General features: G+C 41.8%; 2 protein-coding genes and 1 pseudogene across 2 annotated transcripts; 1 reads left to right on the top strand and 2 right to left on the bottom strand.

Moving 5' to 3' along the window:
- Positions 1 to 12,952: 12,952 nt before the first annotated feature.
- ADAD1 (adenosine deaminase domain containing 1) lies at positions 12,953 to 65,069 on the bottom strand. The gene is made up of 11 exons (XM_021008263.2): positions 64,889 to 65,069; positions 63,235 to 63,423; positions 58,353 to 58,520; positions 57,259 to 57,327; positions 39,296 to 39,421; positions 36,931 to 37,054; positions 35,517 to 35,687; positions 33,370 to 33,599; positions 29,176 to 29,413; positions 25,390 to 25,522; positions 12,953 to 13,439 (listed from the first exon to the last, which is right to left on the bottom strand). The coding sequence occupies exons 1-11, from the start codon at positions 65,061 to 65,063 to the stop codon at positions 13,326 to 13,328; spliced, it is 1,737 nt and encodes a 578-aa protein (XP_020863922.1). The 5' UTR covers positions 65,064 to 65,069; the 3' UTR covers positions 12,953 to 13,325.
- LOC144455302 (glyceraldehyde-3-phosphate dehydrogenase pseudogene) lies at positions 52,579 to 53,531 on the top strand (annotated as a pseudogene).
- Positions 65,070 to 76,943: 11,874 nt separating the features above from the next.
- BLTP1 (bridge-like lipid transfer protein family member 1) lies at positions 76,944 to 287,470 on the bottom strand. Its single transcript, XM_078148243.1, is given in 89 exon segments — positions 76,944 to 77,690; positions 79,226 to 79,391; positions 82,943 to 83,077; positions 83,824 to 84,018; positions 84,790 to 84,993; positions 87,473 to 87,724; positions 89,248 to 89,465; positions 89,691 to 89,883; positions 90,283 to 90,440; positions 91,061 to 91,211; positions 96,644 to 96,901; positions 97,679 to 97,816; positions 98,412 to 98,591; positions 99,307 to 99,507; positions 100,963 to 101,164; positions 103,203 to 103,342; positions 107,889 to 108,050; positions 109,896 to 110,100; positions 112,283 to 112,463; positions 114,924 to 115,139; positions 118,019 to 118,272; positions 121,136 to 121,198; positions 121,936 to 122,026; positions 122,910 to 123,019; positions 127,373 to 127,496; positions 129,026 to 129,156; positions 129,349 to 129,549; positions 129,909 to 129,952; positions 129,955 to 130,134; positions 132,122 to 132,181; positions 133,005 to 133,203; positions 133,629 to 133,840; positions 135,086 to 135,254; positions 138,393 to 138,578; positions 138,940 to 139,037; positions 145,447 to 145,552; positions 146,721 to 146,965; positions 149,541 to 149,776; positions 152,003 to 152,209; positions 153,908 to 153,958; positions 155,316 to 155,409; positions 156,765 to 157,010; positions 157,680 to 158,386; positions 162,955 to 163,130; positions 165,554 to 165,729; positions 167,050 to 167,208; positions 168,051 to 168,270; positions 171,068 to 171,216; positions 172,004 to 172,244; positions 173,909 to 174,061; positions 174,452 to 174,602; positions 178,050 to 178,201; positions 180,434 to 180,645; positions 181,512 to 181,709; positions 186,538 to 186,737; positions 187,172 to 187,296; positions 187,766 to 187,912; positions 191,078 to 191,198; positions 192,451 to 192,624; positions 193,338 to 193,408; positions 194,391 to 195,228; positions 195,523 to 195,781; positions 200,599 to 200,849; positions 203,364 to 203,644; positions 205,584 to 205,703; positions 207,391 to 207,519; positions 209,440 to 209,619; positions 214,034 to 214,171; positions 215,306 to 215,533; positions 217,911 to 218,119; positions 220,068 to 220,174; positions 220,314 to 220,492; positions 223,737 to 223,834; positions 224,107 to 224,262; positions 231,119 to 231,236; positions 232,988 to 233,079; positions 235,518 to 235,596; positions 236,099 to 236,255; positions 237,302 to 237,452; positions 238,488 to 238,567; positions 242,528 to 242,721; positions 243,151 to 243,232; positions 247,282 to 247,468; positions 253,958 to 254,022; positions 257,915 to 257,993; positions 260,151 to 260,267; positions 262,611 to 262,730; positions 284,335 to 284,423; positions 287,315 to 287,470. Coding segments are annotated over 87 exon segments (15,297 nt in total). The 5' UTR covers positions 262,723 to 262,730; positions 284,335 to 284,423; positions 287,315 to 287,470; the 3' UTR covers positions 76,944 to 77,473.
- Positions 287,471 to 288,358: the final 888 nt, after the last annotated feature.

Genomic DNA, 288,358 nt, shown 5'->3' with positions numbered 1-288,358 from the left:
AAAATAGTTAATATATCTTTTATAGAAAATAACACAATTAAAACAGTCATTGGTTCAGGGACCATAAATAAAAGATACAGACCTGAAAGGAGGCTTAGCAATGAAATCTTAAATAACAAGTGGGGCAAAGAACAAGTCATAGAAACAATGAATAATTACATGGAAAGAAAGGATAATGATTAAACAATATATCAAAATTTCTGGGATGCAACTACAGCAGTTCTCAGGGGAAAAAACGCATTCTTACAAACATATATTAAAAAGAGAAAAAGAGAAGATTAATGAATTGAATATACATTTTAAAAAACAGAAAGCCAAAAAATGAACAAACCTAAAATAAATGCAAAAAGAGAAATATTAAAAATTAGAAAAGAAATACATAAAATTGGAAACAAAAAATGGAAATGATAAATAAAATCAAAAGCCAGATCTTTGCAAAGTTGATAAACTTTTAATTAATCTGATTAAAAAGACAGCAAAAAATTAAAACAACAAAATAGAAAACGAGCAATGTGAAATCACAACAAAACCAGAAGAAATGAAAGAATAATCAAAACAAACTATGCATAGTTATATGCTAACAAAACTGAGAACATAAAAGAAATATAGAAATACTTCCAAAATATAAAATACCTAAATTAACCAAAGACTAAATAGAGATCTTATATAACCCAAGCTCAGAAAAGGAAATAGATCTTGTTGTAAAGGAAATATCAAAGAAAAAACTCCTTGTCCTGATGAGTTCACAAGAAAAGCCGATCAGATTTTTAGAGAGTAAGTAGTACCCACATTTCACAAATTATTCTTAAAAGTAAGAAAGAAATCACCTTAGCGGAATCTGTTTATGAGACAAATACAATTATAATACCTAAACCAAGGAAAGAGAAAATATAGGAGAATCACAAACCAATATGTTAATGAATAATTTAAAATTTTTAAACAAAATTCTGTGAAATAGGATACAGTGATTTATCTAACAAATTATTCACTATTACCAAGTGGTATATTTTTTAACCAGGGATGCAAGGATGGTTCAACATTAGGAAAATAATCAACATAATTAATCACATTAAAAACGAAAACATCCAAAAACCACGTGGTTATTTCAGTAGATGTGATTCTCATACCCACACTCATACTTTGACACAGTATAATACTCATTTCTGCTAAAAAAAAAAACTCTACAAAGAATAAGAATAAAGGGACTTTTTTTATAACATAAAAAGCACCTACCTAAGACCAAAAGCATCATATGTATTGGGGACAAAATAGAACTTTTTCCTATAAATACATGAGTGAAGCAAGGATGTCCACTATCCCCATTTTTTTAATGCAGTTCTAGAAATGCTAGCAACAGCACTAAGATAAGAGAATGAAATTTAAAGCATAAAGATATGTAAATAAGAGATAAATTCTTCCCCCTTGCTGATAATAAATGATATACTTGGAAAATCCTACAAAATCAGCAAAGATACTGATTGAGACAACAGCATCAGCAAAGTTGTAGGCTACAAAATAAACCCTCAACAATAATCAATAGCATGTCTATACTATAATAACAAAGCACAAGAAGAAATAATAGAAAGGGAAATCCCTTTCCAAATAACTACAAAATGCATAGGTATAGGCTTAATTTCACATGTTAGAGGAATATGCAGTGCTCATCGCTAGGCTGTGTCAATATAATAAAAAATGACAATACTACCAAAATTAATTTATATTTTTAATGCAATACTAATCAAATTACCAAAGGGATACTTTATAGAACTTGATAAAATAATAACATAATTCAACTAGAAAAAGAAAAAAATCTAGAATATCAAAGCAAATGATGAAAAAGTAATATAAATTGGCTAGGAAAAACTCCTTATTTGACACAAACTGCTGGGAAAACAGGAAAACAATCTGGCAAAAATTAGGTTTAGGCCAACACCTTGCACCATATTCCACAACATATTCTAAATGGATAACGCAATCAAATTTAAAAAAATAACAGCTCTAAAAATTAATTTAAATTAATAAATACCTCTCACAGCTACGGGTAGGAGATATATTCAATAACAAAAACAATCATGAGATTTCACCTCATACCCTGCAAATTAGCAAAAATGACAAATTATAGCAAAAGTCAATGTTGGATGGGTTGTAGAAGGATAGACACACTAACACATTGTTGATGGAGCTATGAAATGGTACAATCATTTTGGAAAGCAATTTGGAATTCTGTAAATAAACTGACTAAAATGCCTGGACCCTTTGAACTAAAAATTCCATTACTGGCCTTTTACTTAAGGAAGACATAGACAAAAACAAAGTCCACATGTACAACAAAATATTTATAGTATCACTTTTTACGATAGCAAAAAATTGTTAACAAAATTAATACCTATTGATCGGGGAATGGCTAAACAAATTGTGGCACAAGAATATAATGGAATACTACTGCGCTATGAGAAATGTCTATGATGTATGTGATGAATACAGAGAAACAAAGAAAGATCTACGTGAACCGATATAAAGTGAAGCAAGCAGAACCAAGAAAACAATATACATAATAATGACAACAAGGTAGATGGAAAGACCAATCACTCACACACACACACACACACACACACACACACACACACACACAATGAACATAAAATTATAAAGATCAGGCATGACTCAAGTGAAAAGATATGAGATGACACCCCTAACCCATCCCTTTGTGGAGGTGGTGGGTCCACAGATGTTGTGTATTGTACGTGTGTTGATTTTTTCAATACATCATTCAATTGTGACTTGAAGAAACTTGAGACATTGAGTCTGGAGAAGAAAAGACTTAGCTGATGGGTATGTTCTTCCCTATTTTAAAGATTTCCCTTTTACTATTCTTCTCCATTTTAAAGATTGTCATAAAGTAGAGGCATTAGAGTTATTGTGTTTTGTCCCAAATAATAAAACTACAGCCAGTACCTGGAAGATACATGGAGGTACATTTCATAAATGTGTGTGTGTGTGTGTGTGTGTGTGTCTATACACACACACACACACACACACACACACACACACACACACACACACACTATATATATATCACAGTAGAAGTTGTTTTATTTGAGGACCAGTATCTTTTCAATGGAAATATTAAAGAACATACATATATCTCAGCATCCCATAGTATCTTTACAAAAAATAGAACATGTTTTAGGTAGAGAAAAATTGTAACAAGGAAAAAATACTGAATATTTATTTTAAAATACTGAATGTCATAAAAAGGAGGGCTTTTCTAACAATTAGAAATATGGGAAAACTGGAATGGTTACTCACAAATTAGTTGGCACTCAATCACTAGGGGTTTTTAAGCAGATAATGGATGGTATTTTGACCAGGTTGTTGAACGGAAACACATCAAGGGGCCAAGAGCTGGCTGAGATGACAGGAATGGAATGAATTGACTTTCCTTTTAAAAAAAACACTAAAAAATTAAAAAATAAAATAAAGTCGAAAGACAAAAATTATTCTAGGAGACATATTCCTACTTTACAGAATAGATGTGTCATTATACATAAGTCACAGGAGACCATGTCCCTGCCTATTACCTCTAGGTGATAAATTGCATTGATTCTCTATCAAACATAAACTGATCTGCTTGACATTAAGGGCCTTCACAACCTAGCTGTAACCTAATTTTCCAGCCTTATTCTACATTATACACTTCATATATGCTTGCTCTGATAAGCCAAGGTGGCCTCCTTGCTGTTCCCTACACACTATGCTCCATCTGCCATCTCTGTAGCAGTCATGGCCTCCCTGTGTCTGAGATGCATTCCTTCCTCATCCCCACTTTTTGTATCCTACGTGTTTTTCAAAACTCAACTCACCAAGTACCACCTTTTACATAAAACTTTTCCTGAACCTCACCCAGGTGCCAGTGCTCACCTCTACCCCTGGATTATTTGTCTTTATTTTGTATATATTTATATATGAACAGGCTGTTTATTCTAATAAACTGGGAATAATGTGAAAATAGCCTCTGACCTCCTTGAAGTATATGCCAAACAGCACTACCTTTTATACATGAGTAATTTAAAGAAAAAAGTATCCCACATTAAATACTGACAGCACACTTTTTGCAAAAGCAAAAAATTTAAAAATAAAAGTGGATGCCCATGGAATGAAGAATAGCTAAAGAGATTCAAATACACAGGGATGCATGAATAAAATCAGATATTATATATTACATATTAAATGTTTTAATAATATATTATGTCAATATATTATATGTATTAAGATGGGATATTATTAAATATGGGGAATTCAGAAAAGCCCAGGAAGACTCATGAACTGATGCAGAGTGAAATGCATCTACAGGGTTAAACAAGGCATTCACAGCTGTCCTCCCTAATCCCAGCTAAACACAGTGGTCAGGCACTTTGGGTTATGACTCAGCATTAAAGGACTCTTGACCTTTGAAGTGATGGGATTCCTTTACTGGCAGAAAGAGTAGAAGACCTTTGAAGTGATGGGATTCCTTTACTGGCAGAAAGAGTAGAAAGAGATGATGACTCAGTGAACCTTTAAAAGGGAAAATGGAGCCTGAAGGGAGGCAGAGCCAAGATGGCAGAGTAAAGACAGGGACTTGCCTGATCTCTCTCCCAAACCCCTCCACATGCCTTTAGAAAAAACTCTAAACAAATTCTAGAGCAGCAGAATCCACAAAAAGATGAAGTGAAATAAACTTCCAGCCCAAGACAACTCAGAAGGTTGGAAAGAAAAGGTCTGTCACACCTGGTGAGAGTGGAGCATGGTCCAGCACAGTTCCAGTCCCAAAAAACCAGGAGCAGGTCTTGGGAGTGACAAGCTGCTTCTGGAGCTCTCAGCCTACAGAGCATAAGGGGGCTGAACAACTGGTCAGGAGATTACAGACAGGGATCTCTTTGCTGGCACTAGGGGCAAGACTCTGTTGCTTTGCCCATACCCAGATCTAGGTTGCAGTGGTGGGTGGCAGTCTCAAGGTAAGGAGGAGCATTAGCATAGCAGAGTTTGTAGCCACAGTAGAGGGGGGACCCTCCTCACAGTTTCAGGGCAGAAAAGAGTGCTTGTGGTCACTCACAGACCAGAATACAGGCCAGGAAAGGAGTAAACACTTCTCCTTATATCATAGCATCTTGAAAGAACTGAAAACTTACAGGTCCCTAGAAGCATCTCTGAAAACAGCTGCACAAAACCCCTGAAACTTGGGACAGTGCACCCTCCACCTTGAAAGCAGAGCCCTACTTGAACAAAGAGTTAAAAGTCAAGTAATGGACTGGGAAAATGAACAAACAACAGCAGCACACAAAAAAACCCCTCTAAGAAAGTTACTATGGTGATAAGGAAGATCAAAACACACACTCAGAAGAAGACAACAAAATCAAAGCTCCTACATCCAAAGTCTCCAAGAACAATATGAATTATTCTCAGGCCACTGAAGAGTTCAAAACGAATTTTGAAAAGTAAGAGATATAGAGGAAAAATTGGGAAGAGAAAAGAGAGTAATGCAATAAAGTCATGAAAAACAAGTCAACAGCTTGGTAAGGGAGACACAAAAAATACTGAAGAAAATAATACCTTAAAAAAATAGACTAGGCCAAATGGTAAAAGAGATGCAAAAAGCCAATGAGAAGAATGTCTTAAAAAGCAAAATTGGCCAAATGAAAAAGGAGGTCCAAAAGCTTAATGAAGAAAATAATTCCTTAAAAATTAGAATGGAGCAAATGGAAGCTAATGACTTCATGAGAAATCAAGAAACAAAACCAAAAGAATGGAAAAATAGAAGACAATGTGAAATATCTCACTGGAAAAACAACAGACCTGGAAAATAGAGCCAGGAGAAATAATTTAAAAATTATTGGACTACTCTGAAAGCTATGATCAAAAAAAGAGCCCAGATATCATCTTTCAAGAAACTATCAAGGAAAACTGCCCTGATATTCTAGAACCAGAGGGTAAAACAGAAATTGAAAGGACCCACTGATCAGCTCCTGAGAGTCCAAAATATAAAGTCCCAGGAATATTATAGCCAAATAGCCAAATTCGAGAGTTCTTAGGTCAAAATACTGCAAGTAGCCAAAAAGAAACAATTCAAGTATTGTGGAGCCACACTCCGGAAAACACAAGATTTAGCAGCTTCAACATTAAAGGATCAGAGGGCTTGGAATATGATATTCTGGAGGGCAAAGGAGCTAGGACTACAAAAGAATCACCTACCCAGTAAAACTGAGTGTAATCCTTCAAGGGGCAGACATTCAATGAGACAGAGGACTTTAAAGCATTCTTGATGAAAAGACCAGAGCTGAACAGAAAATGCGATTTTCAAATACAAGACTCAAGAGAAGCACAAAAAGGTAAACAGGAAAGGGAAATAATACAGGACTTAATAAAGGTTAAACCATTTACATACCTACACAGGAAGATGATATTTGTAACTCACATTTCTCGTTATCAGGGTAGTTAGGAGTATACATATATATATATATATATATATATATATATATATATATATATATATACATATATATATATATATATATATATATATATATATATACATATATATATATATATATATACATATATATATATATATATATATATATACACACACACACACACACACATATATACACACATATAAATATATATACACGCACACAGAGGGCACAGGTGTGACTTGAGTATGAAGGGATGATATCTAAAAAATAAAGTTAAGGGGTGAAAGAGCAATGTACTGGAAGAAAGAGAAAGGTAGAGGCAAAATAGAGTAAATTATCTCTCATAAAAGAGACAAGAAAAAGCTTTTACAATGCAGGGGAAGATGGAGGAGGTGAGAGGGGAGCGAGTTAACCTTACTCTCATCAGAATTGGCTCAAAGAGGGACTAACATACATGCTCAATTGGGTATAGAAATGTATTTTACCCTACAGGAAAGTAAGAGGGAAAAGGGATGGGGGAGGGGGAAGTGTGACAGAAGTCAGCAGATTGGAGGAGGTGGTAATCAGAAGCAAAACACTTTTAAGGAGGGACAGGGTGAAAAGAGAGAATAGAATAAATAGGAGGGAACAGGATAGAGAAAAATACAGTTAGAAATAGTAACTGTGAAAAAAATTCTGAAGCAAGTTTCTCTGATAAAGGCCTCATTTCTCAAACATATAGAGAACTGAGTCAAATTCATAAAAATAAAAGCCATTCCCCAATTGATAAATCATCAAAAGATAGGATTAGTTTTCAGATGAAGCTATGTATAACCATACCAAAAAATACTCTAACTCACTACTGATTGGAGAAATGCAAATTAAAACAATTCCGAGGTACTACCCTCATACCTTTTAGATTGGCCAATAGGACAAAAAAGGTAAATGACAGATGTTGGAAGAGATGTGGGAAAACTGAGACATTGGTGGGAGCTGTGAACTGATTCAACCATTCTGTAGAGCAATTTGGAACTATGCCCAAAGGGCTATAAAACCATGCATACCCCTTTACCTAGCAATACGACTGGTAGGGCTGTATCCCAAAAGATATTTTAAAAAAGGAACAGAACCTATATGTACTGAAGTATTTATAGCAGCTCTCTTCTGGAGGCAAAAAATTAGAAACTGAAGGGATGCCCATCAATTGGAGAATGGCTGAAGATGTTGTGGTATGTAATTACGATGGAATATTATTGTACTGTGAGAAATATTGAGCAGGATACTCTCAGAAAAACCTGGACTTACAGGAGCTGATGCAAAGTGAAATGTACTGCGTACAAAGTAAAAGCAATATTGTAAGAAGATCACCTGCAAATGACTTAAGCTATTCTCAGAAATACAATAATCCAAGACAACTCTAAAGGACTTAACGATGAAAAATGCTATCCATCCCCAGAGAAAGAACTGGTGGTGTCTGAATACAGGCTGAGGCATACTTTTGCAAATGTATTTTTCTTGAGGGCTTTTTTTGGCCTATGTTTTCTTTCACAACATGACCATTAAAGATTTGCTTTGTGTGACTACACATGTATAACCTATATTGTACTGCTTGCCATCTCAATGAGGAGAGAGTAGAGAGGGACGAAAGGAGAGAATTTGGAACTCAAAGTTTTAGAAGCGAAAGAATTGTTTTTACATGTAACTGGGGGAAAATAAAATACTAAATTAAAAAAAGAAAAAAGAGAGAGAAAGGGAAATGCCACCAATTCCTGACTCCTCTTAATTCCTTGGAGCAAGAAGCTCTCCCCTGAGGAGGAAAGGGAAGGGCCACTCCTTCCTCCATCCCAGGAAAAAATGGCAACCCACTAAGCCTCTTCTGTTTATCTTTCCTTGTCTTAAGTGAATGATTATTAATCCTGAGGTGGACATATCCAAGCTCAGAAGCCATCTTGTGTGTTCACAAGGTTTGACAGCCCTAGGTTCCTTGGTCAGAGCTCACTGGTGACAAAGGGAAGTGTCTTCAGCAACTATTTCAGCATCTTGGAGCAAATGACCAGAAGACATCTAACATGAAGGGGATAAATACAGAGAGAAGGTGATATGTAAAATATGCCTACTCAGCAGTCCCACAAACTGCTTTAACTTCTGATGAAGCTTTAGTCTTAACTTCTCAGCAAATCATTGCTGCCCCTTTTCCCTTGTTACTTAATCCTGTTTGAAGACAGTCAATGCACACTTGTCTTTTGTGGTTAGCATACTAAACACTGAATAGCTATCTACTCCATCCTTTGGGAGGACTGTAGACATAAATGACAGCTTAAACCTTATGCAATTTTTCTCCAGGACACTGTGATGGGGATATAGTGAGTTGAAGTCACACGTAGGTCTGAATTTAGTCCAACCAATGTGCACGGGCCCAGAGAAGAAAGGAAGTCCAAAGTGGAAGGGGCATAGGCATAGCGTCTCCAACTTAGCAATGGTTACTAGAGAAGTAAGCAGAGGAGAGTAATACATATAACAAATACCATTATGTAAATGAGAATGCTAAAATAAAGCCTTATGCTTATGCTTATAATCCGTTCTGCCCCCAACGAGGATATGAGGAAATGCACCTCCTTCCATTCACTGAAGAGATTTGGGACTGAGGGTGCAGGACATGGCACATGGTCTCCCTGGTCAATTAGTTAGTCTGGGGTGTCTTCATTATAAGAGAAGGCTGGGGATGTATGTAAAACCAGAAATGACTGATGTAAAAGTCAAGGACATTCATTTATAGATACATTTGTGCATGGATATGTAGAAGGGGGATGGAAGGGGAAAGGAAATTCAGTAGCAAAGAAAGGAGATGATTCAAGTCTTACAAGGGATGTCTTCAGGAAATGTACACGTAATCAGGGAGGTAGTTTGATAAGTACTGCAGCCTACTCTATCCACTGCACTGCTGAGGTGCCTTCAAAAGCATCTCAAGGAGATGCTAGGTAATGAATCCATTTCCATACCTGTCTACCGTGAAAGCAATATGAAATAACATTTTAATTCTGTTGAATTAAAATTTACAAAGCTGTTAGCATAAAAATTCCAGATAGAGATTTTTCAAAAACCACCAAATAACCAGTCAATTATGACTATTGATCAAAAGTGGTTCTCACATTGTAGAATGCTAGACTCATTTCAGAAGTATGCCTGCTGGTACCCTTACAATGCCACATTACTGCAGCTATGAGCCACCTGGGTTGTGACTTGACAGAACACCATTTCCTCCCAAGTCATGCTTCTGTCGCAGCTGACAGAAGTTTATCTACAGTCTTTTTTTTAATAAACACTTGAAATTTTACATTTTTAGATTAAACTAAAAAAACTTCATTTTAAAAATCCAAGTTAATTTCTATCATTTCTTTTGTTGATGCTTCTAGGAGTGGGAAGGTCAATTATACTGAGTCAGGATACAAGAATGATACAACTATAATCCCAAAGGATTGAAGACACTATGCACGATCTCATGTACCATCTTCCTTAAGTCAAGGTTAAAAACACTAAGAAATGTTCAAAATCTACTTTAAAAGAGATTTCAAACTGCACCCATGAACACTTCCAATAATGTAATATAGGAAAAAAAAGTTACATGGATACTCATTTTTATAAATCATTATTAAAATATTACAGAAAAGCTCATGAATGCTACTTAAGAGTTTCCAATGCATTCATCCACACAAATTCACATTTAACATGCCTCTATAATACAGCAATTTCAACGTATTTTAGCTAAAATTTAAGACTAGGAAAAATACGAGCAAATAAGAATGACATCATCAAATCAGAATTCTCTTTACATTTAGACAAGTTAAAACTAGTACTTTGGGGAAAGCATTCCTTAAAATATCTAAGTTTTAAATGGTGACACCAACCTTGGAAACAGGAAACATTTTCTGCCTTTTTATAGTCTCTGTTCGTGGAAAGAGAAATCCAACCTTGAAAAACAAGTTAGGTAAACCTCAAAGATGACTTGGTTGTAATACAATTAATGAAACGACATTTTTTCAGGCAATAAAGTATCTAAGTGATCAGGCTATCACTACTGTGTCTGCTATAACCATTAAGCTGAGCAGAGTAAGATTATAGTTGATACTTCACAGGATGCCATTTGGATCAAAGGGTCTAAAGAGGAAATTCACATATTTCCTGTTTACCCAACAATAGGCTGTCCTATCTTAAATCAAGCCATAATTACTTTTATCTAGATTCTTCTATTTCAGTTCCTTCTCAAAGAATCACACTTGTTATTGAAAGCCTAGCAATATTTTCCCTTCTTATATAGTGAAAATTGAAGCTGACTAATGTGTATATTTTCAGCACTTATATACATTTTTGGATTCATTGGTAAGCACAAAGAAGCAAACATACACATACACACACACTACATTAGAGAGACATGGGAAAAAAATCGTCTAAGAGTTCTACAACTCCGTGTATAAAAAAACTGACCTTATCTAAAACACAATACTCTTATTTCTTGCTGCACTTATTACTTGCTATACTTGTTACAAAAAACCTCAGTTCCATTTGAGTAAACCCACATCTAAAGCCACACATTTGCAGTTTCCCAGCTGAATCTGTTTTGCCTGACCACTGTTCTAATTCTCACACCTTGTTTCAGGGGGCCAGAGAAGCCGTGATGTCAGGAGAAGAACATGATGTCAAATAGAGGAAAGACTTGTGAATCCTTCACAAATACACAGTTCAAGAGAATTCATGACAGAAGGGAAGGGTCAACTGATACTATATCACACCCTTTCGCATTTCATTGTATAGTTTAGCACCCACAGCAAAGAAAAAACAGAAACAGTAAGAAAGGGAGCATAGCCCATTAGCGATGCTCTCACTTGGCCTTTCAAAAGATAAAACTGAGTAAATGGAGAAGAGAGACAATAATTTCTCCAATGAAAGGAAAACATACCATAACAGAAAGCTGGGAGCTAAAGAGGAGAGAAAGATACCAGCAATTAGGGATTTTGTCCCAGGAAGGAAGAAAACATCGGGTCAGAGGAATAAAGGACAAGGATCATTTGACAGAAATAAAACTGGTGAGGACTGGAAATAATCCAAAGCATTATCATCCACTGGAAAGAGGCCAGGGCTTTGGAAAAATGAAGTGCCTATTATTTCAAAAGAACATCTTTTGTCTACTGTACCATGTTTACCTAAACTTCATCAACCCAAAAAACCCTTTCGCACGTGCATAACAGAGGAGAATGGTGAAGCAGACCCTCAATAAAGCAAGCTCGTAAGAAGAGGAACAGACCCTGGATGACAGATGCTGTGGAGCTAAGGAGCAGGCTAACAAGGGAGAAGTATGGTGAAAGAGCAACAGGCCCCTGACTTCAGGGCAGGGAAGCTTCCAAGACTGGTTTATCTAACACTTGCACATACACATTAGATAAACCCAATTTAAAGACTTCACTGATCTAAAATCGGGCTCTGTGGCCTGTGCAGTGGTGGGAGGTCACCAAGAGGGAAAGATCTGGGGGGAGGGTACACTTGGGCTGCCCTGGAAGTCGTCAGGAAGACCTGGCTTCAAGGTTGGCCTCTGACACACACTGGCGGGAGGGGGAACCCAGGGCAAACCCCTTCACCTCTAGCTGCCCCAGGAACCACCCAGCCTGGAAATGACAAGAAAGATCTCCGTCAATCAGCCATGTGAAGCTCTTTATACTAATGAAATCACAGGTCCCAGTCAAAAAAAAAAGTCTGTTACAGTATATGGCATATGTGAGTTCAATTACCTCAAGGCACATGGTTCCTAGACGTGCGTGGGTATATATACATATGCATGTGTATATGTAGATGGCCAGACATATCTATATTCCTAGCCTACCTACTGGGAGTTTCTAATTAGATTTCCTAAACCTAAACCCACCTCTCTGCTGAATTTCCTTATTTCTGTCAAGGACTCCTGGGCTGCACATTTAGAGACATGCACAGAGTGGAGCTCTCCTTCCAAAGGCTTCCAGGCCAGCTGCCCCCACTCCCACCCACCTGACTGCCTAGCTTCCTTTCAGGTCCTGTCCTCCCCTTAAGAGTGTCATCTCCTTAAGGGCGGAACTGTCTTTCTTTTTGGTCTTTGTAATCCTAGCTTAGCACCCACACAGAAGGTTTTACTGACTTCACAACTTGGCCCCGACCTACCTTTCCAAGCACACAAACATCATTCCTTCACACTTCTTTCTGTAACTCACCTATTCTATCTGTGCCATCCCTGGAATCCCTTCCTTGCTCACCTGACCTCAGAACCCCCATACACCTTCAAAACTCAAGTCACAAGGCATCTTCTGAGCCCTTTCCAGATTGCCCCAACTACTATGCCTTCCCATTCCCAAAATCACCTTGCATTTATCATACGATTTTTGCCACTATCTCCTCAGGGCCTGGCACATAACACAAATCAGTTGACTGAACAAATTGTATTCTTTTTTAAAAAATCCCTATTTTGTGTTTTTTTCTTTAAATAAAAGTTTATTGGAAAACCAGTATTGCAATAATGCACATTTATGGTCATCAAAAGAAAAGGTAAATGTTAGAAGTTAAAAAGGTGCCAAGAATAAGAATTCTCTTTTAGGCTTCAAGAGGGTGATGATTTTAAAATTATTGCAAAAAAATAAATGCAGAAAGTCTACATATTGAGTAAAGTAATTGCTTTACTAAAAAAAAAACCTAATGGTTCAATGTAAACCAACATGAAGTTTTACAAATTTTCAGCATTTGCTGGACGTTGCTGTTGTAAGACACTGATTTGAAAGCTGAACACTACTGATATCTTTTCTTTTTCTTTTTTAAAAACATTTTTACTCATCAAAACACACCAAAATAATACAAGCGTTTGTACACGACAGACAGTCACATGCTGAACTGTTCAATGCAGGAAGACTTCACGATCCAGGACCCATACCCATGCTGCTGCAAGTACGACTTCAACAAAGTTTTGGCTTCCTGGTAGGATCCAGACATGCACTAAGGAAAGAAAAACATGATGCATTAGAGGGTGATCAAACAGGAAAGGGGGAGACATTGGTGACTGGAAACTGCAGGGACACTGTGAGAACATTAAGATCCTTAACTAAACAAGGTAAGCCCACCTACTTCTTTACAGGGAAGATGAGAACATTCTTGGAAAATTCTATTTCCATTCAAAAAGATTTTTTAAAATCCACCCATGCTCAGAAATTTCTCTAATTCCTAATATAAACATACATCCTAAAATTACTCTCAGCTAGTTTTTAATCTGGTAAAGATCACCTTGAGAAAATGAGTCATTCCTCTTTGGGGCATTTGGCCTAATTCCTTCTAAGGCCCATGTGACTGCTGGTCACCAGCCACAGCTCATTTCCTCTGGCTTCCCCTAGGGCCACCACCAGCAGATTCATCTCCTCCTGCCTGTGAACAGGCAGACCCCTGTGGGAATTTCCACCAAGTCCCACCCTCTACCCGCTTTCTGTCATAAAGGACCACAAGAGGGCTGAGGGTGAGATGATGGAAGAATTCTGAGTTCAAAAATTTAATAAATAGATCAGAGCTCAAATTCCCTAGTAATCAATGACTGACACCTTTCAGATGCCAACCTTTTTAGAATCTAATTAAATAGAAAATATTCTGGACATGTAATGATGGATGATTCTCACAAAAAAAATAAGGGGAAAAATAAAGATGATTCTCACCAAAAAAAGGGGGGGGGTAATTCTCCACAATGAATCACTCACCTAACAAAGAACTGAATGTAAAAATTGATTTTTGGTGCCTTCGGGGAATTTTCCGCAATTATTTCTTGTAGAACTTAGAAAAGCAACCTTACTAATTTAGTAGAGTTAGAAAAAATATTAAGGATTACAAATTCACACTACTCACTCCTAGAGAGAATGCCCAGGCAGATAGAACCGTATAGCATTATTAACAATGCATTAATATACCTAATTCCAGCACTAAACTCAGAAAAGCTAATTTTCCCCATAAAACTGGGGAGTTCCAACAAATTAACTAGAGATGACTAGATCTGAAACCTTGCACATGTCAACCTCTCCAGGCCTCAGTTTCATTTACAGATGAGAAAATTCAATGAGATAATCTTTACAGGCTCTCCCAACTTTAACCTTCAATGATTTTAATACACAGGAACCATATAATCTTTGCTGACTCTGCTCATCTAAAGGATAATCACAAAAAGTTTTTTGAAGATCTCTTCCTACATATTAAGAAATGTCTCAGGCAGTTCAGAACGAAGAGAGGAAATGGGGTGGAAAAGAATTCTCTTGTGGACAATTTGTGCATTTTTGAGTTTCCTCTTAGATGAATCAGTTGGACATCAGAATCAAGTCATCATCTCCCAAAGGGACTCCAGTAAGTGAAATAAACTACGAGTCAAAGAAACTGAGTGATTACATTCACATTATTCATGTAAGAGCTAATGAACCAAGTGCAAGTTTGACGCTGGAGGATTAAGCAGCCTGAAAGATTTAAGGCAGCACAATTATCATCTTAATACCTTAAATACATTTTCTTACTTTAAAAACACACCTGATTCCCCAAAAAGGTATTCATGACAAGGCCAAACTGCCATTTTCTCACTTACAAGTGAGAGATGAACCTCATTGTGGATACACACTCACAGAAACGTACAGACACACACAGGTAGGCAGGCGCGCGCGCACACACACACACACACACACACACACACACACACTCTTTTCATCCATGGAGCACTGTGGAAATAAGGGTATAACCTCCCAAGGAGACTACTTTTAAAGACATCTAAGTTCTGGTACTTCTTGGCATCATCTGATATTGTCAAATATCCCCCCACCCTCCACCAGATCCTCTCTTTTACTTTGGTTTCAGAGATGCCATACTCTCCTGGTTCTTCCTCCTCTCTAATGCATTCTCTATCTCCTCATAATCTTCCCTAGCCCTTAAGGTAGGTATTCCCCTAGAGTTCCATTTTTGGCCTTCTTCAAATTGATCCAAGCATTTATTAAGCCCCTACTGTGTGCCAGGCACCAGGTACACAAAGACATTTAAAAATTAAACTGCCTCTTCTCTGCTTATGTTCTACTTTTCTTTTCATACCACACTCTCTCCTTGGACATCTCATCCATTCATCTACCAGGCTTAAACTACTACCTCCATGAAGACGAATCCTGAATCTCTATCTCTAGAACTCCCACAGGACAGCATTAAGTGAACATCTGTCAGGTACCTCAAACTCGGCATGGAGTAGTGGACAAAGCACTGAGCTTGGAGTCAAGAATCCCGAGTTCAAATCCTGCCTCAGACATTTACTAGCTGAGTGACCCCTGGACAAGTCCCTTAACCTTTATTTGCCCCAGGTTCTTCATCTGTAAAATAAGAGGGGTGACTCAATGTCTTCGAAGATGCCTTCCAGCTGTAAGTCTGTGATACTATATCCCAAACAGAGACCATCACTCTTTCCTCCAAAACCTGCTCCTCCCCCTTTCTATCTGGGGCACTACCACATCTCTCATGTCTGGCATCACCTTTCGAGTCTACTTTCTCAGCCACTTCTAATCCAATCCACAGCATCTGATTGTCCATTGTCTGACTGTCTTGTTTTCTTCCTTCCTTCCTTCTCTGTCCTCACTGCTACCAGCCCAGCTCACACAGCTCCTCTTGGTCACCCATATGGACAATTACAACAACCTCCCTAAAATCAAAAGTTTTTTCATCTCTATCCTCTTTTTCTCCCATGAGTCTCTATATGTGATGACAGAACAATCCTTCTTCCACACAGCTCTGATCAGGTCACTCTTCTCCCTAATGCATACCAAAGAAAGTTCAAAGGTTTTTGGTATTGGTAGAAGGGCACCTTATTTAAAGTCAGAAGACCTGGGTCCAAATCTTGGTTCTTTCCTTGGACAAAAGCACTAATTGGGCCTTAGATTCCTTCTACAAAATGAGGACTTACACTGGATTCCAATTCCAAATCTATTATCCTAAGATCCCCACACAATCTGACGTTACCCTGACTACCTCCCTAGTCTTGTTCTCATGCTCGCACCTCTCAACATCCCAACACCCAGAAGAGATCCTGGGCTTTGCTGGCTCTGTGCCTTTGCTGATGCCATTCGCTATGTCTGAAGTCTTCTGTCTTCCTCTCGTTTGCTAAATTCCTGCCCTAATTTCTATGCCCAGCTGCCATGCTGCCTCCTCCACGAGGTCTTCTCTGCCCCAGCTGCCACCCATCACCTCCAAGACTGGCCCTGGATCTCTCAGAGTGGTGCTGTTGGCAGGGGACTTGCTCCCAAAGATCCGGGGTCTCATTCGTATGGGTGCTCCCTCCATGGGCAGTCTCCTCTGGGATACCCTTCCCACAAATCTTGCAGAGGCCATCTTCCTGCACACATTTCACTTGCAACAGTGAAGCTCCTTGGCCTGTCTAGCTGCTAGTTCTTGCTCCCACAAGCCTGGCCCACTTTCGTTTGCAATCAAAAACTCTGGACATCTTTTACACCACTTCCTGCCTCATTGGAAGCATCATTAGGAACACGCTGCAGTCCACTTGTGGCCATGTTCCACACGTCCACTGCCTTTCAGTCCTCCACAAGTCAAGTCAAAAACAAACATCTATTACAATCTACAAGGTGCCAGGCACTGCGCTGCACAAAAGCACCTGCTCTCAACGAACTTATATCCCAAAGAAGAAAGCTCATGGTCACACACAAGGAAATGCCAAGTACACACGAAGCAAGTTCACAGGGGAGCATCAAAAACTGGAGGAATCGGGGCACGGCGCAGGAAGTGGCCCTTGGGCTGGGCCTAGAAGTCAGGGCCATTGCAGGCGCGGGCAGAGGCAGAGAGATTACACAAAGGCAAAGACACAAGAGGCAGAGCGTTATCTACAGGAAACTCCACAGAACCATCCGTATGCGAGTCAAGTCAAGGAGCATTTATGAAGCACTGCCCAAGCGCCCCGGCAGCAAGAGCAAAAGGTGCTTCTGGCCCAAGTCCAAGGGAGAGGTGGACTCGAGAAAGTCCAGGGAGTCAGGCATGCAGCCTGGAGTGGGATGTGAGGTGAAGCGAAGACATGTGAGATCAACCAGGAAACAAGTAGAGCCAGACTGTGAAGAGCTTCAAAGGCCAAAGGAACTTGAAGCATGTTTTGCATGACTTCATATGTGCATAATGGGCATCATATTTCTTGCCTTCTCAATGGATGGTGGAGAAAGTGGAGGGAGGAGAAAATCTGAAACTGAAAACAAAAATAAAAAAAAGACGAGCTTTACATAAGCATCATGTTGGAACCACTAACAGGGCCACCAACAGACTCCCAGATGCAGCGGATCTGACCTCTCTCCCTATTAAGCGCTAAGCCCCCTTCTTCGCCCTCCTGTAGTCCCTGCTCAATGTAAATGTCCTGAGGGATGGATTCAACGAGCTGCCTATTATTTTGCCCAGTCAGTCGGGACAACCAACGCTCTCTGTCCACTCGGTGCGCTGTGAAGCCTCTCTCCCTGAAGCAGTCTCGGGTCTCTCCGAGGAGGGAGGCCTGACCATAACTTGGCCATTTTCATCATCAGCACAATGTCACTCACAAGCAGGAGAACCCCTTCCTGCACCTGATCTCTGACTCTGGCTGGCACCTTGCATGAGGAGGACCAGGATCCCCTACCCTCGTGTACACCTGCCCCAAACCTGACAGTCAGATGGGGGCAGAACCCTGCTGTTAGGCTCACAGAGAAAAATGACCTTAGCTAAATACAGGCACGAGAGATGCTTGGCTGGAAAAGACTCTGCAGGGTCACACTACACTTTGATGAGCCAAAATGCCTTTGAAAGGAAGCAAACACATGGCTGTAGAAAACACATCTCTATTCAGAAAATATGGGAACGTCTTATGAACATATGCAGAGGGCCATAAGTAGAACCAAAACAATAAATACCATAACAACAGTATGGTATTTGTACATACATACGTATGTAAATATACAGATATACACATATGTATGTATTTTAAAATAACGATTTTAACATGATGTTTCCAGCAATGCTGTGAGGCGCCTTGAACAAGGAGGACAATAGCATAAAGGTCAGCTACCATACTGACAGTAAATTATTCCACTTGAAAAGTCTACAAGCCAAGACTAAAGTAGAGGGAGATCTGGTGCACAACTTTTTATTCACAGATGACTGTGCACTCAATGCAGCCTCTGAAGCCGAGACACAACAAAATATGGATTGATTCTCTGCCACTTGTGCTAATCTTGGCCTGACAAGGAACACCAAGAAAACAGAGGTTCTCCACCAGCTACCACTGCACCATTCATACATGCAACCATCAATTACAGCAAATGGATAAATATTAAATGCTGTGGATAAGTTCACTTACTTGGCAGTATACTTTTCAGGGATGTACACATAGATGACACACACACAGCCACAGCTAGCTCAGTTTTGGGGAGGCTCGAAAGGAAAGTTTGGGAGAGAAGAGTTACTAGACTGACTACTAAACTGAAGGTCTACAGAGTTATTGTGCTGACCTCATTGTTTTGTGCCTGTGAAGCCTGGACAGCCACACCAGGAAACGGAATCACTTCCGTTTGAATTGTCTTAGGAAGATTCTGAAGATTACCTGGCAAGATAAGGTACTGGACGCTGAGGTCCCTTCTCGAGCTGAACTGTCGAGCACTCAAACTCTACTGTAAAGAACACAACTCCAACGGGCTGGAACTTGCTGTTCAAACGCCAAATGTATGTTTGCCTAAAAGACTATCCTGCTGAGAACTCACACAAGGCAAGTGCTTACGTGGAAGTCAGAAGTGGCGATCCAAGGACACGCTCAAGATCTGTCTGAAGAACTCTGCAATTAATTATAAGACATGGGAAACACTGGCAGAGGACTGCCCACCATGGCATACCTTTATCAAAGAAGGTGCTGTGCTCTATAAGCAAGGCAGAATAGCAGCAGCTTTAAAGAAACATGAGATGTGAAAACTAGAGACATCTCCACTCCAAAAGTTCACATGGACTATTTATGCCCGACCTGTGGCTGAGCCTTCCGAGCTCCCATTGGTCTGATCAACCAGTGAGATACACTGCACCTTGACCCCAACATAGCACAAAGGATTAACACTCAACTGATGAGAACCATGTAGTGGAAAAAACATTTTAAGGAAACCAAACTGAGTAACTGGAAAAACAGTAAGAGAGAACACAGTTCTGTCCTCATGCTCAAGAGCTGGAGGACTCCTAGGACGGGATGCTTTTAAGCCTCGTCAAATATAGCTATTACTCTATCAGGTGTTTTTTGTTCCACTGTACTTCAAGGGAGGATTCAATATGAAAGGAGGGGAAAAGTTTCAGCTCATCCCTGAAATGAAGGATGTAAAACAAACAAAAAGATATCAATAAATCGTGTTTTAAAACACTCCTCCTCTCCCATCACTCAGGATGTCTTCCTCCTTTATCCCTGTCTTATATGGAGAAGTGGCCCTTTCTGGCAAAGGCAAGCTGTTCTGCATGCACCCTTAATCCCATCCCATCTTCTTTCCCATTGGATTGCCCCTTGTATCCCCTGCTCTCACTAATCTTCAGTCTCAACCTATTTACTGTGTTCCTGTCTATGTCCCTCTCATTCTTTTTTTTAAAATTTTATTAATTTGATTTATCAATAATTATTTCCATGTGCTTTTGAGTTTAAAATTTTTCTCCCCCTTCCTCCCTACCACCCTCCCCAAGACGACGCACATCTGATATAGGCTATACGTTTACATTCCTATTAAATATATTTTCACATTAGTGGTGGTGTAAGTAAAAATTAAAACCAATAGGAGGAACCATCAGAAAGAGGAAACCAAACTCAACAGAAGAGAAAAAAAAATAGCAATTCAACTTTCATAGTTCTTTCTTTGGATGTGGACAGCATTTTCCATCCCGAGGCCTCGGAGATGTCTTAGATCCTGGCATTGCTGAGAAGGGTTCAGTTTAACAATCTTAGTCATCACACAATGTGGCTGTTATTGTGTACAACATTCTCCTGGTTCTGCTCACTTCACTCAGCATCAGGCCATACAAGTCTTTCCAGGTTTTTCTGAAGTCAGACTGTTCATCATTTCTTCCAGCACAATAGTATTCCATTACATTCATATACCACAACTTGCTCAGCCATTCCCCAATGGATGGGCATCCTCTCAATTTCCAATTCTTTGCCACCACAAAAAGAGCTGCTATGAATATTTTTGTACATGGGGGTCCTTTTCCCATTTGTATAATCTTTTTGGGATATAGCCCTAGAAGTGCTATTGCTGGGTCAAAGGGTATGCACATTTTTATAGCCCTTTGGGCATAGTTCCAAATTGTTCTCCAAAATGGTCGAATCATTTCACAATTCCACCAACAATGCATTAGTGTTCCGATTTTCCCACATCTTCTCCAATATTTATGATTTTCCTGTTTTGTCATGTGGCCAATCTGACAGGTGTGACGTGGTACCTCAGAGTTGTTTTGATTTGCATTTCTCCAGTCAATTATGATTTAGAGCATTTTTTCACATGACTATAGATGGCTTTAATTTCTTCATCTGAGGACTGTCTGTTCATATCCTTTGACCATTTATCAATTGGGGAATGGCTTGCGTTCTTATAAATTTGACTTAATTCTCTATATATTTTAGAAATGAGGCCCTTATCAGAGTGTCTCTCTCATTCTTAAAAAACCTTGACCTGATCCGATCACCTCCACTGGTAAGCTAAAGCCTTCTTCCCCTTGATAGCTAAACTCCTTGAGCAAATCATCTATGCTCACTGCCTCCTATCCTCTCACTCAATTCTAAACCCTCTGTAATCTGGCTTCTGGCATCATCATTCAACTGAAACTATTCTCTGAATTTATCAATAATCTCTTAAGTGTCAAAGCTAATGGTCTTTTCGCATTCTTCACCCTTCTCAACATCTATGCAACTTTTGACACTATCACTTCTCTTGGATATGTCTCTCTAGGTTTTCATGACCCTGCTCTTTGCTGATTCTTCTCCTACCTACCTGACCGTTCCTCCTTAGTCCCCTTTTCTGGATCTCCACCCATGTCATATTCAAAGATATCCTCATTATAAGTGTAGATCGTTCTTAAAGGTTTTAGAGTAGGTTGGCCTTTCGATAGGAATGGCATCTGTGATTTCTTCCATTCTCTCAGCCCCGCCCTAAGCTAGATCTTGAATAGAAAGCCTAGCTTGGGCTTGGTTTGCTGGAGCTGTTCTGCTCGACTTTATCTCTCTGCTTGCTTTTCATGGTATTTGGGGTCACTGAAGCAGCATGAATCCAAGCACAGGGGTTTCCAATCTCACTAGATTTTTCACCTACTGGCTGCCCCACTTTCAGTTTCAAATGTGAATGTTCTTGGAAAAAATGTGTCTTAATTGGATGGACTTATTTTCTTTGTTGCTTGTGTTTTAGAAGGCCAAACTATGAATCTTCCACTCTCCTCCTCCATAATCTTCTAGACAGCAATTTTGCATTCTAGGCCAGGGCTGCCCTGGGTTACCCTATCTGTTCTTGCCAAGATCAAACGCTTGCCAGCGGTTCTTCTGGGCTCTTTTGGCTTCATCACTATGATGACTGCTTTATAGCAAGAAATAAGTTTCTGCAGGAAAGGCCTTAACCCGAGTCAAAAGCTTTACCTTTTTGCATTTTCTGACATCAATAGCATTGCTGAGTAGGTATTTGGAAGCTCTTGTAATGGTGTCTTTTTATCTTCATTTCTTCTTCTAATCTGACATTGGCATATTAGATTAGAGGCAGTTTAGTAGCAGAATGGACCAGCTGGGCTTAAGGTCAGAAAGACCTGAACTCAAGTATGATCTCAGACTCTTATCAGCTGTGTGACCTTGGGCAAGACACTTAACCTGTGTATCACAATTTCCTCATCTGCCAGGGCTGTTGTGAAGACAAAACAAGATAATATTTGGAAGGTGCTCTGTAAACCTTAAAGCATTATATAAATGCTAGCTATTATTACTGAATTTAATATTTTTCATCTAATTATATCATCTATTCACATAACAAACAGCTAGTACAGAAATATCTCCAACATCAGTTAACTTCTAATTGTTAAAATACGTGTAAAAAAAAAAACCAGCATAAGATGTTGCTCTTTGCTCACCACGTCCAGCACAGTGAACTCTCTTCTAGAGAGTACCTAGGGGTATGGCAATAATCTATAAACCTTGGCCTCTTTCATTTCTTAAACCCAAACCACATCTGCCAGTGTACTTTCCTTCTCCTCCTCTCTGTCCACCTAAGCCAAGGAGCACCAAGGTCCACGCTGACTTGGCTGACCCTCTTCAGCTCTTCATTTTATTTTCCCTTCTACTTCACTCTTTGCAGCAGGTGTTTGTACAAAGACATAATTATTTTCATGATAGTCTTTTTGTTTATGCTCAAACACGGAAGACTCAAGGCGGGATCACCATTATCCCAGACATTCTTATTGCCTGTGGGCACATGATCGAATCAATTCCTCTACAAGACTCTCCAAGGAAAACCTGTGCACCATCCTTCCAACTTCCTCGTCTTCCAGGCTGTTTTTCAGCAAAAACGTAAACGTGGATGTAATTCAGTTTTCCAATAATATATCATCTTGTTAGTCACTGGGCACTCCCCAAATGACAGCTGCCATACATTCTGAGAATTGTGATTGACTCCCTCTACTCTTTTCACCATTCTGCCATTACCACAGTGCACCAGCACTCAAAGTATGGCCAACTTCCTGACAAGGAGCCCCTCCAAACCTAGGCACGTTGAGTCACCAGAACCAGACCCCAAGTTTTTCCCACTCTGTAGAACCTGTCAGAGCTCAAACTCAATTGGCATAACCTTCAAAACCCCAAGATCACCTTCATTCCCCCAAGAAGGCATCAGAGAAGGACTTCCATTAAGTATTCTAGCATACTCATCATGAAATACTCTATACTACAATCATGTATATTATGTAGACAGGGGTGTCAAACTCAAACAGACACAGATACCAATTAACGTTATCTCAGTTGTATTATATTTTAATTAATTTTGTTAAATATTTCCCAATTACATTTTAATCTGGTTTGGGCTGCACTTGAATATCACAGGCCTCTTGAGCCTAGCAAGCTATGAGTTTAATACCTCAGATGTAGAGGAAAAGAAGCTAGACTTTTAAGTAAGAAGAGACCTGGGTTTGGATTCTGCCTCATGTTTACTAGTTGTATGACCACACGCATGTTACATAAGCACTAAATTCAGCTACAGTTCCCTCATCTTTAAAATAAGAACAGAACTTGTAACAATTTCCTCTCAGGGCCTTTTATGAGGCTCAAATGAGGTAATTTATGCAAATTATTTTATCAGCAATTATCTCTGCACTTTCTGATCTATCGCTCTCATAAGACACTATCTGATACAGTGGAATGAACCCTGGATTTGGACCCAGGAGACCCTGGTTCAAAACCTGGTTTTCCTTACTGCTAATGTGACTTCAGAGGGTCACAAACCTTTCAGAGATTTGGTTTCCTCATCTGTAAAATAAAAGGCTTGGCTTCGAGGATCTCTAAGAGCCCATTCCAGCTCTAATGCTCTAATGACTCTAAGAAGCAGGGCTGACAGGGCCAAGACTGTCTTAGCCAGACTTCTTGTTTACCTCCAGTGTCTAACACCGTGCCTTGAGTCAAGCAGACTCCTGAGTGCTTACTGAGTTTGAAATGCTGGTTTAAAAGAATCATTCATTATTTTGTAGAGTCACACCTCAATGTACGTCATTCAGAAGATATTTGCTAATAATCTTGGTGAAAATTCCACTAAATCGGTGCTTATGTTTTTATTTCTGTATGAGCTTTAAAAGTAAAATGGCCCACATTAAAATAAAAAGGATTTGTACAAATAAAACTAATGTAGCCAAGATTAGACAGAATGCAGAAAAGTGGGGGAAAAATTTATAGACAATTTCTTAGATAAAGGTCTCATATCTCAAATATATAAATCATTCCCTAATTGATAAATGATCAAAGGATATGAACAGAAAGTTTTTGGATAAAGAAATTAAAGCTAACTATAGTCATAAAAAAAATGCTCTAAATCATTATTGACTAGAGAAATGCCAATGAAAACAACCTTGAGATTTCATCTCACATCTATCAGATTGGTTAAAATGACAGAAGGGGAAAATAACAAATGCTGGAGGGAGTATGGAAAAAGTGGGACACTAAACTGGTGGTGGAATTGTGAACTGATCCAACCATTTTGGAGAGCAATCTGCCCAAAGAGTCATAAAGCTGTGTATACCCTTTGACCCAACAATACCCACTATCCAGGTCTGTTTCCCAAGGTGATCAGAACCTGTACGTTCTAAAATATTTATAGCAGCTCTCTCTGTGGTGTCAAAACACTGAAAATTGAGGGGATGCCCATGAATTGAGGAATGGTATATTGTGGTATATGATTGTGATGGAATGCTACTGCACTTTAAGAAATGATAAGCAGGTTGATTTTAGGAAAACATGGAAAGACTTGTACGAAATAATGAAGAGTGAAATGAGCAGAACCAAGAGAACGTTGAATACAGTAACAGCAAAATTGTTCGAAGAATAATTGTGAATGACTAAGCTATTCTGAGTATTATAAATATTCACATCAACTACAGAGAACCTATGAAGGAAGATGCTCCAGAGAAAGAAAAGACTGATAAATGGAAGTATGCATAGTATGGTGTGCTTGTGTGTGTGCGTGGGGGGGGGTTGTGTATCTATCTATATACATATATACATACAGATACATACATACACATATCTATCTATAGGTTGATAGATATATCTGTGTCAAATGGAGGCCTTCTCTAGTGTGGGGTAGAGAGGGAGGGAGACAGTTCAGAACTTAAAAAGGTAAAAAAAAAAAAAGAAATTAATAAAACGGCCAGTCCCTTCAACCGCTCTCACCTTGGCTGCATGATAAGTACTAGCTTCAAGTAAGTCTTCTCTTTCGGCTTCCTTGGCAAGCAGATTAAAGCGACTTAACATTGCAGCCTTACACAGACGACTCGCCATTGACATACCACTTTTGAAGGGCGAACTAAAGTGGAGGAGAAATAAACATCTGCTCCATGACTAATCGAAATATTAAATTAACTCTACTAGCATTTACTGACATATTTCAACACATATTCAATAACTGTGGCTGAGGCAATGAAAACACTCAATAAGACACTTGAAAACATTTCATGGTTGCTGCAGCATTGCTGAGACAAAGACTCTTACGGGAAAATTTATACCACTATTTTTTGGGGGGAGTTGAGGCAATTGGGGTTAAGTGACTTGCCCAGAGTCACACTGCTAGTAAGTGTTATATGTCTGAGGCCACATTTGAACTCAGGTCTTCATGACTCCAGGGCCAGTGCTCTATCCACTGCACCACACAGCTGCCCCATCCCACTATTCCAAGTCCTTTCCTGGGCCTGTTTCTTTTTAGCATAATAATATATCAAACACATATATATATATATATATATATATATATATATATATATATATATATATATATGTATCAGAGAAACCTACATAAAACCAGTCTGCCCTTCATAATAAAAACTCTTAGGATTGTTTGAATCCCACCTCAGCCTGCCTCCTCCATTACCAGGAGGGAGTGTGGCTGAGCCAGGAAGAAACCCTTTCTAGAGCCCCAAAGGTTCACTCCATCCAGCTGATCTGTTTCCTGTGAGGAAGGAGTAAAGGTGAATGAAAAAACCACCCAGGTTCTGGAAGTGCAGAATTCTTGTTTTGTTTTCCTTGCTATCCTACATGCCTGCAGTGTATCTTGGGGCCAAGTCCTCCACTAGCATCCCCAAGGAGTCAGCCCCAGGCAAGGGAGTACAGAAGCATTCCTTCATCACTGAACATGGCAGCCTTAGGTGCCAGGAAAGGGCTCCGGCAAGGTAGAAGGCTCCTTTTAACATACGTGCATGGAGCCACGGAGAAAAGCACAAGAGAGAAGCAAATACTTGGATGGCTAAGTACCTGTCAATATGATCTCATGACAGAGGTCGTAGTTGAAGGCTGAAGAGAGGGTTCCAACTGTGGATTCCCTGGAGAGGAGGGAACTTCCTCCATCAACACATATTAGGAACTCACCTAAAAGCCACAAACTTAGGAAGTGGCCAGTGGCATTGAAAAGTTAAGTCACTTGGCCAGGGTCCGTTTTCCGGACTCTAAGGCCACCTCCACCCACCACACCACACTGTTTCTCAAATGGCATGTGCAATTTCAAAATGAGATAGCAGGACTAGGAGGGTAAAGATCTAGAGGTGAAAGAGGGTTTATAATCTAATCCAGCTAGGCAGTGAGTGGATGAGGAAGAGGCTGGGGGAAGGACTGAGTTCAAACTATGCATCAAACACTGGGCCCTGGACAAGTTCTGTGACACTAAGCCTCTGCTCAGATGAGATAAGATATGCAAGGAGCTCCACAAAGCTTACAATTCTACAGAAATGCTCGTTATGATTATTGATCCAACTCCTCTTTTCATTGAAGAGATGTTGCCTGAGGTAAAATGGCTTGGCCCAAAGGTCACAGAGCTCCTGAGCTGGGTGGAACTCCCTGTCTCATTTATTAGGGGCACCTAGAGAAATATAACTTTAGAAGAGAAGAAACTCAAAGCAAAAACAGACTCAATGTCACTAAGTCCTAAGAGACTGGGATAGGAAAAACAAAGCTGCCCTTGGAAAGCCTGGGGTCCAGGCCAGGCTGGGGTCCATGTCAGTGAGCTTTGCAATGTCCCCAAAGGGTGGACTACAAAGTACTATGGGAACTCACAGGCTCATGGGGCTTCCAATCTCAGCAGAAGTAATTTTCTATCCACAGTTTTGTGAGGTAACCAGTAACAAACACGGAAGCCAAGGGTTAGATGGGAAGCAACTTGTCCAGGGACACTATAGTAAGAAATAGCAAGCCAGGTATCCCCATTCCCAGTCTGGGGACTCTTCCATTACATCCTGCAGCCTCTACAGAAGGCAATGGGAGCAAGTGGGGCATTTAGGAAAACAGCCCTCACCCTCTCCCTCCCCCCAACCAGTTACAAGGGGCACTGGAAAGGAATGTCCTCTAGCAGCCCTCTTAAAAGAGAAAAATAATTTGGTGTCCTTGGAGTCCTAGAAGTCTACCAGAAGATATATCTATAATGAGGCAGCGCATCTGCAAAGACTGTAAGTAACCCAATCGACGTCCCTGGGTTCATCCCTCCATCCTGCTGTCAAGGCCAGGCCAGGTTCTGCATTCAAGACCCTGACTGACCACTGTTCCACTGTGTGAAGTTCAAAGGACCCAAGATTCATTACTGGGCACTTCTCAGCTAAGCACAGTACTTCTGAAAAGAAATGCTCAGAGAAGAAGTAGCTAGAAGATGGCAGCACCAACATTCTCACTCATCACCCTGGAGGAGGGCAGGGGCAGCATGGCCTCAGAATCAGGAGACTGGGATACAAATCCTGCCTCCACCCTCATTAGCTGTGGGAGCAAAGGCAAGTCACTTCATCTCTCTGTGAGCTGGGGACCTGCCCCTCAGGGATGCTGGGAGGGCCACATGAGACAGAGGATAAAAAATGCTTTGCAGGCCTTCATATGCTACAGAGATTTCAACTACGATGATTGTAAAAGATGCTTGTTGATCAAAATTCCATACTCATCAATGGAATGCTACAGAAGCTTCATAATTACAAGAGAATATTTGGGTTACAGAAGACAGGAATATCTGAAGCTTCCTTTGTGTGATTTAAGCAGGGGGAGGGCAAGGGAGGATCCCTACCTGGAGGAGGAATAGATAACAGAGGGAAAAGACTGGTGAAAGTTCCACAGGCTTTTAACCCTGTGAAACTTGCTATTTTCTACAATGGCACATCCAGCCTAGAGAAATGGCTTGATTTGAGGCAAAACAATGATTTCAGCTTAAGCTGCTTTTGCAAAGACATTTACATTTCAAAGACTCTAACTGAGCACCACCTCAGAACCATCTCTAGCTTCACACATTTCTAAAGCAGCTTCAATTCAGTCAGTCAAGACCTTATTAAAGTGCTCACTATGGGCCAGGGACTGGGCTAAGTGCTGAGGTTACAAAGAAAGTTGTAAAAATAAGTCCGGACCCTCAGGCCCTCAAGAAGCTAACATTCTATTTTCAGAAACAACTGATATTCTCATGGACTTCTAAAGCCTTCTGCTTTCTGCCTGGATGGTTTTATATGAGGTAACCTGCATGTAACACTTCACTCTAAAAGAAATCCTACAAGCAAAAACACACTGTGTTTTTCAGAGTGCACAGCATCATCTAACAGGAAATAAAGCTCTATACTTAACTTAGTACATGCTATAGAACATTTTCATTTGAATGTAGTCCTAAAACTACTGGTTGTTGTTTTGGAAGAGAAAATAGTACTTCTTCATATATATATATATATATAATATACCACTTTCTAATAATGTAGGTAGATTTTTAAGATGATACTATACATCTAGTGTTAATGATACAGAATAGCCACATTTCAGAAATAAAACGCCCCAAGGGACACTAACTTTTTAACTTTGGAGGTTTTGGAGTGGTAGGAGATTACTAAGAAAAAGCATATAGATATTTCACTATTTATAATCTATGATTCTCCACACACAAAACTTGCAATAGGAATTCAAAATCAACTTTCTTGGCTTAATATATAACTTTTGGTAGAAATTAAAGATTCTCACCTTTCCGTGATTTTTCCATTTATTCCATCTACGATTTCCAAAGAAATGTCCCCTTGCGCCCAATTGAGACTCAGGGATTTATACTCCAAGTCTGTCAGAAGCGGATATACAGATGGTACTAAGCTAACGTTAGGTCTATTGACCAAATAAAACATAGGAAGCTTGGAAGTAAGGACATCGTCAACACGTTGCTTTATAGCTATTTCTAATCCTCTAGTATGACTGCAGCTTCCATCCCCTAGAAAGGAAAAAAAAAAACTGTACACAAAGGAATGGGGCAAGCAACCAGCAAGCAACAAGCATTTAAGCACCTCTCTAGGCCAGGCACGGTGCTAGGCACAGAGGGTACACAAAGACAACCGTGAAATAGGCCCTACCCTCCAGAAGCATCCATTCGGATGAGGAAACAACATGGAACCCCTAGAAGCATATACACAGCACGTACCAAATGGAGACAAGGGCGTCTTGGAGGGAAGGTTCCAGGCACAAGGTGGTGTTTACGCTACTTCAGGGATTCTAAGAAGCCTGAAGGCTTTCCTAGGACTTCTGCAGGCCCCAAGCTCTAACTTGGCAGACAGAACAATTAGGAGAGTTTAGGGCACCTAGGTACACGAACTGGTTTTTTGTTTTGTTTTGTTCTGTTTTACCATCAGTCTTGGTAACTGCACTTCAGCAGAACTAGTTTCCTTTGCAATCCCCAGTGGAGCAATTTTGCTCCACTGCACCGAAAAGGAGCGTGTAGACTCCACCAAGATTGCCAAATAGTTCCATGACCCAAAAAAGACCAAGAACTGCTTACTCAGTACACAAACTCTCACGTAAGCTCTGGTGAGTGAGGGCCTAATGTAGACAAGAAACCAACTCTGAGAGATCACATTACAGGAGGTCCCGAGTGCCCATGAAAGACTCCACAGCCACTATCTTGGAGAAGCCAGATGGGGGTGGGCTCTGCCAAGCTGGAGAGCTCCTCAGATATGTGAGGCAAAGGACTGCATCTGGACCTTGGGGCTATGATGAAGAGGGATGAATGGCAAACAGGCTGAGGACAGAATCAGAGAAAGGGCAAAAGGTGGAGAGGGTGGGCATTGCACAGAACATCCTTAGCTCTGGCTCCCAATACTGCTACATGCTAATATCCCAATGCAGCCATGACTGTATTCTGATGGGTATCCCTTCCAATGACACAGGGCAAAGCCCAACCACTTTCTGGGCTCCTGTCCATGAATTCAGCACAGGAGGCCCAGAAGCATGCCAACAGCCTTCTGCAGGCTGCCTTCACAACAAACAGGCCCCAAAGGAGCATCAGCCATTTTTTGCTCTCACTGCTTGGCCAAGCTCTCATTTTTTTTCACTTTTTTCCAAGCATATATGTCTCTGATGAAACCCACGTAATCCCCATTGGTGACATGTGGAAGTTTGCTCATGCTCACTACATATCTCTCTTGCTCCCTGGGCAATGCCCAGCTATGATGCCCAGCCATACCCATAACATTACTAGAAGAATAGTGTTGTTACAGAGATGGGCTTTTGTTTCCGAGAAAAGTCTATAGCCTTCACAAGCACAACAATTCTAATTTCCAAATGCCTAGGGACAAATGCATCAGAAACCCCGATGCTCTATCATCCTTTGTCTGGATTTCACATCTAATACCTTCCTACCCCAAATCAGGTCAAAAAACAAGTATAAAGCTTAAAAAATCATCAACACAAAACAAAACACCTTTTTCCAGAAGTACAGAATGGGAGCCCCCAAGTGTATAATGTGGGTACTACATTCGCCAATGTTTCTGGCTTGATTATGAAAAGAGTGAGACATGTGAAAAGAGAAGACAATCTCATCGTGGTCCTCTCTGGCCAACCGACGTCGGGAGCCTCACGTTCACTTCTGAGTGGCTTATTTCATGTGGAGGCCCTGACAAACTACCACGTGACCATGAGGAGAAAACACAAGAAATGAGAAGAGCATGGGGTGTCAGGCCTGGCAAGGAAGATCTGGCCAAAGTAGAATGCGGTAACTTGTTTCAAATACCTAAAACACAGTTATGTAGGAACAGATTTGTTCTCTGTTATAACAGAAGGTAGCAATGGATCAGAGTTACCAGGAGCCAGATTCCGGCTCAATTTAAGGAATACAGTAGCATGTCAGCTCCTTGAGAACAGGAATTGTCTGTTTTTGTCTCTATATCCCCAGCACCTATGTACAGTACAATCACACTTCATACAATTTTTAAAATTAAATTGGGAGCTCTCACCAAGATGACAGCACATTCCTTTCAATTCTGCATCAGTAGCATTAATAGATATCTATACTACATTAGTATAAAACACCTCATACGTTGGTTCAAACAACCTAGAACTTTTCACAAAGCAATTTTTCCAGAGAGGAGAGAAAAGTGGGAATGCAAGCACGGGCTTTCATCAAATGCTTCTGCATCCTCTGTTCCTGGCCACCAAGAGCAGCAACATGATAACCCAAACTAACCATACCCAGTCCCATTCTTACCAACTGCAAAGGGCTGAGTCACTATTAAAGGCTCATTAGAACATCTAGAATTCATTAACATCAATGCAATACATAAGCATCACTACGGAGAAAGAGAGCTATCGTCAAAGAGCAAACATCCCTCTCCATACCCAGAAAAGTCATGTCCTTTAACTGGCTGTATCTCAAAATGTATTAGAAACCAAGGAGAAACAACAAGAATTTTAACAAATAAAACTTGAGGGAAGTCAAATAGCCAGCAACAAGAATACACTTTTGAAAAGCTATCATTATTAAATAATTACTCTTTATTTAATAAAAAACCAAAAATGGCAAGAAAATCAAGTACCATCTTTACACACGGGGCAGATTTATCGGGGGGGAAAAATTTCTTACAGAAGTTTTGTGTAAAATAAATAAAACTCAAAGACATCAAGAAGGGCATCTAATGGTAGTGAAACTGCCTGTATAAATGAAAAGAAATGGCCCCATCAAGATCAAACCCTGCAACAAGAAGGGTTGTGGCTCTCCCTCCAACAACAAGAAGACAGAGAGGAGAGAGGGCAGGGGAGAGACAAAGAGAAAAGAGGAGAGAGAAAGGAAGCGACAGACGGGAACGGAGAATGCACTTCCACATTCCCTGGGAAGTCAGCCTATGCTAGATCCTTTCTGAGAAAGTGGGAATGATGGCATCTCTTTGGGGGAGGGGGGAATGTTCACTCTAATATTCTCCAGGATCCAAAGAACCAAGAAACAAAGCCACAACTTGTGCTGCTGCACGGCTCCTTTTATGTTCCAAGTAATCTCAATAAATTAAATCACAAAGGCCAATCACAGAACTAAATACAGAAGAATCCAATTAGAAGACCTTAAATGATCCAAGGGAAGGAGGGCTTCACTTAAACCCTGACAACTACATTTTACTTTAAGAACATTCCTCAGGAATTCATTTCTTCAGCAATCTGCTCTAATGTCTAATGACTATTACACTACTTCCTAGGACGCAGCCTAGGTATCTTCTTTTTGAAGTCAAACATTTTTCTCTTGTTCTGCCCTCCGCAGAGCTGGGAATCTGCAGCTCACCTCCTGGTACCTTTTCAGAGTGCTAAAGCCCTCTCTAGCTTCAAATTTAATCTGTTTCAAGGAAGCATTCATTCTTCTCCCTTCCAAAAGAAAGGGAGACTGAGAAAAGATAATGAAATGCAGCCCTTCCTCTTGGCAGAGAGACGGAAAACAAGGGAGGCAGAATGTTTCCCACACTGCCAAAGCCAGTCCCTGGATCACTTGTCTACGCTTACCTGGTTTTCCTCAGTTACAAAAGAAGGCAGGGGGGAGAATATTTAGAAAAGATTGTGTTGTAAAAAAACAAAAGGCATCTACTTAACTTTTTTTTAAAGAAAGAAACAAAAACACGAAACAGTTTGAACAAAAGCGGAAACTCAAAACATGATATATATGGCCAGCTACTGTAAATTACATATTATTAATTGGACTAAGGTCTTCTGGCTTGGGCCTCCTAACTCAGAGGCAGCGAGGCATCAGAGGCTACATTATTGTTTCATACATGCTGCACGCACCCAAGACTTACACCACTAAACTCACTGCACTGCTCTTCACACAGTAAATACCTCACCAGGATTTGCAGAACCTTAATTGGTCACGTTCTAGATTGCTTTTGGGCTCATCAGAAGGCCTTCAAGCCATATGCTTACCCACAAGGATACTGTTGATGTAAATGGGCTGGATAAAGTGGCTGAGCAGGGCTCCCTGTACCCCGAGCACCTCCCATCTGGTCAGTTTGTCACTGGAGGACATGCTGCTCACTCGATTACCCATTTCTGCAGGGGAGTAAACTGTGAGGTAAATCTTGCCTTCCACCGCCACGTGGAGACTCAGCTCCTCATTAGCTTCAAATGCAGATAACGAATGAGGATTGAGGCGTCTAAAAAGAGGACAGCAAGGGAGTTACTTTGAAAGCCTGTGCCCCAAAACAAGAGATCCACGTTTAACATTTTAAAGAGAAGAGAAAAAGGAAACAGTCGGTCAGGATTCAGAGCGGAACCTGCTATGGAATGGACCAAGCTTCACTCCTCCTCTGCCCTGACTCCTTTTACCACCATGACCTCCCCACATGGACGAGTGGCCTCAAGATTTCTAAGACTGTCCTCACGGCCACCCCATGAGGGATGGAGGCAGTGGGGGAGCAGGACCGAGGTGGGGAGGGAGGCTGCAGTTCAGAGGCTTTCCTCCTCACTCAAGTTAACACCAAGGCATGAAGAGGGAACACGTCAGAAACCACAGGTGCTCAACTTGGAAGGCAGAAGCACCGGGTCTGAGCCTTGCCTCCATCACTGAGGCCCCGTCTCTGAGCCTCACTCTCATCCTAAGTAAAATGAGGATGATATTTACCTTAGAGGGCTGGTGAGCACCAAATGAAATGTCCTTCTTGTCACTTATTATTATTATTATTATTCAGGCCAAGACAGCATGTTACAGTTGCCTGTCTGTCTTTGAAATCAGTGATGACAATGGATGAAAACCACAAAGCCTGGGAGGATGAAGCTCTTGACCCCTCACAGCACCCAAAAAGGAGGAGTCAGGCTCCATCCAGTCAGAGTGCTCCAAACAAGGAATTTCCATGAACACCTTACTGAAAACCATCAAGCATAATCACTTTCCTGACCAAACCACATTGCCCGGGGGCGGGGGGGGGGGAGAAGAGGAGGAGGAAGCAAAAACAAGGAAAAAAGAAAAAAGGGAAAAGAAAAATTGGAAACTAGTCCAGAAATGCAGTTCTACTTGCCACAACCACAGAAAAAGTGCAGAACTCTCTCTGCTCTGTCACATTCCCACGTAATGCAGGAAACCCAATTTACTTCCACGTCAGGGTTCTCATCCAGAGAACCCGTCACTGCCTCTGGCTGTGACAACAGCTACTGGGCAGATAGCACTCAGACAGTTTACAAGGGTCTTGAACCTCCCACAAACCTAATGAGGCATGCAGCTAGTGATATAATCCTCATCTGGCAGGAGAAACTGGTTCTCCAGGGGATTACATGACTTGCCCAAGTGTCACACAACTACAGGATTCAAACCCAGGCTCAGCCTCTACCATTGTCATTATCCATGATGCCTCAAACACAGACTCAAACGTGCGTAGTTAGTGTGACTCCAGACTTAGAAAGTGCACTGCAGATGTATCTTTTATTAAAATTGGTATTTGTATACAGTCTGATTCCATGACAAGTCATTCCTAATTTGTCTAATTCCCATAGATCACTTAATGGGAATAATATTTAAAGTAATGAGTAATATTAGAAGAAACAAGGGTAGTTAGCCACATTCTTCTCAGTGTATCTCTCGATAACACAACACACAGGATACAGCTGTGAACCTCTCCCCTTTCTCATTAGACAGACTGAGCCACACCAGTTACCTCCTGAGCCTTTACTATCGTGAAGGCTACAGGAACCTGCCGCCCTCCCTAGGCTTGGCTGTGACCACAACAGGAAGCACAGTGCCCTCAGCTGCTCGGGCAGGGAGCTGTTTGCAACCTACAACATGAGGTCCTTGGTGCAACGAGAAGCGGAACAGGGCATTTCCGTTATTTTGGTAGTAGTAAAATAGCAGTAGCAAGAACAGTAGCGATCCCAGAGGAAGGGATGAGGGACCAGTTTCTGGAGAGCAGGTGGGGAAGAAAGAAGTTAGAGCTGCTACAGCTCACAAGTCATCAACTCTGTCTGAGAAGGAGAGACAGGGGTTACTTTGGGGTATCTGAGGGGAGGAACTCTCAGTTACTAAAACAATTCTTTCTAAAATACGTGGTCATTTTTTTTATAAACACCTGAAAAATACTTACAGTTGTGACTTAATTTGAGCAGATCCTTTTGGCAACTGGTTCAAATACAAATAAATGTTGATATTCTGCTTTAAAGTGAGGAAATTGGAAGCTGGTTCAGTACAAAATATTGACTTATCCATCATAGCAGGGTTTTTGCTATAGAAGAGCAGAAGCTGTCTATAGAAGTACCTGAAATAAAGCAGGGAAACCTGTCCAAGGACTCAGTGTGTGCAGGAGGTGTGTGTGTGAGGCCCAGCCTCTTGAGTCTGGCATTCAAAGTCATCCACAATCTGGTACTATCTGACCTGACTGCTCACCGTCATGCTGACTCCAGATATGTATCTGCCGCCCCCTCCCACCTTCAATAGCTCTAGGGTGAAATCCCAAGACCAGGATGAAGGCTCCTTCCATGAAGCTCACACCCAGGCAGAACTGGACTTTCCCTTCTCAGATCTCCCAAAGCACTGTGTAATTATTTCATTCTGTCCACATGGGATATCCCAGGCCCTTGCTAGACTCCTAAGGTCCACAAGGCAGGTGCCATGGCTCACTTATCTGTGCATCTGCCCCAAATCCAGCATAGCACCCAGTCCAGATGGCTCATTTGTCTCCCAACCTGCTCCCTTCTCCACATGAAATCCCCTTCCCCTGTTTGCACCACATCAGTTTTCTCCTCTGCCCACCACTGCCTTCTTCTAAAAATGGCCTTTCTTAGGGCATAGGGCATGCTCCTTTTTCCCTGTCCCGCTCTGCCTGGCAGAGCCGGGGGTCTGCCTCTCTCCTCTGCTGCCAGAGGCCACAAAGGTCTTTCTCCTGCAACACAGGCAGATGTCCATGAGGGCACAGGCAGGCAGACTGCCCTGGAAAGAGCAGCCTCTACCATGCTCAATATGTCAGACTCAGGCACCATCATCATGAGGAGGCAGATCTATAGTTGCAATATGACCCCTCCAAAAATCACTTTTACTGGGAAAATATTCTGAAAGGCACTAACAGCTAAATGAGAAGGCAAACTAATACATGCTTAGAATGGAAAATAACTCGGTAGAATAAACTGATTTTAATGAATGTGTCACATCTGGTCTTCAACCAAAAGGGACAAGTGTAAAATGAAGTGTCAAACTATTTAAAAAAGAAAAATAGCTCAAAAACAGGCAATGACTCAAAGAGCGTCAAAACAAAAAACAAGCAAAACAACCTCCTCCTTGCCCAATTAGTTGTTTTAAATGACTATAATGCCCCCTCCACCACGGCAGTCTCAAGGTGGCCCCCCAAGTAACAGGAAAGGCCCACTGAAGCAAGAAAGACAATCAGTCTAACTCCTGCTGCTGCCTCCCAGCCCAGCCTACACTACAGACCACAAGCATTCACCCACGGCAGGCTGGCCCCACACACAGCCCAGACACCAAAGCTCATCCCCTTGTGGCCTCACCTGAGCAGAGAGCGCCTGGCAGTAACCACAGCATGGGTATCATGAAGCACACGCCCATCTAGTTTGATGCACTGGCTGTAATTGTAGTCACCCGTGCCCACGGCTACAACTTCATGCTGTCCAGCTGAAAAGGGACACGTTAACAACAGAAGCTCGTTTTTTTCCCTTCTCTCTTCCCTTACATTTAGATCAAATACTTTAAGGATCCATGATTTTGAATGCCCATATACATTTAAAATGCGTCAAATAAAGGAGCCAAAAAAGAGGGGAGAGTAGCAAACCTTGAGAACCCAGCTTTCATGGCATCGTCAATCTAACTAAAAGGCAGCACTGGAGTGAGAACAGATGATAAGCATCATCATTACCACTACTAGTGATTATAGCAAAAAGCCCACATTCTGGAGGACTTTAAGGTTTGCAAAGCATTTTATTTATATACATTCCTGCATTTGAGCCTCACAACTACTCTAGGAGGTAGGTATTTATTAGTACCTCCATTTAATAGATGAGGGAAATTATGGCAGTGGTGACTTGTCCAAGGTCACCCACAATAAGTGTCTGAGGCAAGACTGGAAAGCAGGTCTTCCTGTTGCCAAATCCAGCATTCTGCTGAAAGAGGTAGAGTTATCATCTCCTCCATCCCAAGAAGCCTTTTTTCTTGGCCCTTTAGGCCATCCTTACTTCCGCTAACTAACTCCTCAAACAGTATTTACACTCACTGCTTCCATTTCCTCTCCACCTTCATCTTCTTTATCATTCACCATTTACCACACTTCTCCCTATCGGCACCAGACTGTAACCTATCAAAAACCAGCTCCTCAACATTCTCTGGCTTCCTAGTCATAACACATCACACACACGCCCTCCTCTGCAGAGCCTACATGCATAATCTGTGCAACTCGACACACAAGGCTCTGTGCTGGGTGTGGGATTTTGTTTTTTCAAACCAGAACAAAATTCCAGTATGGTGGCCCTTTGACAGCCCAAAAGCTGGGGCCCCAAAGGCCAAAATGACAGGAGCTCACGTTCTACTAGAGAGCTGCCAGCACCTGGTTCCTCTCACCTTAACTTGACTTTTTACCACTTCCAAATGCACAATCAGCTCTTCGAGACCTCACTGTCCTTACAACAGGGCTTTTCCTTGATACTACTCTCTCCCTTTTCAAATAATGTCTTTTCTTCCCCTGACTATGCAAAAACCTTACTGTATTTTTCTTCGTTTTCTTTTAAGACTGAGTCTCCCTACCTTGCCCAGGCTGGATCCCATTACTGACTGGCACAGGAGCTTCTGATCTGGGCTGACACACTCCTCTCAGGCAACATGGGGGCTCCTCATACTAATGCCCAGATTTCAAGCAAATGCTTCCTCAGCTTATTAACCCACTGCAGCTAAGGACCCCCCAGCTCAAGAAACCCTCCAGCCTCAGCCTCTCCAGCAGCTGGGATCACAGGTGTTTACCACTACATTTGGCCCCAGGAGTCTCTCAAGGCCAAACTGGAATTAGCTTCTCTGTTAAGCCTTCCCTATGGTCCTTCTCTGAATCTCAAACACTATTTAAGTTGGTACCACGTAATTTAGCAATTAACTGCCTGCTAGTGTTTCACATGGTATCTCGTCTCCATAAAGCTCTCTGAGCACAGGAAGCAAGTCCGATACATCCATCTCTGTAAATATTCCCACAGACCTATTCTGCATTCCAATACTTCATTATTTCTGGGGCTCATCTATTTCTAGGAGACTTAATGAAACCAAAATGAACAAATGAAAAGAAGTGAACAAAACTGGCGTTAGAGGAGTCACGAAAAGGGCCACAAGATCTCCCAACAAAGCTGGAGACCATTCAAGTCAAGGCAGACATTCCCACCTTTCAGGAATTTTTCCTCTCTCAGTTTAAAATGAGGAAAACAGGATTATTATAAGACAGTTTTGCATTTTCCCATGAGACCAGCTGATCAGCTCTATACCTCAACTCAATACCTGTGGGCCCTTCAGTCTTATAGTCCTTGGAACACCTAAGACTTGCCACATTATTTCATGGCCTATTTTTGGTTCCATCGGACTGTGGCTCCCCCTGCCCCTTACTGCCCCTTTCCTTCCCACTATTGCTGACTTGACAGTAGTAGCGATGGCAGCAATGCTGGGGGGGCAGGGGGGGCGGTAACTGCAAATCCTACTGTCACCACACGGACCGATCTGCAGGACAGAGAGTTAAAGGGTGCTAAGTACCTTTGTGGGGCAGAGGCCAGGATTTATCTGTCTGCCAACATATCTGAACTACAGTTCAGTCTACGACTTAATTAGGCAGAACAAGACATGATGCTTTCCATCTTTCCCTTTAAATCCTCATCCTCCAATCCAACTTACCTCTTTCAATTACAAAAGCAGCCAGTGAGCTGCTACAATTCCAATACTCCAAATGCTTGGCAATTAGACAATTAAAGGTATCCTTAATTGCCTCCGAGATCTCTGCATGCTGGATATGCCTTCCTTCTAGGAAGAAAACATCAAAAACAACATAAACTGGCCCCAGTTTGGGGATCTTCAGCCTCCATTTTGTTTACGCTTTATCATGAACAAACTCTGATCTGGGCTCTAGGACAAGAGCAGCATTCGCTTCACTTATGAGCTTTAACGAACACTCCACTTGTAGCTAATGATACCAGGCAAACCCCACGTCAGTGATGAAAAAGACATTACAATGTGTAACCTTTCATCATTAAATTGGTATCACTAAAGGAGGACAACATCTGAGGCTGGCGTTCCACACCTGCCTTAGGAAAACCTTCAACTGTAACCAGCACGGAACTTTCGCACTACGGAGCAATGCCGACGCCGGAATGCTAATTTACACAACTGGGAAGAGAATCAACCCGATAACACAGATCTAGAAGGCGTCACATAAGGGCTTCAAATTCATAGCTCCCTAAAGCTCCTAAAAGGCCCGGATTCCTGCTCCCATGTCTACAGGTATGCAGAAAGAGCTTAGCGCTTTCCTTCGTCCAGTCCTCAGTAACGTCCAACGGTGTCACACGGGCTCAGAAGGGACCCCTGCACACCCAGGGCCGTGTCCTGCTCAGCCCCGACATCCGAGGCTTCCTTCAGGAGACAAGCAGCAAGTGCAGGAAAGCCCACTTTGTGGCACTCCCCCATACAATGCCACTTTGCAGGAAAGTGGCCCAAGCAAAAGTCTGGGGTGGGGAGCCCCACTTATATCATTCTCCTGGTTGGGTAGCAATTTGAAGGAAAAATAATTCCTGATAAACTGGAATAATCAGGAATCAAATCCAATACCAAGCTGGAAAAATAAACAAGGTTGTCTAGAAAATGCACCGGACCAAGTCCTGATGAGGAAATTCAAGGAAAAAAAATTACAGTGAGTCCTCTTTCCAGTCCAGGTCAGCACAGGGAGACAGACAGGTGTCTGGATCCTAAAGAATGGGACGCGCCAGAAGCGCATCAAGCAGAGCCTTCCGGCACAAGATCAAAGCTGCACGCCAGGCCAAGAAGCGCTCTCAGACCCACAAGGGAAGAACCAGTGCCGACTAACATCGCCCACCTCCAAGCCACACATCCAGGGTAGACTGGATGGGCCTAAATTATCGAAAAGAAACAAGATAGTTCAAGGGGGACAGACTGGGGGAAGCACTGCATATTAAGGAAACCTGCCCAGAAGGTGAAATCCAAGGACCTGAATCATAATAGACGGCATGCGCATGAAGGTCGTGAAGGTCGCTGGAGGAAAAACACAAGTGATTTTGTGAAGAGTATACTGGAGTTTACCTCCAGCACAGAAAGAGGAGAGAGCTGAAGGCTTTGGGAGAAAGAACCCAAGCACAGCAAAGACACAGGGTACAGCGGTAAAGAGAGACTTCACGCATCCAGGAGTCTGCTGCAGCTTTTTCTCTTAGCTAAAAACAGAGCAGCTAATAGCTTGGCATGCCTTAGTAATCATTTCATCCCTCAAAAGACAAAGGCACTAACAAGGGGAAGCTCGATCATAGACAGGATTTCCAACACCGTGGAGTAACTGCACAGCGAGGGGGCACAATGGATAGAGCTCTGGGCCTGGAGTCAGGAAGACCTAAGTTCAAATCTGGCCTCAAACACTAATCGTGTGACCTTGGGCAAGTGACTTCACTGCTGTTTGCCTCAGTTTCCTCATCTGTAAAATCAGAATAATAACTGCACCTACTCCCCAGGGTTCTTGTGAAAATCAAACTGGACCACTGTAAAACACTTAGCCCAGTACCTGGCACGTAGTAAGCGCCATATAAATGTTAGCTATTAGCTACGTTAGCTACAACTGGTTGCCGGGGGGGGGGGGGATGATGGGAACTCTGGAAAGAAGTTGGTGAAGGAGAAGAAACATGAGATATCATCTGACTAGATTTTGGGAAAATACATTTCAAAGGCAGCAGAGCAAAGAGAGGTGGAATCCCATGGAACTAAACTGCCTCCATGAAGCCAGTCCAAGAGGCACGGGAGATGCTCAATTGGAATATTCTAAGGACAAAAATAAAGGGAGATCATTCTAATGAGGAGAAAAACGTAACGTGTCTAAAGGGGGAGATGCAGAGGCACAGGAAGATTCACCAAACGATTCAGATGTTTAAAAGAAACGTACTGAAGATGGCAGCCAGGACAAGCGATGGAGGACAAGTGTGAGCACAAGGCACAGTCCTGTAAAAACAACACCAGGCATGCTGATGTTCAGAACGCATCAAGGCTGGGGAGCAGAGAGGATGATGATAACAGCAACGATAATGATAATGTTTTCAGCTGCAAGGCTTTTATCGCAGAGACTTGGAAGAGGGGCCTGCAGACGACAGAGAGAAGCCGAGGTGCTCAGCTCTTATTCTGCTCTGGGAAGGAGAGAGAACAACCAACAAGGCATTCCTACTGTGCAGAGGTGGTGACGGGGCCTCTTACAGCCCGATGGTTCCAGTTCTCTGGGCCACATCCTCAGGGTCTGAGAGAACAGGCAGCCCCTGCAGAGGTAAGAAGAAGATCATGGGAAATGGGAGAGGAGATGCAGAGGTGGAGAAGGGTGGGGGTCCCATTGTCCAAAAGGAGAACAAACTGCAAACAACAGGTCTGTGATCTTGTCTAGAATGGGAGTGACCACAAAGACGAGTGACCAAACACCTAGAGAAGAGTCGATTGCAAAGAGCCCACATGGCTTCATAAAGAACACGAAATGCCAGAGTAACCTCTTTTCCATTCTGACAGGATTACTTAACTAGTCAATGAAAGGGATGTAGTTTACTTAAAATTTTAGCAAAGCTTTTGATAAAAATAACTCATGATATTCCTGTGGAAAAAACAGAAACGTGCAATAGATGATAGAACCAGAACTGGGGGGACGGACACTCAAAATACATTTGTCAATAGTTCATGATCAATGTGGCGGGAGTGCAACGGCTCAGGGACAAGTGCTTGGCCCTGTGCTATTTAACATTTTAACAATGTCTTGGATAAAGGCCTGGATATGCTCATCAATTCTGCAGATGACACAAAGCTCAAACAGCCAGCTGACCCACAGAACCATTGCGTCCGGATCCAAAAAGGACTGTGACAAGCAGGCACGTTGGGCTGAATTTAATATGATGAAATTTAAGAGAAATAAATGTAAAGTTAAACTTGAGTACAAAAAATCAATTACCCAAATGCAAGATGGAAAGACAAGGGATTGATAGCAAGTAATTCCTCAAAAGATCCGAGGGTTTTAGTGGGCTCCAAGGTTATGACAAGTCAGCAGCATGAGGTGACAGTCAAAAAAGCTAATGGGATCCTGGGCTGCATTAATGGGACTAGCCTTCAGGAATAAGGAAGTAAGAGTCCCTTTGCACTCGGCCATTGTCAGACCTCATCTGAAGAATCCAATTCAATTCTGGACACCACAGCTAAAGAGCGACAGGGACAAGCTACAAAGTGGCCAAAGGAATCAGGAACAGCGAGAAGCCTAAGTCTACATCACATGAAGACCAATGGAAGGAAATGGAGGTGTTTAGCCTGGGGAAGAGAAGACTGAGGGGAGACATGATAGCTGTCTTCTAGCACTTAAATGACTCATATGGAGGATGGAATAGACTTGTTCAGTTTGGCTCAAGAAGGAGGAACCAGGGGGAACAGGCACAGGTTACAAATGGATCAATTTAGGCCAGATGACAAGAAACATCTCCTAACAATGAGAACTGCCCCCAAGTGGAATGGCTTGTATCGAGAGGGAATGAGCTCCTCCTTCTTCAAAGCCTTCAAGCAGAGGCTACACAGCCACTTGTCAGGTGTGATACAAGGAAGGTTCCCTTCCTCTCTGTGTTGGATTAAACTGAGGGATCGAGACTCAACTCCAGATTTCTCTGGTACAGAGACTGTCTAGATGGGGAAATTCCCTCTACTAATGCAGGCTGCCACCTTCTCTGAAACCGAGAATGTCAGAAAGCTGCCTAGAGCACAGAGAGCAAGCAAAGTGGCTTACTCAGAGACACCCAGCCACTACATGTTGGACGGCAGATTCGAATCCAAGTCTTCCAGGCTCCAAAGAGCTTGCTTGCTCACTCCCATGCATTCCTCCCTGTCCCCCCTTCTCCAAACTAAGAAAAATTGAAAGGAGAAATACCATTTTAAAAATAACAAAATGTAATAAATATTTAGGAGCAAGCTTACCAAGGCAGATGAAACACTCATATATATGCAACTAGAAAAGAAATTTTGTGGAAATAAAGAACTAGATATGCATAAATGGGTCACATAAATGTATGTTCAGATAATAACACAAGCCAAATTATCTACACATTTCACGCTATATCAAAATTCTAATGGGTTCCACTTCATAGAGAAAATAATAATAAAATATGAGAGAATGAAACATCTAAAATATCAAAAGAAATCACGAAAAAAGGTTAAGTTGAAAAAGGGTTCAGGCATTGTTGAATCTCAAGTTACAGTATAAAGCAATAATTATTAAAATTAAATGCTACTAGATAAAAAATAGAAAAGTCAAATAGCGGAAGAGAAAAGATTTACAACCAAATGTATTTAGTAGTCTTATATTCAATATATCCCAAAATACAAATGACTGGGAAAGGAATTTATTAATCAATAAAGCTTCTTGGAAAATATTGCAATTTTTCTTTTAAAGAGCAGAATATTAAAGACTATAATCTCTGGTCTTTTAAGTCTAGAATCTTAAACCGGATAGCATAAATTCCTAAAAGAGCAACAGTACAAATGTAAAAGTCATACTATTAAAAAGGAGGATAACAGAAGATTGTGTCTTTCAGAAATATGGATAGGAGAAAAATTCCTAACCAGTCTGAATAGAGAAACAAAAAGCTTTTGCAAAACTAAAAGTGATACAGCTAGAGTAAGAAAGAAAGCTAGAAAGAAAGAGGGGAGAGATCTTTGGATTAAATATCTCTAATAAAAGACAGCCATCCAAAAATAAAAAACACACTGAAAAATGTATGAGTCATTCTGTTGCAATCTAGGGGTGTGGGGAACCCTGAAATGCAAGGGAAAATGGCTTGGTCTGCCTTGAAAGAATTCAACCACTCAAGCCTTCTTTCAGTCAGAGACAAGGTTTATTGTGTTGCCAATAGAGGCTGGCAGGATTTTAAGAATCTGAGCAATTACAGCCTTTGACCTCCAGCAATGGCACTTCTAGGGCTGTATCCCAAAGAGATCATAAAAATGGAAAAAGGATCCACATGTACAAAAATATTTATAGCAGCTCTTTCTGTGGTGGCAAAGAACTGGAAATTGAGGGGATGCCCATGCATTGGGGAATGGCTGAACAAGTTGTGGTACATGCATGTAATGGAATACTATTGTGCTATAAGAAATGATGAGCAGGAGGACTTCAGAAAAACCTGGAAAGACTTGTATGAACTGATGCTGAGTGAAGTGAGCAGAAGCAGAAGACTGTTGTACACAGTAACAGCCACACTGTGCAATGACTAACTTGGATAAACAGTCCTTCTCAGCAATGCAAGGATCTAAGACATCTTCAAGTCTCATGATGGAAAATGCTATCCACATCCAAAGAAAAAACTACGGAGTTTGAATGCAGATCAAAGTATACTATTTGCTCCTTTTTTTTCTTCTGTTTTGTTCTGTTTCCTCTTTCTTGTGGTTCCTTCTATTGGTTCTAATTCTTCCTTACAACATGACGAATGTGAAAATATGTTTAACAGGAATGTGTATGTAGAGCCTACATCAGATTGTGGGAGGGAGATGGGGAAGGAGGGGTAGAAAAATTTTAAATTCAAAAGCTTATAGAAGTGATTGTTAATAAATCTAAATAATTTTTAAAAAATCTAACACCAAAAACAAAAGGAATCTGAGCAATTTAATGAAATTAATGAATTAAAACAATTTATGGGGGGAAGATGAACACTTTTCTACAGAAAGACAATAAAGATCTGGATGGGATTAAGAAGCCTGGGGTGAAGCCAAGTACAGACAATAAGGGCCACAATGAAAGGGCAGTTAAAAGAATTATACTGGGATGGGATGGGTGCCTCAGGCAAACGCCAGAAATTTGGTTCAGGAGCTTTGGGGTCCAGGTCCCAAAGACATGGTCTTTTCCTTTTAGGGGTCCAGTGCGAATCCCATATCCATCAATTCTGTGACAAAAATCGCCAGAGTATGAAGTAACAGTTTTCCAACAGTTCTCTAAAGAAATGATCACAGTCACTTAAAAAGATGTGTTTATAAGCCCTGCCCAAAAAGCAGGAGGTTAAAAGCCTGGCTCTGGCAAAATGCTCCAATTCAGGAGTTAAAGCTGGAAAGATGAATAAACCAAAAGATGCCAACCATCATAAAGACTCAGTGCAAGGACTTCTGGGTCAAGCAAGATGGAACACCAGATATTTTCTCTGTTCCTCATGATCTTTCAAACCTCCATAAAAAAAGGAATTCTAAGCCAGGAATAAAGCAATTTCAGCAGTCTCCACAATCCAAGACACCAAGAACCCAAATAAGGTAAAAACTCAACAAACAGCAGAGAGGGTTAATGCCTAACTTCACCACTAAACACCCCCTCCCCTCCACCACACTCCCTTATAGTGAAGCTGCACAGACTGACCCATGGCTCCTGCACCAGACTCTACACCCATCCCTCAGTCTCTCTCAGAGACCTGGAGAATCAAACAGCAAAAATATGCTCAGGCTACAAGGTTAGCAAGGAGTGGCAGCATTCTGTAGAGCTGGGCATGAGAACTGAGGAACTGAGAGTAGTGGAGCAGGATACATGAGGGGGTGGAGGGAGGGAGGTCTTGTGGCATTCCACTAAGTCTGGGGGAAAGAGCCTATATCAAAGGAGAGGGGGTAAGAAACTGAGTATGGGGGGAAATAAAGAAAAAAGGCTGAAACTATCAAAGATCTCAGGAAGAAGAAAGCTCATTTAAAGACCTTGAAAAATCGAGAGATAAAACAACAGGAAAGACATTAATAACAGAAAGGAAAATGTCCTCCAAATCAAATAAAAGAATTCAGGCATCTACAAATAAATACTGCAAGACAAAGGAAAATGAATCAATACCTGATGATACAGAGAACACTGCTGATTTCAAGGAAGAACATGGAAGCATAAGACTGTTCCAGAATGGATAGAAAAAAGTACAGAGAGCAAAGTGTTTTCAACTATCAAAATACATTGAAGGAGAAGAAAGGATGGGGGGTTCTACTTGATTACTTGGCTGAGAGGGAAAATAATAAATAATTAGATAAAAGCAAACAAGAAAAAGGAACCATTAAAAGCAAAATTCCCAATAACAAACACAATGGGAGGTTTAAGGATGCAGGGAAGAAAGCAGTAGGAATAGATTAAGCTAAAATAACTGAAGAAGCTGAATGCTATGTTTGCAGGGGAAGAAGGAAAAATTTTAATTTGGAAAAAAATATTACAGACAAATGGATATTAGAAATCACCTCATAAATCTAATAACTTTAAAGGTGAATGGATTAAAAATCAAGAGTGATGAATGGGATAAGGAAAAAAACCCCTCACAATCTGCTGCTTAACAAGAAGCACATTTTAAAAACAAACATATACACCAAATACAAATGAGGGGCTGGGAAAAACTGACTACGCACAGAGTCAATCCAGTATAACGAGATTTACAATCATCCTGTCAGACAAAGCAAAAGCAAACATTCAAAATAGAAAATGAGATAAACAAGGAAACTACTTTATGCTCAAGGGAACCACAGACAATAAACCAATTCACTATTAGACTTAAATGCTCCAAATACTTTAGCATCTGAATTCACAAATGAACCATTCAGCTAGCTACAAGAAGACATACCAAGTAACACAATAGTAGCAGGAAATGTCAACGTCCCTCTCTGTTTTGGATAAGTCTAACTGAAATTTATAAACAAAAAGGAAAATAGAGAACTGAACAAAAGAACTAGAGCTAAGGAACAGACTGCTAAGGTATTTCCATATATACATAATGATACATTTATGCACATACAAACTCTCTCAGCATTACATAGAACCTTTATAAAAACTGCCCAAGTGTTAGATAGCACAGAAATATTGCAAACAAATGGAAAAAGGGAGAAACAGGATGTACATCAATATATTTCTATACATAAAATTTTATACTTATATACATACATATACATTCATATAAATAGAGTGGGTCAAAGAACAAATCATAAAAACAATTATAAAGATTTAAACAACATACCAAAATTTCTAGGGTAGCTAAAGTAATGCTTAGAATAAAACTCATATCCCTGAAAACATCCTTCATCAAAAAAGAAAAGGAGAGGACTGACGGATTCATATATTCAAAGAATCAGAAAGCCAACAAATAAACAAATCTAAAATAAGAGGAGCTATTAAAAATTAGATGAGAAATGAAGCGAAAAAACCCTATAGAAATGATAAATAAAACTAAAAACTATTTTAAAGATATAGAATTGATAAAACTTTAGCCAATCTGATTAAGAGGGCAGAAAAACAAATTAACAAATTATAAAAGCACCAAAGTGATCACAACAAAACCAGAATAAAAACAACCAAAACATATTCTTACATTCAATGCTTACAAAAGTGAGAACACCAAAAAAATAGAGATCAAAAATACGTCAAATATCCAAACTGATAGAGGACCAGATCTTAAATAACCCCAATCTCAGAAAAGTAAATAGATCTAGCTGTAAAGAAAGCACCCCCTCCCAGTCCTGATGGATTTGCAGAATTTTATATAACTTTTAGGAACAAGTAGTACCATACTACACAAATCCTCCTCAAAGAATCAAAACTATCCACCCTAAGCCAAAAGCCAACATAATATATGACAAAGAAGAATTAGCCACATCACACACACACACACACACACACGGATATCCCTTTTCCACATTTCTATTAGACACAGCATCAAAAATGTTAACAGTTGCACTGAGATAGGAACTACATTAGAAGCAATAATAATCAAGAGGTCAAATTAATATTTGAAGATGATAATGATATATCCAGCCAAAACCAACTATCTCATAATGAAAAACTGAGACAATACCCAAGTTCAACAATGTTGCAACCACAAGCTTAACTGAAAGAAATCATTCCCATTATTACCAACTGGTTGAGTTCTTTGACTTCTTTCTCCAGGCCCAAGCTCCCTCAGGTCTACAATGAGAGGCTTAGACTAGAAAGCTCTGAAGCCCCAGATGTCTTAACTACATGGTTAAACTCTCAAAATGGCTCAGGTAAGTTATGAGCCTGGAAGGGCTCACAAGGCGTCCCAGAGCCTAAGTGTCAGCCTGTAGTCAGTTACTAATTCTATTCATCAACAAACACTGTGATGGACACTGTGGGGATTATAAACCTCCCAGGCTCCCTTCAAGTCCCATCAAATCTCACCTTCTAGAGCACAGGTTCCCAAACTTATTTGGCCTACCACCTCCTTTAAAAAAAAAAAATTACTCAGTGCCCCCCTGGAAATCTACTTTCTTTAACCCTTTTTTAATGTTTTTTTTTAAATTTGCATCATTTCAAAAAAATATAAAATATTTGACACATCATAAATTTAATAACAATTTATTGTAAATTTGTGGGGGGGTTTTCCTGCACTGAAATTTTGATGACACAATACTGTGTCATGTAACCGCATAGTATCATATTGCAAACAAGTCATTACACACACATATTCCTGCCAATACATGCTGGACTTCCTGACAACATGCATGACATGTTTGCCTGCCAATACTTGCTTGTTAAGACCTGTCAGCAGACCTTGATCAGTTATAATTTGCATTTTATGTGTTTATTTGGAAAATAACGTAATCACTAGGATTTTAACTGTCATACAACAGATGAAACATGCAGAGTTTTTCAAATTTTTATTATCTTCTTTCTTTATGCTTCCACATCCCCTTATTTTTATGCAACGCCCCCCAACTGCACCCAAGGCTATTACTACTCCCTGGATTGTTCCAGCACCCCCCAGGAGGCAGTAACGCCTACTCTGGGGACCTATTTCTAGAGAAAGTCATTCCCCAACCCCTCTTAATTCCAGTGCCTTCCCTCTGTCAGCTATTTCCTATATATCTTGTACATAGCTTATTTGTACATATTTGTTTGCTTGTTTTCTCCCCCATTATTACACTGTCAGCTCCTTGAGGGCAGGTGCTGTCTTTTGCCTCTTTCTGTACCCCTAGAGTTTAGCACAGTGCCTGGCACGTAACAGTCATTTAATAAATGTTTACTGGTTGACTGAAATAAAGTAGGGTGTCTTCAAATAAGAAGGGGAGTTTAGTGTCCAGAAAGGGGGACATGACAGACAAATAATTCTAAAGCCATGATAAGCATATGAGAAATGCAAACAATGCTGAAGTTCAATGCAGAAAGGAAGACAAGGGAAAAGAGGTTCAGCGAACACTTCTTGGAAGGGATGAGTCCTCACCACTCAAAGTTCTTGATACTGGGAAGCAGTTCAATATCAGAAATTCACCTGGTTTTCTCTTTCAGAAAAAGACACCATGCTACATGCTTTACCCACCCTAAGAACGAACCATGGGCCTTCCCATGAAACCTCCCCCACAGGACCTCTTTCTTTGACTCTAGCTCCAGCGCTTAAGCCCAGTTTTTGGAATAGATCAGGCACTTAAAAGGTGATGCATTCATCAATCCGAGAAGTGGTGTTTCAGCAGGGTTTTTAATGTCAGGTAAGACTCCAAAGGGAAGGGAGGGAGGCAGTAAGAATACAGAAAACAACAAGGTGGAGCAAAGGAGGTGGAATGCAGGCACTTGGGAGGGAGACAACCAATCTGGCTAAAAAACATAAGACAGTGAAAAGGTCTGAGAAATAAGGCTGAAAACACAGAACGGTGCCAGAGCGTGAGGCCTGGGCTCCCAGGACAAGCTCTGAACCTCACTCCGCAGGGAACTGAAGGAACCAAACCTAGTCCATGTAGTGAACAGCATCCATTCCGTGACTTCAAGTTCTATATTCCTGTAAAACTGTGTTTACATGAGTTCAGGAAATACACAGAATGTTCTGGCGTGACCTGTGTGTGGTACCCTTCAATTCTGGCATGCTCTGGTCAGTCACCAAGAAGCAGCCCCCTCGTCGCCCTGGATCCAATTTGTCACGCAGCTGCGTGCCTTGCTAATAAATCAATTTCCTTAGATTGTTGCTGTCATTCATGACCCTGTGGACCACAACTGTCCACGGGGTTTTCTTGGCAAAGATACCCAAGATGTTCTTTCTCCAATGGATCTTTCTGTCAGGAAAACAGGCTAAGTGACTTGTCCAGGGTCACACAGCTAGGAAGTGTCTGAGACTAGATCTGAACTCAAACCCTCCTGATTCCAGGCCAAGCGTTCTATCCATGAAGCCACCAGCTGCCTCCTGAATCAGATTTCTTCAGTTTCAATTTCATTCGTTACAGCTAGCAAGCCGGCAAAGAGATTGAGAGAGGGACCCCAAACCCTAAGACGGCCTCTGAGAAGAATTACTTAGAGCACTCTAGTCAATTTTCCACTGAGGGGATTCTCCATGACAGACTGGCCCAGAGGTGGGACTCCCCCTCGGTCTCAATCTCAATTTTTCCAAAGTAAGGTAAACTCCCACACTGTTGGGGAAGTCCCCTTAAGGAAATAATGGGATCTTGTAATAGCACACTGAAATGAACCCCCTGGAGAAATTTCTCATATTCTGAGACCAGAGGAAACTCCCAGTTCAACTGGGAATGACAAAAAAGTGTGTTATTAAACCATGTGAAATTTGGTCTAAAACAGCAAGGGATTATTATATATAATTATTCTGGCTCTAACTCAGCACTTTTTAATTATCATATATTAAGGAAACTGAGATTGGCCATTGAACATCCTCTCTCTTCCCCCAACACCTCCCACCCCTATTTTACTGGTATGCCCTGTTAAAGGGTCACACCTTGTTTCTTAAAGGGCCCACTCTGACTTCTCCTGCTCTCCCTCTTTAACTTCTCTGCCCACACCTTCTTAAGTCTTCTTCTACCACAGCAGGAGATTTAATTTCTTTTGAACAAAACAGACTGGTTGTGGCTATCTTTCTTCTCCAAGAAAGATTTAGGCCAGATACAACCCAGCTGAGAAACTCGGTATACTATCAACCTTTTAGTCCCTCTGATCTCTTCACATAGAGGAGATACTCCTAAATCTGATAACACCCTGTGGCTGTTATAACCCAATTTCAGACCTATTTAAAGGTTATATATAACCCTACCTGGGGAGACATCGGTTGACAATGGAAAACTTCCTTGGGGAAGGAACTACCCTCACAGAGGCAGCAAATAGACATGCTCCAGTTTACACCTCTCTGGCCAACTGGCTTTTATAACATGCACAAAGTAACCTTGACAATCCAGCCGACTGCACCAGGCTATCACAAACTAGAGAATCCTTAATTAGGGGAATAGAGGCATATGCTGTCTGCCCTGAAAACTGAGGCAAAATCAAAGAAACTTTTCAAAAGGAAAATGAAACCTCTAACCACTTTTATGACAAGTGATATAAAAGTGCTAAGTGGCATAAAGGGTTAGACCCACTCCATGAGATGCTAGATACAGGGGTAGGTGGGGAACCTGCAGCCCATGTAATCTTCCAAGGCTGTATGAAATCTTCTAAGTCCTCGGGTGTGGCTTTTTGACCTAGTCCAAGTTTTAAAGAACAAATCCTTTTATTAAGGGTATTTGTTCTGTGAAGTTTTTGGATTCAGTCAAAGGGCAGCACTTGAGGACCTAGAGGGCCACATGTGGCCTGAAGGCCAGGCTCCCCACCCATTAGGATCACTAATTCTGCCTTTGTTAATCAACCCAGCCAGAGAAAAACAGTATTCTGATAAGAGCTGCCCTACAGAGGTATGAAAAAGGCATAGGGGAGCTTGAAAGCACTGTCCAATGAAATATGAAAGAACAAATAAAAGGCAAAATATCTAAACCAAAAATTCAGACTACTGTCACTTTTGCTAAGGGAGCATCAGGAAATCATAAGGCTTTTATTGCTATTAGCTCACTCATTGGGTTGAGGAACTTCCTGGTTTTAAAGCTACAGCTAACTTTGTTGCTAAAATCCTTCTTAAAGAGATTGTGCTTTCAGCTTTTCTCCCAAGCTCAGTGCCAGGATCTGCTGCTTTCTACCCTGAAACAAGATGGAGAAGTTTGGAGTCAAGAGATTTGGCTGCACTGGGTGCCTGGTGACCATGGCTGCATTCACCTCAGGTGGAGTAGACATCAGGGTCGTCAATGACCCCTTCGTTGACCTTAACGACATGGTTTATATGTTTCAATATGATTCTACCCGTGGCAAGTTCAAGGGCACTGAGAATGGAAAGCTGGTGATCAGTGGAAAAGCCATTACCACCTTCCAGGAGGGGGATCCCTCCAATATTAAATGGGGAGATGCTGGAGCAGAGTATGTTGTAGAGTCCACTGGAGTCTTTACCACCATGGAAAAGGCTGGGGCTCACTTGGTGGAGCCAAGAGGGTCATCATCTCTGCCCCTTATGCTGATGCCCCAATGTTCATGATGGGACGGAACATGAGAAATATGATAATTCCCTTAAGACTGTCAGTAATGTCTCCTGCACTACCAACTGCTTGGCCCCCATGGCCAAGGTCATTCATGACTTCCTTGGCATTGTGGAAGGACTCATGACTACAATCCATGCCATTACTGCTACCCAGAAGACAGTAGATGGCCCCTCTGGAAACTGTGGCATGATGGGTGTAGTGCTGCCCAAAACATCATCCCTGCTTCCACATATGCTGCTAAGGCTGTAGGCAAGGTCATACCTGAGCTGAATGGAAAGCTCACAGGCATGGCCTTCCATGTTTCTACTCCCAACATATCTGTTGTGGATCTGACCTGCCACCTGCCAAATATGATGATACCAAGAAAGTGGTAAAGCAAGCATCAGAGGGACCCTAGAAGGGCATCTTGGGCTACACAGAGGACCAGGCTGCATCCTGTGACTTTTAACAGCAACACTCACTCTTCTGCCTTTGACGCTGGTGTTATCCTCAATGACCATTTTGTCAAGCTCACAATGAGTTTGGTTATAGCAACCGTGTAGTAGACCTCATGGTCTACATGCCTCCATAGAGTGAAGTGGAAAGCCATGGACCTTCATCCCCAGCCAAAAAAAGGAGATCCACCAACAGGATGCCTACATTCCTAACCTACATCCCTATGCTGAGGATTCTATGTCCCATTCACATCCTTGTCCCAAAGCACCCCTGTAGTAGCAGGGGGGAGAAGCCTAGAGTCCTATACTGGTACCATCAATAAAGTTACCACATTCGGGGGGGGGAGGGGGAAGATCATGCCCAGGTATGGTCCACCAGTGCATACAGATTCAGAAAAGGAGATCTCATTTCACTGGCTCAATACTCTCTCAAATTTATTTTTACCATGGGATAACTCCTAAATTTCATACTCCGTATCATCCCAAGTTCAGGTCAGGTTAAGCATACGGAACAAAACTTAAAACCCTTATTGGTAAATTATGTTCTGAAACCCACTAAAAGTGGCCTGAATTACTTCCTTTTGTTTTATCTATAAAGCAGACCAAAGTGGAAATTACAACTCTCTCCTTTTGAAATGCTATTTCATCACCCTCCTATAAAAGCAAAACCCTTCTCCACAGGATACACTTCGTCATTTGGAGGAGATATGTCTGTTGCTTCTTATAAGTAGAAATTACAAAACAGAATGAAGGAACTTTGCAAAGCAGGAACTGCAGTACAGACCAGACCGTCTGACTTTCCACTACATGACTTCCACCCTGGAGATAACATTCACATCAAGAATTTTCCAGCGGAACTCAACCTGCCTGGGAAGGCCCGTTCCAAGTACTGCTGAGCAGCTCAACTGCAATCAATATCTCTGCACATGAGCACTCTAGATCAACAAACTCTTAACAGTAATCGGGGGAGTGAAAAATCACCAAATACGGGAAAACAGATACTTTTTACTCTACCATTTGCTTTGTGCCTCACAATCATATTTTTATATTGCTTCATTCTTTTATTAATTTATTCTTAGTTTTCAACAATCACATCCACAAGATTCTGAGTTCTAAATTTCCTTCGCCTCCTTCCCCAAGATGGCATGCAATCTGATACAGGCTCTACACAGACACTCCTACCAAACATATTTTCACATTAGTCATGTTATCACATAGTTTTCAACCTCTCACACAGCCTTGCTGCTGTTTAATTCTCGGGCCGTCACCACTTGCTCTTTCCACTTAATTCCATATGCCTCAAAGGAAGACTGGAAAAGCCTTAGTGCTATTAGTGAGATTCACGGTGACATGGGACATGCTTTACATCACCTCAAAGCAAGTGAGCCCCATGGATGCTGGCTCTGCTGCCACACTCATCAAGGTGAACCTGATCCTTGGGTGGCTTTCCCTGTTACTCCAAATGATCCTCCGTAGGCAGACAAGACAACTGCAAAGGATCTAACTGGACCCTCTGGATCTTTTATATTGGCTTCATGTCATTTATTTTATTTTTTTTTCCTAGGCAATGGGGTTAAGTGACTTGCCCCAAGTCACACAGCTAGTAAGTGGCTGGATTTGAATTCCAGTCCTCCCGACTCCCGGGCTGGTGCTGTGCGTCCACGTGAAGGCTGTAATCCAGGCCTTTGGTTATATGATCTTAACAGAATTACAGATGATACAAAACCGAGGCTAATCACTCTTTCCCACCTTTATCATGATTATTTAACTACAAAACTTAGCAAAACTATAGTTCTCCACAAAACTAGGACAATCTCACTACCAGTGGATGGATTTCTTCCAAATTTTACTTTCCGTATTGTCAGAAACAGAAGCCCCAGTAATTCACTGAACTTCGGAACTACCCACGCGTGCACACAATGTCCTTTACCAAATATTGAAAGGAGGGAAACACTGATCTGTGCTAGAACTACCATTTACAAAACAGAGAAGGTGGACTACCAAACCTAAATATATCAATTTTGCAAATCTTACTTATAATGCTTCCAGTTTTACTGGCAATGACAAAAAACTCTGCAATGAGGATTTCCTCCCTCTTCAGATTTCACATTAGTACCCTTCGATTTTTTTCAATGTATTGATTGGTTTTGCTGAATTTTTTTTTTATCTTATTTTTTCCCTTTCAAAATTATTTGTTATTAGGGATGGGACCTCTGGGGGGGGGGATAAATTTAGGCAATATAAAAAAACAATAAAATTCATTTTTTAAAGAAAGGTGTTATTAGACCTTCCTCCTTTGTGGATTATGGTGAGGAACACTGCATGCACTGTCAGGCTCAGCTGATGAAGTACTGTTGAACTGAGGACTTTTTTTTCTTTTTTGGTCTTTATTTTTGAAACTGTAACCTATGTAAAAAACCTGAGAGGTCAGGACATGTCTAGGGACCTAAGGTATCCTCTCTTCTTAAATCTGCCTCTCTGGCCTGTGAGCCTAAACACCAACGCCTCTGCTTTCCTTTCAGGCATTCCTGACCAACTGGTATCCTATTGGCGACAACTGCTCCCTCCCATATCTTTATCTCTCTCTGCTTCTAATCTGGCTCCCAATGGGGCCTTTCCCTTCCCTACTTGACATATTCATGACTGTACACTAAACCAGATATTATCATCAAAGTAATTATCCACCAATATAATTATCAACATGGCAGCAGCTTAGCATCACATCCTTTCTGTCTAATAAGAGCTGAAGAATGAACTGGTTGGCGTCAGTGTTCCTTCCAGATTATCAATTTCTATTGCTACGACATGACCCACAGGGCCAAGTATTAGCTGGTCTTGCCATGGTCTAAGTGTGCATTTTCCCCCAGTCTAACAAATACTGAAGAAGGTCCTTAGCCCATGAAACAGAAAAGGGCCCACTCCTTTGAATCCAGTTTCTTGGGCCAAAAAGAAACGGTAAGGTACAGCCTTACTGCTTTCTGCCCAACAGTCATGTGACAGTGTTCCTCTGAGTCCCTGACAAATCACTGCCACTGGGATGCCGGTGGAAAGATGTCATACAGGTATAGCTCAAGAAGCTCCGGAACAAAGGTTCTTACTCTGAGGTCTAAGACTTAGTTTGGTTTTTTTTATTTTGATAGCTATTTCAGTATAGTTGGTTTCCACCGTAATCCTATGCATTTTACTTTATGCATTTAAAAACATGATTCTGAGGAATTCCTAAGCATCACTAGATGGCCCAAGGCACACAAAAATGGTTAGGAAGCCCTGCTCTGCCGGTGGTCTAGAAGTGGATGAGTTGGCTGCTTGCAAACCCAGGGCTCCAATTTCAAGGGAGGAAACAGCTAGCTTGTTTGCTCCTTGGCCTCCAGCATCAGTTTTGTGTAAACCTCTGCAACTTTCAGAAAAGTCAAAAGAAGTTCACGTGAAGCCAATGTCCCACTCCCCTCGGGCTGAGGAAGCTAACACATGAGCAGCATTACTTCAACTTCTCATATATAACTCCAATAGAGTGAATTAACCTTCAGTGTCTGACACCCAAAAACTCAGGGTTACTGAAGGCAATGTCAGCAGAAGCTTCTGAGTCTGGAAAAACTTCAAGCCTGGCTCACTAATAGACCACCACAGCTGCCATTCAAGGACCAGCCTAAGGGCACCATGGTCCATCACCAGGTTAGCTATAAGGAAAAGAAATTTTTGGTCACATCAAATCTGAAAAGCTCATCTACCAAATCAGAGCAACCCTATCTTTCTCAGCAGATCCTCCACTCAATAAAAATACAGACCTTTGCCACAAGTCTGCATAGGTAATATTTCTTTAGGAAGCGCAGCTGGTACCCAACAAGAGTATAAGGACTTTCCTACCGTAATGGACCTTGGAAACATAATTTGATTCAGCTGAAATGACTGGGTCTGCAGGGATGAGAGGAGGACCTATTGAAAGAAAGAAGTTAGGAAACATAAGGCCCTTAAAATTTTAAAGGTGGCAACTTCACATTTGTTGTAACATGGTAGTATATAAAATACCATGGCAAAAAATATTTTCTATAGGGAAAAACTACTTAAACAAGATCAGAAAGCTAAAGCTATTTACTTATAATTTGCAGCTTATTAATCTATAGTTTGATAACTTGTACTTTATTAATCATAAAGCATCTACATACACATGAAAAACAGTAATAGAAATGAATGTTCATTTATTGCAGCAGATTTTGGGGGGACAACTGGGCCTACGTGACAGCTAATTAAGGCCTTTTTCATGGTTTTTGGTGCATCTTGGAGCCAAAGCTTTCTGGTTGCTTCTCTACAATTTCTAGCTCTCGGCGCTGTTCCTCGTAGCTCATGATGTCACCTTTTTGGAGAATCAGGTCAACATGGACCATCATAGGGAACCATTCAGGAAGGAGGAAACATAGTCGTTTTGAGAGCTCTGTCTAGGAGACTTCATTAGGGGCCTGAGGCCAAAATGGTCAAGCCTAGAGAGCTACAATTATAAGAAAGAGAGGAAGTAACCAGGGTAATACAGTACCTGCTACTCTGACCTTCATTCTGATCAATAATATAATCTCATGTATATATACTGAAGGGATATCTGGCTAGAAAAATAGCTTCTTAAAGAAGGGAGAGAGGGAAGAAAAAGATCCTGACTGTATAATTCCAAAGAGTCCTCTGAAGAAACCAACAGAGCTATACAGTTAGCTCTATGATGACCTCAGATTTTTTTTGATATGCAAAAAATAAAGGAGATTTAACCAAGGCTGAATATAAAAGAGAGTAGCATGAACCAGTAATAATGACAGAACAGGCACAGCCTTGCTCGAGAAGCTCCTTCACCAGAGGCTCTCTACCCCAGTGAAATAACAGGCCCAGTCCCTATTTCTGTATTTATCTATGGCAGGTGGGGAGGGGAGGGGAGAAAGGGAGGGAGAGAACCACTGTGTGATGACCCAAGAGCTCACCTGAGGTTTCGACATGCCTCAGCTCAGGAACGTCCAGCTGCAGAAGCTCGTCCAGGGCCAGCTTGGCCGCGTTGCATCTGGACTCTTTTTTATTTTGCCCCAGTCCAGTTTTATATTGAACACCATCCACCACAGCACAAAAGGCAAAGTAAGGACCCATGACGTTACCTGAAAGAAATATCCAGGGACACCGTATGACTTTAAACTGTGAATCCAACTACCAGAACCTGGTCAAACGGGCTAAAAGAAAGTATTACTGACATGAAAATAATCAGCCATTTATTTTTCCCACTTAGAAAAACTCTTCTAAAAATAAGACAGCATTAAGTTCATACTGATGTTTAAGACAACTTAAAGAGATACCTCAGTAACACTCATGGGATTACCTTTAGGCTTACCTTTCTTTACTCAGAATCATAGAATCACAGCATCAGAAGGAACCTCAGAGGCCACACTGTCCCACTTGTTCCTGACTGAGATCCCCTTGACAACATCTCCAGGAAATGGTCACGCAGGCTTTGCCTCAAGACCTGCAGGGAAGGGAAACCCCCTAACTCTCTAAGGCAGTCCCTCCTACCTTCAGCTAAATTTAACTCCATGTGGCTGAATGTTTAGAGTGCATTAACCATACAAGCCAAAAGGTCGAAGTCTGGGTATTCAGATTTCAAAAGACCCATCCTATATGTCTCTCCAACCCTGGTTTTAGATCCTCGGATGCTGCATCACTGGAAATGACAGACATCATCTGCCCTTCCCATTCATTCACAATTAAAGTCGCATAAAAAGTCTTTCGATGTCTGACTCCGTGAATCAGTCTAACAAATGATCTGATATCGGGGTGAGGGAAAGAAAAGTCGAGGATAACATCAAGGTTACAAGCCTGGTGAGGCAACTGATGGAATCAGAACGGCAAATGGGTAATTATGGGAATTAAGTGATGCACACCGATTCCATCTTGTGACACAATTCTGGAGACAGCTCAGTTCCCTTTCTATTCAATTTTGGGTCTAGTTCAACTTCCATCTTGTGAGAAAACTATTCAACTGTGGGAACTGGGAGAAAACTTTGTATTGTTTGAAACTAACCCTGGCCTGGAAGCTGGACCAGCTCTACCTGCTGCTTAGAGACCCTCAACTAAAGACCTAGGTTATGCTGACCAGAAACCCAGTCAGATCCAAAGACTTACACAAGGAGTTTTCTGCACATCTCAAACAACTCATATGTCTTACCCAAAAACCGGCCCCATACAATCAGTTATTGTTTCCATGCTCCTTTCACTGTTCACAGACACTTGAGGAGAAGAGGACACCTCTTTCTCCCAATTTCAGGGAACTGTAACCTATTTACTCTCCCCCTTCCAACTTGGAAGATGCTTAATTAATGTTGTATTTTTCCTTTTCATTAATTGGTCTTGATTGTTTTTAATATATAAAAACCTGCCTCCTCCAGCATTTGGGGTCCAGGCCTAAGCTAAGGAGATCTAATCCTGGTTTTCTAGGCAATAATTGCTGTGCATTGCTTAATAAATCAATACGCTCAGAAGATCAAACCTCTGTTGCCTCAGTCATTTCATCTTTCACCCACCACATTGGCAGACTAAAAAGTAGTGCCTTCAACAGAAACAAGGAAGAGAAGTGGATTGGGGATCAGGGGTGGGGGGAAAATGAGTTCATTCTGCTAAATAGAGGTTCCTCTACTTTCAAAATCCAGGCACCTTGTATTACCACTACTTACAAAGCCTGAGACACCGCTACCATCTACTCCCTCTCTTACTCACAAAAAAACCCCAACAATTTTAAGACAGAAAAAACTTGAAGAAAATGTAAAGTGTCTCATATCAAAAACAAGTGACTTGGAAAAAAAATCAAGGACAGATGATTAAAGAATCATTGGGCTACCTAAAAGCCACAATGGAAAAAAAAAAGAAGAAAAAAAAGAGCCTGGACATATTTGAAGACATCATGGAAGAAAATTATCCAAATCTATTAAGAGGACAAAATGGACAAGGAATCCATTGATCTCCTCAAAAAACCCCAAGCGGCCTAAAAGAAAAAATTTCAAAGAGCCTCTGTTAGGATCACTCATGACATACCAGACACTACTCTAAAGGTGGGGCCTACGCACAGGTAAATGGCTTCTATTCTGACAGGGGAGCCGGTACAAGAATTCTTTCAGAATCCTAATACCATAGAGGGTCGTGAAGTGTGTGGAAAAGACACAGTTAAAGGAGTTAAAAAAGGACCAGTGAAAGAAGGGCCACTTCAAGAATGAGCAAGCCGGGGAGGCAGGAAGGGAGAAAATTCTGTAACCCAAAGTTTTAAAAACACATATTACAAATAAAAAAATAAAATGGAGAAAAAAAAGAGTTAGGCAGATACATGGGCTGTCATATACATATATGACACGTTAGTCACAATTGTGAAAGAAACATTAAAAAATGAAAAAGAATAAAGTTTAAAATAGGGGGGTGGGGTGGGAAGAACAAGTCACTCCCTCCTTAGACATCTAAATCCTGGAGAGGGATTTTGGGAGTGGTTTTGTTACATTTTGATGATATTAAAAGACGAGGTGGGGTAAGTACACTAGGAAGGCAAAGGAAAGGAACATCTCTCATAGAGCCGAGGCACACAAGTAGAAGACACCACAGACAGGATCCCTCTCCCCCCTCTCACTCCTGGGGCACTTTCTGAGACAAAGCAGGAGTCGAGAACCCCTACAAGAGGGGGTAGTTGATGTCAACCTTCACTGGCCCCTCTGATCCCTGCTCACTATGCGAGAGTCTCCAGGATAATTTTCACTCACAGAGCGAATCTCTAAAGAGCAACTCATTCTTTCTTGCACAGATGTGGCTACATTTTCAGGCTCAATAAGACACGCTTCCTCATCCTATTAATAGAATTCCCCCCACAGAATCCACAATTCAAGGATCGCTTTCATTTCCTTAGTATCCCTTCAAAATCACGAGGTGCACACATCAGGGTTCACGGATCCCAGAGCGGATGGTTTTTTCTGGTCTGGTTCACAAAGCACTCCTGGTACAGCAGCACTCAAGGCAGTCCTCTTACTGAATAGCCACTCCTGCCTTCTGATGTCCACTCACTGACCATGGGTAAGTGCCACCTTTGAAGCTGTGTCCTGCAGAGTCTGGGTCTGGAGGTGAGCCCTCAGGGAACGCTAGCTCTACCCAGCTGACCCAGAAGCAGTTCTCCATCACACACGCCAGCTGAGAGTTGCACCAACCCTACCTGTCCCCTACCAACTCCTCCAATCATTTCTGCCCACCCTGGCTCCCAAATCACTTTGCATTTACTTAAAGGCATATATAGGCGCCTACACACACACATATATATCTGTGTGTGTATATATGCATGTACATATATGTGCACTGCACACGTGTATGCATGTGCATATATATGCATGCATGTGCATATATATGCGTGCATGTGTATGTATATATATGTGCAGTGTGTATGTGTACACACACGTGTGTGTGTATGCATGTATACAAACTTGTGTGCATTACTTATCTGTACATATTGTCTGTGTCTCTGTGCGTAGTTCATTTCTTCCAGCTGAACATAAGCACCTTGTGGGATGGGGCTTTTCCAGGCTTTGTCTTTGAATGCCCAGTGCCCAGGAACATAGTAGGTGCTTAATAAAAACTTGGTGAATGAATGACGAAAGGAAAATGAAATTAAAGAACTGACGGTGTTACTACACCATGGGCCTGCCTTGGGAGGCACGATAATTCAAATACTGCTTTTTTATTGAGTTCCCAGATGTCGCTAAGCCAAGTGACCATCATAAAACTCCCTACATCATGTGATGCTTCCTGCAGCCCAATTGTGGTCCAGACCCTGAGGATCCACGAAGAGACATCTCCTCTACACGTGCAGAGATTTTACACCCAGAAAACAAGCACTTTAGTCTAACTAACCACAAACTGTGGAATTTAACACCATATTCCCCCCTTCAGAGCCCGAGAGGGCTCAAACCAAGACTGCCACCAAAGGACGTCACACTGGGCTGCTCTCAGCATCACAATGATCCAAGACAATTCCAAAGGACTCATGACGAAAAATGCTGCCCACCACCAGAGAAAGAGCTGGAGGAGTCTGAATGTGGATCAAAGCATCTTTTTTGAAAGTTATTTTTCTTGGGGGTTTTTTGATCTGTGTTTTCTTTTACAACATGACTAATGTGGAAATGTTTTGCGTGACTGCACGTGAATACCCTACACCAAATTGCTTGCCTTCTCAATAAAGGGGGAGAGGAAAGAGGGAGAGAATTGGAAACTCACAACTTTTAAAAACAAATGTTAAAAGTTGTTTTTAGATGTAATTGGGAAAAAATAAAATATTTTAAAAACAATGTTAAATAATTTTGTTTAAAAGGATGTCAAAGCTGCTCAAGGTTATCTGGCAAAACCTTCTGCCTAACCTCAGCAATGGGGTAACCACAGCAACAGGGCCACTGTATTCAATTTAGCACCACTGGTGGTCTTGCTTTAAAGACATCTCCCAGGGAAGAAACCCAAGAAACTGCAACTTGGCAACTGTTTTGGTAGTACTGTAAGCCACCCCCCAGCTTACCCCCAGTAACTGCAAGCTGCCGATGACCCAAAAAAAGAGAGGTCTGGTCCCCAAAGTCCCTGGCCCTGACAATGGTTCAATCAGCGGAAAGGACCCTCAGAGGAGGCTTTGCCTCTGACTTGCAGCTGAAAACTCCCCTAGGTTTCACGTTTCCCAAGAGCAGCAGCCCATTTTGCCCTTCTCCTTGTGCCCAGCACATGCTCAGCCCCTAAAAAGCACCTCCTGAATGGCATTTCATCTATTCATTCTACTTTCTGGGACAAGTACAGACAGCCTTAGCAAACCCTTGCCTGTTGTTACAGTTTCCTTAAGGTCAAGCTGCACACGCTGCATTTGTGCAAACTGATGGAGGGCAGACACTGGATTGATCTCTCCACGTTGGTACTTCGTGATGAATTCCTTGGGAATCTTCTTTGGAGGAAGGACTGCATCTGGATTAGGCAGGACTACTTTGGAAAGCAGTGGTTCTGGAAAGTTACCTAAAAAATAAACAGCAGCTTCAAGTCAGTTTAAAAACAACGAAGAAGCAGATGAAAAAACCTAATGCTCTCCCCCCTCAAGATTTCTTTTCCTCTAGTCCCCAAACCAATGCTGACATTAGATCTAGATACATAAAATTCAATCACACACACTTGCTAATTTAGACAAGAGGGTGCCAGCAAACCATTCTGGCTACTTGCAAGAAAGGTAATAATTATCAAGATGACCTCATTCAATTAACAGTTACAGAATTCTACCACTGGAAGAGATCTGGCGCTCTAGTCCATCTACGCACCTCACAGATGTGGAAACTGGAGCTCAGAGATTTCACCCACAAGTGGAAATAATACTTCTAACTTCAAGACGTGCACTTTAAAAATACAATACAAATATCATTTCTATCCCTCCTCCAACTTCCATCTCTATCTCCTCTGTCCCAATTCCACCCTACCCTGCCCTATCCTTTGTGTATCCCAGGGTCTCGTGAGCAGCTCTGGCTCTGGAGTCAAGAGGCCCTGGACCAGGCACTGACATGACCTTCACATCCCTAAGCCTTAGGGGAAAGGCTGAGCCTATGACATCCCACCACTGAGGACTCTGGGTCTGGGTCAGGTCTGAATCCCCCCTGACAACTGCTCTATCCTCCGGTCTCTCCTTTCTGTATTCTTCACAAGGAAAGCATGAGACTCTTTGTCCAATGAAACCTAAGTAGACTCCAGCTATCACATTTTGTTCACTGACCACGACAGGAACCCTGTCAAGAGAAGAAGTCAAGTTCACCTGGCAAACCCCTTCTTGATGAAGCAATGCTGGCTTTCAGTGACAACGGTTTCTTTCTCTAAGTGCTAGTAGTCATATCACAGGCTCACAGAGCTAGGACTGGAAAGAACCTCAAAGGTCACCTAGTCCGAGCTCATTTCACAAATGAGGAAACAGAGGCCCAGGAGGTTAAGCTCACACAAGCAGGAAGCCTCTGGAGCAGGATGTGAATCCAGGTCCTCTGAAGCTCGGGCTCTCTCTACCACACCACGCCGCTGCTCGAGGCACAGCAGGAGCGGCCGAAGGGAGTTTGCAGGCCCTCCTTACAAAGCTAGCAGAAGAATGCAGACTTCTGGAAACCCTGAGGCTTTTGAGCAGGAAATACCCAGGTGAAAGTAGAGCCTTTAAAAAGTAAATGCAGTAGAGTCTACATACCGGGAAAAGGAAGGAGAAAAGACTGAAGGCAGCAAGAACCAGCCCGCGCCAGGAAATTCAGGCGTGGCTGGTATCTGGTCACAGACGCCAGCTGGGCCACGTTATGGCAGCAAATTTCTGGCTGTCATTCTGGCACCTAGAGGTCCAAGAGAAGCCACAGGCACCTGGCCACGAGGGTGGCGGCAGGGTGCAGAGGAAAAGAAGACTGATCAAAGGAACACAACCAACATCAGCAAGTTCGAAAGGACCCGGACGACTGCAAACAAGCACCTGTGACTTGCGTGACCTTAGAAGCCAAACGTGACACGCTGTCATCCTCCGATGACGAGTATCCCAGAGGAGGATTCACGGCTGTGGAAGAAGGCTGAACCGGCAAGTTCTTTTTCAACATCTGCGCAAAGCTGGGAACCCGGGAACTCGGAAACCAATCATTGCTACCAGACATTTTCCTGGGCCTAGAAGTCAGGAGAAAACCAGGAGTAAGAAAACGAGAGAGAAAAAGCTTTCCGACGAAGCGCCTGCCAGGCACCAGGTGCCAACGCCTTGCAGAACCGCCCACTTAAAAATCAACGGTGACCCCACGTCCACGCACGCCCCGCAGCCTTCCTCATTGCGGGGGCCCAAGGTCTCCTCGGGGTCTGCACTCCCTCCGCCGGGCCCGGGGCGGCTCATGTTGGGTGATTCTCACCCAAACCCTCCAACAAAGCCTTCCAAAGGGCAGGGGAACTGCGAGATGCTGCCAGCCCCGGACTACCCTCGTACAGGCCACAGAGGCGGCTCGGCCCGAGTTCAAGTGCGGCCTCTCCGTGCCTGGCACACACAAAGCGCCTAATTAATGCGTTTTCCACCCAAGACTCTGAATTGCAAAGGGGCGAAATCTGGGAAAGGCACAGAGCCGGCGCCAAAGACCCGGGCCAGGGCAGAGGCCTTCCCCTCTCCTCGGGCTCTTAGCACACATTAGGCACTTCGTAAATGCGCTCCCTTCCAACCTCCCGGGAGCCCCGGAGGGGCCGCTACCTGCACGTGTGGAGGGAGTTACCTCACCAGGCAAGTCCCGTGTCGGTGCGGCCCCACCCTTGCACCCCTCCTCCCGCCAGCACCTCTTTGGTTGCAAATTCCGACCCCCGGCCCTCCCTCCTCCCGTCCGCGGCCCGGGGCCCAGCCGCCAGCCTCGAGGCACTGCTTCAGTTTCCTTCTCTGTAAAAGCGCTGGACGCGGAGGGCCGCCGGGAGCCGAGTCGGGCTCTGGGCCTCAGCTTCCCCGCTGTCGGAGGAGGGTCCGGACCCCCCGAGGAGTGGGCCAGGGCGGCCCAGAGGGGGTCGGCTGAAGCGGATTTCGAACCCAGGGCCGGGCCTCCAGAGGCGGACGCCGCGGCGTACAGCCCGCCCCAGCCCCCGCCGGCCGGCTCCGCCTTGCCTCGGAGCCGCCGTCCCCGCTTCTTCCTCTGCCGCCTCCGTCGCAGACACCGCCCAGACCGAGACCCGGGTGGGAGGTGGGTCCAAGAGCGCCCGGGGCGCGAGGCCGCGTCTTTCAAATAGGCGGGCGCCTCCTGCGGGGCCGGGCCGCGCACGCGCCGGCTCACCCAATCATCAATCGCCTTCCGCCCCCTTCGGCCCGCCCCCGCCGCCATCGCGGCCAATCAGGCTTCAAGCGCTCTGGCTCGCGGCTTCGGCCCGCCCCTCCCCGTGCAGGCTGCACGCGGACGCACGAGGGGAACAGGGCGGGCGCGGGGACGCGCGCGCTGCCTCCGGCGTCTTGGTGAGCGCGCCCGCGGACGCGCGATTCCCGCCGCGCTGCAGACCGCGCTGCGTGCGAGGAGCCCTCCCCTGGGAGGGTAGGTGCCTCATGAACACGTATTAGACGCCTACTGTGTACCAGGCCCTGGCCATGTTGGAAAAAAAGGCAAAACCCCGCCCTCCAGGAGCAAGCCAGCAATCAGTCAATCAGTCCTTATTAAGCGCCAGAAGAAAGTCGGAAGCAGCCCCTACCCTCAAGGGGCTCACAGTCTAGTGGGGGAAGGGGGACAAGGACGCGCCAACAAGATTCCTGCGGGCAAGCCGAGTACGGGACAAGCTGGATACGGAGTAGATAGGAGGTCATGGGCGGAAGGAAGCCGCTGCAGCAAGGGGGCTTGAGACCCTCCGCAAACCCCCGCCAGGCACCAGCATCCAGAGGGATGCTTTCTGGGGAGTGAGCAGCGCGTCAAGAGGGGTGTGCAAGCATCCCTGGACCTCTGAGAGCCGATAACAGGGGCAGGGTCACCGCCGTGAAAGCAGCTGGTGTGTGTGTGTGCAAATGCACTCATGCAGAGGACGAAGTGGAGACGGGGAGGGCGTTGGGATGAGTGGGGTCGGGAGAGACTTCGTGCGCAAAGTGGGGTTCAGCCGAGACGCGCAGGGAGCCGGCAGGCGGAGACGAGGAGGGGCGGTGTTCCAGGCAGGGGGCTGGCCGGGGAAATGCCCGGAGGGGGATGCCGGCAGAGTAACGTCCTTCTTGGGCTTCCCAGGCTCTTCTCCCGGTACGGGTAGCATGGCCAGAGCATCCCTTCTGCGCTGCCCCGCCCATCTTCCCTTTCTTTCTCAAAGCAGCCCCAGTGCAGGTGGGCAACCCAAAGGAAGAAGGGAGACGAACAGACAGAGAGAAGAAGAACAAGCGTGCCCCCTCCAAACCCAAGACAGCTACAGGAGGAGAGCTGGTCCAGAGCCACCAGCCGTGTGACCCTGGGCGCGTCACTTAACCCCACTGGGGGAAAAAAAAAGAGTGCCAGAGTCCTTCCAAGCAGGGCTTTATTGTGGTGAAAGCAAACGCAACCGAGCAGCTCGGGATACTGGGTGCGTGGGTGGGTGGAAGGGGAGTGGGGACTTGCCTAGATCAGAGCTGGAAGGGGCTGTGGCATAACCTTTGCGCTATGCAAGCGAAAAAGGCTTGCGCCTGACTTGTACTGGGTGTTCTTGAAATATCTGTATTGATATTTTGAAATATAGCTTGCTAGCTTGAAATAGCTGTACTTTTACTCGACAGAGTCCCTTCATTACCATATTCATAAGATGTAAATGGAGACTTTGACTCGCTTAAGTTGTCAGAGAGGTCTCACTGGGCTTGCGAAGTCTTGGGAAAGTCCCTAGACCACAAGGTCACTAGTGATGGGCTGGGCCGAGGGTCTTAGACCACAAGGTGGCCGCGATGGGCTGGGCTATGGAGTGGTGAGGTTGCCTATTCGGCATGTGGGGAGGTCGTTGTCTGCTCAGCACAAAGGGCTAAGAATACAGGGGAAAGGGTTGTCTAATCAACATACAGGCAAAGGATGGGGCCTCCCTGCTCTGGGGGAAAAGTAGGACTTTGCTGTTCCTACTCCATTTCCCCCACTTCTTGTGTTGTAGGAATTAGGACGAAGGCCCAAGTCATCGTTGGCTGCTTCAAGCCGGTGTCAAAGCAGAGTTACCGCAGGTGAGCAGCAGAAAGGAGGCAGTGAAGACATCAAGGGAAGTGGGATAAGGAGCGGCTGCGAGGACTTTGATTTGGCACCAGGAGAGGAGAGATAATTAAAGAGGAGTTTTAATGGTCCTTTTTGGTCAATGGTGCGCCCAAAGGCACCACCTGCACACCAAGGGAAGCGTGGGAAAACTTCACTCTTCCTCAGGGAGTGGGAAGAGATGTCCACTTGGAGTCCACATCCATAAGTGGGCAGCTGTAGAAACAGTCAGAAAGACCTGATAGGGGCTCTTGGAAGATGTAGGAGTTGACAATGGAGAGAAAACAGCATAACTTAGGTCCTTGATTAGAGGCACACAGAGACGGTTGTTTCCCAGCCATGCAAGGCTAGGTTCAAATACAATAAAGTTTTTCTCATAATTCACAAAATCACATAATAACATTAAGTCAAGTACAGATTAAACTACTTCAGAAGGCTCATAATAGACTAGTTTTGAGAAGGGAAATTTACATGTCACCAAGGTAACCAAGAAAATTTAAACATGAACTATACAAATCAATACAATCATTGTTATCAACATTAACTAACATTAAGTTCCTTTTATTCCAGTAACCTATTCCCAATGTCTATTTAAGCAGCACCTTTTGTAACCCGGATGTTATCTGGCCCCTAAATATCCTTTCTTTGACAATAGGCTTTATTCTTAGGACAGTTCTGAAAGGAAGTTCTGCTTCTCTAATTCAGATCTAGAAGTTCCTGATAATTCTGATTTAATATGAATTAGTATAATCACTTAAATTTGATTCTCCATTTTTGAAACTTCAGAGAATTTCAGTTTATATGTCATCTGCTGTTTCTGTCCTTACCTAAGTCCTGTACCTGGTATAAGAATCTTATACAATGTGAGGGTTCAACCATAAAATGAGCTCTTCTGCCTTTTAAAAGTATCAGAAACTTTAATAAAGGAGAAATAATTTCACTTACTTTTACCATTACCCTATATAATTAGACATCTGTCACTTTACCTCTTTGTCTTATTACTTGGTCTAATCATTTTCTCCTTCAGAAGATGTTATCCCTGTATTATTATTATCTGGCCATGAATGTAGGTTAAAATTGTAAGCTATTAATTCTTGCATCCTATTATAGTAACTCAGGGATGTTCCAGTATCCATCTAATATTTAATAGATTTAGTATTGTACTTACAGAACTTCTCAATTATAGAAATTTGCTATAAAAGGAAAAAAGAAGAATTATGTCATATGTCATGAGAGAAGGGAAAAACTTCCTTAGGTCTATTTGATTCCAGGCATGAGTCCCATCTGATAGCTAGTCATATAGTCACTGGATGTTACAAGCAGCAGGTGGAGAATTTTCATTTGCAGAAAGGAAGTAGCACAATTGGGAAATAGAGTCAGGAAGATCCTACCTAGGCTGTGTCCAAGATTGTCCTCAAAACTCTTCCCAGGCACAGACATCCACATTTAGCAGTTCTCAGCCTGTAGCACATGCCATTCGACTATTGGCTTCGTGACAACTCAGACAACTATCCCTGTAATCAAAGCTCAAAACGATAATAAATTACAGTCCTATAAAGCCTTGAGTAGCAAGTTCCAATAATCAGAGCTTCAGGTGAATTTGGATCTCAAGGATCACACGTCCTAGATAAAAAGTATTTAATGTCACATTGGTAACAGTAAGAGACTGATCACAGAAAAATACTGTTGCTCTCATGGTCCCTTTAAACAATGGGAGCATCTTAAAGTGGGTCTTAAGCAGTTTGCATAAATTCTGCACTTGTTCTAATTCCAGATTAAAATAATATTAGATTTCCCATTAAGGTAAGACAAAAAAGCTCGTAGGTTACTGTCTGTACTGGAATCTCATTCCTTAAACAAAACAAGAGGTGCCTAACTTTAACTTCACAGGTTGATGGATTTATGTCCTTGTTTCACAAGCTTGTTTATTCTTCTCTAATTATACTCACTCTGGAAGAATTAGACACTTCAGGAATTGAAATCTTATACATATGATAAGTTCAGACACTAATTTAACTCCTGCACACAAGAGATTTTTTTTTCTTTTTTTGCAAGGATTTTCATTTGTTCAGTAGGAATTCTACAGCACAGAAAACTTTTGCACAGAGTTGTTAAGAATTTTAAGTTAAACTTCCTCTTAAATTGATAAAACTTAGAAGTTTAACCTAGTCCAATGCAAACCAGAGGGACCTCCTCTGGGTGATGGGGAGAGAGAGACCTATTAAGCTATAATGGAGTTGAAAATAGACACTTGTTTGAGTGGTCCAAGAAGGAAAGTTGCTATCCCGTGCTGTGAGCTCCCTGGTAGGAGACAGGAAGGTCTATAAAATGTGAAGGTACAAAAGATCTCAAAAGAACATAAGCATTCTGGTAGAGAGGTGTGACTGTGAGTGATACAGAGTTTCTGGAAGGGTCATACATACTCCTTGTTAAGACTTTTGCTAGAGAGCTAGTCCCCTCACAAGATGACAACCACTATTTACTGCTGAGTGGCCCAACTAAAGAAGCCAGCAAAGAAGCTAAGTAAGGTATAGAAGACTGTGAGTTATGAAAGTCTTTGGTACTGACAGCCAAGTTCCAGGAGGCCAAATGACAGAAGACAACATATGGAATGACCATGTCCTAGAACAGGCCTGCCCAACCAGCGACCCATGGGCTGTAGGACACAGCAAAGGATTTCAGGAAACCCTTGAAAAATGTAGAGGATTTTTCAGGGGCTGCCCCAAATCCTTTGGCAGGCTGCAGGTTGTGCAGGACTGTCCTAGAAGCTAAAGAGAGCTAGTAGGGAGCAGAGAGAAGGAAGAAGAGAATAACATCCATTGACACAAAGTGAGATCTGCCAAGAAGAGCATCATGCCACAGATAAAGGGACCCCAGAAGGGAGACATGAAAAAATCCTGGATCTCAGGATTTAGTGGAACCCAGCCCAACAGAATTCTGTACTAGAATGTAAGTTGTGGAGACTGTATATCTTTCTAGAAAAAGGGGTACTCAGTGTGGGGTAGAGGTGAGTATGTTCTTGATGCTGGGAACAGGAATGTGAGTCCTTCCTGTGTCCATTTGTTATAAATAAAACTTTTGATCTTTGTGAGATTATAAGGTGCTCTTGGGGAGTGTCATATACTGACTTTCCAGGTCATCTGGGAGGGAGCAATCAGGTATTAGAGGTCCCCAAGATGTACCTTTTTGTTGGGGGTGGTGTCTGACACAGGATGTACTAGGATGTCAGGTATCCTAATTATTAGCGCTAGGAATAAGGCTAGGGACTGAATCTATGCCTTCATTATAATAGGGAAATGAATAGGCACACTCTCGAAGAAACTTATCAATTGCACGTTGGCCCCTTTTCTGCACCTTACAGTGTTAGAAAATTTCCTGGGGCACTGAGAGGAGAAGAGATCTATCTAGACCTTGGCAGCCAATGGGTGTCAGAGGCAGGACTGAACCTAGTAGGCACTCCTATCACCATGGCTAGCTCTCTATCCAATATACACTGTTTCTGCAAATCTACGCGTGTGACCTAGAATGAGGGCAAACTGCAAAAACTGGAAATCTCTGCTCCATTTCTGCCTTTGGAAACTTTGCTTCTCCTTCATACCCCCTCATTTACAGGACTCAACAATTCACTTTTTTCCTTAATGCCCATGCTGAATATCAATAGTCATGGAATGAATGGAAAGTAAATGAATCAGTCTGGCTCTGGTTCTTAAGAAACAGCCACCCCCCCCCCCAACTTAACCAAAACTGGGAGTATTTACATATTTCAGTGTATCTGTGATCTCATCAATGTGAGGACTCACCCCATAATGCAAATCAGGACCCATCTTTGCCTTCTCTGCCTATGCAACTCCATCCATTTCCTCCTGTAAATCCAGAACCCAGGGTCCACCCAGCATACTGAGAGCTTTCTTCTAGTTCTCTTGACATTACCCACTGGAGCAAGTGGGTTCTCCACACATTACAGCCCCAACCATTGTTCTGTGGGTGACCCACAATTTTAGAGTCAGAGTAAATAAACATTCTGGGCAGCCAAGTGGCACAATGGTAGACTGCCAGGCCTGGAGTCAGAAAGACTCATCTTCCTGAGTTCAAATCTGGCCTCAGATGCTTACTAGCTGGGGGACCCTGCAATAAGTCACTTCACTCTGTTTGCCTCAGTTTCCTCATCTGTAAAATGAACTGGAGAAGGAAATGGCAAACCACTCCAGTATCTCTGCCAAGCAAACACAAAATGGGGTCGTGAAGAGTCAGTCACAACTGAAACTACTGTAACAGCAACAAATACTATGTGCCAGGCATTGCACAAGCCCTAGGGATAGAAAGAAAAGCACAAGACAGTCTCTCTCTTCAAGGAGTTGAAAATCGAAGGGAGAAACAAGACATCAGCATGAGGAAGTTCTATAGTCAGGGTGGGAAATGATCTAAGGAGGTGAAAGTTCCCAAGTTAATTGTATCTTGCAGAATGACAAGATTGTTGAAGCAATGAAGTCCAAGAAAGCAGCCACGGTGAATGAGACAGTGAATTCACTGCGTGTTCTCCTTAAATGATGGAGGATCAGGGACTAGCTCCCAGATGTCCACTCCACACTCCTTCCACCCGGAAGAAGGGAAGGGCTCCAGGAGCAATGAGTTTCAGAGTGGATTTCATCTTGCAGAGTGATGAGTTTCTAGAGGTGATGAAGTCTGGATGAAGAAAAATGTCTTTGGAGACTGTAGTATTATGTGACTTCACAATCATAGAGCATCACTGGAAGAATACTCTTTTTTAAAAAAAAGTTGAGCCTTTGCTTCCAAGAGAAACTTGGGATTGTTAAAAGCAGTAGACAATTCCCCAAATGTTATCTAGCCCCTACCCTCCTCCTGTTTTCTGGACTGAGTTCATTGTTCATGCATAGGATCTATCAAGGGATATGTATCAATGATTCAACTCCATGGACGGTCCAACTACAAGTCATTGCATGGACAATAAGCATTCTTTATCTACTTGTTTGTTGTTGTTGTTTTCCTGGATTGGAGGTAGGCTGAACTCTTTTTGACCCAGGCAGGACCAGTGCATCTGTTAATAAGAGGAGGAGCTGGGCTCAAGACTGACTGTTCAGAGCCATATCTGGAGAAGCCAAGAGGAGGTCACGCTGACGCTTTGGCCTCGGGTTTTTCTGGCTCACTCACCATGTTTGTGCTCTATCCACTGCACCACCCAGCTGCACCTATGTTAGCAACTTTTCAGGGATAACTTAAGTTTGCTTTCTGGAATGCCTGGGGCAGTTCATAGCTACACCAGCAGTGCATTAATATGCTCTTCCCTCTGAAACTCTTCTAACAATGGTCACTTTCATTTTTTGTCATTTTTACCAAACTGCTGGCTGTAAGATGAACCTTTGACTTGTATTAATTCGTGTTTCTTAAATTATTTGTGATTTGGAGCCCTTTTTTTCTCCCATAGGCCTATTGATAGCTTGCATTTCTTCTTTTGAGAGCTACTTGTTTACATGCTTTGACCATATTAGGGGAACAGCTAGTATTTTTGTTAGCCTTCCCTAACCTCTCTTAATTCCAGTGTTTTTCCTTTCTCAATTGTTAATTTAATCATCATTGTTAATCCCTTATTAATTATTCAACAAACCACTAAACTATTTAAAATCAGTAATCAAGTAATTAATTATTAATTTATTATCACTATTAATAAGTAATTGTGTTGATTAGATTATTAATCATAAATATGCATTAACTGGAATTTACCAACTTAATTATTTCCTACTTCTCCTATTTCTGCATATAGCTTGCATTGTATATACTTGCTTGCATGTTATCTCCCCCATTAGATTGTAAGCTCCATGAGGGCAGGGACTGTCTTTGCTTCTTTTTGTATCCCCAGTGCTTAGCACAGTTCCTGAAATTTAGTAGGCACTTAAAAAATGTTTATTGATTGATTTTGATTGCTTGAATATTTGAACCTATTCCTCATTCACCTCGGATATCAGAACATGATCAAAGAAATTCGCTGCAAAGATTCCCCACCCCCAGTTAGTTATTTCCGTTTTAATGGAATGGAATTAATGATTATTAAAGATTTAAAATTAGAGGCTGGAATAAAATTTACTATGTGTGAACTGACTCCCAAAAATCAAGAGTTCCAGTTAATGTTACTGGAAAAACTAAATTCAAATTAGAAAGTATATCATGTCCTTCAGAATCGTCTTGAATCATTTGCACAGCTGAGAATAGCTAATTTATTCACAATTCTTCATCATACAACATTGCTGTTACTGTGTACAGTGTTCTCCTGGTTCTGCTCATTTCACTTTGCATCAGTTCATGTAAGTTTTTCTGAGAGCACATGATATATTTTCTAATTTGAATTTAGTTTTGTCCAGTAACATTAATTGAAACTCTTGAGTTTTTGGAGTCAGCTCACACATAGTAAATTTTATTCCAGCCTGTAATTTTAAATCTTTAATAATCATTCTGTCCCGAATATCTTTTGTTTATGAAACATTTGGTCCTATCTATTGATTCTGTAATCTTTTTTCCTTTGAAAAGGGGACCCAACTCATTTATATTCAAGGTTGTATAGTGCAGAGCCTGGTATACAAGTGTTTCACAAAGACTTGTTGACATTTTCCTTTATCATACTTCATCTGGTTTTTAATAAGGAAGGTGTCAGTAAGGCAACCAACAAATACTTAACTGTTGAGTCTGTACTAGACACTATGCTAGGTACTAGGGACACAAGACGAAAATGGACGGTTTTGTCATTAAGGAGCTTGCACTCTTATCAAGCGAGACAACACGTATGTAAACAGGTATATATGCAAAATATGTTCTACCTTATTTGACTAACACTAATGTATTCCTTAGGGCAGCTAAGTGGCACAGTGGATAGAGTGTCAGGCCTGGAGTCAGGAAGACTCATCCTCTTGAGTTCATATGTGGCCACAGACTCTTACTAGCTGTGTGTAGGCGAGTCACTTAGAAGAAAATAGCAAACCACTCCAGTATCTTGCCAAGAAAACCCCAAATCGGGTAACAAAGAGTTGGACACAATTGAAATGACTGAATGACAACAAATATATTCCCTATCTTTGCACACTAACACTAACCAGATTTTCTAAATTTCTACTAGAACTTTGAAAAATTTTGGAAAAAAATTTGACTTGTTTTTATTTTTCCTACAAGGTAGGGTTCTATGGGTAATGTGGTGGTTACTGGGAAGTGATTGTGATGTAAAAAAAAATTGCATCAATAAAATATTTTTTTAAAAAAATTCAGCAGGTCTGCCTTTTCTACTTTCCCAAATACATGTTACTTTGGGATTACCCGTTCTCCCTGCATTTTTTTTTGTTTGCATGGCTTTAAAAAATGTTTATTAAATAACATGGAGGTCACAAAATTACCCTGCTTATCTAGGTCCACTGCAGACCTCTCTTCTATACTTATATAAAGGTATTACTGATGCTTTTCTCTTTGTACCATCTACCCACAGTCCCATCTCCTCACCCCCAGAAGCTCTGCTTTCTAACAATTAAGTAAAATCCAGCAGGACAAATGCACACATTGGCTAGGTCTAAAGATGTATGCATTATTCTGAATCTCTAGTTAATTACCTCTCTGCCAAGTGGGAACCTTGAGTCATCATCCAACTTCTGAAATCAAAGACAGTCATTGCATGGAGACCAGAGTCAAGTCTTTCAAAGTTTTCCTTTATAGTATTGTAGTCATTGGATGAAATTGTTTTCCTAGGTCTGTTCACTTCACTTGGTATCCAACAACCGCCATTTTCCTTTTTTCCATCCTTGTCAATCTTACAGGTTTGAGGGTAGAACTTCAGTTGTTTTTAATTTTCATTTCTCTTATTATTAGCGAATTGAATTATTCTTCACTTAATGAGATTCACTTATTCTTCATTCAAAGCAGAATATTCTTTCCTCTAGTTTTTACCATATTATCATCTTGGTTCTACATTATTAATTAACCCTACGTGTGTTTGAGTGGATCCCACTCACTGATCAGTATGTAGAGATAGACACTGCAAACAGACAATGCACTGGGGCCAGAGATGAAAAGGAGGGTGGGTTGGACTGCCTTTGGGAAGCTGGACACATCTCTACAGAAGCTCAAACTTCTTGAAACAAGGCTCTGTTCTTTAATACCAATATTTTTCCACTCATGCTATATGGCTGCATATGAGTAGGTACATGGTACATGTGAGCTAGCCGGAACATGTTACTAGTGAGAAATTGTGCAGAAGTAATGTAAAGGATGTCCTTGGGGAATTTACAACTAGAGAAAACAATGAGCCTGTTGCATGGCAAGAGAGAGGGACATCTGCTGAACAAACGGCCCGTGTTCTCCCATGTCCATGTAACATGAAGAGAATGCAAAGAAAGCTTCCAGTCCCATGGAGACAATAGCCACGCTGAAGACATCCATTGGCACATAGATTTATCTAATTCCACGCCATCCCCTCTGATGAGAAGTGAAGAAAGAAGTCTATTCCAGGCACGAGGGATGGCAGAGTAAAGCCACAATGAGAGAAGGCACACCAAGAAGGAAGGGCAGAGTGGTTCTGTTTTCCTGGTGTACACAGTCAGTGGAGGGGAATGGCAGGAAATACGGTTGTGTGGTTACAGTAGGCAGTGTTGCCTTTAGTACCTACTAGTGACTGTATGGCCGAGTTTAGAAGCTTAACTAATTATCCGGGGCATAAAGAGTTAGAAAGTGTTACTTAGACATGCTCTTTACAGGGTCCAGTGGTTAAAGTTCAAGATGGCAAGCCTACCCATTGTGAAATAACAAGCTACAAAAGAAAACAAAGATACACACATGAAGACTGAGACAATCACACACTGAAAATAAGTTATCGTGGCTTTTTATTACAACTGTAACAAACAACATTTTAATGCTGTGCAATCATATCACAGTTTCTGAAACTATATACATACTGGAATTTATACAAGTCTACACATTACCAAGGGGGATAAAAGCCATTACCAACCAAAAAGAAGGTCAAATTATCAGCAAGATTTGAAAAAAAAATTACAGCTAATTAGTCACAAAAATTCACAGTTAATCTGCAAATATTTTAAGGATGCAGGAATCATATTGCACATAATACAATTATAAATGCTAACCAAAAGATTTACATATTTAATCTATTTTTTTTCCACAAAACTTACATCATCATGCAATACTTCACTGTATACAGAATGGTGGTGCTACCATACTAAACAGATAAACTCACAAACTGTTTGAACACAGTAGCCAAAACCCCACTAAAATCATCTTTAAATTATACAGAAAATACTTTTATTATACAATAAAACCCTTCAGTATAGTAAACTCAACGGACACAAAGTTACAGTTCGTTCACAGACAGTTACTCTTTAGTGTTCTTCCTTGTCCTTTCCTTTCCTTTCCTTCTCGTCTTGCAGTGAGGTACCGAGCTTTTTGATGAGGACCGAGAGAACCTTATCCAATGGGTCCATGACTCCTCTCTGAAGCCATTTAGGAATAGTGGTTCTGGCATGATGAAAGCCCAATTTTTGAAGAATATAATCAACACCTACTGGGTCAATTTTTCTTCCAGTCCAGGAAATTAACCTTAAAAAGAAAATAAAAAGTTTGGAGTAAAGCCCCTCACAGAACTAAAATCTTGAATATAGGTACAAAACCACGTTTCTACTTAATACAAATTTTGGCGTGCACAAAATTTGTAGCCACTGTATAACATGATATAACCGTAACCCAAACCTCTAGTCTCGAGCTAGCTGGGCCACAGTCTTATATCTACTTGGCTAAGAGTATATTAAGTGTTGCATGTGTTTAAAGCCAAATGAGATTAAATGCATCTATAGGTTCTTAAGAAAGCCCAAAGAAAAGGCACATTTTTTCCTTTTTGCTAATTCACTTAAGGATCTTGCCAAAAGCTTTTTTAGGCCTGGGGCACATACTAACTGGAATGTCTCAAAGAGCAAAAAATCAGTTTAGTTTTAAGGAACCCCTTAAGTTTCTAGAATCAGCAGGCATAGTGGAAAGGATTTGGAGATAAGGGCTGGGTTCAAATCCTGATTTTACTACTTAATACTCTTGGGCAAGTCACTTCAATTTTCAGTGCCTCAGTTTCCTTATCTGTAAAACGAGAGGAGAATTAGAAGATCTGTAAGGATCCTTCTAGTTCTAAATACACGAGCTTGTTACTGTTGTGAGGATCCCACAAGATAAAGTACGCAAAAAGCTGGCAAGAGAAACTGCTATTATGGAATGGAAATTTAGATTATTGTAATGGAAAATTAGATCATTTTTACCTTTACTTTATGTGTAATCTAAAAAAAAAAAATTCACAGCATTTTTCATTATGTCCACTTGCATTTACAAAACAGATTGTCCCGAATAATTTTCAGCATCATCCAAAAGACTGTAATATTTTAAAGCTTTCAAACAATTCGGCAGAAAGGGCCACAGTTTCACATTACCCAGCGTATGAGGGTTCTGCTGATCTGATCACGGTACATTCTCTTGAATGAAAACCTCCCACTGTCAAAGCAGTCGCTAGCCCTTGTCCACAGAGAGGTCATGGGTTACAAGACATTTTGCTATTTTGCTGTATTATTTTTGGTGTGCTAACATTTTAATATAATACAGCCTTTCTAAAACAATGGGTATTTCCTTTTAGCTAGGGCCAGGGAGGCAGGTACCCCTATTTCCAGGCTTGGTAAGACTCCTCAGTGAGCTAGTTGTTTCAAGAAAAGTGCTTGTGGATATGTCATTATTCAGAAAAAAATCAGGAAAACTAGGCTGCTTATCAAATTTGAGAGAAAAGAGTACGTTTGTCAATGTAAACCAAGTGCTGTATGCCAACTCGGGCTAAGCACAAAGCACTGTTTCCGGGGGTGCTAAGACCAAATGAATGACTGTGAACATTCCGAGGTGGAAAGGACTCACTGACTGCCACTCTTAAACCCTCTAAGAGACCCCAGGTGGTGGTGGCCAGCCTCTTACACCAGACAGTCCACCCGCTGGGTAAATCAGTGGCACTGAACAGGCTGCCCTTTCACAAACTCTTCTCTGTAGTACGCCCCTCTGAAGAATGCTGAGCCAAGGACCCCGTGCCGGTCGGCCCATAGAGGACCACACACCTTAGCGTGGGCTCCAGATGCCAGGTATTGCACATAAAATCTCTCCAGTCTACAGTAGTATACGTGATGCTTTCTTCTCTGTCCCTCTCCGAGGAATTGTCATCGTGAATGATGACTGGACTTTTCTGTCCTGGTCGAGTGGATAACAGTCGAGGCGGAAAAATAGCTGGAGCCAAAAAGAAGTTAACTGGTGAATTTCAGAAATTCATTTGAAATCAACAGGAGACAGAATGAGGAAATTATAATTTTTTTTTCAAATCAAGAGGGATCAAAAGATGAGAAAACACAAGACCAACACCTGCAAATTCAGGTTGTTCTGACTGACACAGCGCCCTTAAAGTTTATTTACCCTTTATCTTCTCTACGCTCCAATCAGATAACTCTTTGTAGCATCCCTTATCTACTTCTGTCTCACTTCCTTTAAGAGCTAGCTAAAGACTCACTCTAACATCTCTCTTAAAGTTATGAAGCACAGGTACTGAAGGTCTTTTTCTTGAAACACCAATTAGAAAGAATGTGCCATAATTTCTTTCTGGCTAACATCTTTACAAATAAAACATCTTTATAAAAAATCATGTACTTAGAACGTGTGTAAAGAGAGTCGACAGAATTTGTTTTCCCATTGTTTAAGCCAGACTTTCAAAATGACCCCGGACGAAGAGAGTGGTATTTACACATGGCAGTTTCATAAGCACGTCTTCCCCAGAGTAATTCTGCAGGACACTGATAAAGTTAACAGGTTAACAAAGACAGGCTTCTCAGTCTGACACAATGCCTGGAGGTAGAGCCACTGTATGTACTCAATGGAAGTATTAATTTAAAATTGAAATTTTCTTGAGCATTCTATTTATTCAGTTCTTAAAATATTTATACTTATTGTCATTTCATGAAAAATAAAACTCCATCCTAAAACACCCAGGACAAAATGTATTTTAAGTATCAGTTACTGTGAATTCGGTAGAGACAATATCGAAGAAATATTAAAATCTATAAAAACTATTATACACAAATACGTTTGGTAAAGCCCATTGTCACTCTTTAAAAGCCAAACAAAAATCTGAAAGCCTTTCAAGACTGGGTGAGAACATTAAAAAACAAAAGAAAACAAAACTAAAAAGAGAAAACAAAAATGAAAAGATGAAATTTAAGCGCGGCTCGAACGTGTTTATGAAGAATTTCTACCCACTACGTCTATGTCAGGAGCCTGTTCCATGGTTCAGTCACTTCCTCCAAATTCTAGCTGAGTCTCAGAGGCGTCTCCAAGTCTGTATTTTTAGCATGAGGAGGTTGCACTGGGATGAAAGGAACTGCTCAAAGCTATTATAGGCTGTCCTTCAAATGTGTTCCTGAGCTCGATTGCCTTTTGGCAGATTTCTTCCCTAAGTCAGACTTGTCAGGAAATTATTTTTGAAACAATGACAAGACAAATATCTGATCTGTCCTTCAGAAAGGACAAGTGTTGATCTTTTTTCATGACCTGGAAAATACAGCCATAGAAAGCACTATTTTTCTGATTCACAATGAATAAAACTTGAAATTTTCTTTATTTCAGGCCGATCTTTAAAAGGTGACGATTCTTTAATCTGAAATTAAAGAAAAATCTTTCTACTGATGAACTTCTGGCTACATTTTTGTTAGGTTTGTTTGTACAAACAGTAAAATAAATGCTGTTACCAGTGGCTCTAGAAATATGAGGAGGTGGATTCTTTTTTTTCTTTTTAAATTTTTAAAAAAATTTTAATTTTTTTCCCCAATTACATGTAAAAATGATTTTTAACCTCTGTTTTTCACAATTTTGAGTTCCTAATTCTCTCCCACACTTCCTCACCCATCACTGAGAAGGCAAGAAACTTGATAAAGGTTATTCATATGCAGTCAGGCAAAATATATTTCCATATTAGTCATGCTGTAAAAGAAAACAGACAAAATAAACCCATAGAAAAATAAAGTAAAAACTTTATGCTTTGATCTACATTCAACTTCTATCAGTTTTTTCTCTGGAGGTGGATGGCATTTTGCATCACAGGTCCTTCAGAACTGTCTTGGATCTTTGTATTGTCGGGAACAGCTAAGTCATTCACAGTTGGTCACTGTACAATATTGCTATCGTTATGTACAATATCCTTCTGGTTCTGCTCACTTCACTTTGCATCAGTTCATGTAAGTCTTCCTGGGTTTTTCTGAAGTGTGCCTGCTCACCATTTGTTATGGAACAGTAGTATTCCATTACACTCATATACCACAACTTGCTCAGCCATTCCCCAATTGATGGGCATCCTTTCAATGTCCAATTCATAAACATTTTTGTACACATAGGTTCTTCCTCCCTCCCCCTACCCTTTTTTTTGGGGGGGAGCTCTCTTTGGGTTCATACCTAGTAGTTGTATTGCTGATCAAGGGGTATGCATAGTTTTATGGCCCTTTGGACATAATTAGAGATTGCTGGAAGAGGTGGATTCTGACACAAACATTCTTTACTTCTGAGTTAGTTATATTTGTGATTGCTGTATCCATTTGGCTCCAGAGCCCCCTCCAGTGGACTAGAGCCACTGATTCCATGTGGACTCTTGGGAATGCTTCAGTTGAGCCTCTCAGACTGTCCTTAGGTCTCAGCTTTTAGTTCTGCTGTGTTATGTTACAACACTTTACTTTTTTGCCGTAACAGATGTTAACCAAGGCTCCACTTCTGAACCTTTCAAAATCTTTCCTTCCTTGGCCCCCTCTGGTTGCCAGGCCAACATTCTCCTTCTACTTCCTCCTCAATCCCCCGTCCTTCTCCTCCCTCTTTTCTGGACGCTCACTTCCAGCTCGGCAGAGCTCACCAGTTCTAGTCTCAATGTGGCTTAGAAGGCATCGATGACAGAAGCTCAGATAGGGAAGAGAGCACCAGTCGTCCCCTAGGTCAGCTGCTCTGTGCTTTATCATCTTCCCAACAAGTGGAAATCCAGACTTGCCTTCAAGGGTCTATCAAAGGGAGACCTCACTACCACCAGAGATGCTCCTTCCACTCTTGGACACCTCTAATCAGGAAGAAGTTTGTCTTTACATTGAGCTGAACTCTGCCTCGATGAAACTTCTCCTTATAGTTGCTGGTTCTGTCTCTGAGGGCCAAGCTGAACAAGTCACAGCCTCTTCACAAGGCCATGCACCAAATCCTAGCAGTCGGCCATCATGCCCCCTCTACGCCTGGCTCTTCTCCAGGACAGACACCGCCAGTTCCTCCAGCTGGCCTCCATCCAGGGTGACTTCAAATTTCTTACCATTTCAGTTCCTCCTGTAGCTCACACTCAGAACTAAACCTAACACTCCAGATGCAACCCTTGTATTGTGTACACGCTCACATCTGGCCTCTTTCTTTCAATTCCTATCCACACTGTAAGAGACCTTTTTTTTTTTTTGCTTCTCTGGTATCCCCCATGGGACCTAGCACATGCCCAGTGTTGATTATGTGACCACACTAATGTGTTGCCAATCAAGTCTGCGTGACTGCGTATGACTGAGGCAACTAAAACATTCAGTCCCTACCAATCAGTCAACATGTTGCTGTTTTTTTAAGCACCCACCACGTACCAGCTCCTGAAGATTCAAGTACAATGAATGATGAAAAAATCTCCACCCTCAAGGAGGCCACGTTCTGCTTTTACAATTCTTTGGAAAATGACATATGCCCCATGAAGACATTTTCAATGAATTTTTAAAAGAGCGTGCACTGCCCACCTTTTTCTTTTTCTTTAAGATAAGCTGACACTAAGTCATGAAGAAACATAATCAGCTCAGCATCCATAGTCACACAAATGTGGTCGGTGAATTCCGTTACCACACTACATTCCACCTTCGGCTTGATGTTCGTGTCTGGAAATGAAACAATTTTATTTAATAAGCTTCCTTGCTCTTTCCCAGGGTAAGTACATATGGGTGTGTATACATGTACACAGAGAGGTGATTAATTTTACATTTAATTTATGGGAATTAGTGCCAGCATTTATTATCCTCATCATTAGCTGATATACATCTAAATATATACATATATATATATATATGTAGCTGTACATCTATATATCTATACATGTATGCATATACACACACATATAAACTATCTTCATCTTTATTTTTATATCTAATTACATAGGAAAACAAAACAAGTTTGAATTTCCCTAGAATTCAATTTTTAATTGTAAAAATCATTACAACTCTGCGCTGAACACAAAGCATACCAGGAAGGTAGCAGGTACCTTACTTACAACATGTCATATTTGCCAGACAGTAGGTTAATTCTGGTAGAAACCAGGACTTTAAGGGATAAAAATTGTTTAATATGCATAATAAATCCTGAAATAGTCATTTTTAAATTTTTTGCTCTCAACCCTTGACAATATTTGTCAAGTGAATGCTAAATATCTGACTAGATAAATACCTCCTCAACAAAAAATACATCTTATTAAAAGGAGAATTAATAAACATGACTGAGTAAGGATGGCGTTCCTGGCCTCTGGACTAGACTCAGGGCTGGCTGTGTTCTCCCAAGAGCAGTAACTTAATTATTTCAGATGAATTATTCTATCGCAGTTGATAGGGAACCCAAAGTCCCCACCACCCACCCTGCAAGGAAGGCTCCTGTGGCTCCTGAACATGAATGGATTTGAAGTCCAGCTGCATCCGTGGGAGGGCAAAGATGGTCTCTGTCTCGTGGTTATAACTAGAACCTCCTCTGAAGCCGCTCAACAGACTAGAACTCTTCACAGTTGTGCTGCTCTCTGTGTTATTAGCATCAACATTTCGAAGCAGGTTTAACTCTGTATGGGTAAAAGGAAAAATAATATTTGATCAATGTTCAGTTAAAGAGTCAAACTCCAATGAGCCTTCTGGAATGTAACTTAGTGAAAATACGTGAGCTTGCTCAAATTAGAAAAATAATGGATGAATGAACTTTTATAAAAACTCTAAAAACAGATTAGACTGCAAACACTGTGAGATCAGCCCTAGATCAGTACCAAAGTGGAACTGACATAATGACCCTAGGTCATTCCATTAATTTTTTCAAATAAGTTTCTCTAACTTTCAGCGAGATAACTTCACAGCATTTTAGAGCCAGATCTTGAAGGTTATTAAATTGTTAAATGATAACCTGCAGTTTATGGAAGTGTCCTCAAAGTCTTGGGGCAGCTCCTCCTCCTTAGAACTCAGTGCAGCTTAGAACGACCCTAAGCCTTGGGGGCTATCCTGCATATTTTGGGGTTCTTGTACCACAATGCATTGACCAGGTTATCCTGGCTGTTGCCAGTAAGAATGCCTGCCTCTGTCCTCCTCCCACTGACCATAAGCAACCCTTACAACCCCTCTAGGCCTCAGCTTCCTCCTGGGTAAAAAGGAAACAATATTTGCACTACCTACCTCATGCGACCATTATGGAGTTTTTTATGAACCTTCAAATACCATGTAAATAGGTCTGTCGTATCCAAGTAAAATGAATTTTTAAAATGAAAAAAACCAACAACGTTACCAACGTTTAAGCTCTGAGACATGATAAACCGGCTCCCAGCTGGAGGACGCCCTGAGTGACTGACCTTCGTTCCTTGTGGCAGTGACATAATTGAACCACTCTTTCACACTGGCCACTCCGTGGGGCGGATTTTCGTGGCGGCGTCTTGTGATCTTGGTTATTGTTGCCATAGGACTCTCTAAAGCACCACAGGGTTTGGTGACCATGGTATTGTGACCTAGGTGGAAATCCAGTGTCTGGACAACATACGTCGAGTGATCACTTGAACCTGACCCAAAGGCGAAAAGAAAAACGTGTTGAAGATGCTATTTTCACTACTGGGTAAATCCATAGCTATTTAGATTTTCGTTTAATTTTTCTGGTTTTCTTGTAACTAGGTAAATATATTTAGATATTACTGCATTAGCCAGAGGTGGGTAGGCCCCACTCAGTGCCTGGGATGGGAGGTCTCCTCCCCTCCTACTGGCTCACTACAATGACTGCTGAAGAGATGCTCTGTCCTCGTGGGTGCTAACCAACGACCCTGAGGAGTCAGGAGGCGCTGAATCCCTGACACCCGCTCTGAATACGCGGAAGGTATATGTGTGGGGCAAGGTCCTAGTTTTGGCCCCATGGGGACGGGAGGCCTCTGTTCCCAAGGCACTCCTAGCTGCCTGCTATGTAGGCCCTGTTCCCTCTACATACAGAGATTAAGGGGCTCCGTCTGATCTCTGACCCTGCCATGGGCCCGAGAAGGTAGGTGCTCCAGAGCCAGAGGGAGAGGCCCTGCTACCATCACTGCCTCATACCCAAATGTCCTTGTGGCCACCATTCCTGTCCCAAAGGCAGCAGCATGATGGGGCTGCATCTACCCACCCACGACCCAGCTCCTTCACACAAGACCTCCTCAGACCACTGCCACTGATTCTCTGCACCTCTGGTCTGATGGACTGAGTGACCTGGTCACCTGGCATTCCCTGTTCAACAACTCACAAACTGCTCCCTCCTGGTCCCCCTTGTCTCTGGGATCTCAGGTCACCATTTGTGGAGGTGAAAACCCTTTTCCCTTCTACTCTGAGCCCCACCCTGCTGTTCACATGCTACCATCACAGAACCCGTCCTCTCCCAAGCCTTCCATTTCCCTGCCCTCGTGGAATCTCTCCAGAAAATGCTACATTCCCTGTCACTGTGACCACTGCTGGCTGCTACATACCAAGCCCCCGTGCCTTGGGGCTAGAGGGCATTTGCTCCCCACTGTACTCCAACCCTGGCCCTGAGCAATCTCCCTTCCCTTGATGTCAAGTCAAGGCAACAAGCATTTATTAAGTGCCTACTGTGTGCCAGGCCTTGTGCTGGGGATACACAGAAAGGCAGAAGCAGTCCCTAGCCTTGAGGAGCTCCCAGTCAAAAGGAGGCAGGGCACTGAGATAGTGGGGAGAGGCTCCTGAGTGGGAGGGATTTTAGCTGGGGAGGGAGAGCCTTCCAGGCAGGGGCACAGGCAGAGAAAATGCCTGGAGCTGAGGGATGGAGGATCTTGTGTGAGGACAGCAAGAAGGCCCCATTAACTGGATCAGAGAGCAGGCCGGGGGGTGGGGGGAACGATGTAAGGATGAAAGGGGCGAGGTTATGAAAGCTAACTAGAGAACTTAATATTTGACCTCGTAGGTGATGGGCAGCAGCTTTTCTTGCTCCCCCCACGTCTGCTGTCACACCTGGGGACCTTAACATCGAGCATGATGTTCCATTGGACGTTCTGCCTCCTAGGTCAGCATCCTGCCCATCTTTCACGATCTCTAGCTCACCTCTTCTTTGGGTGCCCAAGAGAAGAGCGATGCCTCAGAACCGGCACCCTGAACCCTCACGCCTCCAACTCCAAATCTTTCTCTGGTCAGGTTCTCCCATCCTCCTATTCCTCTACCTCCCCATCTTTCCTCCTTTGGCAGAACCTACATGGCCTCCCCTCTGGAGGCCCCACGGTATGACTGGGAACCACAGGACACTGGTTTGAATCCCAGTCACTTCATCTTTCTGGGCCTCCTCAGGGCCCCCTCAATGTGACATCCAGAATTCACTTCTCTCCCAACATGTCACCCCTGCCTCCTTTTCCTCTTCTCAGCCCTGAGCTGACAGGTGATCTTTCCAAAGACTCACCGTTCTCCCTCTGGACTCTACATCCTTCCAACCCTCATTCTCTGTCTTTACTTTCCCTGCTTTCCCCTGATGTTAGTATTTGGAATAAAGGGAATCTTAAGGATGCCCATGATGCTCAGCCCGAGGCAGCAGGGTGCAGCTGTTCTTGCTCATGGGTTTGCTGTTAAACTGCCTCCTTTCTTAGTAACAACAGTGCTTCTATAGCACACTGGGACAAAGTATGTGATTATGATAAATCTTGGGAAAAGCTGGTTCAGAAAAGAAACACAAAGGTGAGGGGAAGAGGCCAATCCTCCCCCTGCCGGTCAGGAAACGGTTAACCACGGCAAGAGGAGCTTCAGCTTCCAAACGCGTACCCGAGAACTGGGTCAGGGATTTCTTAATACTGTTGGTCTTACCGAGTCAGGGGAGAGAGTGGCTAAACTCAGAAAGAGACACACTTGTGCTCTCTAAACTGTCCATCCACCTGTGGTCTGGTCTGCCCGTAGTGAGGAACAAAATAATAAATGTTATCAGTTCAGTGAGACACGGTTTGAAGCATTATAAGAATAAAGGACAATTATTCTGTTTTCTGCACCCCTATCAGAAGACATACCAAAATTGACATTAATGCTTACCATCTTCCCAGATTTTCTGTGCTTCTGTCCAAAATGCAATATTTGGCTCTTCTAAATGAAAAAGAGCCCAGGATTTTGAGCGGAAATTAGGCCCGTGGAAACAAGCGAGTGTCATGTGATTTCCGTGGAGGCTCATAGAACCCCCAAACTGCATCCCGTCTTCCGGCAACGGAATCTGAAACAAGGAGATGTGGCATCCTGACACGACTTTCAAAACTCCAGGCCAGTGGCGGTGATGAGCAGCGTCCAGAACTGCAAGAGAATGGTGAGGCATTAATTCAGAGGCGCCCTGTCCTCGGAGCCTTGTTTGTTAACAGAGACGCAGCAGCAGCAGCAAGCTTGCCATTCGGCGTCTGGCCGAATCTGAACAAGGTAGGGACACAAAGAGCTCGATGGCCGCCCACCACTGCCAGTGGGGAATGTGGGATCTGGGGTGTGGGTGCGAGCAAAGCGAGAGGGTGGCTCTGGAGGAGGGCCGACGTTGATGCCTATGGGAGACCGGCACCAATCTGCAAGCACAGCAGGGGCCGGACTGCCGCTGGGAAACCGTGGGGCATTTTCAATGCTTCCCAGCTGTTCATCACCACAGGATCTCCTTCTTTTGAGGCCAAAATTCTCCCAGTGGTGACATGTGGCTGTGAGTCATGAAGTGCCATGACTCCACAGGGCACCCCAAAGGACAATCATGGGTCTAAGGAGATGTACAACATGTCACCAGCGGTTTGGAGTGGCAGGAACAATGGGGGGCAGATGCCCTGGGACAAGCCTACAGGAAGGCCTCCAGTGCACCAAGCACATCCTGGATGAAGCATATGTGGAAGAAGAGGGACAAAAGTGACACGGGACGGCTGGGTGACGAGGACTGCTAGAGAGAGCAGGCAACAGGATGAAACTATCGCTTCAATAGTAAGAGTGATAATGACAATGATAATCACGAAACAATAACAACAAGGGTGGCTAGGGGCTTTAAAACCACCATCTCATCTGATTTTCACAACAACTCAGGGAGCTAAGTGCCATCATTATCCTTAATACAGACAAGAGGAAACTGAGGCAAACAGGGTTAAGTGACTGGCCCAGGGTCCCACAGACACTACGTGTCTGAGGCCAGATTTGAACTCAGATCTTCCTGACCTCAGGCTGGCTCTCTATCCACTGTGCCACCAGCTGCTTCTCAAGTATAAAAGGATATTGTAGAAAAAAAGACAGAAATGACAAAGCTATCTGAAAAGTGTTTAAAATTTGGGTGGATACAATTAATCCAGAGCTAGTGGAATTCGTTATGAAAATATTTCATCACGGATCTCTTTTTGGAACAACAAAAACATTCAGCTAATTCCTTTTTTTCTTTCTTTTTTTAAAAAATTTAAAATTTTTTTTTATTTTTAGGCAATTGGGGTTAAGTGACTTGCCCAGGGTCACACAGCTAGTAAGTGTCAAGGCTGGATTGGTCTGAGGCTGGATTTGAACTCAGGTCCTCCTGACTTCAGGGCTGGTGCTCTATCCACTGTGCCACCTAGCTGCCCCCAGCTAATTCCTTTTCAAACTTCTTTCTGAGGCAGAATGAAGAATCTCATTTGCACAGGCATATGTATCTAACTTTTTACTTCTTTAATGAACAGAAATGCCACTTTTTTTAGGAAAGGGCTTTTCAGAAGTTTATGACTGAGGACATTCTTGATGAATATGGCCTAACATAGATTTTTTCTCTGGGTTGTGATTAACAGGTCTCATACAAAACACAGCACATGAGAAAGCATCCTCATAATTCTTACACAGTTCTTGCGAGTTCTTCTCTAGATGACTGGCTGTTGCCTTTGGGGGAAGGTAAGGAACTGGTCCCCAGGTGGAGAGAGCCCGCTTGCTTGTGTCAAACTGCTGGGTGAAGAATTCCTGGAGTTTCATTCCTATTTTTATCAAGTCTGGAGTGGTCGATCTGGAAATCATTACTTGGAAAATATCCCACTTTAAATCTCCATGGACAAAAATTTCACTAAATGATAAAAGAGAATATTTCAGTGAATATGACAATAGTTAGATCATATCACAAAACAGATTTTCCCATTCTTTTTTCTCCCTATTTCAAATTAACTATGCCATACAAAATACCTAGCTGAACAAAAATATAGGCTTGGGGTTTTTAACCGAGTTTTATAAAATAGACAAGAACGCAAACTAAAAAGGCAAGGTATTCAAAGAAAGGCCTGAGTCACACTACCTTTTGTCTGACATACTTGAATCCAGGGTATTGTACAGATTCACTTTCCATTCATCCTGCAGCTTGAGGTCCGCATTACTGAAGATGCCCATGAGGATGCTCGACCCCATGTAATCCACACGAGCTTCAGTGGAACCCAGAGTGATCTGAATTTTGTGACTCGGTTGCTGATTTGGATGTTCAGAAATATGAGCTGAAAGAGACATATTTGGTCACTTTTTAAAGAAGCTGTCAGTTTTCAAGAAATAATCAGAATAAAACATTTTTAATTTGTAAGTCAAACTAAGCCTACACTCTAACAGGAGAGATAACAAGTACTTACAGAGTGAAGGATACACAGATTAATATAAAGAGAACACATACAAGGTCGCTAGTGGAAGGGGCTGCAGCAGCGGGGGTAGGGTGGGGTGGGGAGAATCAGGCAAGGTTTTCTGCAGAAGGTAGCACCTGTGCTGCATTTGGACGGAGGAGAGGTGAGGAGGGCGCTGCACTTAAAGGAAGCCTTAAATGAACAGGATTCAAGGAGCTGGAGAACAGTATAAAGACCAGTTTAGTCACTGGTCAGCAGTTCAGTCAGCAGGTTTCAACATACCAACCATCTCCAAGGTGTTGACATCAATGGTACCTCCAACCACGCCTCCCTTTGAATCTAACTGGGATCTGCCCAGGCCAACAGACATGCTGATCTCCCGGTCTCTGTTACTTCCTACGGAGAGACGACCCTGACTTTTCAAACCACTAGTGGTCCATCTGGGAGGGAAAAAAAAAAAGGAAATGGGACCTAATTGAGATGGATGGATTTTGATGTCTCAAATTAGGAAAATGGAGGTTTAAAAAGGGTTAACTTTGCCAAGGACTCTGCCACAGTCATCCAATGCCTGTTCCCCTCTTTTCAATCACCCACTCCCCTGGCCTTGGATTATGGCATCAGCAGGTGTAGACCTGGATGTGGATTAAGCAATTTACACAGTTCATCTGCTGGCTGAGCTGTACTCCTAAAGCATAACGGGAACAGCTCGGTGGACAATCTAACTTTATAGAAAGGGAGGCAGTAAGCAACACCTGATGCTCTCCCAATCTAAAAAGAGCTGTTTTCAGTCTTGTCCCACTCTTCTTGACCCCTTTTGGGGTTTTCCTGGCACAGATACCACTCCAGGTTTGCGATTTCCTTCTCCAGCTCATTTTACAGAGGAGGAAACTGAGGCAAACAGGGTGAAGTGACTTGTCCAGGGTCACACAGCTAGTAAAGTATCTGAGGCAGGATGTGGACTCAGGAAGAAGAGTCTTCCTGGTTCCAAGTCCAGTGCTTTCTGCTGCCACTCTTAAAATAAAGCTTATACTAAAGATGCTACAACATACGGATGACTTACGTTGTATTACCCATCACATTGCTCATATTCATTTGCACATTCAGTTGCTTGAGGTTGATAGCAAACACGACCAGGGTCTCCCATGGGGTGCCTTGCTGGCTGGCTGCTTTGTTGGACTTATTAAAAGGAGTAGATGTTCTTGAAAGTGAATCTAAAAACAAAAAAAGTTAAAGACATTTTGTGTCAAAAAGACATTGGGGTTATTTCAAAGCAAAACCTAATAAAAACCTTGTGGCTATAATAATTAGAGCTGAAAAAAATCATAAAAGTTTTTGCACATGACTTTAAAAAGTACTTTAAAAATCAGTAGTGGTCCACTCATGTTAATACCTGCATCTACCGCCTGAGTGAGCGGTAAAGAAGAAAATCAACAATTCCTCCAGATACTGTCCAACCTCGGTGAGATGGCATTTGCAAGCTCACTCTTCCAGGATGAAGCTCCAGTCCCCAGCTAATTGTTCACGGGCTCAATGCAATTCTGAGGCCACATGGAGCCCAGCCAAGTGACGCTGACTTCTGCCCAGCCCTCAACGGGCTGCTCCTGCCGTGGCCCTGCATTACTGGGCTGGTGCGGCTGCACGGGGGAGGGGTGCGGGTGCTTCTTGGGGCAGTGCTCAGTACACAGCTGCCCATTACTGGTCTACAGCTTACTCTGCTCAGAGACAATGGAGTACAGGCCTTCATTTCACTGGCTGCTCTCCAAACAGCAATTCGTCTCTGACCTCCCTGTGCCTTTGCCCAGGCTCTCATCTGGGGAGGGGCAGGGTACCCCCTCCTCACCTTAGCTTCATTCAAGTGTGACTTCCTAGGAGGAAGGCTCTACGGATCCCCCAGCTGCCTTGCTGTTAACTTTTTGAGTTACTTACATTAGCTTATCTGTGTGTGTGCATGTGCTGTCCTCTTCACCCCTGGCCCTCAGTAGAAATAAACGCATCAAAAGCAGGGACTAGTCTGGCTTTGTCTGTTACCCCAAACTCTCGCACACTGTCTCCTGTACAGCATACACTCAGTAAACATCTGTTGAACTGAGCTGAATTAGGAAATTGCAGCTCAGAGGTAATTTGTTAAAAGAAGATCTAGTTTTGAACCCAAGTCTTCTGATTTTAAATCCAGTATTTTCCGTTACACCAAGTGTTTGGATGAACTGGTAAGTTTACCAAGCTTTACTGCGCCAGGACAGAGAAGAGGCCAGCCGGCTTCCTGCTTGCTTGCTTGGCAGCAGGTACAAGCCTCCTGATAACTTTCGAGAGGGGTGGCCAAAAGGATTTCTGGTTCCTCATCAAACCTGCCTCTTTCACTTATCATTTAGGAGGGAGTTTTTACTATCTCTCAGGCACTGAGATGTTAAGTGACTTGAGCTGTTCCTGCTTATAATAGGGGGTGGGGGGTGTGTATATGCAACACACATGTCACATATGTGTATGAATGATCTAGAATACCCCACCTTATATGTATGCTAAGTCCTATTAGGAGAAACCACTGAAGGCGAGGGGCTGCCTAGGTCTGAGGATGGCTTACTAGGGGATACCGCCCTCCTCTTTTTCCACTGCTCTGAGCGTCCCAACCTGGATAGTTGGCTCACAGCTTCTAACTCTTAAGTGGTTTCATGTTCTCGGTTACAATTTAATGCCCACCTTTTATGTATTTTCACGTAGCCCGGTGGCCCAGCTGTTCTCTCTCACAGTATGGATTCAAATTCTTTCATAAGAAAACTTTGACTAAAAACACACCAGAACACAACCTAGTCTCGAGATCTGCAGCAGCTTGTTTTGTGCAAGCCAGGCATTTCATGCTTTTTCCTACACCCGCTCTCCCCTCTTCCGGGTCTGGGGGTCTCCTGATCTCCAGCTCTCAAGAGGTCCCCTGCCTCTCCTGATGGCGAAACCCCCCTGGCCAGATCCCACGGCAGGCCGGGGCTGCAGGCTCACCATTGCCTCTGCTACCAAAGTGGGCCCGGACCTGCCACTATCAACACACACAGAGTTACACATCTCCCTTCAACTCAGCGAAATGCAGACAGCAGACGTGAAGCATCTCCTGGGAGAAGACTCGTAAGTGAATGAATGGGAAACCCTGTATTAAGCACTTAGGGTATGCCCCGCACTCTGCTGTCTGCTGGAGAAACAAACATAAAAGCAAAGCGGTCTCTGCTGTGAAGGAGCTCACGTCTAATGGGGGGACAACACACAGGGGTTCCTGTGGCAAGTCAGCCGGCAAGGCCTCCCTTGGGGTCCTTGGCGGGGAGCAGCCAGCAGATGGGAATTCACGTTCTCGGGGGTCGTTTCTGTTTGAAAAAGGGCAAGCGTGACAGAGAGCTCGTGTTGGGAAAGGGCAGGCGGCAGAGCGTCAGCAAGGGGAAGCACTCTGGTGCAGCCTGGCATTCTCTTTTTAGCCTCACCTTACCACCCAGCTTCCACCCTTCTCATTCCACTGCATTTGATCTCTCCAAAGTTACTAACAATCTCCAATGGTCTTCTCAGTCCTCGATCTCCTTGACCTCACTGCAGCCTTTGACACCGCGCACCCCTCTCTCCTCCTCGACACTCTCTTCTCTCTAGGTTTTCCAGATGCCCCTCCTTCCTGGTTGTCCCCCTCCCTCTCTGACTGCTCCTTCCATCTCCGTGGCTGCATCCTGCTCCAGATCACACCCTCTGACCACAGGTGTCCTTCAGGGCTCTTCTCTCCTCCCTCTAGACTACTTCACTTGGGGATCTCACCGGCTGCCACGGACTGAACGACCATCTCTGTGCTGATGATTCATTTACCCTTCCTGCCCCAAACCCTCTGCTGACCTCCAATCTCTCATCTCCAACCGGATGTCCAGTAGACGTCTTAATCTCATTATCTTTTCCCCAAACCCTCCTCCCATTCCCACTTTCCCAATTACACCGCCCTCCTGGGCCTTCGGCTCGCAGCCTAGGGTCATCCTGGACTCCTCACTATCTCTCACCCCCCATATCTAAGTTGGCGCCAAGCCCTGCGGAGTTCGCCTTTGCGACCCCCACCCTAGGCCCTCATCACCTCACACCCAAACTACAGCTGCAGCTACTGCCGCTGCCACGACCAGCACCAGATTTGCTTTAAGGTTTGCAAAGCACGGAACATTCTTGTGTTTGATTCTCGCAGTAACCCTGTGAAATGGGTGCTCTTATTATCACTGTTGTTGTTGTTGTTGTTATTTCCATTTTACAGATGAGGATACAGAGGCCAAGAGAGGCCTGCCCAGTGTGTGTGAAGTGGGATTAAAACTCGAGTCTTCTCGGCGATGGCAACGGTAACGGCTTTCTTGTTGGCCTCCCTGCCTCAAGTCTCTCCTGACTCCAGGCCACCTTCACTCAGCTGTCATGGCGACCTTCAGAAAGCACAGGTCTGATCCTGTCACTCCTCCATTCTATAACCTCCTGTGGCTCCCTATCAGCTCCAGAATCAAAACCAAAATGTTCTGCTCTGCATTCGAAGTCCTTCTGAAGCTGTCCCCTTCTACCTCTGCAGTCTTTTTTTTTTTTGAGTGTTGATTTTAATTTTTTAAATTAATTTATTTTGATTTATCAATAATCACTTCCATAAGCTTTTGAGTTTAAAATTTTTCTCCCCCTCCCTCCCCAAGACGGCACACAATCTGATACAGGCTATACATATACATTCCATATACATTAAACATATATTCATATTAGTGATGTTGTAAGTAAGAAAAAGATGTTAATTAGCTTTTTTTTTTTTTGCTGAGGCAGTCGGGGTTACGTGACTTGCCCAGGGTCACACAGCTATTAAGTGCCAAGTGTCAAGGGTCTGAGGCTGGATTTGAACTCAGGTCCTCCTGGCTGTTCCCCCAACTAAACACTCCAGCTCTTGGCTCCGGGTATTTTTCCTCGCTGTTCCCGACTTCCTTAAAATCCCCCCTTCTCCAACAAGCCTATCATCGCCCCCATCAGACCACAGAGAAGGGGCTGTTTGTTCTGCTCTGTCTCCCTAGTGCTTGGGAAGGTGCCCAGCACATGGCAGGAGCTCAGTCAAGGCTTGCTGGGAAGTGATGGACAACAAGCAGAGTGACCTTTCCGGAGGACTGGGAGGTGGGATGTGCTTCAGCTCCCTCAGCCCACCTGAGTCTCACAACAACCCTGTGAGGTTGATGCTACAGGTATCACTGACTCTGCTTTACAGATGAGAAGCAGAGGCCCAGAGAGGCTGGCTCAGTGGCTAGCTCCTGGCCACACAGGACGAGGAGTTTTATTCTTGCCTCCAAGGGGAGCCCACTTGCAACTCCCTAGCTCCTTAGGCAGTGACACATCTAGACATAAGGAAGCACATTTCAAAATCAGGAGGGACCTCCCACTCAAGTAGGACACGGAGGAGAACCTTCTCTACACATAGCCAACCCTTGGGTGCATCTCTAGTTCTTCCTGAAGGATTTCTAGCCAAGGAGGACACCATCTTCCCAGAAGCCTCACAGTGGTATGCAGGGGAAACTGGACGGGAGAGAAACAAAAAGACTCTACTTTAGCAATCTAGGTGGGTGGCTGAAGTGGAGACAGAAAGGAGGAAAGAGTGGCGAGGCAGAGCAGGCATGGATTGGTAACTGGCTGGGTATGGACAGAGAAGACCGAGTCAAAGATAACATGAGGTGATGGATGGATGAAGGGCGGTGCCTGGGAAAGAAACAGTGAAGTCAGGAGGAAGAGCAGGAGAAACGTGGCCAAGAGCTGGGCGCCTGGAAGGGGCAAGTGATGGAGCTACCCAGGTGTGGGGGTGACAGCCAGTTACAGTGAGGAGTGCTAGTGCTCCAGGGGGCACCAGACTTCCCAGGAGAAATCAAACAGGTGAATCGGGCAGTGGGCGGAACCCAGCAGACCCAGGAAGAGGGCATGGTTGGCACCATCACAAGTTCCCCAAAGAGAGGTCAATGAGAAGAAAGACTGAACAAAGGTCATGGGGTCCAGATGGCCTCTGAAAAAGAAGTTTCAGTGGAAAAGAGGGAAGAAAATCCAGATTACCAGGGGTGTAGAAGGAAGGTGTGGTATGTGTTATTTTTTCAACAACCTAAGTATGTCGGCCAGATGGACCAGAAGAGCTAAAGGAAGGAGGTGTGTGTTTTTAAAGGTTCTGGGCAAATAGGAAGGGGGTGATAGAAAGGAAGAGATAGAAGGTCATGGTCATGGAGGAGACAGGAGGGAAACAGAGTGAGGGGCACAGGGACACTCGTTCCTAGGAGACAGGAAGGGGACTGTGAATAGAGGAGGCAAGTGAGGGAGGTCCTGTGGGATGGCTTCAGCCTTTCCCCTAAAATTGGCAATCAGAGGAGGGGAGAAGACAACGGCATGTGACGGCTGCTCAGAAAGACAGCTCAGCAACCAAAGCCTCGGATGGAGACGCTGGCCCACGACAATAGCTGCCTGCCACGGCCCTCTGGCACCAGTGTGGGGTGCAGGCCTGCCCAGCAGCACAGCGAGTGGCTAAGTGTGGCTGCGGCAGGCTGTTCTGGTGAAGGAGGAGGCCACGGGGTAAGACAACCTCGAGGGTGACGCTAAAGACTTGGAATCTCGTCCTAAAGGCGGGGAGCCAAGGGCACGTGTGGCTTCTGCTTACCTCTCTGGGGAACTGAGGAGTCAGACACACTCCTGCATCTCATGGAGGCGGGAGATTTCAGGTTCTGAGCAGTCGCTCCGGGGGTCATGCCGCTGTTTGCCACGTGCTCATTGAACACTGTAGGCGACTGGGCCACGTGGGTGAAGGAAGCCGCCTGGCTGGGCTGCTCCCAGGTCCTGCAGTAAGCTTTGCGGGATGACTCGGGAGAAAGGTGCTGGCTCACTCCCTCGACGGAATCCGGCGTCCCAGGGCCCGACGCTAGCAGAGAAGGGAGAAACGCCGTGGATGACAGAGCAAAGCCCGGCACACACTGCTGAGGTGGCTGTCACCCAACCGCAGCTCCCCAAGAAAAGCCCCAATGGGGTCACAGAGAGTCTGACACAGCCAAACAACCACAACACAGCTGCCCAGCCATGCTCCAAATTTCTCCTGCCACTTTATTTCCAAGGGAATAAGATTGCTCTACAAAGTCTCATGATCTTTCTTCCAACTCAAGAGAATGGGATTAGATTACAGGGAACAAAAGGAAGGTAAAGGAGGGGCAGGGAAGCTTCCGGGGCATTCTCCTTAGGTTTTATCTAAGCTCAAAGAGGGAAGCCCGTCTCTACATTCATCAAGAACACTGATGGAAAATCAAAATTTGATCTTATTAACATTTTTTTTTGGGGGGTGGATCCTAGATTGATGATTGCACTGGAACCCCACCTTTACTAATGCAGGCTGGCACCTTCTCCGTGGCTCACTCGTAGAGAGCTGGGGGTGTCAAAAACTCAAACAGAAATGGATGGCTGTGGGCAGCTGACTGACACAGAAAGCCACAAATTGACATCATCTCTGTTGCACTATATTTTAATTTCTTTTGTTAGACATTTCCCCATTACATTTTTCTCCAGTTCAGCTATCCAACTGGAGTCAGACACCTCTAGCTCAGTGCATGTCTGGGGCAGACCCAAGTTTTTCTGCCTGATAGACATTATGCTCTGTAACCTCTTTCAATAACTTTAATGTAATTAAGAATGTAAATAAGTGACCTACCGGGCAAATTTATAGTTTGGTCGCCAAGAAAAAGGCGGCGGGCAATACTTCTCCTGTACCAGGCTCTGGGGAAGGCCAGAATCTCGCTCAGTCTGCGCATGTCGTATTTGAAGGAAGCTGAACCGATGTCGCACACCGCTGAGACACACAAAGCACATGTTAGGATCTGGAACTAATTCTGAAGACCTTCACTCTATTTTCACATGAAACAGGCAACTGTACCAGGAATGGCACCAGTAACTGGCTGTGGAGGACTCCTGGAATGTGCTAGTCTCTCCGCTGTGATTAAAGGCTGATATGTATTTTTTTCTCTACACAGTACAAAATCAGAGTATGAGGATGACCTTTAGTTTGTTAATTTTTAAAAGTTTGACTTGCTTAAAGATAACAGCTAGCACAAAGCCAAGGACAGACACAGAGAGCCTCTCCTTTGGGGCACAAAGCTAACATGTTTCTCTCTTGACTGATTTAGGGTCTTCATTAATTTATAATCTGGCTGCTCTGACACCGGAAAAGGCTTGGCCTTGAGCTGACGTGGGGTTTTCCACATTATATTAGCCCCACACCCAAGTAAAACTTTAGCACCAGTAATTAGTGACACACAGTGCTTGTGGTTAGATTTTCATCATTCTTTAAAAAACCAAATTACCATGAAAACCTCAACAACACTCAACACTGACAGCCCATTCAGCTCACTCTGGAAAATCAATGATACAAGAACGAGATAAAATACCAGATATGTTTATCAATGTAGTGTCCATTTTATTTGCCGACTTGCTTGCAGCCTGATTTTCAAAAAATGAGGCGCCTCCCGAGCGTCGTATCCGGGACAAGCTCACTTTCACAAATTCCAGATTTATGCTGAGGGAATCTTTGCGGCCGGTGACTGAGGTAGGCTCTTCATCTACATTCCCTGGTCCCCACAAAAGAAAGACAGAAAGCACATGCTGAAAAAAGCCATCCGTTTAGGTATTTTAACTTGTAAGAACACTTCAGCGCTCCAGTAGCAGTACTTGGTAGGGTTTTTACACACGTATTACTTACATCTGAAATAAACAAACATGCTCACTCTCCTTTATGACACCCTCTGTGTGTGATATCACATTAATGGATAAAAAGCCACCTCTGCTACCACAGGGTTCATCAAGGAGGAGCTTACAACAACAGGAGTATCTGAGCGAGAGAGGGAACTTTTTCGAGCTGGAAGAACTTTCTAGTGAGCTGACAGGTGAAGTCAGCGATTTCCTCAGTGGGGCTGGGAGCTGATCCCCAGGGAGTTTCACTTAGAAAAGCCTAACATATATTCCACCTCTGGTTTTCAAAGAGGTGACTATACCACATGTGCTACAACTTATTCGAAGCTACAATAGTTTATGCATCTGCAAAAAAGCATAAATGGTGTGTTCAGGCTCCTTTATCTGTGCTTATCAAGCGATCCTGCCACTACAAGATAAGGCTGTAAAGGAAAAACAAACCATCAATGACCCAGCTGGCACGTGGATGGCCATGGGCCATTTCAGTTCATGACCTTAGTTCCCACAATCCCTAAAAGGGTGCAGCCAGAGAAGGCGCTATGAAATCCCCAAAGACAAGAATGAGCTCTCGAGCGCGTGCACACACACACATACCCAGGCCCCCAGACCCAGGGGTGAGGCCAGTAACAGCAGTTTTTTGTTTGCCGGCTCCATATGGATGAAATACATAAAGGGAAAAGTCCGACATGCAGGCAGTGAAACTCAACCCGGATGAACTGCTGCTGGCATTGGTCAAGTCAGACTGACTACTACTATGGCGGCTTCTGCCAAGAGGGCTGCCTAGTCCAGAGGAACCTAGAATCAAGAGAAGAAGAGGAGGAAATTACAAACTAAGGGAAAAATCACTTTAAAAATTTGTTGCTACAATTAAATAATTACACAAAAATAAATGGCATCTAGAATCACCCAGCTTGGAGTAAATAGCTAAAAAGTTAAAAATCACAAAGTACTCAAGCATCATGTGATCGAATCCCATGGAATTGGCTACATTTTAAAATGCCTTTTTTGGGGCAGCTAGGTCGTGCAGTGGATAGAGCACCGGCTCTGGATTCAGGAGGACCTGAGTTCAAATCTGGCCTCAGATACATAACACTTACTAGCTGTGTGACTCTGGGCAAGTCACTTAACCCCATAGCCTAGCTGGAAAAAAAAAAGAAAAGAAAAGAAAAAGAAAAGAAATAAAATGCCTTTTTCCTTTAATTCAGTCTTTCTGACCCTTTGCTACTCCCCCAACCACATACTTACCTGACTGTTCAGTTATGGGCCTCGTTATACGCCTTCTCTCTACTTTATGGAACCAACTGAATTGTTCCTTCTATACCGCAGAGCTCCATCAGCTGCTCCCTAACATGTCTCTCCTCTACCATCGCCAGCTCCTTCAGCATGGTGTGTCCCTTCTTACCCTCACTGCTTCCTCTCTTCACATGCTCCACCACGTGCAGCAAAGTCCTTTCTACAACGTAGTGGCCAGAACCGGACCTAGCACCTCACCACACCTTGCCACACCCCATCACACTTTAATGTGACGCCCCAGTCATTTAATGTCTATCTCCCAAGAGAATCCAGAGGATGTGAACTGTGTGCTTGCTTAAATAACTATCTGCTCCTCTGCATCTAGAAGGTCAGCCAGGATGACTATACTTCTACCCTCAAGTGTTCACCACACACACGCACATATACTAGGATAATGAAAAAACAGATCAAAATGAGCTAAAGGGAGCAAACGTTAGACGCGCCAGCCCATAGGATCAAACAACATGGCTAGGTCTGAGGTCACCTTGAAACAAGCTCGCTTTTTCATTGTTTGGATGGAAACAGAGCTTTAAACAAACCTCAGTCCCTGCTCTCAAGGAACAGATATTCTAATGAGGGAGACAAGAAATATATAGAGGAGACGTACGGAGGCAATGGAAGGTGATCTTGGAGGGGAAGGCACTAGCAGTTAGGGGGATCATTTTCCTGATACCCCACTTAGCAGTCTGTCCACAATGTTATGAGGCCTCTATGACAAATACCAAAATAATATCTATTTTTTGAGAAGGAGGCAATTTCCACATTTGGGCCAACAGTGAACATGAGTAATGCTTTCCTGCATTATTTCTGTTTGAGCAGGAAACTAATCTTAGTGTTAGGAGCAAGTACTCCACAGCCAAGTTAGATCAGAATTCTGTCTAAGCACCAGCCTTATTTTACCACTCCTTGATTTCCCTAACCTGGGGGAAAAGACTCTGATGGCATTACCCCCTTTACCTGGCATCCCCGTTTTACTGGTGAAGGTCTTTGATCCACTCGGAGTAGGGTGACCACTAGGAGATGCAGCATCTGTAGGACAAGTGGTACCTAAAGTCTCCAGTTCTCCTCGGTTTGAGGAGAATACCAAGTCCAGGGAAGGCAGCTTTAGCATACATTCCACTCTTGATACTGGTAAACAGCTGAATTTGATCTGAGAAGGCTAAAAAAGTTAATACAAAAAAGGATTAAGAAATATGTAATTTTCTTTAAAAAGAAAATCAGTTGCCCACAAAGGTAATGAAAGATATTTATTAAAACATTCAGGTGACAAATGATGTGATGTCCTTAAATTGTCTCTGAAGGTGTTTACAATTCTTTTTTGCTGAATGTCTATACAGATCGCTGAGAATCAAACCTTCGGATTTGGAAAAAATTCATTTCCCCATCATATCAAATTTCTAGAAGAATTAACTCTGCATCAATGACTACGTCTTCCACAAGTCCACAGCCCCCATAAATGATATATTTTCCTAGAAGGTAACAGGTATCTCAGAATGAGGAAGGCCAGAGACCAGCAGAGATTCCAGGAAAAAACGCACTCTGTATCAAGAGCCACTTGATACTCTCAGACTGGGCACCGGACAATCAAAAAGTGATTGAAAAAAGAAAGGCTGTCACATATAACAACAATTAAAAAAACCCAACCCAGGCAGCAAGGCTGGAAAGACAGCAGAGCCATGTTGGCACTAGTGATAACGGGCAGGGTAGAGGGACCTCTCAAGAACGCTGTTCATTCCCCAAGCCCAAGGCAGTCAAGATCCTCAGGGACTTTCATCTTGTCCTCCACCCAGTCCTGAACAATGCCCATGCCTTTATCGGAATTTTACACACAAGTATTTAGAAAGCTCTTGGTCTGGTATTTCAGTGGGACAGCACCTCCTGCCCTCCCAAGCCCTCCTCTTGGGTGTGCACCATGACCACATGTGCGAGTGTGTGTGCTGGTGTATCACTCCTTCTGGTCTGCTGGGTAAGGTCGGGGGGGGGCTAGGGCCCAAGAACCAGGCTGCTTGAGTTGGGCAAAGCCCATCACCAAGTGGTCCTCAGGGGGAAGAACTTGGTCTACAGGGGCTCTTGAAGGTTATACACGTTATCTGTGTTTGTGGAACAAACTCACAGGCTCATTATGCTTCCTTATAGTATTCAATGAGACATCACGTATACAGCAACTTGGTCAAGTAGATAAGGAATGGCAGTCTGCACAGAAAGAGCTACAGTGGTAGTAAAGAAAGGGAAAGCACTTCCTGTATCCATGGTGCCAACTAAGGACTTTCTATTATGCCTTAAGTTCTCACCATAAAAAGGCATGATTAATAAGGTTATGGATTTAAATACTCATCTTCTATGCAACGGTCAGAGTCACTAAAAGCGAGATGAACACAGACAATCCATTCCAAATGGTGGCAGGGGTTGTGGGCAGGGGTGCAGTCAAGGACCAAGGGGTTCAGGTTGTAGGCACACCGCTCCACCCCCACCTTGCTTGACTGTGGGGAGAGCTGGAACTCATGCTGGATCCGGAGGATGAGACTAGACTGGGGTTGGTTTGCTAAGCTTTATCTTGGACCTGCCATTCACCTGTAGGTAAAGGAGGTTCCTGGGGGTGGGAAGAAAACTTGACTTTCTTATGTCACAGATATATACAGAGTCCTGTCAAGAAGGTTTAAAAATCTGAAGGCTCTTCCTCCTCCCCCAATAATGTTTTCCTCCTCCCCTTTGTAAAGCAACATGGAAAGAGTGTTAGATCTGGGATCGCAGGACTGGGTTAAAATTCTGGCTCTGCCCCTTTCCAAGCTGTGTGATCTTGGATGAATCATCTCATCTGTATGGGTCTCGGATTTCTCAACTGTAAAACTAAAGGGCTGGCCGAGATCATCTCTGTGGCTCCTTACAGCAGTAAGTCCATGATACTATGAATCTAGGAGAGTGAATGCTAAACAGCTTTATTTACATTATTCTATTCTTCAGATTGAGTCATAACATTTCTACTACATTTTAATATTCTTTGAATCACAATTATTATGAGAAGTGTTGGAGGGAGTGTGACAATTTTTTCAAAGGGAAGCATCACTAAGTGAAGTTAGGAAACTAACTATAGCCTTCAAGCAAGGTTAATAACTGAGACTTTTTCAGGTTTAGGTAAGAATCATTTTAAAGTAAAAAAAACACCAGACCCAACTCTACTAGACCAATGATAAAATCACCTGAACTCGGACATAGACCACGACATCGACAGGGAAGGAGGAGTAGGCAGAGGTTGAAGATGACACCAGTGATGTTGTTGACTCTTCCATTGGGTCTGGGATTTCAAAGTGCCCCATGTCTTCATCTTGTGAGCTAACAGCTGTTAAAATAATAAACAACTATCTAACACTGTGACTGCAACACACCTCTTTATAAAGCAACACCAGGTCTGGGCTCTAAGGCCCCTCCAAGAAACGTCCATCTAATGGCAATAAAAACAACCACCATCCCCTCCCCTCCCCAAGTCCAATCCAGGGTTGTGCCAACAGGCTTGGAATGGCAAAGGAGGGCAATGCCAGCCAGGGCGATGTAGGGCAAGGAACTCTGTGTCCCGCTGAGCCATTTCACCATAAGGGTGGACTGGCCAAAGAGAGAATGCATCTCACAAAAGCTAGCAAAATCCAAAAAAATAGTCTGTCGCGGCTTACAAATCAAATCAGAAGGATGAGGAGGACAGAAGTCTGCCTCACAGATATCCCCCATACTAGTGAGACACTAGTAGTCATTAAGAAGGAAGGAGAAGAGCAGTGCAGCCACCTAGAAATTCACAGGAGACACAGGTCAGGGAAGGAGACAGTAGGACCAGCCCCACGGCCTCCACGGAGTCTACACATATACCCAAAGATCAAGCTGCACACAAGAGGAACTAGGGATCCTAGCACAAAGGAGCACTCGCCGAGACTTGGTGGGATGACAGGCATGATTGGACCATGGCTGTGGAGGGGAATATCATGGCAGGCAGAAAAGGTTTGGGGTAGCTTTGTGTATTAAGAAAGAATACTCAGGAACCAAAGAGGGAAGTATGACAGAGAACATCTGGGCGGAGATAGCTATGCTGGAGCCATCTTTTGAGAGTCTGCTGTTAAATTTTTAGTGCTGGGGTGGGGAACCTGTGGCCTTGAAGCACTTCGTCCCCAGAAATTGGCAATCGCTACAGATTAGAGCTTGGTTCATTGTTTTGTTCGCTGTTTGAAGCTGAGAAAAGTGTCAATAATACATATTAGCATGAAAAGCATATGTGCATACCTCCCCCCAGTTCTCCAGCCCAGCTGTTAAGCATTTGCCAGCACAGGCCTGTGGTTACTGCTCTAGAAACGCTACCTGAACCCAACCGGTGGACAGCAGAAGGTTGAGGGAATGAAGTCATCCCCAGACTGGAGGCCTGGAGGCTGATAATGCCAATAGTCACAACTGGCATTTATAGAGAACTGTGAGGTTTGCAAAGGGCTTTACCATCCATCATCACACTTGAGGCTCACAACCCCTCGAGGGAAAGTTTATAAGAGGAAGAAAGGGAAGTGATTTTGTCAGTGGAGAAAGAGCAAAGAAAAGGGAGTCTGGGAGACAGATCCTGAGTGTGGCCTAGTAGCAAGCATTGGTAATAGTGGGGAACCCCAAGGATCCAGACACCTGCTAGAGCTCTCTGCATTTCCTTAGTATCAACAAAGGTAAGTTCTGTTATGGATCTGATCTGACAACTTCAAGCTAGAGTTTGTGATAGAGAAAAAGAAAATTGAGCATAGTCTGACACGCACGCTAGTGTCTGGAAAAACAGACTCATTCTAAGAGTTCAGAAAAAGATCCCATAAACTAAAATGCCTCAGGGGAAGGCAGCCCAGGTGGGATGGGAGATGCTCAAGAAAGAAAATTTAGACACAAAGGGAAACAATTCCAACGAGGAAGAAAAATGGGGATGCCGAAGGATTCAACAAGTTAGATGAAAAAAAAAAAGTCAGAAGATGGAAGCAAGGCCAAGTAACACAGGATGAATAAAAGCACGTCCCAGAACACAGTGCTGCAATGCTGAAACTCAGAATGAACTGAGGACAACAAAAAGGGTTTTGTTCAGCTACACGGGGAGAAAAAGGAGACTCAAGACTTGGCTTGGATTGGAGGGGGTGATGGTACCTGACAACGGAGAGAAAGCACCATTTACTGGGTTTATTTTCTTTGCCAAGGAGAACAAGCTTTCCCCTGGAAATGAAAGGATGGTAATGATTCTCAGGGCACTGATCCTCTCAGAAGAAAGGATCTGGTAAGAGAGGGCCTCACCACCTCGAATTTCAGCCACATGGCCCAGATGCTCTCTGCCCTCAGGTCCTCAAAGAATGAGCAGATGGGGCTGCTAAGCCACTCTGAAGGATATGAGAAAGATCATCACGAACGGAGAAGGGCCACAGGCTCAATTTTCAAAAAAGGGAAGAAAAGATTCTGCAAACTCTAGGCTAATGAGTTTGCCTTCAATTCCTGGGGAAATTCTAGAAATGCGAATTAAAAGGCCAGCTGCACATATCCAGGAAGAGAATCAGGGATGTCTAGGAGCCGGCGTGGCAGGTTGAGCAAGCATGGGTTCTGCCAGGCTGAAGCAGATGAAGAACATGCCTAGATTTCAGCAAAGCTCCCAATTACACAGTACTGCAATGCAAGGGATCAGAACTGTTTGGGAGGCTGGACTCTAAAAGTAAAAGGTTAACCTTGTTAAAGGTTCAATTTCAACAGGATCTAGAATGGATTCCGAGGGAATATGTGCCCCAGATCTCGGTGCTTCTTGAAACTGGATCAACGATCTGTATGGAGGCACAGGTGGCATGCTTACCAAACCTGTGGCGGCCACACACCTGGGAGGGATAGCTAACACTGGATGACAGCTAGGATCCAAAGGGATCTCAATAGGCTAGATCACTGGGCTGAATCTAAAAAGATGAAATTAAACAAGGAAAATGCACTTGGGTACAAAAACCCTCAACTTTGCAAAGTATAAAATGGATGAGTCATGGTCAGATGGTAGTTGCTCTGAAAAAGACTGCGGGGGTTTTAGTGGACTGCAAGCCCACTGTGAAGCAACACGGTAAGGTGGCGATCAAAAAAGCCTCTTCCGATCTTGGGCTACATCAAGAGGGGCACGGCTTTCAGGAGTAGGGAGGCACAAATCTCACTGTACTCTGCCTTTGTCAGACCTCCTTGGCCACATGCCCCTCGAGGTAGCTCAGTGGGGCATTGAATAGAACACTAGACTCAGAGTCAGGAAGACCTGAGTTCAAATCATTCCTCAGATGATTACTAACTACGTGACCGTGGGCAAGTCACCTAACCTCTGTCTGCCTCGGTCTCTTCATCTGTAAAATGAGGATAATAACAACAAGGTGGTTGTGAGAATCAAATGAGATAATATTTGTAAAGCTGTGATGACACACAGTGGGCACTTAATAAATACATATTCCTTTTCTTCCTCCTTTAACACTTTCAACTGTAATGAATAGTTATTTTATCAACCTGTGCAAAAGTCCAAGAAGCATTAAATATAAAGGAATAATATCTAGATAGCAACTTGTCCCAGAACTTTTGCTCTCTGAATCTCCTCAAAAAAGAGAAGCCATAAAAACAGTAGACCCTTATGTCGCACAGCGAGCTGACTGAGATTTGATGAGGGCCTGACACGTACGCTCTATGCTGGCCAAGGAACTTGTCTGTGACGCCTGGAAAAATTCTGGAATGTCTAACGGAGGCGATCTGCAAAGGGGGTTTGGTGATGAACCAGAGCCAGCCTGGCAGCTTCGACAAGCACAGGTCACACAAGACTTGCCCCCTTTCCTTCTCTGACATTTACCAATCTGGACAGAATTGACCTAGATCGCAGCTAAGCGTTTGGTCACGCATTTGGCTGCGCTCATCTGGTGGAGAAGATGCAGAGATACGGACGAAGTGGTGATAGAACCTGAAGGCCTGAGACCTGGCTGGCTGGCTGACGCGGCAGGAGTTTGTCATCCAATGTCAACATGGCAGGAGGTCTCTAGTGGGGAACCCCAGTGATCTATGCTTAGGGTTGTTCAACACTGCTGTCAACGACAGATAACTCACTGCAGTGACCTGCATGCTTATCAAATCTGTGGATGACACAAGGCTGGAAGAAATAAATGGGACACTGAAGGGCAGGACCCAAAAAGATCTCAGCAGGTTTCTGACTAATAAGATGCAGCTCAAGACAGCATATTGTGGCGGTGACTCCTTTGGGGTTGGGTTGGACTAGATGCCCACTAAGGGTACGTCCGTTCTCCAATTCTGTGATTCATTTTTTGATATTTTACATACCAAGCTCCTAGCCTAGCACAGTGCCTGGCACACAGTAGGTGTGCTGATGGTTATCATTTTTTCGCTTATCACAACAAATCTTTTGAGGCAAGTATTGTGGCTGTTATCACTGTTATTGTTACCTTACAGACAGGAAACTGACGCTCACGCCTACGGAGATGTTCAGGGTAGCGTGTGAACCCTGGCTTCTCCTGATCCCAAACCCAGGGCTCTGGTCACTCAGACCATGTTGCCTCTCAAACACCAGATGTGCTTCATGGTCCCTCTTAGCCTTTCTCTTCCTTCTCCAGTCCCAGAAATCTGTGCCTAGATCCCACATGTCCCCATCTAGTCTCTGCAAACTTAAGCTCCCCAGAAATCATGACATAGTAGCTGAATATTAACTTCTTCTTTTAAACTCCAATTTCTTTATCTATAAAATAAAGAGTTGGGCTGGATAACATCTAATTATCTCTTATGGTTATATGATGCTAGATGTGGTCAGAGCAATTAAGGGAAAAAAATAAGAGGTAAATCTGTCCCCATAGACATATAAAAGAAAGAAAAAAGTGGCTTACCAGTATAATTCCTTTCAATTGGTGTAATAGGGATGGTTTCAAGGGCCTTCTCCAGAAAATCTAACAGACAGGGACTAATCACCATTTCTTCTGGTAGTGACTGAAGGGCGACCCAGGCATATAATTTTGCTGTTTTCACCCCTCCACTTCCTTTCCCTTTGGCTGAAACGTTTGTAAGTGTTATACTTATTAAATGATATTTGAGAAATCATTCCATTAAAGTAAAAACACAGATTTCCTTGTTAGAGAAGTCACAATTACAAGATACATATTAATACAGTGAACCATCTAATAATTAAGGACCACTTTTACTCATGAGTAACACAACAAAGCAGTAACATAAAACAGTAGGTTGGAAGGAATGATAAGACGATGTTACAATGCAAGGATTATCAGCAATTTCTAATACAATGGTTCTTCCTACTTGCTCTAGGTCACATACTTTGGTTTAATTCTCAACTTTAATTATTTTTTCCACCTTAGAAGGTGAAGTAAATCACGAATGATTGTAGTAAATGGCAAAGGAAAATTATAAGCACAGTACATCCTTAACATGCTTTTTTAGGTTATCTGAAACTAAATCTAGAAAAATATGTCAAAACAACTAAAGACCCTCTCTCAAAGGGAGAGGGAAGTATTATGTCAAAGTCACTTAATTTGTCCCCCTTTTCCTTAGCTCCCACATTCAATCAGTTGCCAAGATGTGATAATTCTGTCTTGATAACGATTTCACACATCACCCCTCCCTTGGGATCATTTATTCTCCTGGGGGATACAAGACAATAAGCAAACAAACAAGGAAGGCTAAGGCCATTTGCTCATCTCTGCAGTAGCTCCTTTATTTCCGTCTTTATATGGCTAGCCAGTGGTTGGTCCCAGCAAGGGCTTACCAGATGCTAACCTATGGCCTGATATATTCTCCAGTTCCCTCTCTGGCCCTTTTCCTCCTAGCTTCCCACTCTCCTCTTTCTACAGTATGCTTCTCCACTCTCGTGACCGCAGCTTCAGTGAGGACGAGTCCTAACTCTGACACCTCCACTTGCACTTCCTCAAATTCAGTAGGCGTACAAGCAATGTCATTGTCTTTCTGTCCAAAGCCAGCTCTCTTTAAGTTACTCCTTCACTTTGGAGCTGAAAAGTGTTCTTCTACAATTCACTTATCAGACAAAACATGGCATGTTATCTGTGCGTCTCCTCATCCACCAGACTGTAGGCTAAGTGAAAGCAGGGATCGTTAGTTAACCTTTGTATCACCCCCGATATCTGGTGTGGGGATCTCCACACAGAAAGGAGGTAAGACATGTTTGCTGCCTGGCTGGGTCACACAATGTCCACATTTCTCTGCCTGATTTTGTCTGTCCAACCTCCCAAATTTTAATTTCCACTATTTCCCAACATGCAGAATTTAGTTGGGCAGGTCTCTCTATCATCCCCTACATGGGCCACCATCATTTGTGTATGTAATGTGTTTTGTAATTATGAAGTTCTACAGAAATGTGAGCTATTCAAATTTTTCTCACCCTCTCTTTTTGAAGGATGATCCCCCTGGGGATGGTCATTCCTCTTCCTGGTCATCTATCTATTTTGAATCAGGATCAGATTTCCAAAGAACAAAAATGGCCCGATTAGGGAAAGGTATGCTCATCCCATTCCCAAATTCCTCACGTATAGTCAGGTCACATTTACTGTGGGCCTTCTTTAGCAGATTACAAAGTGGAAGGTTACTTAAAGGACAACTTCCCCTGACTTCATCAATCATTCAAACACACATGTGCAGTGGATGTCTATGAGTAAGACCGGTGATAAAATTTACTGGTTATGCTAACAGCTTATCAATCTGAAGAATGGCCAAAGGAATACTGTGCTTAGGATCCTGAATATGATTTTTAAGAATTAGCACTTGTAAGTCTGTGACCATTTATCATCAACTTTTGTAAGAAAAAGACACTAGAGCAGGTAGGTGATGAAAAAAATAATGAACACAGATAGTATACTCTTCTTCAGTACCTGAGGGAATAGGTGGGGGTTGGGGAGGAAGTAAGGTGTTAGTCTTGCTCTGGAAAGTGCTAGGTAAAAGAGGAGGAGGAGGAGGAGGCGTGGCATTATCTCTCATACCATACAGCTTGGACTCTTTGGAAAGGGTTCTGGGCAAAGAAGATCCTCTGGAAGCATTTGGCGACTCAGTCTTTAGGGTCTTGGAGTTGTAATGTAGCTGCATTGAAAAAAAATAAGTTTCAAAAGTCAAATAAGGCAGAAACGAGGGCCTAGTTAAAAACTTGGGGCCTAATTTATGATACAATTTTCCTTATAGTAAAATCTTCATTGTACTATAATCTTTGAAAAATTAAAATTTCATTAATCAAAATGTTCATGCTTTAAGACATTCAAGCAAAAAGAGATAAAAAGAGAACTGTGTGCTCTTTAAGCCAAAATATTCAGGCACAATGAGGTAAAAAGCTGACTAAGTGGGGGGAACCTTGGGCCTTAGCTCTGCCATCAGTTAGATATGTGACCTTGGGCCAGTCACCTCCGTTGTTTTGGCCTACTCTCTTCATCTGTGGAATGAGAAGCTTGCATGAGATGGCTGCTAAGGCCTTTCTAGCTCACGTAGTTTCCAGTCTCTGGGTGAGCCTTACCCACTGGACAGCCGCCAGCCTGACCCACAAGGCTCCTTACTTTAGAAGGCTGGGTTAAAGCAATAATCTGTAGGATCTGTCACCTGACACTTTTATCCCAGTGCCTTCTTGGGTAACACCAAGGGTGAAGCCTGGGGTCCAGGGTGGTGGCCATGTCTGAACCTTGAGGCAGTTAAGAGCCTCCAGAATGGCCCTCCTGCGCAGCCCAGGTCATGGCTACTCTAAAAGCACTGAGCAGAATTTACAGAGAGTGGGACTGGACATCAAGCCAGATGCTAGCCATTCCACAGTAAGGCACCGAGCTATGACCTACAGCTTCCTTTCTCACACATTGGGTCGCTTTTGGTCAACAATTTATTTTCTTCCCTCATTTTCTGTGGATGTAAATATTCTATAGGTAAATACTTACTGGGTTAAGGCAAGCACTACATTATGCTGAGTAAGTACAAAATAATTATTACATTCATTTATTAGAACAGGACAACAAGCTATTTTTTTAAAAAGTTCCTTCTGAAACTCCAAATTCCATTTATTTCCAATAATCAGAGAGGCAGCGGAAAGCAGCGAACAGAGGCTCTGGAAGACAAGGGTTTAAATCTCCTCTGTGACACCTACCTACTACTCTGAGGAGTCATGCTCAGGGCCCTGGGTACTCGCCAAGACCAAGGGACAGAGAAATCCTGATCCACATGGGGAGAGGGAGTCTCCTCTCTGGGAGATGTGGTCTCAACAACGAAATGAAAACCAGAGATGTCTTTTGAGGCCACTCACTCAGCATCTTGGCTGAAAACTTAGACATCTGTGAGTCTAACCAGCATCTGATCTGAAAAGAAATCTCTTCAACCCTGAAAAGTGCTCACCCCTTCAAATTCCCCCAAATGACTACCACTCCTCTTTTAAATCTTCCTTCTTCAGGCTAAAGGTATCCAGCCATCCACTCATCTTGCTGAGGGCTGGCTGGTTTCTACGGCCCTCTCTACTAGCCTGTCTACTCTCCTCTGCACAGGGGACAGTTTATTAGTGACACTCTAAACTGAGGGGCCTGAAATAGCAGCAGCTTTTCCTCTCCATGTAAGCCGAGGAGACGTGATTTTATACTCTGTTTTCTCCTGCTGAACGAGCAAACTTTTTTTACTTGCAGGACTATTTTTCTCTCTTGTACAGTCTTAATAAAACCCAGAAAAAGAGGATTTGGTTCCTCATTTTACTCATACAACTACTGGCATTTGAGTTTGATATTAAAGTTCACAATAACAACACAAACCAGAAGAATAGGATCTGTGGATATGTCATCCCACTCTAAGCCACTCCCTGCACTCAGCTCATCGTCACCTCTGCATACTCAGCACTAGGTAGAGCACCTGCCCCCAGCAGAAACTCAGGAAATATTTATGCAAACCATCTTTGTGTGTGTGAGAACGCATGTGAAAGAGAAGGCAGCCACGTCGCGAGGAGAAGCCATTGTCCCTTCTCCTGGAATGTTCTCTTACTGCAACTCACTTAGCCAGAGAAGCAGCACCAGGAAATCTGTTAAATTTCTCAAGTTATCAACTACTTCCTGCCAAACGTCACTTTTATGGAAAAAGTGAGCAGCAGAAACTGCAGAAATAACAAATTAGGAGACTTCTTGGAGGACGGAGGAGATGACTTAATCATCAATGCCACTTTTAGCATCAACCTATGGACACATGTTGTGGAAGGGAAGAAGACAAACAGTGTTATCATCTCATTCCTCAGCACAAGGACAATGTTTTTCACCTTTACATCAACTCCAGGGATATAAAAGACTGTTGTCTCCAGGTCACTGGGTTTGGTTTGCAGAGATGATGGCACTTTTTTGCCAGTCATTAAATGGGTAGTAGAAGCATAGTTTGTTTGAAATTTCTTCTTTTTTGAGGGGGATTCTTGATCTAAGCTTCTGGAACTCCGGTCATAACTTCTGCAGACAGAAATATATTGTTTATCATTGACAGAAAATTCTGAGTTTATCTTACGTTAAGCAATCAGTTAATTAACATTTTTTTGATGGTTAAATAGGAAAAATTCAGGGTAAAACTAAACGCTAAAGTGAAAGTGAATCAACTGTATTTTTTTTCAACTGTTAGGATGTTTGAAAAAGAAAATTTCATCAGTGTCTTTGGCTTGGTTTGCGGGAGTTTAATGGGAATCAGGCCCAAGGCAGAGGCTTAAATAACTGTGAGATAGCTATGGAGATTAAAGGCTATCTACCCTGGCCATTTGGCTATCAGGCCCTCTGAGACTATGACCCAGCCCAGCCCCTGTGCCCTGACACTTGAAAGAGAATGGTGGCCCTTCTGTGGTTCACAGGGCCAAAGTTACTAGACTGCCTACAGCTAGCAAACCCCAACCTCTCACTCTTTCCATTGCCGTGACTCCTCCTTGCTGTCAGCAACCCCTGTTCTCTGAGCCTGGGGTGTTCCGAATCTCCATTCGATCATTAACACATGTCCCTTCACCTCACAGCCTCCCCCTGCTGTTCCTCTTGGGATACTCCATTTCCTGACTCTGGGCATTTCGTCTGGCTGTCCCTCAGGCCTGGAATGCTCTCCCTCCTCGCTTCCTTTATGCCCCAGCTAAAATCCTGTTTTTTCCAGGACGACTTCCTGAGCCCCCTAAATTCTAGCACCTCCACTCTGTCGAGGTCTCCAATTTATCATGCCTCTTCTCTGCTTGCACAACTGTCTCCCCGTCATCAGACTGTGAGCCCCTTGAGTGGGCACGGCCTCTGGTCTTTCTTCATATCCGCAGCACTGAGCGTTGAGCCTGAAACGGTGTAAGTGCTGAGCTCTTTCTCGACTGACTGACTGATTCTCTTTCCATCTCCTGGCACTCGGGGAGGCCTGACTTTCCTTAGAAGACACTGCTTCGTTGGTCATGCTTTCCAGTACTGGATATACCTTTTCTCATGCCCCCTCCCCCTAGTCCTGCAAAAGCTGGCACACTCACTGTTTCCCACTGTGACTTCCACACTCTCCCCCTACCACCATCACTTAGTAATCTCTTTTTTGAGGCTGACCACATCAAGTTATGTCCTCCAATCCGGGACCTGATGACGCAGTCTCTGAGCTCCTGAGGCACTGTCCCTCCTTTCATAAGGAGTTCAGCGCTCGGCTCAAAGTCTTCCTCCCCGTCCCAACGCCTGTTCTCATGCTCTCATGCTCTCAGGCTTCAATGCACACACTGACATTCGCTCAGACACCCCAGCCTCTCAGTTCTTCCATCTACTGAGCTCCCATGACTTATTCCCTCCCTTCACATCTTAGCCACACAGCAGGATGGACGGTTGCACTCCTGACCTGTTGACAATCCACTAGCGTTCCACTTTCATTATTAACAAGTGTGAAATTCCTTAGCCGACCATAATTTTCTATCACTCCATCTCTCTCGGAGGCTTAGCTCATCAAGACTGCCTGTTACTCCAGCACATGGTTCTGTCACAGTCCCAAACTCCTGACCTAACTGCACTCTCCTCCCTTCACAGTCTGTACCTGGAGTAGTGACCCATTTAATGTCACACTGTTTAATATTTTCCACTCCTCAATACTTTGTCCCCACACCATCAAACCTCAATTTGGATTACTTTCTTCAGCCCTCTTGTCTGCTCCTACTCACATGCTGCTAAAAGAAGTTAGACAACAACTGACCAGACCACTGCACTTTTATGTGATTTAATGATATTCTATCATTTCCTCTCAGGTGGGCCCTCTCTGACTCTTCCATCATTAATTCTTTCAATCTACAGGGTCATTCCCTTTTGCTTACAAACACGCCAACGTTTCTACCATCTTTAAGAACTCCTGCTTCACCATGAGGTGAAGCTGTCCTTGTCTAGATCTTTCCTATCATTCACATCACGTTTCCAGAAAAAGTTCCGTCTCCACTGACTGCCAACTTCTTCTCTCACTCATTTCTTGGACCTTTGGGATCTGGCCTCTGACTCCATCACTCAATGGACGTTGCTCTTTCAACAATTTCCTAGCTGCCCAATCTGATCATCTTTTCTTAGTCCTTCTTGAAAAAGATTCAAGACCACAACTGAACTACCAAATTCCAAGACACTCAGGATAGCCTTCCCATAGGCAATGTCATCCGGTCCATTCTAACAAGTAAAGATAAATCACAGTGACTGCATTCATTCACATTTTTTCAGAAGTATGGACATTATTAAAATCACCAATGAGAAGACTATTCGTGACACCCATTTAAATTGCTATCTGAATTCAAGTTGCCATAAAATGTCACACACCACTGTTTAGAAGTTTGAATGATAAGAACCATTTATATTTAATTTGTGTTTAAAACACTAAAGTTAAATTTGGGCAGCCCCCCCCCCCCCTTAATTCAAGCGTGAAGACAGTGAAGGATGCCGGCCTCTCACCTCCTCAAGCTCATGTCATCGTGTTCCTGCAGAAGTGTTGTTGGATGCAGGACACACTTTCCACTATCAATCTCAACTCGAATATCAAGTTCAAAGTCAATATTTCTCTCTGTGGCTGTGCCACTCAGATTCCTGTTGACAGGCGCTGTTGGCCAACGTTCAGTAAATAGCTGATGCACAGCAGCAAAGCCTGTTGCTTTTTTGCGGGATGTATGCCTACAAAACAACATTCACTCATTAAATTTACTCATAAAGTTACTCATCAAATCAAATATTATAAAATATTTCTAAAAACCTATGACAGTTAACATAGTGCTAATATTTTTCTACTCATATATTTTACAAATTCATATAAACTAAAATTCATTGAACCATAATGAGCAGTAAGTAGGACCATTCTAAGACACTAAGATTCCTATACATGGAAAGTAATAGCTAAAATAGCACATTTCAGCATGCATCATGAAATACCAGGCCATAAAAATAAATGTGTGGATCCAAATAATTAACTTCCCAAATATAATTTTTGTTTGTTTGTTTGTTTTTGTTTTTGCTAGGCAATGGGGTTAAATGACTTGCCCAGGGTCACACAGCTAGTAAGTGTTATGTGTCTGAGGCTGGATTTGAACTCAGGTCCTCCTGAATCCAGGGCTGGTGCTCTATCCACTGCGCCACCTAGCCGCCCCTTCCCAAATATAATTTAGGAGGAGGCATGACTAGACAGCAGTTCTTGTGAAAAGAAGCTGGGACTTCAGAAGATTAGAACGTCAGTGAGTCAACTGTAGGATCTGAAAGCCAAGACGTTGGCATCAAGCAGGGAGGCTCTGGATAGGAGAGCCCTGCTCTTTTCTGCCCTGGGCACCCCACATCTAGGTAGCCACTGTGCTTAGCGCCGGTGCCACATTCCCAGAAAGGCCCATGACACCTGTCCGCCGTTTTCTCTTTCTTTAGGCCCATACTTGCTTTTCTGCTCACCTCACCACTGGGTTTAACGATCTCCCAGACAGAGGACTTAGAGTCACCATTATCCAGGCCCAGGCTGCCTTGAGCTTCAGACCAATCACCTATTGGACACTTCAAATGGGATGTCCTCAATAAAAAGATCCCTTTAATCAAAGAATTTGTTCTGTGAAGTCTGGATTCAGTCAAAGGACCGCACTTAAGGACCAAAGGGCCGCATGTGGCCTCCGGCCCACAGGTTCCGCACCCCTGGTTAGGTCCTTGCTGCCTTGCACTGATATTATTGCCATAGCCTCAACTGGTTTCCTGCCTCAAGTCTCTCCCCATTCTTGTCCACACTGCTGCCAAAGTGGCTTTCTTTAAGGGTAGATCTGACACATAAACTCCAGTGGCTCCCCTCTTGCCTCTACGAAAAATAAAAACTCCTCTCTTTAGCATTTAAAGCCCTTCCCATCCTGGTCCCCTCAAGGTCCATCACCTATGCCCCCCCATCGCATATTCTGAGATCCAGCCAAACTGACCCTCCCTCTGTTCTGTCCTGATGCCGCCCCGTCTCTGCCTGTGGCTTGGCAGAGGCTTGGAACGCACCCCCTCATAGGATCCCTCTTGTCCCAAGCATCCTCTTCCACACGAGGCCTTTCCTCCCAAAACATCCCCCCCGTTCAGATGTGAGCTCCTTTGGGCTAGGGACCGTTCTGCTCGTTCTCCTGGCATACGGAGTGCTGAGCACCGTGGCTGGACAGTGTGGGCCTAATGCAGCTTGTTGATTACACCTGACTTATGGCTTTTCTGGCCTAGATGGCCTCTGAGGGCACTTCCAACAGGTTCTGCGATTGATGGGTTTGGAGCCCTCTCTGAAGGGAGAATGAGAAATTGTAAGATAGGTCCAAGTGTAGGGAGTGACGAAAAGAAAATCAGCCTTTCTCAAGGCTGAGGTACAAATTAAAATGATATTAATGTTCTAGATATTTACAACAGAGGGAAAGGAAGCTTCGTCTATACTACTTAGGGCTAACTTGTGCTACTGGAAATAATCCTACTTCCTGTTTTCCTTCTAACCGGACAGTGTGAAAGCGGCCAGGCAAACTGAAAATTCTCAAGACCTATTATTTACGTACAAAAATATAAAATGCCTAAAAAAAAACACAAAGCAAATGCAAAATCCAATCCAATCTCAGAAAAGACAAATGAACTCGCTGTAAAGGACTTACCAAAGAACAAAGAAATACTGATCCAGATGGATTGTTGTAGCAGAACTTTAAAGAACAACTAATACCTATATACAGATTATAAATTACCTATAGTTTATTAATACTTATACTCAATCATTCTCAAAAACTGAGTCTTTTATTAGACTCATTTTATAAGGCAAACACATTCTTAATTTCTAAACAAAGGAAGGATAAAGCAGAGAAAGAGAACTATAGGCCAATATCATTACTGAATAGATTGCAAAATTTAAAATAAAATTCTGGCAAAGAGATAATAGCAATTTATTAAAAAAAAACAAAATAATGATTTGGCATGATGAAGTTGGATTTGTGCTAAGGATGCAAAAAAGTTTAAACATTAAGAAAAACATTAATCATACTAGGAAAAAAAATCTAAAACTACATTTATAGCAAAACATGCAGAGAAAGACTGTGATAAAGGATGACATTTGTTTACACTAAAAACTTACAAAGTATGGGCAAAGAAGGATCTTTTTTTAAATACAGTAAAAAGTATCTAGAACCAAAGGCCGGCATTATACACAATGGGGAAATACTTGATGCTTTCCCACTAAAAACAGGAGAGTAAAGAAAGGATGCCCCCTTTACGTACTTACTTGTCATAGTTATAGTGACAGCAATAAGACAAAGAAAATAAAGGAACAAAGACAGGCAAAGAAGAGACAAAACCATCTCCATGTGCTGACTATATAATGGTTTACTCAGAAAATCCTAAGGAATCAGAAGACAAACTGATGTAATTAGTAGCTTCAGCAAAGTCACAGGCAGTCAACAAAATAAATCCACAAAAAGCTATTAATTCTGCAACTCCAGACTTTCACACTTTCACATATGGTTTTAGGGCTCTGTCATAAATGTTAGAAATATTTTTTTAAAAATAAAAATAAACAAGTAACTACTTACGAGGGTTTCCTGTAAAAATAGAGCCTTTCCCTGTCATGGTCATCCTCCTTTTCATCTTTTTCTGAATCTTCACTGGAAGAAGACAAACTGTCGTCCCGTCTCCCCTCTTCACTTTGGAAAGGAATGCCTTGTGAGAAGACAACCGGAGTTCTCGGCGAACTGAACACGGAGCACGATCCTTCACTGGTTGATGAGTACTGTGACGGTCCATCAATGGTTACTGACAAAAGGTCCAATTCTGTTTCCTCAGGAAACTGGTGGCACAAAGACATTATTAAAATTCATACATTTCTCAATGACAAATCTCTGCAAGTTAAAGTTCCTCAATTTGATTAGAAAAAACCAGCAGACTTATGAATGCATGAAATGAGTGTGTTTACATGCATGCACATACATGCACATATCTATGCATGTGCGTGTCTCAACTTAACAGGTATTATCTTTAATAGTTATTAAAGCTTAACACTGCATTAAAACTTTTGAGACACTGTACATGTTTTAAAAGAGGGAGGAAAATGCAATGTTACACGATCACTGCATTCTGAAGTAAACAGACTGAAAATTCGCCTTATGTCAATAAATGACAAATGGAAAATGCTAATTTTTAAGCTAAAGCAAAATGAGACATGCAGAAGCAACAGTGTAAGTATATAATCACTTGTAGATCAGAAATGCAGAAGGGTGAGCTGGTGAAAGAAGAGCATGCAGTGTCACTGTGGAATTTTTGGTAATCTCATGGCAGTAATTTTAACTGTTGTTTTGTAAACATAAAATCAACATTTGAAAAAGATAAAGTAGTCAAGTGGTTGTGTAACTTACCATTTATAAAACGTAAAAATGTTCACTTCCATCAGAAATATGAAGTGCTCCATGACACTTAAAGTTATTACTGATTAAATGATGGACTGGCTACACTGTGATTTCAAACCATTCTCAGATGCAGGTGGACCTCACTTTAGAAGACGTGTGCTCTTGAACGGAAGTCTAACTTTGTGTTTTTGTATACCAAATCATGTTTTATACTCATTTGGAAGCTCATGATTTAAAAGAACTCTGCGAAAGCTTTTGTTATACAAATCGTTGTTAAATTAACTATTTTCAAGTTTAGATATATGTACGTTATGTTCTTCAAATGGGGTATATTTCTACTTAAAAGCAAAATCTTGAGCCATCACTTCTATTCAGACCCACCAAACTCTTGCAGCTCATCTGAGTTTTTTATTTAAGTTTTTGAGTTTTATTTATTATTTTTTTTATTTATGGTTCAAATAAATTTAAGGTTTTTTTTAAAATGTGAGGCTTTTATATACATAAGCACATACATTGATATAGAGAGATGAATATACACACAAACATATGTGTATATATGCATATATGTGTGTGTGTGTGTGTATATATATATATATGTTTTATGTGCATACACATATATATGTATGTATATATAACCATCAAATCTTAAAACTACACTAAGATCTTTGGGAAACCCTACATATGTAATATATAATCTCATATGTATATATTATATATTACATAAAATACACATGATGTCTATATAAATAAATCTATTTTATATATATATAAAAACGATACAAGCATAACATTCGAATTTGACAAGATAATATCTAAAGGCCTCTTCTGGCTCTAAATTGATATAATTTTTAAACAGTTTGCTTTATTTCTCCTGTTGACAACCATAGGGTTTTACAGTCATTTTGCTTTTCTGTGACCTGACTTTACCCTCTAACAGCTGCATGATCTCACTTCATTTATCAGACAAAAGGGAAGAGTCACATTTCAAGCTCACTTCATTAACCACTACTCATTTCCTTCTTACCTCTTTTGAGAGTTCATATTAAAAACTCTTCTTGGATAAGTCTCTATCCTGCTATTACTCTTTCATATTTGTTATTATTCTCCTATGGATGACTAATGGATGGAGTTGACAGAAACGGTCAGAGGACAAGTAGCTATCTGGCTATTACTCTTTTATGTTTAAATGTTCTGTGGACTACTGAGTGGGTAAGATAACTGCCCTTTATAATGAAAAAAGACTTATCAGACTCTAAGATCATCTTCCGGGAGATTTATTCAGCATATTGGATGAGGGTAATGACACACTGTTCTGATCCCACCTTGTTTTAAATTCTTCTTCTAGATCTCTCTATATGTTGAAAGTCTGTCTATTTTAAAGATTATATTTGATACTGTGACATGTATTATTAGGACAAAAGGTAGCACGGTAGTGGATAACCCCAGGTTTACAGCCAGGAAGAACTGGGTTCAAATTTGGACCTCTGATATTTACAAGGGGCAGCTAGGTGGCACCACGAATAAAGCGTTGAACCTGGAGTTAGGAAGATTTGAGTCCAATTCCAGCCTCAGACACTTACTACCTGTCTGACCCTGGATAAGTCATGTAACCTTTGCTTACCTCAGTTTCCTCATCTGTAAAATGAGCATAACACCACCACCTACTTCCCAGAGCTACTGCGAAGATCAGGTGAAGTAACAGTTGTAAAACTCTTATTAGCACAGTGCCTGGCACACAGTAAATGTTACATAAACATTTGTTTACTATTATAGCTATTATCACATCTAGCTCTTGTAGCTACGTGGCACACTGGGCAAGTCATTTAACCTGTGTGTGGTTCAGGGAACTCCTAAGGACTTCTCTACTCAGTTACAGATGGATTTTTTTCTGCCTTGGGTTGAAGGAGTTAGTGATGATGATGGTGATGATGATGATGATAATTGGATCTAGTAAGGGATTCACCAAACTGGTAGAGTTTGCTTCCATTTTTTGGTTCAATATTTGTATTTGCTCAAGTCCTTGACTTGTAAATCATAAAAATTAAAAGGAGGGATGTCTAATGTTAAAAATATTAAATTAATATTAAAAAAATTTAAAAAGCTGTTAATTAACTTCCTACGTGTGTGTACTATATGAATTATACATGGTGTCATGTACACATGAAATTATTAGAGGAATTTAAAAATTCTTTGTAAAGTTTTTTTAAAATCTGAGTTTAGTCTGAAATAAGAGGAAGATAATTTGAAAACAGATTTTGCGGAAAGTTAATTAGGTTTATAGCATAATTCGTGTTCTTTTACCAGTACCTTAAAATACACTTCCCCTGGACATCGGGATTGTTGTGCATTCCCCCAAACTGTATTATTCAACTTAATTAAAATGACAAAGAAAAAAATTAACAAAACTCATAAAATGAAAACAGCAGTTACTTCACAAAACGCACGGTGATCAGAAAGAAACAAACGTCTTCGCCTCAGTTCTCACATGCAGTGTGATGGTCACTTGGACAATATTCACATTGACCCCAAATTCACTTTACCTCTACATCTGATCTATATGCTTGAAGTCACATACCTACTAACCTCTGACAACACAGATAATTACAGATGCAATCATGCAAAAAGCTGTCATAGCTTGAAGTGGATATTTACCTAAAAGGAAAGGTAATCAACTGAAAAAATTTTTTTGCTAACTGGTAGTTATCACAGATTGGTTTTCAAAGTGTTCCTAATGACCATTTGTGGTCTGTTAGCCAATATCTCATAGTATTAGTTTATAATATGATAAACTTTGTGTTTCTGTCAAGAAACTGTGGTTTCATAGGAACCAAATCCTACTTTGCCATAAACAAATTTCATTTTCTCAATAATTTCAGTGCACTGTTTTTTGGTGTTTATAACAAATGGAAGCAGGTTAGTTATATGGACTGCAGAATATTTGTCCAAGTCGATCTCTGTGAATTTAAAAAAGTCTGAGAACCTCTGGCCTGTACTCTGTTGTGTGCCTTTTAAAATGGCATATACTTGTTTTTAAATTGTCACTGAAGTTACCAAAAGCTGTCAAACTGTTCCCAGCTCTAACAGATAACGTGTAGGATTTCTCTTACTGGGTCCTGGATATTGAAAGTTACTCTGGGTCCAGGAGATGCTGCATCTACACGGATTTCTGGGAGGTCCTCATTTTCTCCCAATCGAGAACTGTAAGCCAAATATAAAAGAGACAAACATTAAATACTAGAATTTTCTGCTTGAAATTTAGAAAGGAGACAGGCAACTACATTACCATTCTAGGCCTCAAAGTTGGCATCATTCACTGATTTCATTTTGGTATTATCACTTCAATAAGAATCAACAGACACTTGGAGAAAGTTTGGTCTAGAAAGGACCTTTATATTCACCTAGTCCAACCACTTCCTTTTATAGATGGGACACAAGGACCCAGAAGTATTGCCTTCCTCGAGGTCATAATAGTAATCAGAGATGGAGCAAGAATTAGAAACTAAATCATAAAAGCCCTAGAGCTCTTTACATCATGCTAAACCTTGTGATTTTATAGAGCCAGACCACAAACCATCCACACTTGCTTCACTTAAAAAAAGGTGATGCTAATCATGCCATGTCGCTCCAGGAACATATAAGTTTTCCTTTTAGACAGAACATATATTACTTTATATGCTCCTATTAGATAGAATATCTATTCTAGCAATAACTGTGTGTATCTCTGTGTAGACAGACATAAAGACTAAAAATATATCTGTGTTTCCTCACACAAATTGTTCTTCAACTAGACATTCTGGTGCCTACCAGTTTAAAACACCCATTTTCAGGTCCTCCTGCACTTGATACACAACACTATAAATTTCATTTTAAAATTTGGCAACAAACACCAGTACTGTTATTTGTCTAATCAAATATCTTGTTCTCCATCCGAAAAAAAGTCATGCTTTCCCTTACTTCTTGGAGCACAACCAACAGGTTTTAGAAGGGGAACGGAGGGCATAGTTCACAGTCAATAACCTATTATTGGAGACCACAATTTTATTAGCTAACCCATCAGTTCTCATCTATTTCAACCCATTACCTCGCTCTTTCTGTTCTTTTAAGAGGTGGTCTTCCCGAAGCAGCAATACTTTTTGACCGGCTATAACTGGGTTTATAGCCTAGACCCCATTTGTCCTTCAGGGAAGCAGCCTGATAAAAGGGATAAAAAAATAGCATTTTTGTAAATTATTGATTACTTAAAATTTTTTTTCTCTAACACAAAGAATGAAATTCTACTTATTATTTTCAAGACTAATCAGTGATAAATTAAAGACACTGTAATGTATTGTGAATTTTTAAAAATTACAAAAAAAGATGGTCAATGAAGACTACAGGTTTCATGACACATGACTCCACTGTATTCCAAGAAGCAGAATTTTGTTACAATAGAAACACTCCAAGAATCATATTCTCTACTCAGAAAGGTAAGGTTCAGTTGCTTAGGAGTAAGAAACGAACAAGTGAAAAGTTGATGAGAATACAATATAGGACAATTCCCAAATACAATCAGCAAAGCTAAACAGTATCACAATATATATCACCTGTAGGTCTAGGATTGAGGGTAGAGAAAAAGGAAAAAGATGCGTAAGAGGATAAGTGAATAAAAAATGGCCTTCCTCTCATTTTTAATCTCCTTGATGAGCTATGAATTCTCCGGGTTGGGGGAGGGCATGAGGGGATGCTAGTTTGTGATTATTCACGTTTTGCTTTCTCTTCAGTAAAAGTTTCTGATTAAGAGTTGATAGGGTCTATTTGTCTACTAATAGTGTCTACTAATAATTTTAAAAAGCTGATGGTGTCATCTCGGGCAACTTAATTAAACTGGAAACACTCCAATGGAAGCTCAAGAACTACAGCTCTGAGTGGTAAAAGCACAGGTCTCTCAAACCAAGGTTACCCCCCCCACCTCGGGACTCCTAATCAGCAATGTGCCAATGTGACTGCAAGGAGGGGAGAACGAGTCAAGGCAGGAGAGAGAAAGAAGAGGGTGACAGAGTCAGACCTACCCTTTGTGAAAGTCACTTTGCCAGCTGAGGGGAGGGTGGACTGGGAGTAGAGAGAGACTTGAAGAAGTGAGAATAACTGAGGGTTCCTGCCAAAATCCAGGAGAGAGGTTATTCACCATCTCAGGCTGAACTAGGGTGGCAGCCGTGTGAGGAGAGTAAGCAGATGTCTACAAGTGCTTCGGATTTAGAAGAAACAAGATTTGGGAATGATGACAACACAGCTGTGAATCTGGGGGACAAAAGAATGGGGCATCCTCAGCGGTAAAGGGGAAGTTCAGAAGAGGGGACAGCGGAGGAGAAAAGAGGAGCTCTGTTTTACACACACTGAATTTGAGATGCCTACAGGACATCTTGGCTGAGATACACATGAGGCATTTGGGGATGTGTGACCGTAAGTAGCTCAGGAGAAAAGGGTTGGAAAAATAGATCTGAGAGTCATCTGTGTAGGGATAATAATTAACCCCATGGGAGCTGATAAGATCCCCAAGTGAGACAGAGACAGAGAAAAGAAGGCAAAGGACAGAGCAGTGGAGAGGTAGTAAGAAAGCCAGAGAAGAATGTGAGAAATGAATAGTTGTCTCTTATGTTTCATAACTAATTATTGTATTAGGACCAAAGTTTTTCCTCTTTTCTACTTCCTCATTCAGAAATCAAAAATATGGGAAATCTCTCAAAGATTTACCCAGGCCAAGATCTAATCAGAGAGCAAAAGACATTCTCAGTTTAGGCTAATGGGTGTATTCCTGCTCATTGTGTTTGCTCAGACAGGTCCTGGGAAAATGTTGATTATCTCTATTATCAAGACAGGTGATACGGAAACTGAAGGCTCTTTGACCAAGATTTGAGAGACCTAAGTCACGTACCCTATGACAGCCCACCTCCCATCTGATTAACCAATCAGAGGCGATTAGGCATCCCATAGTTAATACGTCCTCTTGGAAGGGCGGATAAATTGTGATCCCACCGCCATTGGGTCTTTGGTCTAAGAGAGACAGCCAAATAACTATTCTTTTGTTAATAACCTGCTGGCCTTATTAACAAAATAATCAAATCACTCAGAAACGATGTCTCTTGAACTTTTTAAATCATCACAAGAACAAGAGAGAGTACAAAAGTCCAGAAGAGGGTACGTACCCAGGAAGAGGTGTCCAACCACGTCTGAGGATGAAGACTAAGAAGCCATTAGATTTGGCACTTAACAAGGCACTTTGGGAAGAGAAGCTTCAGATGAACGATGAGGCTGGGAGGCAGCCTGCAGAGGGTTTACAAGAGAAAGGAGAGGAAATGGAGGCCCCAAGTAGAGACAGCTTTTTCAAGTTTAACTGAGGAGGAGAGAAAAGTAGGATGATAGGATGATGTGAAGCTCTTTCAAGGCTACAGATGATTTGGCTCTGTCTGCAGGCAGCAGAGAAGCAGTCAGTAAAGACAGAAGATTATAAAGCATGAGGATATTGGCAGATGCAATCTGCTAAAGAAGATGGGAGGGGTTAGGATCAAGGGCACATGAAGAGTGGCTGGCTGTGGCGTCATCCTCTGAGGCTGGCATAAAGGAGCAGAAATTAGGAGTCAGCTGGACCGGGGATGAGGAAGAAGGAAGAAAGAGCTCTTGGCAAATGGCCTCATTTTCTTTTCAGTGAAGTAAGAGGTGAAGACTTCCACTTGAGGGGTTGGGAAGAGTGAGTGGCATGGGAGGTTGAAGTGGGAGCCTTGATGTAGTGAAGACCAAGCTAAGATAAGACAGAATAAACCAGATTTTCTCATAAAATCTTACTCATAAAGTCTTTTCTCATCAGCTCGCATGGGTTTAACTTTATTCTTTATGCCATAACTCCCAGATTATCAGTCTGTCCTTGATCTCTCTCCTGTGGTCCTAAAGATGAGTGACTAATGCATTTCTAGCTGCTTACCAGAAATTTTAAACTACGTGTTCCAAGAACAACTCCAAATCAACATGCCCAAAGCTGAATTAAACTGTCTTTTCCCCCCCAAATCTCTCTCTATTGAACTTCTCTTTCTGTCAAGGTCACCACCATTCTTCCAGTAGCCCAGATTTACAGTTGCATTACCTTGGACTCCACTGCTACCTTAAACACAGCTCTTGTTTCTGACCCCTCCTCTTTACTAAGAGAGCTACAGCTTCAGTGCAGGCCACCATCATCACCTTCCTCCCAGGCTACTGCAATGTACTCCCCAGGGATCTCTCTGCTTCCAGGGTCTCTGTGCTCCAACCCCCCTCCACACAGCTGCTACAATGATTTTCCTTAAGCTCAGATATGACCATGACCCTCTCCTCTTCCATATACTCCAGTAGTGCCCTACTGCCTCTAGGACAAAATATAAATTCCTGATTGGCTTTTAATGCCTCTCACATTGTCGCCCAAAACTACCTTTCCAGGGAGTTTGCACATTATTCCCCTTCTGCTCTCCATTTCCTGTTTTCATGCCTTTGTACTGGCTGTCTCCCCACATCTCAAATGCACTCTTTTTCACTTCTTCCTTAGAATCCTTCATTTTCTCCACGGGGTACCTCACACACAACTTTCTACATAAAGCCTTTCCTGATCTCCATAATCAGTTTGTGTTTATTTTGCATTTATTTGGCATATATTTATATATGTACACGCTGTCTCCCTGGATTGAATGTAAGCTCCTTCAGAGCACAGATGGTTTCTTTTTTTTGGTCTTTGTATCACCAGGGCCCAAGATGGCACCTGGCACAGAGTAGGAGCTTAATAAACGCACACAAGAAAAACGACATAATTCAGATTATACTCTGTAGCTGAAAGGGCTGTGAATTAAATTAGTACACGTATTTGGAACATAAGTGTTTTACGCTGTACTTAAGAAGGTGAGAGCAGGCCTAATTACATTTGAGACTCGGCCCAGCGCTTGGGATGATCCTGAGTCACATCCTGGCACAAAACCATCTCTTTAATACAAAGGTTTTCCTAGATATGAACCTTGAAACACCCAAATCTCTGATGAATCAAAGTTGAGGATGGCCCAAAGGCCAGAGGAGAGATAGAGGGTGGCTACAAACAGGTTGTAGAACGTTGCCAATAAAATGTGAGGGCTCGTGAAGAAGACGCCTGAGGGGCACCACTGAAGAAATGTATCTTTGAAGGAGCAGGTGGGCAGCTAATGCAGTGGGAAGGAAAGACAACAGAAAGACAAGGCTGCATGTCTTATTGGTATCCACACAATGTCAGAAAAGAGGCTAGAAAAGGGATTCCACCATGTTGGGTGGATCCTATGGTGGACCTGTGGAAGAACACAGATGAGGAAGCCAATGGGGGGAATATCACCTGCGTGAGATGATGGTACTAGGGTGCTGCATTCCTGTCCAGGACAGAAAAACCCATTTTTCCAGAACCAGAAATTACCTACTTCATAATACATTTATTTACTTTATAAAATCACCTGTTCCTTCAATATATTTAAAAGTTTAGGAACATTTTGTGTTTCTCTTCTTAAAGTTTCTTAAACATTTACTCACTCGCATGCTGGATCTGCGCAACTTCTTGCGGACATCTCTACGAATATCATTCACTGCAACAGACTCTAGCTGTTGGTATCGCTGAATTTCTTGGTTTATGGTTCCTTCACTTGCACCCAGTTTTCTGCAAGAAAAACCAGTGCAACAAATATTTTTACTATTACTAAGCACTTACAAAAGGAGGGGATGCTTTCCACTTTCTCCTTTTGATAACTATTTAGCAAATTAAAGTGAAATGGAGCTCTCTGAACAGTCTTTGATTTGCCAAGCAGTTAATACATTTCTAGTGCACAGAGATGAATGGCACACTCATCTTCATGAAGCGTACATTTTCCTTGAATCTGATAATTTCTCTCAGTTCCTGAAGGACTGGAAGTCCCAAGTTAGGACACCATTATATAGGCATTAGACACATAAGGAATTGTGCTCTCCTTTTTCAGTACCTCATTCTTGGGCAACTGTTGTCACAGGGCTTGAGAATTTTACCTTACAAGAAAACGGTATGATATTGGGAAATGAAAAATTTGCATTCAACATATTTAAATGATAACAGTAATAGGAGCTACGTGTTGCAAAGATATGCATCTGTATAAAGCGCTAGACTTTGAAGGAAGTCCTGAGTTCAAATCTGACTTTACTAAGTTAGCTTCTGTATATTTCAGTTTCTTAATCTATAAAATGGGAATAAGAGCACCTATCTCATATGTATGTATGTATATATGTACATGTTTATGCAATGTATACATATATGTATATGTACATGGATATACACAAACCCAAACATAAGGCTTTGAAGACTTTAAAGTGTTACATAATTGCTAATCATTATTGCGAGATGAAAGAATTGTAAATCAAGGGGATGCCCATCAACTGGGAAATGGCTGAACAAACTATGGTACATGAATGTAATGGAATACTATTGTGCTGTAAGAAATGATGAGCAGCATGGTTTCAGAGAAGCCTGGAAACACTTAAATGAACTGATGCAAAGTGAAATGAGCAGAACCAGAACACTGTACACGTTAACAGTAATATTACAATGATCTGCTGTGAATGGTTTAGCTCTTCTCAGCAACACAATGATCTAGGACAATTCTGAGGGATGCTATCCACCTCCAAAGAAAGAACCGATGGAGTTGGAATGCAAATCAAATCACATTTTTTTCATTTTCTTAATTTTTTTCTCTGTGCTTTCTTTTGCAACATGGCTAATACAGAAATATGTTTTGCATGATTTCACATGTACAATCTGTATCAAACTGCCTGCCTTCTCAAGAAGATGGGGGGAGATGGAGAGAATTTAGAACTCAAAATTTTAAAAAGACAAATGTTAAAAATTTTTTTACATGTAATTGAGAACTATTTAATGAAGTAAATGAAAATATATTGGGGGGAAAAAGAGAGAGAGGTAAGGTCTTCAATGAAGTAATTTGGTGGAAGAGTCAAAAAACCTGGGTTCCAATCCCTGGATCTTAATTTACTAGTCGTGTTATTCTGAACAAGTCTCTCAACCTCTTGGCCCCTTCCCTGGTTTCTTCATGTGTAAAAGAAAGGGGCTGAGCAATCGCATCTTCAAAGTTCTTTCCGTGTCAGAGTCTGACTCTACTCTTACCAGAATCAGCAATGAAAATAACACCAACCAGCTGCACGTACTTGAGATCATCAATTACTTTGGCCTGTTCATTCAGTTCCCTGATGTCCACAATGCGCTTCATGATCTTCCTGCCTCTCAGTTCTCCCGACTGGGTACAAGACGCTCCTTGCCTTCGATAATCTACAACTTCCTGAAAGATCAAACACATAGTTGTGAACGCCTCTCCCATTACGAAAAAGTGTATCCAGACTAATACAAAATTAACACCTCAAATCAAAAAGAGCATGCCAGAATCAGGAGAATCTATCAAGAAGGCCAATTAGAGATTCGTTAGTGATCTACGTCTGATCGTGTTCACTCAGACTCTTTGATTACCACCTACATTTCCCCATGAGTGAGCCCTGCATGCTTTCGTATGTTTCTGGCTGGACTGAAAGGCAGCACCCGTCTCTGATCCAAACAGATATTCTGCAGGGACAGAAGAGTGCTGATTGTGGGGCGTCAGTCCCAGCAGGTGATTTACAAGGCGCTGCCCAAAGGTGAGCCTGTCGCCATCTCCACATACTGAACTTCCACCTGAATTCTAAATGATAAACAGCACAATTAGTTTCTTCCTTCTCTCCTGCAAACAGAAGCAATTTCATGGCACAACACTAATTGTTCTAAAAAATCCATTTTGTTTAAATCAGAATGAAAACAATGATTTTTTAAATTTAGCTAATGAATCCTAACAACTTGACCCTCCAGATATAAACTTATTTTTTCACTCTGGGTTTTCACTTTGGGAGACCCAAAGGCCCGAGGAAGCAGAAACACCAAGTCGATGAGCAGACGGCTCTGCGGTACTGAGTACATCATGGCCAAGGACCTGGAGCCAGCGCTGCCCTTGGCACTAGGTAAGGCCAATGTCTGAGACATCCCAGCACAACTGGGGTGACTCACAGCGTGCACAGTAGGCGACATCGTGTCCGCTTCATCTTCATCGACAGATCGGCGATATTCACTGAGCTGAGGTCAGCAATGTCGTCCACATCCTCCTCTCCCGTCAAGGTGGTCAGGGTGTTCCCCAGAGCATTCAGCCTCTTCCCAATGTTAGGATCCATGTGGACGTCAATTCCACACATTTTCCACAACACATTGAGTGTCCAGGTCCCAGCACTGCTACTTTCTGTTCAAAGAGGGAAGGAAGATGCAGTTTTTGCAGGTTTTACCCATATGAATACAAATGACAGAATGAATGAAAAAAAGACATGCTGGCTATGTGTGCCACAGCTGAGCTCACTGGCCATACTGACTAGAAAAAGTCAGCATTATGTACTGCATTCTGCGCTGTCTTTGAAAATTAAACACACAAATTTGGACTGTCTCAAGGCTTCAAACGCAAACAGTCCTCAACTTAGGTGCTTTTGTATCTCTCTGACTCCATCTGCCAACTGCAGGTTGGCACATTTTCTGCAAAAAATAGTCTTGGAGTTGCCTAGAGAGGAGAGAGGTTGGAGAGCCAGGACACGTCAGAGGCAGGATTTTAACTCAGGTCTTCTTGGCTCTATGGCTGCCTCTCTGCATACTACATCAAATGGTGCCTCTTCACCATAACAAGACACACAATTATATTACGGCCATTATATCAGACTTCCCTAGCTCAGGTCATTATTACCTCAAACCTGTACTGCTCCCAGGAGACAGAGGCCCTGACTCCACCCTCCTGTTCACCCTAGCTATCCAGAACAAGAGAATTTTCTTAAAGTGCTGCCCTCGTTCAAGAAACCTCAGTACCACATTACTTACCAAATAAAGTCCAGATTTAACGCTAATACTAATAGGTGTCATTTACATAGCTCTTTAAGTTTTGCAAAAAGTTTTACAAATCTCTCATTTTATCTTTCCTCAGAATGACCAAGTCAGTCCAAAATCTAGCTGCAAATTGTCCTTTTGCTTTTGACTATTATATACACTGGCCATACTGACTAGAAAAAGTCAGCATTATGTACTGCATTCTGCGCTGTCTTTGAAAATTAAACACACAAATTTGGACTGTCTCAAGGCTTCAAACGCAAACAGTCCTCAACTTAGGTGCTTTTGTATCTCTCTGACTCCATCTGCCAACTGCAGGTTGGCACATTTTCTGCAAAACTCAGTAGCTCTGAATTATTCAGAGCTGTGACTCTTTGGAAAGCAACATGGAATTAGGCAGTAAGAGTTATAAAAATGCTTCGACCTTTGACCTAATGATTCCACTTTTAAATTTCCACCTTATGAACACTTGCATACAAATGTTTCTATCAGCAAGCTTGGTAATAACAAAACGTAAACTCTATGCCCAAGAATTCACAGATGGCTGAATAAATTTAGTAATATGAATGTAATGGAATATTATTACTTAATAAGACACGATGGATTCAAAGAAATAAGAGGAGCTGTACACAAAGTGGAAGCAAGGGGGAGAACTAAAACTACAATATATACACACTGACTACAACTATGCAGCAAAGTAAGTACATGACTGTGTTTGCACACGCACACGCAGTCAGGGATGTGTACATACACATGTGTCTTTACAGGTACACATGCATGTGTGTGCATGCACATTATGCGTGTGTGCACATAATCAGATTGCTTCCTGATCATTCAACACATGTTACGCGTTCTCATCTCCATCTTTCTCCAGTGATTTCTCTCTCCTTAGAAGAGTCTTTCTTCTACTCTCTCTCCCTCTATGCCAATCTGAATTATTCTTTGGAGCACAGCTCAAATGCCCTCTCTTCCATGAAGCCTTCCCTGGTATCCCCAGTCAGGCTATTCTTCCTTCTTCTAAACTCCTACAGAACTTTGTATTTGGCATTGATCACATACGACTTTGTATTACTGTTATTTGTCTGTGTCTCAGCTCCCTTATTTGATTGTAAACTTTCTGAGAACAAGGAATAGCTTATTCATTTTTTAAATCTCCAGCACAGCACTTGACCCAGAACTTGACTAACTTTTCAGTAAGTATTTACTGAAGGAATTAAAATGTGGAAAGATATTCATGTTATAACAGAATAGGCAAGTTCAAAAACAACACCAGCAACATGAATTTAACTAACGCAGCACGAAGACGAGATCAAGACAAAATTCTACAAAGAGCTCGTGTAACAAAAAAGATGTCCCCTTACCAGCCGCTGCCTGCCCGGTGGTCCTTGAGCAGACCTCGTAAGTGCCATCGGGCACCACGCCTAGAGATCAAGAAAACAAAACCACATTACATAAGCTTTTCTGACACCACGACTAACCTTGTGGTAAGACATTTTGCTTACACTCTCACTAGAAAGATGACTGTCTAAAAGTAAACCAAACCAAACCACTAACTATAAATAATAATGATGAGGATACTTAGCATTCACTTAGTGTGTTAAGGTCTGCACAGCACTTTACAGATAGGACCTACAAAAGCCCTGACAAGTGGGTGCTGGGTGACCTCATGCAAATTGCTTTTCCTCTCTGGGTTTCATTTTTCTAAAGTGTAAAAGTGAAGGTGTTTAACTAGATGCTCTTTATGGTTTCTTTCTGCACTTATAAAATTCAGATTTCAAGAATTCAATTCCCATTCGTTCCTCATCCTGGGAAATATTGTGGAAATGTAAGAATCCTTCCAAGTCATACTTAAAATAATATGCCACTGAAATCACAAATTGGGAAAGTTGGTGTTATTTATACCTGAAATAGAATTAAATAGGGTAACAGACTTAGTGTCAATACGACTGTCTGCTGGGTGCTGGAACTTCTGACTGCTCATTAATCAACTGTTAGATGATAATCAAGGAAGACGGATGAATACTGTCTTCAGACAAGAATATATGGCATTCTCACATGCAATTCCACATGCCTAATTTGCATTTTAATAGCTTTAAAAACCTCTTCATATCCAATTTGGTCAAGAGCTCCTTTTCAGCAGAGAAGGTTAACATGTGCCTCTATCTCCATGACCACCTGGTTTCCACAAGAGGGACTCATTTTCTTCCTTTAAGTTCAAACCCCCATGAAAAGTAAGGAACTTACAGGCATTCATGACAAGATCCCCACGAATTTCTGGTTTCCAGTCATCCCAAGTTGTCTCAAAGCCATCGGCAAAGCGGATGCAGAAATTTTTGAAGTGACCTTTACTAACGAGGGACTCTGAAGAGCAGGCAGTGATGAGAGTACTCTCAATGGTCAATACCAAAGCAGAGCCAGTATCAAGGTCACCAGTGTGATTCGACTGCAAATAAGGAAGATGCAAAAGAGAAAAGAAAGATAACTTACAAGTGCAGCCTTCATGGCAAGAAGGGAGCACCATTTTTATTTCTGCTCCTGAGAGACTGAAAGAAATGAACTTTAGAAAGGCCTAAGCATAGGAATGTTAACTTCAAAGTACCTTTAAATTGGGAAGTCATTATGTTTTAAAATTAAGTCACTTGAAATAAATTCAATTATCACATATAATTTTGTCAAACTTTAAGGAGCTATTCCACAGCATCAAAAGGATTGATGGCTAAGTTTCACTCAAACTGTGATTTTCCATCTGCTCTAGAGCCATGCCTCTGCCTCTATACTGGTATGGGGCACTAACCTAACATAACAGTATGAACAAAGGTCACCGTAATACTCCTACACTGAACTCTGGGGTCTGACATGACTTTGTACCTGGGCAGTGTTTGTGATAGGCAAGCAGATTCCTAAATCGTTAACAGTAAGCTGGAGGAAAAGTGTCCCAAAAGCCTGGGCAGACGTCTGCTGGATGCCCGGCAGCATGTCAACCACCTCCTTTGTAGCCATGTGAATGTCCTTGTGCAGGGCCATCCGCTGTTCATTCCAGTTGTCATAAGCAGCCTTGTAATTGAGCCAAAACAGCACAGCTATTGAAAAGGAAGAAGAAAAAGTGTCACAAATAATGGGCAGCATTAGTGTTAGTTTTCTTCAGTGAGTGTCCTTCCACTGGAGTGTAAGCTCTTGGAAGGCAGGGATGGTTTCCACTTTCTTTCGCATCCCCAGTGTGTAGGACAGTGCTTGACACAGGACAAACACTCACGAGGTCCTGCCCATTGACCACAGGTGCCCCCCAAAGCTCAGGTTAAGGAAGGCCCTCCTGGCTTGGGAGGTCATCAACCCCCCCATGGATTCTGTTATCACCTACATTTTGTTACCCACCTCGAACCTCTCTCCTAACCTCCACGCTCTCACCTCCAAATGCCCCTTAGACACTGGATGTCCCACCGGCATCTGGAAGTCATTGTGCTCAAAACAGAACTCATTATCTCCTCCCCTCTCATGTCCCCCCTCTCCCCAAGCCCTTTCCTCTTCCAACCGTCCTTCCCGCCAGTTATCCAGGCTCACGTCCCCATTCAATCACCAGCCAAGTCCTGGAGACTCTACCTCACGTGTGAGCCGTCCTCTCATCAGACACTGCCCCTGCCCCGGCACAGGCCCTCCTCACCTCACCCATGCACCAGTGTGGCAGCCTGGGGCGGGTGCGCCTGCCTCAGTCTCTGCCTCTCCAGGCCCGCCCGTCACACTAACACTCCTAGAGGGCAGCTCTGACCATATCACTCCCACGTGCAAGAGACTCCAGTGGCTTGCTATCCTCTTTTGGTCTTCCATGATGGCTGAGCTCTCTGAGCACTCCTTGCCCTTCTCTGAATCCCAGGTGTTTACAATAGTGGTTTGTTTTAATGTTTGCTAACTTGACAGAAAAGAATGCTTCCTGATTGCTGATTCACTGTACCGAGTGGATACAGAAAACACACGAACAAGTAAGTTCAGAGTGTAGAGAGAGGAACTACCAGAAGGACAGAGTGCTCATCCCTGGAGCAACCAGAAATGCGTCCTGTGTCTGAAGGGAGTGAGAGAGAGCATGGAAGCAGGGCAGCGGTGAGGGGGTAGGGCATTGTAGGCACATCTACAAAAAGCAATGGAACTCTTACAAAGATTTGGAGCAAAACACCATATAAGGAACATGCAAGGAAATATCACTGGGGCATACTTACATTTCAGACTCTGGCTACATCAGAGCTGATAGAGCAAAATGGAAACCTTACTTAGCAGGCCGACAGAATTTTGAAAATAAAAAAATTCAATTACAATAATAAAGGAATTCATAGTACCTCTGTCGAAGGCCACAGGCTGAGCATAAACAATCGGTCTATTCAAAGTAATGAGCACAGCTTCCCTGTCTGAAGAACCACTGATTTCTTCTCGGAGGGCATTTCTTAGCCCAATTCTGGTTTTAAAATAGGCAACCTGATGAAAATCAGAACCAGCTTCTTCATAAACCTAAAACACATTTCAAGACAGAATAAATTCAAGTCAGAGGACAACTGTTCTGATATCTTTAAAAACATTATGGTATAATCCACTAAAAGATATAGTAAATTGAATATTGAAGCTAAAAATCTTTTAAAAATTCATAATAGTCAAAACTTCTTTGAAAATATGTACAATACAGCTGTAAATAAAATAATCTCCATAATAATAATAATGACAGCAAACACTTACATGGCTCTTACCATGTGCCAGGTGCTATGCTTAGTGTTTTACAATTATTATCTCCTTTTATCCTGACAACAACCCTGGAAGGCAGTACAATTACTACCCCCATTTTACAGAAGAGGAAACTGAGGCAAACAGGTGAAGTGACTGGCCCAGGGTCACACTGCTAGCAAGTGTGTGGGGTTGGATTTGAACTCAGGTCATAAATGAACAATGTAAAGAGAAAATCGTTCAATAACATCCTCAAAGGCTGGATCCACCTCTGACACATGCCTCAGCTACCACTGGCCTGTCACCTCATCTCTCATTGCTGAGGTGCAGACAAGATGCTATCTGCATTGGCAGAGGGTGTTTCTTCACCTGGGAGGTACTATACAGGCTCAGTCCCTCCCTCTCTCTCTAACTCCCAGAGGCTCAGTTTCAGGCACACAAGAGGTGCCTAATCAATGCATCTTGATCGATTAGAGGACCTGGGTTCATATTATAGATACTAGCTGTGTGACTCTGGCTAAGTCACTTTACCCCCATGGGCCTCAGTTTCCCCACCTGTAAAATGTAAATCTAGGAGTCAATTTTGGACATGCTGAATTTAAGGTCTCCGAGGGCATACGGGTGGAGAGAGATGTTTAGTAGATTGCTGAAAACACTGGCCTTCAGTTCATAGGATAAGCCATGGTGGAAGATAAAGAGTTCAGAGTCATTTTTATAATGATTATACCAGATTTATAAGATGCAGAGTAGGAAGAGAAGTTAGAAACTACCCTGCTGGCTCTTTTGGTGGTGGCCAAGAGCTGGAAATTGAGAGGATGCCCATCGGGGGAATGGCTGAACAAGCTGTGGTACATGAATGCAATGGAATGCTATTGTGCTATAAGAAATGATGAGCAGGCAGACTTCAGAAAAACCTGGGAAGACTTGTATGGACTGATGTTGAGTGAAGTGAGCAGACCCAGGAGAACGTTGTACACAGCTACACTGTGCGATGACTGATATTGATAGACTTAGCTCTTCTCAGCAATGCAATGATCTAAGACAATTCTAAAAGACTCATGATAGAAGATGCAATCCACATCCAGAGAAAGAACTATGGAGTTTGAATGGAGATCGAAGCAGACTATTTTCTCTTTTTTTGTTGTTGTTTCTTTCTCATGGTTTTTCCCTTTTGTTCTGATTCTACTTTCATAACATGTGGAAATATATTTAATATGATCATACAAGTATAGCCTATATCAGATTGCATGCCATTTTGAGGAGGGGAGAGTGGGGGGGGGATTTAGAACTTAAAATCTTATAAAAGTGAATGTTGAAAACTAAAAAGAAACGAAGAAAGAAAGGAAGAACCAAAAAGAAAGAAATCACCCTGCTGCCAGGGTTAAGAGAAGGGCAGAGCAGACGGAGTGGGCAGAATTCAGCTAGATTCTGGCCCAGGATTTGACAAAGCTTCCCAAGCTCATTTTGTGGACAAGAGACAAGAGAGTAAACTGGACAACAGCCCCCTGAGGAGGATTCAGCACCGGGTGAATGGCCTGACTCCAAGGGTGCTGGATGGCATGAAGTTTCTAGTGGTGTGTCCAAGGCTCTGTATTTGGTCCTGGACTGCTGAGATTGTTATCGCTGACTTAGATAAAGGCCTCGATGGCATGCTTAACAAATATATGGACGATACACACCTCCAGGAGAGACAGCTAATATGCTGAATTAGTTAGAAGCCAAAAAGACAGACAGTGTAGAAAAGGACAAATCTAATAAGGTGAAATTTAATAGGGATAAAAATAACATATTACAATTAGATTAAAAAAGTTAACTTTATAAGTGTGAGGTAGAGAATACATAGCTGGACAGAAATTTGTCTGAAAAAGATCTAGCGGTTTTTGTGTCCCACAAGCTCCATATGAGTCATCAGCAGCTAGCAAAGTCCCTGAGTACTTATGCTCCCTGCCGGGGGGATGAGAAGTGTTAGTCCTACTATGCTCTGGTCTGGTCCAACCACTTTGGAGCACGGGGGCTCAGTCCTGTGGGCTGATGCACAGAGGAGAGCCACCAGGACAGATAAGTGCCTCATGGGGAATGCCAGTGTGTAGGGAGGATGAAGGGGTGGGGACTCTGAGATTCTGGGTGAGTTCCTCCACTTTTTATGGGTTAAGAAAATACGGCTAAGACAAGTTAAGTGCCCAAGGTCACTGAGGTGGAACAGCAGCAGAGCTGGGAATCGAGTCTTCTGAGTCGAAATCCAGGGGTCTGATCATGAAATCACCTATAACTGTAGCGATGGTGATGGATGACCGTGGCAAGAAAGGGGGCTTAAAGGGGACAAAGGAAGGAAGATATGAAGAAAACCTTGACAAATACCTATGTCTGGAAGGCAAGAAGAGATATTAGCGAAGAGAAGAGAGAAGATTTGGCCCAAACACCAATGAAACAGTAATAAAAGGCATCATCAAGGAGGAGATGAACAAAGCTGACCTTGGCGAGCCACTTCCCTGGTTTTGGGGACAGAAGTCACATGGTGAGGAACCTGAGGAGTGAAAGGCCAGTCCGAACTCGTGGCACCGTGTGGACTACTTCTCTGCAAGTTTGTCAGGTAAGGGGAACAGGGAGTTTTGAAGGCGAGCTCAAGTGTCTGGCACAGCAAAAGAAAGTTGCTGCTGTTGTTTTTGAAGAACAAAGGGCCTAAGAACATTGGAAGGTACTGACAAAGGTTCCAGTGGAGAAGAGACTGGCCATGAGATAGGGAATTATCGATGAAGAAGAGGAAGGCAGCACCATTCAGATGGAAGGAATGGGAGGAGCAGTGGCACCATCATTGAGATTTACAATGCAAAATCTGAAGAGCTTAAAAAAAAATCAGTAAAGCATTTTTGTAAAGACAATTAAAGCAGCCAGTATCCTACAGAGGACCTCGTAACACCAACCTGAACTTACCTGATGTTTGACAATTTGTCCTAATGCCAGATTTAAGTCGACTTGGCATTTACCGAACAGCTTTAGATAGCTGCTGCCCCCCGGCAAGGCTTTTGTCTGAAGTCGGTTTGAGAGTTCCAGTTCAATCAATCCCGTTTCAAACCTCACGGCTCTCATTGAGGGAGTCGTGGCTGTAACTTGAATGCCCTGAGAGAAGGTGAAAAAGATGAAGTCAACTTTTACTTCTCCATAGTGCCCACCAAAGAGCAATCTCTCAATGTACATCGAAGAAAAGAAATCCACTTTAAAGCCAGCCCAAGATCCATTTGAGAAGCCCTAAAGAATTACCTGTGTCTTCTGAAGCTTAACAAATACGAGTAGCTTTCGGGGTAAAATTCATCAATGTATATTTCATTTAATGAATGTGAGATAAAATTAAAGAGAATAATTCAACACAAATAATTTCCACTTGAATGTTTCAAACTAAAGAATTTTTCTTTAAATTAAATTCCTATTCTCCTATCTGGGAAATAGCAAGTTAGAAAATTAAAGATATTTTTTATGTTACCTTAAACTGCAGATTCAAGGAATAGAGGAGAATTTTGGGCTTATCTCCATCTGCTGTGCCATCATGCTCATTCCAGAGAGGGATGGGCTGCTCCCCACCTAAAAGATGTTAAGTAAGTGATTGAGGGCTCGGGGGATTTTTTTCACTTCAACTACTCAACTCAAATTCCATTTAACATGTTCATTTTCTTACCCCTTCCTCAGACAAATTATTTGTCATTCTGTCATACACAAATGAAAGCTTTCTCTAATTTAGAGATCAGCCTTAAATCTTCAAGGAAAATGTAAAATAGAAATAATCTTTCATGTATTAATTTCTTTTTAAAAAATAAAGGATGTTATTAAAGTAATTAAGAACTGAGTTCAGAAGAAAGTCCAGATTAAGCACTCCTACATAAAAATACCATTTGTGTAGAAATGATTCTTACATATATCAATGTTAATATAAACAGCAAATGAATACAGAAAGAAAAAAGGCAGAAAAAATAAGACACTGGTAGGGACACAGCAAGAAAAACCAGTCCTGTATGAGGAAATAAATGAAATACATGTAGTTTTTCTGTCTCTTTACCATTTGCTGTTGAATGCCACAAGACAGGATCTTAAGTCAAACCTGACTATGAATTTACAGGATGTCGTGACAATCCAGTAGCATGTTTGAACTTTCATTTCTTCACCCTCTGAGAGGAAAACTTTCCCACATGACTGTCTATGGTATTACCTTTCAAACATATTACTTACATCTGATATTTTTAAGATGTGCTATTTACTTTATGTGGGGACACTGCATGTTAGGGATCAGAAAGCTTTCCCTATCAAGAAAAAAAATGGTGGATGCATATATAAAAAAGTTTTAATTGGTTTGAAAAAGAGAAATATAAATAATTTCACTCACTTGATTGGAAACTAACAGCAAGAAACATAAAGTCTTGAATATTTAAAAAAGAAACAACTCCTACCAGTTTTCAAATATAAGAAGGAAAGAAAAAGGAGGAGAGGCAGGCAGACATACACATACATACATACATGCATAATGAATAGTGACGACACACAAACACAGAGAGATCAAAAAAGGGGGGAATCAGTGAGATGGAGTCAACCGGAGGGATCAAATCAGGGGGAAACAGGACCAGCTAAGAACCAATTTACTCACAAAAGCTGTGGCCTTGCTGTTTTTCCTAGAATAGTCTATGTTTTGAAAATGTGTAAATACTACTAGAATGTGCTTGTTCAAAGTGTTTTCCTACTATTGTGACAGGCAGTCAAATGTGAACGTGTCCTCATGTGAAAGTATATGTATATACGTGTATCTCTGTGGCTGCAGGGAGGCTCCTCATCTCTGTGAATCGAATCCTTACCTTCTGCCTCTTTTTCACCTTCAGCCAAGATCTCTCTGCACTTGCTTCTCTCTTATGCTACCTCCACTATGTATCTCTCTTCTACTACTTTCAATTTGAGATGCTGTTGCAGACACCTCCACCTGCCTTACTGGATTCATATTACCCCAAAATGATTTAGCATTTGCCTTTCTACTGTCCCCCCCACCCCCACTATGGCATCTCTTGAACTTCACCTTTATATTGATACTAATCCTATTTGGGGCAGTTAGGTGGTGCAGTGGATAAAGCACTGGGCCTGAAGTCAGGAAGACTCATCTTCCTGAATTTAAATCTGGCCTTGGACACTTCCTAGATGTATGACCCTGGACAAGTCATTTAACCCTGTTTGCCTCAGTTTCCTCATCTGTAAAATGAGCTGGTGAAGGGAATGCCAAACCACTCCAGTTTCTTTGCCAAGAAAATCCCAAATGGGGTCATAAAGAGATGGACATGACTGAAACAAGTGAACAATAACTACAAAAAACCCTATTTACTTTAGCTCCACCTTTTCCCATCTTCCCTACTGTAGTCCATCCTGCTTTCCCAATTTTCCAATGCTGTTAGATTATCCTAGCTTTAGTTTTCATTCACAGCGCCTTTTTATTCTTTAATAAATGTTTCCCCCAAAGATCTGTCTTTGGTTTTCTGCATTTTACTTTTTATATTCTCTCTCTCTGGTAACCCACTTGTACTCATGACTCCAATGACCAGTTCTACGCGAATGACCCCCACGTCTCTATTTTCAGCCTTGATCCTGAGCTCTGCTTCTGCATTTCTAATTGCCTGCTAGAAATTTCCACCTAACTATTCTGCTGATACTTCAAATTAAGCAGATGGAAAAAACAAAAACTCATCAATTTCACCAAGCTATGCTCCTTTTCTGACTTCAATATTTCTATTAATGAGGCAACTCTTTATACTCTCAGCTCAAAGACTGCTGGTGGTGACTGGCAGAGTGAACCAAGGATCCTTTAAATATCACTGCCAGAGGCTCAGCTGTCCCACCCTTTCTTTGTTCCATGGGGGTACATCATTCAAGAGACTCTTGGTCAAGTAGAAGCTAGGTAAGATGGTGTTTTTTAAACTATCATTTTAAATGAAAGCCTTTTGTACTTGTGCCATAAATCAAATGAATCTGTTGGCTGAAGAAAAGTAAGCATTACAGGATGCTCATTATTAGACTGGGCTCTGTCATTCTTTTTGCTTTTCAATTCTTAATTTGACAATAAATGTCTTTTATATTTTCCTCATGATAAATAAAAAGTTAAAATAATTTCCAGATAAAACAAACTTCTTAAATGCACTACTTTTAAAAACATAGTATCATTTTCTGTGAGCCAGGCCAGTTCTGTTCCCAGTTACCCTTCTTTAAATCTGGCACCCTATTTCCCCTTTCATCAGGTGCTTCGCCTGCTTCCTGTGCCTTAGTCAAACATATTCTCAGAGGTTCCCAGGGTTCCTTGATTAGTGCTCTGAAAAAAGCTGGGGGCTTCTCATCTGGACTGCAGATTTACACGCACTTCGGTGAGGCACGCTCATCACGTCGGTACCCATTCTCCTGCCTTGGCGATGCACCTTCTGGACTCCAGGCTCTTCAGATGGTTCTATTTTATCCTTTTTAGCCTAGGCTAAACATGCCTATTTTGATGCCCTCACTTACCTCCTGACAATGAAACTTTAATCACATTTACAAGTAAGTGCTAATGTTAATGTTACTCTCACACCTTCTGCTGAAATAATCCACATCAATGAGCTTGATGGGGTCCTTGGATGCTTGTACTCGGACCTCAGCTTCAAGACCAAACGTCCTTTTAGCCTCAAAACCACGATCTGTGCCAGTTTCTCCCCAGCCCGAGGACACTATGCCTAGCAGTTCCTCATGAACTGGCCTCAGCAACACACTTCTCTCTCTCCCTGGTGCAGTTACAAACCGCACCTGCAGGAGTTACTAAAGTCTGAACTGGCTTTCTTACTGGCTCATGAAGATATTCGTACCCACTGGACTATCTATACCAACGTCTTATCTCACTATCTGCAATCTGGACTCCCCACGTGCATCCTAGACTGAAGACATATGTACACTCCCTACATCTATCTTGTCAAACAAGACATTGATGGTGGCAGACTGGACGATCCTCGGTGGGCCCTAAAAACCACACCTCCATGTAGTCCCACCTTGGGTTTCTCCTGGTGAACTCTGGGTAAAACACCTGTGCAGTAGATACAAAAAGTGCATGTTCCTTTAAGAACTGACCACTCCTTAACCACTCCCCAATCCTACCTTGAATCACCTAGTTAGCATATTTGGCACATGTTTTACTATAGTTTATCCTATACAAACTAGCTGTAACCTTCCAAGGTTGCAAGTTCCTTAAGAACTTTTGCCCACCGAATTGTGTAAAAATAAACCTGTGCCAACTTGACTTAAAGAATGCTTGCATCTCTGAATTCATTCCAGACAACCCTGTCCTGTATTTCAGCCCGGGGGGGGGGGAGTCCCTGAACCCCTCAAAACGCATCAAGCTCACATCAAGCACGTTAAGCAGTGGTATTTCACTTATTTCATAAATTGACGTTTTTTACTTGTTTTACAAAATTCACACTGTAGACACAAAGTTAATTTAAAAAAGAAACTTTCAATTTTTGTATTGTTAGGTTTTGAACATCCAGGCCCAAGTGCAGACAGACTCTCCTGATAAAATAATGTGCCAAAGAAGCCCACTGCCCACTTAGAGAGCCACTTCATTTCTAGACTCCTTCAGCTGGTGCTGTACAGACAATCTCATGGACCAAGCTCCAGTGCCAGCTCTGCTGCTCCCTGCGGCACCCGGGGCAGGACCCGCAGCCTCCCTGGGCCTTAGTTTCCTCGTGTACAATGACAGGATTGGACTAGATGGCCTCAGGGAACCTGTACAGCTCCACATCTACAATCTCATGGACATCTTCACATCTCAAATCAAAACATCAGTTAAGAGACACATTTTACTAAATTTTTGGTTAAAAAAATACGACTCTAGAGAGCTTTCATTTCACTTTAAGCCCATAAATGCCTCATTATAACCCACAGGACACAGCTGTCCCAGCCCCAGGACTCAGGTACGTCCACAGGAGACTCCTGCTTGACGCAGGCTTGCCAAGCTTTCTATCCATAGCACACGACCCCCCATCTCACAAAGTCTACAATATGAATACAATACTCTTCAAAAACTCTCTTTGCAGTAAAGTAGATGCCTGTTCTGCTGCTTTTCTGACGCCAGCCCCACAGGAATGGCGACCGTCCCATGGCTGACTCACTGTGGTATGAAGGAAAGTCAGCAGGAAACAAAGAGGTGATGAAATGGCCTGCAAAGATCTTAGAAGCACGGCACAGGGAGGAAAATGAGGAGGTCTGGGGGACCAGAGAAAGGGAGCATTCTTTCTCCACAGCGCGTGGCTGCAGGTCCCCCTAACTAGCCAGATGCCTACTCTTCCCCCTAGTGCCGCCACTGAGACAAGTCACAACTTCCCCATCGCCCACACTGTGGCTGCTCTTTAGCGTGTGCCAGGGTCAGGCTGCTTGGAGGGCCCGTCTCTGCATCCTCTCACCAGCACTAGACTTCAAAGATTGATCTGTCTCACCTCACTGACACCCTGCAAAGACTAGACACATTCCTGCTGATCTCCATAATGGTTACAAGCAAAGAAAAGTGCTGCTTCAAACTGTCGACATCATCTTTTCAGTTTACAATGACAGGCTAACATTAATAACACTAGTTTCTTTACTAACATTTTCATTTCTTACCCTGTGAGATATGACACTAGCCTGAGTTATTAAAATTTTTAAAGTACACCTGATATCCCATTATAAGTAAATCAGTCTCCAATATATGTCTTGTGTTTGAAACAACACAAATTTATGATCTTGAAACATTTTGACCAGCTTCCACAAAACAGATTATGCTTTGACGTTAATGATACAGCAAGCTGGTCAGGATAAAATCTGGGGCTAGCATTGAGAAGGGGTTTGAGCCAATTCTCTGCAGAAAACATCAGGCTGACCAACAAAGGACATTTTTTCACTCAATATGGGCATCTCACAGCTCAACTAGAGTTCTTCGTACCCTCATGGAGATGACTTCCCAATTCCCTGATGTCCCTGAGTCACACTCAGCAAAACTGGGAAGCCTTGCATCTCACAGAACTGAGGAGATCTGGGCTGCTGCAAAGCTTTCTCTACAGATTGATTCATCTATATTCACTATGTACTTGTCTTCCATCAGAATGATTCCACCCCTACTGCAAGGGGATACTCTACATGTGACTTGGAGGATATATTTAATACTAATTATTAAAGCGCTTGCCCATACACAGTGTCGTGTAGGACTATCGTATGTCCTTTGAATACTCTGCTCTGTGAGTAGTACACTAATCACAGCTTAGTCATGACTTCTGCACCCCACTAAATCATCAAATAGGATATTTAATACTTAATTTTGCTAGAGGTAAAAATCAAGAGGCTTAAGAGCTAGTTGGAGAGAAAGAAAGAACACAAATCAGTAATAATGGGGCTAGTCAAAACCACCAGGTTTGAGGTTAAAAGGCGGAGAAGCCACCACCAAAACTCTGGTTCCTACGATGACCCTAAAATGGCCTAGGTAAATAAAGTGATTTTCCAAGTATCATTTATTTCCCTGACTGCCATGGTCCATTTCAATACTGCACTTCTGGCCAGTATTAGGTGAGCCCTCTTGACTACAGGCAGGACAACAAAGCAACAATGATGTCTAACATGCTTTGTGGGTGAGGGGTCACTCCTTTATGGTCACACACTTCACAGCCCACAGCTCTCTGAATTTTCCTGACATTTCAGTGGCCTCTCAGCTACACAGAAGAATATGCCTGAAGAAGCCAGGGAAAGTCAGAACCAGAATCTAGAGGGCAGAGGGAAGCACTCTACTGATGTACTCCGCCTCCCCAGCAGCACCTCCAATCTGAATGCGCGGATATCATCTCGTGTATGTAATTGGCTCAATCGATATTTGTTGGATGGATAAAAGAAAATTACATGTTCGGTCTTCAAGGCAACAATACTTTTTGATACTGAACCAAAAAAAATTTAGGTTTTACACTCAAATGTCAGCTCTTCTTACCAGAAACTTTCTGTATTACTTCATTAACTTCCTTCATAAAAACTTTTTGCACAAATACCAAATGGTTTAGAAGATCAGTTGTAAGATTATGTTCGAATGAGCCAACCTGCAAAACAAATTTAAACAATAAACAATTGTGATTACATTAGATTTTAATGCATCTCTTACGTAACAGGCATCCCACACAATGTTATGTTAAAAGTAAAATTAATTGCATACAAGTTACTCGAAAAGGTAATCTGTAATCCTCTAAAAAAGTTAAAAATAATCTTCAGAGGTACTAACATTTTTAGTGGCTTACATAATGTTCATATGCCTTTCCCAAGGTGACAAATGTTTATTTATAACAATGATGAATCTGGTGAAAGGAACTAGGTTTACACTTTTACTACAGCTATATGACACACTTGCTTAAAAAATACATAAACTATCAAACACAAAGAGAATGAATAAATGAGGAAACTTCATAAAATCTTTAGCCTTTAAGTAAGTATAACTCCGCTACTTAGAAGGCTTTGCCCAGGTGCTGATGCTGTTCAACAACCTGCCTTCCTTCTGCCCTCTATGCCAATGGGCCAATCACTTAAAAAACTTCCTGCATTATATGAGCAGATAAGGACATATTACATCTCACCTCACCCCTACCACTCCCTAAAACATGGCACACAGCTGGTGCTTAAAAATACCCAGTGACTGAGCAGATGCAAATGCACCAGCGTTCAGGTGGGAAACTTCCACCAAGCAGTGCTAGTCTTTGTCAGGAGGTTTGGGGGAGTGTGTGTGTGTGTGTGTGTGTGTGTGTGTGTGTGTGTGTGCGCACATGCATGCACACGCAACATAAAAGTCGTACACTTATTTCTAGCCATTAAATACTATATATCTGTTTATCAATAATTACTGAGTTCATTACAAATAAGTTCCTTTTTCAATCAAGCAAAATCTCCTAATTTTTTTAATTAGCTATAATTAACATTGTAACATCTACCTAAAACCAAAATATTACATTTCTCTAAAAATAGCTGCTAATACTAATTCAATTAGGTCTTTTCCCAATTAGTCCAAATTTGTGAATTTTGAATGTGTAAACTACAAAAACATGATTTAAGTGAACACACATACATACATACATACATACATACGTGTCTACATACATTTAGACACATACATACCCTATCATATGTACATTACGTGTATGATAATTTAAGGAAATATATTTAGAAATTTTAGAATTTTTATACTAAACTTTAATTTTAGAAATAAGGTAAAAGCATTACCTCTGCCACACAACGCAAGTAGTTTCCCTGTAAATAGTAACCTTGTTTAGAGGGAAGCTCATCTATACTCCACACTTGATCTGAATAACTGTCATGCTCTTCCATTATGTATTTCCCAGACATGGTGACAGGAGGAAGGTTCAGACTAGCAGAAGGAGGAATAGTTGACATATCTGTGGCAGAAACTTTTGAAGTAAAGCGTAATCGGTGACTTGGCAGTTCAAATGTAAATCTCGTCTGTGCACCTGAAAATAAAGAAGAGGAAAAGAAGAAAGAAATAGTATCAATACCGTGAAACATAATTTATAGCTAATAAAATAACTAGGAGATTTTGCTTGATTGAAAAAAGAACTTATGTGCAATGAGCACAGTAATTACTGATATTCAGAAATGGCTAGAAATAGGGCCACAACTTTTAGGCCCGATTTTACTGTAGCTTTTTGCTTTTACATCACATTCATTTCAGGACATAATTCTCCCACCCCCTTCTACACGAATTCTGAACTTAACCAACCGAGATGAGTATTGCCATATACAAAGCCAAGCCGAACTAGAGGACCGCCCATGCTGCCACGAATTCCAGTCGTGTATAGCTTGCTTCTCCCTCCACAGACACAACAAATCCAAGTTATTGTGAGCTGCCCTGTCTGTGTTCCCTACTAACATTCCTCGTAAAGACTAATTTAAAGAGAGAGAATCCTCTCCCGTTTTCTCCCAGAATGGGCAGAGGGTCCTGCCCTTACATGGGGAGCAGGATTAGGAGCCAACTGGCATTTCTGTCTCTACCCAGTGGGAACAGCGGAGTGATCCTGCACCAACATACTGTGCACAGGCAAGGAGAACAGCACCAGCCTGGGCACTAAGTGAAGGTGGCAGCCATGGGATCTAACCCCAGGAGGGAACTGGGAGCGCAGATCCAGCCCAATCTGAAGCCTGCAGTATCATAACCAGGGCAAGGAGCCCAGACAATGGGCCCATGGTTCCTGCGGAGCTTTTCAGCTGGCCGACCATGGCTGAGTCCAGCCGTCATCTACTGAAGCTCAAACCAAGGGCAAGCCTACAGGTGTGTTCCTCAGACCCAAACCAAAGTCAGGAACTTGACAGATCTCAAGAGGGCAGAGTTCAGATTTCATTCTGGAGCAGAGTGCTTCAGACAAAGTAAAACCCTGCAGCTTCCCTGTTTAAGATGTCCCTTGGAAAAACACAGCAATACCCAAGAAAACAGCAGCAGCAAAACCCAAACGCATAATAGGATCAAGCACGGCCCTCCCAGAAGTGCCAGGAGAATGGCCCTAACATCAAGTGTGAAGTCCGGAAGTATATTAGAAAAATGAGATAACAACAGCAACAAAAGGAACCCTACCATAACTACTGAGTCAATTCCCAGCTTCACCAGCAGGAAACCAGTGGGAAAACCAAAGCTGTGAACTGATTCAACAGTTCCAGAAAATAATCTGGAATTCTGTAAGAAAAGCTAAATTAATCACACTCTTTGACCCAGAGATCTCATTACTAGAACCACAGTCTTGAGGATTATACACATTGTTGCTGGGATGGTGCACCAAAAGTCCTAAGAATAAAAGTATCCACAGCAACCCTGTTTGTGATACCCGAAAAAACAGAAACAAAACATTTTTGCAATGCTTGGGAAGCGCCCAAACACACTGTGCTTGCTTGTTGAATGTAATGGAATCTTACTTTGACATAAGGGATGACAAATAATGAAGACCTCAGAGAACCATGGGAAAGAGATGCAAAGCAAAGGAAGCAAAGACGAAGGGACAAGGCGAAGGAGGACAACCACCACCTTTGTATTAAATGTCAGCAGCTAGAGACAGAAAAATTCTGGCGCGGGGATCGGTCTGCTTGGGAGGGCTCCTGAGACATACCACAAAGCACAAAGCTTGGCCGTGCCAGATTCGATGCCCACACCCCCCTCCCCGAAACTGTCCCATGTTTACTCCAGGGAGAGTCTGCACACTCATCTGCCAGGAAAGCAAGGTCCTCCAGGGCAGGGCTGTTTCAGTTTTGGTTTGTACCCCCCAGCAATTCCCACAGGGCCTAACAGATGCATGTGGAGTTAAGTAAGACCACAGTGACTTTACTTCATAAAGCAGTCTAGATGTACCAAACTTTTTTTTTAAGCAGTAGAGCAACCAATTATATAGAATCAAAAACCCCCATCCCAACTAAAGAGCCTCTGCAGAGCATGGCACCCTTGGCTCTAGCTGACAACTCAGACCCTTCTGAAAGCAGCTAAAACAAAGGGCTAGAGAGGAAGCCAGAAGCTAAATGGGTGTGAAGAACAAGGCTTTCTCTCCCAGGTCTCATCTCCTCCCACTACACCCTCTCAGCCACCAATGAGTCAGTGCTCCAAACAATTTAAGAACTATAAAAAAGATTTGGGAAAAATATATGGCCTTTAAAAAAACTTCAACAACATGGGTTCATTTGCTCAAGTTCTTTCTTGGGGGAGCAAATCACATGAAATCATTTAACCTTTTATTATCCCAAATATTGTTATGTGAATCAAATCTATGAAAGCTTGACAATGAACTTATATATACTGCCTCTGCTTTACAGCCTCTTCCTTCTCCATGAAATTTCAAGTTTCTCAGGCCCAGGAGACGTATCTCCTGCTTTTGTAGTAGTTTATGATATGAAGGGTGTGATTCGTATACTGCAAGCACCCCAAAACTACTACTGCCGGCCTGAGGTACCAGGCCTATGCATCTGTAAACAGCAAGACCTGAAGGTGACACGGTCAGCCACTGCCTGAGGCCCTTGAAATGGAACAGAAACGCAGAGCCATCTCATCACCTGTCATCCCGTGACTTCTCATTCTTCCCATCTTATACTCAGCTTTCAGAGATGGTAAGAGGGCTGCTCCAATCGCGATTCCATCCAACATGGCGCTGAACTTAAGAACAATAGGCTTCTTTTCCAAGCCTTCAGGTAGCTGCGGAAATTCATTGGTTTCAATAGGCGTTTGGTTTACACTTGGAGTTTTTTCAGAAGGCAAGGGGGTTGCAATATCTTCTTTTGTAGACTGTGGGCTGTTGGTTTAATACAAAGAATCACAGTAAGAAGTTCCAATTTTTACTTTAAAAATGAGTTCTCAATAGCAAACACATAATAAATGGAGATATAAATAGAGTCAGCAGATCTAGACACACCCAAAGCATGAGGAAGAGCTGGGTTCAAACCCTACGTCTTGGTTTTGTGACTCTGGGTAAGTGACTTGACCATTCAGAGTGCCCGGCACCCTCTAAGACTTTTAGTTGCAGAAGAGTTGCAGAATATTAGTCCTGGCAGAAGGATTTCCTTTACCCAAGAGTTCCTTACACTAATGAAATCACAGATCAGACCTCTGCACAGATCAGACCCCCCCCAAAAAAAAGATATAAATTCTGTTAAGATAACAACTGATACTTAGGGCCAGGAGCACCGTAGTAGCCATAAAAAAAAATGACAAAGTAATCTAGAATCAGAATATCATCAGTAGCATTTTATAATGAATTTTTTGAGGTTTTATTGCCAAGGACTTACTGATGTTGCCTATAGTAAGTGAAAAGAACATTTGAGGCAGATGGGGCAAACAGCATGCAGGATGTGACCAGGCAGAAAGTGCTCAAGAAGACTATGCATAGAAGTCCCCTACCTCAGGCTTATCTGTATGCATTCACAAAGTACCTGGGACTACCTGACATTCCAGAACGGCTCTTCCTTTCCCCCTTTCCTGTTTCCCTTGCTTATCTGTACGCATTTACAAAGATACTGTGGACTGCCTGACATTTCAGAGCCATGCTTTTCCCCCTTCTCCCCTTCCTCTTATCCTGTCAAACTCTATATACACCAGACATGTAACCTGGCTAAGTGCTCTGTCTCCCATGGGAAGTAGGGCTGGCTGAGCACTCTGGCCTCCTATAAAGAACAGAGTCTGCTGGGTGCATCACCCCAATTAATGCCTTTATTTAACTTGGAGACGGTCTGAGCAAATTCATTCAAGGCACTGTGACCCATGCGTCTACTACTCGTCATTCTGCACCCTAATATTTTAGAGTGCCCCTGAACCCCAGCAATAATCATCTGTCTCAGGTTTAAAAAAAAAGTCGGTGAACCAAGGCTTTTGATTTCACATCATTCTATCTCATTTTACTTTAAAATATGGAAAAGCTTCTTTAAAGCGGCGCTATCAAGTTCTGTCCTTAGTCATTCAGGATTCCTTGAGACATTCTGAGGGGTTCTTTAAAATACTACAACAAGGGGAAATGCCAAATATGTATCTGTCCCCTCTCCTTGTAGGACCATAACACACAGAACTAGAGGAAACTCTGGCAAGCTTGGGGCTACTGACTCCAAAGGCAGCATGCTCACCACTATTCCTCCCAACACACGCCTAGGAACACTCCTAGGAGTTTGAGCTCTAGGGTTTAAAAAAATCTAAAAGGATTCTAAAACCCTAAGAAATTAGGTAATCCAAGAAACAAATGAAATTTGCCCCATTGTAATGGGGAAAAAAAATCTAAATTTTGTTTTGTATTTCTCTATGTTTCAATCTAGACTGAAATCCCAGCTCTACTAACTTAATACCTATGTGACTTTGAATCACTTAACCACTCTGGGCCTCAGTTTCCTCATCTATACAAGGCGGAAGTTAGATCAGAGGATGTCTAAGGTTCTTCCCAACTCTAAAATATGACATCATAATTCTGACATTGGTGCCAGACTCTCAAGGTTAAGAATGATGACTTGGGCAACCATCAGTGTTGTCTTCCTGGAGAGGGATGGATGGCAAAAGATAAGGTCATGGTGTGCTACAATCTGACATGATCCCTTGGGATGACTAATTTCTGTCTTAAAACAGATTTAATTTTCTCTGAACAAAGCACAGCCCCAGATCATGCACAGGTGGCTAATTTCTTCCCCACTGTATTTACATTTAATAGATCTTTGGGATACATATAGTTCTAATACACTCAAAGGTACATGCCATTGGTATTAACACCTAAATGACCTTTCATAAAGCCCACTACCCTCCAGGGCCACATTTCTACAGGACAGGGACACTGGAAGAGTATGGGGTAGTTTATTTAGCTGGTGATATTATTCCACTGATGCCAAGATGCCACTTTCAAATCCAAGGATGTCATTCTGATCTGCATCCTTCCCCTAAAGTTGGTCAGAAAAAATCTGCTTCCTCATGACCCGTCTTCCTTAGCTTACAGTTACACAGCCTCAATGAGGCCCACAACACCACAGCCAGTGAAGAAAGGACTTACGCTGTCGATGGTTGTCTGATGAGGTCTGAGATCTGCTTGGAAAGCTGGTGTGAGCTCCGGACCATCATGCTATGTAAGGTGGCCGGGTGCTGGGGAATGTTGATGCTGATTGCTCCCACCTTGAACACAGCAGCATTGTTGGTCTTCAACCCTCGCTGGGCACTGTAGAGGGCTTGGGACTTGGCGATGCTACACTTCACTACAGTTCTAGCAACAGAGAAGAAATATACTGTTTGAAGATATTTTCCAGTACCTTTGAGCACATATGTAGCATGCAAACTAGACTTTAAGAAACTATACATGTCTTCAGACTTTGCACATGTACATGGGATAAAACATGGAAGCAATGTGTGCTTTTAAGGCAATCTACTCAATTCATGATAAGCAAAAAAAAAATGTATCTATTCCAGTTTTAATCATGTGTCTGGGATTTCTAAGAGGGCATCAGCATGAATATACATGTGCAAGAAAACATGAGCATGCAGACATTAAATCTCACACAGATCTTTTGTTTTGTAACTCTCATCATCTCTAACTACTTGACAAACACATGATGAAATCACATGCACTAAATTAACATTTAAGAACAATGAAAGACAAAAGATCCCCCAGCTGTGTTATGAAACAAAAAACTACGTTAAAGATCGCTACTATAGCATTAAACAAACTGAGAAACAGAGCACTGGGAAAAAAGACAAGAAATGACAGAAAAGAAGAAATTGTTTTTAAAAATTCTGAATCTTCTTTTTAGCTTCTATCATTTCTACAATGAATAGGGCGGAAATGACAACATCACTATAAAGTCAAGCAGATAATGAACAAGGCTATCAATTACTAAGCCTTTAACAACTTCTTCACCCCTTGGAAAAGATCAGAATGGTCAGGAGGAGAAAAAAGACTCCTAGGCCATTTCCCCTAGGAATGACTAGTAAGAAATATAGGGCCAACTAACATCCATATTTTAAAAGCTGGGCCTAATACCTTCTGCTCCATTTTCCCTCTTGATTCCTAATACTGTTCCTGGATCAGTTCAAAGAAAAATGTACTTTCAGAAACTACCTTCTATATGACCTATTTAAACTATCTGTATTCCAAAGGACTTGTGTTTACTCTGTATTTCCAGTTTCAATTGCATATGTCCAGGGCTACATTCTCAAAAAGACTTTTAATGTTAAGTTCAATAGCATACTGAAGTATTAAACCTTTTAAAATCAAGAAATGAAATGCACATAAAGTATGTTTAATTCTTAATGCTAAACTGGCCAGTTAATATCTTTAAAGATTACTGTATAACAAATATTTAAATATTATCTCAAATATTTAAATATTACCTCCCACTACTCATTATTAAACAGATTCAGATAAAAATCAAATCCCTCAAAACATAAGTCAAATATAATATGGTTTGAAGACAGAGAAGACAAAAGTTCTGTCCCCCTGGCACCAATGCTAGAAGTTTCACTCTAGTTAATTTTAAAAGAGAAAAAAATTAAAGAGAGTATCATCTTTTATGTATTAGTGCTTTAATAATTCTAGTTGTAATTATGATAAAGAACTACCTATTGACTACGAAGGAGAACTTTCTATCTTATGTTCTAAGCTTGAGATAACATCCTCTATGGTAAGACATGTACCGACCATTAGCAAGTCAGGGAACCATCAGTCCACATGACCAGAGCCTTACCGGTACTGGTCCCTCCCCAGGGGAAAAGGAGCATTGATTCATGAGCAAGGTATGTTCATCTACCTCTAATGTGACACTCTGATACAGTAATGAAAGCAGACAATGTGAAGAAGCTCTACTCAAGGGACTGAATAGTCACAAAGCAACAGCATGAGACATTCTGTCTTTCAATCACACACTCTCATGCCGACGGAAAGCCAAGGAAGCAGAATATGACATACAGAAATTCCTGTTTGGCAGTGCTTGTAGGAGACGTAGGGAAATCTTCCAGTCTACAGATGAAGATGGAAGGAAAAGAAGAGAAAAAGAAAGCAAATAAAGAACATTCATGCAAACATTAGTCACAACATGCCAAGTAATCTGAAAAACTCTTCTAACATAACCACGTTAAGCTAGTTTTCTAAGACGTTTTGATATTAAGTCCTCACTGAGTTTGCATTATTCCCTTCTCTTCCCTGGAGATCAGAGGCACAAGGTCCAAAGGGAAACAGGCCCAGTATAAAAAAGAGACGCTGATGGCCTTGGGGACTCAAGAACATTCACTCACAGTTTTTCAATAAAACTCCTTAAAGGTACCTCATTTTGCTGTAGCCAAACTGAGGTGTGGACACATGGCCACTGGCACCCTGACTGCCCAGCTCCTTACCTGCCATCTCTGCCTGATCGATGAATGGTTGTGGGAGCCAAAGCTGTATGCTGGGCTACAGAGGCCTCGCAGATGGCCTTCGCACTACCTCCTCACCCAAGCACATGGAGTCGGCTTTTTGTTTCTGTTTCTCTATACTGTGTGGTAATAAGCTGAATCTACCACAAACAGACAGTGATCTGAAATGCTGGCATTTGGGAGAAGGGGTACAATTCAACTGTAACCTCTGATCTCTATTCTATTTTATGAAGCATGACTGGGTGTCTTCAGGGTTCCTGACTTATTTTTCCTCTGCAGTCTACTACTAGACACAATGATTATGACAGTGATGATCCTTACTTAGGGTACTTAAGTCATCTAATTAATAACTGCATGTTTACCCATTTTTCTTTCTTCATGGACATGGTAATGGTGCATGTTTTTATTTCTTGTCTCTTTCCAAGCAACCTTTCTAGGGACATATTCACACATAAACCCTTACTTATTTATAATTCAGGTCACTATTACCCCATCCTAATGTTACAGCTTTTAATTCTCAATGTGTTAATCTTGGCCTCTATAATAAATTAAAAAAAAATTATTTTAAAAATTACTGACAATCCCATATAAATCTAGGTTGAATTCTGCTCAAAGAGAATGCTGCCATCCTTGTACTCTGCTGGCATTGTCTTCCACTCAGCAGCCTGAACTTAGCGGGTCATGAGATGGGGGCTGAGAAGTCTTCTTATGACAATGATACCAATAGAAATGGTACCAAATTCTACTGCTGTTTCTGGTCAGAGAATAACATTTTGCAAAGGAAAGAAATCTTGCCTAAAGCAACCGTATTTTCCAAAACTTCTAAAGCAATGTAATAACTTAATATTGCATATGAAATCTGAACCATAAGTTGGAATAGGAAATAGATAGCTCTTGAAGGTTAATTTTCTTTCTATAAAACCACACAATGATAATAAGAATAAAGAAAAAGCTCTGGTACTTACTGTATATTTGGTGTAATCCCTTCAAGCAGCACAATATTAACCCCGCCAATATGAGCAGTGGCACAAGTCTCGGTCATCTTTTGATGTAAAACATCTTTAAAAACAAGGAGGAAAACAACTGGAATGAACTTTGCACAGTATGCAAAACAGAGTGTTAACTGTATTTCAAAGTGCATTTTACATGTATTGACTCAATTGCCAATACAGCTTTTATGAGTATGATCCAGGCACTATAAAGATGCTCGGCCGCTTTTTCGTGGATTGCACTTTGTCATGGTACAGGAGAAAAGCTGTCGGTCCCACTGCCAGAAGAGATGGGTTAAGTCCTATCGCTAGCTCTGTGACGAGTTATGTAACCTCTCTGACCCTGAGTTTTCTCCTGAATACAAAGGGGGGAATGATCCTTGTACTAACTCCCTCACCAAGCTGCTGTGCATAATGCACTTTATAAATGATGAAGACCTCCACCAACATGAGCTGTTTTCTTCACAAGGTGCATGGGTAACGTCAAGCAGAACATGCCATATGCCCTTTCTCTGAGACTACAGACCTTGTAAATCAGTGCTGTCACGCTCAAATACAATCAAATCTTGCCTGGATGCATACTGCCTTAGAAAACACAAATTCACATTACCTATGCTGGGTGGTGCTTTTACTTTTTTTGTTACACATTTCCCAATTATATTAAAATCTTGCTCGCAGGGTTTGACGCCTCTGCTCTAAATCCCCAGGTAGGAGGAGGTGCTGTGGCTTCAGGGCTCAGGCTTCCAGCAGCCTCTTTATCATTCCTTGTCCTGCCTTTACCAAATGCCTCATAAAAGTCAATACAAGTTTAAAAAGATAGACCTTGTGAAGCAGCTTTTCATTGACCTATTTCTGAAATTCTGCGAGCTGCTGGTCAATTTAGGCAACGTCGGAAGTCACACTAGAACACGCCACAGTCACAATGGTTTCCGTCTGTTTCCATTTGAAATGCTCGATCTCCTGGGGCATTGCTGCTCGGAGTGACTGAAGCTTGCATCTAAACGTGTCTAAAACATTTAGGACAAGCAAGTGCCAGCTCCACAGAAACCCTACGAAGGAGAAAGTCTAATCATCACTCTCCCCATTGTACAGATGAAGAAAAGGAGGCCAGAGAATTCAGTGATTTGCCCCCAGTCACAGAGCTGCTAGGCGTCGGTCAGAAATTACACACAAAGACAAGGGCCTTCGAGCAGCAGGGCACGTTATAGCTGCACATGTCCTAACAAGTCATTTCACCATTTTCACCAAGTCATGAAGCTGCCCCCAAAAGAAGCCAGACCAGCATGAGTCCCCAGCTGCTGACAGAGCCCGACATGCTCTGAATTCTCATTCTGGGAGAAGAAAGTGCAAAGAGAAATTCTGCAAACATGGTATGAAAACATTGTTAGTGGGAAAGTTGCATTATAAGATTTTTAAAAATCATACCTTTCATTTTTTCCTTTAGGGTAAAACTGCCATGAATTCTTTTCAGCTCTGATTCCATTGTGAGTCCTCCAATGTCGGCCTCCAGGTGCGTGCGGTTCACCATGCCAATGCCAAAAACTATGAGAGTGACATTCTGAGGCTCTGAAGTGACCAAGCTCCGCTTCCTGTGCGTTTTGGTCAAGCTGCTATTGTCCTGTTCATTCTCAAACACAACTTTACACGGAGGCTCTGTAGGGCTCCGAACTCCTACATTGAGGGCAAATTGACATATCGAAGCTTAGCAAAAGAAAACAGGAACAACACAAAGGTATTTGAAGCACCCTTTTTTGTAACCTTTCTGGCTCACATTAAGATACTTCTTTAAATGAGGTTTTTCTGGCTTGCAAGATGAACATAATTTTAATTTGTAATACTTAAATCTCACCCAAACAGGTAAAATTCATCACTAGCATTACAATATATGTATAATATATCATTAGCACTATACTGTGTATAGATTCTGAAACAAAAATATCCAGACTTAGATTACAAAATGTGTGCATTAACAGAAAGCTTTTCGGTTAATTCTACCTGAAAAATCTGTAGTCATTAAGAATTGATTGTATCTTGCATTTTGCAAAGACTGAACCCGCCACCAACGACAACATGAATTTTAGTAGGAGAGATAAGAGAGCAATACGGACTCAGAGGGGTACAGCCCTCAGGATTTACAAGTTGTTTTCAATCCAACACAAGAGAGAGATGGCCAAAAGGAGATGGAACACCTTAACAGCAGGGAGCCTCCTTCCAATGTGTGATCCTTAATCTTTGTGCATCTCAGACACCGTATTTGTAAAATTAAGGTAAGATCTGGTGATTATTTATGACAAATACAAGCTGAGCATTTAATTTCCAAACTTGAAAATGGTCCCTTACCAGTTGGACCAAATGTTTCTGATGATTTCTCCAATATCCCAGTTGGGTCAGAGATGAGCGAGTAAAAGTTAAGCAGCTTGTACATGTTCTGCCAGCACTCTGCTGAGGGCTCACTCTGTTCGGACACTGTGATGGAATCGGAGTCGTCCATGTGGATGGCCATGTGATCCACCACCTCCTTGGAACCCTTCCTTGACACCTTGGAGGTCCTTCTTTCCGACCGTCCTAACGAATTCTTGTTGCGGGACTCCTTCTTGTTGTTCTCATTGTTGGTGCGTTTACCCTTTGCATTGTTGACTCTGCTGCCACCGTTGAGGCTCCCCCGGGAGCTTCGGCTGAAGTCGGAGGAGCGGAAGTCGCGATGCTTGTGGGTTTTGAAGGTAGGGGTGGGGGAAGCTGACCCCGCCGTGTACCTGTTAAGTTTGATGTCAGTCTGAGTGGCCTTGATGTCATCTATCATGGTACTGAACTGGTGAATGAGGCGAACCAGAGCCATGTCCACATGCTGGCTTATTGACTGACAGGAAATAGTAAAGTTACAGTGAAAGGTGTTGAAGTAACGTTTGTTGAGGTCGTGAAATGAAAAAGCATTGGTTGAGTTCTGAGGGGTACATGTTGACTTCTCCATTACAACAGCACTGATGCTGAAGGTTTCCAACATTAATGCTGGTTTGAACTCAAGTGGAGGAAGGCTGACATGTCCTTGCCTAAAAATTAAGGGAAAGAATTTAAAATTCCAAGTAAAGTTGGTTTGTTTGCCTGTCTATCCATCTATTCATTCACTTGCTTTTTATTTTAGTGTTCATTTTTAAATTTTGAGTTCCAGATTCTCTCTCTTCCTCTAATCCCTCCCCCACCCATCTGAGAAGGCAAGCAATACAAGGTGGCTCAATTTGTATTAATTCACCATCAAATTATCTACATAAGAGGCAATGTGAGCTAGAGAATAGGTGAATTATTCGTTCTAAGTGTGAGTTGGGCATTGCTTTTACTTGGTGAAATGATATCACTTATTAAACCCATCAAATATAGTGGAAGGTATATTTCCTCCCCTTTGGCCAATTAAAATCAGTTTCTCTAGTCTGTTACAACTGTCATTTCTGGACCTACTCCATCCCCTTTCAGTCACAGTAAATTTCAAAATGAGTTTATCATTTCAGAAAGGAGCTTATTTGAAATGAGTGGAAAATTGTTTTCTTCATCCCTCTGGAATGCAGAGGAAGAACATTTGGCAGGTCACAATCCATTCCCAGCAACTAGAACATACTTTCTCGTTTCCTAAATGCTTTCACACCTATCATTGATTTTAAACTCATAATATCCCTAAGGCGGGAAGGCCAAGTAGCACTTTGTTAGTTTTAAAGTGCTATAAAAAATTCTTTTCTTCTTGCTGGGAAACCACTTGACCCAGCAGATGGACACTTTGGATGCCGCTCCTGACTCGGACACACACGAGCTGTGTGACTGAGCACAGGCAAGTCCCTCAACTTCTCAGTTCAATTCCCAGGACCTCAGGAAACTCTCCAAGATTCTCAAGGACAGAGAAGCTCCTACTCTGCATCAGTGAAGGGATCTTCCCACATATGGAGTCCATTCCATCAACAAAATCAAGGGTCTAGACATACACACCCACAAAAAGATGAGATGATTATTATTATTAATAAACAAGGAAATGGAAACACAGGAGGCTGAGTGACCTTCCTGAAGTCAGTGACTAGCCAATTACTGGTAGAAAGACAACAAGGGTCCTAGCTTGGTTTGGGGTCTGTTGCTTTGTTTTCAAATAAAGCACTTGGCTTGGGAGTCAAAAACAATGCATGAATCAAGCTCTCCTTACTGAGTACTTCCTTTACGCCCTTCACTGTGGGTGTGACCTCCGGTAAACCCCATGCCATCTCCATCTCTGCATCTGTGTTTTCTGCCACCAAATGGCCATTCTACTTGCAGGCCCCACACCACACTAGGCTACTACGTAAGCCACAAAGATGGTAGCACATGCAGGCCCTTAAACAGAAGGCTCACTGTGTCTTCACACTCCCTTTGTCCTCTCCACAGTTTCTGGACATCTACCTCCCAGTCCGAAATCCCATTAGAAGCACACAGCCTCTGTACCCCAGAACACAGCTTTGGCACACCTTTGCACTGTCTCCCCATCCCAAACATGCAAATCATCTTTTTGCTTGTTTTTCTATCCGTCATCGTAGTAAGCTGAATGGACAAGTCTCTTGCTTGATTTTTTCTCAAAGAAAATATTAAGTATTTTTACCATGTTGCTGATTTAAATGAAATACAGTGCATCAATTCTCTCTTAGCTTATGCCAGCAACTTCAGGCAGGCAGGGCTGTCCAAAAGCAGGCGCCAACAGATTTTCCCTAAGAGTTGAACAAGAAACTAACAAACGTTTCAGTATTCATTATGCCAAACGACAGTAAAATCTACACACGCACACACGTGGGTGTACTACATGGATGCGCACTGAGATAGATGTTACAGGCCCGTGAGGACTGAGAATAAGTGAATAAATGCTCACTAACCGCCACTGCTGCTGCTAGACCCTACCCACCACCTAACACTCTGACTGCTAGGGCACAGCTGGAAAGCTGGCCTCAGAGCCACAAGCACCCGGGTTCCAGTTCGGTGCCCTTGTGACTGTGCGCCCGGCATGGCACGTTGGAGGGCTCTAGTGAAGTCTCAAGACCAAAAGTGCATGTGTGGAAGGAAATTTTCTACTCTGTGTTTTAAATATGAGTCTGCCAGAAACCTCTTTATTATTAATCGTTATTATTTTATAATTAACATACTTTACATTTTAGCTGGTTTTTAATCGTGTCTGACTCTCTGTGACCCCAGTTTGGGGGATTTTCTTGGCAAAAATACTGGAGTGGTTTGCGTTTCCTTCTCTAGTTCATTTTACAGATAAGGAAACTGAGGCAAATGGGATTAACTGACTTGCTGAGGGTCACACAGGTAGTGTCTGAGGCTGGCTGGATTTGAACTCAGGAAGAGTCTTCCCGACTCCTGGCCCCACACTCTATCCACTCTGCCACCTAGCTGCCCCACAATTATTTATAATTAATTATGAATAAAATTACTCTACTCTCTAACATAAGCCATTCTGGAGCTAAAATGTATAGTATTCCCAGACAGCAGACAACATTTCACCTTAAGATGCAACACAGGATTGGAGCTTAATTAACGGTTTCAGTTAACCATCTGCTTCATCCAACAGGACAAGTCACATAACCTTTCTTGCAAGACTAGAAGGTGCAGGTGTGGTAGAAAATTCTCTACTCGGTGTTTTAGGCACAAATAGGACAAAATCACTTTTATTAACTAAAATTATTCCAATCTAAGCATTTTTCGGCTTAGAGGGAGAAGTTTCAAGCTGGTTGGAGTCTCCGCAGGCCCTCGGATGCCTCTCTGGATCTCCAGGGTCAAGCGTTCCCAGACACGAGCCAACATGCCACAGTCCAGACAGAGTGGCAGGCTGCCTCACCAAACAGAATGATACTGGCTTAAATTCTGGTTAAGTCTAGAGAAACACATTCCTAAAACCATTCAAACATTTACTCGTAAGAACTCTCCTTTCTAGCTGTTCAAAGATTCGCTTAAGAGAAACGGCCAACAATTGAAGTAATCAGAGACTTTTTCCTCTATTAGTCTGGTTATTACCCTAATCCAATCAAAACATGGGGAAAGGGGACTAGTCTTAGGTGGGCCCATCAAGGGCCCCTTGCCATGGGATCACCACCTCATTCTATCAAAAGGGACAACAGAATGTCTCCCAGATTCTTCAAAGAAAGTGGCTAGGCTTTTGATATGGGGGAAAAGGATTCAGTTTAGGACAATATTTGAATGGATAATTAAAGAATGAATGATAATTTCCTCATTAAGATTAGCCCACAGGCTTTAGATTAGTATGTTGGGAAAAATGTTTTCTTACTTTTCAAAGGGGAGGTGAGGGTGGGAAGGGGAATAGTTTGCTTCTACATAGAGAAGGTATTGACTTATACAGCAGGGGGGAGTTTCCTCACCCAAGATTTCCTATTGTAAGTGAAATCACAGATTCAACCCCTCTCCCTCTCCCCACTGTACTCTTCTTTTATCAAGACAAAGTAAAAACTACATTGTTCAAGCTCCTCCATTAGACTGATGTCAGTCTTTTATATCTGGAATAAATCAGATGTAATTTATGTCTTTCTATACAGCAGTCTAAGGGGAAGCACACAGGACTGAAATGATCATGTGGTTGTTTTGGAAAATCACTCAGCCTTTCTGGGACTCAGTTTCTTCATCTGCTGCATGCTCCTTTCTAGCTCTAATATTCTACGATTCTATATTCCTCTATGTTATGCAAATCTACATAAAAAGGCAAATCCTGATCAAAAAGTTGATTTGGACTCGGCAAATCAAATACTTTCCTGGGCTGAGAGTACTTTCACTTGATTATAATTCAGACAAATGTCATTCCACTTTAAGCCACCATGACAGAAAAGTAGAAAGGGCAGGGGCTGTAGGTATGGGATAAACTCCCTAAGCAAAATATCTGAGGTGGGGGATTAGGTCCAGTCTTTAGAGTGCAAGTGCAGATTCTCATTCACAGTAACAAAACCACACCACTATGGTGGGCATCGAGGTTGGCTCTTAGGTTTCTACACTGGCACTCTGTCCCATTTCAGTCCACTTATGCCTATTCTGATTTTGGTAGGTCACTTCTGGGAGAGCTAGGTGGTGCAGTGGATAGAGTGCTGCGCCTGAAATCAAGAAGACTCCTCTTCATGAATTCAAATCTAGCCTCAGACACTTACTAGCTGTGTGACCTTGGGCAAGTCACTTAACTCTGTTTGCCTTAGTTACTTATCTGTAAAATGAGCTGAAGAAGGAAATGGCAAACCATTCCAGTATGTTTGCCAAGAACACCCCAAATGGGGTCACCCAAAGGCCACTGCTAGAATGCTTGAAAAGCAGACCCTTATGTGATTAAATAGGACAATACAACACATGGATGTACTCCAGTATTAGTATGCATTATGTGTACATAAATGCTTCGGGTTGGCCTCAAACATTCCCGTGTCAAAAAAGCCTGCCTTTTCTTAATGCCTTATAACAATAAAACGTGATCAAATGTGGACCTTCAGCTGTACCGCTGAACTAAGGAGGGCAGATTTTTCCATCCAGATAAATAACAGTTCCTAAGGAAAATCTGAAAATAGGAAATTAAATTTTCCCCCTTATTAGCTCAGGGAAAAAATATTTAAAAAAATGTTAAACACACCGTCTTGCTCGTTTGCTTCTTCTCTCCTTGGCTGTATCTGAATCCACAATGTCTGCTCTGAGGCAATCTAATGTCCCAGAGAACGAAAGATGTTCTCCAAAGTACATTCGGTAGCAGAGTGGCATCGTGTCCTGTGACTGAATCCCTGTGTGGCTCAGCAGTGGTTTGAAGACAACCTAGAACATACACAATATTTTCATTAACTTTGTGCCTAACCCCCTTACTAACAAAGTCATCAAAATTCTAACTTTGGAGGATGCCATTCAGTATATTTGTCAGAAGATTAAAACAAAGCAAGAAACCCCATATAATCCATGTGGCTTCCATTCTATTTCCCAAGGTTTCTTCCAGAATGTTCACAATTTCGAAAGGTTTGCTTCCTCTCCATATAACAAATACCAATAAGCTCTCTTCACCCTCATTTCCCGGACGGTTGTTGCTGCCAGCATATACCTTCTTTTGTCCTCTAAATTTCAGTCTTTGGACTTGGTTCTATTATTTCCTGTTGTCTCACTGAGTTGTCCGCCCCAGTCCAGTTTTCAGGATGCCCCCTACTTGGATGAGGTTCTTGACCTGCTCTAAGCTACTTATCTTGCTTACAGTTCTTTCCTCCAGGGGTCTCACTTTAATTCTATTTTCATTTGTGTCTCAATTTTCCCAGTGATTTCTGTAGTCCTTGTGGCCAGGATACCTATTTTTTCGCTGTTGAGGTTTTCCCTATACTTTCTGTGGTTACTCACTTCTCCTGAATTTGTTTCTTGGTTTTATAGGGTCATACATGTAGAGACGGAAGGCAAGACCTCTGAGGTGGTCAAGCTCAATCCCCTCATCTTAGAGACGAGGAAACGAGGACTCAAGGAGATCACGGGACCCGTCTGAGGTCACACACGTAGGAAGAAGCATCACAGAAGGGATCTCAGTCCGGGGCCTCGGCCTCCAGAGAGTCAACGCTTCTCTCTCAGCCCACAGTGGTTCTTCAGTGTGTCTGCCGTTTTCTTCTTTTCTTCATACATTCAGACTCAATTCCTGGACTAGGCCTCTGTCCTCCCATGTTGGCGGGGTAGGCTCTGCTGCTCTGGCCAAAGCCACCCTCTGTCTCAGTCTCTCTTTGCACACTCCCCAGTTAGGAGCGGGCTCCTTTCCCTGTGGCCCTGACAAGACCCAGATCACACTGGCTTCAGGCCTCCTACGAGGCCTCTCAGTGTGTGCCCAGGAGCTGAGATGGCTCTGACTCCTGCTATGGCTCTCAGCAAATGCTCTGAGGAGTGCACACATTCCTGTGTATTAAGCAGAGTGGCTGGCTCTGCTCTCAGCCTCTGCTGCAGCAGGCTGGGCGTGAGGTCCTGCTACCTGCAAGCCCCAAGACCAGCAGTGGCCTCATGCTTCAGACAAGCTTAGTACAGGGGATGCTGGATTCCCTAGTGGGCCCCCTCCTCCATACCTGTGAGACTTCTGGCCATCTTTTTGTTCAGTCCTGCCCTGGGTGGGGTGGGGGGAGCTGACATGTGGTTTTCTTTATGCCTACAATGGTGGCTGAAGGGGCTGTGAAAGAAGCCAGGTTGGTGGTCTGCATGGGTAAGGTGGTAGAGGTGCTATTCTCTTTCCCTTACGGTACCTTGACACTTTAACAAGGCTGGCTAAGATGGGGAATTCATGTATACTGGTGTTGGAAAGATAGGTTGTGAAGTGCTTTAAGAGGTAAACAGATGAGCTTGTATGTGACCCTGGAGATGAAGAGAGATCTGAATTTACTGAACCGGGAGTCACATGGTCAGATCTGAGCTTTAGGGAAATCCACTCTGGCTGTTATGTTGGAGATGAGGCAGAGACCTGAGGCAGGGAGAATAATCAGGGGCCATTAACATCTCATCCACATGCTCACCATGTGAGTAAAGAGAAGGAGGCGATGAGTGCAAAAAGGTTATGGAGGTAGAAAAGAGAAGATTTGGCAACTGAATGAACGTGTTGGGTAAGAAAGAGGGAGGGGTCAAGGAAAAGAGCAAGGCTGAGAACCTACTGACTGGAAAGAAGGTGTTGCCCTTGACAGAAATTGAGAATTTTAGAAAAGGAGTAAGTTTTGGGTAAAATATAATGAATTCTGCTTTAAGTTGTGTTTGAAGTGCCTATGAGACACCCAGCTTGAAATACCGATCCAATAAGCAGCTCGAGACATGAAAACGGAACTCAGGAGAGACATTAAAAACGGGAGACAGAAATGTGAGATTCATCTGCAGAAATTATCATTCAACCCAAGGCAAGTGATGAGGTCATCAAGACAGAGTGTGTACAGAGAAACTTCTGCTTCAGGAGTTTCAGTATCTGTAATCCACACAGAGGCATTCAGCCTAAAATATACTGGTATAGTTATAAATGGGCAGCTGACCGAACTGCATCATGGTGTAGTTGGTTTTTAATGCATAAATGCCATGATAATAGAACACTTTAAAAGCCATTGTAGAATTTTTATTTATTTGACTTTACATGGACAATTTTTGTCCCCATAACCCAAAGTTGCTAGATGCTGAAGATGGCAGCTGCCTGGGAGCTGGCTACAGCTCAGAAAAAGCCTGAATCAAGCACAGCCACAAGTATCACTCACCTGGGCATCCGCAAGCTGGACAGCAGGAAATCCCTGGTTAGCTTCTTCTACCCCTGCGACATCATCCTGACTTGTGCTGTGCTGAGAATGGGTTCCATCCAAGGTGTTCTGGTCACTTGACAAAACGGTATTGAAATCTGAAGCAGAGGGGATTGTAGGAAGGTTGGGAGCAACACCTAAAAATAATAACAATGTGTGTCTTTGTGGATATATAGATACAGACAGACAGAAATATCTATGTTTGTGTAAATATATAGGCAGATACAACTATATCTATACACATATTCACACATGTACATACACATGTGATCATCATTCAATCCATAAGCATGTATTACACGTCTATGACATGCCAGGTACTGGGTATACAAAGAAAAAAACTTGGAGCTTCCATTACATGAGGGAGGATCCAATCACAGGTAAGTCCATATAAGAACAATGCAGCATGATCACGCGGCATTTTGGGGGGCAGGGGGAAGGCCCTACCATCTGGGGAAATTAGTAAAAGCCTCTTGAAGGAAAAAGAGGTAAGGAAAAATTCATTCTGGGTTGGAGTGACAGCCTCTGCAGAGGCAAAGAGGAGTGAGATGAAGCGACACACACCCGTTTGGGTGTAAAATGTTTTGTGGTTAACAACATTTTTGTACGATGGACACGGGATCTGGAATAGGGAAATCGAGGTTTACATTCCCCTTGATCTAGTACTTCCCTGTATAATGTTAGGCAAATCACGTAATCCCTCTGAGTCTACTAAATAATGTTTAGATACTAATGTTTATGGTGCTGTTATACATCAAACAAACTGGAGAGTCTAGTTAAAGAAACTAACATTCAATTTTGCTCCTGCCACAAACCATTACTTACAGATGGGATACCTCAGAGCTGCTAAGTCTTGATTTCCCCCCCCACAACCAGACAGCAAGTTTCAAGTAAAAAATCCTCACTTTTATGGAAGGGAATGTCCTTTGCATCTTAACTGCAAACTACACAAGGACTAATGATGACATTATACAAAGTATTCACTCATTATATAGTTCCTCAATGAATGAATGCTGGTTCTGAATATTATGCCTCAGAGAAATCTCAATAATATAAAAAAAAAGAGAGATTCACACTCTGTATAAAATATCAAAATTTTATCTTGCATTTTTTTTCTTTTTCTCTTTTGAAACTATTCTTCAAACATACACTATGATCTTGTCTTAAGTTGTCATTTATATATGGTTACATATTTGGGTAAATTTACTTTCCCAAAGATACACAGTTTGACATAAATCCTCTTATTTAATGCATTGATAACACATTTCACAAACCACCGACATCAATTTCTACAAAATTTAATGTGCTTCAAAGCCTCCAAATTCTTAACTAGTTCTTGAAGAGACAAATGTTTCACACAAGCTTCCTATCTGTCATATTTCAAAAGTAGAACTCCATGATAATAAGAACAGCGAAAAACTTCCAAGCACATGAAGAGAAGCTCAACTCCTCAATACCTGTTGGAAGACTATTGTGTCCCGACTTTGGAGCGGGAGATTCCTGCGCCAAGCTTCCTCGATTGCCCACTGCATTTGACATCCAATTATAGAAGCTGACAGAGGAAGGCTCAGAGAGCAAAGGGTGTTCAGATAGCATGTCTGTGGCGACCGTGTTTCCTGTAAATACAAACTTCTTGAGTACAGTATTTTTCATTGTGTTATTTGCAAAGTGACAAATAAAGCTTATCATGAAATTATTCCTCAATAGCCACGAAGTATTTTGCAGTCTCTTTTATAAAATCATACTACGTGATACTGATGTTAGGACACAAAAGTTTATTTTTATCATACTGGGAAGAGGTATGAAATTATCTGCTAGTTGGTTCAGAAAGAAACCCTTCTTATGACCAGGATCATCAATGCCAATGATGCCAAAACCAAAGGCACTTAGCAGAGAGGACAAACAGACAAAAGGACTGCCACTGACACAACGGTTTCCCAAAGATGAGCTATGACAGGGTGACACGACCCACCAGTCCTGACCCCTCCGTGGCATGGGTAGTGATGTATCCCCGCCCTCAGAACACTTACAATTTAGCTGCACTAAGTCGAAGCTGCAGTGCAGTTGAAGCCTCCACTGAAAAACCAAATTTACACCAAAAACACTAGTTTCCCTTAAGAAAAAACGACCCAAACCCCAACTTTTTTTGGGGGGGGGCTAGACAATGGGGTTAAGTGACTTGCCCAGGGTCACACAGCTAGTAAGTGTTATGTGTCTGAGGCCAGATTTGAACTCAGGGCCTCCTGAATCCAGGGCCAGTGCTCTATCCACGCACCACCTAGCTGCCCCACCCCCAACTTTTCTTTAGGAGCAACCTTCTCATTACCAACCCAAGAATATACACTTCTTGGGAACATAGATCCTCATTTGTTTCTCTCTACATCTCAAGCACCTACCACAGCTTCTTGAATACAGTAGGTGCTTCATAAATGCTTGCTTGCTGAACTAGAAGGAATACCTGTTCTTGTCAGAGAACTGCTTTTAACTGTTGTAGCACTTCTCTGAGGAGTCCCTTCCAGGAGATTATGCAAGCTTGGAAAACTCCCAGTCAAATAGCTGAGCAGACTTTCCTTTCTTGGACTTTCTTTGACGGGCATTCCAGAACGACCCACGTGCACTGGTGAATCGGTGGCCGTATCTCCACTGGTATAGCTCAGAGAATGGTATGGATGTATACCCTGAAGAAGAAACACACAGAAAGAATTATGGAATTTTTATAGTCAGAAGGGACCTTGGCAGCCATCTTAGTCTGGCCTGTAATTTCAATAAATGCATAAAAAGGAGGCTTGAATAGGGTCCCTAAGGACAGGAAAAAGAAATAAATAAAACCACCATCAAAGAGCAATCGATGGTTGCCTCTGATGTTCAAGTTCAGTCTCCCTTGGGTGGCAGGTTGACCCCCAAACTGTGAATAAGAAGAAATGGATCCTCAGTCTCCCATTTCCATTTCTGGATTCTCTCCCTCACCCCCAGAACCCTTCTCCTCCCTGCCCCTTCTCCATCCAAGGACAAGCAGGGCCCTTGGATGGCCCCTCCTCCTTGGCCTGGATGCCTCTTTATCCTCCTCTCTGTCAGTAGCACAGACTGGCTACTGCCTGCTGGGTAACCGAGGATCTGGCTTCGTGCTAGTCACTCTGATAACTGTGACACCTTGTCAGCTAACGTTTGCATGGTAACAGCTAATGGCTAGCACTGAGAGAGTCCTCTAAGGTACCCAAAGTGCTCTTACACATATTTTCTCATTCAATGCTCACAAGAATCCTATGAAGAAGGTGCTACTATTAGAACTGAGCAGAGAGGCTGGCACTTAAGAAATACTTGGTCATTCAAATTCATTTCTCAGGAACGTGCCCAGGGTCACAAAGTGGGTAAGCATCTGCACCAAAACTCAAACTCGAGTATCCTTGACTCTGAGTCTAGCCACTACTAACAATGATTAGAAATCACAAGAACCGACAACTGGCCACTGGCACGGTGTATGTACACACAGGATGTTCGGAGAAGCTAAGCCATTCGCCAAGGGGCACACACTGGCAATGCCATGAGGCTCTGAGCCTTGTCATTTCGTCAATGTACCACAGTAACGTGCATGCCTTAACTTAAGGAAGCAAAACCAGGAAAGCCAGCCCTATCAACTTTGTCTCTATTTAAAACACTTGAAGACAGAAGTTGTTTTAAACACACTGAAGTAAAGATTCTAAACACATTGCACAATACCTTCAACAGCGAATTAAAGTGGAGAAGGGGCCTGCCTTCTGCACCACCACCAAGGACCACTACTGCCAACAGGAAAATAAGCCAAGAGCCCCCAGAACAGCAGCACCCACCGGCCCGCTGGGCCTGGCTGTGCCCTGGCCACCACAGCCATCATTCACGTAAGAAGGACACTTGCCGAGAAGGGACCTGGCCACTGCCTCTGGAGGAGCCCGAGGACTAAGGGCCAGAACAGCTGGAGGCCCACGTCCTTGGGCCCTATCAAATACTTCAGTATCAGAAACTGACAAGGTTTTGTGAACTAAACTGGCCCCCGAGAAGAAGCCATGCTGCATGCCAAGGACCACTGTGACCTTCATCAGACTTGCAGTTGAAACTTTCTCTATACCTGGCCTCTCTCCTGGCCTCTCTCAACTCCTCGGCAATGGGGCTACCTTGCTTTTCTGTTTGTATCGACAGCACTTATCACAAAGTGAGTGTTTGATAACGACTTTTTCATTCATTACACCATTCATTCCTTTATAAAACCAAAAGCATTGAACAATGTAGACCCAAACAGGAAATAAAGAAAAAACATATTCACAATACTCAGTGGAAAGACAGATCCCAGATTTTTGCTGTTATAAAGGGCTATAAATTCATAGATGTTCCAAGAGGCTTCCCCCAGTGATGTCAAAGGGCACTGACTAAGTTACTTTAGGTAGCCCATAGGGAGCCAGGTGAAGTTCTATGCTGAAGGAGGAGATTCCTATTCATTGAGGCAACCCAGGCTTACAAAGCTTCCCTACTCCCAGGGTCCTCTGAGTGTACTTAACGAAGGTGGAGATTTCATTTCCCAATAGATAAATGGTCAAAGTATATAAACAAACAATTCGTAAAAGAAGAACTGCTAACTATTAATAGCCACATGAAAGAATATGCCAAAAGAAAGGGAAATCAAAACTCTGAGCTTTTAATTTACTCAGCAAAAGATGACAAAAGCTGAGAATGGTCATTGTTGCAGGGCTTGTGGAAAGATAAGTAGACCAAGGCTGTTAGTGGAACTGTCCAACTATTCTGGAAAGGAAGAGAGTGACTAAAATGTCCATACCCTTTGACCCAGAGACACCACTCTTAAACATATATTTGAGTCAGGCCAAAGACAAAAAGGTTCTATGTATACCAAAATACGTATAGCAATGCTTTTCTTAGTAACAAAGGGCTAGAAACCAAGCAGATGCCAACCAGCTGGGGAATGACTAAATAAACTGTGGTACATGGATGTAACTGCGATATAAGAAACAATAAACATGAGCACAGAGAAATCACGGGAAGAGCTACATGAACTGATGAAAAGTGAAGCAAACAGAGCCACTACAACAATGTAAATGGAAACAACCACCACCAAAAATTACTTAAATGGATGTTATTTTTATTATTGTTTTGTCAAGTTTTATAAATTATTCTTCTGGGAATTTGATTGGTATAGTCTTAAAAATACAAATTAAATTAAATTAAATTAAACTTGGTATTATCATTTGGTACTTGCTGTCCAGCCTTGAGCACCGAGTACCATTATTTGTTAATGCTTATATCTATTCAAAAGAATATGCTTATAATTTCTAGTGACATTTAATTCAAAACTGAAAATCATTTGGCCTAACAAAATATATTAATAGGAAATCCCAAACCGTTTTTTAAAAAGTCATGACCTCTTCACCTAAACGCACATGGTGAAGAAAAACAAAGCAAAACAAAATAACCCAAGCAACTGTCACATACCTTTATTTTTAAAGCCGAGTCACTGTGGGTGTGTGTCTTTGACAATTTCCTCATGATCTCAGCTCCACTTACAGGTCCAGAAGAAACGCCCCCTTGCGGAGGCCGGTTGGCTGTTCCCTCTAGAAGCATTGTATGTTCACTGACAGTAGCTAGAACATTAAAAATCAATTAATCAACTATAAATTGATCTGTCTTTGACCACAAATCCAAGTACAGACTGGGACAACTGTATGCAAATTTACATGCTCCCATGGCAAATGATCTGTGTTAAATGCTCACTTTCCTTTTCAAAATCACTCCTTCATTCTCCACTAATATAACTGTCTTCCCTCAATATCATGAAAAAAATAAATATCTTTCATTCAAGTCTTTGAATCCATACACAAATCATATGAACCTAAGAAACCTGTACTGATGTTCAAGAAGCATAATATTTTCATATGCATCAGGACATGTTTTTGAGGGTAGTTAAATAATAAATTTTAAAGCTTCCCCAAAGGGGAAAAGATGAAGTAGTACCCTAAGCAATTAGTATATAATTAAGACATTCATCTTCACTCTGTTACTCATATTTATTAGGACAGTCATTTGGCCTCTCTTTTCTAATTTATTTCTAATTATTTAATATAGCAGAAGCATAAGCAAAAATTAATCTAAATGACTGCATCAATAGCATGGGGCTTGCCGTCACCAACTCTAATTCAGCACCATCAGTGATTATATCATTAGTTCCCCTCCACTGTAATATTAAGATTTTTAGGAAAATAAAAAATAGATCCATCAATGAAAAAGGCTGGGGACCTTTTTGTTCTCCAAACATATTTTGTTCTCCAAACATATTTTAATTTAATTGTAAATACCATCAATATTAGTGTCCTCACTGTTGTGAGAAAACATCCTATAAAGAGTAGGCAAAAACTCAGATTACAAAATTACCTGCATCGAATTCAAATTCGGCACCATCAGCACTGGTATCGCTCTGAAGACCACCAGCACTGTCTAGTCCCAGTCCGTCCTCATGGTCATGGCTCACCACAGCCTGGGGTTTCAAGGCCTGAGCTGGCCTGTGCAAGCTGACACCTTTAAAAGCTGGTGTGACCACAATGAATTTCATCCATTGCCTGGCAAGGGCAACCAGACCTTTTTTTAAAGTTACTAAGGCAGGAAGTCCATCACTCTGTAACAATAAGACAGTTTAAAACAGCCTTCCAAAAATGAAGAGGAAATGATGGACTGGGTGGGGGCAACTCAGTGTGTAACATGACAAATAATGCTTGAGTGGAAGCAGCCCTTCATACCTGCCCCAGGATGATTCAAAATGATGCAAAATTCAAGTAACCAATGAGGTAGCTAAGTATCCCATCACACAGAAATCAAGTCATCACCAACATCATAACTAGAGACGGAAGAGACTTTGGAGGTCATCCAGTTTTGTTTTAAATATGTGAGGAAAATGTGACATTGCCAAAGGTAGAAAAATGACAGCTGTTCTGTGGATAAGTCGAATGCAAATGAAGGGCAAATTTTCTGGAGGATTACAAGTATTTGCAGCAAAATTTAATATTGAGGTTTGGGAATTCAAAAGAACAGGTTTCCAATTTTAAAAAAGCATTTACTCTATGTGTTGTTAGAATATGTTTTCTTAAAAAATGCCCTTGTAGAGATAGTGACTGATTTCCTTTGTGTTTATCCATTTAACTAGTCCTTCAGTCAAACAAGAGGCATGTCTTTAAAAAAAAAAAAGGCCAATCTGGCCTTCTGTGTCCAAAGAACAAAACCAAGACATAACCGGATCATATCGGGGCAGCTAGGTGGCACAGTGGATAGAGCACCAACCCTGGATTCAGGAGGACCTGAGTTCAAATCTGACCTCACATACATAACACTTTCTAGCTGTGTCACCCTGAGCAACTCACTTAACCCCGTTTGCTAGCCAAAAAACAAAAGAAACAAACAATAACTAGATCATATCAACATGTAACTACTTCAGTTCACTCTGGATGCCGTCACTCCACTGCAGACTCTACCTCACTGTAACTGCTCCATTGAGCACTTCTGACAGTTTCACAAATAAAAGCAAAGAGCTGGGCCCAGTGGACAAACCAGTTAATTGGCTTTTCCAAGGCGACTGATACTGTCTTAATGCTTTCATGGTCAGTGGGAGCAAGAGCCTCTGTGGATCCCTGCCCCACGCAAGCCAAGCCAGGCTTTTGTTGGAAGGGAGTGAAACTGTCCCTGAGATCTGACTGGCTCAGGGCCCTGAGGGCTCTGGCCGCAGCCTTGCTTCCTGCTCATTTGGTACAAGACCATCATGAGGGAGCATCCTTCTTGCCTCCGAGGCTTGCTCCGAGGGCACAGCCCAAGAGTCAGCTCTGAGACTTCTTCTCGCAGCCGTCCCCCTAATGAACCAGGGACCCCTGGGAATGTCCTGAGGCAGGCCTAGTCCACCAGCGCTTTGAAGACAGGAAACACAAAACTTAGCTCACAGTGATGCCCTAAATCTACTGAATCTTTTTCAGGCCTTTTTTTTTTCCTACCCTTATTCATGTATGTCTCTCATCAGCTTTTTCTCTGTCATCCCTGCTTTCTTTTTCTATTCTAGTTCCCCTGAATTGGACAGAATGTGGAAACACAGTATCTTTTAAACTAAGCTATACCCATTAAAGAAAATTCTGCATGCATAATTTTGAAACTTAAATTTAAAATACGAAATTCAAAGCCAAACCTAAGTTGAATGTTGATCTTTGGGACTTCATTTTTTTTCCCCCTGTGGGTCAGAGGCCCTCAAGAGGACTGAGGTTTCCCCAGGTTGGAAACTAGTTCTTGGTTTTAGTAACTCACCATTGTAGCATCATCAATGATGGAATAATTTGCCTGGTGGAGGTAGTGGTGTAAAATATTGCAAAGTAAACATGAAGGGTTTTCTTGGAGAAAACGAGCAAGCTTAGTAAGTCTGTTGTACTTGCTTCTTAGAGGAAAGTGCATACTTTTATTCTGCAACAAAGAGCAAATATTAGAAAATGGCATATGGATACAATCAAAGATCCCCCTCCACACAAGAACTTACTGGTAATTAAATATCATGTGGGCTAATATAGTACTGGTAAAACGTAAGCGAAATGCAGTTACTCAAATAAAATGGGCTTTACATTTTTTCTCTGTTAAAAAAAATGCCGACGGGGCAGCTAGGTGGTGCAATGGATAGAGCACTGGCCCTGAAGTCAGGAGGACCTGAGTTCAAATGTGGCCTCAGACCAAACACTTGACACTTACTAGCTGTGTGACCCTGGGCAAGTCACTTAACCCCAATTGCCTAAAAGCAAAAACCAAAAAACAAAAACAAAAACAAAAAATCTAAAAAAAATGCCGATAGCACGTACATACCTCCAAGGCTTCTGTCATTATACATCCCATCACAGCACAAATTCTTAAGGTTCCTTCAGTCTCTAATTTGTTTAAAGATGATTTGAGTTGGTCAATGGGGACAAGCCACGCACCCACAGCAGGAGTAGCAGTACTCAGAAGGTTCAGCTGCCTAGTAACAAGAAACATCACTCATTAGCAGCCTGCATTTATATTTCAATGATGTGTCCTCATCCATTAAGGGTGGACTTCTATTCACCCAATCTAAAATAGACGGATGTGATGCTCTCAAGCCGGCTGACCTACCGCATGGTTTACAAAGTGTCTTAACGGACATTTTCTTCGTAAGGCAAATCTGAAAATATCACCACGCTGTGAACATCAAGACAAAAACAAAGAGTATAATGTGAGGAAATCTGAGAAATGAAAGAATGACTCATTCTCTTCCCACAAGAGGAAGGCTTCAAGGGAGAGTGAATAAGATGGTGGGCTGGAGGAAGGAAGACCTGGGTCCAAGTCTCACTTCAAACACCTACAAGTTAATGTGACCTTGAGCAATTACGTAACCTCTCTGGGCCTCAGTTTCCCTGTGTGTAAAATGAGAAAGCTGAACTTGGTGGCTTCTAAGACCACTTGCAGCTCTATATCTATGATCCTAAGAGGAAGCAGCAGCCAGACTGAGCTTTGAGGAGCAGGAGGAGTCAGAGTAAAGTGGAGACGAGGGGCCACACACTTCAGGCACATAGGATATCCTCTGCAAACACGGGAAGGAGAGAGGTGGAATGTCTTCTGGGAAAAGGGTACATGTGGTAGTCCAAACTGGTGAGCTCTGAGAGCAGATGAAGGGGAGCAGTGGGAAATGAGGTCAGAAAGGTAGGTTGTAGGCAGACTGTGGTAAGGCCTATGCCTTCTAAAAATTAGCTTGGTCGGAGTGGGTAGGACGGAGTGGATGGAAGAAAGGAAGCAGGAGAGCCAATGAGGGGGCTGTTACAATAGTCCAGGAGGCATAATGAGAACTTGACCTTGGTTGGCAGGCTTGTGAGAAAGAAAGGATATGGATACAAGAGATGTTTTAAAGGCAGAATTAAGAGATATGGCAACTGAATGGACATTGGAAGGTCAGGAAAAGGGTAGATGGGTACATAGATGATTCTGAAGTCAGAAACCTGGGACGATGAGTAGTGCTCTCAACACCAACTGAGAAGTATGAAAGAGGGGGTAGGATAAGGTGCTTCCTTTAGGACACAGTGAATCTGAGGTGCCCAGGGGACCTCCAAGTAGAGCTATCTCAGAGGCAGCTGAGCTGTAGATGCTGAAACACAGATCAAAAGAGATTTGGGAAAGACAGACAGAAGTTATCTGTACAGAGATACTACTTGACCCCTTGGGAGATGGTAAAACACTGAGGGAGTGATTGTAGGAGAGCTAAAAGAAGGCCATGTCACCCAGAAGCAGACAGACTCATACAGACAGAAGGAAAACAAGAGCAGAAAAAAAAATTAGGCCAACATATGGAATAAGCCAACACTGAAGTTTCACTTCCCACTCTGCACGTTAGCAAAGATGACCAAAGATGGAAACTGTCAATACTGGAGGTGTGGGGCAGGCAGGCATCGGTGGAGCTCTTCATCAGTACAACCATGATGGAAACCATTGGGAACTACGCAAATAAAATGATTCCCTTGGACCCAGAGATTTACCACGAGGCTTATACCCCAAGGCATTCACTGACAAGAAGAAAGCCCGAATGTACAGTGAAATACACACAGAAGCACTTTTTGTGATAGGAAAGAATGAGAAACAGACACATTCTGGAGCACATGAACGCAAGGGAGCATTACTGTGCTGTAAGGAACGACGACAGAGAAGCCAGCAGTTACACAGCCTAACGTAACAAAGCAAGCGGGATAAACACGGTAAAGTCCGCACTGACGACGACCACACAAGACGAGCTGGAAGACGACGCTCCCGTTCCGCTCCTTCGCAGAGGGGGAGGGCCAGTCTGCCCGGCATCTGCCTCCTCGTGTATGTGCTGGTTTCCACCATGTTGCTGTAAGCTGCCTGAGGACAGCATCTGTTTCAGTTTTGTCTTTGCATTTCCAGCCCCTAGCACCATATCTGGCACAGAATAGGAGCTTAATCAATGCTAGCTGACTGACACACATTCAGGCAAAGAGAATATTTTTACAATGTTTAAAAAATGCAGAGTCCATTACTTAAAAACAAATTATAAAATCTAAATGTATATATAATTAAATCTCTAGGCATTAATGGCAAGGGTGATTTTTACAAGATGTTTAAAAAACCACACTCCTCTTGTTTCATGACCTTATCCTCACCACACAGAACTTTAAAGCCAATAATTTTGGACAATCACCGTGTTTCACTTAGTGTTACAACTTTTTAAAGCACCTAAATGTCTACAAAAAAGTGTAGTAATACAGATATTAATGAAGCACTCAAAGTACCTTCACAGTAAGTCCATAATTTTTATGCTTCAGATAAATAGAACTGGAATCATTAATTCACTAACCCTCAACACTTCAGTCAAGAAGGTAGTTTCATAGTCATTTAAAGATGGACAAACTGAGATCCAATGGTTAAAAAACCCACTAGCAGGTGATCCTAGGAATCCTGGTGCCTTTTCTGCCATGAAAATTCTCTCTCAGACTCAGCTGAGCACATGTCAAGGCTGCCTGATGTCCATATAGGCATTCAAATGATGCAAATTAAAACCTTCCCCATGCTTCAGGACAGTGGTCTCTAAATGGTTTCAATCATGCATTCTCATCAGTAACAATTTTGGGGCATGCACTACTAAAACATGTCTTTTTATTTATAAGTGATATGTGTTCACTACTGAACTATCATATAGTGTGCACATTAAAATATAAAAATAGAAACTGAAGATGATGAGATGGAAGATAAAATCACATTTTCAAATTTTTTTATTTTATGAGTGACACAGAAATATTTTTGCTCAATAAAAACTAATAATACTTGTACAAATTTCCTACAATAATGGAGTTGGGCTAGATTTCTAAACCTAAGACTTCAGGAGCCTTTGACAAGATAAGCCCTTGTCCCGCAGGAGACCCTGACCGCATAAATTTAGGCCAAGCGAGGGAACCAGTGTCAGTCCATACATTAAATATTAAGAAAGCTCCATTTCTTTCTTCTTTTTTCATAAAAACAATATAGACACAAGTTCCAACTTTTCTTCCCACACTTCAGTGGACAGTGGTCTCTCTGGCAGAGACCAATAACTTAGTGGATGGTCTTTGAGACTTGTAGTGGTAAAAAACCAAAACAAAACCTTCCATTCCTCTGTGGCCAACTGGACAATTGGCCTTTTTGACCTTTGCTAAGCTGATCTCTGAAGAGTCAGTTTGTCCTTGGGTCCACAGTCTGAAGCCTCGCCCTGGGTAGAACACGTCTGGCCCTGAACTCAGCTAGTACACACTGCCTTCCGAAATCCAAGGTCACCTCCACATCACGAGGAGGTGCCCAGATGATCACAGCAACATACATTTCAAGAAATATGCGAAACTGAAAAAGCATTCTACAAAGTATGAAACAGAACTCAAACATCCAAATGCATGAATTTTTGTAGCCTCACCTAGAAAAGGTGTGTGCAGGTGATCTCACATTGGTCGGAGCAGCAAAACTAAACCAAATTTCTTTGATAGTCAACTTCATGCTGCAGGAATCCGGAGGGGGAGGCATTAGAGGGAGATCTTTTTTCAAATCATCTGATTCAACTCCTTCATCCTGCATACATACGCAAAAAGACACAAATCAACAGACATTAATTACCGTTAAAATTCTGTAGGCAGCTAGGTGGCGCAGTGGACAGAGCACTGGCCCTGGATTCACGAAGACCTGAGTTCAAATCTGGCCTCAGACATTTGACGCTTACTAGCTGTGTAACCCTGGGCAAATCACTTCACCCCACTGCCTCGCAGGGGAAAAAATTCTGCAGGCCTGTAACAAATCCTAAGACAATCACCTAGTCTCTCTTCTGCCCTCAGCTAGCCTGGGCATTATTTTTATGCCTATTTTACCAATAAGTCAGTTGAAGCCCAGGGTAGTTAAAGGACTCCCATGTCACACAGGGAGGAAGTGGTGGCATGAGGACAAAAACATGGGTCTCCCTACCTCCCAGCAAAGCATTCTTTCTTAACCGTGACAATAAAACATTATCTATAACCAAGACTTCTCAAAGTCCCAATTTGTGGCTCAGAGTTCCGGTGCCTCCAACAGGGATACTCTGTCGATTCTGGTATTTAAATTCTCCAGAACACGGACGCAGAAGAAATGTTTTCTTCCACGCATGAGCCTGCAAGAGCTCTTCTCTATAATAACCGTCTGATTCTGAAGAAAGAGGGTCACATGTATCATTGTAGAACAGAGCAGAGAACACAGACACATAACCCAATGAAAAGAAGAGGGCTGAAAAACCTGTTTCTCAAAAACATCATAAAATGAAATAATGGAATTGTTTACCTAAACATTTTTAAACCATTTCTAAGATTGGAAGAAAAAGTAGTAACATGTAGAGTATTTTTTTTAATCAATCAAACAGATGAAACCACTGCAACAATGAGGGATATACTAAATTCTTGTGTGTGTGTGTGTGTGTGTGTGTGTGTGTGTGTGTACACACACTCTTAAATTATGCCAAAGATAACAGAATTTTGGATGGACTTAGAAGGGCACATGGAGAAACTGTACTTGTTTATTCATTTACTAATAAATGTTTTTTCAAAAGTAGATGCCCATCAACTGGGGAATGACTAAATAAATTGTGATACATAAATAAATGTAACTAAATATTATTGGGCTATAAAAAGAAATAAATATGACTGCAGAAGAACATAGAGTTATATAAATCGATGCAAAAGCAAAGTATACAATTCACAAAATGAACTGTGTAATACACAATTGCAATCATGTAAATGATAACAACAAAAGAATCGAAACTGACAGCTGTCAAATAATAATGACCAAGCTTGGTCACAGGGGACAGAAAGAAGACGCCTCTTCTCTTCCACTTTCTTTGTACAAATCTGGGATGGTGGGCACTGAACAGCATACACAAATCAGAATTTTTAAAATGTTGGTTTTCCTAAATTTTATTTTTTCCCCTCCTTTTCCATTCTTTGTTATAAAGAATAGTTCTCTAGGGGCAAGGAAGAACATGTTGGGAACTACAGACAACATAAAAACAAAGGTTATCAGGGGCAGCTATGTGGCGCAGTGGGTAGAGCACCAGCCCTGGAGGAAGGAGGACCTGAGTTCAAATCTGACCTCAGACACTTGACACTAGCTGTGTGACCCTAGGCAAGTCACTTAACCCCGTACCTCAAAAAAAACAAAACAAAAAAAAACACCAAAGGATATCAATAAAAAATTAAAATCAGAATTGTCTTAAAAGGTCTATATTTTTAAAAAATTGTTAAGGATTAATCTGATCGTTTGGTTTTACTTTGTTAAACTGTTATGACATGTCAAAGTTGCACATACAACTCTATTCCTTATTCTGTATATGCTTATTTGTTTTTGGATTCAATGTTTAGTAACAAAAAATCTTAGGTCTTTGGAGGAAAAAAAAGATGTGCCACCTATAGCTTATTTTAACAGACTGCCCCGCTCAAAGCTCGTTACTTAAAATCTGACTAAAAACAGATTTAGTGCTTGAATGACATCATTCAAGAGCAGACTTCCATGAAGTCTCAACCCCACAAAAGCCTTTTATTCTAGTATTAAAAGTGAAGCTTGATTTTCCTTAGTTTCTCATCTTAACTCTTTTGTTCAACAACAGACTGCTTACTATATTTAAGATGTGAGAAACGCAAAGACTGAAAAGACAAAGCCCACCACCCATAAAGTGGACAAAAGAATATCTTTCAAAAAACATTGACATCAACAATTTAATTAGATATAATAAACTTTTAAAGTAAAGCAAGCAAAAGTGCTCCAGGAATCTGCTGAGTCACCAACCTGTTCATCTGAAATAGAATTTCCATTTATGTCTGAGGAAGGACTTATTCGGTCACAAGGAAGATTATCATCTGATACGTCTGTATTATAACCACTGCCGGTGGGGGAATCCGAAGAATTATTGGACGTCAGCAGTCCGCCCCTCTCTGTGGCATTAGATTTACCCATAATTCCAATCGTATTGTATAAAATAGCACCAGACTGTCTTCCTCCTATAAAGGCAGATGTTCACTTATTAAACCAGGATCAGAAAAATGTCTGAATGTTATTCTCATAAGTATCTGTATAAATTCCTGAACAAAGGGTTTTTTTTTATCATTTTCTCTACCAAAAAGACACGATTCCATAAAAAATCAGTAGGAGTTGCTATTTGAAGAAAGCAGAGCTTATATTCTCAATAGTATTCTAGAACTACAACTGAAAGCTTTATGAAGATTAAACTTCGCTCTTTTTAAACACACAGACACAGACATGCAACACACCCACACAACCCCTCCTCCATGTCCTATAGTCTTCATGCCTTCTCACTGGGCATCTCCCAGCCTGAAACACATGTGCCAAATCCCGCCTGCAATACAATAAAACTGTATTCAGGAAACTAAAAATCATTCTTGGCTGTAAAAAGCAAGTGGCAGCTGGATCTGGCCCTCGGGCTGCAGCTCGACAACTGCTAAGAAGGTCTTTGTTGTTTCTCCTGACAGAATGCAAGCTCCCCTGACGGCATCAATTTTTGTCTTTGTACCCCAAACCCTCTACCTTTTTTACTCTTCCTTGTTTCCCTAAAATCTCAGCTCAAACTCCACTTTCTCCATGAAAAGCCTCTTCTGGTTCCTGCTCCCCACACCCACTCGCCCCCCCACTCTAACAAACAGAACCATCTGCGTGCCTTGGGGATATCAACTACTTCATTTTTGACTTTGTCTCCCCAACGCCTGGTAGGCTGGGTGCTTCATGAAGATCTGGCTGCCGACCGTTCTCCAGGTATCGCCTTCAGGAGAGCAGTGACACATCTACTCCAAACATCTTCTTGGATTTGGTCGTAAAAATCCCCAGCACCACCTCCCCACGTGATGCTCACCTTTTATGGTCAGGTTTTCCAGGCCACACTCAAACATGATCCAGCCCCACTTTTCCTGGCTAGGGCCGACCCGAGCGACATCTGGAATGGCTTGATGATCAGTTTCATCCACAAAAGTAAATTCATCCAACTCTTCAAGAGTAAATAAAACCTTTGACTTCTCAAAAGGAATAGCAGTAATGGCACAGGTCCCATTATCTATTTCCAAAAGAAAGTAGATGACACCTTTCTGTCATTGGTGCTTTTAGTCATTATTATTTTTTTTTTAGGCCGTTGGGGTTAAGTGACTTGCCTAGGGTCACACAGCTAGTGAGTGTCAAGTGTTTGGTCTGAGGCTGGATTTGAACTCAGGTTCTCCTGACTCCAGGGCCAGTGCTCTATCCACTGCTCCACCAACTGCCCCATGCTTTAAGTTCTTATGAACAATTTTAACTACGGACAGACAAAAATTATAAAAAAAAAAGATAATATGTATTTCATTGGCATAAAGGCTTTTTAAATTCTCAAATACTCTTTAGGTAATATATAGCTTTTGTTTATTTTTTTTAAAAGAGGAAAATCTGAGAAATAGGATATAACTCTTCAAAGGCAATTTGACTGAATTCAGCTCTGGAAAGAAAACTACCCTAAAAATCTAGAATAAAAACTGATGGGGGAAAAAAACCGAAGACGACCGTAATTTTAGCTTGGGAGATGTCTACCATGAACATTCCATTTACTCATCACCATGTAGACAAAACAAAGCAAAACAAAATCCATTTACTTCTCAGCCTCCCTACTTGTGAAAAATGAAAAAAAATCATGCTTGGACTAAACCAGAAAACCACTACATAGTAAACTGAGGTACATAAATAAAGATCCCCTCAGAAAGTTATCTGCATCTAAGTGCCCTTTAGATAATTAGAGCTCTGTCTTCATTATGCTGTAAAAGATTTTTTAAGGTAATTCAGGAACAGGTCATTTAGAATTAAAAAAAATCAGCAGCGACACTTTCCATGGCACCCAAAAGCAAATAAGCAAGAAGAGAAAACTACATGCTATACAGATCCCACGCAAAGAATACAGACCATTACCAAAGACAAAACACATCATTTGGATTGCATGAAATTGAAACAATTTCTGCACGAACAAAATCAACGTGTCCAGGATAAGAAGCAGACGTCTATCAGCTGGGGAAAGGCTAAATCAGTTCGGGGACATGAAGGTGATGGAATCTTACTGTGCTGTAAGAAATGATGACGATGAAGAGAGAAGCATGGAAACACTCATACGCACTGATGGAGTGAAGTCAGCAGAGACAGAAAACAACATGAACTGTGACTACAGTAACACAAATGGAAAAAAACCTAGCACAAAACAAACAGCAGAGAATGCTGTAAAATTATAAAGAACAAGTATGGCCCCAAAGAAACAGGAGAAGGAGCCTCCCCATCCTCCCACCCCCATCTCTTTTGCAGAGGTGGGTGGGAGGGCCACAGCTATGAATACTGAATCTATTTTTAGATTTTCTTTTTGATGTGTTGATCAGTACAGCGGGAAATTCAAGTGACATAAAAACAAAAGATAGCGATAAAACTGTTTTTAAAAAGAATGCTCTGAGAGGAGCTCTGGGTAAGATGGTGATGTAAAAGATTGTAGAGAAAGCCTGATCCTCCACATCAATCCCCGTTAACAACTGAAAAAGGGCCCCAGAAAGATTAATGATAAAGGATACAAAAGAAAAACAGAAATAAGCCCTTCCACCCAGGTCAGAACTGCACAAAAAGATGGCCAGAACTGGTCAGGAGGAAAAGAAACCATTAGGTAGATGGGCCAGAAGCTGGGGAAATCAGGGAGGTGTCCCACCTGGCTAGCCAGTACAAACTCTGATAAAGGGACTGTGAGTCAGCTGAGGTAAGGAGAGGAGTCACAAGAGGGAAGCCCCGGGGAACTCCCCAAATGGACCAGAGGACAGCCAGGAGACTTAAGTACGAAATGTAGGAGACTCGCACCTTCCCAAGGTACCTGCAAGCTGAAGATTCAGGAAAGGGCTCCTGAGTGTGAGCTAAATATTCAAGCAAGCAAAAGATGCCAAGGGAAAGAAACGGAGAGAGACTGACCGTTCTAGGCATGGGGAGACAGCCAGCGTACAGGCAGGGACAGAGACAGACTGCTGTGTGTAAGGGACAGCAAGCACACCAATATGATGGGACCACAGAGGGTGTGGAGGGGATCAATGCAGGAACAGAACAGAGAGAAAGGCAAGGAACAGGTAGGGCAGTTTTAAATTGACAGCTACAAAGGGTCCAGCCCAAGCACTGTGAAGGGAACAGAGGACCTAGCAGCTCTGCTTCTACTTGTCTTCCCTGGCCTTCTGGTGAGGTCAGGGGACCTCTGGGCCTCCTTCCTGGACCTGAGCCAGATGCATCTTTATTCTAGAGCAAAACTGCTCAGTTATTTGATGAGTCTTGCTGGTGCATGCAGACCCAGGCCAGAAGATCAGTCTCTTGGAAGAGTCAGCAGCTGGCTTCCCTGCAGAGACTCCAGCTGACTGGGGACAGGAGGACAGCCTCCTGCCATTTGGACTCTTCAATGAACAGAACTCCGCGGGAGCGGCAAACGCCTCTGGGCTCCTGTTTCATGCCTTGCTTGATGATGGTGCTAAGAGATTCACTAAAAAGGTCTCTCTGTGACCACTGAGGACTCATGAGTGAACTCAACACATGCATGGGAGATTTTCCTCTATTGAATCAAATGCTCTGCACAATTAACCAACAATGAGCACTGTAGGATCTCATATCCTTTTCAGTTCTTCACTGTCCTCAGCTCCCGAATCCCTTGCCTCTGGCCCTGCGACCACTTTTCTCTGGCCAAACCTCAGCCTTGGATGACCACCATCATCTGCCTTCCTCCTCTCTCACTCAGGAGCTGCTGAACGAAGCTGGAGGAAAGCCCACATCCATGTTACCCGGGTAAAATACAAATCCATGTCATCACACCTCGCCCATGCCCTCACTGCAACAAGGACGCCCTTTAATTCCTCCATAAGATAGCTGCTATTTCACTCCCTACAAAACCTACTGTGAATATTCTCTCCCTTCCTGAAACCCCTATCCTTCCTCCTCCCTCTCTGTTAGCTGAGTTTTTACCTCCAAAGTTTTGGAGAAAACTCGGGCCCTTCTTTGTCTCAAGCCCCTTTTCAACATCTCCTACATTGTCCTCCCTTGCTGAAGTCTCTGACCAAGAGATAACCCTTCTTGTCAAGGCTAAGCCCTTTACTGGGATATCTGATCACATCATGCTCTGTCTTCTACAATGGCCTCATCCTCCATTGTCCCCCTACCCTCAAGTCTCCAACTTCTCCTCTACTGTCTCTAAATGTGCCCAAATCCACTCCTTCATTTAAAACTTACCATTCACTCAATCACTTGTCCAATATCACTGTCCTTCCTTTGCAAGCTTATGTTTTATATATTTAAAAGCATTACTCTGAGCTGATCCATGAGCTTTACTAGGCTGCCAAAAGGTCCATGACCCCCCCAAAATGTTAAGAATTCTGCCCTGTACTCTCTTAGTAACTTCATCAGCTTCCATGGGTTTTAACTGTCAACTCCACAAATCCAGCCTCTATTTTAGTCCTAAATCACCAATTACCCGTTAGACATTTCAAACTGGGTGTCATGGAGACATATGAAACCTCAATTTCAAAAATTGCACTCATTTTCTTTCCCCATAAGACCTGTCTTTTTCCAAACTTCCTGATTTCTGTCAAAGGCACCATCAAGCTCTCACCGCCTTGGGTTTGTAAACTTGGCATCAACCTCAACTCCTCATTCCCCATCACACCACACATCCAATCAGATGCCAAATCCTCTTGTTTCTGCTTTCACAAACATCTCTGCCATGTGGCCCCTTCTCTCTACTCCCACCTTGGTCCAGGCCCTCATCCCCTCTCGCCTGGATCAGTGTAACAGCTTAACTGTTCTCCCCACTTGTGGGGAGTGACTCCCCAGTCACCAGAGCAGTCCACAGAGCTGCATGTCACCAAAATCATTTTCCTTGACTGCGAATCTGACCACGTCACTCCCCTCTTCACCTGAGTCCAGTGGTTTCCTATGGCTTCTAGGATCAAATATAAACTCCTTTGTTTGGCTTTTAAAGCCCTTCATCACCTGGCTCTAACCTGTCTTTCCAACCTACCTGGATACTCCTTCCCCTCCACATTCTACCATCAGTCCTTGCTCCACAGACAAGACAGTAACAAGACCTTACATTCATATAGTGCTTTGAGTTTGATCATTAGCATTTGCTATACACACATATTCACAGTCCATTTTCAGAACAACTCTGGAAATCAGGCTGCGTGAGTATTGCTCTCTGTTTTACAGAAGAGGAAACTGGGGTTCAGAGACAAGGTCAGCATCTCACTCGTAAATTCTCTGCTATTTCTGGGTATCAGGCCACCTCCCAAAGGAGGGAAGACTCCTTTAAAAACCCTCGGCCTCACTTAACTTCCTAGGGAACGACCACCAGCAGCTTCTCCTGTAGCTGCTTCTACACTTCGTCTCTGCCTCCAATGTGTTCAACGTGGGGGAACAGAAAACATAAATGGTCACCGTCATGCTCCTACCCGATCTGGAGAAGGGGAGGGGCAATGCTTAACATCCAGGGACATTCAGGAGGTGAGCAAAGCAACTCTCGTTTCTGGTCCTTCTGTCTGAATCTCACTGGCATATGAGCAACTTACAATTAATTATATTAACATGGGACTCTTTGCTGTGACCTGACTCAAGTAGTCATATTGTACAGAGGAAACAAAATCACTTCTGCCTTCTGACCAAACCTGTGATTTCATTCAGAATGGGGACTCCCAAATGGGACATTCTCTCCTCTGAGGCAATCAGCCCCTGACCTGTAACTTACAGTGTTGAAGAGCAGCCTGGCACCCCAAAAGGTTCTGGGCCTGGTCCGGGGCTGCAGAGCCACAGTTGGTCAGGGAACACCTTTTCTAAAGACAAAGACAAATGATGTGGTGCTATAATCCCACCTGTCGTATCAAGGCCCCGAAGCTGTCCATGTACTCTATGGATGTTGAGCTTGGCAGCAATTTCTTTGCCTTTTTCTGCTCCAGCATTCGATCGCAGGGAGCCAGAAGACTGAGGCTGCATCTTGCTGGCTTGGACATATCTTTCCCAGTTTGATGTCCTGCCAGGTTCTGTACTGCTTGGTGTCTCTTCAACCACACCTCTTATCAAGAGAAGGAAAAGCAGTTTTACTGTAAATGTATGAGTCATTCAATTATTACTATCGCTAATGCTGAAGGGGACAGTTCTACATTATATTAAAACTAAGGTTGATTCTGATAACAATTTCTAAATTAAAAAAAACTTATTATGAATATAACTAACCAATTTTCGTGTTTTGTTCATAAAGAAAATAGACTTCTGACTCCTTACTCTGACAACTAATTTACTCTTACATGGTATCGGAGCGGGACTGCACCTGAGGACCTAGAGAGTCACATGTGGCCTCAGGGCAGATACCGTGAAACATGAATTCCATTTCCCAGGGATGTAAGAGAGATCATATTCTTTTTTATTTTTTTTTTAAAGGTCCACTCTATCAAATTACATTGCAGGATGAAAATAGTATTCTTGTTCAAGAAAAAACATTCTTTATACCTATTCATACGAACTTGTGTAGCAATTCTATCAAAACACAATGCCACAAGGGAAACGTGAGTCACACTTCTCCCAGAAGCTGTAGGCGATTCTTCCACTGATGCTTGCAATAAACACAAGTTTACCTAAAAAATAAAGGGTCCCAAAGAAATGTCAGTAACATCAGCTGAATTAACTAAAGTAAAATTAAAGTAGTATTATAATTTTTGAAAACTTCTGACAAAACCCCAGGATTTATCCTTGAACTTCAAAGTGTGTAAGAGTAATAAGATTACCTAAGATTAACAGAGTTTGTGTCTGATGTAGTGCTAAATGACAAGTGTGCAAAATTTCCAAAGTAAATAATTATATCATCCAAGTATACATGTCAGAAGCCTTGATTTGCGCATCAGTCTAGACACCGTCATAACAATGCCACAGCCATTTTAGTCTGATTTCACGTCCCTGTTGTGTCTTTAATGACTTGCATAACATCTCGTTTTAAGTAAAAGAAATCAAATCATCCATCAACTGCAACAATCAGGAAAGCCAAGTGGACAAAACACTAGGATTCTTCTTCGGCACAATCTCTCCCAAACGCCACCAGACCATTACCTTGGGCACGCTGACATTGGCCTGGAGACCTTTGATGGCTACGTCCTCTTGCTGGGCCGCAAGATTTGTCTGTGCTTGTCCTTGGTTGGGGCGTCCTGGGGGCGGGTGCTCAGTTTTTGTTCCTCTGATCTCCTGCTTGGAGGACAACTGAAAAGAAGGAATCGAATTGGAGATGACTCTTCTACCAATACGCATGTGGTTAACAGCTTTCAGCTGTAATCAACAATGCCTCTTTTTAAGCAGGTCTGCAAGGTCACTTCGGCTCGACACCCAAGCAGCTCATCTCCCCGGCTCAGAATCTCTGGTGCCTTAATACTCAAGTTCAGTTTGTCAGATGGGAAACTGATCAAGTGATCTGAAGAGCAAAGAACTCAATGGCTATGTAACTGGCATGTACACGGAGGGCAGATGGATAGATAGATAGATGGATAGATGGATGGATGGATGGATGGATGGATGGATGGATGGATGGATGGATGGATGGATGGATACACAAACAACTTTTAGGATAACAATTACACTATCTCCAGGAAAACGGACTTAACTCTGGAGAAGGCCAAGAGTCCTTCTAGTAATTCACTTTGTGAAGCACGTGAAACAAAATATTTGGTACATTCTAGCATTTAATGGGCATCTAGGGGCACAGTGCATAGAACGCTGGGCCTGGAGTCAGGAAGTCTCAAGTTCAAATTCACTCTCAGACACTTACAGGCTGTGTGACTCTGGGCAAGTCACTTAACCCTGTTTGCTTCAGTTTCCTCATCTGTAAAATAAGCTAGAGGGAAAAAATGGCAAACTTCTCCAGTATTTTTGCCAAGAAAACCCCAAATGGAGTCCTGAAGAATCTGACATGACTGAACGACAACAAGCATTTAATGAGCCTCTCACTGAAATTACTGCACATCCCCACGCACTTGCAATGATTAAGACGTGGCACAAAGTTCCACAGATGAGTCACCCAAAGCGCTGGAGGCCTTCTTCCGGATGATCCACTTGCTATCTCTCATTCATCTTTTTATCAAAGTTTTTATGATCAAAGGTCAAAACAATAATGATGATGATAATTAAGAACAACAATGGCTAACATTTATATAGTACTTTAAAATTTGTTAAGTGCTTTACATGTGTTGATTCACTTGTGTCCTTCAGAAAGCCCTGTAAGGTAGGTGCTATTATTATCCCTCTTTCACAGACACTGAGACTCAGAAACCGTGATTTTATTGGTATAGGAATTCTACTAATGGCTGATCCACCGACGGAGATCCACACCAGTCTATAACACTCAGATCTGGAGAGCTGTGGGAGTCCCAGAGAAGTTAAGTGACCTGCCCTGCATTACATAAGTGAACAAAAGGTCTCTTGAAGGAGGTGACACTTGAGCTCCGTGAAAGGGAAGCAAGGGGTCAGTTCTGAGACAAATGCAGGGAAAACACTCTAGGTATAGGGGGCAGTTCTGCACTGTAGTTAGGAATAAAGATAGGAACCGGATCTGTGGTTCACTGATGTAGAGGACTTTCAGTCAATCGATTTGCATTTAGGTGCCTACTATGTACCAGGCAATGTGCTAAATGCAAGACAAGGAAACTTTCTATCAATGCAGGTCAGCGCCTTCTCTGAAACTTCTAGTCTTAGAGAACTGCCTACAGTACTAGGAACAGAGACAGGTCCTTCGGCTCCTCAACCAGCTTGCGTGCCCACACGCTGGCGCCACCCCTTTTGCTCTGCACCCTGCCTTTCATGCACTAGCATCACTCTGCGTTTATTGTACAAAAAGCAATGGCCAGAGAAGGTTACAGTGTTGTGACTGCAAACACACTGCTAACCAACAGTCCCACCCCTCTCTAAGGCCACAAAACTCTGCTCCATCTGGCCAATCCCTTCTCCCACAATCACAGCATCCACTTCTAGAACTTATTCAGCACTCTATAAAGCTTATTCAGCGCTCTATAATTCCCACTGTCTGGGTGAGGGATGTTGTGGTCTAGATTAAGTGACTTGGCCTCTTTAGAAAGACAGTGGGCACGACATGAAGCTGGGCCACTCATCTGCCATGATTGTCCCTAGAAGTCAATGCCTCCAAGATGCCTTCCACTCTGAATCTATCGTCCTATGATCTGGAAATAAGAAAACTGGAACTGTCCAGAAAGCATCTTATACCGATTCCAGTTAAAGGAAACCTCTGCTCTCCCTCTCAGTTCCCCAGTATAATGTCACTATATCAGCCAAGGTTCTCCCTCCAACTAGATTAAGAAATGCTAGAAATGAACCTGAGATCTAGAATAAGGATCTCTATAGAAACTCTAGTGTCTAACTTCAATTTTATATTATGAATCACATGGCTGGAATCACTAAGTATATCACAAATTTTGCTCTAAAAGATAATAAGCCAAACTATTTAATGTCAGATTCAAATAATTAAACCCCCACCCAACTCCACCAAACCTGACTTGTCACAAAAATTAAGGCATATATTAACTGATTCTAAAGGTAGAGACTTGTGATTTTTTTTTTTAAATAAAAGAGGGCTAGGTAAGAGCAGAGGACAATTCTCAGAAGTCCATGGTTTCGATGAACAACCTGGAATTATAAACTATTTTAGAAATAGAATTAAATTAAAGCTTCATGTTTGTAAATTAAACTTGTTGCCTCTGTCAGTCCTCAATACCAATTATGCACGTCTTCTTTTATGAGGAGTACAAGGTAAAACAAATTTTTTTTTGGGTGAGGCAATCAGGGTTAAGTGACTTGCCCAGGGTCACACAGCTAGTAGGAGTCAAGTGTCTGAGTCCAGATTTGAACCCAGGTCTCCCGACTCCAAGGCTGGAGCTCTATCTACTGCACCACCCAGCTGCCCCATAAAACAATTTTATACCAAATAACAGGAAAGTTCCACAAACTCCAGATTAAATAATATCACGTCAATACTACTGTTTGAATATATTACAGTTCCTGGAACTGGAGTATCCTTCAAACCAAATCCCTGGTCAAGCAGCACAGGCCTCCTGGACATTGCTTACTCCCTGCCTCTTCCCTGCTGCCCCCCAGCCCTGCAATCCTCTCCCGCCTAGCCTCTCTGGCTCCCTTCAAGCCCCGAAGCCTTTCCTGATCTCTTTTAACACCTTCACTATCTCTTATCGCATCTTGTCTGTTAGTAGGTGTTCTCCTGCTGGCCTCCTCCTTAGACTGTAAGCTCCTTGAGGGCAGGCACCACCTTTCCCCTTTCTTTGCATCCCCAGGGCTCAGCACAGGGCTCGGGACCCAGCAGACGCTTAGTCTATGTTTGCTGGCTGACTGTGAGAGAGACACTCTTACGTGTTCAGAGAAGGTCGTCTTGCTATTCTGTACGGCTTCTCTCAGGACCTTGGAATGGAGATGGTCCACAATCGAAGCTGGGTGCCGGGTACTCGCCCAGTGAACCATTGCTTCAATATATCTGCAGGAAGGAAAACAAACACGTGTAGCAAGAAAGAGGCCCACGTGATCTGAGCAAGCGATGCCAACGTAAACAAGCACTGTTGGGAGAACGTGTGCGACAACTCTGAAGCCTGTGACTTGGGTAACGAGATAGGCTCTCATTCCCACAAGAACTCAAGGGGAAGTCATCACCTTCCCACATGGATTATTCAGACAATCCCCTAGTCTATTCCCCTCCTAACTCTTGCTACTATATACAGAAGCCTTCAAAGTGACCTTCTGTTAGAGCGAGCTGACTCTAGCCTTCATGAAGCTCCTCTCTGCTGAACTCCACTAGTTTGAATAATTCGTCATACAGTTTTATGGTGTGATTTAATTATATGCTGTCATCATCTTCTTATCTATTCCCCCCAGGAAGACCATACACGCTCTGAGGAGAAAGGTCAGGCACAACTGTCTTCTTTACCCCAGTGTGCAGCACGGGAATGACTAACACACCATGATATACCAGGAAAAAAAGTAGATCGACAATTCTGGACTCAATGGTTTGGGAATATGCGAGTTACCTTTTGCAATCTCATTTTTGGAAGTCTGCGGAAACTAAATAAGTACAGTTATCCCTCCCACACTGCAAGGATTTGGGGCACAGTGTCCCCACAATCTGGAAAATCCTTGCAAAATTTTTTGGCCCTCCCTTCATATCAGAAAAGAAGTCCAATTATCATGGTATTATAAGATAAAATATGTAGATATTTTATAATACTATATGTAGGTATGTTATGCATTTCTGAATTTCGAAATGTTTTCTGTGTCATCTGTGCTTCTGCAAAACTCTTCAAAGTTCCCATTTAATTTCTTATGCCAACCTGTGATGTATTGAAACCACGATGGGGAAAGTCATGCTGTGGAAGGGATGACCGTAATTGCTAACCTGAACCTACCTCCACCCTTCCTTTGATCCTTTATCTGGATTTCTCCCTGGCTCTTGTCATGTTTTGCTTTGCATCTTCCTTATCTGTGTCTAGGTTAGAGCTGTTCTAGTCCATGGTAAGGTCTTTGAGGGGAAGAATGGAGTTTGTTTTCTGCCCTGCAGCCTCAGCTCCTGACACAATCCCTTGCACACAGTAGATGTTTGGTAAATATCTGCGAAATCTTAATTTCCTTTGCACGTTACAATTCTGTCATTTAGGTCATTCAAAGAGGTTATCATAAACATTCGTTTACAGGAGCATCATTTGATCACTGAAGAGATGTGCTTTAAAAGAAGATACCTGTCTAAGGCTTCAGCTACCAGGGGGGTCAGAACGACGTCCACAGTCCCCTTCACTTCTGCGATGGCTGTCGTCCTGGTGTGAGACACTGGCTGATCCAAGGCCCACTCTTCTGTTAACGTTTCATCATCTGTGGTATCCATAACTTTCTTTTCCAAAGGAGTGTATGGAGTACTGTGGAAGTAAAACCAAGTAAGGATTTAACTTTTTTCAGATTCTGAAATAGGATCGATCTAGAGGCATTCAGACAGCAACATATTTTTATAAGAGCAATGTTTTACTGATTCTAAAAAAACTACAGAAAAACACACTATGTAAGCGCATGAACCTATGAGTCTAAAATTCACTTAAATGAGTTACCTCAAGCAATTAAGTACATATTATAATGACCTGATGCTTTTCATGAATAGGCTGTGTCATCAAAAGGCTACAAAGTCAATCACAGATGGTCGGCAAATTAGACATGAAGAATAAGAAGCAAAACTAGATTAGATAGGAGTCCTTCCAAAATGCTATTAAACCTTATTTTACTGCTGTCAGATACTAAATTCACAGTGCCAAATTGTCCTACATAAAACTTTATATCAAATCATAAATCATCAAATAAGAAAATGTGTGCAAAATGCTTTGCAAACCTTAAAGAGCTATTTAATTGTTAACTAACACTATTGTCTCACAATATGTGTAATAAAAATTCTGCTATTAATGCTTTCAGCTTTGGTGGAAGAAATACTATAAATAGAAGAGGCTGGTGATTCCAACATTGTTGCTTCGGCATCTTCCCGTGCTCCTATTTAATTAGGTAAATACAACTGAATTCAGCAAAACAAATTTTATGGATAAAACCAAGTTTAATGTTAAAAGGAGGCTAGGCCATTTTTACTCACTTTGAAGTCATCCCTGTAAGCTGCATGCCTCTGTCTAGTAAAGAATTAGCTGTAAGGCCTTGTTTGATGACCTAGAACGGTACAAAATAATCCTTAAAAGCTTATCACGAAATATTTATTGAAGTCTCTATGTCTTTATGTTCACTCTCTATGACTCATGTAAATGGAGGAAAATATGCTGTAAAAGAAGAAGACCATACCCTATTGCCTCTGAGGTCCCCTGCAGCCACAGAAAAATGAGCCTAAGGAAGAGTCTTACTAGTCAATCACATAAAGATGATACATATTCTGAATAGATGCTTTAAATTGGTTTTCTCTGGCAAATGTGTCTTTTTTCACGTTTGATTCTTAGGTTAACAACAAAAGCTCTTCACGTTATCTTGAAACAGAATGCTGCAGCACAAAGTGTGCTAGACTGGGAGCAGAGAAGAGCTAGGATCTGAAGCTCAGTCTAGCCAATCAACAAAAGAACCCATCAAGCTCTGATCCAAAGCATCTGCTGAGGCCGGCATGGTAGAATTGGTCTTGCGAGGCCCCTGCTGCTTCCTGTGTGACTCTGGGGCAAGTCCCTGAACCTAAATGCTGCTCTATTTCCTCACTACCACTAGCCAGACTGAATGACAGGGGAGGTCACTCCGAGCTTGAAAATCGACACACAGGGAAACAGTGACACACGTTGGACAGAGAGAACTGGCCAAGGAGGCAAGAAGACCCCTGAGACTCTGGCCAAGCCACTTAATTTCCCTGTCTCCCTTCACCCTGAGTCATCTCAGCAGCTGTGTCCGTTTCTCTGTGACCCTGTCTGTGGTTTTCTTGGCAAAGATCTGGTGTGGTGTACCCTCTTCTCTCCTGACACTGCCCCCACTCTGGTGAGTTCTACTGTCTCCAAAAGACATATATCTTAACATCTCTCACTTCTCCACAATTGTACGTTAAGTTGTATTTTTGTCTACAAATATTCTGATACTCAGATATTGAATAAAAAAATCAAACTGCTGCCACCCTCCTCCCTACCCCTTTACCCCCTGCCCAAATGTCCCTGGCACGGCATACCTTGAAAGTTGGGACAGAGAGATGTTCAAAAGAGGAGGAGCTTTCTTCACTGGTTGGCGTATCCAGATCCAATGGTCTGTGCAATGAGGATTTGGAGGTTCTTTTGTTTGTGGGGTGCTTAACTAACCAATTAATCACCTGGAATTGAGTAAGGTAAGTCTGATAACAACTCATGACAGGCTGCTGAGAAGTGATCTGCTCCTTTTCAGTGGTTTTCTCGCCTTCTGTCATATACAGGTGTTCTCCAAGCTCGTCATCCCCTCCCAGAGCTGAAACAAAAGACGCCTGAGAAGGATGAGTTTTGATTGGCAGCGTGTGCGTGTCCTGAATGCTTTCTCCATGGCCTGAAAGTGGTCCTTCAACACTGTGATAGATGGAACCCCTGCTATAGTCAATTTGCTGTGTCTGTTTTTTCTTTTTTTTTCGCCCAGGATAAGTTCCTGGGCCTTCATCGCTGCTTATTGGTTCAAATTCTTCAGCTGCAGAAAAATAGGCTTCACTATCAGCCACTGACATGCTGGAATCCATCGAGCGGTACTGATGGAATGAATTCGAGTCTGCTGAGGGCGTGTACGGGAAGGAGCCGAAGCTCCTCCTTTGTTTGGGGGAATCCAGGACGTTCTCGTCGCTCCGGGAGACGTCACTGCTGAACTGAACTCCGACGGTCACCGGCTGCTTGTCGCCGTAGAAAGCCGCGGTCAGGCTCTTGGTGCTTCCCAGCCGGGTGGAACACACAGATGCCTGTCGCTTTAAGGGGGACCTGAGGGGAGACTGAGCTCCGGACTTATCCTGAGCATTTGGAGAAACAGGACTATTTCCTGAAACTTCTGCAGGAACACTAAAACAGAAAACAAAACTGTTATTAGAATGACTGTGCTCACATTACGCAATCCAGATGTGGCTTCAAGAAGCTTTTGGTCATTTTCTATCATCCGTTTCTCAAATAAAGAAAAGGACTTTTACAAGACATCAGGCTCTTTCTTGGGTAAAACCTCCTCTAATTTGGATGACCGCTACATTTTTGTAGACTTGTTTACCCTTTGTTTACACCTTCAGTGCTTTGGTGAGCTACAAAAGGAACCCATTATTTGATGGTTTTTGAACAAAAGCCCACTTCCCTCAGAACCCTCACCTTCCTTGGCCATCTTCTCTTTTGGAAGCAAGCAAGGCATCCTTCTGAACCATTGGCTCTTCCGCACCAGAAGAAGGACTTTCTTTGTCCCCGGCTAACAAGGGCTGCGCCGCACTGGAACTGCTGTTCTCCTCGGAGGAAGAGGAGGAGCTGTGGGAACGCAGAGGCACTTGAAGGCTCAGGGAGGGAGCTTTCCTCTCCACTTCTATCCCTACTGACTTGCTGTCCCAATCTTTCCTTTTCGTGCCATTTATTTTACCTAAACATAAAAAGATTAGTATTTTAAGAGAACTATGTTAATAATTTTAATACCCTACAAGTCAAACTACAAAATCTTGGTTCCTGCCCTTCACAAATACTTGCAGACTGATTGCCACCAGTGTTAGAAGGAGAACCATGGGAACTAGGTGATTTTTGGACAAATGTGGAGAGCTATAAAACTACTGATCACAAAACTTCACCACTGCGAAATGTGGAAACTGGAGGGAGGCTAGAAGAGGCATAAAGCGGAATCTGTCACAAAAGGAAACCAAATCAACTATCCATTGTGCGGGTGACAGCTGTAGGAATCCATTTTTTCCTAATTCATGTTTTATTATTGTTTGATAATGATGATGCTGGCTAACATTTAGACGGTGCTTACTATGTGCCCAGCACTGTGCTAAGCACTTTATAAATATTATTTCATTTGATCCTCACAACAGCTCCTGGAGAGAGCTATTCTTTACCTCCATTTTACAGATAAGGAAACTGAGGCAGGCAGTGGTTAAGTAACTTGGCCAGGGTCACACAGCTAGTAAGTCTCTGAGGCTGAATTTGAACTCAGATTTTCCTAACTCCAGGGCTCTATCCACTCTGCCATCTAGGTGCTCCTGGAAATTACAATTTAAGTAAAAGCAGTCAGCATACCTGAATATGTTAATACTGAGACTTCAATTTAAAGAATGGCATAGGAGATGACAGTAATGTGTCGGAAAACTATTATTTGGAGGGGTGGCTAGGTGGCGCAGTGGATAAAGCCCTGGCCCTAAAGACAGGAGGACCTGAGTCCAAATCTGGCCTCGGACCAAACACTTGACACTTACTAGCTGTGTGACCCTGGGCAAGTCATTTAACTTCAACTGCAAAAAAAAAAAAAGGAAAAATATTATTTGAGATTAAGAAATGAAAAACACCCAAGGACTGTTCATTACAATACTCAGATTCTCCACCTCTTTATATCATGACTATTTCCTTGAAGAAAAGTCAGATGGTGTTATGTATAATAAGCAGTAAACAATATGATAAGAGGTGAAAATGACCACATTTTACCAGGCAGAAAATGACTGCTTATTGATCTGGGAGTTCTTTATTTCCTTGGCGTGAGACTCAATTAAGCCGGGCCATACTTACTTAAGCTTATACATATGTCAAGATGACCTCCCTTTTACATGTGCACTCTCAGTACCTAGTACAGTGCCTCACACACAGCTTGCTGACCGTGACTGCTAAGAGCATTTACAGAGGAAACTGAAAGAAAGATAAGAGAAAGAAAAGGGTGCATCACAGCACTGCTCTAACCATGTTCATCCGGGACAATGGAGCCAGCCTATTTGAATGCTCTCCATTTCTGTCCCTTAGGTGCTTATGTGAGGAAGTGGAAATAGCAATTCAAAGGCCAAGGAGAAGAGTGGCCACAGACCCAGTATCTACTAGAAGGAAGGAAAGTAACCAGGTAAAGGGGCTGACAGATGCACAAAACAATTAAAAGGACCACCAAGAGCCTGCTCATGCATCTAATTTTCATTTGCATAAACCCTTCATGAGAATGACCATACACACAGCAAGAGTCTTCCTGAAAAACATCTGAGCAGGAAACAGTAAGGCTGTCATGACAGACTGTCTGCAACTGGGTCCATCTTCACAGTCACACAACCAAGGCAGGATACGAGCTCCCACTGTGCTGACTTTTTATTATAAAAATGCACGTAGACAAGTCAGCAAGCATTAATTAAGCACTTACTATGTGTCTGGGATACAGAAGGCATTTACTAGTGTTATCTGACTATGTGACAGGTGCTAAGTCCCCGGGGGTACAAAGAAAGATCCAAACAGTAATGCACTGCCCTCCGGGTGTGCCCACTCTACTGGGGAGACAGCATGCTGACAATGATACGTGCAGGATAAACTGGAGATGGTCTCACGGGAAGGCACCAGCCTGGCAGGAAGGGAGGAGGTCAGGGAGAGTTGGAAACATCTTCTGGCAGAAGCAAGATTGGGCTGAGCCTTGAAGGAAACTAAGAGGCAGATACAGGAAGGAGGGTGTCCCAGGCACAGAAGACAGCCAGCCAGTGAAAAGGCACAGTCAGGAGATGTAGGACAGAGAGTCGCGTGGGAACAAGAAGGTCAGTGCGGCTAGAGCCCAGAGTGTACAGTGGGGGGGAAGATGTAAGCAGACTTGGAAGGCAGGAAGGGAGCAGGTAGGGTGAGGGGCTAGAGAGGCCGGAGGGTTTTCTAAGCGATGCTGGAGGCAGAAGGGAGCCACTGGAGATTACTGAGTAGGGGAGTGACAGGGTCAGACCTTGATTACAGGACGATCCCTTTGGCTGGTGAGTGGAGGATGGACAAAAGAGGGGACAGACCTGAAGCCCGGAGAGCCCTTGCAACAGTGGGACCTGCACAAGGGTGGCAGCAGCGGCACAGGAGAGAACGGGAGCTATGTATGAGAGGCAGGGTGAAGGTGGGCGTGACAGGACTGGGCAGCAGATGGGACTGATGGGTTGAGAGTGAGGAGATGAGGACAGCACCTGGGCTGTGAGCCAAGGGAACTTCAGAAGAAGGAAGGGACTGAAAGGAAAGCTCATGAGCTCTGCTTTGGACACGCTGAGTTTAGGATGTCTATGGGCCAAATGACTCAAGATGGCTCACAGGCAGCTGCGGATGTGAGACGGGGGGGTCATGAGACAGACCAGAGCTCGATAAGCAGGTCACACAATCATCTCAAGAGAGAGAAGTGACCCTCTTGGCATTGATGAGACAACCAAGTGAGATAACAAAGAGAGACAAGAGGGCCCATGACAGAGCCTTGGGGCATACCCATGGGTAGAGGACACCAGCTATAAAGGTTACTTTTCAATCCCCCAAGCATATGCTGAAGTCATATAAGCCACCTTTGGGGCAGGTGCTTACAAGTATTCACCATGTGAGTCATGGGATTCCTTCTGACACCGAAGGATGCTCTTGCTGTGGACGCAAACATGCTGCCCACCTTACGCCCCAGATCACAAAGCCTCCTGGAGAACACCACAATCTCTCAAAAAAGATCAGCTTCAGCCTAACAACCTACAGGAAAAATCAAACTCGTGAAGAACATCTGTCGCCCAACGATGTCACACAGTCAAATGGAAAGTCTACTAAGCCAAGTTAGTCCATCCCTACATGAATCTTGGGCGTTAACTGTGGATGGACAACCAGCCACGACTAGACTGAATAGTAGAGGACACTGAATCTGGGAAACTATACCTCACATTCAATGATCCCAAAGGGCTTCATGAAACAAAAATTCATCTTTCCAGCAACGTAACATGGCTGCAAAACTTGAAACATGAAGACCTCTAAAGAATCAGAGGACAACGGATGAACAGATGGTGGTATAAAGGGGCTACATGATACATCCAGGAAAGGAATACTTGGAAAAGATGGAGTTTCAGATGGAGAGCCAAGTGCGGTGCTGGTGCCCTCAGATACCTCAGAGGAGGGATTTAAACCTGGGGTTTAAAGACTTCCAGGGACCCCATGGATAGACTTCAGAGGGCCCATGAACTTAGAGAGGGAAAAAAGATTACATCTTTATTTCAATATAATTCGTTTCCTTTGTGATTCTGTGCATTTTATTTTTATGCATTTAAACACACTATTCTGAGAAGGCTTCACCGGACTGCTCCAGGGATCCATGAAACCAAAAGGGTTAAGGGTCCGTGACCTACAGGAAGGCCTCCAGTATGTTCAAATAGATTATCTGTGAAGAATTTAAAGAAGGACACAAATAAGAATCCCACAGGACACCAGTGTCTGGATGGAGAGTCACAAATCCACAGAAGAATTGAAGGCCCGTTTCAGTGGACTTGATTTACTTAATACAAAAATTAGAAAAATCACAGGGAATATGAGCTCAACTGCCTACCATATCAAGTAACTTGGATTTACTAAGCACTAAGGACAACAGAGCCTTTTCTATTCTCAGCTTCCAAATAGAATCAATGATGACTGATAAGAACAATCTCTGCTGATCCCCGATGGAAGTATACAGATAAGAAGTGGCTTTGAGTTAAGATGTTACTAACCCTTCAGAAGACCCCCCCCATCCAGATGTGCAGTATCTACAGAAGTTGGACCGGAGAGGGGGAGCCCATAAATATACCTTCACAGTCACCACTGTTGTTAGCATGATCAGTTTGCATAATGCCAACACCTGTACAGTTTCATGCCTTACGATGTACTTCCCGCAGCAGAGGAATTGAAATCAGTGGTCCTGATGTTGGGCCATCCTGAAGTGCCAAGGAAGGTAGGCAAGGAGGGACTCTCTTCTAAGGGCCCCAAATTTCTACTGCAGACATTTCCAATCTAACAATTCTGAAATCAACGCCTCAAAATCATTTGGCAACATAAAACTGAACCACAGAGGTTGTGATAATGCGGGGCAAGGTGTATCTGAATTCATTCTCAAAGAAATGATCCACAAAAAAACCCCACAGAAGCCATGAAAGCTGTTTTTACCTTCAATCACAAAAACTCTGAAGTTGTGCCTCAAAATCGTATCATGGTTTGATCAATAGTCAGACTGTGTCAAAAAAGGCACAGAGTGCCTGTCTGGGCAAACTGCAAAATAAACAAGCGTGACAAGCTTATTTTTGCCGTACTCTGTCATGCTTCATCTTGACTTTATTTTTCCTCTGTCCTCGTCCCAGTAGAATGAAGTGATTTACTGAACTTGAACAATAAGGAGGTTTGGGCAATGAGATTTCACTCTCAGCTACTATGGGACACATTTGCAGATCATGTCAATACTATAAATGAAAGGACGATCCGTGCTCTTACCGTCAACAATTTTGGGTATTTCTTTGGTGATAATCCATTCTCCAGGCTGCAGGAGGGACTGTCCGTAACACCTGTCAGACTCTGCACTTGTGCTAGAAAAGGCCGAACTGCTGGAGGGAGTAAGCTCTTCCAGCTTGAAAAAGTCCAGGCCAGTGGCCGTGCCCCCAAAGAACCTGCAGCCTCCTAAACAGCCACACTTGTTTCTGCCCCTTTTACTCTTCACACCATCATCTGGCCACAAAAACCACAGCCTGGGGAGCAAAGACAAATCCCAAAAATTATTCACCTAAAATTATAAAATACTCACTGTCAATCTTTCTGTGTGGTGCTGTGTTCTGATCTCACCAAGGACAATGGTCAGTTGGGTGACCCTGGCCAAGTCACTTCCCATTTCTCAGCCTCATTTTTCTCATTTATAAATTGAGGAATAAATGCACCGATGTTAGGGGGTCATTGATGAGTGAGGACTGAATGAGCACATCTATATACAATACTTTGCCAATATGTAAATGTTAGCTATTCTTCCAAAAAGGCTTGAGTGGCAGGTAAAATGCAATCCTATTTTATAGACATAAACCTGAGGCTCAGAAATAGGAAGCGACTTCTCTGAAGTAAAAAGTCTAGTAAAAAGAGGAAGCGGGACAAGAACTCCTGGCTTCTGACTTCATCTCCACGCTCTTCGCACTGTACACTGACAGCAATCGCTGAGAACTCTTCCCTTTTCCCCTCCTATCTCTCCAGCAATCTCTTGGCCTGGACCGTGAGCCCCCTTCTCATCCTCCTTTGCTGGCTCTTCCTCCAGGTCACGCCTGCTAAAGGTGGCTACCCCCAAGGCTCTGGACTGGGCCCTCTTCTCTTCTATACTGTTTCATTCGGTGAACTCATCAGCTCCCATGGATTCAATCATCATCTCTATGCTGACGATTCTCAAATCTACTGATCCAGCCCTACAAAGGCCTGACAGGAGAACCGAAATGTCAAACTTGGATCACCAAATGCCTATTGCATCTCTCAACCTGGACATCCGAAAGACACCATAATCTTAACATAGCCAAAACTGAGCTCAAGATTCCCCCACCTCCCCCAAGCCCCCCTATTACTGCCAAGGGTCCCACCATCCTCCCAGTCTCCCAAGCTCACAACCTAGGCGCCACCTTCAACTCCTCACTCTCTCTCCTCCTATAATCTATCTTCAGACAGAGCTGACTCTAGGATGAAACAGAGACTCCTGATTGTCTTCCAAAGCCCACGACAAGCTGGCTCCAAGCTATCATTCCAGCCTTGGTGTATCTAATTCCCTCTTGCACACACTTGAGCCGGACCAGATGGCCTTCTCTCTGCCCCACTTCCCATCTCAGGGCCTTTGGGGTACTGGCTGTCTCCCATTCTTGGAACACACTCGCTCCTCATCTCTGTCTCACAGTCACTCTCAAACACCATAACGCCTTTCCTGACAACACCCTCCCCCCATTTTTCATCCCCTTCCCTTGCCTAATTACCTGTGTTTTGCTACTTGGCACTTACTCTTGTCCCATTATTTATATGTTTATTCTGCATATATTCATGAACCTGACACAACGCAAACTCCTTTAGAGTAAGGATCGTTATATATTTTTGTACGTGCATTCCTCGTATCTAGCACTGTGCCTGGCTTAATAAATGCTGGCTGACTGATCAGTATCAAAAGTTAAATGTACTTTAAGAAGTTAAATGCACAAAATATGAGGATGTCTAACAATAAGAATGAACACAATAATTAACAGCATTCTTTAAAATGGTAAAAGAGTATCCAACGTGTAAAAATCAGTTTATTATTCATTACTATACGCAGACCTTCCTCAGTCTATCCTTTTGCCCATCGACAGCCCTGTTAGAAATGTGTACCTCTCATTTTCCCACCTACATGAGAGACTTTAAAGTGACTAATGAGACATTACTGATTTCAAATTGTCACCTTGTGTATAAAGATTCAGTCACTCAACACAACTCATTCAAGCTTCTGGATATAGAAGGACTTTCATTCTACTACAGGGTTTCACCATCTCATACTGTCTTTTACGGATCTAAATTACAGCATGAGAGTGACAGCAACACCGTGCAACAATCAACTATGGTTGACTTAGCTCTTCTCAGCAGCACAATGACCCAAGGCAATTCTAAAAGACTCATGATGGAAAATGCCGCCCACAACCAGGGAAAGAGCTGCTGCACTCTGAATGCAGATGGAAGCACACTATTTTCTCTTTGTTTTTTGGTAGTTTTTTTCCTTTTGTTCTGTTTCTTCTATCACAACACGACTAATGAGGAAATATGTTTTACATGATTGCACATGCATAACCGATATCAGATTGCTTGCTGTCTTGGGAAGAGGGAGGAGAGGAAGGGAGAAAAATTTGGAACTCAAACTCTTTCAAAAACTGAATGTTGAAAATTGTCTTTATATGTTAATCGGAAAAAATAAAATACCATTAAATTTAAAAAAATTATAGTATGACCTATTCTAGGTAGAGTATACACTTTCAATTGATTTTTCCAATAGTGGAAAAGGATGAGAAGCAAACTGGGCTGCCTGTGATCACACTTATTAATATCACCTTCATTAACAACTGGCCAGAGACATTCTATTCACCCAGCTAATGCTTGCTACAATAGTGATTAGCAAAGAAATAATTTAAGGAACAAAATAAAAAGCCCCAACCATTCTACGCATCTCAACTGTAAACAGCCAACGAAGAAATGTCCTCATTCCCAGCACTTTCACTCACCTCTTGGTTCTCCTGTCATGAGTTTCTAAGAAATGTCTCTGCACCTCGTGTTTGGAATGGTGGTCCGCAGCTAAGGCAACGTCCACAGTGACGAGCCCTATGTTGACTGATCCCGCCTCGAGCCAATAAGCCCTCCGTAGGAGCGCAGGCTGAAGTCCAATTCTGCAATTACTCAACTGCTCAATGTACTGTCTTACGTGGAAATCTTGGATTGCAGCACTTATCCCTTCCCCAACTGACTGATTATGGAGATTACAGTTGGCAACTCGTACGGCACCCATCTAAACAAAACAGTGGAAAAGAAAATGAAAGAATTTTTAAAACCATTATAACCCAAACTGGATAAGTCACAACAAATCGGAGAATAGCGGGTTAATTTAAAAAAGGATCTGGGTTTCTCACTTCACCTGAATAAATAAAACTCTCCACACACTCTTAAGAAATTCATTATAAAGCTTGTCTTCTGACTAGCAGAGATGAACCAGTAGCACTGCCAACATTTTTCCATATCAAATAGCAAAGCAATGTCTCTCTAGGCTTAGAGACACAGCGGTTTGCTTTCCAACTCCCTTCTGCTTTGCCTACTGTCTCTCCAAAGCAAGCATTTTGAAATCACAGCCATAGATATGGGAAGCACAATAATGTTTCTGGTAAATCCACTCGCGTATGTGACAAATCAGGAGCTTGACTGTTAAACTGTAGGAGCTGTTGTACTGTGTGGCTCCTACAAGAGAAGGGACGGGCACAAAACTGCTTAGGCAGCAGGCTCAGCCCTGGCCAAGTCCATCTGAGTGGCATCATGTCTATCTTCTCATCAAACATGGGGTGGAGTGTGGGACAATCCCAAACAGAGATCCCCTTCAAACTCCCTCCCCCACTGCCCTAACAATGTCTGCTGCTGTAGCTTTATGTCCTTTCACTAAAGGTCCACAACTGGGCAGGACAGTTTACAAGCTGGAAGGCAAGTGAGAGGTCCTCTTGGTCCCTCCCTTTATTTTACAGATGAGCAAACGGACTTGCCCAAGATCTGAGGGGAGGTCCTCAGACTCCCAGCCCTCCTGCCACTAGGTCAGGCTTACTCAATCATAAACTCAATGACCACTTATGAATCACCTACCATGGGAAAAGTCCTGTGTTGCACTAAGTGGGAGATAATAAAGGTAAAGAAGGCATGGTCCCTGCCTCTGGGAGCTTAGGTTATCCACAGCTGATCACGAATAAATAAAGAGTGGGCCTTTCAATGCCTATTTGACCCTGTTTCCTTTTCTCATTCTCTAAGTCTTTTTCCTTGTACTTTCCTCATTTCGGTTCAGCTGCTTCCTTTGTCTTTACCATTTTCTTTCTTTTTGTGATTAGTGTTTCCTTCTTTTTCTTTTCACCTATTTTTGGAATTCTCCCTCCCCTGCCCAACTTTATTCTGAGTTTCCTGCCTCTTTTCTCTCTCATTTCCTCAAATCACTTTTCTTAAATATTTTTAAAGCATGAAAATAAAATATTATGCAATGACCCATGATGGTATCTACTGCACATTAGGAAGACACCACTTATTACAAGCTCAGATGTTATGTTCTGACAGATGTCCGTGAGACAGATCATTGTTCACCATTTATACCTAGTTACTCAAAATCACTCACACAATTCATAAGGAAAATAAAGGATTAAAAAGGGAGGGGGGAGGAGGAAGAGTTTGCAAAAGAAGGAAAGGTACAAAAGGAAGGGATCGCAGAAGAAAGCTGGGGACAAAGCAGGGAAAGGGTATTGGGAAAAATAGGTAAAAAGAGTAAGAACAAGCACAAAAAGTCTGGAGAACAAGAAGAAGAGCGACAGAAGTAAAATGAAAACAAAAACGCATGGCACTAAAAATAATCAAGCTACAAGGAAAAGGAGCATAAGACAGGGAAAAAGGGAAAGGAAATGAGGGCAGGAAAGGCAGCAGGATTACTATTAAGAAGATATGACTGATTTAGAATACTGTGTGGTAAAAGAGACCCTCCAAACTAATTGAGGGTAAAGGGAATATTTGAAAAAATGATTTTTAAAAAGCTATCTGGTAAAAATCAATGGCATTTTAAAGAAACACAAGACACACATAATTTGATACCAATACTGAAGTTCATTTGAACAAAAACATGCAGGAATTGGTTCATTTTTCCATTTCCGGAAATAAAAAGGGCCATCCATCATAACTAAACTACTGCAGCCACGAGATAAACCGGTTACCCTTATATTTGTAGCACAGCCATGCTCCACGACATAGAGGTCTGCACCATCTACCGCTAAGCGGGTCATCGTGTACTTCAGGTCATCCGAGGTTGAACAAGGCCCAGGAACACAACTCATCTAGAGTAACAAAAGACTGCCAACAGTCAGTATTCTACTTATGAAAGGATTTCCTTACTTAAGAGAAAACCTGAGTGGCTGAATGTGTAATATTTTATTTTGAAAATTGTTAAGGTTCATTATGACAATTCAGGATTTGGGCAGAGGATCATAGGATTTAGAACCAGAAAGGCCTTAAAGACCATCTGGTCAATTAAGTAAACATTTATCAAGTGTCCACTATGTGCCAGCAACTGTGCTCAGCACTAGTCCGATTCCTTCATTTTACAAGTAAAGAAAACGAGCCCCGAAGAAGCGACGTGATTTGTCCCAGGTCAATTCTACACAGCAGAGCCAGGATGGGTCTTCCTGTCGGCTTCTCGGCTGTCTGCGCCCATTCTTTCCAATGAAGAGTCCCAGCTTCTCTTTTCCCTCTTGGTGCCTCCAAGCTTTACTAACAGTTTCTATTGTGAGGCATGACTAACAATATGGAGTCCATAACAAGGTTTCTTCCTAGCCACCAGTCTCCTCACTCTTCTGCTCTGCCTTCACCCCCAGTCCTTCCTCTTGTGTCACTTAGATCTTCTACAGCAGGGGCATCAGGCTCAAATAGAAATGGATTCCTGCAGCCATACACTGACTTAGAAAACCACAAATCAACATCATCTACCTTGTATTGTACTTGTATTTATTTTCGTCAAACATTTTACAATTACCTTTCAATCTGGGAGGCCATGAGTTTTACATTTCTGCTTTAGAAATAAGGATATGAATGGTCTTTGGGTATGGAAAGGGGTCTTTGGGTATTAAAGTAAAACTTTTCTTTATTTGAGTGAAACACTCCTTTAGTGTGACTAAGCAAGAGCTGGCAATGGTAAACCCAAAAAAGTATATCTCATGATTGGAACTGAAGAGTTTTAACAAAGTTTAGGGGGAAAAATGCTTTACAATGAAAAGGTTAACAAAGGAGATATGTATATATATATGTGTGTGTGTGTGTGTGTGTGTGTGTGTGTGTGTGTGTGTGTGTGTGTGTGTGTGTGTGTCTGTGTCTGTGTCTGTATAGATAGACAGATATAGAAATATACAGACAGATATCTATCCATACACACACACACAAAACTAAATAAAGGAAATACAAGGAATATCAGAATATTATCACTTTTAGAAATGTAAGGGACCTTATAGATTATTCTAATTCTCATTTATTCATTCATGTATAGATAGATATAATATACAGATGTGGATGTTTATATATTTATATCTACATATATATTACATGTAATATAAATTATTTTCATTTCATTAATAGGAGAATAGCTATTTTGTAGGGAGAAATTTAAAATTATATTTAACTTATCTTTGCCTCTGTTTCATCTATCAAATAGGAATAATCTCAGCCCTATGAGGTCATTGTAAGGATCTAATGAGCTATATATGTGAAAGGTCAAAAAACACCATACCCATGTAAAGTGCGTTAATCATACTTTTATAAATTTCCTCTAAGATTTTTGGATATTTTATTTTATATTCTCAGCATTTAGAAATAATAATATTAAGCTAAAAGAAGTTTTCCAGATTATAAAATAACAGAGAAAAATACTAGATTTTAGATTCTACCTTCTTTGGAAAGAACATGCAGCTAAAAGTTAACTCATCTTAAGGAGTCTATGTATTCCCAGCATTCCCAGTATGACGACTGAAATACCTTAGATTCACAGAAGCGACGATCAATTCCATGCTGACATAATATTACAGATTTTGGTCTTTCCAGCTCAAATTCTCGGCACACCACATGAAAAACAAATGTCTGTCCCCATTCCAGTAGACATGCCAGCTACAGGGCAGTGACAGATTGACAGCACCGTTAGCATCGAAAACAAGGTAACAGAGTTCAAGAGCTTACGAAAAGGCGAGCAGAGCTTGAAGTAACAAGAAAAAGTGTCATTTTCTTGCCACCAAATAACCTACTCGCTATAAGCCAACATAATGATTCTCATATCTTGACATCGTTTGTTTTGCTTCTTCAGTCTTTCACTTATGAATGACAAAGTGACGTAAAAAAAAATGAAAAGTATCTTAATTTTAAATCAATCCACTTCAGCAATTTCTAAAGCAATTATTTCTTTTCAGGGCAAAGCTTTCCTGTTTGGTAACTGAATTCTTTGAGCTTAAAAGCATACAGCAGGGGTGGCGGGGTGGCTAGGTGGCACAGTGGATACAGCACTGGCCCTGAAATCAGGATGCCCTGAGTTCAAATCCAGCCTCAGACACATAACACTTGCTAACTGTGTGACCCTGGGCAAGTCACTTAACCCCAAATGCCTTGTCAAAAAAAAAAAGTATACAGCAAATCTGTACCTTATAATAAATATGCCAAGCTATGATTTCCTATCTTTTATATAATACCTAATTACCATATTTAAGTAAGACAATGCCCGGACAATGGGCAATGAAGAAAAATCAGTTTTATAATTTAACAGAAACCTAATTAAACTAATATGAATTCCTTTATTTTGCTCAGTGATCTATGAGCAGTTGTGAATAACGTTGGCTTGATACCTTATACACTTGAAGGCAATGTGGTCTAGTTGAAGTGCACTGGTCCTAGAGGCCCAGGATCACACACAAAAAAAGCTAGAAAGGCACTCACAGAACAACTAGTGCCACTGCGCACTGGACACAATGCTAGATTAGGAATGTGAGGTTCCACACGCATTTCTTGGCTCTGCCACATGATACCTGCTGTCCTTTAATCTCTGTGGGCCTCAGTTTCCTCACCTATAAGATGGGGGGCATTGGACTAAATGGCTGCTAACATCCCTTCCCGCTCTGGAGCCATAGAGAGAGATCATCTCTCTACCATTCATCTTTGATGCTATAATTATGACAGAATGACAAAACCCGTTACTAACTCATAAGTATTTCGCTCCTTTTAAATGCTCACAGAGGAAAAATAAACAAGGACAGGGCTGTGTGTCCATGAACTTGTCCTCAATTGGAGGAGCTGTGTTCTCTGGCCCATCTTCAAAAAACGGCAGCTACTAGCTCATTCTACACTGAACTCTTTAAAGAGAAGATGAGATGTATTGGGAAAGAGTGCTCCAAGAAGTATGGTAGATCATGGCTTTGCCCAGATGATTTAAACTTACCCTTCCCGCCCCTAACCTGTCCCCTAACCTTTAAGAGCTCACAAACCCTGCTCTCTGGCTCTGCACTCCACAGATACATCCGGCCAGAAAGTCTAGTTGTCTGAGAGATCCATGCTATGTCCCCATATGGGAAAAGCACACAAAATGTACAATGTATATCTTACTGTGCCTACTGACGCCTACATTTCTTTACAATTTTGGAGAAGTACAACTGTGTATTCTGATATAAGCTCCATCATCTCAGATTTACATGTCAGGCTGATGTCACGAATTTCCTAACAAAGGAAGTTTCAGATTGATGACAGCATCAAGCAGAATAATATATCATATTCCTTGTAGGCCAGCTGTACCTCAAAAAGAGAAGTCCTTCTCTGTTTCGCCATCTGCTAATCAAGTTCTAAATTTGTTATAGCTCCTATAAAAAGGACTCAGGGAGCAGTCTTATCAATAGCTACAGAAAGTCAATACCTAGGGAATCAATATTTTTTAACAACTGAACAACAGTAGGCTCTTTCCCATTATTCCAGCCATTCTAAGTACTGGCTTCAATATAGAGAAAAGATTGGATTAGGAAATGTTAAGACCATGTCGAACACTGAGCATACCTGTGGTGCTGTAACTTTAGCTGTCAGACACCCAGCCTGGACGTCAATTAACCATGCATATTCTAAGGAATCACTTCCCAGAGGGAGACCTTCTGCCGAAAACATGGCATGTGCTCGGAGCTGCAGACCTGACAAGCTGATGTGACCTTCTCTAAGCACTTCATCCACAGGAGGTCGCTGCTGATAATGACAGTGAGAACACAATGAGTACTCAAAGACTCTATGTCATTACAACTTAAAACTATCAAAGCAGATACACAATAAAACTGTACTTTCTGGAATGGCCCCTGACCCTGAAAGAAGTAGTCAGGAGAGAATCAAATTTCTTGCTGGTTAGTAACCCCTGAGTACCCATTAGCAAACCAACAAGAAGCAACAAAAACACTACTGAAAACTTTATCTTTTGTTTTTATATCACCTTCATTTCCAAACACATGGTCAGACTTACAGATCATACGGCCAAAGAGACGGAGGACTAGACATTTTCTCTGATCGTCAAGACCTCTCAAACCTCCCCAAAATAAGAATTATGTCCAAGAAGTTAACTAATTTCAAGTGTTTCCACTGTCTAAAACCCCAACAAGTTCTAGAGGTAACAATCTGTTAAATTAAAAGCAGAGAAGCCTAATCTCTAATCCCTGACCTGCTCATTCAACAGCTCTTCCCCACCCCTAGACAATGCTGCAAAAAACGTACTCATAGACTTGTGCTCTGGGATCCACTCAGAAAGCCCCCTGCTGCTGCTGCCAGCAGCACCCCCACCCTTTGCCCACTGTTCTGTGGCAACAAGTAAGAGGGCTCAACTCCACCCCTCCCCTCCAACACCCACACTATTTGGAGGAGGTGGAGGTACAGGTAAGCAGAAGCTTGCTCTGCCTAGGAAGGCATGAAAAAACAAAAGTAATAAAGAAGAATTTAGTAAAAAAAAAGATAATTTCATTATCACATCAGAGCTTAGTCTGGTCACATAAAGTAATAACTTAAATCCTTATAAGCAAAAAAATAATAATAATAACATTAATGGCCTTCAAGTGACTATCTATGTTCTGTCCTGATGACAAACAGCTGCACGCTCAGCCTGAGACTGAAAGAACAGAAGGAAATGAAGCAGTTGGGGCTCACCAGGCCAGAAGGAAGGCCACTTCTGTACCCCCAGAAGTCACCTGAGGGTGAAGACTGTGGCCAATTAAAAGTGAAGAGGCTAAGAGAGCTTTGAGGTCGAGTCATCAGGGGATGTGACATAAAAGGGAAGGAGTCAGAGAGTGAGCAACAGGGGAACATAAAGAAAAAAATGCAGAAATTACCAAAGATCACAGGAGGAAGAAAAATGAATTAATAACCTTGAATAAAAACAGTTACACTAAACAGGTAAGAGATTACTAATAGAAGGGAATATTGGTCTCTAAATCATCTGAGTCCACATGCCTCTGAATAAATACTACAAAACAAAGGAAAATAAATATTACGAAACTAACACTTTATGAGGCAGAAAACTCTTACACTAGAGTGTATCCAAGGGAGGTCAAATATGAGTGAAACATCTTGAAAACACATGAAAGAAATGCGGATATCTACTGTGGAGAAAAAAAGATTCCAGAGTTAACACGAAAGTGTTCAAACGGGTAGGATGAAGAAGACAGATTATACTTGTTCTCTCTAGCTGCAGAAAGGCCAACTTAACTCCTTCACCCCTGTTTTTTGGCTTCCTTTTGTGGATTCTCTTCCCCCATTAGATTGTAAACTCCTTGAGGGCAGTGACTGTATTCCCAACACTGAGCACAGAGCCAGAGATAGAGTAGGTGCTTAATAAAAACTGACTCACTGACATCAGGAAAATCTTCTTAAAAATCAGAGGTGTCCAAAAGTTGTCTGGGTTGCCTTAGAGAGGTGGTAGTTTGTCCCTCTAGAAGGAGTGAGGAATCACCCTTGATGGCTCTTTTGTGGTTCTTTCCACTTCACCTGATTGTCGTTGTGTACTTTCCTGGTTCTGCTTACTTCAGACTCTTATTAGTTCAAGAATTCCTCATTCTGATCCTTTTCTATGGCATAGTAATACTTTGCTAGGTTTAGGTGGCCTCTGCGGTCTCTTCCAGACCTAAATAAACAAATAATCCTATGGGCCTCTGTACTGAAGCTTCACTAGCTACAACTAAATGAATAAGCCCAAGGCAGAAGCAAATACCCATAAACAGGCCTGATCAAGTGTGGTTGTGGGGCTTTCTTCCTCTAGATCTATTAAAGTGTTTTCTAATCAATAACACATTTATTAAGTTGGATAGGCCTATGTGCCAAGAACTAGGTTGGGGCTTGAGACAAAAATACAATAAATGAAATAATCCCTACTTACTAGAAATGTACATTTGGATGAACAAATAAACAAGGACATATAAAGCATGGAGAGAATAAACACAAGGAAGGATAACAGAGTTAATCACAAGGTAGTTTGAAAGGGAGAGTGTTAGCAGTTGAGGGATTCAGGAAAGATTTCAACAAGGAGGTGGCTCTGGAGCCTGAACAAAGAAAAGGATTCTGTGAAAGGGAGGTGAGGAGGAGTGTGTTCCTGGCTCGGGTGTGGCTGGTGCAAAGGCACAGAGACAGGAGATGGAGGATGGCGTGACTAGAAGAATGGTGGTAGAATGAGGACGTCTAGAAGAGGGGTGAATCTCAGTGGAAAGATGATGAGTTTGAGATGTCTCTAGAACATCCAACGTGACGTGTCTAATATGCCACTGGTTATGCAAAAATAAAGTTCTGGGATAGAGACCGTTGCTGGGTATTTTCAGCATAGGTAGGGTAATTAAACCCACTGAAGCAGATGAGGTCACCACAGGAGAAAGAGCTGAGAGAGTAGAGAAGTGGGCCCAGAATGGATATCTGGGAGATACCCAAAGGACTTGTATCACGGAGGCATGATATGTGCTCTTCAGCACAGCAGACTGAGGATCAGTTAGGTGTGTAGAGAAGAACCAGGACAGGTTACTGTCATGAAAGTCCGGGGAAGACAGAGTATAGAGAAGAAAAGAATAATCAATAGTTTCAAATACTGCAGACAGGTGAGGAGAGAAGAGACTGAGAAAAGACTATCAAATTTGGTAATTAAGGGAATATTTGTAACTTCACAGAGAACAGTTTGAGTCAAGTGGTGAGGTCAGGAGCCAGACTGCAAAGCATTGAGTGGGGAATGAAAGAAATGGAGACAGAAAGGAGAAGTCCAGTGATGGCAGAGGGAGGAAAAGTTTCCCCTAATAGTTACAATGGGTTTTGTATGTCTTTCAGGATTCAAAGTACCTATTTACCTACTCCAGTCCCTCTGGAGGAATTTTCTCTTTCCCTCATCTTCCCCCAAGGTTCTTTCATTCTCAATTCCAAAAGGAAGGAAACAAGAGGCCTCTCCACCATCTTCCCATGTAAAATAACTACAGTGGTTCATCTAATTATTTAGCTATGGTTTATGCATCATTTCACAAAGATTATCTTAATCTTTCTTTAAGAAATGTTTTTTCCAACATATAGTTAACTCTCGATTTTTCACAGCATAGAAATAAACTGGGGAATAGTGCTAATCTCCAAGAAATGATCCAAAACTTATGTGTATGTAGATGTATATGCGGTTATAATTTTCTAGAATTTAAATTTTCCTTATGTTTTACTTAGTCTGATCTTGAAATGAATTTGATTTCCAGAAAACACATCACCTAATGCTGGCAGTTGAGTGTCCCAATACAGTGCTTCGAACAACAACAACAAAAAAGGCAGCCTAGGGTGAGGCCATTTCTTCAAGTAGAATCTAAACAGCCAGTGAATGAATGGACAATACTGGCTACCTAACGAGGCTGGTGGTTAATCAAAAACGAGCTCAAAAGGCAGTAAATAAATCTTCCAAGAAAACTACAAAAACATCTTTTAAGTAAACCATATAATAATCCACCAACTGCCTATATGGAGATGGTCAATTCCAGTCACCATTCAAAAGTAGTCAATATGTTTATGGTCTGCTTTTCATCTAGGATTAGAATTTGTAAAGCATTATTTCATACTGTTAACTCAAATGACTTTCAATGACAAAAAAATGTTATCCATCTGACACTTTAAAATGAAGGAAAAGGGGGAAAAAAAGAAGTATAATATTAGTGGATTCAAGAGCAACAACGAAAATGACTCTTGATAAAAGAATTAACATGGTCTGGTGGAAGAAGAAGTAGAGACCTACTGAGACACTCAGGTTCTAAGCCCTTTCAGACATTCAGCTCTGTGACCACATCCAAGGCCTCTCTCTCTGCTCTCGATTTTCTCATTCATAAATTGGTAAAATGCTATTTGTCGGAAAAAACCGTAGCAAGGAAAATCCTTCTTAAATTTTAACATATCATATTATGTGTCAATTACTGGAAAAGGTCGCCATTTACAGATTCACCCTAGCTTACAGAAATGCATCTCTTCTTAATACTTAACATTCAATAGCTTAAATGCATTCAAGTGAGAGATGACATCACTAGCACAGCCATACACTGGATCTATCACATCACAAGGATTCTAAGAACATCAGCTGATGTCAGTAGATTTTTTGGCCATCCTCACTCCCATATAGTATTACCTGGTAGTTATCATTCACAAATACATTTAGTGGGGACAAAACAAGTTGCAGCATGGTTTCTCTAAATCCTTTTTTCATTTCAAAACATAATCTTTCCAAGAAAGCTGTTGGACATTCAGGACCATCAGTGCTTCCATGCTGAAAGATAGACAAAGTGCCACAATCAGAACACAGACATGTGATCAGGAATACAAACAACTCATGTACCTGAAAGACACAGTATTATTATTTCTGTAGCCAAATAAAAAAACAGTACTCTTATGTAAATACCATAAAAATGGAGTTTATTTGTATCTCCCTGAGGTCAGCAATAACTACTTTGCAAATGAAGGGGGAATTAAAGTTACTGAGCAACTCTGACTTCACAGAATTAAATTTCCATATGTAGCCTCCCCCTGTTTCCTGGCATTGAGCCACTGCAGAGCACATCTGGCCTGAGTGCTTGAGGCCTTGCTGCCTAACCCTAGACCCTTGAATCACCTGACCCAATCCTTAGCCAATCTTGCAAATCCTAAGATCACCCCTAGGGCTGTTACGGAACACAAATTCTGAGAAAATCCTATTTCCGAATCAGCCTACAGAAGCCCTACGGGACCTACAGAAAACAAGGAAGCTGTTCGGGACTTGGTTCTGGAGTTTAAAATTACATCTAGGATTACAGGATTTGGAGCCATGGGTGATCTAATCTAACCCCTTCATTTTATAGATGAACAAAGGCCAGGACAATTTTAGGATGTGAAATACAGTAAGTACTAAGACAAAATGTTCCGCAATCTCCCAGGGACAAAACAAAGTAGAAATACTGGAATGTACACAAAAAATTCCTAATAAATTCAAAAAACTATTAATGTTTCAGAAGTAATGCTTCCCTCCTTTTAACTTCTACACAGTATTTTACTTCTAATTCTTTTATAATTTTTATCAATCTATATCTTACACTACAGCAGCTCTTTATTTGTATAATCTTCCTCATTAGACTATGAAGTTCCTAAAGGATGGGGATCATGTCTTATCTATCTTTGTGCCCTCCCATACCCTAGACAACCCTTAGCACACAGTAAAGCAATGATATACACCAAAATAGAACATACACCCACTACAGAGAAAAGTCATTCACCCAGTTTACAAAAAGCAAAAACGAAACTTTTTAACAGATACATGAAGAATTGGGGGGGGGGGGGTCACAACCCACAGTTTAAGAAGTGCTGAAGAGGTAATAAGGGGAAAAAGTTGAAGAAGCCCTGGTTCCGAGGACCACGTCACGTGACTTACAACAGGAAGGCGCCCGTGAACCTTGTACAAGTTCACGAGCACTGTGATGTCCCATGGACGCAAGGTAAGGGGATGGACCGGTTTGGCCAATGCCTCATTGTCTTTTTTGTCATGTTCCATTCCAACAGCAGTCCAGCCAGAGCTGGATGAAGTGGAGAGCGATAAGACAGGGCTGGAAATCACTTCTTCAAAGTCCATGTACATGTCATCTTCTCCAAAGTAATTCTCCTGCGGAAATGGAAGAAGAGAAGTAGAACTCTGGTTGTCCAACGACAGAATGGACATGACCACAAAGCAGCTATTGTTTTGTTCTGAGTCCATTTTAAAATTTTTAACTAACAAATAATAGATATCAGAAGATCTTTTCTTTATTCTCTTCAGTCAAGTGACTATAAAGAAATGATATGCTATAGAAAATCATTTAAGAAAACCAACCTATTTCCTTGTATTTGCAGCAGATACTTTTAATGCATATGTAAGTTCATTCTCATGGTTTCTAAAGATGAGAAAGTAATACGCACACACACGTGTGTGCACATATACTTAGCGATACTCTCTGAATTATCCTTTTTGGATAATGTCTTTATTTTTTTTTCTTGTTCTATTGCTGCTTTCTCCTACTTGAAGAAGCACTTATTTTTAAAAAATAATAATTGGCCAAATCCTATATAATTTCTAATTTTAATATATTTTACAGAAATTCATGATAACTCATTAGTGGGAAAGAAATACAGGTTTTGAAATTATTTGACCAAAAGTACTCTTTAAATTGCATGTCTTCATGAGTTTTTCTTAGAGATGCTATACAGTTTCAAATGCAAAATTAAATACAAAGTATTCCAAAACACTTTTGAGACATCATCTATTACAGCTACAGAGTATTACAAGTTCATAAGAATATTCATTTTTGCTACTCAACCAATCTCTGCTAAATTATCTAACACAAAAATAGCTTGTGCCAAACTTCCATGGGAACTGTGAATGGTATTTTTTAGCCTTTTTATATGTGTCAATTAAATATCTTTAAAAATAACTTTTCAAAATCAAAGTGTTATAAGTAATTTATTCACTGCTTTCTCCTTAAATTTGCAAACAAAATGTACTTTTAAAATGAGAGCTCCTTAAATAAACAAGTTGACTAGTAAAATCTGGAATTACAGTAAAAACCGTTGGTTAGGGAAGAGTAAGCATCAGGCGAGTCTGTTCTACATATCATCAAAGAAGGTCCAGTACTGAAGGCCCCAATCTTCCACATCTTGGAGTAACTTTTTTCACGGCAAATTCACAGAATATAGAATGTTATGGCAAAGCTCTCAGGCAGGGGTGGGGAACCTGCAGCCTTCATCTTGTCCTGTAAAATCTGGATTTAGGCAGAAGGTCACACTTAAGCATCTGGAAGGCCACATGTGGCCTGAAGGCCACAGGTTCTCCACCCCTGTTCTAAGGAATTAGACTTCACACAGTGAGAGTGATAGCAAGCAAACACAGCACCTACCAAACGCGACAGGAAGATCACAATCACCTTGTTACTTGTACTCGTTCTAATCTGCATGCTGGTCTTGCTTCACAATACATTTCCAAACTAGTCCTAAGAACCATTCCCTTACAGAGACTGAAAACGTTTTCACTTACCACTTACTGTTTTTAGAGTAGACAATCTTTGATTTAAAGGAGACAAAAGCTCTGAAGTATCTGAGTCCTCTAAACTGCTGAGCTCCTCAAGATGCTGGAGCGGCGGTGCAGAGTTAACAGACAGAAAGTTGGCCTCCAAGCCAGGGGGACGAGTATTCAAGTTCTGTCTCTCACAGGCATGGGGCAGAGCGCCCAACCTCTCAGCGCTCTAACCCGTGCCCAGAGGCTCTAAGTGACTCAAAAGGAGTCAGTCTGCATAACTGGAGACAATTTTCTACACTGATGAAAGCAGCGGTCCAGTCTACATCCCTATCCCAAAGCTATACACATTATCTCCCCCATTACTGACAACTAATTGCCTTCCTCTCTACCACTCCCTGTTCACTGCTCCAGATATGATCACATACTCATCTCAAGGAAGGAGCTAGAATGTATTCAGTGTGACTGCCGTGCCCAGAAAGGAAAAAGAGACCATGAACAAGAGGTGAAACAAGAAGCCAGCAATAACTGCTGTCTCTGAGAAGTGAGCATGAAAAAGCCTTACTCCCTGCCCAGTTTAAACACTAAAAACGTCCAATTAAAAATCTGGCTTTTACTGAAGTGCTATCAGCTCTTTTGCAATCAAAAATGCTTGTGCTGAAATGACTTTTTAAAGCAAAGGTATTCACAGTTTGAGAACAGGTTCAGTTGGTCCCTCATAAAACATCCTCCCATCACTCTGAGTAAGATTAGTAAGGGTCTGCCGACTTGGTGTTTGAAAGTCTGTACACCAAAAGGCATAAAAACACCTTTGCAATAAAACTTCATTAAATCTGCTTAAAATCTTGTCAAATCATTCTATAAATTATTAAAAAAAACCCCTAAGCTAATAATTTTTAAGTGGTCAGGGAATGGAGAGCACCGCTTTCAATTTTTAATCACATTTAAATTACTTCAGCTACTATTGTGAAAGTACATCTTCCTTCGATCCTACCTTTATAGACAGAAAGGCATTCAGCAGAGGTCCGTACAGGGTTATCTGAGAATCTGGAGAGAGTTCCATTTCTACATGAAGCTTATCAGGCGGCAGTTCTGATGGATCAACAGGAGGGCGTGAAGAGGTTGTAGGAGAAGAAACAACTCTGTCTGATGCTTTCTGAGATGGTCTTAGTACAGATAACATTGTTTCTTCCATCTCTGACACTTTAGAACAAATAAAAAATTAATTTGGACAACCAAAAATACCTGCTGACTTCATCAAAGCAGTCAATGAAAATGCTAAAAATAAGTCATTTTGTAACTAGGGAAGCAAACAAATCAGCTGACATTTCTAGCGACAGTAAAAAAGAAGTCACTAAGGAAGCTCGTTGCAGTATTTTAATTGGCTTCAGAAAGGACTCAAAGGTTTAAAAAGTGAGAAAAAAAAAACCTGTACACAAATCACAGACAATAAATGTTAGGAGGAGAACCTCACCATGCAGAATTGATCACAAAAAGCTATTCAAATACATGACATTATGAATGTCATCATGCATGTCATAGTCAAAGATTTCTGACTTGCTTACAACAAACAAAATAATCACTTAAATTTACCCTAACTTAGCTATTTCAAGGTACAATTTTGTGAAAAAATTTCAGAACACATTTAACTGCAAACGGTATCATGATGTCCTGAAAGGACTGCTTTCTGTCACTAAGGCAAGTATTTTACACGTAAAGGGTACCCACAAAAATCTGATGGGATGAGGTTCAGGATGTAGATGTAAGCAGGAGTATCCTGCATGTTATATGTGCTAAATAAATGTATGTTGTATTGAACAGGAATAACCAACACTCTCCAATCTGTATTTCATTAAAATTTTTACACCTAGCATCTCTAACAAAGTTACAAACTTCTACACGATTACGAACAAATTCTCTTAATGCGATAAAGAATTCTGCAATATAATTTATAATCACATCAAAATCCTTTGCAAAGATTTTATACCTGTTTCAAGAAACAAGAGCATAAACATCTTCTCTTGATTCATTTTCATAGCAAGCCCCCTGAATTAGGGATGTACCCAAAGGTTCTTTCCTGGGCCTCTTGTACTTTCTCTCCACATTTTCTCGTTGGTGACCTTAGCAGCTCTACCCAGATTATTCCCAAATGTAGACTCTGATCCCACTTAGCCATATGCTTATTGGACATTTTGAGCCATTCTGAGCCTACAGGCAGCTCAAAACTCAATTACGTCCAAAACAGGATTCCTTCTATTGCCCCCCCAAACCCACCCACACTTCCCATATCGCTTCTTCTGTTAGGGGTACCACAATCCTCTCAGTTATCCACGTTTGCAACCCTGGAATTATCCTCAACTCCTCCCTGTCCCTGACCCTGCACTTCTACCTCTATCTGAACCAGCCCCTCCTTCTCTCTATCCATAGACAGGCCCTAATCAACTCTTGCCAATAATATTACAGTAGCCTCCTAATTGTTTCCCTGCCTCATCCTGACCCCACTCCAATTCCATTCTCCACAAAGCTCAAAGTCCAGATCTGACCATGTCACTCTCCTACTCTATCTAACAAAACCCTCTATGGCTCCCTACTGCCTACAGGATCAAACAGAAGCTCTTCTGGGTAGCTTTTAAAGTCCTTCCCTTCCTGGCCTCAACTTACCTTTCCAACCTCATGAAATACCACACCCCTCCTTTCCTGCACACTAGCATCTAGACACACTAGAGGACCTTTTGCTGGTCCTCATGTAGAAAACACTATGCCAGTTCCAAACCTCCGCACTGGCTGTCTCCCGTTTGGATGGCACAGCTGTCTCACTTCCGCCTCCAAGGATACTTTGCTTGCTTCAAAGCCCAGCTCCCGGCCATCTTCTACATGAAGCCTTTCCTGGCGCCCCACCCTCCGGGCGTTCCTTCCTCCAAACCTACCTCGCCGTCACTTTACACACAAGTTGTCTCCTGATAAAGGGCAAGTGCCATTTCTTTCGCTTCTGTTTTTGTACCCCCAGCATCAAGTACAGAGATGGAGTAAGGACTTAATAAGTGCTTGAGGAGGGACTGATTACTGTCTTACATTTATTCTTTTGACTTTTGGAGAAAAGAACCAAAAAGCATCCAAAGGCTTAAGACGGAGCACACGTGAAAATACTTACATGACTGCTTTAACTGTTCATCTGCCTTCTGAGGATAGATTGGATGCCAAGTGTAGTCAATGGTAAGCATCACACTTGGAACAGTCCAGCATTCAACCCAGCCAGCCCTGTTCAAAGGAAAGAAATCATTTTCTACTTCATTAAAGCGCATGGTGGGAGAGCACTAACCATCACAAGCATTCTCACTGCACTGACCTTGCCTCCAAAGGGGAGGAAGGCCCAACCAAAACGTTTGCACACACTCACTTTTCTTGGGTGATGTTTCGCCATTTTGGTTTCACTGTTTTCTGGCCACTCTGACACTCAGCAGGAATACAAGAATCTGGAGTCATTTTATTTGGGTGACAATTTTTCACCAACAAGAATAATGAGTATTTACTAGGGTGGCAATCTGGTAGAAATAAATGAAGATCGACATCTTCTCCCTAAATTAACATTTTAAAATTAGTTACCACAAACAGTCAATCTGCCATATTAAAATATGAAATACAAAAACATATGGTTCAAGAACTCCCTTACACATAAGAAAAACCATAAAAATAAATTTCCAAGAGTGTTTCCCCAATATCTTGATTTTTTAAGTAATATTTATTTTTAGTCTTTTTTATTAATTTATTGTGATTTATCAACAATCACTTTCATAAGCTTTGGAGTTTTAAATTTTTCTCCCCCTCTCCCTCCCCAGATGGCCCGAAATCTGATATAGGCTGTACATATACATTCCTATTAAACACATTTTCACATTAGTCATGTTGTAAGGAAGAATTAGAACCAATGGGAGGAACCACAAGAAAGAGAAAACAAAACAAAACGGAAGAAAAAAAACAGCAAATAGCATGCTTCAATCTGCATTCAAACTCCATAGTTCTTTCTCTGGATGTGGATAGCATTTCCATCATGGGACCTTTGAAGATGTCTTAGATCCTTGCATTGCTCTGAAGGGCTAAGTCTATCAATGTTAGTCATTGCACAACATGGCTGTTACCGTGTACAACGTTCTTCTGGTTCTGCTCACTTCACTCAGCATCAGTCCATACAAATCTTTTCACGTTTTTCTGAAGTCTGCCTGCTCATCATTTCTTATATCACAATAGCATTCCATTACATTCATATACCATAACTTGTTCAGCCATTCCCCAACTGATGGGCATCCTCTCAATTTCCAATTCTTTGCCACCACAAAAAGAGCTGCTATAAATATTTTTGTACATGTGGGTCCTTTTCCTGTTTTTATCATTTCTTTGGGTTACAGTCCTAGAAGTGCTATTGCTGGGGAAAAAGGCATGCACATTTTATAGCTCTTTGGGCATAGTTCCAAATTGCCCTCCAGAATGGTTGAATCATTTCACAACTCCACCAACAATGCATTAGTGTTCCAATTTTCCCACATCTTCTCCAACATGGATCATTTTCCTGTTTTGTCATGTTGGCCAATCTGAGAGGTGTGATGTGGTACCTCAGAGTTGTTTTGATTTGCATTTCTCTAATCAATAGTGATTTAGGGCATTTTTTCATATGACAAAAATGGCTTTAATTTCTTCATCTGAGAACTGCCTGTTCATATCTTTTGACCATTTATCAATTGGGGAATGACTTGTATTCTTATAAATTCGACTTAATTCTCTACATATTTTAGAAATGAGTCCTTTATCGGAGACACTGGTTGTAAAAATTACTTCCCAATTTTCTACTTTCCTTCTAATCTTGGTTGCATTGGCTTTGTTTGTGCAAAACTTTTCAATTTAATGTAATCAAAGTTATCCATGTTGCATTTCATAATGTTTTCTATCTCCTGTTTGGTCATGAATTCTGTTATCCATAAATCTGATAGGTAAACTATCCTTGCTCTCCCAGCTCAAAGAGTTTCAAGTGCCTCAACTGTAAATCTCATAAAGAAGGCTAACATTAAAGGGATTTCTTTGGAGAGAACTTCTCTCCTCCTTTTCCATCCATCTCAAAGCCTCCTAATTTTTCATGACACAGCTTTGTCTTGCCTCCCCTCCTTCTTGTATGACTCTTTTTTTTCAGTTTATTTTGTTGACTCATCATCCGCATCATACATTTTAACTATAAGTATACCCCATGGATTCTGGCCTGGGCCCTCATCTATTCCCTCTTCACACTCTCTCATTTGGTGATCTCATCAGTTCCTATGGATCTAAATGCCAGACAGCTTCAGGCAAGTAAATCTAATATCTATAATAATCCGCCCTAGTCTCTATCCTGAACTCTAGCTACACACCTGCAACCGCCTAATCACACTGGATGCTCCACAGGCACCTCAAAACTCACTATGTCCAGCACAGAACACATTTTCCTTCTCCCCAAACCCACTTCTCACCTGAACTTCCTATGGTCTGAAATGCCCCCCAGCTTCCACAGCCAAACTCCTAAAAAAGATGCCTTGGCACACATGCTCCTTCTCAATTTCCTCCTATCATTCCTTTCTCAACCTTTAGAAATCTGGCCTCCTCATTTCTACTGAAAGCACTACCATCCTTCCAGTCACCCTGGTTTGCAAACTCGGCACTGCTCTTGACTCTTCACTGCTTCTTATCCAAACATATCCAATCCTTTGCTAAATCTTGTCACTTCCCTTCCACATTCTCTCTTACATCTGTCTCCTCTCTACTCATATAGTTGATACCTTAGGCTCTTACTGCCTCTTGCCTGGGCTAATATAAGAACCTTCTAGCTGTTTCCAAGCCACCAAAATGATTTTCCAGAAGAACAAATCTGGCTAGGACACTGCCTCCCCCAGTAAGCTCCTCTGGCTCTCTATTTCCTCTAGGATCACACAAAAGCTCTTCTGCGTGGCTCTGAAAGTCCACATCCCAGCCCCAACCTCATCCCACATTATATCCCTTCCTACACTCTGCACTCCACCTAAACTGATCTTCTTTCTGGTCCTCATACAGCACCCTCCCTATCCCAACTCAGAGCTTTTGCACTGGCTGTCCCATGTGCCCAGAATGCATTTCTACCTCACCTCAACCTCTCAGAAGCACCTGTTTCCTTAAAAATTCTGCTTCATCTTAACATTCTACATGAAACCTTTCTTGATCCCCACAGCTGCTAATGGCCACCCATAATCTAACATGACCACTTTACCAACAACGAATTTGGAGTTCAGAAGACCTCACAGGTAGTAAGTAGTTTAGTAAGAGCCGAAGATAATACTGAACTATCACCAGCAAATGATAAAAACAAGGCTAGTGCATAAGCTGCAAACTGCGACCCTGAAGAAGATAAATGGACAACCTAAAATAACAGCAACTCACTTTCATAAAGCACTTTAAGGTTTGCCAAGTCCTCTCCTGACAACCACTCAATCAGGGAGTCAGTGCGGCAAGTTTAACCTTCCCATTTTATTGGGAAGAAAGTAGAAGCTAAGAAGTGTCAGAGACACAGCTCAAACACAGTTTTTCTGACTCCAAGATGCACTGGCACCCACTTCTAAAGCCCTATGCCAGGTGAGGCTGAACAAAAGGAAGGAAAGTATTTGAAAATAAGGCTTACATTTGTTTCAATTAGACAACTTAGTAGAGCTTTTTTTTGTAAATTACGTACTTAATAATACATACCCTTAAAGTGAATCTTGTATTGCATGTAGTTGGAACAAAGTCAGTAAAAGGCAAAGAAAAATCAAGATTTAATAATAATACATACCCTTAAAGTGAATCTTGTATTGCATGTAGTTGGAACAAAGTCAGTAAAAGGCAAAGAAAAATCAAGATTTAATGTTTCCCCACAGGCTGCCAGATAAACTAAAAGAGAAGAGAATTTCTTTTAAACATTTAATTCAATATTGGTCAATTAAAAAGCTTTCCTAATATAAATCCCCAAATAAAATTAAATTTTAAAAAATAGTTTAATCCAACAAAAACTAAAGCAATTTTTAGACAGCTTTATCATTCATTATAGAAAATTTAAAAAAATTTAATTCTAGTACCCATGAAATAAAGATCAAGACAAATTTTCCTTGCAGTATTATTTTTAATGGGAAAAGTATTTAAGTTTTACTTTAAAAAATTCTCACCATTTTCTTGTTGTTTGGTTGAACAGTCAATCCAATTGTGTTGATTCGCTGCCCAAATCATTTCAAATTGATGGAACATAACTTTAAAATTCCATGTATATGGAACAAATGAAAAAATATCAGGGGCATTATCACTCGACCAGTCTTGAATTAAATCTAGAATGATTTTTTAAAAGGAAATGTTATTTCCGATTTAGACCAAAGCATAAGATTCACACAAATAAATGAATCTTCAAGCCAAAATGATGAGTCTTCAATCTTAGATATTTAGATAATTAACAGACTGTCTCAATGTCCCCACATCCTTCCCTCTTCGAAGCAGGCCTCCCCATATCCAGAGCACATTTTCCAGGAAGACAATTATTTTTAAAATAGGGGTTTTGTAATTGGTCAAGGAAAGAGAGAAACTATAGAATATAATGTCTTTAACAGAGAGGTTACATAACCTCACATTACATTCCAAATGTTCTTCTCTAAGATTTAACTGCTATATTTATATGCAAGTACATGTTAAAAGAATCAATAACATGACAAAGTTTACTCAGAAGATAAAAAATAAATTATAGGGTAACTTAATTTGGCTTAAGAAAGGTAAAAAGTGGGGCAGCTAGGTGGTGCAGTGGATAGAGCACTGGCCCTGAAGTCAGGAGGACCTGGGTTCAAATCTGGCCTCAGACCAAACACTTGACACTTACTAGCTGTGTGACCCTGGGCAAGTCACTTAACCCCAATTGCCTAAAACCAAAAGACAAACAAACAAACAAACAAACAAGAAAGGTAAAAAGTTCTATGATGTAATCAAACTACAATAATCCAAGGAAGTCAAAACAGTCTACCACAAGAAAATAAGTGATCATTCTGATTACCAAATGATTTTTAAAACATCGTTATTTTTTAATAGTAGAAAGAACGCTGGAATGGTGAATCAAAAGATGTTACATGCTCATCAGCAAGTCATTTGACTCTGCTCTCAGTTTCCTCCTATGTAATATAGGCAAAATGTTAACGTTACTTGCTGTGAGGAAAGTGCTTTGCAAACCAATTTCTATGAACACTTCTGTTACTTACTCTTTCCTCAAACCAGAAAATGCAATTTCTCTTATTTCTGTATACAGAAACAAAAATCTTAAACATGGGAGTGTTTTCCTTGATTACCATCTTTAAAGTAATTAAAAAGATATCAGAGACATATTTAAATGTAATCCTAAATGATACAATCAGAATTTAATTTATAACTATATCACAGTGACCTAGAAAATACTAATCAGCTATAGCTAGACCTTCTGTTACTGTTACGTTATGTTTTCCTTTGATCCCTTCATCATGTTAATTCCAAACTAGCTACTTATTCCCAGAACAGCTCATCACTTCTGTCTAAACACTGAATCTTTTACACCTGAGGCTCCTTGCAGTATTTATTAAGAGTCTTATCTTTGGGTCAATCTGTCCCTTTGGACTCATTTAATGTAATTCAATAAGGAAATAACTGGTGAAAGAACAGCTGTTAAGAAATACCAGGCATTCCCTACACCTAAACTACAAAGTGGCTAATCTACAATTTCCTGCCATTACCTGAACATAGAAGAGAGAAAAAAAAAACAAAAAACCAACAACCTATAATTACATAGACCAAGTGCAGCTATTAGAATGCTTGATAAAAGAAATTATTTTCTGTCACCACGTCTTTTTATGAACAAACCAGAAATAAAACTGTTAAATATAAAAATGTGAATGAGGAGACAGGTAGAGAATGGCACGATGTAAGGCTGAGAGCGCTAGAGGAAGACAACCACACACAGCTGGTCAAAGCTCCTACAGAGGATTTACCAGGTGCGTGTAGAAGCGTAGATGTTCTAATGATGATAAAGTTCTTAGGAGTTATATGTATCATGTTCTCATCTGAGAATGTGAGAGTTTAACCTTATTAAAGTTCCTTATGTCTCATGTTTACCTTTTTATGCTTCTCTTGAGTCTTGTGCTCGGATGTCAAATTTTCTATTCAGCTCTGATCTTTTAATCCAGAATGCTTGAAAGTCCTCTCTTTCATGAAATGTCCATTTTTCCCTCTGAAGAATTATAGTCAGTTTTGCTGGGTAGATTATTTTTGATAATAATACTAGCTCCTTTGCCTTCTGGAATATCATATTTTAAGCCCTCCGCTCCTTTAACGTATAGCTGCTAAATCGTGTGTGATCTTGTTTGGCTCAACGGTATTTGAAATACTTTCTTTCTGGCTGTTTTCAATTATTTTCTCCTTAACCTGGGAGCTCTGGAATTTGGCAATAATATTCCTGGGAGTTTTCATTTTGGCATCTCTTTCAGGAGGTGAATGGTGGTTTCTTTCAATTTCTATTTTGTCTTCTAAGTTATCCAGGCAGTTTTCCTTTCTAATTTCTTAAAATAAGATGTCTAAGCTCTTTTTATGATCATGGCTTTCAGGTAGTCTAATTCTTAAATGATCTCTCCTAGTCAGCTATTTTTCCTATGAGATATTTCATATTTTCTTCTTTTTTTTCACCCTTTCAACTTTGTTTTATTGTTTCTTGATGTCTTGTGGAGTCATTAGCTTTCCTTGAAGAAGTGGAAATTCTAATTTTTATAGGGTTATTTTCATCACTATTTCTCGTGCCTCTTTTACTAAGCTGTTTTCTTTTCATGTTTTTCTTGCATTGCTCTCATTTCTTTTCCCCATTTTTATTCTATTACTAATTTGATTTTTTAAATCATTTTTTGCTCTTTAAAAAAAATTAGCTCTTCTATGAATTCTTGTTGGGCTTCTGTTCAGTTTGCATCTTTTCTTTGAAGCTTTGCTTGTAGATGTTTTCATCATTATCTTCTGTGTTTGACTTGAACTTCTCTGTCACCATAGTAGCTTTTTATGGTCAGGTTCTTTTTTTTGCTGCTGCTTCCTCACTTTTCCAGCCTATATCTTGACCTTGGCCATTATGTTAAGAGTTGGGCTCTGCTCACCTTCGAGGTGGAGTATTTGGTCTGGTCTAGCTTTTATGTTCTGAAACTTTCTTAGCTAGGTCTGGGGGCCTGGAACTTTTGTATGCTTCGAAGGTGGTATGATCTGGGGAGAGTTCTGGTATTCACTCTCATCCTTGTTCCCTCAGAACTCTAACTGCTACTCATTGCTCTGGAACTGTGACCCAGAACTGGGAAACGGGCAATAATGGTGCTTCCAAACGGCACCTGGTCATAGGCCTGGTCCTAGCACAGGAGTCTCTCTCGAATCTCTTCCTGATCCGGTGTTCAGTCCCCTCACCATCCCTGTGCATCGGTCGCTCCTGGTACTGCCACTGCTGCTGCTGCCGCCACCACGGCCCACAGCTGGCATCACTTCTGTTTCACCATGCTCCCCACCAGTCCATACTCCATTGTATGCAGAACTCACTTTCTGTCCTCCTAAATTACTAACAATGATGTTTTGTTGGTTATTCTGCTCAGAACTTAGTTTGACATGCTTTTTAATGTTGTTTAAAGGGGTGTGTTGTAAGAACTAGGCAAGAATGCTCCTTTCCCCCTGTCAGGTTGGTTTCATCCTCCCCTTGTCCTATAGACTTAACTTCAACATATCCAAAACAGAATGATCTTCCTCCCTAAATCGACCCCTCTCCGAAACTTCCCTATCTCTGTGAAGCAAACTGCCATTTTTCCAGGCTCCCAGGTTTACAATCTCAGTGTCATCCTCTACCCTTATTCTCACTGGTGTTCAAATCAACTGCCAAATCTTGGCATTTCTACTTCCAAAGTATCTCTTTTCGTCTACCTCCTTCACTCTATTCACACAGCCCACCATTTTAGGTAAGACCTTCATCATATCCTGCCTAGACTATTGCAAAATTACCTCTAGGACAAACTGCAGACTCCTGTTTATCACTTAAAATGCCTCATAAGCTGGCCCCTATTTCCTTTTTCAGCCATATTCTGACTGTTCTTCATACATAGCACTCTACCTTCCGTCTCCTTGTCTTTACACTGGCCATCTGCACTCCTATGATGTGCCTCGTTTCCTCCAAGACTCATTTCACGTACCATCTTCTATATGAAGTATTTTCTGATATCCCTTTGTCCCCGCTGCTACTGCCACCTCTCAAATTTAACTTCTGTCTCTTTTTTATAGCCCTCTGCATGGACATCTGGACTGTGGCTCTTCCAGAGCACAGACTGTTTCGTTTCTGTCTTTGCATCCCCTGTGCCGAGCCTGGTACCCACCACATAGACTGCCCCTTAATAGTCTATTGCAGTGTGGAAGAACCATGAGAGATGGGAAAGATTTTCCACAAACACAAGTCACACAATTGTATAACAAGTCCTCATGAGAAAAGGTGGAATCAACAGAATGCCATCATCAAAATGGCCACTCTACTATCTGTTCAAAGTAACACAAAAACTAGCACCTAAAATGAGATGTACCCATTGAGAGTAAGCAGTTGGTTTTCCATTGGAATAACAGAATTCAGTCTAAACCTCAACTTCAAATATGGTAAGAATCTGACCTTCCAGAAAAAAAGCTCACGGAAATGATCTAAGTATTTGGAAACAAGAACTCTACAGGGGAAAAAAACCCAAACAACTAAAAGACTTGGTGATCCTGCGATGAGGACAAAGGGCTGAAGACTCACAAACATGAAAATCAACCAAACAGCTTCAGATTTACGAAGGTTAAACAACTGTAAAAGATAACAGTTACCGGCCAAGAAGCGACACTTCCAAACCAGGGGTCGCAGAACTAGTCCACACATTTCCCCCACTCCCATCCTTGAGGGGCGTCCTTGTGGCATGATTTGGATTTGGATGACCTGTTTTTAGACTGGATTGTCTGTCTTGAATGTTTCCATTTCTTTAACTTAAATAATTGAGGGGATTCTCAGAAAGTCATGGAGGGTTTCTGCTCCTCCTCACCTTCAGCCACTCTCACTAACACTTTCTCTCAACCTCTCTGACTGCATGAACTCCAAGCCAGACCCCCGCAAGGTCCTAACACCAGGGAAATAATGAAATCAAACAGAGACCTAATAACTGTGGGATGAATTTGGCTGAATTGTTATGAGATATGACAATAGTGCTGAAGATTTACCCAGTTACTGCTGTTGTTTGCAAAGCTGATTAACTTGATGACAAAGAATTAACTCTGTCCCAAAATGTGAGCTATTTTCTTTCCAGCCTATTTACATCAACATCTTTGCTTAATGAAAATTTACAACAATGAGTTATTCAATCATCAATCACTTTACTAATTTTACCCCAACTTTTATTTCCTAACTTCAAGTTCTAAAAAGTAACATCCTTTTGGGAATACACACTATTCATTCAGTGAGGTGTCTAGGCATGAACTCTGCTATGTTTTTACACTAGGGTGATGATTTAAAATTAACATCTAAAGATGAACTGTAATATTTCTTGATAATTCAACCTGCCATATGGAAAGCATTAACAAGTCATAACAGTTACTACTTCCCTGATAAACATCTTTTCTCTCAAACAAAAAACTGTAAATTTCAAATCTGAGATTACAAAGATTTGATATTTTATATCTTCTTAATCTAAAATCAAATACATTTTGTATATTTTATATTATCTCAGATGACTGTCCATTTATTTTATCACAACTAAAACCCTACCGCTACAGTGGCTGCATGCTATTAACTTCCACCTCTACCTGTAGACCCCCTTCTTATTAAGCCTCATTCTTTTAATCTTATTAGTGACCCCTCCCGCTTTGGCACATGTTAATCATCTGGCACCCCTCATCTCCCACACTGAGACTGGACTTAAGCTATACACAATCCTACAAAGTTTAATGACTTAGTATTAGTGATATCATTAGGACAGATAATTTTCCTAAGCCACACTGACACACAAATGGATGAAGAGTGAATCTAGACTAGCCCCAAGAAACCATCCAAACAGCTTACTGGCTTTCAGACCTGAGTAAAACTTGGGCTTCCTTTGGACTAAAAAAAATCATTATTCATAACAAATTGAGGTGAATTACTGCCCACGTTCAAAGTGTTCTTAGGTTTCACTATAATTGCTTGTACATTTTGCATTCTAAAAAGTTCTACCTGAAATGAAAAAGAGTTTTTGCTTTAGTGAAATTCTCTAACAGTATAGAATAAATTAAGGAAATATTCTCATTTTATGGCTTTTTTAAACACTCTATGGTACTATGTTCATGAACTATGAAACCTTTATAAGATACTTGGAAAAACAAAGCATTTTTTCCCAAAAGGAATCAACTCAATTTAAGTTAAAGAAATGGAAAACGGGCTCAGACAATCAAGTCTAAAACCAGGTCATCCAAATCTTCTGTTTAGATTTAGACTGTGCTTGTTTTCTAACATTTCACCTTGGAGTTCAGATTCCATAATACATTGGATTAAATTAATAAAGACTACTAGTGAACATCTAAACTAATGAGATGGAATGTCCTAGCTTTACCCATCTGGATCCTTCCACTGTCGACTGATAGCACCTCCTCTTCTCCACCTGGCCCCAGAGAGACGCCCCCAGTTTTGGGGCACTAACTCTTCGCCACTCTCTGTCCCTCTGATTGGCGGCCCTATTTGGGCACTTCTCCAACTTTCCCACCATCCGTCTGGGTGTTGTCTTCTCCCATTAGATTTGAGCTCCTTTTTCTTTTTTCACATTTGTAAACCCAGTACCCAGTAGATGCTTAATGAATGTTTACTGAATGATACATAATACCACCAGAAACTGGGAAGCCCCTCTTACTGCCATCTCCATACTGGAGATGCACACATTATCATCTCTCCTATTCAAACAAAGTACCAGCCAAAGTTAAGATGTTCCCTTTCTTTTAAACTTTCTTCTTTCTTTTCCTTGGGTTAAGGAAGAGAAGTATCTTTAAAAGACTTTCTCTGTGGGGTAAGAGCAATAGGATAAAAGCAAAAGCAAACAAACTCTACTGAATAGTGCCAAACAAAACTTGCCAGACGCAATCACATTTATTTATTCATAGTTGATTCTGAGGCAAACAAATTACCTGTAAAGAAGTTCTTCTGAGCAAAGATGAAGTGATAAGTTGCTTTGTAAACTTCTAGCTCACACTGCCACGTCTGAGGCATATTCCATATTCGGGGATAGCTGGCATTGACATGGAACTGTGAACCAGATAAGAGCTTAAAATGTGACAATGTGTTAACAGCATCAGAAATGAAGAGTCAATCATGTATAATGGTGAGTAATTAAAACTTATTTTCCTGCTGAGCTGAACAGAAGGCACTTCTAGGATCTTAGGCTCTCTGTGGCTGAAGGTCAATACTTGCTGCTTTATTCAAGGAGCTTACTGATCTAATTATTAATTTCTAATACTGAGTCATAATGCACTCACAAAACTTGGAGACCAAGTTATGACACTTATCAAGTACAAAGGGAGGCCATCTGGAGCGGTAGATGAGGCTCTCAGCTTCCTGCACAGACCTTACTGCTCCCTCCCCTCCAGAGCAAATGACGCCTGGCACCCCAGGCTCTCGGGATCCTACTTGACATTGCCATGGTGGCTATACATCCTCCCCCAGGCCTCACAGCACACTAAGTTAACTGCCAAATGGCAGCCCCACGAGGACAAGAGGCCGCCTCCCCAAGCGCGAGGGTCTGCCCGCTAATGGTACTATCTATCCACAAGGGCTGCCAATTACAGTTACAAGACACATTTGTAATATGCCCAACTCTCAATATTTAGCTTCCAGACTTGCTATCATTTCATCACACGAGACAAAGCCGAGCACCACAAGATTCTTAATACTTTTACATTACAGCATCTTGTCCTGTGTAAGTAGTATTTCATCTATGTAGTGATATTTTTTTCCAGAATCTCTTTGAATTAAGTCTCTCACAAGGGTTTTTACAAAGCAAATAAAAACTCCCACAATATTATTCATTTTTTCGAACCATGAAAAAACAAAAGTAATAAAGAAGAATTTAGTAAAAAAAAGATAATTTCATTATCACATCAGAGTTTAGTCTGGTCACATAAAGTAATAACTTAAATCCTTATAAGCAAAAAATAATAACATTAATGGCCTTCAAGTGACTATCTATGTTCTGTCCCAATGACAAACAGCTGCATGCTCATGACTGAACCAGTCCATGGGGATTCCATTTCTTCTACCTAGGAGGATAACAGCTGGGCCTAGGAGTGCATGGACAGACACTGGCCCCCCAGTAACATTTCTTAGGTCTAGAAATAACAGAAATTCTTAAAGCCCTTTCTCTCCATCCAAGCTGATTTTCCCATAAGGACTCTGGGACATGTCTGTAGCAAGCCAGCTTGCACCATCATGTTTAAGGCCTCTATTCTGGGACCAGGTACAGGCGCAGGCTGGCCAAGCTTTGTTCCCTTCCTGGCAGTACTTTTGACTCTCCAAACTTTGGTATTATTTCTTCTTCCACCTCACCTCCCTCCTCAACTTTTCACCTCCCTTTTAGGTACTATCTGCCCCCCTCAGAATGCAGGCACCTTGAAGGTAGGAACTATCTTTCTTTTTGGCTTGTATTTCTATGTTGAGTGTTGAGTGCTTAGCACAGAGCCTGGCAAACAGTAAGCCCCTTATTGGATGATTATTACCTTCTTGCTTTGACTTGTATAAGACAGTCTCAAACAGAGATTCTTAGTCTAGGGTCCAAGAAATTGCTTTTAAAAAGTATTTTGATAATTGTATTTCAATATAAATGGTTTCCTCTGTAATTTATTTTATTTTATGCATTTAAAAACATTATTCTGTGAAGGGAAGGGGTCTATAGACTTCACCAGATTGTCAAAGGGGTCCACAACACATGGTTAGAACCCCAGCCCTAAAGCAAATTCTGTATATCACCCGGGCATGCACACTATCACGTACTAAGGACTTACTGCTAACATTTCTGCTTCTAAAAGGGTCCGGTATTGCATACTGCTGGTAGCATCAACATGTAAAAGTTGTCCTTTAATTGCAGGGGTATAACCTATTAGATGGAAGAAAATAATTAACAAGAATTCAAGCTGTCTCTTGGCAGTCCTATTTTAGCTTACCATACCATAAAGCATCACCCTGGGGATATTAAATCTGGAGAAAAACAAAAGTTTGTCACCAGGGCTGTTCGGAGGCAGGTTAATAATCTGCTTCCTTCTTTTGCTGTATCTTCGTCCAAGGCATGCGCCCCAACCTGGGTGTCTCCTAAGACTCTCTTGTTGACCCTCTTCTTTTCCCCCTCTATGCTATCTCTCTTGGTAATCTACCTCGTCATCTCCTATAAATTTGACTGTTCTCTCTCGGCAAAGTTATCCCCAGATACACATATAAAGTCCTAAGCTCTCTCCTGGGCTCTAGTAACACATCAGCAACTGCTTCTTGGGTATCTCAAACTAACTCTCTTGGAGGTATCTTAAACTCAACTTGACCAAAATAGAACTCGTCATCTTACATGGAAATTTAGCTATCCCTAATCACTTTTAACCAATGTTAAAAGCCCTAGAAGTTGGGACCACTTCAAAGAAAATACAACTTCAAAATGCAAACTGCTGCTATACTGTGCTAGATTAAAAAAACGAGCCTGCAGCACAAAAATTGAGAGCATGGGACTCCATTTTCATCACACCAAAGTTGAATTTCATTAATATTTTTCTCAATATAAATGCAGTAAGAGGGAAAAACAAAGACAAAGAAAAACAAAGAGAGTGAAAGCCAGCTAAATTTAATAAGAGAAAAGAATTAATACGCAGACTTCAGACACGTAACTAATAGAGACTTCAACTATATAAGAACCACGAGACACTATTAGTTCAGACAGAACAAGAGACAATTTAGACATTCCTTACTATAAAACTGAATATAACCTAAAAAAGGTGCTCTGATAGCCTGAAAGTCAGGCTTCCTCAAATGTACAACTTACTGACAAGGGTAAATCTGGCTTAAATTTTAACATACGTAAAATGAATTATTAATAAAATATAATAATGTTTAGGAATTCTCATGTTCACATAGTAGCAAATATTGTTTACAACTCTTCAGTAACTTACTTCATAAGATGCTCCTGTTACTAAGTTTAAGGCCCTGGCATTACCAAGGGTTTAAAAACTAATACAATCCTGCTAGGCACTCACAGTCTTCAATTCCATTGAGAAAGCCTTTGATAGATGCAAGGCCATGAGCTAGGCACTGGGGAAGAGAGTCAACAATGAAAACCAGTGCCTGCCTAACCTTAAGGAGCTTACATCCTCGTGCATGCGTACAACACCTCGTGCACAGATAAGACAACCTGAGACACTTAGCCGCCACCTCTAACAGTGAGATTCAAAAGATTCCTTGTGGCAGAAAGTAGCAAGGAAAAAACATGTTCAGGCCATGGAGGGACGGGTGTGGACTCCAGACGGCCTGCCAAGAAGATTAAGTAAGAGCTAAAAGGCCAGTCTGGGTGGAACCCGAAATTTGTGAGAAGAAGTCAGGGAGCACAAGCCCGGAAAGGTAGGCCTAGAGTCAACCGATGAAAGAGGTTAAACACCACACGGAGGAGTCCATAATTAATCTCAAAGGCAATAAGGAGCTGCAACAGATCCTTGAACAGGGAACAAACAAATGACAATGACAACCAACAAAATCCTCCTGTTTAAAGAATGTTATTTGGGCAGCTCGATGGAGTCTAGCCCCGGGACAGCCAACTCTAGAAGTGGTGAATGCAATGAGGAGTCTGGTGCCATAATGCAGGTGAGAGGCCACTGTCTGGAAAGGAATGGGAAGGAATGAGAGGTCAGGAGGGAAAGCTGCTACTGAAGTGGAAAAATATGACCTGACAAATGACTATAGACATGGGGAGTAAAGAATGAATGAAGAATAGAGGCTGTGCGCTTCAACAACTTCCCAGGAAGTTCAGAGGAGGGTCAGGCTCAGGGATGAAGACGATGAGCTCTACTTGGACACGCAGAATCAAAAGTTCTTAAGGATACCAAGTGGAAATGTACAACAGGCATCTAATGATGTAGGGCTGAACACCAGGAGACAGGTTAAGGCTACATCTACAAACCTGGAGATCATCTGCATAGAGATAACTGAACCTATGGAAGGTGATTAGATCGTCAGGAAATTACAGAAAGAGAAAAGGGCCCAGGACAGAGCCATAAGAAAACCCCACAGTTAGGATGGTAATAATCCAGCTCAAAAAGACTGAGAAAAGGACATTCAGATAGAACAAGGCAAGGTCACAAGTACCCAGAAGAAGGAGGTAATCAACAGGGCCAAAATAGTTACGTTAAAATAATAGAGTTACAACACTTATAGCTACTCTGATAGTAATATTAAAATATTTTAAAGGCCTAAAATGAAAATTCTTTTGATAAATATTTTATAGCAAAAATTATTCTACTATTTGTATACTATTTTAAAGATAAAAGTAAAATATCAGCTTACCATTTTCCCCAACTATCATAGGAATGTTGATTTCTAAATATGACCCAGCTCCCACATTTACATGTACAGCATTTGTTTCCTACAAAAAAAAGGGGGGGAGGGGAGGAAAAGGGGAATAAAACATTATTTATCACAAAGTCTCAAGTTTTTAAAAATTCAATGTCATACAAGAAAGTAGATATCTGAATAAAAAGGTAAGTTAAAATACAGACCCATTCCAAGATGCCAAAAATGCAAGGTAGAACAATCCAAATTTATAATAGACCTATGAGAAATTCTGGAAAAAGTCAGATGAAGAATAAACCCTAAATAAAGAAGTCTTATGTAAAAGATGTTAACTGGAAGAATAAATGAGAAATTCCTTATTCCAAATTTTTTCATCTCTTTCAGTCAATTGCCATTTCACAAAATGTATGGAGAAGGAGAAACATGAATTCTCCCATTATGAAACAACTGAAAACGTACAAATGAAAATGGTTCCATTTTGACTGAATATCTACTCCTGGTAGATATAATGAAACATTTTATACAATAATTTCTCATACAACATGAATACTACTAGATATCATTCCATTATTTACCCTATTTTTTGTGAACAACAAATCAATCGTGGCATCTGCAATGATATTCATCCGCAGCTCAAAAGCAAGGATTTGCCTCGGTTTCCCTGGCTGAGCAATTTCAGAAATTTTCATAACTTGGTAATCAGGTGGGAAAAAAAACTTCCATAAACAGTCTCTATAAAATAAAAAGAATAATAAACTATTATTCAAATCAATGAGGTAAAATCTGCCAAATTCCTTAATTTCTCAAAACAGTTCACAACCCATTAGTCTAGTAGACATCCAATAAAAATGTTCATGTTATACCCACTGTATCACCCTAACCCTTTCCATTAGCCCCAATGACCCTCTCCTCTAAATGTTCACATTTACACAAAACAAAAAAATCACACAGAGGGAACAATGCAAGTGCTATAACATCAGACAAGTCAGTATGGGAAAGACTGCTGTCAAAAAATCCAGTGTTACACTGACAGATCCAAATTTACAAAGACAGCCTTTTTTTTCATTCAGAACACTTTAACACTCTTCCTTGTACTGTATTTCAAAGTTGCATTCAAAAATGTATTAAATATACTAACTGTACAACACTTGCCCAAAGCATAGAGAAACAAACCACTGAGGAAGATCAGAGAAAGTCAGAATGCAATTTTATGCCTGACTTCTATGGAATGAACTGTCAATTGTCTATTTGTTAGAAAGCTGCTGCTGCTGTTTGTTTTTCATTGTCATGTTGGAGGACTTATGCCAAATTCTGGTTCATGGAGAAGATCTGAGGAAGGGACTCTTAACACTTTCCAACAAAGTTAAAAAGGTTTTAATGACACTGACCTGAGGTTGGAAAATCAGAGTCTGGGCGTACAACTATCAGTGGTCACAGTTCAGTCTGAATCATTCTGGGTCTGACTTTCTACATGTACTAAGGGGCTCAAATCAAGAAGCCCTTATCAAGCACTGATGCTATCCCAGGCCCCAGGGATGCAAACACAGGCAAAGGAAAGACAGTCTTTCTATTCAAAGACCTGACACCCTACTGAGGAAGACAAAAGAGAAAAGCCGGGGGGGGGGGGGGAGGCGCGCACGCAGCAGTAAAAAGGAAGGGGGCCAAAAAGGCAAAGGGGGCCACCAAAACCTGCAAGGTGTAGATTTTTTCTGACTGAAAAAAATAAAATAGAATTCACGCAAACAAAAAGGCATACTGGCCATGTTTGATTCAAGTACCTCTGTCGGTCAGCCCAGGGTCCATAATTGAAATCTGTTCCTTTACCACAAACTATATCCAATCCCCAACATGGAGGCAAGTCTTGCAATTTACTATCCTCACTGCTCATTTCTCCCTCAATAGTTTCCTCAGTTTCTTCTGGGACCAGGCCTATGTTGCAGAACACAATAAAAAGTTATTTAGAAAAGTCATGAAAGTTTTTCCCCCCATAGCTAAGTACTTAGAAATTGTTTATTTTTTATTATTTATTTATTTATTTATTTTTAGTTTTTATTTTTTGCTTTTAGGCAATTGGGGTTAAGTGACTTGCCCAGGGTCACACAGCTAGTAAGTGTCACGTGTTTGGTCTGAGGCCGCATTTGAACTCAGGTCCTCCTGACTTCAGGGCCGGTGCTCTATCCACTGCGCCACCTAGCTGCCCCTAAGTACTTAGAAATTGTAAATATATAAATGCTTAACCTAAAACCCTTTATCTTGAATCAAAATAAGAGAAATAAAGATGACTCTTACAAGCCTTTTCAAGGCTCAAGGCATGCAAAAAAGCAGATTTTTCTAAAACTGATGCTTAGGCTGTGTTGAACAGCTTCACCTTCTATGAACACTTGTTTCCATCAAATTAAAGTGTCAAGAAAACTCTGGGGTACCAGCTGGAAAGTGGCATATCTGGAAGAAATTTTTGCATTGTCTTTTATAATCTATCAATGAGAAGACATTCAATCAAACCTCAAGGGGCCAGTCTACAAGTATTTAACCTGAGTCTTGTTGACTTGATTATAGGTTTTGACATTCTAAAAGAAAAACAAACTTTTCTTTTAATTTCTACAGAAGATAAATAACAATACATGTAAAACTACTAATCTGCACGTCAAACTCTTCTATACGTGGTTAGCAAAGTGTAGGCAGCCAGGGCCAGAGGCAGGCACACCTGCATTCAAGTTCTGCCTCTAATACACATGGACTCTAGGACTGCACGAATCACTTAAGCTCTAAGACCAGGCACGACTCTCTGGGACTCCAAACTCAGCTGCACTAGAGTGGCAGTAGTAACCACTATAATGGCCTGCACTGGAGTTTCCCACCAGAATTCCCAAGAATGATAAACCAGTGAGATCACAACATCAGACATCCCTCCCCCAAGCACCCCCCTTTCCCAATCTTGCTCATTTTTCACATGTAACAATCTACCTGGTTCATCCATATAGTAGTAAATGTCAACATCGTTGGATTGCATCACAACAAAACCTTCTCCCATTAATCTTGGTGGCCTAACAAACGGGAAGGAAAAATGCCAAACATGTAAACCTTTGTAAAAGGAAAGCATTAATTTTCTGTTAATTTCTAAGTGAGAACAGTTCAAAAAGAAGATAATTTAAGTGCTATAATATATACTCCTTGAAAAATGATTTATGGGAAAAATATTTATCACACAATAAAAAATTCCACAATGGTACTAAATGGCAATAAAATGATACTGACAATTTTAATTAAAGAAGCCAATTATTAAAGAGAATTAAAGAGGTCAATCAGTACAGCCCACTACTCAACTTCTTCAACATCTAGACTGTGTCCTGTTTGGTCTTCTGGGGGTTTGGGAAGCCTGGTCAACTAATTTATGAGCCAACCTGGCAGCTCCTGTACACGGATGAAGTGAACCAATTACTGGATTTTCCACAAATGTCCTTGTTCCCTGCCACTGCCCAGATTTTAGGCTAACGATGACACAAGCAGGAGGAGGAAGATTACATTAATTCTGCCTAGAAAAAAACAGACCAACTCAGAACACAGCGAGTTCCTATGTCGGGGTGGGGAGTGGGCATTAAGAAATTATCTAAAGAGACCACTGTGGAATCACAAAGACACAAGCAACCAACTGCCCAACTTATATTTTTTAAAGGTATACACAGGAGATGCGAGCAAGGAAAGGTAAAAAGGATGAATATAAAAGTGTGACATGATCCTATAAGAATAGCATCAAGAGAGCCAAACACTTAGAACGGTCTGAATAAGGAACGCTAAGGACAAGAAAAAAATGAGGTTTGCTTTTGTTTCAGCTACCTTGGGAGAACAATGATGGAGCCACTGCTTGAACTAGATGCAACAGCGCTAACTGGTAACAGAGAAAAGTCACAGCACCAGAGATCCAGAGCTGAAATGGGCCTCAGAGGTCGAGTCCTAGCCCATTGTTTTATAGATGAGACAACTGAGACACACAGACTTGCCGAAGGTCACAAAGGTAGCGACAGAAATGGACAGGGCTGCTCAAATTTAATTCTACTTTTGACTTCTCTGACAATGAAAATAAATGGTGACCTGTAAAAGACAAAATGTCTAATCAAGCTAAGTAAAGAGACAGCAAGCCAGCATCTCTGGGGGCCCTTATTAAATTCAAGAAACCAGGTCCAGAGGGAACTACATTCCCAAGTAATGGAAAAAAACGAGCCCCTGGAAGTGACATACAAAAAGATACCGTAGAACAAAGGAGGTATCACAGAACCAAAGACAGCAAATGTCCCAATGTTTTTAAGAAATGAAGAAAAGAGATTTCGCAAATTATAGGCCATTGAGCTCAACACCTCTGATTTCCAGGTAAATTCTGGAATATATTATTCAAGAGATAATTAGTAAATATCTAGAAAAGGAAGAAGTGATCACAAAGAACCAGCAGGCTTCTGAAAGAATAGGTTATACTAAGACTAAGCCAATTGTGTTTTTTGATCAAAGTTCCTCCATGAGTAGATCAGAGGAATGCCTCTGGGCATATTTATATGCTTTTGTTGTTATGGTTGTTCAGTCGTTTCAGTCTTGTCTGACTCTTCATGACCCATTTGGGGTTTTCTCGGCAAAGATACTGGAGTGGTTTGCCATTTCCTTCTCCAGTTCATGTTACAGATGAGGAAACTGAGGCAAACAGGGTTAAGTGACTTGCCCAGGATCACACAGCTAGTAAGTGTCTGAGGCTGGATTTGAACTCAGGAAGATGAATCTTCCTGACTCCAGGCCAAATGCTCTATCCATTGCAATGCCATCTAGCTACCCTGGGTTCATATGCTAGATTTCAGCAAAGGATTTGACAGAGTATCTCAAGCTATTTGTGTGGAAAAGCTGGAGAGAGCTCAGAGTGGAACTGGATGGAAAAATGTTAAAAGGAAACCTATAGATCTCATGTAAAGTGTTGGTAAAATGCAATGTTCCTTATTTTTTAAAAAGTTGAAGAGATGCGGCCGAGATGACAGCACCATTAGCTGGAACTAGAACCAGTGGAATGGCTGGATTTAAAGAGCAACGACTGTGATTCCATGTCAATGTGGAAAGAGCTCTACACCCCAGGGATCAATGCTTGGCCCTATGTTGGTAAAAAGTCAATCAGTGAATCAAGAGCTATGTTTACTGATAACCTGGATAAATGCACCTCCAGTAGTTTATCAAATCTGCAGATGAGACAAGGCTAGGAAGAAAAGCTAACATTCTAAATGACAGAATTAGGATCCAACTAAATCCTGACCAGCTTTAACACTAGAATGAACTGAACAAGTGAAATTCAACAATTATAAAAGTAAATTCTTTCCACTTGAATTTTAAAAACTGACTGTAAAAACAAGACAGCAGAGACCTGGTTAGATATTTCTCTGCGAGGGATCTGAGGTGACAGTGGACCACCGCCTCAATGAGCCCACAATATGTTGTAATATAATGAGCAGCTCAGGAGAGCTTATGTACTCTCGGGCTGCCTGAAGAGGGGCACAGTCCCCAGAGACGAGGGGGTGATCGCCTACTGCCCCTTGACCTGGTCAGACCCCAGATGCAATCCATGTTTCATTCTAAGCATCAAATTACAGGAAGGTAACTGATAAGGTGGAAAGCTTTGAGCAGAGGAAGCACAACGGTGATGGCCTACAGTCCAAGGCAAATCAGGACTGGCTGAAGTGACACAGCATATGCAGCCTGCAGAAGAAAAAACTTGGGGAAAAAAAAAAAAGAAAAAACTTGGGCAGACACAGCAGCTCCTCTGGATAGCTGGAGGTTCATACATGGTAGTCTCAGAATGCCTATCTGGCTCTTGGGGGTAGAATGAAGTGTGATAAATGGATGCTGAAAAGAGTAAATTCAAGTCTGATGTCAGGGAACAGACAGGGAACAGGCTGGCCCCAGGGCTTCGCAGATGCCCCCCGCTGAAAAGCCACTTGTCCAGGATGTTATTAACAGGAACCAATGGGGTCACAGTCAGACTGGAGCATCACTGAGGTCCCTTCCATCTCTAAAATTCGGCATATTCCATTACAAGTGAGAATGTGATCAGTCTTGTAGCAAGACAGATTCAAGGAGGGTTAGAATACTTCCAGCTGCAAGAATTAGGAAAAGTTTCATCAAAGAAGTAGAATTTACGCTGGACTTTAAAAAGTGATTATTCCAACAGGCAGAAAGATGAGGTATGGCATGTGCAAGTGTATGGAGGTGGTAAAGAACAGGATATTACCCGTGAAAAGGATTCATGTTAACAGAACGAGACTTTCAGAGCTGCAAGAGACCCTGGGATACATCAAGTCCTACTCATTTTTAAGTAAGAATTATTTCTGGAGAGACACTGCATCTCGCCAACAGAAAATCATTGCTCTCTGCTAGAAATCCTCAGGTGGCAGGTCACTTACTGCCTGCCTCCTGATGCAGCCTGTCCAGTTTCTGGACAGTTTAGCTAGAACATTTTTCCTAAAAGTGAAATGAAATCTCCTCTACTTTTTCTCCTTACATCACCATCTTTTCCTATTTTGTTCTTCTCAGTAAAATAAAGCAATGAAAGTCAACTGAAGCCAGACCATCAGCAATGGTAAATGGCTGAAGGTATCTGAGTTACATAGACTACTTCAACATCTAGGGAGGACTGACGTAGCAGGGGAGATGAGGGCATGCATCCTCCTCACTCTATCACCAAAGTTCAGATGAGATACCAGCAGCTGCAGGAACCATGGCAAGGCGGGGGAATATGGCAGAAAGGTATAGAAATGGAACCTCTGTAGCTGCTTAGCCCAAAGACAGCTCCAGAGTGTCCAACCAAGGCCCAGGAGAACAGTGGACCACTCACATACAGCCAGGCAGGGCAGTGCTGTTCTAGCTTTTAAGCCAACACAGTTTGCCTAAACGACTTGGCCAACACAAGAACTCCTCGCCTCAGACGGATGGTAGCCTACACTAGGGCAAAAATACCAACAAAATATTAAAAAGACTCTTACTCATCATTTTGAAGACCAACGTATCGGGGACTGGGCACAAGCATGACTCTGACATTTTCTAGTTTTCCCTTCACGATATGCATAAACTGGTCAAGGTGGCTGGATGGCGGCTTTGTGGTGTATGTTAAGAAAGCATCATCGAAGTTAATACACAGAGTCTGTGGTTGGTAATGATTCCCAAATGCCAAACGACCCTAAAGAGAGGGACAAAAAAAGGCTTCATATTAATGCTCAAAGTCTGATCTGGTCATGAACTACCCATCTTACTTCCTCAGATCTGTCCAAAACAATCTGCTTTGCAAACCCAAACTCCTAAGCAGTTTTTATTATCTAAGGAATTATCCTGGAATGTAAAACAAACTTTAATGATACTGTATTCAAATGATCTTATTTGTCGAATGGTGGTGTTGGAGTAAATTACAGTTCCTTAAATACTTGTGAATATCTGATCATTAAGAGCTGATAAATTTGTGCTGAAAATAGAGAGCTATTTTAAAACTCACTTTCCCACTTTCCCACTTATATGAAATTACTGTAATTTTCTAAGTGAAAACTGTGGCTGCAAATATCACAAATAAAAATCCTGTATTATTAACACATGTTTTATGTTGTATTTTACTTACTGTGCTCACATTGACCTTTATGACTGGAATAAGGGACCTCCATGAAGACGAGGGATCCTGAGATTCTGTTCTTACTTTGACTCTGTGAGCGAAAAAAGTTAGATTGGGTCAAAGTATCTTTGGAGAAAAAAGGAGAAAGACTGCCTTTACAGGCGTTCCAGTTTCCTGTTTTAGTCACAAAGGTACTCAGTCAAACTGTGTACCTTCTGAAAACCAGTGATATTTTCACAAACAAGCCTGCCTGTGAGAAAGCAACAGGAAACACAATAACGACTGAAGTGAACAGCTATGCATCTCTATTTTTTCCTCTCCCCTGACCAAAAGCAAAAAAAGGGAAGAAATATAGTGATTTAATCTATTCTTCTAAATTTTTCAGAAGAAAAATTCAGGCAAACATATGTATGCATCAGGAAACAGATACTGCTCATTATACCTACCATTATGCTCATTACTACAGAAAAGTCTGTAACAATAGCGCCAAAATTATTAAGTAATGAATGAAAAAGACACAAATCATGTAATGGAAATGATCAGCATGAATAACTGGTATCCTAAAACACAGCTCAGAGTCATTAGCTAGCTCTATTGTTCATTAAGCCACAGAAACACTTCGCGCTAAAATAGTTTTTCTCTGATACAATGGAAATAAAAAAGAAGAGGAGAAATAAAAGTGTATGGCATACACATGATTAAAGGCAAAATATAAAATTCAATGAAGGTAAAATGTCAATATTAAATGCAGGATACAGATTTTACTTACATGTAAACTCTCAGTAATCTCAATAGTGATACTGATGTTCAAATTAACAAGCTTTGACTCTTCAGACAGGAGAAATTTAAATATTAAAATTCCCAATATTAGGCCTTCAGCATAAGCTCACTATGTTTTATTTCTACAATTCAATCAAGAATTCTTTGGAGAGGTTGGTAAACAATTACTGTTATTTTCATTTTGGCAAGCCCTTGTACATAAATTTAAATGTAGGCACTGCTTTTGATTCTTTCTGTAACGTCTATGTGTATACTTACGTATATTCTTGTACGCATACAAGACTGGTTGGGAGACAAACAGTTCCTATCATTTGAACATGCTGCTTAACTGAGCTACTGTACATTCTATACAACAACAAAACACTGGTAGCTGGTAATTTTCTATCTCAGTTCACCTCTGTACATACAAAATTCCCTTCATTAAATAGCATTCTTGCATTTCTCCACCATGCTCCCTTTTCTCTTCTAGAGGGCAGCTTTTCTCTGCTAGCTTTCCAGCTGAATTTCTCAAGCAGCACTTTGATCTCATTCCCTTCTTCCAGGGCATCCCCTCTACTACATATTGAATCTTTCCCTTCACAATGGTTCTTTCCCCTTTGCTTAGAAAAATGCTTCCTAAAATCGAAAAAAATTATGACCCAAAACTCACTACAACCGTGAGTTAACATCTTATGTCTCTTTTTCCTTTCAATGCCAAAATAACATTTCAAACACCTACTCACGTCTTAAACCCTTTGTAATATGGCTTCTACCTACCACTACCAAAATCATTCTCCCTAAGGTCACCGAGAAACCACTCTACCTGCCAAAGCCAGTGGCCTTTTCCTAACTTTGATTCCCTCGACCTTTCCAGACCTTCTCCTACCCGCTGCATTTTTGAAATTTCTCCCTTAGCTTCACTCTCCTGTTCTACTTCTTGACTCTTCTGCTGATCTCACTTCTTCCACTCACTCCTAAAATGGGAGCATCCTATGAGGTATAACCTTTCAACACCTCTATAACTTTTCCTAAAAGTGATCATTCACTCAACTATCACTTTTACAACAAATGACTCTTAAACCTACAGCAACAGGCCTCTCTTTCACCAAAACTTTCTCACACTTGTACTGCCCTATTATTGTAAATGATACCTCAATGCTCCCATTTTTAACCTTTCTGGATAGCCATCTAGTCGGTCACCAAGGCCTTTAACTTTTTCTTTCCTCACATTTATTGTATCTACCTATTCCTTTCCCTTCCCATTTCTACCAACCTAGTCCTATTCCTCTGGGAAGACTTCTCCAATTCCAAGAGCTCTCTTACTATTCTGAACTTACAATATTGGTCCTACTGCCAGCACCAATCATTCCACTCCCTTAACCACATTTTAGGGTTTTGAGCAGAGGGCAATGTCACAGACCCCACAGCATTCTCAGGGCTTATACACTGTCAAGTCCCAAAGCTAATACTGATGATTATAACGACTTTAAAATCTAGGAGTGACTCTAAGTTACTATTATAACAGCTATCATATAACATTTAAATGAACATGTGACCTTGATACTAAAAATCCTGTTACAGAAAAATGAGAAAAGAAATAGATCGTGGTCCTCTCACAACTATGGGTAGGAGATGTATTATTAATCAAATAAGAGACAGAGGCAATTACCAAAGACAAAAACAGATTACTTTGATTACTTGAAACTTAAAAGCTTCCACACAGACCATATTAATGCATCTAGGATAAGAAGGGAAGTGGTCAAACGGGGGAAAAAAATCTTTGTATCAAATTTTTCTGATAAAGGTTTAGTTTCTAAGCGATACAAACATTTAATAAATATGAATAACACTAACAGCCATTCCCTAATAGATAAGTAGTCAAAGGATATGAACAGTTTTCAAAAGAAGGTTGCACAGTATTCCCAAGCGCATTAAGGAATGCTCCAAATACCTAATAGTAAGCAGAGTGCGAATCAAAATGACCCAGAGGTTTCACTGCACATGCTGCAAACTGGCAAGAATGACCACAAAACAGTAACAGCTGGAGGGGTTGTTGAAAGATAGGCACACAAATACACTGCTGGTGGAGCTGTGAAATGGTACAACCATTTTGGGAAGCAATTTGGAATCACGCAAATAAAGTGACTAAAATATCTGTACCCTCTGAACCAGAGATGTTACTGGCCTATACCCCAAGGAAGCCATGACTGATGAGAAGAAAGTCTCTACATACTTCAAAATGTTTATAGCAGCACTTTTTGTGAGAGCTAAGAACTGGATACAAAGCAAATGCCCATCAGTTTAAAGAATAGATAAACAAATTGTGGTACATGAATGTGACGGAATATTATTAGGCTGTTAAAAAATGAGGAATGTGATGAAGACAGAGAAACATGGGAAGATCTACACGGAAAGAGTGAAATCAGCAGAGCCAAGAAAAGAACATAGACAATGACTACAGCAATGTAAATGTCAAGAATGACACTGCACGGCCCCCCCAAAATAAAGTAAATGTAACAAAGAGACTTGAATAAAGAGATATGAGAGGACACCTCCGAGCGTCCCTTTGTGGAGATGGGAGACTGGCAGTGTTACACATCAAATGTGTGGACTTTTTCAATGTACTGATCAGTTGTGTTGGCTTTTTTCTTCATCAAGTTTCCTCATCTGTAAAATGAAGGGTCTGAATAAGATGACCACTACCATCCTGTCCATTCTAAATCCTCTATGTCGATGATAGTCCAAAATACTACAAGATACAAGACTTTGCTCTGGAATGCAAAAAATAAAAATACATTCTTCTGACAGTTCCCTAAAGCTTCAGGGTAGAATTGCATGATGCCAAGTTCTAAACACACTCAGCAGTAACTATCAATAATTCTTTCTCTTTAAAATTACCTTCTGTATTCAGGACTTCACTTATCAATCAATCAATCAATAAGTACCTATTTAATGTACATGTATTCAATCAATGCACTGACCACAATCTCAGTTCAACTATCATAGGACAACTTTAAACCTTTAGCAATTCACTGAAACTGCATCTAAAATCACAAAGAAATGGGAGCAGGGGTGGAAAGAGAAAAAAAGACAAGAAAAACTAAAAGGGCAAAATGTAAAGAAAAATCTCATGCTCAGGGCAAATTTACAAGGAACTCTATAACTTACATTGTGGTCTTACTTAAGTCAATGTGACCTTATATTCAATCTATATATAACTTAGTTTCAGACCACATTGTCTAAAGGCACTTTAAAACACAAAGTACAAAATTTAATTAAATAGAAACAAATTAAATGGAAACTCAATGACATTCTGTAATGAAGGCACTGAAGATGAATAAAACAATTAATAAATAAAATTTAACGCTGATGGCCTCGAACCTTTCAATGTTGGACCGCGTCCTCTCTCTCCCATTCTCCAGCACTCTGTCGCTATCTTTTTTGGATGGAATTATGGTTGGCTCCAAACCAAACAATTCTTGAAGTTGTCCATAAAGATCAGAACGATTGTAGACATGAAATTCAAAGTCATTCACTGTGATGTACAATCTAGTCTCTGCCTTTGGATCTACAGAGAACACAAAAATGTATTTAAATTAAACTTTTCAGTCAAGTACCTTCTTCATAGTTTCCTTACACTTGGGGTTAAAGGTAGTGTAATTGGAAAATTGGCCTCAGATTCAAGAAGCTCCAAGTTCAAATTCCATCTCTGACATATGGGTTGTAAGAATATGAACCAGAATTTAAGCACTTACCCACTCCAGATTCTCTGAGATTATAAATTCTAAAAGTTGTCAATATGCATCGGTAAAGAGAGCTTTCTCATCAGGAGTTCAATGAAATTATAGTTCCAGAGCAAGAAATGAATAGACAAAAACTGCACACCCACACCCACATCCAATAATAACCCACATTTCTCTTGTGTGTTAGGGCTTACAGAGTGTTTCCCTCATAACCCTGTAAGGGAGACTGTGCAAACATTATCCCCATTTTAAAGATGAGAAAATTACTTGATGCGCAAGGAGGTGAGTTACTTGTCCATGGTCACAAGTCTGCAGGGGCCAGAGCTAGGATTCAAACCCAGTACCTCTAACTTTAAGATAACAAAGAATTCTCCACGTTTGCAAATAAGTTTCTAAAAAGTCAACAAAAAAGAAAACAGATATCCTTAAATATTGGCATAGCAAAACTATTAAATGCTTAAATGTATTTTCCATGGTCTAGTTACTGAATGACCTAATAATGGTTTATGGATTTATAGTAAAATAAAAATAGTTAAGCCACATTTACTGAATTTGCAAAATAATAAAATTAACCAAAGACAGACTTCTTTAAGCACATTAATGAAGAGATTCATACTATGAAACAAAATGGTCTGCATTCCCAACTTGGTAGTTGTTTCATATCAGGATTAACTTCTTTTCATTAAAAAAAAAAATTAAAATGTGTGTGCGTGTGTGTCTCACACACACACACACACACACACACACACACACACACAGAGTTGTATCTTTTGTCATTGTCTATGCTTTCCTTTGTGACAAAGAACAACAATAAAGCACATCTCATACAGTAATCCCCACCTCATTTCCATGGGGAAAGAGATATGTTTTATCCAGGACCTTTACTAGCTTTCCCGTCATTCCACATTCAACTTCCTTTCAATGATCATTTCATTTATGCTGCTGTGGACACCATGCATTGTTCTCCTGATTCTGCATCAATCTGAACAAATCTTCCAAGGTTCTCCAAAATCCAAAATACCCATTTGTTCAGTCATTCTCCAATCAATGGAAACCCACCAGATTTCCAGTTCTTTGCTACCACAAAGACATGGACAGTTCAATCACCTTTCTTACATTATTTCAAAATTATATCCAAAAAGGTTAAACCACTTCACACATCTATCAACACTGCACCAGTGTGGTATGCCTGTCTTTCCAAGGCTCTCCAGTACTGACTCTTCCTATTTTTTTCAACTTCGCTAACTTGCATAGAGCAAGGTGAAACCTCATACTTAATTCTGTAAACTCCAGAACATCTCATGTTTTAAAGAAAGGCCCTATTGCTTTTAATCAAGTTAATGGCAATAATGAAAAGAGTCAGCTGGCTTCAAGTCTTGCCTCAGACACCCAAGGTGTGGACAGGTCCCTTCACCTTTCAGTGGCCCAGTTACCTTTCTATGACTCTTAAGTTACATATCGTGTTCTGACCTGAAGTAGTAATGGAAGGTCTTGATACAAATGAAATCAGAGCCTGGATGCAAAATGCGCACGCGCGCGTGTGTGTGTGTGTGTACAGAAAATTATCACTTTGGATACACCAATATCTGTTTCTTGTGAGAAAACATTTTATCCAAAAGCATACATCAATGTGGATAACTGCATAAGACATGTTTAGAACAAACCAGCAAAAATGAACCACTCTGCAAGACTTAAAAACTCTGATCAATACCATGACCAAGTATAACTGGAGGTGAATGATGACGATACATGCCACATCTCCTGACAGAGGTGAAGGACTCAGGATGCAGAATGAAATAAGAGATTTGCGGGGCAGAACTTACATGGAAATTTGTTTTGCTTGACTAAACATATTTATGCTAAGGGTTATGCCTTTCTTTCTTTTTTTCAATGGAAGGGACAATAATTTTATAAGTTGAAGAGCTACACACGTTTTAAAAAAGAAAAATCATGTACACATAAAAAGACACAGTTGGTTTTTTCTTAGCGTTAGTGCTCTCTGAAATGTGCTCATTTAGTTTTATGTTAGTAGATTTATTTTGTTTTGTGTCATATCTCTATACTTCTATCCCACTGCCAGAATTCACTGACATTCAATGCAAACTAAAGATATGTTCATTTGGAAAATATTATGCACTGCCCTGTTTGTCACCACAGCATACTGAAATAAAAATCAAAGAGGTATTCATTACGATATACCCTCTTTAAGAGTCTATCAGTTTCTACAGAAATGCAAATCAAAACAACTCTGAGGTACCACATCACACCTCTCAGACTGGGTAATATGATAAAACAGGAGAATGATCAATGTTGGAGAAGATGTGGGAAAACTGGAACACTAATGCATTGTTGGTGGAGTTGTGAACCGATCCAACCATTTTGGAGAGCAATTTGGAACTATGCCCAAAGGGCTATAAACATGTGCATACCCTTTGACCCAGAAATACCACTTCTGTATCCCAAAAGAGATGATAAAAACAGGAAAAGGACCCACATGTACAAAAATATTTATAGCAGCTCTTTTTGTGGTGGCAAAGAATTGGAAATTGAGAGGATGCCCATCGACTGGGGAATGGCTGAGCAAGCTGTGGTATATGAATGTAATGGAATACTATCGCGCTAGAAGAAATGATAAGCAGGAGGCCATGAGTTCAAATCCGACCTCAGATACTTGATACTTACTAGCTGTGTGACCCTGGGCAAGTCGTTTAACCCCAATTGCCTCACGACAACAACAACAACAAAAAGAAATGATAAGGAGTAGGACCTCAGAAAAACCTGGAAAGCCTCATGTGGTCTGACGCCGAGTGAAGTGAGCAGAACCAGGAGGACGTCGTACCCAGTAACAGCCACAGCGTGTGATGGCTAACTCTGACAGACTTCTATCTTCTCCACGAGGCTCAGCATGGAGAACGCTGTTATCCACATCCAGATGTGAATGCAGATCGAAGCATGTCGTCTGCTCCTTTGTTTGTTTGTTCATTTCTTCTTTCTCAGGGTTTTTTCCCATTGGTTCTAATTCTTCTTTACAACATGATTAATGTGCAAGCAGGTTTAATACGACTGCATCTGTGCAGCCTATGTCAAACTGCACGCTCTCTTGGGGTGAGCAGAGGGGAGAGAGGGGGAGAAAATCTGGAACTTAAAATCTTATAAAAGTGAATGTTGAAAACTAAAAATAAAAATTATTTTTTTAAAAAAGGGTCTATCAGTTTCTGACCAGATCATTCAAAATCTTTTCAAGTTGCTGTGGAAGATAACAGGACATTTTTGTTGTTCAGTCATTTTTCAGCCTGACTCTTGATGACCCCATTTGGGGTTTTCTTGGCAAAGATATCCTGGAGTGGTTTGCCATTTCCTTTACCAGCTCATCCGATAGATGAGGAAACTAAGGCAGACAGGGTTAAGTGACTTGCCCAGGGTCACACAGCTAGTACTAGTAAGTATCTGAGGCTGGATTTGAACTCAAGAAGAGTCTTCCTGATTCCAGGCCCGGCACTCTGTGCACTATGGCGCCACCTAGCTGTCCCTATAACAGGAAATGCCAAGTAGCAAAATAAAAACAAACCTCATTTTGTTCAAACAATATATTGCAATTGCCTAATAAAAATCAAATAGGGAAAGAAAGCTTACAAATAATTGACTCGACACCCATCTTGAAGTCAACAGCTTTTATAGTTTTACTTCTGCTATTATCTCATTTGATTTTCAGAACAACACTAGGAGGTAGGTACTGTTATCATCCCCATTTTACAGAAGGGAAAACCAAGTCAGACAACAACTAAGTGCTTTACCCCGGGTCACACAGCTAGACGTGTCAGAGCTTGGATCTGAACTCAGGGTTCCTGGCCCCAGGTCCAGGGCTCTATCCACCCACATTTTGTAAGATGAGGGTCCTGGGCAGGGAGGCAAAGGTAGGGACGCAAGGAGGCGCATATGCCTGGTGGGGTGGTCCAGAGGTGCTACTCCAGGTAATGAGATGGGACAATCATGGCAGGGCAGACAAGGAGGGATCTGGGATGGAGGGATGGATGGTGATTTGTGGGAGGAGGCACTAGTCGTCCAGGGATCAGCACAGGCCACGTAGGAGGTAGCACCCCTCCAAAGCTGAGAACCAAGGAAGTGAGGGATCTCAGAGGCAGAGGTCAGCAGGGAGGGCACTCCAAGTGTATGTATGGGCAGCCCATTCAAAGGAAGACTGGACATGGGCCATTGTGCGGGAAGATGAGCAACTGCACGAGCAGGGGACAGTAAAGTGTAGTGAGCCAAGGAAGGTGCAGCAGCCAGGCCGTGGGGTCTGGCACCCTGGGCCAGCAGAGGACCTCCTGTTTGACCCGTGCAGCTCTGTAAGCAGGGGTGACACGGTCAGACTTGCCCCCCAGACGTATCTCTCTGGCAGTTGGGTGGAGAGGTTAGAGGCTGGAAGCAGGAAGCCAGCGTACGAGGCTGGTACAAGCAAGAGGCCTGAGGGTCTGAAAGGGGCCCTCGCCACAGAACGATGATTCTTCAGGTCACCTCCAATGGCTCCTTGTTACACTCCCTACAGTACCGGCTCACCGCCCATGCTCACGTGGCGGATTCTCTCTTATTCCTGCTGTGTGCGCTAGCACCCTGACGTCTGAAGTCATCGCTGACTTTCTTCCCTGTTGTTTTCTAAGATTCCTGGGCTGTCCTTCAGTTCTTCAGTCTGCATCACAACTGTCTTTTCTCCACAGTATCTGTATATGCATTACAATTATCCCTTCCACATCATGCCTTTCCCTATTGCAGTTTCAACATCATGTGACTCGGCATAAGAAATTAAATGGGAATTTGGGGGAGTTTTGCGAAAGCCACAGATGACACAGAGCCTATGACCAAATACTCAACCCAAATTTTACAATAAGGTACTGAAAATATTCCATAAAAGAAAAAGAAAAAAATCCAGACTTCTTCTCTGGTATGAAGGGAGGGCCAGAAACTTTTCCGTGGATTTTCCAGATCTCAGGAGCACCATGCCCCGAGCTCCCACATTGTAGAAGGGATAACTGTATAAGGGTTTTTCTCTCCAATATCATTCCCTTCCAAATTTTAGTTAAAAGCATTCTTAATCGAGTGGACTAGTATTTCAATCTGGAAAATATTTTCAAACTGAATGTGTAATATTAAAAACAAACATTTCAGTGACAGCTTGGTGTGCCAACGTTTTCTGTTTTTGTGAGAATCAGCTAGTGTTCATTCTCAGAAAGCCAGGAAGGGAAAGGAGAGAAGAGATGGTGGGGTGGAGGGGCGTCATGCTCAAAGATAACCAAATCGTAGAGAATCAGAGTCGCTTGTAGCCGTGTTCCCTCCTGCTCTTGGGAATCTGGACAGTATAAGGGCAACTGGACTTGCACTATGATGGATGGCCATATCCCAATCTACTATTTCAGGAACTCTGTTTCCATAGAGCAAACAACTGATGTCATTAAATCCTCAGATCCAGGCTCAGACACTTCCTATTGTGCGACCCTGGTCAAGTCACTGAGCCGCTCTGCCTCAGTTTCCTTAATTGTAAAAATGCGGATAATAACAGCAACTACTGAACAGGGCTGTTGCGAGGATTAAATGAAATAATATTTGTAAAGCTTTTAGCACAGTGCCTGGCATACAGTGGGTGCTATATAAATGCTTATTCCCCTTAACTAAAATAAACCTCTCACTTTGAAAAAATATACGATGTAAAAGTGGTCTTAAAAACACACATTAATGCTAATATTCTTTACAATTTTCTAATGGATAGCTGGGAGTTCCCCTCACTGAAGTGTATCCCAAACCATGTGAGCCTTCCCATGCTGCTGGCTCTGACCCATGAGCTCTCAAAAGTCCCCCACAACAGGTCTGCTCCAGGCACTAGCAGCCCTCCATCTCTCCCGGTCCTCCCACGCTAATGGCCAAGCACTCCAACTGTCCAGCGAGCCTCCTTCACTTCTCCTGACCATTCTCAATTTTCTTAACCTTCAACTAGTCAGTAAGCATAGGAAAAAAAAAATATATATATATATATACTCAAAAAAAGAGAAAAAAATTAATCTATGTAGTCTTGTAAGGGAATGAAAAAGCAAGGCACATTAAATTTCTCCTTAAATAAATGAGAAAAGATAAGTGCTTAAGTTCTTAAAAATGGCAAAGAATGTATACTCAAACTGCCCTGTATCTGTTTTTTGAATTAACATTTCCACCTATAACCCACTGTGAAACACTTCAATAGCCTTAAATTTAAAAAAAAAAATCTGATAATTCAAAGCATGTCATGGAATAGGACTGAACAGTTAAAAAGCCATGATAAAACTCACCATGTTGCTTCTGTTTCGGGTTATACATTTTCCACCACCGAAAAATGATAAATCCATCTTGAATTCTGAATAAAATAAATTACAAATACATAAATATAGATGTATGTACACACACACACACACACACACACACACACACACACACACACACACACACACACAGAGATATATTTGGGAAGCTGTCTACCTAAATATGATTTACAATTAACTGTGCCAACAGGCAATACTGACCTAAGATACATCTAACCTACGTAAGGCCCTTATATACAAATTACCACTGGGAGGTCCCTTGTCCTCCCTGCTACTATGCTGCTCTCCCCAACCCCACCCCCACCTGCAGGCCCTGACTCTTCCTCCAGTCACACCCAGTCTCACTGCCCCTATGTGGCAGCCCTGCTTCTCACTCAGTCCTAGAGCTTGGCAAATGTTACAGGGGAAGGAAGCCATTGGGCAGGGAGAAGGAGGGGACATTTCTGTCTTACTGATGCCTATGGACTTCACTGTTACTCTCACAGCCCCAGTGTTCAGACATTGACAGCAGACAATGAGGGGTAAAGTGGAAGGGAGTGGGGGGGGGGGAGTGGAGGGGATGGCGTATATTCTGAGCTTTCCCTACAAAGGGAAAGAAGTAGGAAGAGAAAGGAGAGATGACAAACTCATTCCCTGCAAGCTCCCAGACCCTTTCTCACCTTGCCATTGCCCCTTCATTCATATACTAGAAGGCCAAGCCCCAGCTTCGACTGCCCCAAAGCCTTCCTCTCCACCCTCCTCAACCACCTCCTCTCTGCTAGAGACCTTTGACCTCACGTCCAATGCCTAGAAGGGAAGAAGGACTCTCTTGATCCTCTTACTAACGTTGCAATGGCACAAGGGGGTGACAAGAGAGATGACGTGTTCCTAGGATACCAAATGTCTGAAATAATTTTTCCAAAGAAAAATTGGTATAAGTGGTGGCTATATTCTACAGTCTAATTAATACTGTAAGTAGAAAATTACTGTTTTGTGCCACTGACTGAGAACATAATCAGAATGAAAATGTAGCTGAGGAAAATGCCTTGCAATTCCCACACAAGCTTCTGGTTGGGCACAGGCTTGGCGTTATGTTTGCTGTGTGACCCTCACAAAGTTGTATCACCCCTCTGGGGACCAGAAAATGTTCTGAGACTCTACTTATTCCTTTAGGGATGGGTTGTTCTGAGCAGCAACAGAGGGCGTCCCCAAGCCACAGAAACAAAGACCCTTCGTTCATCTCTGGCCTTCTGTCTGGTGTACCACGTCTCGCGTCCTGGGGCCCTCGGCACTCCTCCCCTGGACTGCCACAAGAGCTTCAAAGTGACCTCGATCTGCTGCAGTCAGCCCTCCAAGGAGGGGCCACATCACAAACTCCAGCACTTCCCTAGAGACGGCTGACCGACCCAGAGGAGGCAGTGAGGACTTAGCAGAAATGTGCCTGACACTCCGCTAACTCTCCAAGGGACTGGAAGGTGGGGGGAAGAGAGGAAGGTTCACTTAATACTAGGACAGGCAGGCAGGGATACAGCACCCATTACTTCCAGGATGAAATATAAACTCCTTTGTTTGGCATTTAAAAATCTTCACCATCTGGCTGTGGCCTACTTTCCCAGCGTGACTACACATTAATTACTTCCTTCAGCTCGCTAGTTCAGCCAAGCTGGTCTTCCCACATACAACATTCTACTTCCAGTCTCTGGACCTTTGCCCTGGCAAATGCACATTCTCCTCACCTCCCTAGCTTAGAATTTCTAATTTACTTCAAGGCTCAGCTCAAGCGCTCTCAGATGAAAGCTTTCCTGATCCCCTGAGCCATCAGACCCTCCTCCTAAAATTATCATTCATCATTCCTTGGAATGTAAGCACTTGGCAGGTAGGGACAACTCACTGCTTCTAATCTCCAGTGTCTGGGAAAAAGGAGGTGCTGAGTAAACACTTGTTGCCTGATTCTTTTCCATCTCCCCATAGACCTGCAGGTCTCTCTACCTCACATTGGTCTCTGCTTTTTAAGCAGCTGCCTTTGCAGGCTAAGACAGATAAGACCAGTGACCCTCAAAAGAGCCAAGGTTGCTGGAACACAGTGGTAGGGAGAGGCCCCAGCAGCTCACTCACTCCTCCTCTTGGCCCCTCGGTTCAAGGGGATGGAGGAAGGTGCCCGCCTTTAAAACGTGGCCTGGCCTCATCTCTAAAATATATAGAGAATTAAGTCAAATTTATAAGGATACAAGTCATTCCCCAATTGATAAATGGTCAAGGGATGTGAACAGGCAGGTCTCAGATTGAAAGCCATCTACAGTCATATGAAAAATGCTCTAAATCACTACTGATTAGAGAAATGCAAATCAAAACAACTCTGAGGTACCATATCACCCCTATCAGATTGGCTAACATGACAAAACAGGAAAACGATAAATGTTGGAGATGTGGGAAAACTGGAACACTAATGCATTGTTGGTGGAGTTGTGAAATGATCCAACCATTCTGGAGAGCAATTTGCAACTATGCCCAAAGGGCTATTAAAATGTGCATACGTTTTGACCCAGCAATAGCACTTCTAGGGCTATATCTCAGAGAGATCATACAAATGGGAAAAGGACCCACTTGTACAAAAATATTTATAGCAGCTCTTTTTGTGGTGGCCAAGAATTAGAAATTGAGGGGATGCCCATCAATGGGGGAATGGCTGAACAAGTTGTGGTATACGAATGTAATGGAATACTATTGTGCTATAAGAAATGATGAACAGGCAGACTTCAGAAAAACCTGGAAAGACTTGTATGGTCTGATGCTGAGTGAAGTGAGCAGAACCAAGAGAATGTTGTACACAATAACAGGCACGTTGTTCGATGACTAACATTGACAGACTTAGTCTTTCTCAACAATGTGAGGATCTAAGACATCTCCAAAGGTTCATGATGGAAAACGGTATCCACGTCCAAAGAACGAACTATGGAGTTCGAATGCACATCGAAGCAGACTATTTGCTCTTTTTTTTTCTTCTGTTTTGTTTTCTTTCCTCTTTCTGGTAGTTCCTCCCATTGCTTCTAATTCTTCCTTACAACATAACTAATGTGAAAATGTTTAATAGGAATGTATACGTATAATTTATAGCAAATTGCACACTGTCTTGAGGAAGGAGGGGGGAAAGGAGAGGAAGAAAACTTTAAAACTCAAAAGCTTATGGAAGTAATTGTTGATAAATTAAAATAAATTTTAAAAAATTAAAACAAAAAAAAAACCATGGCCTGGAGTGCAGTGTCAGCTAGGGAGCAACAGGTTCTGTGATTACAAGAAAATGGAAGGAGGATAATAAGAAGTCTAATACAAAGAAGAGTTTTTATTGTTTTTTTGTTTTTTTTAACAGAATGGGAATTCCGCAGGAGGTCAATGTGATTGCTAACCAAACGTCCATCTTTTGAAAGTTAGTGGAGAAAAGAAGACGACATGGTACTGTCTAACCCTCAGAGCTGGTCAGAGCAGAGCAGGCTCCTTTGGGAAGCTAAGGGGAATGGTTTAGGTAACTTATAGAGCATTCTTGTCCAGGTATGGCTGGGACTAAGTGACCTCGGAGGTTCCTCACAACACTTTCTGCAAGTGGGATGCTGTGAGTCTAAGCTTCAAAAGAAGGAAGATTCTCCAAGCATGTATTAAATGTGATTTTCAGAGATCTATCAATAACAGTTTACTTTTTACATTAAATTGCCTTTAGTTGATAACCCTACAGGCCAGAGCTCTACTTACTAAAGAACGAATGATCAAGACACTTAAGTCTCAGAGAATTGGTCAAGAATGTGATGGTGCAAATCAGTTAGTCTGACCAGAGATCATTATTAATACTACAATGGAACGAGGCACAGATGGATCAGCTAGGAACTTACGTCAAGTCATCATTCACTTGCACAAGCTACAAACTTTTTTTTTTGGCCTCATAAGAAAGGTTCTCACCTGACAGACAGATCCTCCGTGATGTAATAGATTTCTCGGACCATCACTTTTCCAGAAAGGACAGAGAAAGAAAATGAACCTGTCAGAAGAAAAAGGGCCAAAAAAGTCATCTTTTGGATAAAGCTTTACTATGAGTCCCCCCCAAAAAGACATTAAAGACTTTAAAAATAAATTCTTAAATTTCCATGTTAGTTCATCTTCTTTCCTATTCTACTGAAGTTTTAAAACAGTAAAAATACCACTAATTCAGAGTAAATGGAAATGCAAGTCTGAATTACTGTAAAGATAAAATTATTTCATATTTTCAAAGAAATCCAAATTCATTACTTCTCAAGCATGTATAAAAATTAGAATTCAAGCTAGGTAAGAATGTCCTTTCACAAAAATCCCTTAAAACCAAACTTGCTTAAGTGGAATGGAAGAGGAAATCACACCAAAGTGGGACACATTAGCCCCAGGCAGGCCCCATCCCTGCTCTCCCATTAACTAGATGTGTGATTAGGGGCACGTATGTCACGTCGCCTCCAGGAGTCTCAGCTTCTACATCTATAAAATGCAGGGTCGGACAAGACGATTCCCAATGTTCCTTTGTGCTCTCTTACCATCTAAGTAACACCGCCCTTCCCAAATACACTAGGATACTGTACACTAAATGTCTATTTCCAAAGTGATCTTAAGGATGTGTCCCCTCGGGCTGCTTCTTATCACTTCCACTCCAGCCATCTCCTGCTCACAGCCATGATCGCCTTTATTTTCTCTCCAAATGATGCATTGGATATTACAGTTGAGACTAGAATTATTTCAAACTCAGAATTAGTAAAACTTTATTGAGGCTTAATGAGTCAGCAGTGTAGGACTTAGAATATACTTCTAAATTATTTTTCCTTAAGACAGAGACCCTCACTAACAGGTACATACTTTCATGCCTCACCAATCTACAATTTCTTTGGTGTAAGTACTCAGACCACCAAAGATCTCAACCCTTCTACAATGCATTGTCTGGGAGAGGAACTTTCATCTGATGGCAACCAACCCACTGAGCAGTCTTTCCTACCCAAGCTAACTCTGAAAGGACAAGTAAACAGGCCATGGAGAGGCCCACACGAGAACCCTCTCAAGCTTGGCAGCAGCTGCTGAGAACCTGAGCTCCACGGGCCTGGCCTCTGAGTGGGGGCATCACTTCATCACCAAAAGGAGGCACCAGATTAGGACTTTGAGTTACGCCGAAAAGAAAACATGACCCAAGATTCGGGGCTCAGTCTTTACTAGGAAAAAAGTAGAGATGTTAACCCCACCCCCCATAAAAACTTTAAAGACTGGTTTTAAACAACTTTTACTACACTGTGAATATATAGTACAGAGAGGTTTAATTTTTCTCAAGTTGCCATTAAAATGGAAAATCTATAATAAAATGTATGAATTGAAAGTATTTTTAAAAATAAAAAAAAGTTGACTTGATCACGGCCATTTTCATTTCTAGATCTAGAAGAGCAATTTTTAAAAAAAAAGGTTTTTCCAAAGTATGAAAGATAGAAATTTCCAAGAAAACAGCTCTAAGAGGTTGCAAAAATCAGCACAAAGTGCTGATTCTCTACAGGGGATCTGTCTTCTCTGCTGGTGTCTCTGTTCTAATCCATAATTTGGACTTATTTAGTTGTATCAGCCACAGACTGAGCACCTTTTCTTTTCTCATCAGCACCCAGAGCGCAAACTTTCAATCCTTATGTCCTGAAGACCTACTTGGACCCCACTTCCACAACTTTCCAGACAGCCTGTCAATTTAAAAACACACAGTCAGCCTGATGTCTCCTCCTAGATGACACTTCCTCACGTCTTGGCCTGCCACCATCCAGCAGTCCCACTGCCTGTTCCCTATCACTCTCTCAAGAACAACAAACCACAATAACGAGAGGAGGGGTGAATGACACGTGATTCTACTCCAGTGACTGACTGAGACAACCACCAATAAGAAACAGGCTGTGTAGGAACAACTCCAGTAAAGCAGTCTGACCATTATGAAATGGTAAAATTTCAAAACAAATGTGAAGAAGTATGGTTTTATATACTTTGAGCTGGGGGAGGAGCAGGAGGAATAGCTCGAGGAATCAGAGATTGTAAGTGAGAAGGGTCGTCAAAGCCAACCCGTCCATTTTACAGATGAGGAAAGGGGGACCGTGAGAAGTGAAGGAGCCTGCCCAGAGTCACAGAGGCAGACAACAAATCAAGGAGAACTTACCAATGTGGATGTAGCCATTCTTGTACCATCTGTTAAGAACTAGTGTTAAAATAAGTCCAACATTCCGGGAATTATAATAAGTGAGATATATAATCCATCCACAGGACAAAATTGTAGCTGTTAAGAAAAAACGCACAAGATTTTCATGCATTTTTGTTTACATTACTTTCAACTGTACATGGCAGTTAAGGAGTTAATAAAAGGAAGAAATTCAAACCATCTAAAAGAATGGCAATTCAATTTATTTTTGCTGTAGTCATCTTTTGCACGTAATTTAACAAATGGGACTTTTGAACCACATGGTGATTCTGCCTTGTCTATTTTTCTTTCCCTTTCCTTCAAAGATTAGTCAGGAAAAGCAAAAGGCTGAGAGCAGATCCTTCGGAGCAGCCCTGTGCACTATCTTCTCTCTGAGCCTCACTTGCACTTTTCTTGCCCAGTAGAAACGACTCTGTCCACCTCCATGCAGCCACACGTCTACATCCCAGGGTCAATTACAATTCCCAATGAGGCTGCCACCATTAAACAAGAAAAAGGAAGAAACTTCGGGTGATAGTTAATCAACAGGCTATACCACCACCAAGACAGAAATAAGAGCAACTTCAGCCTAATTAAAAAGTTACCTATATTAAATATAGGTTGCCTTGTACTCAAAGTTTTGTCATTAATTAGCTAATAACCTACTTTTAATGAAATGTCATGGAACAAGATAGTGAAAGTGAGGTTCTAATGTGACTACTTCTTCAATGAAAATACAGCTCAGAAATACTCATATTTATGACGTCTTGAAACACAAAATCACAGGATTTTACAACTGGAGAGGGACTTCAGCAGCCATGTAGGCCAACGGTCAGCAAACGATGACATGTGGGCCAGACCTTCCTGCCACTTGTTTTGTATGGCTCACAATCTAAGACTGGTTTTTAAAATTTTAATGTAAAATGTAATGTAAAATTTCACATTATTATTATGGTGATGATGACGATTATTCTTCACATTATCAGATTATGAGCTCCTTGAGGGCAGGACCATTTTTTTTTTGCCATTTTTTGCATCTTCAGCTTTTTAAATATTTACTGATTGACTAACCAGGATTTTTCTCCCCATTTCCCACTAGGCATGCTGCTTGTGAACCTCTGACCTTTCTATCAACCCATCCTTCCCCAGGAAAATCTCATTATCCTGCAAGACTGACTCAGTCTGACCCTCACATGTCCTCAGTCCCCTCTGCACCTCTGCCTGGAGGGCTTCCATTTAAAGAGGGGGCTCCGCAGTTTTTCTCCCCATTTGCCACTAGCCACATGGATTTTGGACATCTTTGGAAGTCTTTATCATGCCTCTTCCTTGCCCCCACCCCACTTCTTAAGCTTCCTTTTTTGTACTGTCTTTACTCCATTAGACTGCAAGCTCCCTGAGGGGAAGGGATGGATATCTTTGTTTTTATTTGTATCTATACCCACAGTGCCTGGCACATAGTAGGTGCTTAATAAATGTTTACTGATTGACTGACTGAAGTATGAGGGATAGGGAAGTGGCCAGGGAATCGAGCTCTGGCTTAAGACAGTCAGCAAATGAGTCACAGGGATTATGATTAGAGCCAGTGGGTGGTAGACTCTCACGTCCTTCACGGCAGCGATGGTGATGCTGATCTGACTATCAGTCTATTAAATGCTATTACGTGAATAACATTTATGGCTCCTATGACACTGCATTGCCTAAGATTATATTTTTGCAGACTCAAGATGGGATATTAGGATGGATATACTGGTAACTATGATAACTTGAGGTGTCATACTTAACTATATACATCTATATGTTGTACATAAATATTATCTAATTGCCTTAACCTCCCCATTAACATCAGAGACAGTGAATAGTATATTTTACATCACTATAGGTAAGCACATAACTGCATCTACATAAGTATCAATTTTTGACTGAGTCAGGGAAAATACTATTTAGATGTCAGCGACTATATTTACTAATCTGGAAGGTTTTATTTTAATGTTTTCAGTCCCAAATACATATCTGATTTGAATTTTTCCCAAACCAAAACAGTCACAGAATCAGATATTAGCCATATTCTTTATTTCTTGCTCTAAATAAACAATCATGAAGAACTACTAAATGGTCTTCCATAAATTGTACTTGCGGATTTAAGTGCTGACTGCAAACCAAAATTTGTGTTACTTTCTGGTACTATTAACATACTTTCATGGCTGAGTGTGAAGAATAAGATAGCACCCGGCAGCATCTTTTCTACCCCCTCTCTCAGAACAATTCGTAAGCACTCCTGGAGTCAGTCAGTCTTCTCAGTAGAGGCAGAATCAAAAGAAGAATTAAAATACATTTCTTCAAGCAATGATATAGCTAAGAAAAAATTATAACATCTTAGTATATGTGTTTCTTGCATTTAACAATGCACCTGAAACATGGTAAGATAGAATCAGTTTCACTTACCAACAAGAAGCCACACCACATTGGAGTTATGTTCTGTCAGAAAATCTTCCAACTGAGTGATACTTGGGACAAAGCTATCATTTTTCCTTTGATCCATTATGAGAATCAGCATCTATAGGGCTAAAGGATTTCAAAGTTTTAAAATTTAGTAACACACCACGACTAAAACTGTCAATGAAGGCGTATAAGGAGAAAATGATCAAACAGGCTAAACTGTATTTGATCACATTTTGTTTTTCATAATGAATATCAAATATAGAGTGAATATGAAAAAGAAGAAAGAGTATAAATGAAAGAAAAGAAACTGGACTGTCTATATAGATAGTATTGCTACTGCTAAACCCACAAACACAGTCTTAGTTTAAATACAGCCTCAGGCAAACAATGTGTCAGCTTCCACAAAACATTCTGTTTAGTCATTAAGACCAGTCTCTTACAAAGCCACAAAGCAGGATAACAAGTCAGACAACAACAGGACCAACAGCATTAACAAAGTGTCATAGAATGCTTAATATAGCTAAGTGTTTTTAATCCTACTAAAAGCAATTCAACAAACATTCATTAAGTTATTAAGGCTACTATGTATAAAGCACTATGCTAGGTAAACCCAAGTAGTTAATAAAACAAATCACCCAGTTTTGTTAGTTAGTTAAAAAAAAACCTAACTAAATTAAGTCCAGAAGAACAGTTGCCAAACAGAAAAGATTATTGGGGGGAGATTTGAAGGGTGCTTTGAGATCTTTGGGCAAAATGCTATTCTGATGTAATTTGAGGCAAAAAGCAGCCATGTGACTTGACATGGATGAGCTAGGTGAACTAGTGGCAGATCAAGACACAGAATTAAAAATTCTTATTTTCAGTATCTTTGAGAGGGACGTTAGTGTGGTGGAGAAGACACTGGCCTTGGTGTCTGAATTCTGGGTGGAGTCTTGGCTCCGTCAGATGCTAGGCCTGTGACCCTGGACAAGTTACTGTATGTCTCTGAGCCTTAGAACATCCTTAACCTATAAAATAGAAATAATAACAACTACACTATCTACCTGACAGTGCAGTTGTGATGGTCTAATGATGGCACTTCATAAAGCTCTGCATAAATATGAATGTTATGAATAATCATAATGGTAATAGCTTATTAACAGCTAATCCTTAATTCACAGCTCCTCTGCCTGGCATCCCACGCCCTGCGTAATCTGATACTTCCCCACTATTATTCTAGTCTTATCTTTTACTACTCTCCTTCATACACTCCACACACTTCACATACTCTAACCTCTAACTAAAATGATTAACTCCCTGCCATCCAAACAGGCTTTCATCCTATTATACTTGGGCTTCCAATGTTTGTCATGCCTAAAATGTTCTCCCACTCCCTATCCTTCCTTTATTTGCTGAATTCCCACCCTTCCTTTAAGGCCAATTCTGATGGTACCTCCTCCAGCAAGCCTGGCCATATTCCCATTCCAAACCCCCTAAGTAATGGCATTTCCCCCCCCCCGACCACTTTTATTTTATAATTCTCTAGTGTAGTTATCATGTAATATTGTGCGATCTTTGGTGGGACCTTATGTAATTAGTATAATATAAGTCCTATCAGGGCAAGTATGCCATCTTAATTAAATCTCGTACCTCTCCAGCTCCTAGCACAGTGTTGTATAAAGTTCCTACACTTTATTGGGTTTTTAGCATCAATGACTGTTGTATTTTGTCAAAGGCTTTTTCTGCATTTACTTAGATAATTATCTAGTTTGGGATGTTGTTTGTAACATGATTAATTAGGTTGGTTATTTTCTCAAAATAAAACACCCTTGCATCACTGGTATAAATCCAACTTGGTCTTAATAAATCATTTTTTAAAAAAATTAATTAGTTTTCTTTTGCCAAGATTTTATTTAAAATTTTTGAATCATTACTCATGAATGATTTTGGCCTAAAGTTCTCATTCATTGCTTTACCCTTCCCTAGCTTCCTCAAGACTAGATCTCATATGAGCACCTTCTCAATTTCTTGCAATTTGTATATTGCAGGTGTTAGTTGTTCTTTAAAAGTTTGATAAAATTCTCTTGTAAACACATCTGGCCCAGTTCTCCCTCCCCACCCTTGGGTGATTCCTCTGCAGTTAGTTTTACTTCCTTTATTGAGTTTAGATTAAGATCTCAATTTGGTATTCTCTTAGGTGGAATACTGTATATTTTTGAAGGTAAACTTCAATTTCTTTCCTGTTCCAAGTTTTGTTGGCATCCAATTGTATAGAAGGTGTTTTGATGATTCTTTTTATTTCTTCAAATTTTGCTGCGAGTTCACCTTGTTTATTTTGTAAATTTTCTGATCTCTTCTTTTTAACCAAATTAGATATAAAGGTTTATCAATTTTGTCAGTCTTTTCCAAAGAACCAGCTAAGGTTTGTTTATAAATTTTCTGGTCTTTTTGGTTTTCAATTTATCTATCTCTCCTCTGTCTTCAAGATGGCCTTTTACATCTATTTTGCATTTATCTGTTGGCTTTCTAATTTTTAAAATACATTTTCAGCTTGTTAATCCTCTCTGCTCTTAGGTTGATTATACTTTAGGTGTATAATTTTTCCTCTGACAATTTTTCTACATAGTTCTAGAAATGCTAGCAATAAGATAAGGAAAAGAAACGAAAGGTAAAAGGTAAAGAGAAGTTTAAATTATTCCTATTTATTCATGACAAGATGATTTAACTAGAAAATTCTAAGGAATCAAAAAGTAAAATAACTGAAACAATGAATAGCTTCACTAAAGGTATAGGCTACAAAATATACCCAGAAAACAACATCGTGGCTAAGTAATAATAACAAAATCCAAGAGGCAATACTAGAAAGAAAATTTTCATTGAAAATTACTAAAAATTCATAAAGTTATCTAGAAGTCAATTCATAATACGCACCCAATACTCATAAAGATTTAATTACAAAATGCTCCTTAAATATGAACAGGCAATTCTCAGGTGAAGAAATTAAAGCCATCTATAGTCATATGAAAAAATGCTCTAAATTGTTATTGATTAGAGAAATTCAAATCAAAACAACTCTGAGGTACCACATCACATCTATCACATTGGCCAACATGATAAAACAGGAAAATGCTAAATGTTGGAGAAGACGTGGGAAAATTGGAACACTAATGCATCACTGGTAGAGTTGTGAAATGATTCAAACATTGTGGAGAACAATTTGGAACTATGCCCGAAGGACTATAAAAATGTGCATACCCTTTGACCCAGCAATAGCACTTCTAGGGCTATATCCCAAAGACATCATAAATATGGGAAAAGGACCCACATGCACAAAAATATTTATAGCAGCTCTTTTTGTGGTGGCAAATAATTGGAAATTGAGAGGATGCCCATCAATTGGGGAATGGCTGAGCAAGTTGTGGTATATGAATGTAATGGAATACCATTGTGCTATAAGAAATGAACAGGCTGACTTCAGAAAAACCTGGAAAGACTTGTATGGTCTGATGCTGAGTGAAGTGAGCAGAACCAAGAGAATGTTGTACACAATAACAGGCACGTTGTTCGATGACTAATACTGATAAACTTAACCCTTCCCAGCAATAACAAGGATCTAAGACATCTCCAAAGGCCTCGTGATGGAAAATGCTATCCACATCCAAAGAAAGAACAATGAAAGTTGAACTGCTATTTTTTTCTCTTCTGTTGAGTTTTGTTTCTTTTTTCTGGTGGTTCCTCCTATTGGTTCTAATTCTTATTTACAACATCACTAATGTGAAAATATGTCTAATAGGAATGTAAATGTATAACCTATATCAGATTGTGCACCGTCTTGGGGAGGGTGGTGGGAAGGGGGAGAAAAATTTTAAACTCAAAAGCATATGGAAGTGATCGTTGATAAATCAAAATAAATTAATAAAATTTTTAAAAAAACAACAAAAAACAAAAACACAATGCCCCTTAAAGAAATGAAGAACAACTTAAGTGACCCCTCAATCATCACATCCCCTTTTCTCAGTCCTCATCATCCTTGACCTCTCTATAGCCCACCACTGTTTTTGATACTTTCTTCTCTCTAGGTTTTCAGGACACTGCTCTCTGCTGGTTCAGCCCACTCCTCAGTCTCCTTTACAGAATCTTCTTCATTAGGGCACAACCGATAATCACAGGTATCCCTATCCCTTCTTCGGCCTTTTCTTCTGCCCATATATATTTAACCCAGTTTGGCTGCAAGTTCCTTAGCTTTTGCCTTTTCCAGCTTGACAAGAAAAGCCACTGATGTTGGACACAAGATGCTGCCATCCCAGAGACGATGTATTTCATCATATCTGTCATTAGAATTGGTTCTGTTGGCTTCCACTAGCTTAGCCTGGCTCCCTTGTCTTCGGCGTAACCTGCATAAAGACAAGCTTAAGCAGATCTTTGTATGAACTAAGTGAACAAGTCTGGCTTTGTCTTTAACAATACCATAAGGAACCTTCGTTTTTCAGCAGAAGGCAGGTAGGAAGACCACCTGCTCAGTGGGGTCTATGGGATGTGCAATGACTACCACCTGGGCTTTTTTGTTTTTACCTCCCGGGGAGAGACTGTTAACATATGCTCTGAAGGAAGGCAGCTAGGTGGCGCAGTGGATACAGCACCAGCCCTGGAGTCAGGAGGACCTGAGTTCAAATTCAGTCTCAGACCAGACACCACTTACTAACTGTGTAACCCTAGGCAAGTCACTTAACCCCAATTGCCTTAAAAAAAAAATCTGCTTTGAAGACAGCAGTCTCTTCGTGGGGACAGCCCCTTTGCCTGCAGCTATTTGCTCAATTCAAGCCAGAAGACTGTTCTTTTTCTCACTCTGTTCCAGGCCTGTACCTGTGGGTGATTCCAAGTCTGAGTGAGCTGGTTCATTGCTAGTGGACTTTCAAATGCTTACAAAGGACAGAACTTTGATGTTGCAGTCTGAAGCATCAAGGCTATGACAAAGCAGACTGGCCCTTCTGCTTGGAGATCTCATTAGAAGCTATGGAACTGATTATCAGCTCTATGCAGATGATTCTCAGATCTACCCATCCAGCCCTAACCTCTCTCTTAATCTCTAGTTTTGTGATATCTTTAACTAAATGCCCAACCGACATCTTAAACTCAACATGTCCCAAATTGACTTTCCCCAAAAAACATTCTTCCTTCCAACTTTCCTACTGTGTGCCAGGGCACTATCCTCCTCCCAGCTCACAAGCTAGGCGTCATCTTATCAATCTCTTTCGCCTCCCACATCCAATCAGTTGGTAAATCCTGTCATTCTACCCTTGAAAACAACTCTCACATCCATAGCACCCTTCTGTCCTCAGACACTGCCACCATCTGGTGGCAGGGCCTCATCACTTCAAGTCTGGGCTATTTTTTAAAATGCAATTCCACTTCTTACTTTTTAAAATGAAATCTTGTTATTTCCCAGTACAAATTTTCTTTCCCACCTCTTCCATTCATTGAGAAAATAAGATTTATATTACAAATATGTATAGTCAAGCAAAAAAAAAAATCCCACATTAGCCACATCAAAAAAAAGTACATATTTCAATCTGCACTGTGAATCCATCACCTTTCTCTCTGGAGTTGGGCACCATGTTTCATCATGAGTACTGTTTGGTTGGACAAATCACCTTGGATGTGAACCTAGATCTTTCTGCCTTTTGTAGGAGCATATTTCAAGCTCTCCACTGCTAAATCTTGTGTGATCCTGACTGCAGCTCCTTAGTACTGGGGTGCTTGTAGTATATTTGCTTTGGCCTGAGAGCTCTGAGTTCAGGCTACAGCATTAGGGAGCTCTGAATTTGGGCTATCCTATTACTGGGAATTTTCATTTAGGAATTTTTCAGGAGGTTACTGGCAGATTCTTTCCATTTCCACTTTGCCCTCTGGCCAGTTCTCTCTCATAATTTCTTGAAATATGATGCCTAAGCTCTTTTGTTAGTCCCAAGGTCTCAGGTTGTCTAATGATTCTCAAATTATCTTTCTTTCCTTCCTGGTTTCCAGGTCAGTTGTTTTTGCTATGCAATATTTCACATTTTCTTCTGTTTTCAATCTTTTGACTTTCTAAATTGACTTAAAATTTTGGTGTCTCACGGAGTCATTAGCTTCTATTTGCTCAATTCTATTTCAGAGAGTTATCTTCCTGAGTAAGATCTCGTATCTTTTGTTTCAAGCTGTTAGATCTCTTTCCATGGCTATCTTTCATGGCTCTCATTTCTTTTCCCATTTTTCTTCTGCTACTCTTATTTGGTTTTTAAACTCTCATTTTAGCATTTTTTTAACTCTTGCTTTAGCTCTTCTGGGAATTCTGGTTGGGGCTGGGCCCAAACTGCATTTTTATTTATGGCCTTGCTTATACATGTTTTGAAATCATTCTCTTCTTCAGGGTTTGTGTAAGGAGCTGTTTTTGTTTGTTTTGTTTTGTTTCTTACCCTTCTCTGTATCTCCAGTTGCCATGATAGCTCTTTACAATGGGACTCTTTTTGTTTGTTTGTTCATTCTTCCAGCCTACTTCTTGAATCTGGACTTTAAGTCAGGGCTGGACTCTGTGAACTTCTGGGAGAATGCCTGGGCGGAGCTTCTTTCTGCTTCGGTCCCACTGATGCTTTCTTAGGGTACTGAGTTTTGTGTTATTCCAGGATCTCAGGATCAGCTCAGGTTGGGGGATCTGTAAGCTTTCAGAGTTCCCAAAGTTGTATGATCTAGACAAAGCCTGCTGCCTGCCCTCCTTGTCTGTGCTCCTGAAGTTCCTAACCCAGGTTTGGTCTGAAAAAGACCTCTGTCATTTTGTCTTTGGTTGGATGTTTCAGTCAACTGTTGCTGGACTCAGCCACCACTGGTCATCTGGGAAGCTCGGTAGATTCAGAGCACCAAACTGCAAGCTCTACTTTGGTATGGGATTCCTGCCCTGGTTCTACTGAAGGCTAGAACCGAGCTGTTGCTCTGCTCTAGGATCAGAGCCACACAGGTGCTGTCTGCTTTTTAACCTGTTCTTCAGTACACAGACCTACAATTGTGACCACTGCTCTCTGCCCTGCCTAGGCACAGACCCCCTCCTTGGTGTGCTCTGAATCTGTAATCTAGAACGTGGTAGTGAGTAACACAGCTGCCAGATGGCAACCTCTGCTGCATCCTAGCCTTAGTTCAGGGACCCCCAGGATCTCTTCCTGCCTCACGGTCCTGGGGCTTCCCCCAATGCTCAATGCAGTACTTTTTCAGTCCCTGGGCATCGTAGTGTCTGGTGGTTGGCACACCGTTCTCCTGACTGGACCCCATCCCCTGTGGATCTGCAGACCTCTCTTTCTCCCTATGCTGACTGAGATGGGCTAGAAAATTAACTATGACTTTGTTTTCTTGGAGCTCCCAATCAAGAGTTGGTCGGGCATATTTTCTAGATCTCTGTGGAGGACTATGTTGAAGGCGCTGGGCTGTACTTCTTCCTGCTATTCTGGTATCCTGACACTGTCTCTTGTGCCTGGACAACGGCAGCCTGCTAACACAGTCTGACCAGGCTGCTCTATTCACTGAACTCCAGTGTCTTTCTCTCACCCCCAAGATAAAACATAAAATCCTCTGTTCAGCATTCAAAGTCCTTCATAACCTGTCCCCTTCCCACTTTTCCAGTTTTCTTCTACCGTGCTCCCCACACCATGATCTGGTCTCACCTAAATCAGACATTCTACAAGAAGCCTTTCCCAACTCCCCCTAAATTCTCATAAATTACCTCAGCTGACTACGTCCAATTCATTGTGTGTTGTGTGTATTTTATATTTGTGTGTATTTGTATGTAGCTGTCTGAATTCTGTCCCTCCCCTTAGACTCTGAGCTCTAAAAAGAGAAATTACTTTTTGCCTTTTTTTGTATTCCCAGTTTTTAGCACGGGGCCAGGCACACAGTAGCCATTTAATAAATGCTTGTTGTTGACTAACTTAAATAGCTAGAGATATATCAGTGCTTATCAGTGGGCCTTGCCAATTAAAAAAAATGTCAATACTACTAAAGTTAATTCGTAGATTTAATACTTTAGCAATCAAACGTCCAAAGGATACTTTACAACCCTAGACCAAATGCTAACAGGAGCCATTTCAAGGAACAAAAGATCTAGATTATCAAGGAAAATAATTTAAAAATAAGGTAGGAAGGAAGGCAAAATAGTACTTCCAGACTTCAAACTACATTATAAAGCAGCAATCATGAAAAACTAGGAAATAAGATCAATGAAACAGTGAAGACAAGAAAAAAAATAAATGAACTCAGTACCTCAGTGTTCGATAAACTCCAAAACATAAATTACCTAAGAAAAAATTCTCTATGTGATACAAACTACTGAGAAAATCAGAAAGCAGCCTGGAAGAAATTAGGCTTAAATTAACCTGTAACAATGTATTTCACAATAAATTCAAAATTGATAATGTGGTGTGATATCTGATGATCATACCAAAGTGAAGAAGACCAAATGACCTTCACACTGATGGGCAGAGAAAGTCGTGTGTGTGTGTGTGTGTGTGTGTGTGTGCGTGTGTGTGTGTGTGTGTGTGTGTGTTTTGCCCTTTGTTCTCAAAAAGGACCATGACATCAGGGAGATGATGACATGACTTGCAATTGACTTTGAGGGAGGGAGGGCTGTGTAAGGTCACCAGCCTCAGTTTTTCCTCCAGAGCCATCTGGGTCCATCCACCAACACGACGGGAGATGGCTCAGGGTGCAATGGGAGACCTTGGCCCTTTTAAGCTAAGGTCTTTTCAGGTTCTCACTTTGAGTGAGGCAATACCCATTCTGTGAACAGGCCTCTTTAAGAAGTGAGTCAAGGGACGGCCCCTTTAATTAAAAAAAAAATCAAACTGGGAGGGGAAGACCCTCAGAGCTGCTGGCCAAAAGAGGAACAGTTACTATTTACATTCCCAAAATATTATAATATAGTAATAATACAATACAGAGGAAGAATTCTTAACTAAATAAGGGAAAGAGGCAATTACAGAAGAATAAATATATAATTTTGATTATATTAAATTGAAAAGCTTCTGCAAACAAAATTGATGCATCTAGGATAAGAAAGAAAATAATCAACTGGGAAGAAAATGTATCAGATGTCTTTGACAACGGTTTGATACCGAATAGGTACAGACAACTAACAAAAATATTTAAGACTAAAAGCCACTCCGAATAAAAAAGCTGTCAAAGATCTGAACAAACAGCACTCAAAAGAAAAATGACAAGTTATTAAGAACCATGAGACAATGCTCCAAATCACTCACTAATAAGAGAAATGCAAATCAAAACACTGGAGTTTTTACCTCGTGCCCTGTAAACGAGTAAGAAGGCAAAAGATGACAGTATTCACTCTGGAATTATGCAAATAAAGTGACTAAAATGTCCATACTCTTTTGACCGGAGATTTCACTGCTACACACCCCAGGAAAGTCATTGACAAAAATAAAGGCTCCACATACAGCAAAATACATAGAGCAGCATTTTTTGTGGTTGAACCCAACTAGAAACAAAGCAGATGTCATGACCATCAATTAGGGAATAAGTAAACAAACTGTGGTACCAGAATGCAATGGAAAATTATGATTCTGTTGGAAAAAAATGAACATGATGAATACGGGGAAGCATGAAGAGACTTCAATGAAGTGATACAAAATAAAGTAAGCAGAGTCAGGAAAACACGATATACAATGACTATAACAACGGAAACAGAAAAGAACACAACACAATTGAAATCGAATGCTGTGAAATTAAGAATTAGCCTGGCCCCCAAGAAGACGTTGAGAGGACATTTTCCCCAGCTCCAATTTATAGGCTGAGGCCCATGGATGTGGAACATCAAATGTAACATCTGAGTCATTCAATATACTGACTGGTTGTACTGACTTTCCCCCCTCATTCCCTTTATAAAACACTCTTTGTTATAAGGGATGGCTCTCTGGGAGGGATAGAGGAAGTGCAATCAAAGTATAAACAGAAGATACCACTAAAAATTTATTTTTAAAAAGAGCAGTGGATCAGAGCACTAGACTGGGACTCAAGCAAACCCGGATTCTCGTGTGGCATGACTAAACACACCACTGCCCCTGGACATCCAGAAAAACAGGGATGTGATCAAGCCAAGCAATTCTCTTCCAAGTCTAACATTCTATTGTTAAAGGACTGCACAGAATTACACAGAAATTTAAAAACCAAATTCTTAAAATGCCAAACTAATAGAAAATCCATAAATAAATCAGTTTCTAAATATTTTACCAGGTAATAACCATCATACGTTTTTGAAAATAAGACTGAAAAAAAGGCAACCAAAAACATCACCAACTACCAACTTAAATACTTCCCATGTACATAGAATCTTTATGTGTTCTCATTATACAAATTAAGGTTGTCTTCATTAACAGTATTAATGGAAAACAAGGAAGCTTTTACAAGCAATGCAAGATGGAACAAGGAGGCCTTTGCAAGCAGTTGATAACAATGGACCCCATCTTTACTATTTCACAAATGACTTAAAGATGTAAAGAACACAAGAGCCCACTGTGCTTGTTTGTTGATTATGAAAAAGCATCTGATTTAGTAGAACAAAACACCTACATTAAGGCTCTCTTCCAATAAGATGTCTCATATCTATATAACAGTAAAACCATTCAAGACTCCTTCAGAGATATAACCAAAGAAATAGCCCTTTTAGCCACCCTCTGATTGTAAATTTTAGGTAAGGCTTAAAACAGGAAGATGTATGTTTACCAAAGGTGTTTGCCACCACAGGAGATATAGCACAGAATGGTGAAGTCCTCCAGACGCTCCTCTGGGTTGCACCCAGCTTAAGAACAGGGCTCTATCTCCTGGAAGAAATGGAACCACTGAAAAGAGTTTGGCTTGACTCATAACACAGGAAACATCATATAGATGAAGAATGCCCATTACCCATAAGTATCTGGGACAGACAGCACAGACGAACAAGGTCAGGGCCACAGCTGAGCAGGAGGAAGAGATCAAGCTGGAACAACAAAGTACCAACTGTCAATATCCCTCTCTCCTCCACTCAGTTTCCAAATGCTGCGATCTGGCTTTTGAGCTTATCTCTCACCTGAAATTGCTCTCTCCAAGACTGACAATGACCTTTTAATTATCATTAAGACGGCCTTTCTTAAGTCCTCCTCCTTTACAATCTCCTTTCAGGATCTGATGCTGCTGAGTGCCCCTCTCCTCCCCAGGCTTTCTAGGTGCTGCTCCATTTTGATTCTTTTCCTCCTCCTCCAGCACCTGCTTCTCAGTCCCCTCTGCCAGCTCACCACCTCCATTACTCCCTCCCCCCAGAGGGTCTCCTCCCGGGTCCTCTGGTTTTCCTTCTCTACACACTGTCTCAGTGATCTCATCTACCTGCAGGGATTCAATCACCACTCCATGCAGACAGCTCCAGGCCCACATCACCAAACACGTCCAACAGAATGTCCTACAGAAACATCAAGGGGTCCAAGACAGACCTCAAGCTTCTCCTCTGCCTAATTCCCCAATTTCTATGGAAAGCCACACAGGCCTCCCAGTCACCCAGGTTCACAACCTCAGAATAACCCCTGATTCCTTCTCTCTCCCCCTCACTGCATACATCCAATCTGTCGCCAAGGCCTGACTGCACGCTACACTTTGAAATGCTCCATCAACAAGTATTTATTAAGCACCTATCGAATACCACGAACTGTTCTAGGCACTGAGAACACAAATAAATACAAAAGCAATGCACTCCTCGGACTCAAGTGAACATTCTACCAGGGAGAGAAAACCTGCCAGCCCTTCCTCAATTTCTTCATCACTGCCAGGGTAACAGCGGAGCACTCGAAGTATTCTGACTGTCCAGATGGCATACCCCTTGCCCCAAGACCAATCCATCTTCTCGTCCTGTCATACAATGGCTTGACAGTGACCTCACTCCTATTCTTATCCACAGATCCTAGCTCATCACACCCACCATGCAGCTCTCTACGGGCCTCTTTGTGACAGGCATCTTGAGCTGTTAGGAGGCAGTGGCATTCGTGTCTTGCTGACATCTAGCAGTATCAGTAAAACGCTAGTAATGCCAAGATGGGATGCTGCTTTCACGGGAAGCTCGGGGTCAATAAAACAGCTCTGCAATTTCCTGAAAGCAATCCAGCCTGCTGTCTCCTTTCCTGAGCTCAGCTCACTTCCACTTGTACGCTCTCCCAGATTTACAGGCTGACAGACAAGCAACAGAGGGTGCCCATTCAAACGCACACTGAAATCTGAGCCAAAGACATTCCTGATCCTCTTGATCCTTCCCTGCGTGGACAGACATGCCCAAGCCTTTCGAGTGAGCACAGGTCTCTCCCAGGAGGCTCTGAAATGTGCAATCAGTACAATGCCATCCCCAAACAACGGCATCCCGGAAGGCCCCAGCACCCACAGGTGATCCTTCCACACAATCTGGGCTCTGCACTACATCTCCATCACTGCGGCAAACACTTTCAGGGACCACTCATCGCTCTCTTTTATGGCTCATCTGTTTATTACCAAAGCGCCACTGATCAGGGTTATTTCTGCCATTACAACTTCCAAAGAACTCTGAATGATTTCTGTGTGTATTGGTATACACAATATGCAATGGCACGTTAATATAAAAGAGCAAATACAGGATCTATACCAAATAATTACATGGTGAATGGCACCCCAATAGATAAATGGACAAAGAACACAAACAGTTTTCAAAGGACGACATTTAAGATAACAACAATCATGAAAAAAAATGCTATAAATAATTAGAAAAATCCAAATTAAAGCAGAACTTTAAAGTTCCCACCAAAAATGATGGGTTTCTTTGCCACTAAACTGGCAAAAATGACAAAAGAGGAAAATGACAAATGCTGGAGGGCTTGAGGGAAAACAGACACATGAATGCTCTGTTGGAGCTGTGAAATGGTCCAGCCACTCCAGAAAACAGTGTGGAACTGTGCCTTCAAAGTCACTAAACAAGGATCCGGTGCCTCAGTTGTACTACCACTACTGGGCTTATGCCTCAAAGAAATGAGAGGAAAGAGGAAAAAAAGATCAACATCGACACAAAGATGTCTACCTTCTTTTTGTGGCATCCCCAACTTGGGAGCTAAGGAGCTGTTCATCAAACTCCGACATTGCTGCCTCTAGGACGGAGCAGGCGCTCCACTGATTGGCATTTCCAGCTCCTCTTAACCTAGCTCCTACCTGATGTTCTTGTCTCATTATATGACATTCCCCTTCCCCATTTCAGGTCCAGCCAAACTGGCCTCCTCTCAGTTCTTCACCAGTGCCTCTCCACCATGTCTGCAGAACAACTCTCTCCTCACCTCCAATACATGGAATCCCTCTTTTCCTTCAAGACACTGCTCAAAAACCAACTTCTACATAAAAGACTTTGCTGATTCACCCAAATGCATGAATCCTCCCCTCAACAACCGTGTATTTATTTTGTATTTATTCTGTGTATATTTTTATATGTATTTCTTGTCTCTCCGTTGAGAATGTAAACTCCTTTACAGTGGGGCTCTCCAGCAAAGTGTCTGGCACATACAGTTGTTGTCTAATTGAATTAGCCGTCATCCTCCTTAAATTATCTTGTATTGACTTATCTGTAGACAGACTGCACAGACCCCCCAAAAATGGAGGCTCGTTAAGGGCAGGAACTTCTTCAGTTCTGAACTTGTCACTCCCCATCCCAAGTACATTTCCTTGCGCACACTGGGTCCTTAATGAATGATTGCTGAATTCAATTAAACTGGTACCTAATTTGAGAAAAGAGGTGAAAGAATGATTAAACACTAAAGTTTCTAACCTAAGAAACTGGATGATAGGTTTGTACCAACAACAGAAACGGATGAAATCATAAGGAAGAACAGTTTTGGACACACTGAGTTTGAGGTGCCAGTGGACATACAAACTGATATGTATTCTTGGCAGATGTGAGTAAGTCTGCACCTGAGAAAATGCCAGAACTGCAGATAAAGATTATTTCTGGTTATTGTACTTACTGAAACTTAAAAAATAAAACAAAATGAGATTTCAATATATTACCAATGTTTTATAGATTTAAATAAGACTTTCCAACTTTTAATAGTTGTGTGCTCTATACTACAAAAAAAAAGGAAAAAGTGGTCTCAAAATAATCAAACAACAAGCATTTAACACCCATGTGCCAGGCTTTGAGGATACAAATTAAAAAAAAAATGAAAAATAAGACAGTCCCTGATTACATACATTTTACTGCCTGATCAAAGTATAGCAATAAAGGCTGATCCTAGCATTCTTTGAAATCTCTAGATTTGTGTGTACATGAGGAGGGATGCTGAGATATTTGAGGTTAATAAACAGTGAGCATGCTAGATTTATATCCCAAAGACATGTCAAAAAAGGGAAAAGGACATATTTGTACAAAAATATTTATAGCAGCTTTTTTTGCGGTAGCTAAGAATTGGAAATCAAAAGGATGTCCATCAGTTGGGGAATGGCTAAACTGGCTGTGGTACATGATTGTAATGGAATATTATTGTGCTGTAAGAAATGACAAGCAGAGTGGTTTCAGAAAAGCCTGGAAAGACTGACATGGACTGATGCAGAGTGAAGTGAACAGAACCAGGTGAATGCTGTCCATAGTAACAGCAATACTGTTTGATAAAGAACGGTGAATGACTTAGCTATTCTCAGCAATACAATGATCCAGAATAATACCAAAGGACTAATGGTGAAGCATGCTGTCTGCCTCTGGAGAAAGAACTGATATTTACTGAATACAGATTAAAGCACGCTATTTTTTACTTTCTTTCTTTCATTTTTTTCTTTTATTCAACTCTTCTTATAGAAAATGACTAATAAGGAAATGTTTTACCTGATTGCACGTGCATAACTTATATCTGATTGCTTACTGTCTCAGGGGAGAGGAGAGGGTACAGAGGGATGGATAGAATTTGGAACTCAAAATTTTAAATAACATTTTTTTTAAACCTAAAAATTTTTTTAAAAACACAAGAAACAGTGAGTAGAGTTGAAACATAACTGAAGTTTGCCAGTAAGACCATATAAGCACTTAGTTATAAGCTCAAGAAATTAGCAACAATTTCATTTCCACAAAGAGCCAACTAAGAACACAGAGGGAGGTGCCTATTACACAGAAGGTGATGGGATTTGTGATGGAAAATCAGACTCCAAAAACATAATGGTGGTTATCTGAAGTCATTCTTTGTACCTGTATCCCCAGCATTTAAACCAGGGACTGGCACACAGCTGGCACTTAATAAATGTCAACTGACTGATGGATCGCCTCTATTCCCAGTTAAAAATTCTTCTCAAAGCTGTAGGTGTACAAGATATCAGCTTGAACAACTTTTTTCCTCCAACTCCTCTCTTATTTTTATGATGTTATCTTTTATATTTAGTTCATAAATCAACCTGGAATTTATTATGGTATGTGATATAAGATAAGATGTGGGCCTAAACCTAATTTCTGCCAAACTGGTTTTCCTAGCAGTTTTTGTCAAAGAAGTAGAGTTTATTCCAGCTGTTAGTAACATGAATTTAATCAAAAAAAGGTTACTACAATCACTGCTTACCTGGTCAATCCCAAATAGTTTTGAATATTACTGCTTTAGTTTGCAAGACAGAAATGGTTTCATTATACAAAGCCCATAATTGTAATGGTAATAAATGTGGTGGGGTTATATAACTTAAACAGAAAAATTAGCATATCTTCAATAAAGTTTTATTTCAAGTAGGTGCAAAATGATTAATATAAAAATCCTATGGAACATCTAATACTTACTTGCAAAGCACTGAGGTAGTTAAATAGAATGATACTTTTAGAAAATAAAGTTAATCTTTTGCTTAAATCACCGAGACCTGATTGCTAATTGTGAAAAAAACCCAGAAATCATAAGGAAGGAGAAAGAAAAACTCATTTCAACATGGCTTATTTAAAAAGAAAAGGCTAAAGCAGCATAACCAAATGAGGTTTTCTAGAAAATCTGGTCACCCTGCAAATTAACTGATTGCATACCTTGTCTGCGGAGAAAGGGAAAATATCTGGGGCATGCAACAAAGATTTTTAAAATCCATCTACTAAAAAAAGATAAAAAGATGTAAACCACTGCCCAGGAGAAAAGCCAAACTAGAGTCAGAGAGATGACCTAATAAAGTAGATTTATCTCTCCGAAATTTTTATCTGGGACTAACTCAAAATATATAAAGCGTTAGCATTAATTTTGAACTTTCAAAGTATAATATGGATAGCCCCTAATAATTTGTATCTTTGTATATTCCTAAATTGTAGATATTATAAATTATAAATATTAACTATTCCTAAATTATAAATATTAACATCAATTTCAGAATGTAAATTCACAAAACAGTTTTTTTTTTATCTGAATGAAGATGTTTCAGAGAGTTCTTAACTAAGAAAAAGCTCCCAGACCGCATTACAGTCCCTACTCTGCCATGAAACGTCCATGATTCTGGACAAATCATCATGCTTCTGGAGCCAACATGGCTTAATTAAAGCAAGTCAACAAATATTTATCAAACATCTACTATACGTGCCAAGCACTGGGTATATATAGGAAGAATGGCAAAAATAGTCCCTTCCTCAAATAGCTGCCATTCTAAAGGATTCAACATTCAAACAACTACATACATCAAAGACTAACACAGGACAAAGTAGAGGTAATCTCAGAGGGAGAATGGAAAGGCTCCCGGCAGAAGGTAGATTTTAACTGGGATTCGAAGGAAGCCAGGGAGGCAAGGAGGCAAAGCATCGCAGATGTGGGGAAGAGCCAGAACGCACAGTCAGGAGATGGAGAGCCCACTGGGAGCAATGGCATCACCGTCCTTGGCAAAACTGTGGAATAGGCCAATCTTAAAAGCAACGGACCAGGTTCTGGGACTACAGATCAGTAGTCTAGATTTGCCTTAACTAATCCTGAGTTCTAGGTCTTCAAGGCATCTAGAAATTTCAATATGGCAAGAATTTAGAAAATAACCAGCAATCACACCAGTCTCATTTTAAAAACACCATTACAAAGAAGGGTTCTGTATAGCAAAGCTATTTCCATGTCACTGCAGGGCTTATAGTATGCTTTGTTGATTCATTTCATCAAAGCATGACCTCCCTTTCAACCTTCTCTCATCCCTTTTTACTTCAAAGAATTCTAAACTTATAAGAGATGCAATTTAAGAATAAAATGAGACAATCATTTAATTAAAGTAACTTATCAAAACCGAGTCCCCCAAATGAGATATCTGTAAAGCACTCTGCACAGTGTTAGGCACTATGGAAATGCTTGTTCTCTCCCTCCCAAAATAATTATTCTATTCATTTAAAATTTATTTTATTTGTAATAATATAATTATATTATCATTTTTCAATATTATCGACAAAAACCAAGAATAAAATATAGAAAAAAAGAAATTCTACTCAAAATAACCACAGAATGTATAAAATATCTAGCAATCTACACACACAGAACCAAGAGACACATAAGAACTACTCTTTACCAAAATGAAGGAAGGAAAGAAGGCAGGATAGATAAATGGATTCATTTATTAAGCACCTGCTATGTATCAGGCACTATATAAGCATTTTATAAATATCATCCCACTTGATCCTCCCAACAACTCTGGGAGGTGGGTGCTATGATTCCCATCATGATTACTACTTTATAGTTGAGGAAACTGAGGCAGACAAAGGTGAAGAGACTTGCCTAGGACCACACTGCCAGTAAGCGTCTGAAGCAGAATTTAAATTCAGGCAGTCCCGACTCCAGGACCACTGCTCTATGTATTGTTCCACCTAACATCCAGGTAGAAATTAACTGCTTACAGTTGGGCCGTGCCAATAGCCAATATTAAAAAAAGATAATACTACCTAAATTAATGTACATATTTAATGCCATACCAATCAAGCTACCTATAGGTTATTTTATAGAACAAAAAAAATAACAAAATTCACTTGGTGAAAGGTAAGGCCAAGATTCTCAAGAGAAATCACGAAAAACAATTGGGAAAGAAGCAGATGACTGCAAACTATATTACAAAGCAGTAATCATCAAAACTACTTGCTACTGGTTTAAAAAGAGTTGATCAGTGGAATAGTTTAAAAGCTAAACCCAGAATCAATTGAACATAACAGCAGAGTGTACAATGAACCCTAACCAGGGCTCTATCTACTGGATAAGGACTATTTGGAAAAGTGGGGAGCGTGGCAAAAATTAGATTTTATACCAATGGCTCTTAACTGTTACTGTGTTCTGGACCTCTCTGGCAATCTGGTGAACCCTATGGACCCCTTTCTCAGAATGTCTTTAAATAAAGGAGATGCAAATTTTTAGTGAAAATAAAGATGTAAATTTTTTCCTTCTATTCCCAGGTCCCCTGAAATCTAACCAGAGATGCTTTCAGAGTCCATGGACTCAAAGTTAAGAACCTCTGCTTTAGACCAATATCTCATACCATAACCACAATAAACTCCAAATGGACACAGGACCAAGATATAAAAGGTCATATCACCAACAAACTAGGAGGAAGGAAAGTGAGAAATTTCACAACTATAGATACAGGAAGAGCAACAGAGATGATGACAGGAGAAAAATTGGACAACTTAGATTACAATAAAATTGGAAATTTTTGCACAAATAAATCAAGGCAGTTAGGATTAGGAAGGAAACAGTTAACAAAGGAAAAAATCTTTGCAGCAAATTTCTCTGATAAAGAAGTGATACGGATTGATACAAATACAGAAAATCAAGAATCATTCCCTAGCGGATAAATGGTCAAAGGATGTGAACAGGTAGATATCAGAAAAAGAAAGTTAATCAATCGAGTCACATACAAGAATGTTCCACGTCAATAATAAGACAAAGGCAAAGTCAAACAACTTTCTGGCTCCCCTTCAACCCCATCAGATTGGAAAAGATGACAAAAATAGTAAATTACAATGAATGGAGGGGCCAGGGAAAGAGCACACGAACATACCATTGGTGGAGCTGTGAAATGGTCCAACCGCTGTGAAAAACAATTTCTAACTATATCCAAAAAGTCACTAAATGTGCATACCCTCTGACTGAGCAATACTACAACTAAGGCTATTAACCCCCACCCCCCGCCCACCGCCAAAGACTTTATCAAAGTCAGAGAGAAAGGATGCATGTTTACAAGAAGATGGTAGCATTTTTTGTGATAGAAAAGAATGGGAAACAAAAGAAGTGTCTAGGAACTGGGAAACAGTCAAACCAATTACAGTATCTGAGCATAATGGAATCTTATTGTGCTGGCAACAGGGGCATATTCAGAGAAACCTGGAAGGGCCTGTATGAATGGATGCTGCACAAAATGAGCAGAAACTGAACAATTTATACAAAGCCTAGTAAATACTCGGTTTGCTGAATGACTTCAGCTTTGCCAAGGAAAACAACTGTGAAAGACTTAATAATACTAGCTAATAATAGTCATGAATTAGATGGAGCTTTAATTAAGGCTTGCAAAGCTTTCCGTGAGTTATCTCACATGATGTCATTGACTGAACACTTTATGCCACAAAAGGTTGATGATGAAGCACCTCTCGGCAGAGGGGATGGACCAGAGGTGCAAAAGGAGATAGATAGTCTCAGAAATAGCCATGTGGGAGTCTGTCTTGCTTGTTCCAAGGGAAGACAGACAGCCTTTATTTTCTAAGTCAGCCAACAAGCATTTATTGAGCACTTACCATATGATAGGTGGTGTGCTGGATCCTAGGAATCCAAGGAAAGTCAAAAAATACTGTCTTCACCCTCCAGAAGCTCACCTAAGTAACTAGGCGCACAGAAAATCTAGATGGTAAAGGGATGGTAATCTCTGAGGAAAGGAGTCCCGTGCTGACTGTGAGCTGAGTCACGAAGGGAGTCAGGGCCACTAAAGGGCCTTGTGCCTGTATCAGAGGAGCAAAGGGGACGCATACCAGAGATGACAACAAATTGGATACGTGTGGGGAGTGCAAGTGAGAAATGGAGGGAAAGGGAAGCACAAAGTGGGTAATGATAATGCTATTAAAAAAGAATAAAAGAAAGGAGCGCCAACGAATCATCATAGAGAGCAGAGGGAAACTCAAAAGGGGATACAGAAAACAGTAATGCTGGAACTAACAATATTTCAGGTTAAATATGAAATATACTTCATAAAGCTAAGCTATCCATAGTGAAAAATAACTTTATTAACTAGTCCTCTTTTTTTGCCCTTAATTGCATGGGGAAATGTTCATGTTTGTTGCCAATTTTCAAATTTATAATCATAAAAGAGAAAATGTTTGCAAATAAAAGGTGAATAGAAAATTCATGTTAAAAAAAAGCAAAGCTAATAATTGTTCAATCCTCTCCTGCAAAAAGAAATCCGACTTAGTCTGCTTGGCTCAAGAGGGCAGAACCAGAACCAACAGGTGGAATTTAGAGAGGAAGATTCTGATTCAAAATAAGGAAACATTCCTAACAATTAGAGCCATATTGCTTCTGAAGGTAGTAGGAACACCATCAGTGAGAGTCTTAAACAAGAGTGAAGGGGCTTTCCTGAAACAGTGTTCTGGGACAGGCAGTCAGCAATCGGACGAGCAGGCACCAGGGAAGACATTCCTCCAGTCTATGGTAGGTGCCGAACACTACTCCAGGCCTTAAAGTCCTGACCACGGTCACTTCAACCTCTCTTTTCTAGTCAAGTCAAGTCAAGAAGTACTTATTAACACTTACGACATACCAGGCATTGTGCTAAACACCGGGAAGATGATACAAAGCAAGTTCTGCCCCACCCCCCCAAGGCCCTACTCTCAAAGAGCTCACTCTTTTTAATGGGGGAGACAACATGCAAACAAGTATGTACAAATAAGATACAGACACAAGATAAATTGGGGACGGTCTCAGAGGGAAGCCATTAAGATTAAGGAGGACTGGGAAAGGTCTCTTGCAGGTGGGACTTTAGTTGAGACTTGAAGGAATCCAGGGAAGCTGGGAGGGAGAGATAAGAAGGGAGAGCATTCCAGGCAAGGGGGACAGCCAGGAAAAATGCCCTGAGGTGGGAGATGGAACTTCACGTGCAAAGAACAGCCAGGAGGCTGCATCACTGGACTGCAGGGAAAACGGGTCAGGTATAAACCGCCTAGAAACAGCTGAAAGATCAAGTGGGCGGTCAGCTGTTAGATCTGAATGCCCTTTCCTTCTGCCATCCTACACACGTTCTTTCCTGCTTTCTCTTCACTCTGCCCTCTGGAGTTGTAGTTGGGCACTGCATTGGGCAGAGTTCCTGTCTTTCAAAACTGTCTTTACAATTTACAATATTGTCGCTATTGGTAGTATTATTATTGTACAGAGCACAGAGTGAGAAGAAAGCAGGAAAGAACATGCGAGGTTGGTAAGAGGACAGAGCGTTAACACTGAACATCAACCTTCCCCAGGGGTGGGGAACCTTAAGGCCATAGGGTCCCCACCCCCGGACTAGCTCAATTCACCTCTGGACTATTTGAACAAGACAATTAGGTTTCAAAAGTGAGTCAAATGCCATTAGGTCAAGGGTTGAGCAAAATGACCTCTAAGGTCCCTTCATTTTATCTCTATCCACTAGAGCTGCCTCAAGATGGGCTGCAAAGCCTGAGGAAATTATGAAGTTCACAGGGTTGGTCCACTTCCTTTATGAGAACTTTAACTTAGAATGAGATGAAAGAGCATTTAGTAAAAAAAAAAATATTTACCCAAGTTGTTTCAAAGTCGGCAGCGTTCTAACGTCTTCCTTCTCCTTTTCTTCTCAGGGCATTTTTACAAGATTTTCATCCTTACTGGCCTGAAAAAGAGAACTGAATTTTAATCAGTCACATAAAGCAATTATTACTTTGAAATTTTCTTACATTTTCAAATGAAGTGAGTTTGAATCAAGCAGAACTGATGAATGGGGGGAAGTCATATACATATATATATGTGCTCAATTTTTACCATCAGATTGCTTTTCCGATTGGTTTCCAAACCGGAAATTCCCCTCTATGCTACAGCTAGAGTAAAACTAGACTTTTTCAACTATGGCCATTCAAGGGGCTTAGAAATGAGAATATTTGCTTTTAATTTCCTTTATTTGCACTCTGGCATTACATGTTAAAGCGGGGGTTATTCCAGCTTTTACAAACTTGAAAAAAAAAGACATACATTGAATAACTACTTCAACATAATTGGCTTCTTTTGTAGTTCTATGTAGTTTATTTTATGCATTTAAAAACATGAATCTGAGAAGGGGTCTATAGGTTTCAGATCAAAGGAATCTGTAAATCCCTATGGTAAAGCAAACTTTGTATTTAGATTGCTTTGTGTAATACTGAAGCAGCAATAGAAGCCAGTGTCAACCCAGAGCGCCTTCTTTCCTCTACAGAGGAAACTGACAAGGACTTAAGTCAACTAATAAGCAAGCGTTTGCTGATCACACTTAAAACAAGTCAAAAAACTTCCACTATTCCCCAGAAGGAAATAACCATTCAACCTCCCTGTAACACCAAATGTTAATCTTTTAGAACAATCACATCACCTCCCCCTACAAGAAGGATTACTAAAAATGAGGTTAGGGTACAATTTCCAGAAAAGGTTCTTGAAAGATCCTCTGGGTTACTCCATCACATCAAGCAACACACCCTGTGTTTATCCCAAGTCAGAAGCTGTCAATAATATGGGCTACTTCCTGGAAGCGATCTGGCCGGTGAAAACATTGGTAACTTACAGCCTCAATGTGGTACAGTGCAAAAACACTGAATTTAGGGGCAGCTAGGTGGCACAGTGGATAGACAGAGCACCGGCCCTGAAGTCAGGAGGACCTGAGTTCAAATCCGACCACAGACACATAACACTTCCTAGCTGTATGACCCTTACTAGCTGTGTGACCCTGGGCAAGTCACTTAACCCCAATTGCCTTTAGGGAAAAAAAACACTGAATTTAGAGGCATACAAATGTGGGTTCAAATCCTGGCCCTGAGCCTGGAGTCGGGAAGACCTGAGTTGAAATCCAGACTCATACACTTAATAGCTGTGTGACCCTAAGCATGTTACTTAACTTCAGTGTGCCTCAGTTTCCTCATCCATATTAACAGTCCCAACCTTAAAGGGTTGTTGTGAGGAGCAAAGGAGATAGTATTTATAAAGCAATTAGCATGGTGCCTGGCACACAGCAGGTGTTCTATAAATGTTTATACTCTTCCCTCCAGCATGACTATGTTATCTCCAATAAGTAAAGAGGTAGTGAACTAGATCAGAGGTGTCAAACTCACTGTAGCAAAGCAAAGCAAAGCAAAACTCCCAAGTGAAGGGAAGAAGAAAATTTAAAGCTACTTAGGGAATGTTTAACAAAATAAAGAAAAATGCACTACAACAAAGATAATGTTAACTTGTGGTTTCCTTAGTTAATAAGAGGCACAGGAATCCATTTCTATTTGAGTTTGACACTATCAGCCTAGCTAATCTCAATCCTGACTATCAGGGCATTCATTGTTCCTACTGATCCCAGGGGGTCCCCCCCCAAGACAGCACAGCAGCAAAGACCTGGAAGGATTAGGGCACAACTGCCCAAGGTGTGGTACATGAGTGCAGTGTGTCCTTAACAAATGGAACGTGAGTGTGCTGCAAGAAACGATGACTGATGAAGAGGGCGGGGCAGACAAGAAAACAAGGGCAGCGATGACAGGAGGACCGGCCAGAACTCCCGCCCCCCAGAGGGGGGGCCCCAGGTCCAGCTGCCTCTTTTTCCCTGTATTGATCAGCTACAGGATCACAAACGCTGCCCTTCGGGATGGCTCTCCGAGGGGGAGGACAACGAGCGTCACCGAGGCCGGGGTGGCCAGGCTGGAGCTGGAAGGCGCCTGGGCCACCGGAGGACGCTGAGCCCCACGACGGATCCGAAGCGGGGTCTGCCCGAGACCCCCGAGCCACCACGGAAGGGAGGGGAGCCAGGAGACCCTGGGGCGGCCAAGAGCCCGGGAGGGCAGAGGTCACCGTCCAGATCACTGTCCCCACCATGGGGGGGGGGGGCAGAGACGGAGACAGACAAGAAGACACACAGAGAGGAGAGACGAGCTCTCCCGCGAGGGGCATCCCGAGGGTCTCCCCCCACCCCCAGGAAGGAGGCGTCTCCTTGGCGCTATCCAATTACTCAACGTTAATCATGATCGCAATAAAAAACTAATGAGGCACCACGGCCATTCCCACGGCGCTTTAGGGTGCGCCTGCGTGAGCGCTGTCACCCCCATTTTACAGATGGGGAACCAGAGGCGCGGGGACGCGGCCGCAGGTGCCGCCAGGCAGCACTAAGGACACGCCTGCTGTGTGCCGGTGTGCCCCCGAGCTCCTGGAGACCAGAGGCCATCCTAGCACCGGGCCCCAGCAGGCGCCTAATAAATGTCGCTCCCCGCCCCCATTCATTGGTAAGGTGCTGATGAAGGCCCGGGTGCCGGCTTCCGCACGGCGGGGTGCTAGGCCCCGGCGGGCACTACCCCTTCCCGCGCACGCGCGCCGGGCCCGGGCCGAGGCGCCCCCTCCCCGCACGAGCACGAGCGCCGGGGCACGGCCGCGCGCACGCTCCCCCCCCGCGACGCCCCAGGGACACCTCCCAACGCCGGCCCCGACGCTCGGCCACGAAGCGCAACGGAAGCCCCCGGCCCGGACCGGCCAGCCTGAGCCAAGGAGCGCGGCCGGCCCCCTCACCTGGGTGTGCGTGTACCCTCCGCCGCCTCCGTCTTGGCACGGCGTGGACCCAGGCCGGGCCGCCGCTGACAGCGCGGGGGCGGGCGGAGGAGGCCAGGATGACGGCGACCACGGCAGCCCGGTGGAGGTGGACGGAGGGGAGGGGCCTGCCTCCGCCGCGGCCGCGTCAACGACTGCGTCGCGAGGCGGGCCACGCCCCTCCACTGGCCCTCTCGCTGAGGGCGGGGCCTGATGGGGGCGGGGTTGGGGGGGAGCTGCGCGAGAGGAAGACGGGGACTGCGCCCGGCGAGGGGGCGGGGTTAGGAGAGGGAGTCAGGGCTTGCGCCGGGTGTGGGAGGCGGGGCCTGCTCAGGGGGCGGGGTTAGGGGCGGAAGCAGCGCCAGAGGAAGGCGGGGACTGCGCCCGGCGAGGGGGCGGGGTCAGGAGAGAGGGAGTCGGGGCCTGCGCGGGGGGCGGGGTTAGGGGCGGAAGCAGCGCTAGAGGAAGGCGGGGTCTGCGCGCGGTGCGGGGCTGGGGGTGGGGGCCGGCAGAGTGTGAGAAGAGGGCGTGAGCGTGCTCCGCTGCTGGGGGGCGCGGGGCTGGAGGGCTTCTCTGGCTCCTAGCGCCTGTGGCCCCTCGCTCAACCGTCTCCGAGGCAGGAAAGCCCGAGTTACAACCCTTCTTCTGAAACTGATGAACGCTTAGCCTCTCAGTCAGTCCCTAGTCAGCTAGCATTTATTAGGCGCTTACTGTGTACCACGCTCAGTTTCCTCATCTGTGAAGCTGTAAAATAATGTAGAGCCCAACCCAGCGGGGAGTAAGCATCAGGTGAGCAGACGTGCCCGTGGCAGAAGAGGGTCCACGCTCCCCCCGTGTAGATGGGAGCTCCTGGAGGGTGGAACCGTGTGCCTTCTCTGAGCTTGTCCACCCTCCTCCACACCTTCTCCACATTAGCAATGCCCTTTCCAGCCGCAGTAACATGAACGAAGGTTCACGTTATAAATGGAGGTCCTGCGAGGTGCCGACGCCCACTTGCCCAGCATCCCTCTGCACTCCATAGTGTCC

This window comes from Phascolarctos cinereus, unplaced genomic scaffold (genome assembly GCF_003287225.1).
Source record: "Phascolarctos cinereus isolate Bilbo 61053 unplaced genomic scaffold, phaCin_HiC Scaffold_9;HRSCAF=440, whole genome shotgun sequence".
Lineage (NCBI taxonomy): Eukaryota > Metazoa > Chordata > Mammalia > Diprotodontia > Phascolarctidae > Phascolarctos > Phascolarctos cinereus.
This window is presented reverse-complemented; position numbering and strand designations above follow the sequence as displayed.

What these genes read in the sequence shown, in the direction of transcription:
- ADAD1 (XM_021008263.2), bottom strand. Translation starts at nt 65,063, where the DNA reads ATGTCTGGTAGCAATGATTGGTTTCCGAGTTCCCGGGTTCCCAGCTTT. An exon ending in GCCAGGCGCTCTCTGCTCAG is followed by an intron (nt 35,688 to 36,930) that starts GTGAGGCCACAA and finishes GCTTTATTTCAG; the next exon opens with GTACTTCTATAGACAGCTTC. An exon ending in CATCAACAGTATCCTTGTGG is followed by an intron (nt 29,414 to 33,369) that starts GTAAGCATATGG and finishes TTTCCTTTCTAG; the next exon opens with GGGATGGAAGCTGCAGTCAT.